This window comes from Dipodomys merriami, unplaced genomic scaffold (genome assembly GCF_024711535.1).
Source record: "Dipodomys merriami isolate MVZ:Mamm:240054 unplaced genomic scaffold, mDipMer1.0.p SCAF_5, whole genome shotgun sequence".
Lineage (NCBI taxonomy): Eukaryota > Metazoa > Chordata > Mammalia > Rodentia > Heteromyidae > Dipodomys > Dipodomys merriami.
Genome location: NW_027206068.1, coordinates 60,261,693 through 60,550,050, shown reverse-complemented (window position 1 = coordinate 60,550,050; position 288,358 = coordinate 60,261,693). Strand labels below are relative to the sequence as shown.

The 288,358-nt window shown below is 41.9% G+C and overlaps 4 protein-coding genes and 1 long non-coding RNA gene across 13 annotated transcripts; 1 reads left to right on the top strand and 4 right to left on the bottom strand.

Annotated features, from left to right (window-relative positions):
• Positions 1-13,512: 13,512 nt before the first annotated feature.
• Smkr1 (small lysine rich protein 1) lies at positions 13,513-18,222 on the bottom strand. 3 transcript variants are annotated; one of them, XM_069996739.1, is made up of 3 exons: positions 18,035-18,222; positions 17,397-17,569; positions 13,513-14,382 (listed from the first exon to the last, which is right to left on the bottom strand). In XM_069996739.1, the coding sequence occupies exons 2-3, from the start codon at positions 17,439-17,441 to the stop codon at positions 14,191-14,193; spliced, it is 237 nt and encodes a 78-aa protein (XP_069852840.1). In that variant the 5' UTR covers positions 17,442-17,569; positions 18,035-18,222; the 3' UTR covers positions 13,513-14,190. The 3 variants fall into 3 exon arrangements, with proteins under 3 accessions (XP_069852840.1, XP_069852843.1, XP_069852841.1); XM_069996742.1 differs by lacking the exon at positions 18,035-18,222 and adding an exon at positions 17,674-17,901; XM_069996740.1 differs by lacking the exon at positions 18,035-18,222 and having other exon boundaries at positions 17,397-17,901.
• Positions 18,223-29,587: 11,365 nt separating this feature from the next.
• Positions 29,588-82,299, bottom strand: Strip2 (striatin interacting protein 2). Its single transcript, XM_069996736.1, has 21 exons — positions 82,140-82,299; positions 78,129-78,198; positions 72,772-72,846; positions 71,568-71,702; positions 69,519-69,639; positions 67,820-67,888; positions 67,595-67,701; positions 66,788-66,915; positions 65,467-65,670; positions 64,080-64,315; positions 63,762-63,827; positions 62,820-62,883; positions 62,099-62,170; positions 57,790-57,864; positions 57,036-57,133; positions 56,356-56,482; positions 53,250-53,350; positions 46,828-46,894; positions 37,559-37,663; positions 35,241-35,445; positions 29,588-31,003 (listed from the first exon to the last, which is right to left on the bottom strand). Exons 1-21 carry the CDS (start codon positions 82,272-82,274, stop codon positions 30,753-30,755), a joined length of 2,511 nt encoding a protein of 836 aa, XP_069852837.1. The 5' UTR covers positions 82,275-82,299; the 3' UTR covers positions 29,588-30,752.
• An 8,499-nt stretch (positions 82,300-90,798) lies between these two features.
• Ahcyl2 (adenosylhomocysteinase like 2) lies at positions 90,799-249,127 on the bottom strand. 7 transcript variants are annotated; one of them, XM_069996729.1, is made up of 17 exons: positions 248,750-249,127; positions 139,575-139,686; positions 130,102-130,245; positions 129,421-129,521; positions 122,452-122,554; positions 120,418-120,512; positions 115,501-115,607; positions 114,702-114,818; positions 112,987-113,050; positions 111,924-112,012; positions 107,836-107,906; positions 106,624-106,718; positions 100,101-100,199; positions 94,623-94,691; positions 94,436-94,514; positions 91,331-91,451; positions 90,799-90,976 (listed from the first exon to the last, which is right to left on the bottom strand). In XM_069996729.1, the coding sequence occupies exons 1-17, from the start codon at positions 249,104-249,106 to the stop codon at positions 90,970-90,972; spliced, it is 1,830 nt and encodes a 609-aa protein (XP_069852830.1). In that variant the 5' UTR covers positions 249,107-249,127; the 3' UTR covers positions 90,799-90,969. The 7 variants fall into 7 exon arrangements, with proteins under 7 accessions (XP_069852830.1, XP_069852831.1, XP_069852836.1 ...); XM_069996730.1 differs by having other exon boundaries at positions 139,575-139,683; XM_069996735.1 differs by lacking the exon at positions 248,750-249,127 and adding an exon at positions 217,725-217,831 and having other exon boundaries at positions 139,575-139,683.
• Positions 226,407-251,621, top strand: LOC138809784 (uncharacterized). The gene is made up of 3 exons (XR_011366944.1): positions 226,407-226,549; positions 242,521-242,618; positions 251,539-251,621. It is a non-coding gene; the product is annotated as an uncharacterized lncRNA (long non-coding RNA).
• A 6,404-nt stretch (positions 251,622-258,025) lies between these two features.
• Smo (smoothened, frizzled class receptor) lies at positions 258,026-284,553 on the bottom strand. Its single transcript, XM_069996727.1, has 12 exons — positions 283,768-284,553; positions 268,159-268,364; positions 267,013-267,222; positions 266,609-266,781; positions 266,080-266,299; positions 265,875-265,998; positions 263,946-264,038; positions 263,467-263,575; positions 261,979-262,164; positions 261,156-261,304; positions 260,516-260,650; positions 258,026-259,610 (listed from the first exon to the last, which is right to left on the bottom strand). The coding sequence occupies exons 1-12, from the start codon at positions 284,093-284,095 to the stop codon at positions 259,177-259,179; spliced, it is 2,367 nt and encodes a 788-aa protein (XP_069852828.1). The 5' UTR covers positions 284,096-284,553; the 3' UTR covers positions 258,026-259,176.
• Between the last annotated feature and the right edge of the window lie 3,805 nt (positions 284,554-288,358).

The window sequence follows — 288,358 nt, the reverse complement described above, 5'->3', positions numbered from 1 at the left end:
CAGCTGACTGGGGAGGTCCTGGATCGTTTTTTATATCTTCTCAGTAACTATGCCTGGGTCAGACTCAGTAAACTGTAATTAGCAAAACCTGGTGAAATGACTGTCTTAGAAAGACTTTTCAGGAGACAGTAGAGGTCTGAGGAACACTTTTATTTAAGTTGGGAGACCATGTAAGACGCATCTCTGTTTTCCTTTCTTTTTCCCCATTGGTACTGGAGGGTTGAACTTAGGGCCTTTCACTTACAAGTGCTTTACCACTTGAGCCATACCACAAACCTTTTTTGCTTTAATTATTTTTAGACAGGGTTGGGGCTGGCAGTAGGCCTTTCACTGAGACAGGTCCAGACAGGAGGAAGTCAATACCATTATCTAGGAAGATCAGCTACCTTGCTTGAGAGCCCAGAACACAGAGTTGCTCTCTGGAGAATGAGAGGTCCAGAGAAGGCTTGAACCTACTGGTCTGTCCACAGACCAACTATAGCCCTACTACTGAAATTACAACTGTTTCATAAACATTCAACAGACAGTCTTTTTGGTTCTCCTAGAACCAGGATGAAAAGAAACCTACCATTTTGGATGAAGATAGATAATGTTCTCTCCTTTTTTTTTTTGATCGGTTGTGGGGCTTGAACTCTGGGCTTGGGTGCTGTCCCTGCGCTCTTCAGCTCAAGGCAAGTTCTCTACCGCTTGAGCCACAGCACCACTTCCGGTTTTCTTATTGGAGATAAGAGTCTCACGGATGTTCCTGCCCGGGCTGGCTTTGAACTTCGATCCTCAGATCTCAGCCTCCTGAGTTGCTAGGATTACAGGTGTGAGCCACCGGCACCCGGCTTGCTCTCTCCTTTTCAAATTCCAAAGTAGATCCTCTAGATTCCAAATCAGAAAGTGAACTAAAAATAGACTTTTTGTTGTTGCTGTTGGTCATGGGGCTTGAACTCTGGACCTGGGCCCTGTCCCTGAGCTTTTCAGCTCAAGGCAAACACTCTACTATTTGAGCCACAGAACCACTTCCAATTTTCAAGTGGTTAATTGCAGATAAGAGTCTCATTGATTTCCCTGCCCAGGATGGCTTTGAACCACAATCCTCAGATCTCAGCCTCCTGAGTAGCTAGGATTACAAGTGTGAGCAACCAGTGCCCAGTGGAGGTTTTATCTGTAACTTTCCATAGGAGTGTCAGATTCTTTGGGGTGCTGGTGGCTACTATAATCCACAGTTCACAGCCAATCCAGGTAGGAAAGACACTGGGACTTTTATTTCCAAACTAGAAGTGGAGCTATGGTTCAAAGTTGTAGAGTGCTAGTCTTGAGCAAATGTCTCAGAACAGTGTCCAGGCCCTGAATTCAAGTCCCATGACCATTAAAAAAAAAAAAAAAAAGATATTTCTTTTTCTTTTTGTGCAGATGTTGGGCACTGTCCCTGAACTTCTTTTACTCAAGGCTAGCACTATTACTTGAGCCACAGCTCTACTTGTAGCTTTTTCAGAGCTTAAATGAAGATAAGAGTATCACAGCTGGATGTGGTGGCTCTCACCTATAATCCTAGCTACTCAGGAGGCTGAGATCTGAGGATCATGGTTCAAAGCCAGACCAGCCAGGAGACTCTTATCACCAATAAGCCACTCAGAAAACTACAAGTGGCACTGTGGCTCAAATGGTAGAGTGCTAGCTTTGAGCTGAAGAGCACAGGGACAGCGCCTGGGCCCAGAGTTCAAGCCCCAGGACCAACCAAAAAAAAAAAAGAGTATCAGACTTTTGTGTCCAGGCTGGCTTTGAACTACTGATACAGATTCACCCTTCTGAGTAGCTAGGATTACAAACAAGCCATCATCATCCAGCCTGTCAGACTCTTGTACAGTGGTTGTACCATGTCTTGATCTGTCTTATTTTCATTCCGTGGAGCTGAGAATCAAACCTCTCATGCAATACTAGACAAGTGCTCGACTGCTGCCATCCTTGATCAATCTCAAATAAAGAGTAAATATTGGCATATAAGGGTGGCACAATGTCCAGATTTCAGGACCATAGTTCTGTGAAGTAATGCCTCATCCTTGCGCACCCTGGGAGGTGGCAGTAACTGGTGAGAAAGGTCCCCATAGTCGATCAAGTCCAAGAGTCCCAACTCTAGAAGGCCAGGTAAAAAAAAAATCACAAAACAGTAAGGAGTAGCTCATGCTTTGTATGATTCTTTTTGTTCTGGTTATTTAGTCTTTAAACAACTGAGAAGTTAGAGCTCATATAACAGTTTTTATAATTGAAAGAAGTCTTACACTTTTTTATCCAGGAAATTAGAAAACATTGTCTTATTAAAAAAATTGGGACTAGCCAGGCGCTGGTGGCTCACGCCTGTATCCTAGCTACTCAGGAGGCTGAGATCTGAGGATCTCGGTTCAAAGCCAGCCCGGGCAGGAGAGACCATGAGACTCCTATCTCCAATAAACCACCAGAAAACCGGAAGTGGCACTGTAGCTCAAGTGGTAGAGCACTCGACTTGAGCTGAAGAGCTGAGGGACAGCGCCCAGGCCCAGAGTTCAGGCCCATGACCGGACCCCCCCCCCCCCCAAAAAAAAAAAAAGAAAATCTTAGTGTCCACTGTTGACATGGCAAGAATACTATAGAAACAAAATTATTTATTTATTTTTTGTCAGTCATGGGGTTTGAACTGTGGGTCTGGGCGCTGTCCCTGAGCTCTTTACCTCAATGCTAATGCTCTACCACTTGAGCCACCACGTCACTTCCAGTTTTCTGGTGGTTTATTGGAGATATGAGTCTCATAGAGGGAGGGTGGGAAGGGATGGGAAGGGGAAATAAAGGAGGAGGCTACAATGCTTGATAAGAAATGTACTCATTATCTTGCCCATGTAATTGTAACTCCTCTGTACAGTATTTTCACAATAAAAAAAAAAAAAAAGAAGAGTCTCACAGATTTCCCTGCCCAGGCAGGCTTTGAACCACGATCCTCAGATATCAGCCTCCTGAGTAGCTAAGATTACAGGCATGAGCCAATGGTGTCCGGGTTTTTATTTTTAGAACAAAATAATTTCTATAAAAGCAAGAGGAAGCCGGGTGACAGTGGCTCACACCTATAATCCTAGCTGCTCAGGAGGCTGAGGATGGCCATGTAAAGCCAGCCTGGGAGGGAAAGTCTGTGAGACTCTTACCTTCACTAAACTACAAAAGCGGGCTGGGAAGGTGGCTCAGTGGTAGAGTGCTTGCCTTGCATGCTTGAGGCCCTGGGTTCGATTCCTCAGCACCACATAAGCAAAAAGCAAAAAGCCGGAAGTGGCGCTATGGCTCAGGTGGTAGAGCGCTAGCCTTGAGCTGAAGAGCTGAGGGATAGTGCCCAGGCTCAGAGTTCAGGCCCCACAACTGGACCCCCCCAAAAAAATAAATAAATAAACTACAAAAGCCAGAAGTGGAGATGTGGCTTAAGTGGTAGAGCACCAGTCTTGAGCAAAAGAAGCTCAAAAACAGAGTCCAAGCCCTAGGACTGAAAAAAAAAAAAAAAAAAAGAAGGAAAGGCTAGGGATGTAGCTTCATGGTTAAACACTTTGCCCTCAAGGCCTTGGGTTTATGCACCATTAAGGAAGGAAGGAAGGAGGGAAGGGAGGGAGGGAGGAAGGAAGGAAGGAAGGAAGAAAGGAAGGAAGGGGGGGGAGGGAGGGAGGGAGGGGAGGGGAGGGGAGGGGAGGGAGGGAAAGCGGGAAGGAGGGAAGGAGAAAAAGAAAAAGAATAGAAAAAGAAAAGAAGCCAAGCCTGTCATGCTAGCTACTCAAGAGACTGAGATCAGAGGACAATGGTTTGAACCCAGCCTGGGAAGAAAAATCTGAGACTCTATTGCCAATTATGCAGCAAAAAGTGGGGCACCAACTGTGAGCAAAGAGAGGGAGGTGGGATTAGGAGAGTGGCACACGGAGCGCAGTGGACAGGGAAACAACACAGACCAACAACTTTGTATCTGAGGGCTCTGAGGTTTAGAAAATGACTGAGAACATGATGCAGACAGCTACTGCCCCCTACCATTTGTGGGCCACCATTCTCGGAGGCCCCAGGGAGGCAGCTGACGAAGGACCTTCCCACTCCTCCGGGGAGAAAGCCGGAGGACTCTAGGAAGAAGCCAGCGCCAAGTGTTATGCTCTCACATCACTGCTCCCCGGCAGGACGATACTCTGTATGCACTGAACAGCCTTTATAAACCCTGCGCCCAGATGTATAAATCACAGTGAAAGATCACACAATTCATGAACAAGCAAGACAACATGCTGCTCTCAAAAACTAACAACACAGGGGAGAGGTCTTAAGTGAGCGCGAAGAGAGGATCCACAAAAAGATCATAAAAAGCATGTGGAGAGAAATGACTGACAAAATAAGAGAGCAGACCCATGAATAACTAGAAAAATGCCAAGAGCAGGTAGACAAAAAGCAAGATGAAATGATGAAAAAATGCAGGCTATACAGAGCTAAGAAAGCATAAAGAGCTCTAACTCCCGGTTGAAAGTACAGGCACAGACTGGGAATGTGGCTTAGTGGCAGAGTGCCTGGGTTCCATTCCTCAGTACCATATAAACAGAAAAAGCTGGAAGTGGTGCTGTGGCTCAAGTGGTAGAGTGCTAGCCTTGAGCAAAAGATGATCAGGGACAGCACCCAGGCCCTGGGTTCAAGCCCCAGGACTGGCAAAAAAAAACCCCAAAAACATAGGCAATAGAACAAAAGAAGTTGATTAGCACTGTTTTTTGTTTGTTTGTTTGTTTTTTTCCAGTTATGGGACTTGAACTCAGGGCCTGGGCGTTGTCCCTGAGCCTCTTTGTGCTCAAGGATAGGGCTCTACCACTTGAGTCACAGAGCCACTAGAACAAAAGAAGTTGAAAATAGAGTTATCAGGTGTTGAAGACAAAGCAGGGGAATTAGAACAAACAGTTAAAAGCATTTAAAAAAAAACCACTCAGAACATACCGAAGGGACATTCAAGAACTAGTGGATTTGGCCAAAATCTCCAAATAGGCCAAATCTACATATAACTGGACTAGATGAGGGAGAATTAAAAACTAAAAGCATTGAGAACCTATTCAATAAAATAATACCAAAACTTCCCTAACATCAAAAAAGAGACTGACGCCCATCTGACAGAGGCAGGCAAGCCCAGGGAAGAAACATGCCTAGACACATGTGTAAAAACTCTGAGTGAAAGATAAGGAAGTAATTTTAAAGGCAGCAAAATCAAAGAGGGAATTTATTAAAATGGAAAAAAACATTAAATAACTGCAGATTTCTGAATGCAAGGAGAGCCTGGAGAGGTGTAATTCAAGCCCTGAATGATAAAAAAAAAATGCCAGCCTAGTATACCCAGTGAAGCTATCATTCACAATCAATGGAGAAACTAAAACTTTCCACAATAAAACAAAACTAATAAAGTTCATGAACACTAAATTAGGACTACAAAGGATACCAAAGGGAAGCATACTATCTGAAGAAGACAAAGTCAAAGAAACACATTAATGAATAAAAAAATTGCGGCTGGGAAGGTGGCTCAGTGGTAGAGTGCTTGCCTTGCATGCATGAGGCCCTGGGTTCGACTCCTGAGCAACACATAAGCAGAAAAAGCCAGAAGTGGCACTGTGGCTCAAGGGGTAGAGTGCTAGCCTTGAGCTGAAGAGCTGAGGGACAGCGCCCAGGCCCAGAGTTCAGGCCCCACAACCAGCAAAACAATAAAATAAAATAAATCACTGGGTACCAGTGGCTCATACCTGTAATCCTAGCTACTCAGGAGGCTAAGATCTGAGGATCAGAGTTTGAAGCCAGGCAGGAAAGGCTGTGGGACTCATATCTCCAATTAACCATCAGAGAACTAGAACAACTGGTGCTGTGGCTAAAAGTGGTGAGCACTAGCGTTGAGCAAAAACAGCTCAGGGAGAGTACCCAAGCCCTGAGTTCAAGCACCCCCATGACCGACCCCCCCCCAAAAAAAATCACTAGAAGACTAGCTTAGTGAAAGGAGAAGAGGAAGGAAACAAGCAACAGGGAAACAACAAAATGGCAGGAAAAAATTTGTTTTGTCAGTTATGGGACTTGAACTCAGGGCCTGGGCACTATCTCTGAGCCGTGTGTGTGTGTGTGTGTGTGTGTGTGTGTGTGTGTGTGTGTGTGTGTGTGTGTGTGTGTGTGTGTGTGTGTGTGTGTGTGTGTGTGTGTGTGTGTGTGTGTGTGTGTGTGTGTGTGTGTGTGTGTGTGTGTGTGTGTGTGTGTGTGTGTTTTGCTCAAGGTTGTGCTCTACCACTTTGAGCCACCATTTCCAGTTTTCTGGTGGTTAATTAAAGATAAAAGTCTCGCTGGCACCAGTAGCTCACGCCTGTAATCCTAGCTACTCAGGGGGCTGAGATCTGAGGATTGAGGTTCAAAGCCAGCCCTGGCAGGAAAGGATGTGAAACTTTTTTTTTTTTTTTTTGGTCGGTCGTGGGGCTTGAACTCTGGGCCTGGGCGCTGTCCCTCAGCTCTTCAGCTCAAGGCGAGCGCTCTACCACTTGAGCTACAGTGCCACTTCCGGTTTTCTGGTGGTTTATTGGAGATAGGAGTCTCACGGTCTCTCCTGCCCAGGCTGGCTTTGAACCGCGATCCTCAGATCTCAGCCTCCTGAGTAGCTAGGATTACAGGCGTGAGCCACCAGCGCCCAGCGGTGAAACTTTTATCTACAATAAACCACCAGAAAACCGGAAGTGGCGCTGTAGCTCAAGTGGTAGAGTGCTAGCCTTGAGCTGAAGAGCTGAGGGACAGCTCAAACACATAGAGATTGTACTGTTGTATAGTATGTTGTTCACTGAAGAAATAAAAGGAAGAACTGAGAATGTTCCTACACTCCAATGAAAATAAAACACTTCATACCAGAACCTCTTGGATATAGAAAAAGCAATGTTGAGAAAAAGAATAGAAATTCACTGGCAGGAAAGGCTGTGGATTACAGGCTCACACCTGTAATCCTAGCTACTGGGGTGGCCAAGATCTGAGGATTGTGGTTCAAAGTTAGCCTAGGTATTGAAGTCTGTGAGACTGTTATCTCCAATAAACTACTCAGAAAAAGCCGGAAGTGGTGCTGTGGCTCAAATGGTAGAGCCCTCGCATAAAGAGGCTAAGGTCAACACCTAAGCTCTGAGTTCAAGCCTCAGGACTGGCCAAAAAAAAAAAAAGGAAAGAAAGAAAAGATAAAAGAAAAAAAAAGATCAGAAATTGCTCAAGTAAATAATCTCAACTAAAACTTCTATAAAAACAGGAACAAACCGAACCTCAAAGTACTAGACAGATGCAGAGTGACTGTAAAGATTCGGGCAGAAATCAACGAGTTATAGACTAGTATCAAAGAAACAAAAAGCTAGTTCTTGGAAAAGATTAGTAAGATTGACAAACTCCTAGATAATTTGACCAAAAATTTAAAAAGGGGGCTAGGAAGGTGGCCTAGCGGTAGAGGGCTTGATTCACATGCATGAAGCCCTGGCTCGGTTCCTCAGTACCACATAAACAGAAAAAGCCGGACGTGGCGCTGTGGCTCAAGTGTGCTAGCTTGAGTTGAAGAGCTCAGGAACAACGCCCAGGCCTAGAGTTCAAGCCCCATGACTGACAAAAAAAATTTTTTTAAAGGGAAGTAGAGATCCAAACCAACCAATTAGATATGAAAAAGGAAACATAACAACAAACATTCAAGAAATCCAAAAGATTATGAGGGACTATTTTCAAAACCTATGCTCAAATGAGATGGAAAATCTAGTAGGAATAGACAAATTGCTAGAGACAAATGAGCTGCCTAAGCTGAACCAAGAAGATATAAACCACACTGAAACTGATCCATAACAAGCAATGAGATCAGGGAAGTAATAGTCTCCTAACAAGGAAAAGTCTAGTTCCAGATGGATTCACAGCTGAATTCTAGAAGACCTTTAAAGAAGAACTATCACAAGTACTCCTCAAACTTTTCCATGAAATAGAAATGGAAGGATAGATATCTAACACATTTTATGAAGCCAGCATTATACCCATCCCCAAACCAGGTAGGGACCCACAATAAAAGAGAGCCAGGCACTGGTGGCTCATGCCTATAACTCTAGCTACTAAGGAGGCTAAGATCTGAGGATCCCAGTTCAAAGCCAGCCCAGGCAGGGAAGTCCATGAGACTCTATCTCCAATTAACCACCAGAAAACCGGAAGTGACACTGTAGCTCAAGTGGTAAAGCACTAGCCTTGAGCTGAAGAGCTCAGGGACAGGGCCCAGAGCTCAAGCCCCACGACGGACCAAAAAACACCCCAAAAACAAAAAACGAGAGAGAGAGAGAGAGAGAGAGAGAGAGAGAGAGAGAGAGAGAGAGAGAGAGAGAGAGAGAACCTATAGCTGGGTGCCAGTGATTCATACCTATAATCTTGGTGACTCAGAAGGCTGAAATCTGAGGATCACAGTTCAAAGCCAGCTCAGGCAGAAAAGTCTCCATGAAACTCTTTTTTTTTTTAACATCCTTTTTTTTTGGGTCCGGTGGTGGGGCCTGAACTCTGGGCCTGGGCGCTGTCCCTCAGCTCTTCAGCTCAGGGCTAGCGCTCTACCACTTGAGCCACAGCGCCACTTCCGGCTTTTTTCTTTTTGCTTACGTGGTGCTGAGGAATGGAACCCAGGGCCTCAGGCATGCAAGGCAAGCGCTCTACCACTGAGCCACCTTCCCAGCCCTCCATGAAACTCTTATCCCCAATTAACAACCAGAAACCTAGAAGTGGCACTATGGCTCAAAAGTAGTAGAGGACTACCCTTGAGCCAAAAGAGCACAGGGACAGTGCCCAGGCCCTGAGTTCAAGCCCTACAACCAACAACAAAAAAAAAAGAGCGCCTATAGACCAATCACTTTGATGAACATAGACACAAAGTTCCTTAATAAAATTCTTGCTAATAGAATTCAACCACTAATCAAAAATTATTTATATGACCAAATCAGTTTTATCCCAAAGATGAAAGGCTGGTTTAATATACGTAAATCAATAAACATAATATACCACATTAACAGAGTCAAAGGCAAGAATCACAAGGATCATCTCAATAGATGCAGAAAAAGCCGTTGACAAAATCCAGTATCTGTTTATGGTGAAAGTTCTGGAGAAACACACCTTAACATAATAAAGGCAATATAAGACAGACCTAAAGTCATTATCATACTAAATGGAGAGCAAGCATTCTTTTTTTGTCATTGTTGGTCATGGGGCCTGAACTCTGGGCCTGGACACTGTCCCTCAGCTCTTCAGCCCAAGGCTAGCACTCTACTACTTGAACCACAACATCATTTCCGGCTTTTTCTGTTTATGTGGTGCTGAGGAATCAAACTCAGGGCCTCATGCATATGCAAGGCAAGCGCTCTACCACTGAGCCATCTTCCCAGCCCAATATCATACTAAATGGTATATATGTGCACATTGGAGGGAAACTAGGAGGAGGACACAGAACTAGGGGAAAACATACAACAGTGGGACCCATCAGCTGCACTGGACATTGATCAAAACAAACTAAGCATGGCATCGATGGGAGGGAGGGAATGAGTGGGAAAGAGCAAACAGTTGACGCTATGTACCTATCACCCAATGTGGAAGAAATAACTGTATAGTCAAAGCCCATAGAACTCATAACTTTATACACCACAATAGACAATTTGCCCCATGAAGGATAGAATGTTTATGACTTTAACTAAGCATCACTATCCCAAAATACTGTGAAATTATGTAATTAATCACAATAAAAAATTTGCAAAAAACCCCCCAAAAAACTAAAACCATTTCCTTCAAAATCAGGAATAAGGCAAGGATGTCCAATCTCCACTCATTTTTCAGTATAAAACTGGAATTCTCAGCTAGAGTTATAAGGTAAGAGAAAGGTATAAAAGGGATTCAAATAGGGAAAGAAGAAATCAAACTATCCCTATTTGCAGATGACAAAATTTTTTATCTAAAGAACTCAAGAGACTCCATCCTCAAGCTTCTAGAGCGGACCAATAACTTTGGCAAAATAGTAGGATAAAAAAACCCAAAAGATGCCGGGCGCTGGTGGCTCACGCCTGTAATCCTAGCTACTCAGGAGGCTGAGATCTGAGGATCGAGGTTCAAAGCCAGCCCGGGCAGGAGAGACCGTGAGACTCCTATCTCCAATAAACCACCAGAAAACCGGAAGTGGCGCTGTAGCTCAAGTGGTAGAGCGCTTGCCTTGAGCTGAAGAGCTGAGGGACAGCTCCCAGGCCCAGAGTTCAAGCCCCACGGCCAAAAAAAAAAAAAAAAAAAAAAACAAAAACAAAAGAATCAGTGGCTTTTCTTTTTTTTGTCAGTGGTGGGGGGCCTGAATTCTGGGCCTGGGTCTGTCCCTCAGCTCAAAGCTAGCACTCACTTGAGCCACAGAGCCACTTCTGGCTTTTTTTGTTTTTGTTTATGTGATGCTGAGGAATTGAACCCAGGGCCTCATGCATGCAAGGCAATCAGGAAAACAATTCCATTTGCAATAGCCTCAAAAAAAAAATATTGTTGGGGGCTGGTGGCTCACGCCTGTAATCCTAGCTACTCAGGAGGCTGAGATCTGAAGATCATGATTCAAAGCCAGCCTGGACAGAAAAGTCCCTGTTAGACTCTTTATCTCCAATTAACCACTCAAAAATCAGAAGAGGCACTGTGGCTCAAGTGGTAGAACACTAGTCTTGAGCTGAAGAGCTCAGGGACAGCACCCAGGCCCTGAGTTCAAGCCCCATAATCAACAACAACAAAAAAAAGGAATATAGTTAAAAAAAAAAAAAGAAGAATCTGAAGAAAGAAATCAAAGATGTTCATGGACAAGTAGAATTAATATCAGGAAAATGGCCATAATGGCAAAAGTGAAGTAGAATTAATATCAGGAAAATGGTCATAATGGCAAAAGTGATCTACAAATTCAACATAATTCCATCAAAATCTCAATGACATTCTTCACCAAGATAAAGAAAATAATCCAAAAAAATTCATATGGAACAAGATCTGATGCAATTTTAGGCAAAAAAAGCAATGCTAACCATATCACAACCTCAAACTTTACTGCAGAGCTATAACAACAAAAACAGTTCAGTACAGGCAGGAAAAAAGGATTGAAGACCAATGGAATAGACTAGAAGACCCATATACTTAGTTACCTGATATTTGCCAAGGGAGCAAAAAATTTACATTGGAAAAAACATTGCCTCTTCAATAATTAGTACTGAGAAAACTGGGCATCCATATGTAGAAAACTAAAATAGGATTCCTGTTTGTCACCTTGTACCAATATCAACTCAAAATGGATCAAAGACTTCAATATAAGAATAAAACTTTTGGGGCTGGGAAGGTGGCTCAGTGGTAGAGCACTTGCCTTGCATGTCTAAGGCCCTGGGTTCGATTCCTCAGCACCACATAAGCAAAAAGAAAAAAGCCGGAAGTGGCGCTGTGGCTCAAGTGGTAGAGCGCTAGCCTTGAGCTGAAGAGCTGAGGGACAGCGCCCAGGCACAGAGTTCAGGCCCCACGACCGGTCCCTTAAGCACAAAGAGGCTCAGGGACAGCGCCCTCAGGCCCTGAATTCAAGCCCCAAGACTGGCAAAACAAATAAAAAACATAAAGAATGAAACTTTGAAACAAGATGGAGGAGAAACATTAGAACTTATCAGAATGGGGCCTGAACTCTGGGCCTGAGCGCTGTCCCTCAGCTCTTCAGCTCAAGGCTAGCTCTACCACTTGAGCCACAGCACCACTTCCAGCTTTTTTCTTTTTGCTTATGTAGTGCTGAGGAATCGAACCCAGGGCCTCAGGCATGCAAGGCAAGCACTCTACCACTGAGCCACCTTCCCAGCCCGGTAAGAACTTTCTAAAGAGAGTCCCAGGGGCGTAGAAAATAGAGATGGACAAATGGAATTCATCAAAATAGTTTCTGCACAGCAAAGGACATTGTTATTAAACTATAAAGACAGCCAACAGACTGGGAGATCTTTATAGCTATATATCTGAAAAGGGCCTAATATGCAAAATATACAAGGAGCTCAAGCTCCTCCCCAAATTAACAATCCAATCAACAAATGGGCAATGGAACTAAATAACTTCTCAGAAGAAAAAGTAAGAATGGCCAATAAACACATGAGGAAATGTTCAATATCCCAGGCCATAAAAGAAATGCAAATCAAAACAACAATGAGATTTCATCTTACCCCAGTAAGATTGGTCAGCATTGAGAATTTGAACAACAATAAATGCTGGTAAGGATGTGGGGGAAAAGGAATCCTATTACACTGTTGATGGGAATATAAACTAGTACAACTACTCTAGAAGGTAGTTTGGAGATTCCTCACAACTAAATATAGAACTTCCTATGATCCAGCCATACCACGCTTGGGCATCTACCCAGAACATAACAAGTCAGGATATAGTAAAGACACTTACACATCCATGTTCATTGCTGGACTATTCATAATTACCAAGTTTAAAAACAGCTCAGATGTTTTTCAATAGATGAGTGGCTCAAAAAAGGTGGCACAGGGGCTGGGAAGGTGGCTCAGTGGTAGAGTGCTTGCCTTGCATGCATGAGGCCCTGGGTTCCATTCCTCAGCACCACATAAGCAGAAAAAGCTGGACGTGGTGCTATGGCTCAAGTGGTAGAGTGCTAGCTTTGAGCTGAAGAGCTGAGGGACAGCGCCCAGGCCCAGAGTTCAAGCCATGACCGACAAAAAAAAAAAGTGCATATAAACAATGGAATTTTACTCATCCACTAGAAAGAGTAATATTATATCATTTGCAGGGAATGGATGTCCCTAGGATAAATCATGTTAAGTAAGCCATGCTCAGAGAGAAACAGCACATTTTCTCTCCTATGTAGAAGTGAGATCTAAAATACAACTATTCATGATAACAAATATAGGACTCAATGCATTTGCACACAAATTGGCTAAAGGAGGCTATACTTAGGGGAAGAAATCAAAGGGCATAACCCCTCTGAGCAAGTAAAGTACTGTTTATCAAAGCAAATACCAGGAAATGAAAACATGGTTTTGGGCAGGGAGGGCGTGTTGGGGGGGGTAGCATAGCAATGGAGAGAGGAAGAGTTAGCAAATGCAATCTCATTGTATTCAATGTACTTTTTTTTTGTTGTTGTTGGTCATGGCATGGGGCTTGGGTGCTGTCCCTCAGCTCTTCAGCTCAGTGGTAGGCTAGCGCTCTACCACTTGTGCCACAGTGCCACTTCCGGTTTTCTTAGTGGTTTATTGGAGATAAGAGTGTCACAGAGTTTCCTGCCTGGGCTGGCTTTGAGCTGCGATCCTCAGATCTCAGCCTCCTGAGTAGCTAGGATTACAAGTGTGAGCCACCATGCCCAGCTCTCAATGAACTCTATATAAAAAATGAACTATGTAACTTGTGGTTAGGGATGGGAGGGGGAAATGGGGGAATGAAGGAAGGGGTGACACTAACAAGTATTGTCTAGGGGAGGGTGGGGGGGATGGGAAGGGGAAACAAAGGAGGAGGCTACAATGCTTGATAAGAAATGTACTCATCTTGCCCATGTAATTGTAACCCCTCTGTACAGTATTTTCACAATAAAAAATAAATAAATAAAAAAGAAGTAGTGTCTAGGTATTCATAAATACTGTCTAAGAAGTACTGTCTATATATTCATAACCTGACTTACAGAATTATAACCCCTTTGTACAACTTCTTAATAATAACAAAAAAGAAGAAAACTAAGAGAGCTTGAGGTCCTGCGTTCATGTTCTGGTAGTAGGAAAAAAAAGAGAGCAAACAATGCCTAGGAGAAAGATATTTATAAGTAAGCATAGGCTTTTTTGCCAAGTTTTCCATAAATAACAAACACCTTTTTGTGAAAGAAGACATGTCATGCAAAGTGGAATTTCCTTTTGAGAGCAAGGTTTAATCCTGGTCCAGAATTATGTTTTAAAGCTCTATCAATTCTACCACACTGTTGTAAGAATCACTCAGGTTTTTCCCTCCCTTAAGTGTTCTGAAAAACCAAAGTGGCTAACCACAGCCAGCTTAGCCAAGGAAGTGAAACACATTGACCATCATTTACCAGAGTACACAGATCACGCATTTCTTGGTGTCTCTGGTAAAGTCTATTTTGTCTGCAGTCACTGTGTTCTCCTGATGTCTCTCACTGATGTTCTGTAATAAGATACTCTCAAATTCCATCGCTTAAATCTTGTTTTTGCCTTTTTTCCCTTTGGGTGCGCCTGGCCAGGAGAAGCCCCGCAGGTAAAGGCAGTCAGCCGCATTGTGGGCAATGTAGTGGAGGTTCAGCATGGCTGCCGGACTGAAGATGTCCACCTCGGGCTTCTTCTGCTTCTTCCCGCGAGACTTGCCTCCTCCTTTCTTCCCTTTACCTGGCTTTCAAAGACAAGGGCAGATGTGAATGAGAACATTCCTTTTGAGAACCTTGACATCATTTTCCATATTTCCGCATTCAGTATAAGGGGGAACCTTAAAATGAAAAAAATTTAAAAAGTGTTGATAAGGAAGTGTTCAAAATAACCAGAAGAGTCTGATAGCCTATTATAATACAAAGGAGCGGCTAGGGTTCTTTGTTTTTGTGCCAGTACTGGGACTTGATCTTGGAGCCTGGGTGCTATTCCCTTAACTTTTTTTTTGGGGGGGGTGGTCTGTTGTGGGGCTTGAACTTGGCCTGGGCACTGTCCCTCCGCTCTTCAGCTCAAGGGGAACACTCTGCCACTCAAGACAGCACCACTTCGGGTTTTCTGGTGGTTTATTGGAGATAAGAGTCTCATGGACTTTCCTGCCTGGGCTGGCTTTGAACCGTGATTCTCAGATCTCAGCCACCGGCACCTGGCTTCCCTTAGCTTTTTTGCTCAAGGCTAGTGCTTTACCTACCACTTGAGACACAGCTCCACTTCTTTTTGGTAGGTAATTGCTGGCTTCCAACAGCAATCCTCAGATCTCAGCTTCTCAAGTAGCTAGGCTTACAGGCAGATGCCACCTGTAACCAGCTTACATTTTATTTTTTTTTATTTTTTATTTTTTTGGTCCGGTCGTGGGGCTTGAACTCTGGGCCTGGGCGCTGTCCCTCAGCTCTTCAGCTCAAGGCTAGCGCTCTACCACTTGAGCCACAGCGCCACTTCTGGCTTTTTTCTTTTTGCTTATGTGGTGCTGAGGAATCGAACCCAGGGCCTCAGGCATGCAAGGCAAGCACTCTACCACTGAGCCACCTTCCCAGCCCCATCGAGCTTGCATTTTAAACACATGAAATTCATTGCATACACGTCTATAATTCTCTTAGGATACTGAGTGAGTGAACATTTTCAGTTTCTGGGCCCATTCATCTCTTTGGTCTGCTCAATGAATTCCATGGGCCTTCTTTCTAGTTCCCAAACTTGCAAAGCTCTTCTTGGTGCACACCTTGTTCTCGAAGGCCTTCATGTAACTTAAGGGTATGAGTTGTGGCTTCTGCTTGAGCAGAAGCACCTCCTAAGAAAAACTTCCCTAGCAGGACATTGGTGGCTCATGCCACCAATCCTAGCTACTCAAGAGGCTGAGATCTGAGAATCACCACCATTCGAAGCCAGCCTGGATAGGAAAGTCCATGAAACTCTTTATTTCCAGTTTAACAGTTAGAAGCCAGAAGTGGAGCTGTGGCTCAAGCAGTAGAGAACTAGGCAGTGCCCTTGTCGAGTCCAAGCCCCAGTACTGGCACAAAAAAAAGAAAATAAGAAAACAATAACCCCAAATAAAATCTCCCTAGAACTCAGGTAACTGTATATTACCCAAACCAGGCCACTTTAAACAAATGAACATAAACCAGTACTGTCCCAGGACAAAGCTGGATACCAATGCTCTCCTCTCCCTACCTGTACACCCCAACAAGGTTCCTGGACCTGAGGTGTCACTATCTATCTCTTACCCTAAGCTCTTTTCACTATTCAATACTGTTTATTTAAAACCTCCTCCTAGAGTTGGGAGCTTAGTGGCTCATACTTGTAATCCTAGCTACTCAGGAGACTGAGATCTGAGAATCCAGGTACTACGTCAACCTAGGTAGGCAAATCTGAGAAACTTATCTCCAATTAAGCAACAAAAAGCCAAAAGGAGAAGCATAGTTGAAGTGGTCTTCAGCAAAAAAAAAAAAAAAAAAAAAAGTCAATCTAGAGTTGAACCCTGAGTTCAATTCCCAGAACTGAAAAACAAGAACCATCACCACACAAAGGAAAGTTTTGCCTATGAGTTCACTACCAAATTCTCTTCTCTCCACCAATATTTGGCATACTACAGGGATGAATAAATATTTGCTGAATTGATTGCAATTCAGATGCAATGCAGGACTTGGGTTTAGAATGCAAGCATGGATGTCTGCTTTTCTAAATTTTAAAATATCGCCTTTATTCAGTCAACAAATATTCACAGATATCTGCTGTGTATCTGGCTGTCTGGTTGTTGTCATGATGCTTACAGTCCAGTAAGAAAAAGACAGTCACCTGGTCACAAACACATTTGCTGATCAACTATTCTGGGAAAAAAAGTTTCCCTGGAGTACATGGCATTACGACAGCACAGGACAAGGAGGGACAGCAAGGAAGGGTCTCTAAGGAGTGAGACTTGTCCCATTAGGACAAACAGCCTGTTCAAAGGTACTGAGGTTGCAGAGAACAGGGACAGTTGAGGGACCAAAACAAACAACAACAAAACCAAACCAGATCAGTGTGGTTAGTTTATAGGTAACGAGGATAGTCAGAGAGAGTTCAGTCTGAAATACCTTTCAGACAGCTCTGGCCTACAACCTTTGTCAACTAACACAATGGACTTTTATCCAAGGAGCAGAAGGAAGCCATTAACTTTCAAGGGCTTCCATTCCATGGGCTCTTGATGAAAAATGAGATTATTAACCCTGTGAAGTAACCCAGGAATGCCTCTGCATAAGGGAAGAAATACATAGCCTAGGGGGGGCCAGTGGCTCATCCCTGTCACTCTAGCTACACAGGAAGCTGAGATCCAGAGGATCTTGGTTCAAAGTCATCCTGGGCAGAAAAGTCTGCAAGACTCCATCTTCAAACAAATAGCAAAAAAGCTGGGCTGCGCTGCAGTCTAAGGGCTAAGGAGTGAGGCTTTCGAAGGCAAACTAGACACTTAAGGTGCCTTAAGTGAGGAGCAAATGGCTGTGGGATGGGTGCTGAAGAAGCAATAGGAAACAAGAGGTCCTTCTAAGGTGAGTCTTAAAAGCACAGCAATAGCCCAAGATGAGGCAGGTGCAGGAGGTGTCTAGAAAACTGTGAGTGGAGTGTGGGCTACAGATCGTCTTTTCATCTTATCAGAGAAGGTAGCATGGTAGATAAAATCTAGCAGGCTGGGGCCCCGCGGTTACCAAAGACTGCACAGCAAACTCAAGTACTTACTTTGGCAGACTGTGGAGCCTGATTTGCGACTTTGGGCGGGGCCATCAAGGACTCTGCGGGTTTGGAGAGACGCGTGAGAGGTGGTCACATGCTCCTGGATGAGACCTGAGGACCAGGTGGGCTCCGACGGCCGGCAGTGCAGTGGGACCAGGGCTCACTTCCTACTTCATGGTCTGCAGAGAAGCCCGCCAAGGGGGGTGGGAGGTGAGACCCGGCGACTGGGGTTTCACCCTCGGGTCCTAACGCTCGCGCTCGGCTATTTCCACTTGCGCTCTACCTCCAGTCTGGCATTTTGCTGGTTAACTGGCGAGTCTCCCGAGCTTGTCTACCCCAGCTGGCCTCGAACCCGCAATCCTCAGAGGCTGGCCTCCTGCGTCGCTAGAAGGACCTCCTCTTTCGCTTCCCTCACGGAAGACATCTTCGGTGCGTGAAAGTCGCTCAACGGGACCAGGCATCGCAAAGCAGCCACTCGGCAGAGGGAGGGCTCCGCGGGCTTCCACCTCGGCTTCCGGGGCGGGCGCAGCGCACCGAGCCCCGCCCCTTCCCGACCTCGCCGCCGCGTGGGACGCGCCCCCACCCCCGGGACGCACGCGGGGACGCGGAGCGCGGAAAGCGCGCCCGGGACGAGCGTTAGTTACCGTGGTCATCTTCTCAGCCGAGCCGGAGAGCGGGACACGCGTTCTCTTCCCCGTAGGCGGTGAAACACCCCAAATCCTCGGCTGCCCCGGGTGCAGGCTCCTCCACCCGCCACCACGCACCGACCTCCACCGCGTCCCCAGCCTTCTCCAGGCCCCTGAACCCGAGGCCGCAGCCCGTCCCGCGAGGTGTTCCGCGCGCGCGCACAAACGCCGCCGGCGCGCGCGTGCGCGCTGCTGGGCGGGGCCGCGCTGTGCTTACCGGTTGCCATGACACCGGGGCCCGGGCCTTACCGCCGGGTGGAGCGCGCCGGGCCCGCGGAGCGCCCGAGAGCCAGTCCACTGGATGTCGTCGGCGAGGCTGCGGGGCGTTGAGCGGGGGCGACTGCGGCTGCGATCGCCGGACCGCAGCTCCGCTCCCCCGCGGCTGCTCTGGGCGGGGCTCTGGAGGAGCGGGTCTGGCCGGCCTTGGACAGACCGCCACACACGGTGACCGCTTTTGGAAGAGGGGAATAGGGACTTTGAGGAGAGCCGCGAAGAGAATACAGTGGAGGAAATGTCTGTACAAGAATCGGTATGGACTCTAGAGAGGGTTGAGGTTCCTACACCCCAGGTGTGGTTTGATCGTTTGGCTTCCCACCCTGCCGGTTCACCATCATTTCTTCCCTGATTCCCCTTGGAAGCACGACTCGCTTTTTTTTTTTTTTGGTCAGTCGTGGGGCCTGAACTCAGGACCTGGGCGCTGCCCCTAAGCTCTTTGGCTTAAGGCTAGCACCTCTACTTCCTGTTTTCTGGTGGTTAATTGGACTTTCTTGCCTTGGCTAGCTTTGAACCATGGACCTCAGATCTCAGCCCCCTGAGTAGTCAGGATTACAGGCGTGAGCCACGGGTGCCCAGCTCTGAACAACTTTACAAAAAAAAATTGTACAAAGAAGTTGTCCTTTAACAAAGTAGTTTATGAATACAGTGCATTTTGATCCATATCACCCCTTTCAACATTCTCCCTTCCATTCCCTTCCCACCCCTTCCCTCACTCTGCTTTCTTGTGTAGGATATACATGGAATTCTTGACTGCAGTCTCCTCCTCTTCATCTACCTTTTCCCCTAGACCTCACACTATCCCCTTTCAAGTACCCCTTTCCTGGTGGTTTTTTTGTTGTTGTTGTTGTTGTTGAACTTGACTTTGCTTTTCTAAGGAATTAGAGTTCTCCCTTGAATTTACATATTTCAGTTAATTTTTTTTTTTTTACTTTTTTTGTCGGTCGTGGGGCTTGAACTCTGGGCCTGGGCGCTGTCCCTCAGCTCTTCAGCTCAAGGCGAGTGCTCTACCACTTGAGCTACAGCGCCACTTCCGGTTTTCTGGTGGTTTATTGGAGATAGGAGTCTCACGGTCTCTCCTGCCCGGGCTGGCTTTGAACCGCGATCCTCAGATCTCAGCCTCCTGAGTAGCTAGGATTACAGGCGTGAGCCACCAGCGCCCGGCTTCAGTTAATTCTTTTGCATACACTTTCATACCCCACAATGTATTTACTTATAAGTTTCTAAGCTAAATCTAGCTTCCACATACTTTCCAGCCAGTGTTACTTTAAAAGACACAAAGCTCAAGCAAGCATACTTTGTATAAACTGAAGATGTTAATTTAAGATAACTGTTCACCCTTACTGCAGAATAGCACTAGTGAATTTTATCTATGAATACACATCCTTATGTCTTCTACATAAATAGTAAAGCTAACTGTGCTAATCTTAAAATATATCACCAGAATGGAAGCGTGCATTCTTAGAATTTCCAAATTTAGCATATTCTATCACTACCTTTCTTAAAAGTTACACTCAAATCCAATTTCTACTCTGGTGACTCCCTCCCTCCCTGTTTTTCTTTCCTATTCTTTTTTTTTTTTTTTGTCGGTTGTGGGGCTTGAACTCTGGGCCTGGGCGTTGTCCCTCAGCTCTTCAGCTCAAGGCGAGCGCTCTACCTCTTGAGCTACAGCGCCACTTCCGGTTTTCTGGTGGTTTATTGGAGATAGGAGTCTCACGGTCTTTCTTGCCCGGGCTGGCTTTGAACCGCGATCCTCAGATCTCAGCCTCCTGAGTAGCTAGGATTACAGGCGTGAGCCACCAGCGCCCGGCTTTCCTATTCTTTTTATTGCATTAAAAATGCAGCAGCATGGGGCTGGGAAGGTGGCTCAGTGGTAGAGCGCCTGCCTTGCATGCATGAGGCCCTGGGTTCGATTCCTCAGCACCACATATGCAAAAAGAAAAAAAGCCAGAAGTGGCGCTGTAGCTCAAGTGGTAGGGCGCTAGCCTTGAGCTGAAGAGCTGAAGGACAGCACCCAGGCCTAGAGTTCAGGCCCCACGACTGGACCCCCCAAAAATAAAATAAAATAAAATAAAAATAAAAATGCAGCAGCATAGTACTGCATTCACTTTACAAATAATCCTCTACCCATGTAACTCCAATATTGAAGAGGTACATACAGAAACACTGAAATATTCTCTTCCGAAGTCTCCTCTGGTCAGCCACTGGGATCCCTGAAGTGAGAATCTTCTAGAGTAGTAAGAGCAGTCAGGGCAGACCTCAGAGTGGAATTATCAAGGAAAGGGGTCTCTTTAAAGGGACAGAGAATCAGTGCTGGTGGCTCATGACTATAATCCTAGTTTCTGAGGAGGCTGAGATCTGAGGGTTGTAGTTCCAAGCCAGCTGGGCAGAAAAGTCTATGAGACACTTTTTCCCCCCAGTCTTGGGGCTTGAACTCAGGGCCTGGGCACTATCCCTGAGCTTCTTTTGCTCAAGGCTAGCACTCTACTACCTGAGCTACAGTGCCACTTTTGGCCTTTTCTGTTTATATGGTACTGAGGAATCAAATCCAGGGCTTCATGCATGCTAGGCAAACATTCTACCACTAAGCCACATTCTTAGCCCCCTGTGTGACTCTTATCTCTAATAAACTACCCAAAGCTGGAAGTGGCACTGTGGCTCAGGAGGTAGAGTGCCCACCTTAAGCAAAAAGAAGCTCAGGGATAGCGGCCAGGCCCAGATTTCAAGCCCTAGGACTGGCAAAAGAAAAAAAAAAAAAAAGCTAATGGATAGTGCCCAGATCCTGAGTTTAAACCTCAGTAGCAACACACACACACACACACACACACACACACACACACACACACAGAGAGAGAGAGAGAGAATAGTTTAGACTTTGAGAGCCTTTCATTTCATTAATAATATATCCAAATTGTTGTACAAGAGGGTTTCAATTTAACATGTTCATTTATGTGTGTACCACATTTTGATCAGGTAGGTTTACATTGCATTTTGCAGCTTCTAAACTCAGCTAATGTATTGTGAAAGCAGTTATAAACAACACATAAATGAATGGACAGGCTGAATTCTAGTAAAAATTTTATGGAACTGCCTAGCAATGGTTCATGCTGCCTGTAATCCTAGCTACTCAGAAGACTGAGATCTAGTGGATAGTGGTGGATCTAGAGGCCAGTTGGGAAGAAAAGTTTACTTGACTCTCATCTCCAGAATAACTAGCAAAAAGCAGGGTGAGCAGTGTGTACTCACACTCTAATACCAAACAAACAAAAAGCTTTTATGGAAATTGAAAATTGAACTTTGTAGAATTTCCATGTGTCTATTGGCCCAATGCCAACTCTAAACTACCACTAGTTTTTTGTTTGTTGCTTGTCAGTTGTGGGGCCTGAACTCTGGGTCTGGGCGCTGTCCCTCAGTTCTTCAGCTCAAGGCTAGCGCTCTACCACTTGAGCCACAGCGCCACTTCCGGCTTTTTTTGCTTATGTGGTGCTGAGGAATTGAACCCAGGGCCTCATGCATGCAAGGCAAGTGCTCTACCACTGAGCCACCTTCCCAGCCCTACCACTAGTTTTATATAACTCATGAGCTACAATTTGGTCATTTCTGATCAGAGAATTGAAAATTTATTTGTTTTTTGTTTTTTGTTTTTTTTTGGTTGGTCATGGGGCTTGAACTCCGGGCCTGGGCACTGTCAGCTCTTCAACCCAACATGAGCACTCTACCACTTGAGCCACAGTGCCACTTCTGGTTTTCTGGTGGTTTACTGGGGATAAGAGTTTCATGGAGCCGGGCGCTGGTGGCTCACGCCTGTAATCCTAGCTACTCAGGAGGCTGAGATCTGAGGATCACGGTTCAAAGCCAGCCCGGGCAGGAGAGACCGTGAGACTCCTATCTCCAATAAAACCACCAGAAAACCGGAAGTGGCGCTGTAGCTCAAGTGGTAGAGCGCTCGCCTTGAGCTGAAGAGCTGAGGGACAACGCCCAGGCCCAGAGTTCAAGCCCCACGACCCACAAAAAAAAAAAAAAAAAAAAAAAAAGAGTTTCATGGAGGGCTGGGAAGGTGGCTCAGTGTAGAGCGCTTGCCTTGCATGCTTGAGGTTCGATTCCTCAGCACCACATAAACAAAAAGAAAAAAGCCGGAAGTGGCGCTGTGGCTCAAGTGGTAGAGTGCTAGCCTTGAGCTGAAGAGCTGAGGGACAGTGCCCAGGCCCAGAGTTCAGGCCCCATGACTGGACCCCCAAAAAAAAAAAAAAAAAAGTCTCATGGATTTTCCTGCCCAGGTTGGCTTTGAATTATGATCCTCAGATGTCAGCCTCCTTAGTGGGTAGGATTACAGGCATGAGCCACTGACACCTGGCTATTTATTATTCTTGCTGGGGATTTTTGACAGGGAGGAGAACAGGGTGGGTAAAATTATCAGTCATGTATAGCAAGTTCTAAGCACTTTATACCTACTGACCCATTTATTCCTCCCAACCACAAAAGGTAAATGGATTTCTGCTGCGATGATAAAATACATAAGAAAATAAATGGTTTGTTTTGACTCATTGTTTCCACCATTTTATCCTGTGGATACTGGGCCCTGTTGCTTTGGATGCATGGCAAGGCAGCACATCATGTTCAGAACCCTTGGCAAATGAAGCTGGTGGCTAGGAAGCAAACAGGTGAAAGGAGATTAGCCCCAATGTCCCTTAAGGGCACATCGCCAGTGAGCCTAACTTCCTCTCACTAAGACTCAGCTCCTAAAGGTGGTGGCCAAGCCTTCAACACATGGTGTTTTTTTTGTTGTTATTGTTGGTCGTGGGGCCTGAACTCTGGGCCTGGGCGCTGTCCCTCAGCTCTTCAGCTCAAGGCTAGCGCTCTACCACTTGAGCCAAAGCACCACTTCCGGGTTTTTCTGCTTATATGGTGCTGAGGAATTGAACCCAGGGCCTCATGCATGCAAGGCAAGCACTCTACCACTGAGCCACCTTCCCAGCCTAACACACAGCTTTTTGAAGACCTTCAAGATTTGGGTACAATAGTGAATGCCTATAATCCTAGTACTCAGGAGGCAGAGTTAGGAGGATTTTGAGTTTGGGGTCAGTCTGGACTAAACAGCTAGACTGTGTTTCAAAAACACAAAACAAGAAGATCCAACCTATAGCAAGCAATATTAATTATCCTCATTTTACAGATGAGCAATCTGAGGCATGAGAGGTTAAGTCATTTGTCATGTATCACACAGCAACAGAGACTGCATGTGGGAATTGCTCACCCAGTTGGGACTAGGACCCGGTATACATCATTGGCCTGTATTGTCTTTCTGGGGAAGATATCTTGTGGACAGACATGTTTTCACAGGTGGCCACATGAATCATCTTTGTTCTGCTAGCTCCTTTAGGCATTTAAACAAAAAGTTACAGAATGTTCAAAGTGCTGTGTTCCTTTGGAGGCAAAGGGACAGATGGCACTGTCTTATTTAGCAAGGAAGTCACTGTCATTGAAGGCACGAGCAGAGTTGGGATGGCTTTGTAATCTTGCAGTTCTTTGGAAAGACTTTGCTTATTTCCTATAAAATATTTAAAGTCTTTTTTTTTTCAAATTGTGTGTGTGTGTGCGTGCGCGCGCGCACACGCGCGCATGTGTATGAATGTGTGTTGGTCCTGGAGCTTAGACTCACAGCCCAGGTGATGGGTCTGAGCTTTTTTTTTTTGGTCCGGTCGTGGGGCCTGAACTCTGGGCCTGGAAGCTGTCCCTCAGCTCTTCAGCTCAAGGCTAGCGCTCTACCACTTGAGCCACAGCGCTACTTCTGGCTTTTTTCTTTTTGCTTATGTGGTGCTGAGGAATTGAACCCAGGGTCTCAGGCATGCAAGGCAAGCGCTCTACCACTGAGCCAACTTCCCAGCTTCAAGGGTCTGAGCTTTTTTTCTCAAGGCTAGTGCTTTACCACTTGAGTCACAGCTCTACTTTTGGTTAATTGGATATGAGTCCCATGGACTTTCCTGTGCAGGCTGGCTTTGAACTGCAATCCTCAGTTCTCTACCTCCTGAGTAGCTAGGACTATAAGCATGAGCCACTATTGCTTTTTCCTAAGATCTCTGATTGAATAATGCAGCCTTGGGAAATTCTGTCTGTGGGGAAAAAGGCTCAAGGAAAAGAGGGAATGGTTTTTCAGAAGTATCGCAAACTCAAAGTACCTACCATCCAAGAGAGGCATCAGAGTCATGGCTGTGACTACTGGCAACGGAGTTGACTGGAATTATATTTTGTTTTTGTTGTTGTTGTTTATGGGGCTTGAACTCTGGGCCTGGGTGCTGTCCCTAAGCTCTTTAGTTCAAAGCAAGAGCTCTATCACTTGAGCCACAGTGCCACTTCTGGTTTTCTGGTGGTTTATTGGAGATAAGGGTCTCACATACTTTCTTGCCTGAGCTGGCTCTGAACCATGATCCTCAGATCTCAGCCTCTGGAGTAGCCAGGATTAGAGGCGTGAGCCACCAGAGCCCAGCTGGAATTTTTAACAGCTTTTGAGAGTGTATTACCATATTGCCAGTCCAACTAGAGGTTAATAACTTCAAAATACGAGATGATTCTTGGAACCTAACAGGCTTTAAGCAGAAAGCAGATTAAGAAAGTGGTTCAGTCATCAAGAGCACAGGAGAAACGTTTTCTAATGTCTTGGTTTTTTCATTCAGACTGGGTCTTGTTGTGCAGGCCCACTAACCTACAACTTTTTCTTTTTTTTCCAGTCCTGGGGACTTGTCAGTGTCCAATCCTGGACTGTCCCTGACCTATTTTTGCTCAAGGCTAGCACTGTACCACTTGAGCCACAGTACCACTTCTGGCTTTTTCTGTTGTGCTGAGGAATTGAACCCATGCTTCATGCATGCTAGGCAAGCACTCTACCACTAAACCACCTTCCCAGCCCTGATCTAGAACTCTTTTTTTTTTTTTTTTGCGGTGGGGGGGGGGGGGTCCGGTCATGGGGCCTGAACTCTAGGTCTGGGCGCTGTCTCTCAGCTTTTCAGCTCAAGGCTAGCACTCTACTACTTGAGCCACAGCGCCACTTCTGGCTTTTTTCTTTTTGCTTATGTGGTGCTGAGGAATGGAACCCAGGGCCTCATGCATGCAAGGCAAGCGCTCTACCACTGAGCCACCTTCCCAGCCCCTGATCTAGAACTCTTGATCCTCCTGTTTGGCTTCTTGAGTGCTGGGATTACAGGAATGTTCTCTCATGCCCAGCTCCCAATATTGTTTTAAAATGTGGCCAAGAATAGAAGAGAAAGAAGCTTCCCCCCTTATTTTTTGAGATAAGGTCTCAGTATGTGTCCTAGGCTCACCTCAAAATTTTTAGGTAGCCCAGGCAGGCCTTGAACTTGTAATTCTACTGTTTTCATTTCTGAAGTACAAAGAAGCCCATAGGACACTGATGGCAGGACACTTCTATGGGGCCAATTAAAGGCCTTTCCTATCCATAGAACAAGACCTCATAACATTTGCTTAGTGGGACTCAAAAAAAAAACCCCCACAAAACTATAAATCTGGTGCTGGTGGCTCACACCTATAATCTCAGTGACTCAGGAGACGGGTCTGAGGATCGCAGTTCAAAGCAAGCCTTGGCAGGAAAGTCCCTGAGACTCTTTATTTCCAATTAAATACCAAAAAGCCAGAAGTGGGGTTGGGAATGTGGTTTAGTGGTAGAGTGCTTGCCTAGCATGAATAAATTACTGGGTTCAATTCCTCATTACCACATAAACAGAAAAAGCTAGAAGTAGTGCTGGGTACTTGAGCAAAAGAAGCTCAGGGACAGTGTCCAGGCCCTGAGTTTAAGTACTTGCAAAAACAAAACAAAAAAACCAGAAGTGGAGCTGTGGCCCAAGTAGTAGTGCCTTGAGCAAAAATATAGAATGAAACAAAAAAGCTCAGGAGCTAGGCATCAGTGGCTTACGCTTGTTCTCAGGAGGCTGAGATCTGAGGCTCACTGTTCAAAGCCAGCCCTGGGCAGGAAAGTCCATGAGACTCATCTCCAATAAAGGACTCAAAAAAATCAAAAGTGGAGCCTGTGGCTCAAGTGGTAGAGCATTAACCTTGAGCAAAAGAAGCTCAGAACAGCACTCAGGCCCTGAGTTCAGGCCCTAGGATCCTCACCAAACAACAACAACAAGAGCCCCACTTTTTCATCATCTTTAGGTGGGGATGTACAAGGAAGAAAAATCATGACCATGAGCATATGATTAAGAGTATTATTCTGAAAAAAAAAAAAGAGTATTATTCTGTCCCCCACAGTATAACCCATGCTTTCACTGTATTTGATGTGGGTATAATTTGTGGAGGGGAAGGGGAAAAACAAGTCGTTTAAATAAGGATACAGGTGGACCTGTTGCAACAATGAGAAGTACAAGTTATCATGTCAAAAACGAACTTTACAACTTGAGGGGGAGATTGGGGGGGGGAGGTAGGATGGGAAGGGATGGGAAGGGTAAACAAAGGAGGAGGCTACAATGCTTGATAAGAAATGTACTCACTATCTTGCCCATGTAATTGTAACCCCTCTGTACAGTATTTTCACAATTTAAAAAAAAAGAGTATTATTCTGGGGCTGGGAAGGTGGCTCAGTGGTAGAGCGCTTGCCTTGCATGCATGAGGCCCTGGGTTCGATTCTTCAGCACCAGATAAGCAGAAAAAGCCAGAAGTGGTGCTGTGGCTCAAGTGGTAGAGGGCTAACCTTGAGCTGAAAAGCTGAGGGACAGTGCCCAGGCCCAGAGTTCAGGCCCACAACCGACAAAAAAAAAAAAAAAAAAAAAAAAACCAGAAAAACAACAAAAAAAGAGTATTATTCTGCTCCACCTTTGGTACTCTAGGCTTGGAGTATGAATAATTTGCCTATACCATTATCGTGTGTGTGTGTGTGTGTGTGTGTGTGTGTGTGTGTGTGTGTGTGTGTGAGCGTGCGCGCGCACATGCATATGTGTGCGCGTATGTACCAGTACTAGGGCTTGAACCCAGGGCTTGGTGCTGTCCCTTAGGTTTTCTGTTGAAGGCTGGTGCTCTACTACTTGATCTACAATTATACTCCTGACTTTTTGGTAGTTAACTGTAAGAGTCTCACAGATTTTCCTGCATGGACTGGCTTTGTACTGAGATCTTCAGATTTCAGCTAGGAGAAGCTAAGATTATAGATACGAACCACTGGAATCCAGCTTGGTTTTTTGTTTTTTTGTTCCTGCCCTTCATTGTGAAGACAGTAGTTCTAGGGAGGGGCTGTTCTATCAGTCTTGTGCCAGATTAAGAAAACTTGTGGAAAAGAGCCATCTTGGAAGCCAGGCTACATCAAGCAGAGCTATTGCTGACCCCTAGAACACTTTGTCTTAAGTCCTAAGTCACAGATTTGGAGGTGTGAATCCCCTAATTGTAATATACTTCCTTCTTTTATATGACCTTCAGGTATGCTTGTGTTGAAGAATTTAAAGACCAAATTTCTATTTCCAGCTTATTTTTATTAAAGTGCTTCATAAGATTAACAGTGTTACCAAAATCAAAGAAGCTTTACTGAAATATTCACAAATAAATATCTTCTATTTCATATGTCATTCAAATAACATTCTTCTATATAGAAACAATTGCCATTGAAGGTTAATTCATTTGAAGTTATTCAATTGGGAGATCCAACCCAGTTTTCTTAGCCTATGGGGCTGGCTGTCAATACCCAAAGCCAGTCTTGGCAAATCGGTGAAAAATACGATGTGTTGTGAAAGTAATTATCTACTTACTTCAGTTTTTCCACCTACATTTAGCATCTTCCTTTAGAGAGAAATAATAAAGTAGAAGATATTAAAGCTTAGCATACTTCTGTGCCTCCTAAAACAAATTCATGTGCATATTTTTAAAGAGGCAACTTAGTTGTTTTTGACACAAATTGAATATTATATGGCTTTAAAAGAAATAGAATGACAGCTCTTTCCTGGAAAATTGTCTTTATACTCAAAGCATACTGAAATCATACTAACTGGAGCCTAGATGAATAAGATTCACAGACAGTTGTCCTACTTAGATAAAATTTACAAATTTTAAGAAGCTTCATTTATTAAATACTTAAAAGTCTTTGTGATTTTTCGAGAAAGTTAGAAATCCTGCTACCCTAAAGCACAAAGAGGTACTTAGATTTGGTATAATTCCTCTGGATAGTATCTGGTACTCTATCTTGACCCCCAAAAGAAACTGTAGGTGACACAGATTAAGCCAATTTGGACAAGATCTTATGACATAAAGTGTTCTGATGCCCTCTTAAAAGATTCGGGGGGGGGGGGGAGGCTGGGAGTGCATGAGGCCCTGGGTTTGATTCCTCAGCACCACATGAGCAAAGAAGAAAAAAACCGGAAGTGGCGCTGTGGTTCAAGTGGTAGAGCGCTAGCCTTGAGCTGAAGAGCCGAGGGACAGCGCCCAGGCCCAGAGTCCAGGCCCCACGATTGGACAAAAAAAAAAAAAAAAAAAAAAAAAAGATTCGGTGGGGCTAGGAATGTGGCTTAGTGGTAGAGTGCTTGCCTAGCATGCATGAAGCCCTGGGTTCGATTCCTCAGTACCACATTCATAGAAAAAGCAGGAAGTGGCGCTGTGGCTCAAGTGGTAGAGTGCTAACATTAAGCAAAAGAAGCTCAGGGACAATGCCCAGGCCCTGAGTTCAAACCCCAGGACTGGCCAAAAAAAAAAAAAAAAGATTCAGTAGTGGGGGGTAATAACATTTAAAGAGAAAAGGCCTGAAGATACAGATATGAGAAATAAAAGGATCCAGACTTAATAAAAAACAAAAACAAAAAAACCCTTTCTGGCTGGGTGCTGGTAGCTCATGCCTGTAATCCTAGCTGCTAGGAAGGCTTAGATCTGAGGATTCATAGTTTGGAGGCAGACCAGTGAGACTCCAATTAACTATCAAAAAGCTGGAGCTGTGGCTCACCTAGTAGAGTAGTAGCCTTGAGCAAAAAAGCTCAGGAACAGTGCTCAGGCACTTAGTTCAAGCCCCCAAACTGGCACATACACACACAAAAAAAATCCAAACCAAGCCGGGTACCAGTGGCTCACGCCTGTAATCCTAGCTACTCAGGAGGCTGAGATCTGAGGATCATGGTTCAAAGCCACCCAGGGCAGGAAAGTCTGTGAGACTCATCTCCAATAAACCACTAGAAAACTGGAAGTGGCGCTGTGGCTCAAGCGGTAGAGCACTTGCCTTGAGCTGAAGAGCTCAGGGATAGCGCCCAAGCCCAGAGTTCAAGCCCCACAACCAACAACAACAACAAAAAATTCCAAATCAAAATAAAGTTTTCTCAAACTTTTATTGACTTTTATTTTTGGGAAGTGTAAGATTCTGCTGTAAAAGTACAAAGAGGCTGTTATATCAACCTTCATATTTTCAATTAATGTGTAATACTTTTAGGTAGAAACAATACTGCTCAATCTCCCTCTATGTGAGACATTTGAAACCACTAACAGTTTTTTTAAAAAGCCAACATTGGAGAAGAAAACCAAGGTGAGTTGTGATGCTTTTACTGTTCTTTTCAATTAAAACTAATCAGCACAAATGGACCAGCTTTCTCAATAAATAAAACCTCCGGTAGTTAACTTGTCATTTAAGAAAGAATTGGATGAAAGGCTAATTTTCTGCAGTGCACTCAGCCATCTTAAGACTGAACTAATTTCAGAAAAACATGAAACACCCTTAGAGAAGGCCTGTTTATTTCCTACTGGTTGTGGCTCTTTACAAACAGTGAGCACTCCATGCCCTATGCAGTGCACAAGGAAGTCATTTTCATATTGAACACAGATTTCAGGAAATGGAAAAACTCTCCACAATACACTATGTAACATGCAGTATTCTGGGAATAGCAAATCATCATCCTTCACAAAGAAGGTGCAGATGCTTTAAAACCAGCTTAGAGATGAGGATTTTACTAAGAGGTGTCAAAATTTAGACTGTAAAATACAGACTTATTTTGAAGTCATAGGAATTTAGGGGAAACTAGAGGAACATTTCTTCCTGTTTTATGACCTACACCTGTCTCAGTGCTTGTGATGAATGCCAAGGGTCAAATGTCAGAACAAATTTCTTCCTTCTCGTGGGGAAAACATAGGCTAGCCTGGTTCTAGGTAAAACTAAGCAGGTCTCATTGTGGAGCTTGCCCTTGAAGTTTCCAAGGCCAGCAGGGCCTAGGGCAAGTTGATCAGTTTGTCATGACAGTCATGCACCATTTTCAAGCTCAACCACCCCTGGGCTATTCTAATAGCCCAGGACTATACAGGCTGCCTCAGGCTGGGCCAAAATCTGCCCTTGACATGCCCTTGTAGAGCTGATGCAAAGGCTGGATGGGCAGATTGGCAGAGCACCATTAATTGGAGCCAACCTCCATCTACCAGAGGATCTGTTGAAAGAGCTTAGTCAGTGATTTTGGAGCAGCTCCTCCCAGCAGATGGGCTGTGAAAACACCTCTCTCTCCAGCCAGAGCTCATAGGAATAGTGGAAATCTTCAGGCAGATCTAACCTCTGCCCTAGCACGCTCTGCAAGCAATTATCCACGGGTGAGAATTCAGAGTCCTGGGGTTTGTCATAGCGGCGACTGTTAAAAGCCTCAATGTTGGCCCTCAAGGTGCATTCTTCTGCTTGGAAGTCCCATGGCCTGGCATCGATGTCTGTATTGAGAAGAGAGGAGGAAGAAGACATATACAACTCAGGACACTCAGGGGCTGGGAAGGTGGCTCAGTGGTAGAGTGCTTGCCTTGCATGCATGAGGCCCTGGGTTCCATTCCTCAGCACCACATAAGCAAAAAGAAAAAAGCCAGAAGTGGCGCTGTGGCTCAAGTGGTAGAACGCTAGCCTTGAGCTGAAGAGCTGAGGGACAGCGCCCAGGCCCAGAGTTCAGGCCCCATGACTGGACCCCCCCCAAAAAAAAAAAATAAAAAAATAAAAAAAATAAAAACAACTCAGGACACTCCTCAGAGCATGGTCTATGGATTGGATTCCATCATTGACACTCCTCAGAATTCATTTTGTAAACGTTAATGAACATATAGAGCATGCTGATACTTAGGTTTAAGAGCTATTCATGTCTTTGAAAGGTAGTCTAGAAACTCATGGTAGTACTTACCTCTGAGGAAAGAAAGGAAGGCCCAAGGGAGGTGGGCTTTTCATTCACTTCCTTATTAGTTATATATCAATCTCCCAAAAGAGTCCTTAATTCTTTTTTCTTGCAGTTAAATTCAGGGCCTGGGTGCTGTCCCTGAGCTTTTGTACTCAGGGCCAGAGCTCTACCACTCAAATCACATCTTCATTTCCAGCTTTTTAGTGGTTAATTGGAGGCTGGGTTTGAACTACGATTCTCAGATTGCAGCCTTCTGAGCAGCTACGATTATAGGTATGAGCTGCCACCAGTGCTGGGCTTTACATTTCTTTTTATTGAGCTTTTCCTAAAAGGTGGAATTTCACGTTTGAATAAACTATTTTCAAGGGATGAAAAGGGCTAGGGGGATACAAAGGTGGATGGATCAATTGGGCTTTGGGGTATAGCACAGAGGAAGATCCTACACTTAGCATGTAGGAGACCTTGGGTTCAATTCCTAGCACACACACACAAACAATTGACCAATTATGCCCTGATTTCCTGGAATCACCCCATCCCCAGCATCAGACAAATCTGTGTATCAGCTTATTTTAAGATTATAATAGCCTCAAACTGAAGATTGAGGTTCAAAGACGGCCTACACAGAAAAAGCTTGTGAGACTCTTATTTCCAATTAACTAACAAAAGGCCAGAAGTAGAGTTGTGACTCAAATGGGAGAGTGCCAGTCCTAAGCAAAAGAGCTAAGGGACAGTGCCCAGGCCCTGAATTCAAGTCCTAGTAATGACTCAAAAAAATAAAAGAAGGGGCTAGGAATGTGGCTCACTGGTAGAGTGCTTGCTTAGTATGAATGAAGTCCTGGATTCGATTCCTCAGTACCACATAAACAGAAAAAACTGGAAGTGGCACTGTGACTCAAGTTGTAGAGTGCTAGTTTTGAGCAAAAGAAACTCAAGGACATGGGCTGGGAAGGTGGCTCAGTGGTAGAGCGCTTGCCTTGCATGCCTGAGGCCCTGGGTTCGATTCCTCAGCACCATATAAGCAAAGAGAAAAAAAAAAGCTGGAAGTGGCATCGTGGCTCAAGTGGTAGAGCGCTAGCCTTGAGCTGAAGAGCTGAGGGACAGCGCCCAGGCCCAGAGTTCAGGCCCCATGACTGGACCCCCCCCCCCAAAAAAAAAAAAAAAAAAGAAACTCAAGGACAGTGCCCAGGCCCTGTTGTTCAAAGCGTAGGACAGGCAAAAAAAGATAGTAAGATAGTGTTTACTAGGGCTGGGAAGGTGGCTCAGTGGTAGAGCGCTTGCCTTGCATGCATGAGGCCCTGGGTTCAATTCCTCAGCACCACATAAGCAAAAAGAAAAAAGCCAGAAGTGGCGCTGTGGCTCAAGTGGTAGAGCACTAGCCTTGAGCTGAAGAGCTGAGGGACAGTGCCCAGGCTCAGAGTTCAGGCCCCCTGTCCCGAGGCCCCCCCCCCAAAAAAAAAGATAGTGTTTACTATTTGCTTTCATTTTAGTAGAAGATGCATAGAAAAAAGATCTGGAAGACTATACAATAAGATGTTAGCAGCAGCAATTTCTGTGTGAAAACATATGGTATAGTTTCATGATATAGAAGAATGTTCACTATCTGACTTAATTTTTTCCCTAACTGCTCTTTAAATTAAAAATTTATTTTTAAGAGAAGATGAAATTTAAAGGAATGTTTTAGAAAGCAGGTAATTATCTCTCAATTGTTTTATTTTTTCTGAAATGTCACATTAATATATCTCAAAACACATATACATTGCATAATGTTCAAATCTCGGAGAGGATATCAAGTATTTATCATTTCTGTTTTTTGTTTTTTTTTTGTCAGTTGTGGCGCTTGAACTCTGGGCCTGGGCGCTGTTCCCGAGCTCTTCAGCTCAAGGCTAGCACTCTACCACATGAGCCTAGCACCCACTTTGGCTTTTTCTGTGTATGTGGTGCTGAGGAATAGAACCTGGGGTCCCATGCATGCGAGGCAAGCACTGTACCACTGAGCCACCTTCTCATACCCTGTTCTTTTTTTTAAAAATTATTATTTTCAAATAGTAGTACAAAGGTATTACAATTTAATATGTCTATGAGCATAATGCATATATATATGCATATATATATATATATATATATATATATTTTTTTTTTTTTTTTGGTCCGGTCGTGGGGCCTGAACTCTGGGCCGGGGCGCTGTCCCTCAGTTCTTCAGCTCAAGGCTAGCGCTCTACCACTTGAGCCACAGTGCCACTTCCGGCTTTTTTCTTTTTTCTTATGTGGTGCTGAGGAATCGAACCCAGGGCCTTATACATGCCAGGCAAGCCCTCTACCACTGAGCCACCTTCCCAGCCTGAGCATAATGCATTTTGATCTGAGCCCCATACCTTCCATCATTTTCCAATCCATCTATTTCAAACAATCATCTTGTTTCCTCGCTCCATTTTCACATATATACACTGAGTATTATGACTGTATTTACCCACCCTTCCTTGCTGCTCATCCTAGGGCTTAACTCAGGGCCTGGGTGCTGTCCCTAAACTTTTGCAAGGTTGGGGCTCTAACACTTGAGCCACTTCTGACTTTTTTTGTGATTCATTGGTGATAAGTATCTCAGGGACTTTCCTGCCTAAACTGTCTCCAAACCAAATCATGATTCTCAGACCTCAGTCTCCTGAATAGTAAGGATTACAGGCATGAGCTGCAGGCACCCAACTTTGCCTTCCTCTTTTTATCCTCTACCCCATTCAGAAAAGACACATTTCAGCTTCTTGATATTCTTTTTTTTTGGTTGGTTCTGGGGCTTGAACTCTGGGCCTGGGTGTTGTCCTTGAGCTTATTTTTTTTCCAAGGCTAGTTAGTGCTCTACCACTTGAGCCACAGTGCCACTTCAGCTTTTTCTGAGTAGTTTACTGGAAATAAGAGTCTCGTGGATTTTTCTGCCCCGGCTGGCTTCAAACCTGGATTCTCAGATCTCAGCCTCCCGAGTAATTAGGGTTACAGGCTTGAGCCACCAGCACCTGGCTCTGATATTTATTTTGTTAAACTGTCTGTTAATTGTTCAAATGGTTTACACTATGAAAATTCACTTGTTTGTATACCATACTTTTAGCCAGTTTGATTGTCTATATAAGCATGTGCCGAAAATGTATTTTCACATATGACTCTACTTTGTTAAAGATCCACATGTGAAAGAAAGCATATGCCCTTTGCTTTTTTGAGCCTGACTTTCTATATTAAATATGATTTTTTTCCAGGTCCATCCAGTTCCCTGATTTATGATTTCTTTGTGGTAAAAATACTCAATATCCTTCCTTCTAGCTTTTGTGTGTGTGTGTGTACATGCCTGTACCAGGACTTGAATTCAGTGCCTGGTGCTGTCACTGAGCTGCTTTTGCTCAAAGTCTAGTGCTCTACCACTTGAACCCACAGCTCTACTTCTGGATTTTTGGTAATTATTGGAGATAAGAATCTCACAATCTTTCCTGCCCTGTCTGGCTTCAAACTGTGAGCCTTAGCTCTCAGCCTCCTGAATAGCTAGGATTACAGGCATGAGCCACCAATGAGCAGCTCCTTCTAGTTTTATTTACTGTATAAAATGAGTTTTCATAGCTTATACAAGACAGGGTACATGCTAGAATTTGGGGCATTACTTCAAGTTATGTGTATCAGCACCTGACCTATAGACAAATACTTTCTCATGTAAAATATGTAACAATTCATGCTCAAATTTAGAGATAAATGTTTAGTTCTATTTGAACTCTGGAAAATTCCTGGAAGTTGAGCGCCTTGAAAGTACTCACCATTCCCATAAGCCCAGTCATCATTCATGCGGTGGCGCACTTTCTGATAAATGGCTGACATGGTTTTCATGTTGCTCTTCCTCCACTGGCGCCCCAGGTACTTGGTCTGAATCTTTAGCAGTTTCAAGACATACAGCTGCAGCATGGCCTGTTTGACTTTGAGTGCCCGCTTTAAGATTGGAGCTGATTTAAACACCACCAGCATCTTGTTCAATGAAAATGAGGATAGAAATGAAGAAAGAACAATCAAGATGTAAATTTTCTTGTGATTTCTAACACATACACATATGTCTAGAACTATCTAGGGACCTTCTGAGAATCTAATGTCAAGGCTCTATTTAGATTTAATCTTTAAGAATTTAGAGGAGGGGCTGGGAAGGTGGCTCAGTGGTAGAGCACTTGCATTGCATGCTCAAGGCCTGGGGTTCGATTCCTCAGCACCACATAAGCAAAAAGAAAAAAGCCGGAAGTGGCGCTGTGGCTCAAGTGGTAGAGTGCTAGCCTTGAGCTGAAGAGCTGAGGGACAGCACCCAGGCCCAGAGTTCAGGCCCCACGACCAGACCCAAAAAAAAACAAAAAAACAAAAAAGAATTTAGAGGAGGGCTGGGAAGGTGGCTCAGTGGTAGAGCGCTTGCCTTGCATGCGTGAGGCCCTGGGTTCGATTCCTCAGCACCACATAAGCAAAGAGAAAAAAAAAAAAGCTGGAAGTGGCATCGTGGCTCAAGTGGTAGAGCGCTAGCCTTGAGCTGAAGAGCTGAGGGACAGCGCCCAGGCCCAGAGTTCAGGCCCCATGACCAGACCAGAAAAAACAAAAACAAAAACAAAATTATTTAGAGGAATTAAGTCAGGAGTTCGAGACTAGCTTGGGCTACATAATGAGAAGCCTTGTTTTAATTTTTTTTTTTTTCCCGGTCATGGGGCCTGAACTCTGGGTCTGGGCGCTGTCCCTCAGCTCTTCAGCTCAAGGCTAGCACTCTATCACTGGAACCACAGCGCCACTTCCGGCTTTTTCTGTTAATGTGGTGCTGAGGAATCGAACCCAGGGCCTCATGCTTGCAAGGCATGCACTCTACCGCTGAGCCACCTTCCCAGCCGCGCTTTGTTTTAATTTTTTAAAAAAGTTGGGGCTGGGAATGTGGTGTAGAGGTAGAGTGCTTGCCTAGCATGCACTGAGCCCTGGATTTGATTCCTCAGTACCACATAAACAGAAAAGGCCAGAAGTGGTGCTATGGCTTAAGAGGTAGAGTGCTAGCCTTGAGCACAGAGAGGCTCAGCGATAGAGCCCAGGCCCTGAGTTCAAGCCCCAGGACAGGAAAAAAAAAACCCCAAAAGTCAAGTGCCAGTGGCTCACTCTTATAATCCTAGCTACTCAGAAGGCTGAAATCTGATGAGCCAACCCAGGCAGAAATGTCTGTGGGTTTCTAACTCCAACTAACCAACAAAAAGCTGGAAATGGGAGGTATGACTCAAGTGGGAGAGTACCATTTGTGGGCAAAAGAGCTGAGCAAGAGCATAAAGCCTGAGCTCAAGCCCCAGGATAGGCACACGCACACACATACACACACACACACACACACACGTATACACACACACACAGGCACACACACACACACACAGGCACACACACACACACACACAGGCACACACACACACACACACACACAGGCACACACATACGTACACACACACACACACGGACACACACCAAAGAAGAAAAAAAAAGGAAAACAATATAGAATTATTTCATTCGAAGTTTCTAATATTCAAAATGTATGGTATAAAATCAATGAAGTTTTCTATGTCACACATTTCCATTGTTTCAGTTTCTTGTGAATACTCTTTGTGTATGATGATAGCAACTATATATCTTGTTATACTGTTCCACATTTTGCTTTTCACCTAATGATGTATCTTGAGAATTATTCCAATCCAATTCAGAAATGCCTCATTCTTTTGAATGGTTATATGATATTCTATAAAGATGTGCCATCATTTACTTAACAAGTTAGTTCTGTGTGAATGGCATTTAGGTTGTTCCTAGTTCTTCATTATTACGACCTGCTGAAATGAAGTCTGGGACTTGCATCATCAGGGATGTGTGACTGTAATACCAAACATGGCTAACTTCCCTGTCAGTGCTACCTGAAAAGAAATGGCTTGGTATGTAATCACATTAGAATGTGGCAGGATCAGGAAGTGCTGAAATGTAGCTCTATGTCTATTTACAGATCATTCAAAGTACCTAGTCTATAAATATTTACTAATGACTTAAAATATTCAGTCAGATGAACACCTCAATGATTTGAGGCTCCACTTACCATGGTCCTGGAATGCTTCCATTTGGTCAGCTTATTGAGCAACCTCAGGAGATTGATGCAGGAAAAGAGATTCCTCCAGCAGAACTGGTTGTTGTCTCCAGCTTCCTGAAATAAGGAACAACCATTGTTATCTCAATGCCTTGAAGCCCTTCATTCCCACAGAAGCCTGTGGCCAAGTCCACAGTTTAGCTGAAATTTTCCAGTAGAAAATGCTGCCTCCCTGATGCATCCTATCCTTCACTTGAAAACTGACAGCTGAGTGTGCAACTCTGAGGACAGCTTGTCTAGCACGTGCAAGGCCGCGGCTCTGATTCTCAGTACCACAAACAGAAAAGTAGAACCAACACAGAAACCAAAAACCCCTGCTCAGTTGATAATCCTGGAAGACTTTACCTAGAACAAGGTGATACAGGAACACAACACTTGATTTAAGCAAACTTTGCAGTGGAGCTCACTGCTTAAAATCAGAGATGATAGAATGTTAGCCTCATATATTTTGTATTAAATAAATCATGTTTGTAATTGCTGGGAGTTTTTGGTCATTTTGGTCATTCTAGTAGATTTTAAATTATGTTGGGTAGCTTTGATAATCATTTTATTCTATTTTGTTTTGGGGGGGGGTCCAGTCGTGGCGCTGTCCCTCAGCTCTTCAGCTCAAGGCTAGCGCTCTACCACTTGAGCCACAGTGCCACTTCCGGCTTTTTTCTTTTTGCTTAAGTGGAGCTGAGGAATTGAACCTGGGGCCTCAGGCATGCAAGGCAAGTGCTCTACCACTGAGCCACCTTCCCAGCCCAGCTTTGATAATTTTTTATATGGTTGAAATTTTATATTAACCCGCATCTTCCTTTTTTAAGCCATATTGGAGGCAGATGCTTAATTTTCCAGAATGAATGAGAAAATAGCAAATGGATCGACTTTTTAAAAATTATTATTATCTTTAAGTATTTGGACAAAACAGTTTCAGTTCAACATGTTAATGTGAGTACATCTCAACCAATCATCAGCCCTTCTGTCACTCTCCCCTCATCTATCCCAACCCCACCCATCCCGATTCTATTATTCACATATGTGTATTGAGTTCTATGATTGTATTCACCCATCATTCCTCTCTCCATTTCTCAGATGTTTATTCTAACAGTTTATTTTTCGCTTTCTCTTCCCTCTTTTCCCTTCCTTTACTCCTCTATTTCCCTTCATATTTTCCTTCTTTCCCTTCCCTCCCTTCCTTCCCTTTCCTTTCTTCCCTTTGTCCCTCCATCCCTTCCCCCTTTATTTTTTTTCTTCTCAAACTTGAGATGATTCTCCTGTTTCAGCTTTCTAAGTGCTTGGTTTACAGGCATGGTAACCAGATGTATATTGGAATAGAAACATCTATTCATTGAAATACATCTAACAATAAAAATAAGATTTTCATACACATATGAAAATTTCTATGCAGCAGCTATATAAATCAATGGGCACACGATGGTCAAACATCTTGGAAATTCTCATGTCTGCAATAGGATAGTAGACAGGAGACATGTGAAAGTTGTATGATGAATAGAAAACCACTTCCTCCTCTTCCAGTGTAGAATGGATATCAAAAATGAGTTTTGAGTGCATTAAACTCTTGTAATAGTATCAAGGGCCAAAATTTTCAGAAAATTTTAGAAATCTTATTTAGAAAGAATAATCTCAAGCTGGGTATCAGTGGTCCATACCTCTAATACTGGCTACTCAGGAGGCTGAGATTTGAGGATCGTAGTTCAAAGCCAGCCCCGACAGGAAAGGCCATGAAACTCTTATCTCCAATAAACTACCAGAAAACCGGAAGTGGTGCTGTGGCTCAAGTGGTAGAGTACTCGCTTTGCGCAGAAGAGCTGAGGGACAGCGCCCAGGCCCAGAATTTTAAGCCCCATAACAGACAAAAAAAAAAAAAAAAGGAAGAAGAAGAAAGAAAGAGAGAATATTCTCTTTCAGCTGGGCACTGGTGACTCATGCTTGTAATCCTAGCTACTAAAGAGATTGAGATCTGAGGTTCAAAGCCAGCCCAGGCAGTTAAGTCCATGAGACTCTTATCTCCACTAAACTACCAGAAAACCGGAAGTGGAGCTTTGGCACAAGTGGGACAGCACCCAGGCCCAGAGTTCAAGCCCCACAGATTTAAAAAAAAAAAAAAGTCTCCTTCCTATACTAAATGTTAGACATTGTGTTAAGAAACATAGGGAGGGCTGGGAAGGTGGCTCAGTGGTAGAGCGCTTGCCTTGCATGCATGAGGCACTGGGTTCGATTCCTCAGCACCACATCAACAGAAAAAAAAAAGCCGGAAGTGGCTCTGTGGCTCAAGTGATAGAGTGCTACCCTTGAGCTGAAGAGCTGAGGGACAGCGCCCAGGCCCAGAGTCCAGACCCCACAACCGGACCCCCCCCCCCAAAAAAAAGAAAGAAAGAAACAGGGAGTTTCTACATTAGGGTATTGGTATATCTGGCTTGTTCAAAACCGATCAACAGAGGCCCATCCAGGGGCTTGAATTCAGGGCCTAGGTACTGTCCTTGAGCTTTTTTTGCTCAAGGCAAGCACTCTAACACTTGAGCCACAGTTCCACTTCTGGCTTCCTTATAGTTTATAGGAGATAAGAGATTCATAGATTGTACCTGGGCTGGCTTTGAACCATGATCCTCAGATCTCAGCCTTCTGAGCAGCTAGGATTACAGTAGTGAGTCATTGGTGCCTAGCATAGACTTAAATTTTTTTTTTGGGGGGGGGGTCAGTCATGGGACCTGAACTCTGGGTCTGGGCGCTGTCCCTCAGCTCTTCAGCTCAAGGCTAGAGCTCTACCACTTGAGCCACAGTGCCACTTCTGGTTTTTCAGCTTATGTGGTGCTGAGGAATTGAACCCAGGGCCTCATGCATGCAAGGCAAGCGCTCTACCACTGAGCCACCTTCCCAGCCCTAAATTTTTTTTTTGGTTGGTTATGGGAAGTATGAAACATATGGGACAGGGAATATCACTGGGAGATTTTATCTTGATTTTCATTATCTTAGAGGCATGAAAAGCCTTGCATTCCTCAGGACTTCAGAGAATGGTGGCTCATACCTGTAATACTAGCTACTCAGGAAGCTGAGATCTGAGGATTGTGGTTTGAAGCCCGGGCAGAAAAGCCTGTGAGACTCACAAAGAGGCTCAGGGACAGAGCACAGCCCTGAGTTCAAGCACATTGAAAACAAAAGCACTGGAGTGGGTATCAGTCCTGGTTTATAGTTTCAGCCCTGATGTGATCTTAGGCAAGTCATTTCCCTTTGGCATCCTACTAGTGCTTGAACTAGATTTTGAGTTTTTTTTTTGCCAGTCCAGTGGATTCAGCTGTAACTGGGCTCTGTCCTTGATCTTTTTTTGCTCAAGGCAGTCTACCACTAGAGCCACAGCAGGACTTCCGGTTTTGTCACTATAGTTTAACAGAGATAAGATTCTCTCTGACTTTCCAGCCCCAGGCTGGCTTCCAGAGGGGATCTTCATATTACATCTCAGCCTTCTGAATAGCTAGGAGGCACATCCAGGTATGAGTCACCAGCGCCCAGCAAACTAGATGATCTTTAAGGTCTCTTCAGAAGGCTGGGGAGGTAGCTTGGAGGTAGAGCACCTACTAGCATGAACCAGACAACAGTCAATCCCTAGCACTTGCGGGGGCAGGGGGGAAGGGGAGGGAATCTCTTCAACTCCATTCTATAATCTTGATTTATTTGGACTTCAATTGAAAAGAAATTGCCACATTCTCAATTGTTACATAATATTTCATTATAAGGGCATATCATCCTTTATTTGGGTCTATGTTAATGGGCTTTTAGGTTGTTTCTAACCTTTCATTATTATAAGCAATGCTGAAACAAATAATATCAGACTTGTATCATTTAGAATGCGGTACAAAGAGATGTAAACACTGTTTCTAACTTCTGTGACAAAGAGGCCCTAACACTGAAAAGATTAGTCAGCAATCAAGTGAAGTATAAGTGAAATTTGATGGACAATAAGCTGATTGTGATTGCCTTTTCCTCAGAACTCACAGGAAGGAACTCCAGGTTCCCTTCTTTTAGACAATCTCAGCTGCTCAAGACCTCTGCTCCCCTTTCCCATCATCAGAGCCTACCTGGAGCAGACATTGAAGGATACACACTGGTCAGTGGCTTTCTGAGCCCAGCCCAGCCTGCCTCCAACTCTTATGCCCACAGTAATAGACAGTAGAGCAGCACTTCAGCCTCTGTCTTAACAGATAATCATTTCCCAGCAGGCCCACAGCTCTGCAGGGCAGGCTCCACCTTCTCAGATGTGCCAGCTAGATGGTTGTTTTTTTTTTTTTTTTTAATTTCCTTTATGTTCATTTAAAGTAGGCCATCTTTATTTTAAGAAAGATATATTTTGTGAATAGTAGAACATGATCATTTTCTTCTTGCCCTAGCAAAATCAAGACCTCCAGCTGCTTTCTACCAGTTGCTTTTTCCCCCTAGTCATAGGGCTTTAACACAGGGCTGTGTGCTATCTGAGCATTTTCGCTCAAGGCAGCACTTACCCCTTTTTCTGGTGGTTAATTGGAGTTACGTCTTATAGACTTTCCTGCCTAGGCTGGCTTGTAACCATGATCCTCAGATCTCAGCCTCCTGAGTAGCTAGGATTACAGGACTGAACTACCAGTGCCTAGCAACTACATTTTTCAAGAATGGCTGCCAGGCACCGTGGTTGTGATGGTTAATCTTTATGGCCAACTTGACAAAGCACACCTCTGGGTTTGTCTGTAATGAAGTTTCAGAGATTCTATTATGAGGGCTCTGACCTAATGAATGGATAGCTTAATCTATTGATGGATTCCTAATATAATGGTGTTAGTGGAATGGTGAAAGGTAGCAAGTGGGGCCGGGTTGAAGGAAGTAGGTGATTAAGAATGCATTCTTGAGGGGCTGTTATCTTGTCCTGACAGTGAGTGTTTCCTTTCTCTGCTTCCTGGATGCCATGATGTTAACTATGGAGGTAGACTGACACCTCTAAAACTGAGTCAAAATACATCTTTCCTCCTTCAAGTTGTACCTGGCAGGTATTTGATCCTGATAGGGTGTGAACACCTAACCAGAGACGAGATGCCTATCAGATTAGATACTGATATTAGATATTTACTCATAGGGTACTTTTTTCTTTTTTTAAGGACAAAATGACGGAACTAGCTAAAACAGTGTCAGGTACCCATAAGCGCAGCGCTGGGAAGCTGAGGCAGGAGGATGGTTGAGTTCCAAGCTAGACCAGGCTGTTACATAGCAAGAGCTTGTTTCTAAAACCAAACAAAAACAGCACTAGAAGGGATTTAACGAGCCCAATTCTGTCATCCATTGGGAAAGAAAAAACAAAACAAAACACCTGTGGTCTAGAGAGCAGAAGGAAGGAGCTTGCAGCGTGAGGGAAGCGTGGGCGCTCCAACCGTGTACGTGCCCGATCTCCACTGAATTCCAAGACAGTTCATTGTTCATTTCTTTCAGTGTCACTCAGCTTTTACAAATTTTTTATCACAGCTGTGAGTTTGATGTTTTCCCCATCTGAGGGGATTGTATTTGAATATAGTCATTGGAGGTCCAGCAACTTGAAACTGCTCACCTATGGAGGGGTGAGGATGGCCTATTCTAAAGATTACCCCTTGGATAAAGTGGCAAGAACTCAGGAATTTAATAAACCATTTACTTTGCTTTTATTCCAGGTCACTGTGCTGTGCAGCTGGAGTTCCAAATAAAAATGAATTAAATTTAGTTCAAATTCAGAAAACCAAAAAACATGCTACATGTAGGTAATGTGGGGTATTTTAAATTTTCTTCCTCATGCTTTTCTATTTCTCAGTTTGTTTTACAATAAGCATATAATCAGGAACAGTTTGAAATGTTACTTAAAGTAATTCAAGTAGACTTAGGCAGCCAGTATTTTTTTTTCTGTGATCACAATTTGTTGAACTTGTAAAATAGCTAAATCTTATTCTCACAAATGTTAGCTTCTTTCTGAGTACAGAAATAAACAATTTTGGTAAGTTAACCATTATATTGAGGACCTATGGATAGTAAATGTGCTAGTTAGTTTTTGACACTCATGACTGGACTTGGGAACCAGTTCAGGAAAAATATCCCGACCTGTGGTTACTAAATAAAACCACCAGGTGCCACTATTGCTTCACAGAAAGGAATAAAACACCTGCCTTAACTGTTTCTAATTTTTCCCCTCCTGAAGATACTGGTGTTTGAACTCCAGAGCCCTATATTTTACCTGAAGCCACAGCTTCAGTCCCGCTTTCTTGCTAGTTATTTTCAGCCAAGATTAGCCTCAATCTGTGATCCTCCAACTTTCATTCCCCAGAGTAACTAGGATTATAGGCATTAAGTAGATTGATATTTTCACTTTTTTTTCTTTATTTTATTTTATTATTATTATTATTTTTGCCAGTCCTGGGGCTTGAACTCAGGGCCTGGGCACTGTCCCTCAGCTCTTCAGCTCAAGGCTAGCGCTCTACCACTTGAGCCACAGCGCCACTTCTGGCTTTTTTCTTTTTGCTTATGTGGTGCTGAGGAATCGAACCCAGGGCCTCAGGCATGCAAGGCAAGCCCTCTACCACTGAGCCACCTTCCCAGCCCCCCACTTTTTTTTTCTTGGTGCCAATAGTGGGGCTTGAACTCAGGGCCTGGGGGCTGTACCATAGCTTTTTCACTCTAGGTTGGTGCTCTACCACTTGAGCCATAGCTCTTCTTCCTTCCTTTTATCGCAGTTAATTGGAGATAAGAATCTCAGGGATTTTTCTGTTGGGACAGCTTCAAACTGATCTTCCTATCTTGAGCCTCTTGAGTAGCTAGGATTATTAGCTCGAGCCCCCAGCACCTGGCTTCACTCACTCTTTTTTTTTTTTTCCTGGTCCTGGGGCTTAACTCACAGCCTGTGTCTGTCCTAAATCCTCTTTGTGCTTAATCTACCACTTGATCCACAGCACCACTTCCAGATTTTTCTGAGTAGTTTTTATTGAGATAAGACTCTCATGGACTTTTCTGCCTGGGCAGACAGAAAACCACGATCCTTAGATCTCAAGCCTCCTGAGTAGCTAGGATTATAGGTATGAGCCATGGGTGCCCTTTATCCACACTTGATAATAAATTCTTCTCAGAAGGTATAATAGCCATTTCAATAATGCTCAGATCCCAAAAGTTCAATTAGGTGAGATGCAAGAGTATAGTTTCCATCAATTCCTATATATGAATCAGTGGGGTTGAAATATAGAGCATGCGCATTGTCAGGTAATAGATTCAGGATATAAAAGCTGACTTTATTTTCTGAAATACTCTACTAGAATTTTAATGCTATTGTGTAAAATATATTATCCATTTTAACTCTAAATCACAGAGATGCACATCTCCATCTTGACGTAGCTACTTTCAACTGCAAGGTCTTGGCAGTTACTCATCTCCTCCATCTATAAAATAGTAATATCAACCTTGGAGGGTTGTTTTGAAGACATACCATTATGCAAATAATCAAGGTTAATTTATTTCTTTGTAAAAGAAAAAAGCATCCAGTGCATTTGGCTGCCAAAACCACATCTAAATAAAATGGGGAATCTGCCCCAGTAGCAGAGTGTGCTAGCACTGAACTCAGGACCCAGGTCTTTGTGTGAGGGTGTTGGTCCTGGTACTTGAGAACTTAGGGACCTGTCTCTGAGCCTTTTTTTTTTTTCCTCAAGGCTAGCACTCTACTATTTGAACCACAGTGCTACTTCATTTTTTTTGGAGTAGTTAATTGGAGATAAGAGTCTCATGAGGACTTTTCTTCCCTGGGCTGGCTTCAAACTGTGATTCTCAGATTTCAGCCTACTGAGTAGCTAAGGTTACAGGAGTGTGCCTTGAGCAAAAGAGCTCAGGGACAGCTCACAGGCCCTGAGTTCAAGCCCCATGACCAGAAAAAAAAGTTATGGTATTAAGGTTGTAGCATGCATGAGTACTACCATTGAAACATCTTGTATTTATTAAGGTTTTCAATGTACCAGGCATAGTGTTAGCCTCTGGGTATATAAAAATGATGAGAACTGAGCACCACTAGCTCATGTGTGTTGTAATTCTAGCTACTCAGGAGGCTGAGACCTGGAGGATATGAGTTGGGAGGCTAGCCCATGCAAAAAGTAACCTATATATAACTAACAAGAAGCCAGGCTGGAGGCATGATATGGGCTCAAGGGGTGGATTGCCAGCCAAGCAAGCAGCCAAATAAACATGAAGCCCTCAATTCACACCCCAGTATCACTACCACCAAAAAGAATAGATTCTAGTATATTCCCATCAGAGTTTATAGTCAATCACAGCATTCCAGGTAAATGATCACAAAACAAGAGGATGAAGGTGTGAAGTGTATTGAAAGGGCTGTGGTAGACTGCCTCTCATCTTCAATATGCTTTGGGTCAGTTTTAGGAATTCAAAATAACTCTGAGGAACTCTTCTGATTTGCTTAAAGTGGTTTTCAGATTGAGGATCTTTTTGGGCTTCCTTCAGTGGCTATATTGACTTTTGCTTCAAAGAGGGAAGGTATTTTCTAAAGAACATTCTCCTGAGTTGTTTAACTAAAATGAAAATGAAAAGTGAGGGGCTGGGAAGGTGGCTCAGTGGTAGAGCGCTTGCCTTGCATGCCTGAGGCCCTGAGTTCGATTCCTCAGCACCACATAAGCAAAAAGAAAAAAGCCGGAAGTGGTGCTGTGGCTCAAGTGGTAGAGCGTTAGCCTTGAGCTGAAGAGCTGAGGGACAGCACCCAGTCCCAGAGTTCAGGCCCATGACCGGACCCCCCCCCCCAAAAAAAAAAAAAAAAAAAGAAAATGAAAAGTGAATCACTGGAGTGCAACATAAAGAGGACAGATATATATATATATATATATATATATATATATATATATATATATATCTGTCCTCTGTTTGTTTGTTTTTTTGGTGCTACATTAGAATAGCTTTTCCTGTCATTTAGCGTAGCTGCTCACATTACCTTTCTAAATTCTCCTCCTCAGTGCTTTTCACTGGCTCTTTCCTCTTCTCTGCAAGATGCTAAGCTCAGCTTTTCCAAATCTTTCTCAAGTGGGTCAACAGCTCTAAATCCCTACTGCCTCTGTGCTCTTGCCAATATGCCTGCATTGATCTGAGACTCCCAAACCCCAGCATTATGAGGCTGAGGAAGAAATGAAAAAGCAAATGCCAGTCTCTGCCACCTGGCAGTTTCAAAGGCTACTAAATCCCCATCTGCTTACCAGACTCTCGGTAGTAAGCTCCGGCAAATCCTGGATGGTACAGCAAGGGTAATCCAGGACCGAAATGCTGCAAGATGCAGAGATAAGGTCAGGCTTTAGGTAAATGGCAGCAGCAGGAAATGGCTGCCTCTGAAAAGGGCAGGAGTACATTTCTCGTGAGCAGGCTACAGCCATTCCCAAATTGCTTAGTGACCTCAGCTGAAACTGAGGGTGCGGGGCCTGGGCGGCTCGAGCTCCAGCTTCCCCGCTTCAGTCAGAGAGGAACCAAGAAAGCTTCTCAGGCTGGCCCCATTACGCAGTTGTGAAAAGCTGACGAGAACCTGTTACCTACTTAGCTCTCTTCCTTTCTTTTAGGAACATGAAAAAAGACATATAATACAAAATATAAAATAATATAAACTGTAAATAGTGCATTTCTGTCTCTAAATTAACTGTAACATCTTTGCAGAGATGTTGCCCAAGTCCATCCCACTAACTAGCAATCTGGGGAGGTGACATGAAATGAAGACTTCTGTGTTTCTCATGGGAGCTCAGAGCTCTGGAGAATAACTGCAGAAGCCATTCCCTAAAGATGCTTGAAACAGGGGCAGTCTCCTATATATATGGCCAATTCTAGATCAAGAATACTAATAGTGTATGTCCCCCAACAGAATGGGACTGAAAGAAAGCTTCAGGTTCTGTAATAACCATAGGAAAGCAGGAAGAGAAATAAGTCACCTCATGGTAACAGGGAGTTGTTTGATAAATGATAATTCTTCTTTTCTTTTTTCTTTCCTTCCTTCCTTTTTTTCTTTCTTCTTTTCTCTCTTTCTTTCTCTCCCTTTCTCTTTCTCTCTCTTTTCCTCAAGTGGTAGGAATGGGTAGTACCAAGGCTTAAATTTAGGACCTCATGCTGTTGGCTCAGCCTTTTGCTCATGACTGTTGCCCTACCAACTGAGCTATACCTCCAGTCCAGTATTTTGCTGGGTTACTGGAATTATGAGTCTCTCAGACTTCCCTGGCTGGCTTCAAACTGTGATCCACAGATCTCAGCCTTCTGAATAGTTAGGCTTACAGGTGTGACCACCAGTGCTAGGCTGGGCTATCTGATTTTGAATCCTCCTTCTGGTTCTGATGTTTAATCTCCAATAAAGTAGGTTTTTTTTTTTCCAGTCCTGGGGCTTGAATTCAGGGCCTGGGCACTGTCCCTGAGCAACTTTTTTGCTCAAGGCTAGTACTCTACCACTTGAGCCACAGCACCACTTCTGACTTTTTCTTGTTTATGTGGTATTGAGGAATCGAACCCAGGGCTTTACACATGCTAGGCAAGTACTCTACCACTAAACCACAGTCCCAGCCCTTCAATAAATAAGGTTTTATTTATTTATTTAGTTTGGTTGGTCATGTGGCTTGAACTCTGGGCCTGGGTGCTGTCCCTCAGCTCTTCAGTTCAAGGCTAGCGTTCTACCACTTGAGCCACATCACCACTTCCAGTTTTCTGGTGGTTTTTTGGAGATCAAGAGTCTCATGGACTTCCTGCCCAGGCTGGCTTTGAACTGGGATCCTCAGATCTCAGCCTCCTGAGTAGCTAGGATTACAGGTGTGAGCAACTGGTGCCTGGCTAAATAAGGTTTTAAACACCAATTTTTTTTTGAACTAGTGCAGACTGAATGGGTAGAGGATGTTGGCACAGCAGGGCTATAAAGATGAATCTGGTTGAGACTCATTGAACTCATTAGACAGACTGAATCTGTCACTTATTTCCAAAGTCAAAACTTCTATACTTATTTGGCTAGAAATGTCTATCTTTAAGAAATTCAGGCCTGGGCTGGAAACGTGGCTCAGTAGTAGAGTGCTTGCCTTGCATGCATGGGTTCGATTCCTCAGCACCACATAAGCAAAAAGAAAAAAGCCAGAAGTGGCGCTGTGGCTCAAGTGGTAGAGAGCTAGCCTTGAGCTGAAGAGCTGAGGGACAGTGCCCAGGCCCAGAGTTCAGGCCCCACGACCGGACCCCTCCCCCCAAAAAAAAAGAAAAGAAAAGAAATCGAGGCCAAGGAACTTAGAACTGGGGTAGAAGAGGGGATGGGTCAGCACAGAAGCTGGCCATGAGTCTGTGATGTTGCCTATCATCTTAACTCATTTGATTTTCGCAGGGTTGTCAATTCTGTATTGTCCCATTAGGATAAACATTCTTGGCTGCTTCATCTATTTACCTAACCACCTCTCACAAAGGCCCGTGGCAAAACAGAAACTGGTGACTAGGAAATAGAAGGGAGAGATTAAAGATGGAATTTGTTTCAGCCTCTCAGTAAATTGAGTTTGATCCTAAAGGGGCATAAAAGTATCTAGAGGGCTGGGAAGGTGGCTCAGTGGTAGACTGGCTTGCCTCACATGCACGAGGCCCTGGGTTCGATTCCTCAGCACTACATAAGCAGAAAAAGCTGGAAGTGGTGCTGCAGCTCAAGTGGTAGAGCGCTAGCCTTGAGCTGAAGAGCTGAGGGACAGTGCCCAGGCCCAGAGTTCAGGCCCCAGGACCAACAAAAACAAAAACAAAAATGTATCTAGAATGCATAGATGGTCAGAGTCATGAGAAGGGCTGGGAATGTGGCTTAGTGATAGAACGCTTGCCTAGCATGCATGAAGCCCTGGGTTTGATTCCTCACTCCCACATAAACAGAAAAATCTGGAAGTGGGCACTGTTGCTCAAGTGGCAGAGTGCTAAACTTGAACAAAAGAAGCTCAGGGACAGTGCCCAGGTAGTGAGTTCAATCCCCAGGACTGGCAAAAAAAAAAGTCATGAGAAAACTGCAGCGATAAACTGTGGGTACTCTGCCGGGCGCTGGTGGCTCACGCCTGTAATCCTAGCTACTCAGGAGGCTGAGATCTGAAGATCGCGGTTCAAAGCCAGCCGGGGCAGGAGAGACTGTGAGACTCCTATCTCCAATAAACCACCAGAAAACCGGAAGTGGCACTGTAGCTCAAGTGGTAGAGCACTTGCCTTGAGCTGAAGAGCTGAAGGACAGTGCCCAGGCCCCGAGTTCAAGCCCCACGACCGACCAAAACAAAACAAAATAAAACAAACTGTGGGTACTCTACACGGTCTCAGGGATCACACTAACGTGAAATTAACAGGTAGTACACAAAAGGATCACTTTATCCAGGCCAAACTGGGCAAAATCTATAGTCTATCACTAACCACCATTCCACCTCCAAAAGGAACTTGATGGATACCTATTGGCTTATCTGCTCTACCTTCCAGATCAATGGACTTGAGCAGTCAGTCCTGTACCCTACTCTTCCACACACAGCTGGCTGATTCACAAGTAGATTTCTAATCAGAAGAATCTGGAACAAAGATTGAGAGTCAATTCAATCTCTGTGACATATTCAGCTCATGTGGGTATATTTCACCAAGTAGCCTGAGAAGCAGACAAATTAGTCAGGAAAGAGGAAAGTCACTGAGGTACACAGACCTAATGCCCTTAAATGTTTGAGACTTCTTGGACTCAAGACTATAGACTAACCCAAAAGCCCAAAGTGCACCCCTTGTCATAGGGTCTCAAGATAACGTCTCTCATTTTCTTCTAACACTTTTACTACTTTGTTTGAAGCTAACCCAATCCAACTAGAATAGACACACACTCTTGGTTGTAAGTAACCCAATCCAACTAGACTGTTTACCACCAAAAGTATTGACTGCTTTACACAGATGCCTATATGCAATTATGAGATGGACACATTCCATCCCATACTTTGATTTTCCTTGGTTACCTGACAAACACATCTCAAGTGCCATTCTTAAGGGGATAAAGCTAGTTGCTGGTGGTTCATGCCTGAAATCCTAAAGATCTGAGGAATGAGGTTTGAAGCCAGCCCAGGCAACCAAATCCAAGAGACACTCATCTCTGATGAATCAGCAATAAGCCAGAAGTGGAGGTATGGCTCAAGTGGTAAAGTACCAATCATGAGCAAAATAGTTAAGAAACACTGGCAAGGCCCTTAGTTCAAGCCACAGTACTGCACCGCCCTCCCCACAAAAGTCAACAAATGGTGCTGGCAAGACTGGATATTCATATACAGGAAAGTGAAAGTAGTTTCTTATTTATGAAAAATGTATCTCCAGGCACTGGTGGCTCACGCCTATAATCCTAGCTACTCAGGAGGCTGAGATCTGAGGCTGAGTTCAAAACCATCCTGGGCAGGAAACTCTAAGAGACTCTGATCTCCAATAAACCAGCAAAAAAACTGGAAGTGGCGCTGTGGCTCAAGTAGTAGAGCGCTTGCCTTGAGCTGAAGAGCTGAGAGGGACAGTGCCCAGGTCTAGAGTTCAAGCCCCACGACCAACAAAAGAAAAGAAAAAGAAAGAAAGAAAGAGAGAAAGAGAGAAAGAAAGGGAGAGAGAAAGAAAGAGAAAGGAAGAAAGAAAGAAAGGAAAAAAGGAAGAAAGAAGGAAAGAAAGAAAGAAAGAAGAAAGAAAGAAAGAAAGAAAGAAAGGAAGCCATTTTCATTTATTTTATAGATGCAGATACTATGGCTCAGAGAAATTTTCTTGAGATTCCAAGGTTAGCAAATGGCAACTCCAGGTCAAGAATCCAGGTCTCCTGGCTCTTGGGGGAGGGGAGGGAGGGAGAGGGAGGGAGGGAGGAAAGGAGGGAGGGGGAGAGAGAGAGAGACAGAGAGAGATGGAGACAGAGACAGAGACAGAGAGAGAGAAAGAGAGAGAGAGAAAGAGAGAGAGAAAGAGAGAGAGAGAAAGAGAGAGAGAAAGAGAGAGAGAGAGAGAGAGTGTTAAAGCACATACAAAGTTGCTGCTCCATGGTGGAATTTAGACAATACTGACAGAATGAGCCATGTCCTAGCCACTCCGTTTCCATTTGTCCTAAGTATGACACCACTCTTCATACTTCTAATTATGGAACTTAACCTCTGGTAAAAGAATTTTGGTAAACCCTACTGACTAATGTTTCAATTCTCATGGACATAGCAAACTAGAGAATACTATTTTGCAACCCTCCTCCCCAGTCCTGGCATGGCTGGAAAAGTAAAATGCCTGTGTGTTTCTTATCATGCCTCTGAGATTACATGTTAATCTTTTTTGTTGTTGTTGCTGCTGTTGTGTTTTTTATGGGTTTCAACTCAGTCTTGTACTTGCTTGGCTTACTTGCTCAGCTGGATCACATGAATGATGGTTTTAGCTCGTTATTTTGGAGATGGAGTCTCATGAACTTTTCTCAAAGTTCTCTTTTTTGTTTTTTTGGGTCCAGTTGTGGGGCCTGAACTCTGGGCCTGGGCGCTGTCCCTCAGCTCTTCAGCTCAAGGCTAGCTCTACCACTTGAGCCACAGCACCACTTCTGGCTTTTTTCTTTTTGCTTATGTGGTGCTGAGGAATCAAACCCAGGGCCTCATGCATGCAAGGCAAGCGCTCTACTACTGAGCCACCTTCCCAGCCCCTCAAAGTTCTTTTCTCAAACTTTGATCCTTAGGATTAGTCTTTTAGGTAGCTAGGATTATCAGCTGTTAGAAGCTTCCAGCCCTTGACTCATGTTAATTTTGAGCAAGTCAATAACCTCTTTGAATTTATCAACTAACTTCAAATTGAGGATAAAACTTGTAATACCTCTTAACATTGATGAGATGAAATAAAATAATGAATGTGAACATGTTTTCTATTATTGTTTTTGTCAGTTGTGGGCTTGAACTCTGGGCCTGGGCGCTGTCCCTCAGCTCTTCAACTCAAGGCTAGTACTCTACCACTTGAGCCACAGTGCCACTTCCATTTTTTTGGGTGGTTTATTGGAGATCAGAGTCTCATAGACTTTCTTGCTCAGGCTGGCTTTGAACCATGATCCTCAGATCTCAGCCTCCTGAGTAGGATTACAGGCTTGAGCCACTGGCACCTAGCTTATATTTTTATTTTTTAAAATTTCAAACTGATCTAACTAAGGTCCACAATTTTTATTACAAATTGTGTATATTTTACAGTTTGCAAAGCAGAGTGATTGTACCACATTATAAGTTAGGTTAAGATTAAAGCTGATCTGACAAGCAGACTATTTCATAACAACAACAACAACAAATTTCCTAGGCCTTTTGACAACAGTTCTTTTCATCATAGAAATTTCATCATTGCAGCATCAATCAATATAAGTCATGCCATTTTTTAGTAAGGTTAACAAGGTGCATTTAATAAAGAGGAAGTAAAAGTGCTCAGAAGAGTAAGCAAGTGGGACCAGAAACCACCAGTTGTCCCCATTTTTCAGTTTTCAAAAGTGTTATAATACAAATACACTCCTATCAGCTAATACTCCAAACAAATTAAGTTTAAAGGGGGCAAATCTAAGAAAAGAGGGACTATGGATAGCAGGAGAACTAAAGGACACAATATAATTTTTCTCAACCACCCCAACATAGCCCCTTGAAATAAACCTGTTCAGATTCCATACCTGTTTTTGGCCGTGATGTAGGACAAGATATTTTGATTGAAGAACTTCAGGATCAAGGGGATGCAGTTGGCAAATACCAAATGTTGAGATACATATTCAAACTGAATCAACAGATCAAAGAAGTAGGGATGTTATTTGGGAGGGGGATGAAATTTGTGTATCAAAAAGGGAGGGAAATACAAATCTAACATCTATTCCTAAGAACAGACATTGTCCATTTGTGTTATCAGACTTCCTCTGAATATAGGGGTATCTATCTTCAGTCAGCCCATCCTACATGGAGGGGGGCAATCTACAGTGTGTTGCAAACTCCTGCCCAAAAGCACTAAGCAAATAAGCCAGAAAGCAAAACACTCTGAATAACTAAAAGGAATTGCTGTGAGATTTGTTCCTAAGCTCAACAGGAAAGAAAGCCTCCCTGACAGAGCTGTTTTCCATACCAAACCTCTGGCTCATAATGTTAACTGTGATTGATATAGCAGGGGCAGGTGCGGCTTATTCCCAGCAACTGCCTGTGTCATTCAGTCAGGACAGAGACAGAACCTCTGCGACGTAGGCTCCAGCTCAGCCTGTCTGATATTCCTAGGATTTAGAATATCAGTATTTTTTTTCCTTTTTGTTGGTTGTGGGGCTTGAACTCTGGGCCTGGGCGCTGTCCCTCAGCTCTTCAGCTCAAGGCAAGCGGTCTACCACTTGAGCCACAGCACCACTTCCAGTTTTCTGGTGGTTTGTTGGAGATAAGAGTCTCACAAACTTTCTTGCCTAGGCTAGCTTTGCACCTCAATCTTCAGCTCTCAAGCCTCCTGAGTAACTAGGATTACAGCTGTGAGCCACTGGCGCCCAGCTAGAATATCAGTATATTAATGAATGAATGAACAAGAGCCCTTCAGCCAACAGACACTGAGAAGCTCAAGATGTCTTTGATGAGATAAACATCACAACGTAGGGACTCCATTTAGCTCTCTTGAATCCAGGTGGCATTTGTGTCCAAGAAGACATATGGAGTAAGTGATTGCACAAGCAGTGTCATGAGGTTAGTCACTCTGGCTTTTGGTCATGATATACTGAAGAGCACCACAAAAAGTTTGTCCCAAATCTAGAAGTTAGAATGCTGGGACAGTACTGAAACAGGATTGAAAAGACAAGACATTGAGCTGGTTTAAATCCTCTAGTGCTGCACGACGAGCAAGTAGCAGCCATGGTAGTAAGCTGAGGTGCTCTTTGCCCCTGGAATAAATATGTGTTTAGAGGTGGGGAGTCAGCTTGTGCTATAACCACTTGTCTTTTCTGATCAATCTTTTCTGCCTAGAAATCAGGGGGAAAGCTTCCTCCCAGACAGGGGAGCCAACACACATAGACTATTATGACTGAAAACTTGATTTTTAGTTGAGCCAGGTCCAGTGTCTGACAAGACTCACCCACACACTGGGGCCCATGTGTCTGGCTATTGATCCGCGTACTGCCCACCAACAGAAATTTCTGTAAACACATCTTCACAGTTCTTTGTTCCTCTTTCCACTGAGACTACTGCTTCCGACCCACCTCTACTTTTCCTAGCCCTGCTGCTGCTGAGCAAACACCAGCAGCTGTTTGAGGACCCAAACACCTACCACATTCAAAGATGTCTTTGAATATACTGAAGTGGAGACATACTCTAGATGTATATATAATGGTTTGTTTGTTTTTTTTTGGTCAGTTGTGGGCTACGTGCTGTCCCTGAGCTGCTTTTGCTTAAGGCTAGCACTTTACCAATTGGAGCCACAGCTCTACGTCCACTCTAGTTATATAGAGTCATGGTCATAGACCCAACAGGGGCCTATCTGTACTCTGAGGACCTGCTCTTTTACCAGTAAGCTGAATTCTGACTTAGTAGGAAAATGGGCAAAGCCTCTAGGCAGGTATGAGAAGGTTTTCTCTTCTCTCTAGGCTCTTCCCTATATCCTGGGAATGCCCACCTGTGGGCAAGTCCAAAGTCCTTAGCCAAAGTGAACAATGCTTTCATAAGCAAACCAAGTAGGGTTGACCCCCCCCTCTTCCTTTTCTCTCTCCCTCCATTCCTTCCTCCCCCCAGACCCCCTCTTCCTTCCTTTCTCTCTTTCATTCTTTCTTTCGTTCTTTTTTGTCAGTCATGGGGCTTGAACTCTGGGCCTAGGTGCTGTCCTTCAGCTCAAGGCTCTTTCCTGCCCGGGCTGGCTTTGAACCACGATCCTCAGATCTCAGCCTCCCTAGTAGCTAGGATTATAGGCATGAGCCACCAGTGCCCAGCTGGTTATGACTTTTTTAAACCATGATTCCCTCATCAAAAAATAGGGATAAAATAAAACCTATTTGTAGAGTTAAGAAATTTTGGGGTTCTACCCAAGCTTAACAGGGTGCTCAATAATAGTGTACTATCATATATGTTATTATCAACTCCCTGCCAACCTCTGTGGCTTCATGAATAACCAGGCCATCCTATCACTTTCACTCTAGGCAACATTTAATTAGTTTCCCAGAGTACTTTGCTCTCTCCCCTCTGGACTTTCACATATTAGCTTTTCTGCTTGAATGGCTTGTATCCTCCTTCCCAGACAAACCCATATCCTGGCTAACATCTGCTTTTTCAGGAGTCACCTCTCTACCTTAGATTTGGTTAGGTATTTCCATGGTGGCTGATGCTTACCTGCAGCACAGAGCTTAGCAATCTACAATTGGATATTTATAACTCTATATCTGCTGTAAGACTTCAAGACTTTTAAGAGCTAAACTGCCTTATTCAGAATTACGTCACAACATGAGAAAAATGCTTCATATTCAGGTCAAGTATGGTCAATGTGCTCCTCCCCTGCCCTTTCTTTTTCTGGAGCATTTGAATTTTGACTTGCATTGCTTTGAATCTCACTGAGAAAATTCCTAAGAGTTGTAGCTATAACCTTCAAAGGACACAGACACCGCTACCTTTCTAAACAGCTCCCTGAATTCTACTTCCTAATCCCAACTGAAGCTTATGGAACAAGTAGCTGGATTCTCTTGAGTGAGGACAAAGAAAAGGCCAAAAGATGCTCAGTGGGACTGTAAGGGCCTTTGTGTCGCCCTCAGGGTTTGAGGAGAAGCACCAGCTGCTTACCTGGTAGATATGGTTGAGTTTGAAGTGTTTGAGAAGCAGCAGGAGCAGGGAAGAGATGCTCTTTACAATGATCTCCTTGTGCCTATTAACGTCGATGCCCAGCTTCATGCTCTGGAGAACAGTAACACTACAATGGAGAGAGGAAGCAGTAGTGTAGAGGGCAGTCTGGAAGAGAAATCTACAAGGGCTCAGGGATTTGGGTCAGATACAATAAACACAAGAGAGGCAGTACTTGAGAAACCTGAACTTTTGGGGTTGGAGGTGTGGCTCAACTGGTAGAGTGCTAGCCAATGAATGAAAGTGGCAGGTACTGAGTTCAAGTTCATCTCAGACCCAGAAAACAAAGGGTGGGGGAAGAGAAACCTGAACCTCTAGGGAAATATATTGTAGGGAGTGCCCACTTACAAACCTGTCTGAAGAAAAGTTGCTGTCTTTTTGTCAAAGTTATCCCATGGCAATGTCTACCCACATACCCATCAACCAGTCACTGGCACTGAGCTCACCCTCCAGACCATCAGTTGGGAGCTACACAGAACAAACACTGTAGAGAACCCTGCAGGGAAAATGGAGTATTGGGAAAGGAGAGCTCTTTTTCAGACTCCCTATGTTAGCAGGTGAAGTGGGACAGAAGCCCTGCAGACAGGGCACCAGCAGCCAGCAGCCCCAGTGGAAGCACTCACGGCATCTCTTCAGGCAGGACATCTGCCAGGATATTGATAGAGTCTGTCTTAGCCTTGGAGGTTGGGGCAGCAGCCAGCAGAATCTTAAGCAGAGCAATCTGGGAGGTAGAAAAGGAGGAAATGCACTTTGATCTATCCCACTCAGCAAGACAGTGATTCTTCCACATCTCACCAGCCCAACAAAATGCTTCAAAACTCTCCTCTAAATTCTACCTTCAGTGCCCAAACCTCCCCATCCTTCAAAAGTGCAAACAGGTACCAATCCTGAGGCTAAGGAGGAAGATGAGGGCTGGAGGGGGGGGAGGGAGAGGGAGTCAGACTGTTTGGTTTCAGGACTGCTCTTTCCAAAGGGAAAAGATGGAGGAAGCAAAGTGGCAAGAGCAATGCACAGAAATAAGATGGGAGGGATATGCCCAGTTTTCTCCCTTTTCCTTCCACTAAATCTGACCATCAGCATCATCACTACTCCCACAGAAAGGCCGTATAGGATATGACAATGGCAGATCTCAGAAGGCCTCTGGTAGGAAGAGCCCCCCCATCCTTTATCAATCTCACCTTAATTCTCTACTCCCCCCCCCCCCCCCCGCCAAAGAAGGGCTAGGGGAAATGGCATCTTCAGAGGAGCCACGAGGAAAGCTCAGAATCTGTGTCCGATTGTGCTTGACCCAAGGGGCAAAGGCTCAGGAAATGAGTTCAAATGATGTGCTCTTAACTGTCCATTCCTTGCAGCAGAGAAGGTCAGCCATTTCCTTACCATGTACTGGGGGAGGCTATACAGCATGCCCTGGTAGAGGATTTCACACGGCGTTTCTGGTACCACCTCTTCTCCCTATGGCAGGAAATATAGCTTGCCCAGGCTACTTTCCAGGTGGCCAAAGGCTACATTTTCTTGGTTGTGAGGAGTAGCATGTTAAAAGCACTTAGCAGGGAGTCAGACCTAGGCTGCTAGCCTAATTGCATTAATGACTCATTATGACCTTAGATAAGTAACCTCCCCTCTCTGAGTCCCAATTTCCTCTTTAATAGGATCAGTGGATTGATCTGGATGACCTGAGGCTTCTTTAAGCCAATTATATATGATTTTGCTTTTCCTATTATCTGCAGTTAATCTATATTTGTGTGTGTTTGTGTGACTGTGTGCTAGTCCTGGGGTTTGAATTCAGAGCCTGAGCACTGTCTATGAGCTTTTTTGCTCTGTACTACTTTAGCCATAGCTCCATTTCTAGATTTTTCGGTGGTTAATTGAAGATAAGAATCTCCCAGACTTTCCTGCCCCAGCTAGCTTCATATCCTTAGATCTCAGCTTCCTAAGTAGCTAGGATTATAGGCAAGAGCCACTAGTGCCCAGGAAAATGACACTTTTCTTTCCATGTACATGCTGCATTAGGAGTCAGCACACTCATCAAGCAGTTGGCTCAGACCACATTTACTGAACACACACAGAAACACTCTGGATATCTATGGGTTTACACCTGGAACACTGGAATACTCTAACATAGAAGCATTTCCTATGGTGTTGTTCTGAGTTCAATCGAACCTCTTGTCCCATATCAGCAGTTGCTAAGAACCTCTTGTCTCATATCAATAGTTGCTAACCCTTCCTCACACTTGACTGGGAAGACAGAAGCAATCAGAAATCAGACAGGCAGACTTCATCTTTGCAACACCAGCCCCACCAGAGTCTCTATCTGCCTCTGCCATGCAGGAGGAACCATCTTTGCTTGGGCCACAGCCCAGCCATCTACTTGGCTACATAGTCTTGTATCTTTTGACTTTATGGAATAATGCATTATTCTTGTAGCTTACCCGTTTCCTGGCTCATTTAGAAAAAAAAAACTTAAACCTTTCTCTCTCAGTGATGACACTCTACCTTGGCTCTACATCCTCCTTTAGCTGCCATCCCATTTTCCTCTTAGCAATAAAACTTGTGGGTTGTCCTCTTGACATTCTACTTCAACTGTTGCTCTTACCAACATCACCACGTGTCTTAAAGTTGCCAAACTCAATGAACATCTCTTTTGCTACCATGGCATTTGATCCAGCATATTTCTTGTTTCTTCTTTTCGTAGTAATGAGAATTGAATCCAGGGCCTTATGTATACTAGACAAACATTCTACCAGTTGAGCTACACCTCTAGCAATCCCTTCTTAAAGACTTTCTGTGCTTTTATGCTACCAGTGTCTTTGATTTCCTCCAACTTCACTGAGAGTTTTTCTTACTCTCTGGTTCCTTTCTTGACTTATTTTCTTTGTCCAAGACAGGGACTCGAACTTGGTATCTGATGCTTTTGCTTATTGGCTGGTGCTCTACCACCTGAGCCATGCCTCCAACCTCTCTGTTCCTGACTTAACCCCACCCTCAGTGTGCCAGGGCTTTGTCCTGGGCTCCATCCTGTTCTGCCTTTATTTACTCCCTGGGGTTTCTCAGCCACTTCTGTAAGCTTTTAACATGGTCTACACATAAATGACTCCCAAATTTCTCAAAGCCAGCCCTCTACCTAGCGGCTATTTAGCAAGCATCTAAAACTGAGTATAAACAAGACAGGGCTCTTGATATTCTTTTCCATCTTGGAAGATGGTACTTTTTTTTTTTTTTTGTCAGTCATGGGGCTTGAACTCTGGGCTTGGGCACTGTCCTTGCGCTCTTCAGCTCAAGGCGAGTGCTCTACTGCTTGAGCTACAGCGCCACTTCCGGTTTTCTAGTGGTTTATTGGAAATAAGAGTCTTATGGACTTTCCTGCCAGGGCTGGCTTTGAATCGTGATCCTCAGATCTCAGCCTCCTGAGTAGTTAATATTACAGGCATGAGCCACTGGCCCCTGGCGGAAGATGGTACTTTTGAAATTAAAAATTTAATTTTTTATCTATTGTGGGGCTTGAACTCAGGGCCTGGGCACTGTTCCTGAGCTTTTGTGATCAAGGCTAGTATTCTACCACTTTGAGCTACAGAACCACTTCCAGTTTTCTGATTGTTAGAGATATGAGCCTCACAGACTTTCCTGTGCAGGCTGGCTTACTGTGATTCTCATATCTCAGCCTCTTGAGTAGCTAGGATTACAGGTGTGAGCTGGTACTTATTCTTGATTCCTTCTTTGCCTCTATTCACAACCAATTGAGCTGCAAGTCAGTTACACTTTCAAAATCTAACCCAGGGGCTGGGAAGGTGGCTCAGTGGTACAGTGCTTGCTTTGCATGCATGAGGCCATGGGTTCGATTCCTTAGCACTGCATAAGCAGAAAAAGCTGGAAGTGGCACTGTGGATCAAGTGGTAGAGCCCTTGCCTTGAGATGAAGGGCTGTGTGCCCAGGCCCACAGTTCAGGCCCCATGACTTTAGAAAAAAAAAATTCTACCCCAGTTACTACCCTAGTGGTAGTCTAGGTGATGCACCAGTCATGATCACCTACAGGGTTTCACTATGGAGACCAGACCTGCCTCAAACTTTTGATCCTCCTGCTTCAGCCTTGCAAGTAACAGATACCAACATACCTGGGGCTTGAACTCTGGGCCTGAGTGCTATCCCTCAGCTTTTCAGCTCAAGGTGAGCACTTTACCACTTGAGCCACAGCACCACTTCTGGTTTTCTGGACATAAGAGTCTCGTGGCCTTTCCTGCCAGGGCTGGCTTTGAACCGTGAGCCTCAGCTCTCAGCCTGCCACAGTGGCTTTTAAAAACATAAGTCAGATCATATCACTTCTTTGTGTAAAATTCCCTGTGTACTGTGAGTCAACTTCATGCGTCCTATGTCTGCTTGCAGGTCTGTGTAAAGTGATCCGGGCCACCTCTCTGACTATATCTCTACATCCACTCCATCCTCTTGAGCTCTGTCACATCAGCCTTCTTTCCCTACCTCTATACTCTGTGCTTGTTCTCCGCTTGTTAAGGCTGTTCCTTCTGCTTGGAATGTTCTTTCCTCTGATGCTCCTGTTTTTTTTTTTTTGTTTTGTTTTTTGGGTCCGGTCGTGGGGCCTGAACTCTGGGCCTGGGTGCTGTCCCTCAGCTCTTCAGCTCAAGGCTAACGCTCTACCACTTGAGCCACAGTGCCACTTCCGGCTTTTTTCTTTATGTGGTGCTGAGGAATCGAACCCAGGGCCTCAGGCATGCAAGGCAAGCGCTCTGCCACTGAGCCACCTTCCCAGCCCCCTGTTTTTGTTTTTTAATCTCAGATCTTTAAGTGTCATTTCCTCAGAGATGACTGCCAATCTAAAGTAGTCAATCAACTGACTGGAGAGTGGTGTAAGTGGTAGGACACTTGCCTAGCAAGTAGAGGACTTGAGTTCAAATCACAGTACAGCTAAAAAGTTAGAAAATAAAATTTCATATTAAAAAAATAATAGGTTTAGGGGCTAGGAAGGTGGCTCAGTGGTAGAGCGCTTGCCTTGCATGCTTGAGGCCCTGGGTTCGATTCCTCAGCACCACATAAGCAAAAAGAAGAAAGCCGGAAGTGGCTCTGTGGCTCAAGTGGTAGAGTACTAGCCTTGAGCTGAAGAGCTAAGGGACAGCACCCAGGCCCAGAGTTCAGCCCCCATGACCGACAAAAAAAAAAAAAAAAGTCTAGACCGGCATAGATGGCTCATGCTTGTAATCCTAGCTACTCAGGAGGCTGAGATTTGAGGATCGTGGTTCAAAGCCAGCCCTGGCAGGAAAGTCTGTGAGACTCTTATCTCCAATTAACCACCAGAAAACCAGAAGTGGTGCTGTGGTTCAAGTGGTATAGTGTTAGCCTTGAGGTATAGTGCTAGCCTTGAGCACAAAAACTCAGAGACAGTGTCCAGGTCCTGACTTCAAGCCCCACAACCAACAAAAGAAAAAAAAAGTCACATGGACATTCCTGCCCAGTTTGGCTTCAAAGCACAATTCTGAGATATTCAGATATTAGCTTCCTGAGTAGCAAGGATTACAGGTGTGAGCCGTCAGCACCCAGCTTTCTCCCCCAACTTTAACACAGCATGAAAGCAGGGCCTTGACATACAGTACGAGCCCAGCAAACCGACTCAGTGTATGTATATACACTGTGACAGCACTGCAGTTCCTTCTTCCCTCCTGTGCAGGACCCCTTTGCTCACCAAAGACATAGGGCATTTTTCCAGCTCTTCTTCATTCTTGATCTGCACATCTGCAATGGAGATATACTTGTGCTGGCAAAGATAAGAAGACATTAACAAGAACTGAGGGTTTCAATCACATGTTTCCAAGTCTCTCACTGACAAGAAAGTGTTTTTCAATGTGTCTGTCACCCTAGCAGACATAAAATCTTGAAAGTAGGAGCCTTATTTGCCATTGTATCATCAGTTCTGTATTTTGCAGTGTTTTCATATTTATTGAGTAGCAGAAAATATGTAAGCATTTACCTTCAAACAAAGTACAAGGGGAAATGAAGGACAGACCTTTGTCCCCAGACCTCTGCCTTGAGTTTTGATGTGTGTATGTATGTGTATGGAGTGGTGACTCCCACACTCTGTGCTCACACACACAATGGAGGTAGGGCAGACTTTTCCCAGTCCTGGGCTTTTGGAAGTTAGTGTATCTATGGGAAAGAGAAGTAAAAGGAAAGGCAGCAAGGAGTGGGAAGAGAGAGAAAAGGATGAAAAGAGGGAAAAGGAATGAGGAAAAAAGGAAAAAAATTCATCTATCTGAATGTAGGAAGCTGGTAAGGAGAAGGAGATCTGAGTTTTCTTAACTCAGGCTTGCAGGGGAGATGAAGGTGCCCCAATACCCAATATCCTGCTAATCTAATTTGCCTTAATGGCTCACTATGCCCAAAACCTGAAATTCCACCCTGGTTACCTGTTTTAGGGTCTTCACACTCTCATGGATGGGTCTAGGTAATCCAACCAAGGTATCTGTGTCCCTGTGAAAGGCAAGAAGCATCAGATCATAAGCTTCAAAACAAAACAGTTTGGGGATATAGCTCAGTGGTAGATCACTTGCTTAGCATGCATAAGGCACTGGATTATTTCAATCTCTAGCACTAACAAAGAGAGAAAATTATCCATATACCCTAGAGTTAGAAGGACTATGCTTATTTAGCATTTACTTCTCCCCATACCCTGAACCATCCTTTGCAAGGCTTTAGGTCCCCCCTCTTTCCTTAGGACATAGAAAATAACAATGAAGTACTGGTGGCTCACACCTGTAATCCTAGCTACTCAGGAGGCTGAGATCTGAGGATCTTGGTTCAAAGCCAACCCAGGCAGGAAAGTTTGTGAGACTCTTATCTCCAATAAACCCGCTAGAAAACTGGAAGTAGTGCTGTGGCTCAAGTGGTAGAGCACTCGCCTTGAACTGAAGCGCACAAGGACAGTGCCCAAGCCCAGAGTTCAAGCCCCATGACTGACAAAAAAAAAAAAAGGCCAGAAATGGAGCTGTGGTTCAAGTGGTCAATGTTGGTCTTGAGGAAAAAAGCTCAGGGACAACACCAAGGTCCTGGTTTCAAGCTCCAGGACCAGCACAATCAATTGATCAATCAATCAATCAATATAACAATGATATGGATGCATTTCTGGAAATTAGGAAATGCATATAATGTCTGAGGATTCACTTGACTCACTTGGTGTGGGAATGAGACCTTCCTACTTAAAGGGATATGTAGCCCAATAGCACTTTTGAAGGTAAAATCCCAGTAATAAAGCCTGCTAGATTCTATAAAGAAAGACCAGTGGGAAGGATTCCTGAGGGTACCCTCCTAGGAACCACTTTATAGCGAGTGTTAGCCATCCAATCACTTACTGCCCCAGGGTGAATCCAATGAACTTGTTCCTGCTCATCTCCAAGAAGTGCTCAATGTCCTTCTGTCTGAGAAGACAGTGGAGAGACCAATTCCAGAGAAGGGAAGAAAAGCAAACCTTTAGAGAGAGAATGTTTCAGGGCTCCTGTCACTTGAATCTGAGGGCTGAAGCAGTGGGGGAAGACAGCATACAATAGATAGGGGTTCAAACACAGTAGTTCTGTCAGACCAGCTTAATAAACATTGAATACACAGACTACTTCACCCTGAACCTTTGGTGATTGAATCGAGCTTGGGGAACCTAGTGCTATTATGCATACCTGACCTTTGGGGCCCAAGGCAGGCCTTTGGGAAAGGTCACTCGCTCTGAAGACAGGGGTGCCTGTGAGGGTGGAGGTGGCACCAGAGGGTCTTGTTCTAGCAGGTCTAATTCTCCATCCAAGGTTCGTTCTCCATCGCCAGTAGAATCCTCTTCCTCTTCTGTGACTGGCTCCTCAGTCTTGAAGAGATCCCGTTCATTGTAGATGTCCAGGCTGTCCTGCTTAGTGAGGAGTTGCTGGGAGAAGAAAGTATGCAGAGGTATCATCTTGAGCATCCTCATCTGAAGCCATTCCCTATCCACAGACTTCTGGCCTTCAGGAAACATGAAGATGGAACCCAACGCCTGTGAGAACATCCCATTTCCCATCTCACTCTTATAGCCCATGGGCTGAATCCTAGATAACTATGCTACTGGGACAAAGCACAGATAATCTCAAAGTCATGATTACTTAGCTTTCAGAAAATACTGATGCTTTCTTTTCTTTTCTTTCTCTGCTTCAGCACTTTCCTTCCTAATTAGGATCTGCTTAGGTGAACATTCCATTAGTTTGCCTTCTGTGAGCATACACCAGCTGGCTGGCTGAGGAAGAGGATGACAGAAGCTTGCTGCTAGGCAGAGGGAATCAAGTTTGGAATTTTAAATCTTATTGTGGGAAGAAAAAAAGATTGGACAGAAATAGGCCAAAAAGTTTACAGTCACAGCATCTGGTTGTTAAGATTGTGGGTGATTTTTCTTTTCTCCCTTCATCACATTTTTATATTTGTTCCACATTTTCTACAGTGAGTAAGCATCACTGTATAAAACAAAAACTAAAAGTTAAAATGGAGATGGAATTACCACACATGACTGTCTGGCCCTGACCCTATCAGTTGGTAAACTTAAGTAAATCAGGCAAGGTGAGTCATGAGAGCATGGCTGGGTCTCAGTGTAACTTGTTTTGACCTTTTTAGGAATCTATACCTACAACCCTAACCAGTGATCTCTCAAAGGTAAACTTGTATGGCTAGCTCCCAGTAAATCTCATGCTGTCAAGAAAATAGTAAAGTTAACTTATCCTAGGCATATGATCTGTGAGGAGACCTATGGCCAGGATTTTACCCTAACTGATTTTTAGGGTGCTAAAGAATCACAGTCACTGAGGTGCAAGCCAATGATTCTGAAGCAAGATATGGCTATATAATGTTATCACCTAGTTCCATCAGGACAATGGAAGAATATGTAAGAGATAGGGGACAAAAGTCAAAGTATAGACTATAAACTTTCATGTTGGTCACAGGGCCAACCTGGGGCATCATGGATCAGGTCACTTACTATCTTATTCTACCACAAAGTCTGGAAGTTTGGTTAGTCAGTATCCCTACAATACTGTCTGTTTTAGTTCATACCCTTCGAGAGCCACGTCGGCCTCGCAGCTTGGAGGGTGGTGGTGCCAGCTGAGACTCCCCAAGGTCAAGAGTGTAAGAGGGCGGGGAGGCAGCACGCATGCTCTTCACCACCTGGATACTGTCCTCAGCCAGTGGAGGGAGGCCCAGTTCTGCCCGCTTCTGTATTTTGAGAGCCTGAAGATGCTCAAATCCACCAAGGGTAAACTAAAGAGTAAAAAGGAAAGGGGCAGAGAAAAGAGAAGAAGGGAAGGAAAGTTAGGGCTAGAAATATGACCAGAAGTTAGAAAAGGGACTTTTGGAGGCCTCCACTAAACACCACCACCACCACCAAAACTATGCTTTTATTTTCTTTTTTCTTTCTTTTTTTTTAGTTAGGTCTGTGTGTAGCCTAGGCTAGTCAAGACTCATGATTTTCCTGCCTCTGCCTACTAAATGCTAGGATTCTAGGTGTATGCTACTATGCCTGGCACCATGTCCCTTCCGTGGAACACTTTTAACTGCTATGGCCACTCTGTAGTTCAGGCAATACCCACTTTGAGGCCCTCTACAAGGTGTGTTGTTTAGCCAGCACTGTGGGGGATGGGAACCAAACCTGTGGAATGGGATCCAGAGATAAGAGCCACAGGGGGCTTTGGAATGAATGATCAGATTGAATAAGTAACAAATTGCAAAAAAAAAAAAATCCTCTATCTGGAAGGAGGGCAGGAACTAAGCCCACTATATAGCTAGAGAAACTGAGGCACAGAATTGTCCATAGTTTATCAAAATTAGCAGAGATAGATCTCCCAACTTTTAGCCAGCGTTCTACCACCAGCTTTATCAGGGGCAAGTTCCACTGACACCACTAATTCACAGAGCAACATCTCCCATCCACTTGACAGGAACAAAAACTGGCTCTGACACAGGACATCTGATTTCTCTACAGCAACTTTCTTGCCCTTCTCTCTTTTTTTTTTTTTTTTTGTCGGTCATGGGGCTTGAACTCTGGGCTTGGGCGCTGTCCCTCAGCTCTTCAGCTCAAGGCGAGCGCTCTACCACTTGAGCTACAGCACCACTTCCGGTTTTGTAGTGGTTTATTGGAGATAGGAGTCTCACGGTCTTTACTGCCCGGGCTGGCTTTGAACTGCGATTCTCAGATCTCAGCCTCCTGAGTAGCTAGGATTACAGGCGTGAGCCACCGGCGCCCGGCTTGCCCTTCTCTCTTAATTAGTGGCCAACACATGTCCCATTCTTCTGCCTAGCTCCCAGTCTTAAGCAGACTAGAAGAATCAGAGTGGGAGGATTGCTGAACTGATGAGAATAGGGAGGATCTGCCACTCACCATGACCACCTTCCAGAGCAGAAGCAGAACCTTCTTTATGGGAAAGTGGGGGGCCAAGCCACTACAGAACTTGGTAACCATGGAGAAGAGCAAAAGGGCAAAAGGCTCTTCATTATGCATGGAGAAGCCTGGAGGTATAAAGAGAAGTGAGTGAGAAAAAGAGGATTCAATAGCTGAGACTCTGACTCTCTATACCTGACTCTGGACATAGTGAGGGGAGCACTCACCTCCCCTGAACTATTTGAGTAGTCTTGGTAAAAGATACCCTACAGAGAATACTCAAGTGCAGGGGAAGGCTGGAGGTAAAATAGTTTGGCCCCAAAGTTTAGGGCGATGCTTTAGGGCATCAGTGCCAAACTAGAAATACCAGTAAGGACTGTTTCTCACTGGCTGAAGACCAAGGTATTTCTTAGACTATACTTCACAGTACATTTTTTATATCCTTCACATCCTATACATTTGCATGACCCCACTAACTTATCTTTGAGCTCAGGTTTTAAGGTAATTTAATTCATTTGTTCATGTGGAAAGTGAGAGAGATGGCTATCCCCATTTCTAACTGAGAAAACGAAGGCATGGAGCAGTTATATCCTATAACTCAGAAACACAGGGGACGACCAGGCTTAGACCTGTGCCTGCCATACAGTATCTCAGCCCTAAAAATTAAAAACAAAACAAAAAGCATATTAATTTCAAAAAGAAAAAAGGAAAGAAAATAGGACTCTCTTCCTTTTCCTGGCAGATGCTCTGCTTCTCTTGCTCCATCAGCACCTCCATCCCCAGCCCTCCCCAAATGCCACTGCTTACTCAATTCTGTACGGAAAGTCTCTCGAGCTGTTCTCCACCCACAGGGGTCTATCTCTCGCTCCAGGCGGATATTTTCCACCATTAGGTACATGACACTCAGCAGTACCCTGGGGTGACAGAAGGGTGACAGAAGGTTTTCAAGGCAGTTCCCAGCCTGTAGTCAGAGACTTTAAGGATGATCTCAGAGAGATTAGCTAGAGGATAACTTTCCATAGTTTCACTCACCGGAGCTCTGTGCTATCAGCAATGGAGACAGCTGGTTTCCGAAGTGTACTGCTACCAGCCTGGCTGTTGCTGCCATGAAGAGGGATAAAACAGAACCCTTAAGGCCTCTTTCCTACCTACGCTTCCAGTTACCATACCTACACACACAAACGCCAGCCGTCACCTGGACACACAACCCCTAATGAAACTGATAGAATGTGAAGGAGTCCTTAGAATTCCCTGGCTATTTTAGCAAACCTTTATCCAAGGTGAAGACAGACAAGGTTTGTGATAGCCATTTCCTCCCCCACCCCCACCTTGAAATCAGAAGTCTTTATTAAAAAATTTGACTGCAGGTGGGCTCAAGTCCCGAAGTATCTGCAGCCACAAATGCAGCTAGCACAAAGCTTATAAAGGCAAAAACCACGATTCAGCTGGGGAACTAAACCTAGCAAAAGTGTTATGCACAAGCTAGGTGGAGTCAATCAGGGGCTTAGGGCAAGAACCCATTCCTCTTACGACTTGTACTAAGCCTAGTACTGTGCTGGACACAGTTGCTCTTTGGTCATGCATATGAAGGAAGAACAATTTCTTTCATGAATTCCAAAGCCAAGTTGAGTTGAGAAGATACTTGTTGAAGTGGCGCTGTTGCTCAAATGGTAGAGAGCTCGCCTTGAGCTGAGGAGCTGAGGGATAGTGCCCAAGCCCAGAGTTCAAGCCCCACAACCAACCCCCCCCCCAAAAAAAGAACCAAAAGATGATGATAATAAGAATGACAATATCTTGTAAAAATCAATTACCCTAAATCAATGAAGATACTTGCTTAAAAAGGGACCCCAGTGGGGCCTGTAATCCTACTCAGGAGGCTGAGATCTGAGGATTGTGGTTCAATGCCAGCCTGATCAGGAAAGTCCATGAGACTCTCATCTCCAATAAATCACTGGAAAACCAGAAGTGGCGCTGTGGCTCAAGTGGTAGAGCATTTGCCTTGAGCTGAAGAGCACAGGGACAGCGCCCAAGCCCAGAGTTCAAGCCCCATGACCAAAAAAAAAGGACCCCAGCCAGGCTAGTGGCTCATGCCTGTTACCCCAGGTACTCAAGAGGCTCTGATATCTGAGAATAGTGGTTTGAAGCTAGCCCGGGCAGGAAAAGCTGTAACAGTCTTATCTCCAACAAACTACACAGGTCAAGCTGGAGTGCTAGCCTTGAGAAAAAGAAGCTCAGGGACAGTGCCCAGGCCCTGAGTTCAAGCCCCAGGACTGGTATGCACGTGCACACACACACACACACACACACACACACACACACACACACACAAAGGGGACCCCAATCAGGACAGGCCCCTGATGCAAGGACTGGTATGCACGTACACACACACACACACACACACACACACACACACACACACACACACACACACACACACACACACACACACACACACACACACACACACACACACACACAAGGGGACCCCAATCAGGACAGGCCCCTGAAGCAAGGACGGCAGGGCAGAAGCTAAGCTCAGTCTCAGAGAGCTAATGCACAGTATCAGGAACCATGGCTGAATGGAAGGGACCTGTCAGTGAGCTTTGAACAGAGATGAGTAAGTCCCTGTTTCAACAGGGCTCTTTACTAAGGAAGCAGGCATAGGAAATGACTTCCATCCCTTCAAGGAAGAGTGCTGTCTAGGGACAGTTCTCCCCACAAAGATTCTCACTCAATTTCCATGTGGAGTAGCTCCAGGAAGATAGAGAAGGTTCCCATCTGGTAGAGCAGGAAGCAGTTGTACCTGGACCAGTGTAGCACATCAACTTCTGAATCACATTCTCCAAAAGTACCTAAAGAACAAAATAATTAGCTGGGCACCAGTGGTCACTCCTGTAATCCTAGCTATTCAGGAGGCTGAGATCTGAGGATCTCAATTCAAAGCCAGCCCGAGCAGGACCATCCATGAGACTCTTATCTCCACTTAACAACCAGAAAACGGGTGCTGTGGCTCAAGTGGTAGAGCACTAGCTCTGAGCTGAAGAGCTCAGGGACAGTACCCAGGCCCAGAGTTCAAGCCCCACAACTGACCAAAAAAGAACTAGAAAATTGTCACAGGCATTGAGGAGAGGCAGGCCTTTTTCAGTGATTTCCCTACTACTCCATGACGTAAGATCTTCTTCTAACACCCTGCTCCATAGTTAGGCTGATAGAGGGGGAAGAGCCCCAAGAACTGAGTCAGGGAAGAGGAGATGTATTGTAGTCTCCAGGGTTAGGTCCAATGTATTCATCAATGGCCTGTCTTAAGTTTGTGTCACCTAGAAGCAGATAATAAGGTAAGTAGGAGTTCAAGTATAAGTAATTTATTTGGAAATATCAATAGAAAAGCAGGAATCTGAGAAAGGGAAGAGAAGGCATCCAGAAGAGTTCAATCTCAGGGAAAGATCTGGACACAGTATAAAATATCCAAGATGAGTGAGGTCATCAGGCTATTCCATTCACTTCTGTCAGCCATTTTATGAATACTGAAAATATTTATTCCCGGGCTGGGAAGGTGGCTCAGTGGTAGAGCGCTTGCCTTGCATGCCTGAGGCCCTGGGTTCGATTCCTCAGCACCACATAAGCAGGAAAAAAAAAGTCGGAAGTGGCACTATGGCTCAAGTGGTAGAGTGCTAGCCTTGAGCTGAAGAGCTGAGGGACAGCGCCCAGGCCTAGAGTTCAAGCCCCACAATCGGACCCCCCCAAAAAAAATTGTTCCCTATAGTCCCTGACTACTGTGTGTGCTGCAGGGCAAACCCTAAGGAAGAAAGCCTTCACACTAGCTGCTGGAAGGTGGTCAGAACAACTAGACTCAAGAAATACCAGTTGCTGTCCTTTCACCAAATGTCTACTGCCTTTCCTATGTATTTATTTTTCTTATTCAATATTTTAGCTTCTAATTTGTTGGTTTGATCACCATCCTCATTTTCATTATTTCAGGGCTTATTTTCACTAGTCTTGCTAGGCTATTTCATTCCCCTTTCAAGCCCCTGGCTAATAGGTTTCTTCTGGGAAGCTTTTTCCAATTAATCTCATTTAGCTCTGATTATCACACTATTATTCACAACATCTCCTCCTGGTGCTACGTGGGCTTGCACCTTCAAAACCATGCGGAGGATTTATGCATGAGTGCGACAAACCTGGCTCCCACTCGGTATTTAGTATAGGCCACAGAGGATTAAAAAAAAAAAATCTCCAGGCTCAGCCAGAGGTACACTGACCGTTCTGGCCACACTGACTCTCTTGCTAATCTTTACAGACATTTACTGCCCAGGTTAGATGGAAAAAGAACCCTATGAGAAATTCCAACATGCCTGATAAGATGAAGGCATTTATAAAATGGTAACTCCTTGGGCGGGGGAGGGAAGAGGGTCAGGAGGGAAAAAGTAGGAGAAAATGAAGGAGGAAGTAACAATGTTCAAAAAGAAATGTATTCATTGCCTGACTTAGGTAACTGTAATCCCTCTGTACATCACCATTGCAATAAAATTTAAATCAAAAAGAAAATGGTAACTCCTCTGTTCAACACCGTAATAACAATTAAATAAAACATACAAAAAAAAAGAAATAAAGATAAAGGCAGATCTCAAGGGATCAAGTATCAAACAAGTATCTTTTCATCTTCCTCATAAGGGTGACTTCTAGCACATGAGAACACCTGCCCTTAAGAGGAGGGGGGCCTTGTTTTCCCAACACAGCCCTATCCCCGTTCCCTCTCCAGATAGGAAGAGTAGGCACTCACCTTGGGCTAGGTAGAGAACAGCACGGGACACCTTAAGCCGCTGCTCCCTACTGACCACTTCCAGCCTGTCCAGAAGTCCCATCACATAGGTCTTTTGGGCATCTTCTTCCAATTCCAACCATTCCTTGCCTTGTACTAGGGATAGAAAACCATATATGGTATATATATATATATGTATGTATATATATACATATACATGTATATATATTATATGTTTATCTAAGGTTGGCTAATATCACTTCTTCCCAGAAATGAATCTATAGTATACCCACCTCTAATCTCAGCCACCAACAAAGTCTTCTCTTCAAAAGATTTCCTTTTATAAAAAAAATTATTTTTCTACGCTGAGAATCAAACACAAGGCCTCACATATGGTACGCAACCCACATCCCTAGTCCAGAGCTTTCCTTATTTAGAATAAGGGATAGGGAAAGGGCCCAAAATGTTCTGGCCTGAACCCTCTCTGTAGCCTCACCTTTGACATCCCCTCTTGTCTTCCACACACAGAGCCTGCTTTGCCCAATGTCTTTGTCTTTCCTTAGGGATTTCCCCCTCTCTATCATATCCACCTGGTAGCTGTCCTTATATGCCTGATACCAGGTGACCCCTTTCACATGAATGCCCTAGCCAAAGCTTTGCTCCCAACAAACTATCTTTATTTTCTAGGACACAGCATTTTCTTCTTCACCTCAGCCAGTTTTATGATGTGCATTTCTCCCCTCTGCTACCAGATTATGTAATCTCTTTGTAAAAGCGGCAATTATCCTCACCCCTGCTTCTTGCATTTCCGATACAACAGACATCTACTGAATTGAAAATTGAATGGCAATTGACCAAGTTTTTAAAAACATACCAGAGAGCTGAGGTTATTTCAGTGTTATTGAGAGTGAGGCAGAGTTGGAGGCAGCAGTTAAGCATTGATGTCAAGGACTAGGCTAGGCCCAGGTTTCCATCAGGCAGCAGGGCACTCGTCCAGCTTTACACCACCATCCACTCTCCTGTACTTTCTACCAGAGCAAAGACCCTAGCTCGGGCTTCTCTTGTTTCCATCATGGCTTCTACTCTTGAGATAAACTGTGCCCCATAAGCAAGAAGTGAAGGGTGGACAGCAGGGAAAGGATGAAGAATCATACTTGTTTTAGTCTTTTACTGGGATATCAAGGAGGGGAAAGCATGTGTCTGTGAGTAATGGTCTGAAGATCACCTTGAGTCTTGAAATCTTCTTCAAAGCACCTCTTGTTAGTGGTGAATTCCGGGTTCTCAGTGTAGCTATACAATTCTGTGGCAGGAAAGAGAACAGAAGCACGTTCAGGAGACCCATAAGAAGGGAGTTTAGAGTAGAAGGATGGCATGAAACTGCTGAAGCTTCCAAAACATTCCACTGTCCGGTTCAATCCAGAGCCAGCTTCCTCTCTTTCAGAGCAGTTAAAAATAGCTACTTGTGTCCCTGGGTGATTAAACCATCAAACCTGTTCTCCTCTTGCCAGCTGGCTGCCGCAGCCGAAAAAACAGCCTTTGACATTTGTGAGGGCAAGAGGGCTGGAGCACAGGGGTCTTAATGTCATCACTTCTGTGTTTTTAGGATTGCAACGAATGCTTGCTTTGTCAAGCCCAGCTGAAACTACTCTATATCCTATATCTAGAGAAGATGAAGACAATACAACTCCTTGAATTTAGAGCCAAGATCCCTATGCTGTTCAAGAAGCTGGACAAGGGCTGAAAAAAATACATGCTAGGTTGCTTTGCAGAATTGGGGCCAATTCATTTTCTCCCTGATGAAATTCCTTGAAGGGTGTCGAAGTTTAGGCTGCTGCATACTGCCACCTGGGCAGAGGCAGCAGTGAACCACATAGAAAGCAGCTATGGCTGCCAAAGGACTTTTTGTATCCTGGAAAATCTAACTTCTTTGACTATAGACTCTAAATACAAAACTGAGACTAAAACTGTCCTCTTCAATCTGCAAAATTCATCTTACAAAATTCATCATGCAAAAGATGAAGTATTAAAACCAGAAAGTTCCCAGGTGCTGGTGGCTCATGCCTGTAATCCTAGCTACTCAGGAGGCTGAGATCTGAGGATCGGGGTTCAAAACCAGCCCGGGCAGGAAAGTCTGTGAGACTCTTATCTCCAATTAATCACTAGAAAAACCAGAAATTGCACTGTGGCTCAAGTGGTAGAGCATTTATCTTGAGCTGAAGTGCTGAGGGACAGCGCCCAGGCCCAGAGTTCAAGCCCCACGACCACCACCACCACTACCACCACCAACAAAATCAGAGAGCCAAGAAGTGATAGAACAGACAGATTATTACAGAATCTATTCCTCCTAAACCAGAGATAATTCACAAAGCAAGTGAAACTCATTCCTGTTACAGCCAGCAGTAGAATGGTTGGATAATACTTTGTGTGAGAGCCAGAGCTTTGAGGCTTAAGTTCTAAAATGTGGGAATAACCACAAACAAATCCATTTTTGCATCTTGAATACTTCAGCCATTAGTGGAAATGTGAAAAAATATATGTAATTTTATGATCAGAGCATCACAAATCCAGTCACAATAGTAAGCAGGTGCTGAGCTTTGGCTTTGTTCTTTTTGATTTTAGATAATAAAAATCTCATATGCATATAGGTACAGAATACAAAATAGATACCTTTTATCCAGATTAAACAAATATTAACTTATGTCATATTTGCTTCAGACTATCCCCCGGTCATTTTTCCACCCCTGGAGGTAACTACTATCATGAAATTGGAACATTTCCATCCCAAGCTCATTTTTATACTTTTCCTACATATGATGTGCCTGCAAACCACACAAATTTTTCTGTTTTAAATGTTTTTAGCTGGGTGCCAATGGCTCATGCCTGTAATCCTAGCTACTCAGGAGGCGGAGATCTGAGGATCGTGGTTCAAAGCCAGCCTGGGCAGGAAAATCCGTGAGACTCTTATCTCTAATTAACCACCAAAAAACTGGAAGTGGTGCTGTAGCTCGTCTTGAGCTGAAGAGCTGAGGGACAGTGCCCAGGCCCAGAGTTCAAGCCCCATGACCAGCCAAAAAAAAAAAAAAAGGAAAGGCCATGAGAAAGGCCATCTCCAGCATGCTACTCAAAAAGCTAGAAGTAAAGCCGGGCGCTGGTGGCTCACGCCTGTAATCCTAGCTACTCAGGAGGCTGAGATCTGAGGATCACGGTTCAAAGCCAGCCGGGGTAGGAGAGACCATGAGACTCCTAACTCCAATAAAACCACCAGAAAACCGGAAGTGGCGCTGTAGCTCAAGTGGTAGAGCGCTCGCCTTGAGCTGAAGAGCTGAGGGACTGCGCCCAGACCCAGAGTTCAAGCCCCACGACTGACCAAAAAAAAAAAAAAAAAAGCTAGAAGTAGTACTATGACTCTAGTGGTAGAAAGCTAGTCTTAAGCCAAAGAAGCTTAGGGATAGTGTCCAGGCCCTGCAAGCTTCAAGATCAGCTCACACACAAAAAATTAAATGTTTTTAAAATGAACTTTGCAAGTTTGGTGGGGTGGGGGGGGCAGGGGTGTGGGTGAGGCAGGGATGGTAAAAGGAAACAAAGGAGGAGGCAATAATGCTTGATAAGAAATGTACTCATTACCTTGCTCATATAATTGTAACCCTCTGTAAGGTATTTTCACAATAAAAAAACCTATTAATATTAACAAAAAATTAAATGTTTTTCATTGCTGGGTGCCGGTGGCTCACACCTGTAATCCTAGCTACTCAGGAGGCTGAGATCTGGGGATCGAGGTTCAAAGCCAGCCCCGACAGGAAAGACCGTGAGACTCCTATCTCCAATGAACCACTAGAAAACTGGAAGTGGCGCTGTAGCTCAAGTGGTAGTGCTCGCCTTGAGCTGAAGAGCTGAAGGACAGCGCCCAGGCCTAGAGTTCAAGCCCCATGACCGACAAAAAAATAAAAATAAAAAAATGTTTTTAATCTCATCTGGGTGCCAAGATTATAGCCAGTGGCTCATGCTTGTAGTCCTAGCTACTCAAGAGGTAGAGATATGGAGCAAGGTTTGCAGCCAGCCCAGGTAGAAAAGTCCATGAAACTCTAATTAACAAGAAAAAAGCCAGAAGTAGAGATATGCCGCAAATATTAGAGTGCCAACTATGAGTGTAAAAGCCAAGTGAGTATGTGAGCACACATGGGCACAGGTTTTAATTTTTAATTTTTTGTCAGTTGAGCTTTTAAAAACACTCAAGGGTAGCACTCTACCACTTTGAGCGACAGCACCACTTGCAGTTTTCTGGTGGTTGAAGATAAGAGTCTCACTGACTTTCCTGCCTGGGTACTGGCTTTAAACTGTGATCCTCACATCTCAGCCTCTGGAGTAGCTAGGATTACAGGTGTGAGCCACCAGCTCCCAGCTTGAATTTTTAATTTTTAATTTTATTTTATTTTATTTTGGGTCCGGACGTTGGGCCTGAACCCTGGGCCTGGGCGCTGTCTCTCAGCTCTTCAGCTCAAGGCTAGCGCTCTACCACTTGAGCCACAGCGCCACTTCCGGCTTTTTTCTTTTTGCTTATGTGGTGCTGAGGAATCGAACCCACGGCCTTAGGTATGCAAGGCAAAAGTGCTCTACCACTGAGCCACCTTCCCAGCCCCTTGAATTTTAAATTTTAATAGTATCATACTGTAGAAGTTCTTTGGTCACTTCTATTTCAGGAATTTACTGATGCTAAAACATGTTTATGTAAACTAATTACATTCATGTCTATATTTTTGACTCCTACAGTGATATGCAAGTTTATTCATTCTCCTGGAGAGGACATTTTGAATTGTTTTCAACTTTTCACGATTACAAAGTTATGATAACAAACATCATTGTACATATTATTGTTCCCTAGTATAAGGCTATTTAGGGTAGATTTTCTGGGTCTTATATGTACACATCTTCAACTTTATTAGATATGACCTAACTGCTTTCCAATTTTATACTGTGTTCCCCTGACTGCTATACATAGCAGAGCAGAAAAGCGCTCATCAGGCTTTTAATTTCTATAATCAAATGACTGTGGAATCACATCTTATTGTTTTAATATGCTTTTCTCCATCAATAATGAAGTTAGACATTTACTTATTTATAATGTATTTATTATATTTTATTTATTTATGGACTGTTCAGTTTTTATCTTCTATGAATTCATGCTTATATTCTTTGTCTACTTCTCTAGTGGGTTGTTCAACTCTTTATCCCTCTCTCTCTTTACATTTATTCATATTCTGGATTCTAGTCCTTTGTTCCTTTTTAAACTTAGCTCACTATTTTTCTGTCACTCATCACAAAATTTATTCCCCAAGCTTATCCACAAGAACTTCTTTTGAAATGTTTTTCTCTGAAAAAGCATGTTTCAAAGTATTATTTTCCTATGACAGAATATTTAACTTTCACACCATCTCCAACCAAAGCTCGTTTATTAATAACTAGCATCATTGCACGTGTAACACAGAAGCCCTTAATGTGAGGAGATCACATTTACCCTAAGCTAGAATTCCAGTCAGAGAAAAGCAGCCCAGAACTAAAAGAATAGGATCACCTAACTCCATCTACCAGCTGTCCAAAGCAGAACTCTACTCTGATGGTTGCATGTGACATATCCAGCCTTGCTTGGCTAGACAGTTGTCTAGTTCTCCTCAGCCGTTGCTTAGAATTTAATAAGGAACAGGTGTTATGGGAAGAGGGAAAGGTGGACGTAGAGGAGACTCAGGGCAGGGGGGTGGAGATATGGGATAAAGAGAGTAGGGCAGAAAGAATGGATATATAGGGCTGGGAAGGTGGCTCAGTGGTAGAGCGCTTGCCTTGCATGCATGAGGCCCTGTGTTCGATTCCTCAGCACCACATAAGCAGGAAAAAAAAAGCCGGAAGTGGTGCTGTGGCTCAAGTGGTAAAGCGCTAGCCTTGAGCTGAGGAGCTGAGGAACAGTGCCCAAGCCCAGAGTACAGGCCCATGACCAGACCCCCCAAAAAAGAAAGAATGGATATATAAAGGTATGGAAGAGAAACAAGTATTGGGGACAAAGTGGACAGAAAAATGATTTGAGGGTACACCAAAAGTAAAGAAGGAGGAGCACGATAAAGTGACAGAATAAAAGAATAAATACCAGCCGGGCGCTGGTGGCTCACGCCTGTAATCCTAGCTACTGAGGAGGCTGAGATCTGAGGATCGCGGTTCAAAGCCAGCCCGGGCAGGAGAGACCGTGAGACTCCTATCTCCAATAAACCACCAGAAAACCGGAAGTGGCGCTGTAGCTCAAGTGGTAGAGCGCTCGCCTTGAGCTGAAGAGCTGAGGGACAGCGCCCAAGCCCAGAGTTCAAGCCCCACGACCGACAAAAAAAAAAAAAAAAAAGAATAAATACCATGGACAAGGATAATTCACAGAAGGAGATGTGAAAGTAAGCAAAGAGCTGTTTACCATTGCAGAGGACAAAAAAAAGAAAGCAGCAATAGCTTTTGTTCAAAAGACCACAGAGCCTTTAGGGGAGACACAGACACCCGCCCCACCCCTCCCCGATTCTTCCACTCACTACTGAGCCATCTACTTCAGCATACCTGATAACTCCGCTGCATGGCCATCTGCATCTCCATACTCAAATTCCAGAGTTGGGCAGTCCACAGAGCCCTGTAATAGAGACATTTCTCAGGAGTTGCCAAGGAAGATTATACCCTTATTTCACCTTCTTTCCCTATTGGAGGCCAAGGTTAGATCAGCAAGGCAGTAGAATTCTCATTTGGCTCTTTCATCAAAATCCCAGATTTTGAGGGTATAACTAGGTAGGGTACTATTCCAACCTGGGGGAGGGAGTTCACATTAAACTTCTGATTGAGTTCAGTCAAGTGTTCAATCATACCTATGTAATGAAATGCCATCCAACCCCCCTAAAACAACTTTTGGGTTTGTGAGCAAATGGATGTGCCAGGACAGGGACACCCTTGCATAAGGGAGGGAAGCTCAGCACCACTCAGGCCCTGTCCCTTGTCCTATGCATCTTCTCCATTTGGCTGATACTCAATTATACCTTTAGTTAAGAAACTATAACCTTAATTCCATGCATTCCATAAGATCCATGAGTCATCCCAGCAAATTATCAAACCTGAAAGCTGGTCATGATAACCCAGGAATCTATAGCTGGCTAGGTAGAAATGCGGGACAGTCTATATTTGTAACTAGCATCTAAGGTGGGGGCAGTTGTGTGAGACTGTGCACTTAACTTCCGGGTATGCATTGGTGTGCACTAACTCTGGAAGTGTCAGAATTGGATTGAGCCACAGAACCCATACCATTTGATATCTGAAAAATGGTGTGCAGATAAATTCCTCATCTGTAAAATGGGGACAGTGATAACTAACTTCATAGGGTTATTGTAAAGACTAAGTGAATTAATGATAGAAAAGGCATTCAGCCTACCATCACTTGGTAATACTATATTACAATTTTAATATTTTATTATAAAGACCTCGTATTATTAAAACTATCACTTTAAGTGGCCATATAAATAGCTAGATATCTATCAGTTTACCTAACCAATTCTCTACTTTTGAACACTGAAGATGTTTTAAATGCATGAAGCTATAGTATTGATAAGTATTTTTATTTTTTAGAATTTGTGATCTTTCCTTTTCTTTCCATACTCATTTTTCTTGGGCCAGTACTGGGGTTTGAACTCAATGCCTCATTGTGCTTGCTCCTGAATACTATTGTCATCATTCAGTCTGGATGGAAATCGTACATAGTAAACAAACTCCTGGAATGTAGGCTCCAGCTCAGCCTGTCTGCTATACCACATTATTCCTAGTATTTAGAATATCAATATCTTAATGGGTTAGTCCTAGTGTTTAGAATATCAATATTTGAATGAATAAATGAACAAGCTCAGGGCTTTGCGCTCTTTGCTTTCCTTTTCCCCCACAGGCTGGCACTCTACACTTGAAGCACACCTCCATTTCCTTTGCTGATTATTTTGGAGATGGAGTTTTGTGGACTTTTCTGCTTGGGTTGGCTTTGAACAATCATCCTTCAGATCTCAGTCTCCTGAGTAGTTAGTATTACAGGAAGGAACCATGATGCCCATATAGCTTCCTTGTTTGTTTGTTTTTGTTTTTTCCTTTTGCCAGTCCTGGTGCTTGAACTCAGGGCCTGGGCACTGTCCCTGAACTTCTCTTGCTCAAGGCTAGCACTCTACCACTTGAGCCACAGTGCCACTTCCAGCCTTTCTGTTTATGTGGTGCTGAGGAATTGAACCTAAGGCTTTATGCATGCTAGGCAAGCACTCTACCACTAGGTCACATTCTCAACCCCCGGTAGCTTCCTTTTTTAGTGTGTAGGATAGTGATATACTGAGCCATTGGGAGAGAGTAGTTCAATAGTGCTCCTATAAATATTGTTATGAGAAGATTCTTGACATATGTCAATAGTAATTCTCTTCTAGCACTTTTCTATAGCCCTAGACAGCAAAGAACCCCATCTCCCTAAGGCTTGTCTTCCATAGGAAAGCAAAGAAAGAGAGAAGGAAAAGCAGATCTGGCACCTGGGTACTCCAGTGATTGGGGATGAACTGACAAGTACATCCTGCTGCAGTGGAAGGTAGAGGAGAGCTAATCTTTTCACCCAGCCTATCTGCAGGCAATGAGCCCAGATAGAGATGATTACTGCAGTTGTTCATTTCCAGGCATGAAGAATGTAGCTGCAGAAAACCAGTAGGTAAACTGCAGTGCAAGTGGAAAGCTCAGAATCTGGACCCTGAACTCATTAGCAAAAGCACAGTACTACCAGAGCTTTTAGTTGAAGGAAGACTTAATGGTTGAATGAACAGCTACTTCAGAAGGGAGACAGAATATAGCACTCTGAAATTATTTATTGGCTTGTTGTCTACCTCCCCAACTCTATTACGATGCTATCTCTACAAAGACAAAGACCCAGTCTTGTTCACTGATATATCCCTAGCATGCATGCACACACACAAAAGCAATGACTATAGCTCAATAACTAATGGTTGAATTAATGAATGACTCATACTTCAAAAAACACTTCAGCAAGAACAATACCCCTGAGAAGGAAGGAGGCATAGACTACCCTAAACGTAGGGATTTAGATGCAGAAGACACCAGTGTTTTATGCCTATAATTTTAAGTTGTCGGGAGACTGAGACCTGAGAATCTCGGTTTGATGCCAATTTACAGCAGACAAATCTGAGCAAACCCAGAAGACTCCTCACCTCCAATTAACCAGCAAACAAAGTAGGTGTGGATTAAGTGGTAGAACACCAAGTGCGAGTGGGGAAAAAAAAAAAGCCCTAAAAGATTGCTGAGGCCTAAAGTTCAAGCCCCAGTACCAATACACACACACACACACACACACACACACACACACACACACACACCACACACACACACACACCACCACCACCACCACCACCACCACCACCACCACCACGAAAAAAAAGAGTCGATGGATAATTCCTATTCTGCCTGTATAAAATCTTTGCAGTGATACTGTGAAATGCTATTCAAATAGCAAACTGGATTGGAATACCAAAGACCTAGTTCTTGTACCTGCTCTGCCACTTGATGGTGTATGGGCCAATTAATTACATGAACTGAGCTAAGCAATGTTTAACCCCTTTTTACAAATGAAAGAACTAGAGCTCAGAAAGGTTTTGTAATTTGCCTAAATTACAGTTAATTGATAGTGCTAAGGTTTCCAAACCTGGTGTGGCACACGCTGGAGCCTGGCGGTCTTGACCACTCACTCGGCTATATGTCTGATGATGGGCAAATTATTTCTGCCTGTTTTACTCTGTAAAATAAAGGGCTACACCAGATGATCCCCACACCTGACATTTCCAGTTCTATTCTGGTAATCGCTGCTCAGATACAATCAGACTAGGCTAATGGATCGGAACTGGCTGGGCGAGGTTGTGAGGGAGTGATCATTCAGTCCTTTTGTCGTCGCCCTAGTTCGGATTTCTTTTTTGGAAGAGGAAGACAAGACCCAAATATTTCTTATATTCCTAGCTGTATCTTGGGGGCGGGTCCGTTCTAACAAGCCCCCGCCGGACAGTCCCCGCCTGAGTCCTGTTTCACTTCATCCTTCCGGGCAAGGGACCCGAGGCCGGCGAAAGATGCTCCCTAAAACGGCCGGCCTGAACCCAGGCCAGGGACAGCCCCTCACCCCCTGCAGGCAGCCTGGAGTGGAAGGACCGCGACCCGCTCGCTGACCCCTCCAGGCCGTCCCTCAGCCTCCCTGCGCGAGTCCCGTCGTCTGTAAATCGGAGTCTGTATGTCTGCGTGGAGGGGGGGGGGGACGACGGAGAACAAGTGACATAAAGATTTGCAAAGTATCATCGGCCATGCTCGCTACAGCGCTCCCTCTGCGTGCTGGGGGACAGGGGAGGCCCCCATCGGTGGAGGCAGCCGTGCGGAGAGGGTCGGGGCGGAAGAACCCGCAGGAGCTGACTCCGGGAGCGCGAGTGGTCTCAGGGCCAAGGCCCAATCACCTCCACCTCCGCTTCCCGCCCTTGGGCGTCTCCCGGGTCCCCAGCCGAAGCCCTCGGGGCTCCTCACCTCCGACTCCCGCCGCTGGCTGCGGAACGCTTCCCGGCCCTTGGGCACCGCCGGCTTGCCTTTGCCGTTATTGCCGTTACCATTGGCTGGCAGGCCCCCTGACCCGGAGGCCCCGGGCACCGTAGGGTCCTCCATGCGGCTGGTCAGCGCCTACCCTCAACAGCTCTCTCAGCCCGAGGCGACCCCGCCACCGCGCGCGCCTGGCACCAGGCTCCGCCCTCCAGTCGCTATTGGCTGAGACCCTTCCCCTCGGCTCCGCCCCACGTCGTGATTGGCTGCTTGACCGGCCGGAGTGGGACTCGGAGGGTTGGGGGTTCTTTCAAGGAATATTTTCCCTTTCCCGACTTGTTTGTTTGTTTATTTATTTTATTTTCTGCGGCTTTCAGCTGGTGCTACTGCTGATGGTCTCCTAGGTTGGTTTTCCACTTCACCTCCTGAACTCACCTTGAGTGCAGGCAGGTCCTCTCCTTTTTTTCCAGGGCTCTCAGTCGTCGCCCCCGGTTCTACTGCTGTCTGCATTGGACCCTGGCCGCCTAATCCTAGAGGATGCACAAGTCTCACATCCAGCTAACTCTCAGGAGAGAGATGGCACAGCCCGGTAGCCAGGGCCACAGCTAGAAATGCGGGGCTCTCAGTCTCTGGGCTGATCAGGAGACTGGGAATTTAGGGGTAGGGCTTGGGGTGTTGGGTTTGTTTGTTCGTTTTTTTTTTTTTTTTTTTTTTTTTTTTTGTCACTGATGCCCTTGAGGGCTGCTGCTCCTGGCCATCTGCCCTTTTCTGCTGTATTTGTACCCTGACTGCACTGAATTGACGGCAAGACCCTCCCCCACCCCTCCTGGCCTTTCCTTTTTTCCTTTCTTTTAAGCTCCTTCCCAATTGCTCAGTGTTGGTGGGGAGGGGAGAGTGCTTTTTTTTTTTTTTTTTTTTTGGTCGGTCATGGGGCTTGAACTCTGGGCCTGGGCGCTGTCCCTCAGCTCTTCAGCTCAAGGCTAGTGCTCTACCGCTTGAGCCACAGCACCACTTCCGGCTTTTTTTTTTTATTTATGTAGTGCTGAGGAATTGAACTCAGGATCTCATACATGCAAGGCAAGCACTGTACCACTGAGCCACCTTCCCAGCCCTGTGATTTTTAAATTTTAACCAAATTCAGTGAGAAAGCGAGTGCAACAAAACGGGCAGATCTGGCTTGGTCATGGAAGTTCCAAACAAGTAGGCTGAAGGGATTGGATGGAACCAACTCATTAGCCACACAACTCAGTTGCTTTAGGAAGAGGGTTGGGCGTTTTAACTATGCTCTGTGCCAGGCATGACACTGGGTACTTTCCAGATACATCATGCCTCTCCCTGACAGGTAATCTTTGAGAATCTGTTATTACTGATAAAGAAACTGGGACTCACGGAGAACTCCTTGTAGTTCCTAAGGTACATCGTGTCTTGTCACAATGTGGGGATGCTGTTCTGTGGAGGAAATTTGTGTTCTCTTGGTTGGCCACTGTCTTTAAAGATTCTAAAAAAGCATTAATTTTTTTTATTAGTATTATAAAGGTGTACAGAGGTGTTACATAAATCTGATAAACAGTACATTCTTTTTGGGCAATGTCACTCTTCCCTCCAAAAACAACTTTTAAAAGTTTTGTGGGTTTTTTTGTTTGTTTTTTTGTAGGTCGTGGGACCTGAACTCTGGGCCTGGGTGCTGTCCCTCAGCTCTTCAGCTCAAGGCTAGCACTCTACCACTTGAGCCACAGTACTACTTGTTTTCTTAGTGCTTTTATTGGAGATAAGAATCTCATGTACTTTCCTGCCAGGTTTGGCTTTGGACTGAGATCCTCAGATCTCAGCCTCCTGAGTAGCTAGGATTACAGGCATGAGCCACCGGCACCCAGCTAACTTTTAAAGTTTTTAACAAGGATTCTGGTATAACAGGGTAAGCAGTAAGAAACATGTCCTCCTCGTTAGGAAATGGGAGTTAAAGACCTCCCAAGAAGCTTTCTGTGAAAAGCCAACTTTGCTGAGAATCAAAAATCTTAGTATTTCCCATTTTCCTAAAACAAAGGTCTAAAGGAATTTTTTTTCCTATATTTTAGGGACAATTCCAGGCCTCCTTCCTTCTGCCACTTTCTTTTCATTTTTTTTTCTTTTCTTTTCTTTTTTTTTTTTTGCTTATGTGGTGCTGAGGAATCAAACCCAGGGCCTCAGGCATGCAAGGCAAGCGCTCTACTACTGAGCCACCTTCTCAGCCCTTCATTTTTTTTTCTTACTCTCCCTTCCTTTCTTCCCATATTTCTTTAAGACAGCTTTGCACTGTGTAGCACAGGTTGGCCTCAACTCTATTTTTTTACCTTGGCCTTTCCATTGCTGGGAGTATAGGTGTGCATCACCTTGCTGGTTTCCAATCCTTTTTGTGTCATTCTTTCTTCTTTCTGGATGGTAGGTGACATATCAAGGCAGGCTTGAAAGCAATTTTGTGGGATTTCTAGATTCCTTTCTTTTCAATATCTCAAACATCTACTTTCTGACACCACTCATCTTATTTCCACCTCTTTCCTAGGGTCAAGTTTATTTTCTCCCTTCTCTCCTCTTTTGTGGGTCCCGGGGTTTGAACTTAGAGCTTTGCACTTGTTTGGCTTACTTGCTTGCTCAACTGGTGCCCTACCACTCCAGCCCTGCTTTTTGCTGGTTATATTGGAGATGGGTCTTTTAAGTACTTTTTCTGCCCAGGCTGGATTTGAACTATAATTCTCTAGGTGTCAGTCTTGAGTAACTAGAATTACAGTCGTGAGCCTATATGATGTGTTTGTTCTGTTTCACAAAGGATTTCACTCTGTATTCTTGATACTTTCGGCTGAAAAATTATTAGGGGGACTGTAATTGTAGGATGTTTAGTAGAACTTCTGGTCTCCTCTCACCTTACTTATGAGAACCCAAAATGCCTAGATATTGCAAAAAATGTTCCTTGAAGAGCAAAATCTTCAATTCAGAATCCTGGTTTAGGGAACTGAATTGATATGAAGTTCCAAGAAAGCTCTTGGCTTAAGGCCTAAGTGATTTGATTTTGGAATTTTTTTCGAGGGTGTAATTTGTTAAACTCTTAAAAATCTCTACTTTGTATTAAAATTCACAACCCACACCTAGCTCATCACTGACTTAATGTGATCAACCTGCCACAGCCCAATTGGGTTGCTTACTAAAAAGGAATTCATTATCTACTTTTCTTCTCAATACCTCTCTCCTTAAGCAGTGAAAATTTGGGGACTGACAGCCCCACAACTTGTTTTTTTGTGATCTTAATCAACCAGTAAAGTACTATCCTACACAGTGGCAGAAATCTCTATCAATGGCCAGTTTTGAGGTTTTGTTCCTTTTTGTCTATCCTTAGGGTGAAGGCCAGAGACTGATCTCTTAGAACTGGGATTGAAGACAGCACCCAGGACTCCTCTAGCCTCTATCTAAAGCTAACTGCCGGGTTTAAGGCTGCCTTTGCCCTTACTTTTAGAGAAGGTATTTGAAAAATTGGTGTTGTAGAGATTGCAAAGATCAACAGGAAAAACCTCAGTCCATGATCTTTCCCACACTAAGTGGAATGGAAGACAATAAAGATCAGACATCTGTCTGCTCACATAGGCCTAAATGTTCAGAACTTGTAAAGATGTCTGGGTTGGGAGTGGGGTGAGAGGGACACTTTGAGAATTAACAAGAAAGTGAGAACTGCAAATGTTGAAACTACAGGTCATTGGGCTGAGAATGTGGCTTAGTGGTAAAGTCTTGCCTAGCATGCATGAAGCCCTGGGTTTGATTCTCAGTACCACATAAACAGAAAAAGCCAGAAGTGGTGCTGTGGCTCAAGTGGTAGAATACTAACCTTGATTGAGCAAAAGCAGCTCAGGGACAGTGCCCAGGCCTGAAATCAAGCCCCAGGACTGGCAAAAAAGATAAAAAAGAAAGAAACTACAGATCATGGAATTAGTACTCCTAAAATTTCTTTTAACTTACTTGCCAACAAGGAAGTGATTTGTTGCCACATTATTGATCAGAGGCAACCATAAGTATGCCTGGGAATTAAGTAATCAGGGATGGTCTGTTTTTTGTTTTGCATAGAAAGGTCCAGAAGTGAGTTACTTTAAAACCAACATTGCAAATGTCCCTTGTCCCAAATCTCAGGTTTTATTCTGAGGGCTGGCGGTATAACCGGGTATAGTTACTAGGATCATACATACCCCTTTGTTCACTTAAGCACTTTAATCCCTAGAGGGCAAATAATAAATAGTGCCTGGCACTGACACAGCTTATAAAGAAGATGAAGTCTTAAACTACTTTATTTTTGAGGCTATTTAGCAGTTAGGACAATATAGTAGAAAAAGAACACCTCCTTTCTCCATAAAGGGCATGAGTGGGTGTAATAATGCAATGTAGGCTACAGTTCCCTACATGGAACTGTTTATGCAGTAAGCAGTGTGTGCCTGTCTATAAGTAGCACTTTTTTTATTTTTTGATACATCAGGCCATTGAATCTTTACCCTAGGAGATAATCATTATCAATTTCACAGGCAAAAAAACTGAGGCTTTGATTGGTTATATAATTTTGCCAAGTTATACAACTTGTAAATGGCAGAGCTGGAGTTCAAACTCAAGCATTAGCCCAATTCAGAGTTTAGGCTCTTTCTATAATTATTGTGAGGCAGAGAAGCATGCCCAGCAGCGGGCGGCCTGGACTGATTCTGGGAGTATGAAACTAAGACCAGGCACATGGGTTTTCATCCTTCACAAAAGAATCAAGCTTTGTAGAGGGAGCAAATCCTCCCAGCTGACTCGAAGGCTTCACTGCTAGCTGCTGCCTTATCTGAACTGGAATGGCTAAAGCTTTCAGCCATTACCAACTTCCCTGTGGCTCTTAGCTTAAATAAGCACAAGACAAAATGGCAGAAGAGTCTGATAAGGAAAACATCTCATGTACAGGATGTACAGCTAAACAGGATGATCATCTAAAAGCTTCCCAGAGCTGGTTACCCCTACTGGTAGATAAGAAAGAACAGGCAATTGGATTCATCCTCCAGTTACTGAGTTAGCCAGGTAACCTGACTTACCAACAAATCTCTGCCCAAATAATTTCCTTCCCTTTGAATGAATGTAGGGAGATCCTGAATGCCTGGAGCCCTTTGGTCCCAAACTATGGTTATGCTGACCTTCCTGTGCTCTCCAGCTAAGGACTGCACCCAGAGGGCATGAGGGACTTAGAGCTATGCATTCGTGTTTGTACCTTAAACTACCACTCTCAACTCCCCAGGGTAGTGGTTGTAAGAAGACATGTTCCTTATATCTGGAGCCGTGTGTGTGTCCAGGTGGATGTGGGCAGAAGGAACAAGCTATTTACCAGTACCGTGGCCTCGCAAGGAATGGAAGTCTCAAGGCAATGGTCACTCAATGGTTACAGCCTATGGTAAGAGCTTCAGCATTTCACACCTTTGCCCAGAGACCTCTCACCTCTGAATGACTTAGTGACAGAAGCAAAGAATACTCTCAGGACAATAATCCATTTTAAGAATATTTTATTTATCTTTTGAGATTACATAGTCATTATTGCTGATCTAATACAATCACTTAGACATAAAGATTTCCAAGAGCTTCTCAGAATGGCGATCTTTTAGAGGTTCTGTTCCTTTCAGTAAGATGACAGTGAGAACTAGATTATTATTTATATATATATATGTGTGTGTATATATATAGTTTAGGACTTTTCCACGTATAATTTGCTGGTGTTGCCTATTTTCTTTCCATAGTTTTCCTTTATAAAAAAGCTTAATGCAACAATTCACTTTGATTTGTTTAAGAACCATGACAAAGTTAATTTTGAGAAAACCACAGGAGCAGCAATTTCAGATCTGTTCAGAGAAAAGCTAAGCAGCGAAAACAGCTTTGCAGGAGTGTGTGGCCACGGGAAGCCGTGCTTACATGGGAGGGCAGGATGGGGAGGGAGCAGGGCAGAGGGGAACTAGAAGAGATTCATTTTTGGGGTACTGGGGTTTGAACTCAGGGCTTTGCCATCAGATCCACACCCTCAGCCTTTGATTTTGCCTTAGGCATTTTTCAGGTAAGGTTATGCTTTTTGCATAACCTTATGATCCTCCTATCTGTTTCTCCTGTGTAGCTGGGACTACTCCCATTAACTACCATGCTCAGCTTGTTAGCTGAGATGAAATTTTGCTAATATTACTGTTCTTACAAGGAGCTGGAGTTTAGGTGCTTTTTTTTCTTTTTGGTCAGTCGTGGGGCCTGAACTCTGGGCCTGGGTGCTGTCCCTCAACTCTTCAGCTCAAGGCTAGTGCTTTACTACTAAACCACAGTGCCACTTCCGGCTTTTTTCTGCTTATGTGGTGATGAGGAATCGAACCTAGGGCATCATGCATGCAAGGCAAGCACTCTACCACTGAGCCACCTTCCTAGCCTTCTAGGTGCATTTTTAAAGAAGAAACAGCAAACTAAATATTTCCATTAAAAGGCAAAAAGACCTTGGAACTAGCACAAGTTCATCTTAGGTAAAATGGTAAGTATTCCCACAGGCTAGGGCCACATTCAAAGAGATAATTAATAATTAGCCTTTTTTTCCATGCCTCCTAATAGGAAGGTGAAAGGTTGGGGAAAGGAAGGCAACTGCTCTGATTCCAAGGATAGAGGAGTAATGATAAAATTCCAACAATAAAATTAAATAGGAGAGCTTGACCTCCTTCTTTTTCCTGGTTGATGACACAAGGTCCCCCAAGAAAGAGAAGAGAAGTAATCTGAAATTTAGAGGCAACTACCTCACTACAGGCAGTTAGTGACCTAACTTAGAAAACCGTGTGTCTCCCTTCCTCTGTGGAGTAACAGTGTGTTGCCTGTAAGAATTAGCTCTCAGTAAATGCCATAGAGGCAAGCTTTGCAGAGAAGGAGCAGGTTATGAATTTTGGTTTAAGAAGTTAATAGGCTAGGGCCCAGCTTATCAGCCTAATGGAAACTGTTCTGGATATAAGATGGAGGTACAAAGACCCAAAGCTTTTGCTAAAGAGACCCATTTAATTAATACAAAAGTCAGAATTGGGCAGGCAAAAGAACTGGGTAGCCTTGTGGGTTTTTCATTACTTATGGTCTTCCTTATAAGAAAGAGTGCAGCCATATGTACGCTTCTCTAGTACTGCTGCGACATATGGCCTCTTCTTAGGGGATGAGCCTATATACTATTTAATGAGGTAAACAGCTGTTTATCCAAGCCTACTTCCCTAGCTCCAAAAGTAAGGACACTTCCAGACTAGCTCTGGGGGGTCTATGTGAAGACAGGGAGACAGAGTATGGAGAAAGGGGAGGATTCAAAGGGGAAGGCTGGAATGATTCTGAGTGGTCTGGTATTTCCTTGATATACCATGGTCTTGAGACTTTGAAGCAGACCAATGTAAGAAAAAAATGGGACACAAATGTGCGAGCACATAGGGGTGGCTGGGGAAAAAGAGACTCATTTCATTCAAGATTCCTAGGGTCATTCCAGGTGTTAATTCTTAGAACCAACCAATCTGGTTCATTCCAATGAAAACTTGAAGCCAGTAAGTCAGTTTCCAAAGGAATCCTATTGGGACATAAAATTTCATATTGTTCATTTACTAATTTTAAAACTAATTTTGGAATTACTTAAGAAACTATCTCTGCAACAGAATCTTTAAAAGGAAGAAGTAAGATCATGAAGATGCCTGCAGAGAGGAAAGACGACAGATTGGGTTGCAGATCTTACTTTCATCCATGGCAATGGCCAAAAAATGAATGTCTGATGAATTAACTAGTCAAACTAGCTTTGAGCTCCAAACGGATTAAAATGTCATCTTTTTACCTATTAGCTTAACCAAGTCTTTCCTGGGAAACAAATAAACATACCTGCTTCTTTCAGGGCCAAGCTGTGTACCTGAAAGACTGGTGCTATTTTCAAAGTCTTAATCTTCCAAATCCCTGGCAAAGTATGTCTTTTCAAGCTCAGTTTCAGAAGTAGTTTTAGGCAATAACAGGAAGCTTCAGGAAGAACTGTTCTACAACAAACCCTCCTTTTCTGAGTCAGTGCCAGTCTGGAGTGGGCTTCCTGAGCAGTGCTTGGTGGGTTAGAAAGACAGCAAAACAAACATCTGATAAACACCAGAGCTGGTGGTGAGATCATAGAGGCATACCCCTCTTGGAACCAGAAGCATTAAAACGGACTTAAGAGTCAAGAAGAAAGGAGTCCTATGTAAGGAAGGAGACCCCATTAGGCACAGACAACAGGCACAACTAAGTTCTCGAGTGGCTTGCAAGGCCTTAACACTCCTTTTTTACTAGACTTTTTTGTAAAGAAGGCAGTGACAGTGTGGCCAAGGCTGAGAACCCAGGCCATGTTAATTCAGTGGCTCCCAAAAGGCTTCACCAGGGGAGAATGATCAAAGCTGAGAAAGGCAGCTGCTGAATTTATTCCAGAAAACCCCAGGGAACAAAGAGTCTGGAATCCCTGAACTCCTGAGCCTGGATGAGAGAAACAGCTATTGCTGAGGAGTTCATCAATAGGCAATGATGTGAATGATGCACTAGGCTTGGCGACCCCATTGCTTTCCTTCCTCAGCCTGTCTTCTGCAGTTCCCATGGCCCTAGGAGCAGTAACCACACTCTGGGCCAAGGCTACAGGCACAGGATTCTAGATTTTAATAAATAAATAACCTAACACACAGGGAGAGCACGGCGGGCAGCTCTGATTGGAGAAGCAGCTTGCTGGGTTCTTTCTTAGATAGTAGTGGAGAAAAGGCTTGGAGTTCTATTCCTTAAAATGTCTTCTGGCTTGAGTTACAGGAATTTAATACCTGGAAAGAAAAAGAAAGATGAGACTGATACTATCAGCTAGTAGGCCTGTTGAAACCTGAAGAGCCTATCTAAAGATAGGAGGCAGGGGCTCTCCTGAAGTGTATGAGAATTGATACTTGGGGTTCCTTTTCATATCAGAGAAAAGGCCAGTATATTTTCTTGGAGGAAGGGAATACTAACATTTTGTAGAAGATCTCAAAGAGTCCTTCGAGGGTACCAAAAAGGGAGTGGGTTAATTTCCCTGAGTCAATGTAAACCTATGTGTTGGGGTTTGAGGAGATGCAAACACCAATTCCCGTACAGGAAGCTCTTCACTACCCAGGCTTCCCTGAATTCTAGGGACCCCAAGGCACCTGTAGTAATTAGGCTTGAAAGGCCCATTCTTGTTGAGTCCCAGATACTTCGCCTGTTCATCTGTCAGCTCTGTCAGGTGGGCATCAAAGGTTGGTAGGTGTAGGCTTGCCACATACTCATCTGGAACAGACCACAAAAGCCCTGGTGTAAGCATTCATGCCCCCTCTCTGGCTGTCCTCCCAAGTGAGGCCTTGAACAGTTGGAAGATGTGTTCTAAGTCTTGGAGTTGAGTAAAAGATGTTTGACTTTTGTTCATGGGCCACCAATTATTATTATTTTTTTATTAATTTTTTTTTGTGATCATGGGGCTTGAACTCTGGCCCTGGATGCTGCCCCGAGCTCTTCAGCTCAAGGCGAGTGCTCAACCAGTTGAGCCACAGAGCCACTTCGGTTTTCTGGATGTACGAGTCTCATGGACCATGATCCTCAGATCTCAGCCTCCCGAGTAGCTAGGATTACAGGCATGAAACACTGGATCCTGGCCCCCAATTCTTATTTTATTTTTCTTGTTACGGTTAAGGTATTATACAGAGGGGTTACCGTTTCTTTTTTCTCCTTCCTTCCTTCCTTCCTTCCTTCCTTCCTTCCTCCCTCCCTTCCTTCCTTTCTTCCTTCCTCTCTCTTTCTTTCTCGGTTGTAGGGCCTGAACTCTGGGCCTGGGCGCTGTCCCCCAGCTCTTCAGTTGTATACTGGGGCTCTACCACTTGAGCCTCAGCCCCACTTCCGTCTTTTTCTGCTTATGTGGTGCTGAGGAATCGAACTGAGGGCTTTATTCATGCAAGGCAAGCACTCTACCACTGAGCCACCTTCCCAGCCCCGGTGTTACCATTTCTTAAGCCAGGTACTGAGTACACTGAGTACAATTCTTTGTCACCCCTTCATTCTCCCTCAGTTTTCCCCTCCTAACCCTGCCCACAAGTTACATAGGTCAGTTTCAAATTGTGTATACTGAATAATATGATTGCATTTGTTCACCCTACCTCCCTCCCTTTCTGTGCCCCTTGCTGTCTCCTAAAAGAAAAAAAAAAGTAAAAACAAGTACTAGCTGGGCGCTAGTAGCTCACGCCTGTAATCTTAGCTATTTAGGAGGCTGAAATTTGAGGATCATGGTTCAAAGTCAGCCCAAGCAGTAAACTCTATGAGACTCTCATCTTCAATTAACCACCAGAAAACTGGAAGTGGAATTGTGGCTTAAAGTGGTATAGCATTAGCCTTGAGCAAAAGGAGCTCAAATTGCCTAGGTCCCAAGTACAAACCCCATAACTGACAAAAAACACCATCACCTCCACCACCAACAAAAAAACCCATGTTATGGGCCTCCAATTCTAAGGAATGGCTGCCTGAAGCTGCAAACTCAGTGCTTAGTGTCTTCGTTACTCTCAGCCTTGAACCTTTCCTACTCTTCAGAAAGGAAAGAGAGGAAAGGAAGCCCTAGGGTCTAAAAAAGTTGGGAAGTTCCAACTTTAGCTTTGCCTTGGACCATATATTATGCTTTGAGTCACTCAAAAAAATTAAGCCCTGGAGTAATTGAAAAACAATAATTAAGAAGGACACAATACTGTTTGCTTGCTTTCAGTATTTTTTAATTGGTTTCTGCTTATTTTTTATCTAAACACCTTGCACTTATTCATAATTTTATATTATTTCTTATGTATTTGTATTTCAAATTTAATTATATATTCAGTATATATTATATATTCAGTATATAGAACACTATTTTATAACCTTCCATTTTGTCATTTTGTTCATGCCTGTAATCCTAGCTACTCAGGAGGCTGAGTTCAAAGTAAGTCTAACCAGGAAAGACCATGGAGACTCTTATTTCCAATTAATCAGCAAAAAGGTGGAAGTAGAGCTTTGGTTCAAGTGTTAAGGCCTATCCTTGAGCAAAAAACAAAAAAGCTCAGGGACAGCAACCTGATTTCAAGCTTCAGAGATGGTACACACACACACACACACACACACACACACACACACACACACACACACACACACACACACACACACACACACACACACACACACACACACACACACACACACACACACACACACACACACACACACACACACACAGCTGATTTCAAGCTTCAGAGATGGTACACACACACACACACACACACAGAGGAGATAGAGAAGAGAGGGAGAAAGGGAGAAAGGGAGAGGGGAGGGAGAGGGAGGAGTGAAAACATCAATTTCTAACCATTGCTGAAATAAAATCAGAAGCTCATTTATTCCTTGATCTTTGTTGGAGGAGCTTATAAATGCGCTGCATCATTCAGCTGCTTAGGTAGGCTCTTAAGAGCAGTTAATGTTTCTCTTATACCACATACCAGCACAACTAAGCTATTAACAGGAGTTACTCAGAATCCTTTTTTCTAAAGCAGTGGGTTAACAATGTTAGGTGTACCCTAAAAAGATGGGGCTATTTAGCATTGTAGAACTAGAATAAGTTAAGTGTCACAGGAAGATCATTCCTCTATTTTTGAGAAATGTTTCTTTTTCTCCTTTGAAATCCCCTGATAGGTATTTTAAGAGGGCTGGGAAGGTGGCTCAGTGGTAGAGTGCTTGCCTTGCATGCCTGAGGCCCTGGGTTCGATTCCTCAGCACCACATAAGCAAAAAGAAGAAAGCCGGAAGTGGTGCTGTGGCTCATTGGTAGAGCGCTAGCCTTGAGCTGAAGAGCTGAGGGACAGCGCCCAAGCCGAGTTCAGGCCCCACGACCCCCCCCCCAAAAAAAAATCCTTTATATTCAGGAGCATGCCAAACATAGTGGTATATGTCTCTAATTCCAGCACTTGTAGGCTGAGGGAGGAGGACCATAAGTTTGAGGTTAGCCTGGGCTACACAGTAACTGTCTCAAAAATTAAGATAAGATGAAACATTTCACAAGTATATAAGCTAAATCACAGCAAAATGTCAGAACCTGGCTAGGGCAAACCCATGTAGAAAACCCAGTAAATGAACTAAAAATAGAACCTGACTCCAACTTTATAAGATAAGGATATTTCTCTTTTTCTATTTCTGAGATGTTAATGCCTTCCAGCTTCCAGCCTAATATGAATTACTTTGGTAAGAATGGGGAAGGAAGAACATTGGGCTTACCCATTTTCTTGGGCAACAGGTAGACATCCTGTTTATAGCGACCCTCAGGAGCATTGTAAAGTTCTATCAAGGCGAGAGCCTAGAAAAGCAAAGACATGGATGCTGATACACCGTTCACAGCAGCCCTACCCTGTCAAGGGGCACCCAACTGGTGAGGACCCTGGCAAGACCACTCTGGAGGGCTTACCTGAGTAGTAGCAGTGATTGAAAGCACAAATGTAGGCACTGTGGAGCAACTTAGGTTCAGCAGACGGCCCTAGTGATTAAAGATTAAGATACAAAAGGATTAGGACATTTGCTGGGACTTTGGTGAATGAGGGAAGACCATGGCTGCCATGTTCAAAACCATCAGCAAGTAACATTGCTAGACAAGTGAATATGTTCAATAAATATGACTTACATTTATCACATTCTTGTGTGTGTGTGTGTGTGTGTGTGTTTGTGTGTCTTGGAGCATTTGAACTCAGGGCTTGGATACTATCTCTGAGTTTGTTTGTTTTTTTGTTTTTTGTTTTTTTGCCGGTCATGGGGCCTGAACTCTGGGTCTGGGCGCTGTCCCTCAGCTCTTCAGCTCAAGGCTAGTTCTCTACCATTGGAGCCACAGCGCCACTTCCGGCTTTTTCTGTTTATATGGTGCTGAGGAATCGAACCCAGGGCCTCATGCTTGCAAGGCATGCACTCTACCGCTGAGCTACCTTCCCAGCCCCTATTCTCTGAGGTTTTTTTTGCTCAAGGTTAGCACTCTACCACTTGAGCCACAGTTCCACTTCCAGCTTTTTGTCTTATCAACTTCCCTTACCAAGGCTCATTTTGTACCTCAATCCTCAGATCTTAGCCTCCTGAGTCGTTAGGATTACAGGTGTGGCCCACCATGAGCACATAGATTTTTTCTGGGGTGGGGGGGGTCGGTTGTAGAGCATGAACTCTGGCCCTGGGTGCTGTCCCTCAGCTCTTCAGCTCAAGGTGAGGACTCTACCACTTGAGCCACAGCACAGCTTCCTGTTTTCTGGTGGTTAATTGGAGATAAGAGTCTCTTGGGTTTTCTTGCCTGGGCTTCTTTTGAACCATGATCCTCACATCTCTGCTTCCTGAGTAGCTAGGATTACAAGCGTGAGCCACCAGCACCTGGCCACACAGCTTATTTTTTTTTTTAACTTTTGTCTAAGATTTATTTTTAACTAATACATAAAAAACAAAAATGGTGTCATGTAATATTTCAGTGCATGCTAAGGCGGGAAGACTGTAAGTTTGAGGCCAGCCTGGGCTACCCAGCAAGACTGACTTAGGGGGAAAAAAAGGAAAGTAAACACTAGAACACAATAAAGCCACCAGCACAACCATGCTCATAGCAGCACTATTCGCCATAGCCAAGGTATGGAATTAGCCTAGATGCCCCTCAGTGGATTAACAGATCAAGAGAACGTGGTATACCAGATTTCTGTGACTCACAATCCTAACTCAGGAGGCTGATGTAAGGATTGTGTTTGGAAGTCAGCCTGCGCAGGAAATTACCACCAAAAAGCCAGAAGTAGAGCTGTGGCTCAGTGCTCTAGCCTTGAGTAAAAAAGCTCAGAGACAGCAGCCAGGCCTTGGGCCTTAAGTTCAAGCCCCAGCACTGGTACCAAAAATGAATGAATGAATGAATGAAAGAAGGAAGGAAGGAAGGAGAGAGAGAAAAAGTAAGAAAGAAAGAAAGAAAATAAGAAAGAGAAAAGAAAGGAAGGAAGAAAGAAAAGATTGTGGCTTAGTGGTAGAGTGCTTGCCTAGCATGAATGAAGCCCTGGGTTTGATTCCTCAGTACCACATAAACGGAAAAAGCGGGAAGTGGTGGTGTGGCTTAAGTGGTAGAGTGCTAGCCTTGAGCAAAAGCAAGCGCAGGGACAGTGCCTAGGCTCTGAGTTCAAGCCCCAGGACTGGCAAAAAAAAAAAAAAAGACAACATGGTATATATACATAATGGAATTTTATTCGTCCATTAGAAAGAATGATATTGCATCACTTGCAAAGAAATGGAAGGACCTGAGGGAAAAATTATGTTAAAAGTGAAGTTAGGGGCTGGGAAGGTGGCTCAGTGGTAGAGCGCTTGCCTTGCATGCTTGAGGCCCTGGGTTCGATTCTTCAGCACCACATAAGCAGGAAAAAAAAAGCTGGAAGTGGCACTGTGGCTCAAGTGGTAGAACGCTAGCCTTGAGCTGAAGAGCTGAGGGACAGTGCCCAGGCCCAGAGTTCAGGCCCCACGACTGGATGCCTTCCCCCCCCCCCCCCCCCCCCCGCCAAAAAAAAAAAAAAGTGAAGTTAGGCTCAGAGAGAGACAAAGGCTGCATGTTTCCTCTGTTATGTGAAAGCTAAGAATTAGTATATAAATATTAAGGTAAAATAGCCGGGTGCCAGTGGCTCATGCCTGTAATCCTAGCTACTCAGGAGGCTGAGATTTGAGGATCACAGCTCAAAGCCAGCCGGGGCAGGAAAGTCTGTGAGACTCTTATCTCCAATAAACCACTAGAAAACTGGAAGTGGTGCTGTGGCTCAAGCGGTAGAGCGCTCGCCTTGAGCTGAAGAGTACAAGGACAGCGCCCAAGCCCAGAGTTCAAGCCCCACAACAGACCAAAAAAAAAAAAAAATTTAGGTAAATACCCTGCTTGGTAGGCAAGTGTATACAATGTATTAACAGAAATATGATAGATTCAGGGGAGAACTAAAAAAGTCTAATTCCTTAGAAAGGAAAAATCATAGTTCAACAAAATAAATACCAAGGAACAGGTACTTGAAAATGGTGGGGTAGGATCAAGGAGAGGAGTAGATGAATAAAGAGAAATGGAGAGAATGCCATCAAAATTCAATATACATCCTACAAAATTAAGAGTGGGTTGGGAGAGATGGGTGAGGATGTTGAAAGGGGTGACACTGATCAAGATGCACTGTACTCATAAACTGCTTTGTTGAAGGTTAACTCCTTTGTACAATCACTTTAAGATAATTAAGTATTTCTAAAAATATGGTAAAAACAAACCCATCTGTTTCCTCCAACATTTATGATTTCTTTATTCAAAATCCAGAACTTAACTGTTTATCTGTAGTCACTGTATTATACAATAATATACCCAAATTTCTTGTTCCCGAGTACCTTTAGTATCCACTGATGAAACTCTTTTTTTTGGGGGGGAGGGGTACAGTCATGGGGCCTGAACTCTGGGCCTGGGTACTGTCCCTCAGCTCTTCAGCTCAAGGCTAGCACTTGCACCACTTCCAGCTTTTTTTTTCTGCTTATGTGGTGCTGAGGAATCGAACCCAGGGCCTCAGGCATGCAAGGCAAGTGCTCTACCACTGAGCCACCTTCCCAGCCCCTGATGAAGCTCTTGCACTCCTCTTCCTTACCTCACTAGTCTTGGCCTCTAGTGAACACCACTGATTCCACTCTCAACTTCCAAGAGGTTGATTTTTTTCTTAGATTTCACATATAAGTAACACACTTCTTGTCCTTTTGTGCCTGGCTTAATTTCACTTAACATAATGATTTCCAGTTCCATCCGTGTTGTTGCAAATTAAAGTATTTCATTTTTTTGTGGCTAAATAACATTCTGTTATGTATGTGTACCACATTTTCTTTGTGCATTTATCAGCTAAAGGCTACTTAAGTTGGTTCAATTTTTTGGCTTTTGTAAATAGCACTGCAATAAACAAGGGAATATGAATACTTTTTCTAATACTGATTTGATTTTCTTTGGATATATACTCATGAGTGGGAATGCTGATCACATGGCAGTTGCTTTTAATTTTTTGATGAACAGTTTTTCATAATGGCTATATTAATTTAAATCCCACCAAGATACAAGGGCTCCTGCCCTCTATATACTTAGTACTTGTTATCTTTGGTCTTTTTCTGTTCTTTTTTTGGGGGGCCTGAGACCAGGACTTGGACTTGCGACCTGTCACTTTCACTCATTGACTAGAAGTCTAACAATTGAGCCATGCCTCCAACCCATCTTTTGTCTTTTGATAGTACTCATTTTTACTAGAATGAGTGATATCCCATTGTGGTTTAATTTCCATTTTCCTGGTAATTAGCGATGTTGAATATTTTCTTTACCTATAGGTTGGCCATTTGTATGTCTTCTTTAGATTTAACTAACCTTTAAGTGAAAACCACTGAAAGTGCTGGGAATTTTTTTTTTTTTTTGGTCGGTCATGGGGCTTGAACTCTGGGCCTGGGCGCTGTCCCTCAGCTTTTCAGCTCAAGGCAAGTGTGGCTCTACTTGACCCACAGTGTCACTTTGATTTTCTGGTGGTTTATTGGAGATAAGAGTCTCACAGACTTTTCCTGCCTGGGCTGGCTTCAAACTGTGATTCTCAGATTTCAGTCTTATGAGTAGCTAGGATTATAGATGTAAGCCACTAGTGCTCAGCTAACATTCAGTTTTTCAATGTAAAAAAGACAAGAAAACTGCCAGGTGGTGGCTCACACCTGAATCCTAGCTACTTAGGAGGCTGAGATCTGAGGGCACCAGTGGCTCACACCTATAATCCTATTTACTCAGGAGGCTGAGATATGAGGATCAAGGTTCAAAGCCAGCCCTGGTGGGAAAGTCCGTGAGACTTTTATCTCCACTAAACCACTAGAAAACCAGAAGTGGCACTGTGGCTCAAGTGGTAGAGCACTTGCCTTGAGCTGAAGAGTACAGGGACAGTGCGTAGGCCCAGAGTTCAAGCCCCACAACTGACCAAAAAAAAAAAAAGACAAGAAAACTGATTGAAAATCGAAACCCAGGAGAATTATTATTATTATTGTCATTGTTATTTTGGAACCTGGCCTTCAGTTCACAGTAAGAACAGGGTGCATTATAGTAATAAGGAATCTAAGACTGGGGAAGAGGCATGGGTCAAAAACTGGTATAAAAAACTGGAAAAAAAATGGGGCTGGGAAGTTGGCTCAGTGGTAGCGCGCTTGCCTTGCATGCCTGAGGCCCTGGGTTCGATTCCTCAGCACCACATAAGCAAAAAGAAAAACAAAAGCCGGAAGTGGTGCTGTGGCTCAAGTGGTAGAGCGCTAGCCTTGAGCTGAAGAGCTGAGGGACAGCGCGCAGGCCCAGAGTTCAGGCCCCACGACTGGACCAAAAAAAAAAAAAAAACTGGAAAAAATGTAGAATAAGCATGAGCTAGAAGAAGCCAGAATGGGCATTCTCAATCAAGTAACCAATTTATACTACACATCTGGCTCACTTCAGGGGTGTGGGCATGCAGTAATAAGGACTCTATCATCAAAGATGATAGATTTTCCAGAGCTTGCTCCAGATAGGTCTGAGTTACAGAATACCTACACTTTGTGCTTACTGATTAAATCATCCCACAAATCACATTATCTCTTTGAAAGCATCGCTCAAAGTGGTACTGGTTTTATCTGTTAATTCTTTCTACAGTAATAAGTCATTATCTGATTCAACCTGAAGAGTGACATAGAGAGACAGGATAATTGGTGAAAAGTGGGGAACAAAAATAGTTTCTTAATTGCTGAATGAAACAACCTTTCACAGTTAGAAGTAAAAATCCATGGGTAAGCAGTTAAAAGTTATGCATAAGAGTAACACTTGCAAGAATAAGAGAACACGAGGAGAGGAGCTGGGTGCTGCAGTCTCTCCTGTGTGAGTCTCTCTGGCCAGCCTCAGCCTTACCTCTGCCAACAGTACTATCCTTTTGCCATCAGGCCATATCACATGGTCAACTTGGGACCTCACTCGCTCCCAGGTCAGTTCTGGTGTCCGCAGACTTGCCTGGAACACACATATCAAGAACATCATTAGCATGGCATGTCCCAAATCAGGGGCAGAAAGGTGTCGAAGGGAGCCATTTCAAATAGCAAGTCGAAAGGAGCAACCAACATGCCAGATGGAGAATACCTGTCCTGAGTTGGTTAGGACTGTTCCATTTCAGGGGATTTAATCTTAGGCCCAGCCAGGGAGGGATCACTCGGGATGTCATTCCACAACATATACTGTCCGCCCACTCTCTGCTGAGCACAGTAAAAGGTGCTATGAGAAATACACAAGAAACCAAAGGCATGGTTTCTGCTTTCAAAAGGCTCACACTTTAGTTGGGGACACAAAACAATACATATGTGAGAGAAAAATACTTACAAAGCAACATGCAACCAGTGCAAACTAATGTAGTGCAAACTGAGTATGTAAGTGCTAAAGAGACACAGAAAACAGGATCAGAGCTAAGTGAGATTAGCTGGCGAAGGCTGCATGTCCTAAACACAGCATGCTGGGCCCCAAGGTTCAGCCCGCAGGTCCCAATGTCCCACGTGCCACCTTTTCAATAATGGTGGTTTACTCTAAAGTTACTGAAGCTTTGTGACCTAAGTGCAAACGTGAGGTAGCCTTGAAAGGAATGCTTAATGACAGAATAAAGCTCCCAATGGCTCACCCTCCTTCCATTTCTGTATATTGTACATTCAGAGGACAAGAGAAAAAAAATGTTAAGTTTATTAACAGCAACAATCAAGTAACAGTCACAGGGTGTAGACAACTATTTCCTTTCCTTCTTCCAATAAGCTATGCCTGTCATATTCCAAAACCGACCACTGGCTACTTGATTAAAATTTAAAGAAATCAAATACTTTTAGTATATAATAGCATTACATACCATAGTCTAGGCATCATAGTAAAGGATATGAATATAGATAAAGATCGTGGATTCCTCTATTAGAGGAAAGGAACAGGATTTTCTTTTCCTTTTTGTACCCCCAAGTTCTATCTAAACATACAATGGGGTATTCAATTACTGTTTAGAAATTCATATTCCCTGAGAAAGTAATGAGTATAAAGACAGGCATATAATTATACATCAATGTATTCAGAACTGTGTTCATATTCTGGATCTTTTCTATGTTATATAGATAAGAAACAAAATTTCTTTTTCTTTTGTATTTGGTTATAGGAGTTTGAACCCACAGCCTCATACTGCCTGCTAGACAGACAGAACCCTGCCTCTAGTGTTTTCTTGTACTGGTTATTTATTTTTTTTATTTTTATTTTTTTGGTCGGTCGTGGGGCCTGAATGCTGGGCCTAGGTGCTGACCTTGAACTCTTCAGCTCAAGGCTAGCACTGTACCATTTGAGCCACAGTGCGACTTCTGGCTTTTTCTGCTTATGTGTTGTTGAGGAATCGAACCCAGGGCCTCATGCATGCAAGGCAAGCATTCTACCACTGAGCCACTTTGCCAGCCCTGTACTTAAAGATAGGTTCTCAGTTGTATTTGGGCATGTACCTAGACCTTGATCTACCTATTTCAGGCTTCCTATTGTGGGTAGGATTACAGGCATAAGCCACTGATGCTCAGCTAACACTTTTATATAGTGGTTCAGTCTTTCAAGAGAGCTATTTGGCAGTACATAGTAAATTTTCTTAATGGGCTGGGTGCTGGTGGCTCACATCTGTAATCCTATCTACTCAGGAGGGCTGAGATCTGATAATCATGGCTCAAAGCCAGCCCAGGCAGGAAAGTCCATGAGACTTCCATTTCCAATTAACTAACAAGAAGCCAGAAGTGGAAATGTGGTTCAACTGGTGGAGTATTAGCCTTGAGAAAAAAGAGATCAGGAACAGTACCAAGGTCCAAAGTTCAAGCTCCAGAACTGGTACCGTACCCCCTCCCCCAATTTTTTTTAAAGGAACTTAGTCTTTGACCAATTAATTTTACTTCTAGAACTCCTATAGAAATGCTCCTTAAAGTTCAGAAATGTAAGTGCTAATAATGTTCACTCTAGCACTATTTATAATAACAAAAGTATAATTTGATAAGGAAATGGTATATAAATCAGAATAGCTCAATATCATGGATTATTATGCAACTTTTTTTTAAACAGGTACTGAAACTTGAACTCAGGTCTTATGCTTTTGCTTATCTTTTTTGCTCAAGCCTGTTGCTCTACCATTTAAGCCATACTTTTATGCCTGACTTTTTTGGTGATTAATTGGTCTCATGGACACTTTCCTGCCCAGGCTGGCTTCAAATCTTAATCCTTAGATATCAACTTCCTGAGTAGCTTGAATTATAAGCATGAGCCACTGGCTCCAGACTTGCTATGCAACTTTTAACAAAATAAGTAGACTCTTGGGATGCAGAATGTACAACACTGACCTAGCATATACAAGATTCTGGATTTGATCTCCACCATCACTAAAGAAGAGGGGGAATAACCCCCTTATAAATAAACACAGTGAATAGAATTAAAAAGGGATTTAAGCAAATGGACTATTTGGGGAAGATAAAGATACAGGTAAATCCTTTAGCCTTTGGCAATAGGACACAGAGGGAAATAGTCACTCCCTGGCAACACTGCAGTTTTTTTTAGCTGGGTTTACCAACTGCTTCAGGTCTTTAAATGTTTCATACCCTTATCTTCCAGAGCACAAGCAATCTTGGTGACTGGGAGCAAAGAGCTGACAAAATGATGATCAATCTCCTGTCTTAGGAAGTAATCCTTGAGAAGAAAGATATAGTGGAATCAAGAAACATAAGAAAAGATCAATGATGAGTACAGAGAGTTTACCTGTGCTCTTGAATGGTAGGTAAGAAATCTTGAAGGTCAGTGAGAAAAGGGAGTTGAAAGAAAAACCTGGTTAATTTATCTCTGTCTAGGGAGTTGCAATGATTACCTGATTATGAGAAAGAAATACGTCCTATCCGATGTCTGGCAACTGGGGGATGGTGGTATAGCTCAGTGGCAGGGCATATGCTTAGCATGTATGAGGCCCTGGGTTTAACCCCCTAGCACCAGTACTATTATGCCAAAATAGAATGCTGTGGAATTATAACCATTAAGCATTCTACCAGGTAAAGGTTTTCCTAGGCAGACTATAGTCCCAGACCAGGTGTGTAAGTCGGCCAGTTATTATGCTTGCAAAATTGATTTTATATGAGTATGAACAGGACACAGTTTTTTTTTTTTTTCAGGTAGCATATCTGCGGTTTCATAGAACCAATAGCCAAAATCATTCTCTGGCTAGAGACTTTTAAAGTACAATGGCTTACTAAAATGAACTGAGATACTCATAATCCCACAAGTCTTCTATGCAGGAAAGAAAGCATGTAACAAGAGATAAAAGGCAGTGAAACTCATGTTCCCTGGGTATTCACAGTGCTAATATTTCTCAGAAAAAAAAAATGCAGCTTTCTAAATGGCCAACTCTTTTCATGAACTATTTCTCCTAAAAATTAGCAGGTAGTATCATGGACTAGCTAAAATGATAAATCCTTACACAAACTAATTTTTTTTCATTATCAGCATTTATTTCAATGTGCGCCATGACAGTTTTCCCTCTCAGGAATTTTTTTTTGTTGAATTTTATTGAAATCCCTAAATTTTTTGATTATTGAAAATGTCTAGATAAATACTGAATCATTTTCCCACACAGTATCACTAAGCTAATATATACTGAATTTCCTCTCTTTTCCTATACCATGAATCCAGTTCATTTAAGCAAATCACTTTGGTCACGTTGTATTACTTCTTATAACCTCCTCTGCTGATCCATCTAAGACCAGGCACTTTCTTTGTCCTGGGTAATACTGACAGCTTCTTGATGTATCTATTCCTGTTTAAGCTCCAGAGCTGTTTTCTTTATACACAATCAGACTAATTTTTTCTGCCAGCCCTGGGGGGGCTTGAGCTCCTGGGCCTAGGCACTGCCCCCCCCCCCCCGAGCTTCTTTGTGCTTACGGGTGGCACTCTACCACTTGAGCCACACAGTGCCATTTCTGGCTTTTTCTAAGTAGTTTACTGGAGATAAGAGACACACAGACTTTCCTGCCTGGGCTGGCTACGAACTACAATCCTCAGATCTCAGCCTCCTGAGTAGCTAGAATTAAGTTGTGAGACACCAGTACCCAGCTGTAATTTTTTTTTTTTTACAAACTTTAAGTCATATATATTTTGTCAGTCGTTTGTTCATAAACATCAAATGACTTTAGTCCTACTAAGACCAAAATTTTCAAGTCCCTATCATAGCCTGCAAAGCTCCACATAGCTTACCACCTCCTTCAGTGGTCTCTCATCTCATCTCCTTAGCCATTCTGTTCCTGCCACTATGGCTTCTTTTCTGTTTTTCAAACACCTCAAGCAGGTTTCTATCCTAGACTCACAATTCTCTGGGTTTTTAAAATTTTATTTATTTTTATTTTTATTTTTGTATCTAATGCTGGGAATCAAATCCAGGGCCTTATATTTGCTGTTACCACTGAGCTACACCAAGTTCATCACTCTTTCTGAAGAGAATGCTCACATGACTTGCTCTTTTGTCTCGTTCAGTTGTTTCTTCAAAAGCTATGTCCTCAAAGATATCTTCCTTGACCACTCTAACTAAAATAGTATCCTCGACATTCTCACCTTGCTTTTATTCTTCAATATGATACACTGACAATATTTATTATCTGTTTCCCACACTAGAATACAAACTTTGTGGGAGGCAGAATGTTGTTCACTGCTATTTCTTCAGCCAATTAGTATTTAGCAGGAACAGATCAACTATTCAGTATGTATTTGCAAAATGGTGAAAGAAAATTCCGGTTCAATGATCAGTTTGCTATTTCCGTAAGTTTCAGTTGACTTTAACACTGTGACACTATCACCAAAGACTGAAAATTTAACTTTTCAAAAGCCCTCTAAGTATCTCCCTTTAATTTAATTTAATTTAGCAATATACCCTCTGCCATGAAGAATTCAGAGAGAAGTGAGAGATAGCCCTTGGCTCATGTCCCAGCAAATAGGGGCATCTACCTAGAAATACCTGAAAAACTAGGTCTAATCTCAACATATCAGCCAGTGTGATTCTTTTAGAATAAATCATCTTATTAAAACTAACAGTTGGGCATAGGGGTATACACCTATTATCCCAGCACTTTGGAGGCTGAGATAGGATATATCTAAGTTCAAGGCCAGCCTCAGCAAGACCCTGTTGGAAAACCAACCAACCAGCCAAACAACCAAATTGAAATCAGAGTGTTACAACCCTTACAACAGCACTCTGTTTCTCTCAGAATATTATGAGGAGTTCTTTGGGCAGGCTGAGAGGTATTACAAGACCCGGCCTATTATCTCTCTGGCCTCATCTTTCATTCTTATCCATCCTAAGCTCTACACTGGCCTATTTTTTCCTTAAACAGAAAAAGCATTTTCTTGCTTCAGGGCATGTGTACCCTTCATTTCATGTGTACTGGCTGTTTCTCTGCTTAAAATGTCCCTCACCTAAAAATCTCCACTGCTAACTCCTCCAAGTTTGCTCAAACATTACTTTCCTAATGAGGCTCACAGCTTGATCCTTCTATTTAAAGTCATAACCCAGTGCCTGGTGCCCTTTATTGAACTCTGCTGTCAATATGTCAACTGATCCTTATCTGGCAATGCTGAAGCTCAATCAGAGCAGTCCTCAGTGAAGAGGAAATCATGCTATAGTTCAGCCAGTTACCCAGAGAGGAAGACAACTGTACCATAAAATCATCACAAAAACTTAAAGTCAGAGACCAAGTCATACTGAGAGATACTTGGTATGTCTGAAAAGATATAAATAACACTTGCCACTGGATTGATTTGTGATACCTACAGACCCAACTATGGTTTGGAAAATACATTTAGGGAGATCGAGTTCAATAAAAGAGAAATAGGAAAGAAGAAACCATAGTATTTGATAGACACATTCTTGGACAACTGTATTAGTTGTCCTAACTCACATATCTTTCTCCCTTGACTTTTTCCATGGACTAACCTATTTATCTCATCTTTATGTAAATTCAAATATTCTCATAATACTGACTGCTATTCTGACTCATGTTCATTATATCTTGTGGTTTTTAGTTTAGCTCTCAATTCTAAACATAAGGAGATCATAACTTGTAGTGTAAGTATCAATTATGAGTGAAAGAAAGCAATCATTTGATTTGTTTTGTTTTGTGGGAAGTGGGGGCTCAAACCTAGGGTCTGGTCTATGCTAAGCAAGCTGGTACTATGTTAAGACAATCTTTGAAATGATTTAAACTGAGATACACTAAAGTATACTATATGTGATCAACTGTGCTAGGACAGTCACGTTTAGGATAGCTGATGACCTTAATCAGTTTTTTGTTTTTGTTTTTTTCTTGCAAAGGAGAGAAAAAAACATTGAAAATGCCCCAATAATGACCAATAATGATCTTACCACGTCGATCTCCGTGTTAGAATGTCCCATATTACAAACAATGCAGCTATTCTTCATTCGGTCCAAGTGCTCCCTGGTTACCACATTCTTATTACCTTAAAAAAAGACAGCCACATGTAAAGGAATGACATTGGACCTCTACCTCATACAATATATATAAAATAAGCTCCAAATAGGTCATATACCTAGCTATAAGAAGAATTAAAACTATAGAGCTCTTAAAAGAACACTGGAGTAGATATTTGTGACCTTGAGTCAGGCCACCATTTACTTAGCTGTAAGTATGCTTAGATATGTTTAAGGTTAAGCTGGGTACCAGTGGCTCACACCTGTAATCCTAGCTACTCAAAGCTGAGATCCATGAGACTCTTATCTCCAATAAACCACTCAGAAAACTGGAAGTGGAGCAGTGGCTCAAGTGGTAGAGTGCCAGCCTTGAGCTGAAGAGCTGAAGGACAGCATTCAGGCCCAGAATTCAAGTCCCATGATCGACAAAAAATAATAAGTGTGTGTGTGTGTGTGTGTGTGTGTGTGTGTTGTGTGTGTGTGTGTGTGTGTGTGTGTGTATATATATATATATATATATATATATATATATATATATATATATATATATGCTTAAGGTAAGGCATAGCAACAAAAGAAATAGATACACTACACTATTTCGCCTTTTGTATCAGGCACCAGTAGCTCACGGCTATAATCCTAGCCACTCAGGATCACAGTTCAAAGCCAGCCCAGTCAGGAAAGTCCATGAAACTCTTATCTCTAATTAATAATAAAAAAAAGTAGATCTATGGTTCATGTTGTAGAGTGCTAACCTTGAGCAAAAAAGTTCAGGGACAGTGCCCAGGCCTTGAGTTCAAGTCTCAGGAGCACGCACACACACACAAAAAGAAAAAAAGATTACTGCGGAGAAAACTATCCTTGAATATGGGCAGAAACACCTTATATGCTAAAGGCCCAGACAGAGTAAAAGAGAAAAAGAGAAAGCTGACTCTTCAGGCTTGCCTCTCGTGATTCCTGGCTGCCAGGATGTGTGAGCCGCTTTGCTCTGCAAAGCTTTCTAACCATGATGGACTGAAATATCAAAACAAATCTTTCATTCCTTAAGTTACTTGTAAGATATTTTGTCACAGCAATGTAAAGTCTCACTATCACATTCCATGAAATCATTTGCAAATGCCATCCCATTTAATGACACAAGCATACCTGTACAGGTAATCACTATGTCCACTTGTCGAATAACCTCATTTAATTTCACCAGTCGAAATCCATCCATACTGTAGAAATAAAACACAATCATAAAGAAATATGTAGTACAATAAAGAGGCATGTGGAGAGTCTTTTGCTACGGAACATCAAAAGCTACTACCAACTTTCTCTAGTACAGAGTGACTGAGATAGCTCAGTTTTTTGTATTAGTGAAACCATTTCCTTAGTTTCATATGAGAGAAATGAAGGGTTCCTTCATATCATTGGAACGTGTTTCTTACTCATTCTAGGGAACTAAAGTTACCATATGATTTACCAAACAAGTTTCTAAAAAGTGCCATTTAGCCATTGGGTCTGCACTCCTAAAATCACTACTGTATCTCCTGAATGTCAGAGCAAAAAATCTTCCTTAAACTCTTAAATGACTTGACTTCTGTTACATTAAACATTGTTTTTCAAAATGTACATTTGAGCTTCATGATAACATTTTTCTCCTGATTTTTCTCAAACTGCCCTAGTGGTGCTAGGGGTCAAACCCAGGACCTTGTGCATGCCAGGCAAGTACACTACCACTGAGTGTATCCCTAGCCCTTTCCTACTTTACTCTGTAGGGTTCTTCCCTAGACTCTCGTCTAATCTTTCAGTACATTCACATTCTAACCTTGATTATAAATAATCACTCATAGAAAACAGATTGCACATCTGTAGACCCCCCCCAAATTTTAACTTAACATCAGTTAGTTGTTGTATAAGGGGGTTTTATTTCAACATGTCCATATATGTACCTTGATAAGACTCCAACATATTTGTGTGTGTGTGTGTGTGTGTGTGTGTGTGTGTGTGTGTGTGTGTGTGTGTGTGTGTGTGTGTGTGTGTGTGTGTGTGTGTGTGTGTGTGTGTGTGTGTGTGTGTGTGTGTGTGTGTGTGTGTGTGTGTGTGTGTGTGTGTGTGTGTGTGTTGGAGACAAAAGTCTTACAGACTTTCCTGCCTGGGCTGGCTTTGGACCACAATCTTCAGATCTGAGCATCCTTAGTAGCAAGGATTATAGCATGAGCCATAGGGCTTCAATTCTTTCTTTCTTTCTTTCTTTCTTTCTTTCTTTCTCTTTCTTTCTTTCTTTCTTTCTTTCTTTCTTTCTTTCTTTCTTTCTTTCTTTCTTTCTTTCTTTCTTTCTTTCTTTCTTTCTTTCTTTCTTTCTTTCTTTCTTCTTTTAAACTATTTTTGCCAGGTACTGGTGGCTCACACCTATAATCCTAGCTACTCAGGAGGCTGAGATCTGAGGATCCTACTTCAAAGCCAGCCCAGACAGGAAACTCCGTGAGACTCTTTATTTCCAATATATCACCAAAAAACCACAAGTGGTAGAGTGCTAGCCTTGAGCTGAAGAGCTCAGGGACAGCGCCCAGGCCCAGAATTCAAGCCCCACGACTGACAGAAAAAAAAAAAAATCTTTTAAGTAGTTATGCAAAGGAGTTGACATTTAACAAAATTCTACTTTCTTAATTCCTTAAAAATTGCTTCAATGGGTCCTTTCTCTATACAGCTGGCCTTGTATAAGTTGGGGTATTAATTGTTAGCTAAATTACTTCGGTAACTTTTGTCCCAATTTCATTTACCTCTAGGTTTATATCTTTCAAAATAATTTTTTGAAATGATTTCTCTAAATTCAATTGGGAACTATCAGTTCCATCCTTTGTGAGATTGCCTGTCTTTGGTGTAAGATCTAAATACTTATATTTGCAAATGATTCCTAATTCTAATATATTTTTTTGTTGGTCATGGGGCTTGAACTCTGGGCTTGGGTGCCGTTCCTGGGCTCTTCAGCTCAAGGCGAGCGCTCTACAGCTTTACCCACAGCTCCATTTCTAGTTTTCTAGTGGTTTATTGGAGGTAAGAGTCTCACAGACTTTCTTGCCTGGGCTGGTTTTGAACCATGATTCTCAGACCTCAGCCTCTTGAGTAGCCAGGATTACAGGCGTGAGCCACTGGTGCCTGGCCTCAAATATTATAGTCCCAAATCTATCCTATCTGCCAGTAACATTCAAATATTTGCAGCTTCTTTTTTTTTTTTTTTTGGGTCCGGTTGTGGGGCCTGAACTCTGGGCATGGGCACTGTCCCTCAGCTTTTCAGCTCAAGGCTACCACTCTACCACTTGAGCCACAGCGCCACTTCCGGCTCTTTTTTTTTTCTTTTTGCTTATGTGGTGCTGGGGAATTGAACCCAGGGCCTCATGCATGCAAGGCAAGAGCTCTACCACTGAGCCACCTTCCCAGCCCCATATTTGCAGCTTCTTAAATATGTGTGCTAGCCTCTTTGGAGATTCTGCACTTGTTCCTTGCACCTGGCACATACTTTTAAACTAAGGAAACATTTGTAGAAGTTTTAAGACAGCTTTACTAACACCTGTCTACCTCTGTTCTTTAAGACATTTCTTCTTTGTGTGCCTATAGAAGTATATGCCATTTAAAGACAATGGTTACTACATTATACAGTGGTTATTTATTTCTGTTCTCCTAAAAGCAAGGCCTTGTCTCAGTCATCTATTAAGCTTTTTTGTGCTAGTTTAAGGCTTGAAATCTGGGCCTTGTGCTTGTTTGGTTGGTGCTCTACTACTTGAGTCATGACTTACAGACATTTTTGCCTGGGCTGGCTTAAAACTGCAATCCTTCCGGATCTCAGCCTTGTGAGTAACTAAGACTAGAGTTGTGAGCCACCAGTTCGTAGCTTCAACAATTTAATCATATTCATTATTAGCACATAGAATAGTACATAGTCACACACATAAGTTCTCAATTTATGGGTTTGTAATAACCTCACCCATAGTGCAATCAGTATGATGTTCAGGTTTCTGTAATGAAACTTGAGGGTACTAGTAGGGTGTTGGTTCCCCTCATATGAAGCCTTGACTCAGGTAAAACCAGCAATTCTGTTCGGAAATCTGTGTGCTTATGGCTAGATGTATGAGGACTGGTAAGACAGGGAGAAAGTGTACACTTTCAGGTCATCTTTATTCTTTCCGGGAACCTTTGGAGGATTGCTTTGAAGACTGTGTACATAGGATACAGACACGTGGACTGCAGTAGTTTATAGCAACAGCGACATTTCCCATTCTGCTGAGAATGGAAAGATAATTTTAACAATAGCTACCACGTAATAAGAATCTATTTTGTGACAGAAGCTCTGAACTTTACATATTTATTACATAATATATAATAATACATAATAAAAGCATTATTATCTTACTTAACTCTCACAACCCTCTGAGGAATGATTATCTACATTTTAAAAATGAAACAGGAACTATTCTTTTTTAACTTTTATCTCTGGCATCATGTGAAACTTAAAAATCAAAAGAACAATACAAACGTATCACTATATATTCTTCACTCAAGACTTGGCAGATTTTAGCCAGTTATCAGTGTAATTGTGCATGCCTTTAATCCTAGAACTGGAGGGGCTATAGCAAGAAGAGTGCAAGTTCAAAGCTGGTCTGGGCTACCTAGTAAAACCTTGTCTCAAATATGCAAAACAAAAAAAGTTGGCAGATTTTACCCTTAATTTGAATTTGTCTTGATGCTTCCTCATGTTTAGATTCAAATCAGACATTTTTGGGAATAAGGCCACAACAAAAGGGTTCTTTTCCATGTAACATATCAGAAACTACAGGACTCCAGCCTAATTTTTCTTCTTCCTCCTCTTCCTACTTTCCCTTTCCCCTCCTCCCCTTTCTCCTCCTCCTTCTTCATGCTGAGGATTGGTATATGCTCTACCATTTAGCTATACCCCTAACACTCTTCCTTTTCTTCTTCTGATCTTTCTTTCTTTCCCTTTTCAAGATGGCAGATATTTCATTTAGATATTTGGAGACTCAAAACACCCCCAATTACTATTTGTATAGTAATTCCAAATTTTAGCTTCTCTGAGAGCAGATCTCTGTGGCATTTGAAAGACACAAGCTGAGAATTATGGCAGCCTCTTCAGGGTAGAGGCCTTCTCAACGCAGTGTGGCATAACCCATGCCAGTCTTTGGATGGTATGCAAGAGTGTGGTATCAGGGAGAAGGCAGGTCTTCCTGTAAGCTTACCAGGCTTGCAGAGCACAGATGGGGTCAATCTCAGTTACATATACAATGGAACCCATGGCCTTCAGAGCAGCACAGCACCCCTTCCCCACCTGACCACAGAGAGAGCATACAAGAAGGAAAATCAGTGAGGAAACTGTTCTTAAAACTCCTGGTGAAGTTTGGGCTGGGAAGGTGGCTCAGTGGTAGAGCACTTGCCTTGCATGCTTGAGGCCCTGGGTTCGATTCCTCAGCACCACATAAGCAAAAAGAAAAAAAAGAGCCGGAAGTGGCGCTATGGCTCAAGTGGTAGAGTGCTAGCCTTGAGCTGAAGAGCTGAGGGACAGCGCCCAGGCCCAGAGTTCAGGCCCCACGACCGGACCCAAAAAACAAACAAACAAACAAAAAAACAACAAAAAAACTCCTGGTGATTCTGGGTGCCGGTTGTTCTTAAAACTCCGGGTAATATCGTGTGCCGGGGGCTCATGCCTATAATCCTAGCTACTCCGAAGGCTAAGATCTGAGGACAGCAGTTCAAAGCCAGCCCCAGGCAGGAAAGTTTGTGAGACTCATCTCCAATTAACCACCAGAAAACCAGAAGTGGTGCTGAGGCTCAAGTGATAGAGTGCTAGCCTTGAGCTGAAGAGCTCAGGGACAGCACCCAGGCCCAGAGTTCAAGCCCCATGGCTGACAAAAAACAAAAACTCCTGGTAAAGAGTAACTTTTCTGTCCCTCAGAGAAACTTCACTGAGCAGATGCATGCTTAGGAAAAGACAAATAAATGTAGTTCATAAACAAATCCCTGGCCCCTCCTTAGCACATTCATATGTATAAGGACACCCACACTCACGATTTATAATCAAAACACAAGCTAAAAGAGCATCACAAATAGTGCTGCTAGAACAAGTCAGAAAATCAACAAGAATAAAATGTAAAGGAAAAAGGAGAGGTTGTACTTTCACCAGAGGGCTTCTAAAGTTATTTTTCCTCCATGAAAGTACATATACTCTTATGTATTTATAGAAAATTTTCAAATATGTAAACCAACTACGCTTAAACACCTAAAAAATGAAAAGTTAAACTTTACCTCTCCATAGCCACAGACCACCACTTGTTTTCCACCAAACATCATGTCTGTTGTCCTTTTAAGTCTACAGGGAATATAAACAAAACAAACAATTATGTTAGCAAAAAAACCAAAACACCATCTTGTTTTGCTGAAGTTAAATTGGGTCTCTCTGTTTATAGTTTTATTGTTTGTTTTGTGTTACTACTGTGGCTTGAACTCAGGGTCTCTAGCTGTTACTCAGCTTTTTTCACTCAAGATTGGCTCTCTACCACTGACCCTCTACCTTTACTTCTGGATTTTTTTTTTTCCTCTTGTTTTGGGGAGATATAGAGTCTCATAGATTAGGCTGGTTTCAAACTGAGATTCTCAGAACTCAGCCTCCTGAGTAGCTAGGATTATAGACACTATTTATGCTAACTAATATTTGTAAATCTTTCTACTAATTTATCTGGTTAATCCCTAAGCTACTGGGGACTTGGTTCTATGGGGAGGCAATGGAAACTTTAAGAGGAGGACCCCAGTGCAAGGTCTTCTAGACCTTGGAGCATGTGCATGAGGGCACTAGTAGGACCCAGACCCTTATTCTGACTCACTCTTCATATCTCAGACATGAAGTAAGCAGATTTACTACATCATGTTCCCCACTCTGATGTGCTACTTTACCATAGGCTAAAAAGCAATGGGGTCAACTGACTATAGACTAAAACCACTTAAACTGTAAGCCAAATACAGCCTTTCTTTTCATAAGTTAATATCTCAGATATCTGTTACAGTAACAGAAAGCTAACTAACACAGGGGGCCTTCTTTTTTTTTTTTTTTGCCAGTCATGGGGCCTAAACTCTGGGCCTGGGCACTGTCCCTCAGCTCTTCAGCTCAGGGCTACAGCTCTACCACTTGAGCCATAGCGCCACTTCCAGCTTTTTCTGCTTATGTGGTGCTGAGGAATCGAACCCAAGGCCTGGTGCATGCAAGGCATGCATTCTACCACTGAGCTACCTTCTCAATCCTACAGGGAGCCTTCTTAACAACAATGAAGGAATGACAACTATGGAAACAGTAATGAAAGAACTCAGTATTTGATACACACTGGTATATATTGTCAGACTTTTAATCATTACAGATCTGAAAAACTAAAATGTCCTTAGGAATTAACTCTACTCACCACAAGAATATGAGCCAGGCACCACTGGCTCCTGCCTATAGGCTGAGATCTAAGGATTAAGATTCAAAGCCAGCCCAGGCAGGAAAGATCTTGAGACTCTTATCTCTAATTAATCATCAAAAAGCTGGAGGCAGAGTAATGGTGCAAGTGGTAGAGTACCAGCCTTGAATGAAAAAGCTAAGGAACAGCACTCGGGCTCTGAGTTCAAGCCCCAGTACCAGCACCAAAAAAACAAAGCAAAACAAACCAATTATATGACATGAGACATAACTTGAAGCCATCTTTTTATTTTATTTTATTTTATTTTATTTGACTTTAGTTGATGACTAATAGGCCTGACAAGATCACAAAATAAAAATTCTATCAATAGTTATGAGCAAGTCTCATTTCTTAATGAAGTAGATTTTCTTATAATAGTGATAGCCACATAGCTCTGGGTTATAAAATACTGGGAGTGATGTGGTAATAGATCCAGGGGTGACTTATGAATCATTTCCAGAAATAACTAAAGCTAAAAAAAAAAAAAGAGACTTAACACTTCAAGTTCATCTCAAAGATAACAAACATTACCCATCAAGAATTGATTCTCTGCAGCAGTAGAGGTTGTCAAATTTCTGCTTGGTGACTGAGTCATTGACATTCATGGCTGGAACACATAGTTTTCCGGCTTTGGACAGTTGGTAAAGTCTAGAGACAAGGAAAGACACATACAACTATGAGACAATACTATCTATTGTTGGTTTATTATCAAAGCCCAGAATATGTTGATGGGGTGAGCATGAGAGCATGAGACATAACTGTTTTCACTCTATTAAGGTAGACGATGAGAATGTGTTTCTACAAGCTATATCCAGCCACAGTCATACACATTTACAGTCATAGTGTACTCAGAATTTTCTCCCTAAAAATTATTTCATGCTTTCAGTTCTTTAAGAGTGAGTAACAGCAAATAGAAATAATTTGATCAATTTTACTTAAGGAATGACTGCTCATTTGTGAACAGAACACTAAATCCTGGCTATGGGATTGTGTAAGTTCTGTGAAAGCATAGGATTTGGTCTGTTTTGTCTACTGTTAGATCCAGAGCGCCCACAGTAGCTTCTGGCTCACTATAGAAATTCAATGCATATTTGTTGAATAAACAATTTGTCCAAAAATGATAAGCAGTCATTGCTTACAAAAACTATAAAATCTAAGAACACCATTTGTTCCCCTAGTTGACACTCCCTCCATGTTTTAGCTCAGTTATTTGTGTTAGTAATTAAAAACAAGTGTTCAGGCTCAGATCCGGTCACCTATATGATGTATAGAATGTGATGCTATGTCAAGGCTGCATGAAGAAAGACAGGATACCCATGTCAAATCTTACCTATGAACACCAGTAACACTTTCCTCAACTATGCCCTTGATTTTCTTAAACATGTTGGGATACTTTTTATAAATCCAGTGAGTAAGATCTCCTCCATCATCCAAGATCTGAAACAGTAAGCATCAGTCATGTCATTCATTTTACTGAAGGTTAGGCTTCAGTGCCTTTGGGTCTTGTGTTCTACTTTCTAATTACCAACTTAGATACTTCAAATTTCCCATATGGTTTTGTGAACTGACTTAAAGGCAGAGCTAATACAATAATCTACCAAATCAGTCATTATACTTAAAGGAAAAGATAAGGGATAAGAGGTTTAATCCTCATTCTCACAACCAAATGACTCTTTCACATTATACTGTATCCAAATACTTGGTAAGAGCAATGAGGGTTTTCTTATGTACTGAAATCCAGTAGAAAGCCAGACCATTTATCTTTTTTAAATTTAAGTAAATATGTCAACTTTTAAATTTAGTGTATCCATGAAAAAAAAAGTTACTTAATGAACTGATTCAGAGTATTTTATTTATTTATTTATTTATTTACTGTTGGTTATGGGGCTTGAACTCGGCCTAGGCACTGTCCCTCAGCTCTTTAGCTCAAGGCTAGCATTTTACCACTTGAGCTACAGTGCACCTTTGGCTTTTTCTGTTTATGTGGTGCTGAGGAATAGAACCCAGGGCCTCATGCATGTGAGGCAAGCACTCTACCACTGAGTCACCTTCCCAGCCCCTGATTTTAAAGTTTAATTAATTACTTGAGACAAGATCTCACTATGTAGCCTAGGTGGCTTTGAACTTGGTCCTCCTGCCTCAGCTGCCTCTGAGTATTGCCATTATAAGAGCAGGCCACCACATCTGGCTTGAAGGAATATTTGAGTAACTGGTTATTTACAGACTTAAAGAAAAAAAAATTAGATTAAGATTAGACTACTAGTTCTTGAATGTACTTAGAAATCTTTAAAAAGCCTAAATTTAATAGAACCAATTTCTATTGGTTAAATTTGGAACTTGAAGTATATTTGGTCAAGGCTTAGTTTTAATAAAAGGAGAGAGAATTAGTCTCTTTCTCAGAACAATAGCTTTTAAGCTGTATTTGTTAATCTTTTATTTCTCCCAAAGTGCATGCACTCTCCCACTTGACATATGAGGCAGCACTGTAGGGTTTTGCTTAGCACAACCTCACACTCTGTATAAACCAAATTAAAAATAACCAGGGAACCGTGCAGCATGTAGGTGTGCAAGCATGCCTCATCACTATTTCAGGTTGGGATTAAAGATAAACACAATGCTGTGCCCACTGGAGCTTTGCTGAGCAGCGGAAAGTTTCTGAATTATAAATAAGCTAAAGAAAGTCCAGTGTAGAATGCCATCAGGCACTGGGCTATGGTATTTCAGCCCTTCATGAAGTTATTGCAAGACTTTGCAACTTGTTCCACCCATTCTTTTGGAAAGTCCCCACAGAACAAAGTTGCCCTCTGATGCTATGCATCCATTTCACAGTTTCTCCTTCTACAAGTACCAAATATGCCATCCAGGACATCATGGCACACAAAATCCCCAACCTTCAGATCATTATCTGGTCTCTTCTCTTCTTCTGCTTCCACTATTGATCTATTTTCTTTGACTCAGTCAAATCTTATTTGAAAGCGAAGCCCAAGGTTAAGACTCTCATTAGAACTCTTATTGTTGTTCTACACTTTGGTCAGAACCCACACCAAAGTATTCTGTGAGTTTCTTCCTTCCTTTTTGCATGTACATGGATCTATGTGCTTTTTTCTTGTCGTTGTTGATCTTCAACCATAAAATAGATCAGAAACAAAACACAAAAAAATTAAGTGTGTTAAGTCTCATTTTACTTTTCCCTATTAACAAAGGTATCTAGCCATGTGTGGTGGCACATGCCTGTAATACTAGCTACTGGGGAGGTGATAGAGGAATTCTGAATACCAGGCCAGACCAAGCAATGTTAGCAAGACTATCTCAAGTGGTCCAGTGCTTCAATGAGGCCCTGGATTCAATTCCTGACATAGGAGGAGGGAGTGGTGGTATCTGAATAGGAAGGTAGTTGCTATCCATATATTTAGCTAATGAATTAACTCCATAATTTCCCCAAGGTGATTCTATTACAGAAAATTTTGGTTATCAGACAATCTTCCTGAGGTTGGAAAGGAAGAAATCCAAAAAAGCATGGAATCTGTTTAGAGTGTATGAACTGTTTTTGTTCTTGTCCGATTATCTTCATTAACCTTGTCAGCAATCTGTGCTGAATCCACAGTTTGTAAAAGCCCTCTGGCACAATTCTATATCTTCCCCATGTTCCTGACTATAAAATTAGTGTTTTATTCCCAGGAGAACCTCCCTGGTATATCTTCTTATTGTCTGTCAGTCAGACATCATCCTGTCACTGACTCATCTTGGAGTCACTGTCACTCCCCTCCCCTTGGATCTGAAGGCTTTAACCTAGCTTTCTCAAACCAGCACATGGCACCCTGTGACCTAGACCACAGGCTACAGAAGAGGCTTCCTCTTTAATGTTTACTAGCTGAGGCCTACACTATCACCTTTATCAGCAGTCATTTTTCTTCCAGTTGATTCCCTTATTTCTCCTCTTACTAATGTGCAGAAAAACTTGTCAATCAGGACTGCCTCATACTTTGTGTAGCCTTTTGCTCCTTGAATCTGATGTCATATTAAGCCTACAAAAATGATTATTTTGTTATTGTTTTCAAGACTGAGGATTTATGCATGCTAAGTAAGTGTTCTACCACTGAGTTATACTCCAGCTCTAGATGTGATTTTCTGAAAAGTGAAATAAGGGTCAAGTATGGTGATATGTCTATAATCCCAGTTACTTGGGAGAAGTAGGATTGCAGTTTGAGTCTAGTTGAACAAAAAGTTAGAGAGACTCTATCTCAACAACAAGTTGAATGGGGCTGGGAAGGTAGCTCAGTGGTAGAGTGCTTGCCTTGCATGCATGAAGCGCTGGGTTCGATTCCTCAGCACCACATAAGCAGAAAAAGTTGGAAGTGGTGCTATAGCTCAAGAGGTAGAATGCGAGCCTTGAGCTGAGGGACAGCGCCCAGGCCCAGAGTTTAGGCCCCATGACGGACAGAAAAAAAACAAAAAACAAAAGAACAACCCCAAGTTGGATATGATAATATATGCCTATGGGTACCAAGGTAATAGAAGGCGGACCCAGGCAGCACAAGTTCTCAATGGGGACATGGCTCAAGTGGTAGAGCTCTTTCCTAGCAAATATGAAGTCTTGAGTTCAATCTCTAGTACTGCCAAAATAAACAGAAATAAAATAAAGTAAAAAATGAAGCAAGCATAACAAACACAAAACTGCCTCATTCAAACCATGATCCTTAGATCACAGCCTGCTGAGGAGCTAGGATTTACAGGCATGCGTACCAGCACCCTGCTTTTTAAAAAATTTGTTTAAATTGTTGTTATAAAGGTGATATACAAAGGGGTTACATACGTATGTTACCATTACATACGTCAGATAAAGAGTATATTTCTTTTTGGACAATGTCACCCCAGGTTCTTTTTGTTTTTGGTTGGTCATGGGGCTTGAACTCTAGGTCTGGGTGCTGTCCTTGAGCTCTTCAGCTCAAGACTAGCGCTCTACTATTTGAGCCACACGCCACTTCTGGTTTTCTGGTGGTTAATTGGAGATCAGAGTCTCATGGACCTTCGGGCCCAGGCTGGCTTTGAACTACAATCCTCAGATCTCAGCTTCCTGAGTAGCTAGGATTGCAGGCATAAGCCACCAGCACCTGGCTCCAGGTTTATATTTTAAAGGTAGGAAATCAAAGAAGAAAGGAAATTTGAACTTGGAAGCTTTTCAGATTTTCTGTTAACTTAGTAAATGTATTCTAGAGAGAAAGCTAAGTCTCTTTGTAATAAAGGGCTTCCTTTGGTGTTTTTGGTGTTTGTTATGGAGGGGATTATGTGTAGTGACAAGAGATGAAAAAGCATTAATCTTGCTCCTTTTAATCAGTCATATGTGAATCTTGAGCAACATTATAAGATTACTAGTGAAATGAATACTTCCAACAACAAAACTAACAATTAAGGCATTTTCCTTTTTTTCTTTTCCATTTTTTTTTGGAGACAAGGTCTTTTTATGTAACCAAAGGTGGAGTAGAACTCAGTATAACCCAGGTTGGTACTAAACTCATAATCTTTTTTTTTTTTTTTGGTTAGTCATGGGGGCTGAACTCTGGGCCTGGGCACTGTCCCTTAGCTCTTCAGCTCAAGGATAGCACCATACCACTTGAGTGACAGCGTCACTTCTGGCTTTTTTCTGCTTATGTGGTGCTAAGGAATTGAACCCAGGGTCTCATGCCTGGAAAGCAAGCACTCTACCACTGGACCAACTTCCCAGCCCTCTAAACTCAAAATCTTTTTGTCTTAGCCTCCTTAGTGTTCAGATTGTCATATGCTAGCATATTTTGCTAGTTAAGGCACTTCTGAAGATATAAGAGATTCAGTATTCTTTGTGGCTTTTTGTTTTGTTTTGTTGGCTGTGGGGCTTGAACTCAGGGCTTAGGCGCTGTCCCTGAGCCTCTTCGTATTCAAGGCTAGAACTCTACTATTTGAGCCATAGCACCACTTCCAGTTTTTGAGTGGTTAATTAGAAATAACAGTCTTACATGGACTTTTCTGCCTGGGCTGGCTTTAAACCATGATCCTATGATCTCAGCCTCTTGAGTAACTAGGATTATAGGTGTAAGCCACCAGTACCCAGCGGTTCAGTATTCTTGAAGTTGAGTTCTATTTGAAACCCAAGATTAACAGAATTGGAACCATTTTTCTTTTATGTTATTGGGTTATCCTCTCCTTGGCTACAGTTTCATTCTACCATCACCCCTGCCTCTGACAGAATGGTGTTGACAGAAATCTGACCTACCATGTTTGGCTGCCAGCCTTCAACATTCACACATCTGTCAATGCACCACCAAAAGTCATCTTCAGACTCTCCTTTCCAGGCAAAGACAGGAAATCCTATAATAAAAGGAATAAGGAAAAAATTATTAAAGGTTATAAAAATAGCTGACTCCCACATTTTGGCAAGGTGCTGGTTTCCCCATCCTAAATCCTTTCTTTCTCCTATATTCCTTGAGTTGACTTTCTTCTCTAATTAGCATTGCTTGCTGCCCTTTTATTTATTCCTTTGTCTTTAGCGGTCATTCTCCTCTTGTTTGCTCAAAGAGAACAAACATAACAGATAAGAGTATAATGGTGGCTAAAAGTATGACTAAAAGAACAGAACAGAAATAACTAGTTGATACAGACTGGTCTTCTCATCGTTTCCCAATCTATTCTGATTTTACTTGTTTCTATACTTTAGTTACCCCAACTTCCTTGCCAGGAAAACTTGCATACTCTGTTAATAAATCTGCTTCATGTCATATCCTAATGAAATGTCATGCTTCCTTATGAAGCCTGCTTAGCTAGCTAGAAGTGAGCTCTACAGGAATCTGAACTAAGTCTATTATTTGTGTTCTACTGAATATGGTTTTATGCTATGTTGTGACATTTATAGTATATATTATGATTATATTATCATTTATCATATGTATTATTGAATTATCATTACTTCTGTAAGTATATAGTTTTATCTACCACAATATAATATTCTGAGGACAAAGATATCATCTCATTTGTTCCTTTAGCTCTTAGAGTAAGTCAGAAGCATCTGTTGAAGGAAAAAAGAACAAATGAATGTGTAATGTTCAATTCTTTGTGTTATACTTTTAATATTGTACTTTCCCATCAATAAATATACATCAATAAATATTATAAATAAATGGATATAAATGAAATAAAAATGAAATGCAAAGAGTGATAGCAAAAGAAGAGATGTGCATTATTGGGTTTTCCAGTATTCCCAGGAGCTCTGGGACAAATGTTTTGTACCAGTGTATCACACTGCCTGAGAGTAAAGGCAAAAGGCTGGTAGAGTCCAAATTTCTCTTTCTTTTTCTCTCCCCCTCACCCTCCCCTCTCTCTCTCTTGATTGGTCTGTGGGGCTTGAACTCAGGGCCTGGGCACTGTCCTTGAGTTCTTTTTTTTTTTTTTTCTTTTCTTTTGTGGGTCCTGGAGCTTGAATTCAGGGCCTGGGCACTGTTCCTAAGTTTCTGTTGCTCAAGGCTAGCATTCTACCACTTTATCCACAGCACCACTTCTGGCTTTTTCTGTGTATGTGGTACTGAGGAATCGAACCCAGGGCTTCACAAGGTAAGCACTCTACCACTGAGCCACCTTCCCAGCCCTGACCTTGAGTTCTTATGCTCAAGGCTAGTGTTCTACGAAGTTGAGTCACAGCTTCACTACTGGTTTTAGTGTAGAGATAACAGTCTCACAGGGGCTTTTCTGTTCCCTCTGGCTTCCAACCACAATCCTCAGATCTCAGCCTCCTAAGTAGCTAGGAGTATAGGCGCAACTCTCCTGTGCTCAGATTCTCTATTTTTTTTTAATCCTTCAAGTACCAGTGTATGTTGTGATAAAATATTAATCTGTCAGATCAAGTTCTCCTTATGGCTGACACAGAAACATTAAACATTAAGTCAGGGTAAAACATTTGCTTGAAATCCAGCAGGCCACAATACTGGGGTTAAAGCAACTATATTTAAAAAAAAATATTTTCTCCAACCTATATTATCTTGGATAATAAGTAGGGTTTGTTGGTGCTCTATTAGTGAATCAAAGCGAAGCACCAATAACAGAGTATTAGACATAGGTAGATGTCTGTAAAGTACAAAACAATTTAAATCATGTTTGACAAGAGAAGCCCAGAAAAGGAACAAACTATCAAGAATAGGGATCTGTTTCTTCAAAGGCAGTTTACTGTCAACTTTCCTTAAAGATTTTTATAGAAACAATTAAACTTCTTGGAGGCTTACTTTAGCCATAGACATAGAGAACAATCGAAAGATCTTACCACTTTCTGCTAGAGCAGCAGCCACTTCATTGAGAGTAGAATAGATGTTACAGGCAGCCCATCGGCACTGTGCCCCCAGAGCACCCAGAGTTTCCATAAGCACCTATTAAAGAGAAGGTAAGAAATGAACAAGTCTTCGTGAAACAACTAGTTAAGACCAAGTGTATATATTTGACCAATGATTTTCAAATTGTGTTCCACAGAACCTCTTCCATGTTCAGAGTAGTTGGCAGGGCTGGGGGAAGGCTGAGCTCCATGCTTTAACCTATTTAATCTATTGGGTCTCCCCAAAAATTTGAATGAAACCAATAATTTCACACCTAACATATTTTTAGTATAAAACATAATCTTATAGTTCTGCTTCTGCTTAAGATACAGAAAGCAGGAAAAACTTCCACCCTAACAACAAGAAAAAGTTGGATAATCTATAAGGTCATACTTTAGCCCATCAAAGAACTCAGATCATAAAGCAACTGAACTCCAAAAAGTAATATATAAGGATATATTGCCTTTGGTGAGCTGCTATATGAGGGTAAGAAAAAGCAGCTAAAACTTTAATTAGAGGTTAAGTGTAGAAATGTGTGTCTTTAGGAATCTCTAACAGTCTCATTGTAGGCAAGCTCTTTTCCAGGGGCTCCCATTTAGTGCTCACAAAAAAGATTAGGAGCAGGGGGATGTGGTTGGCTATGTTGAGATACAGGCACAACACACACACACACACACACACACACACACACACTTGAAGAAGAATGTAACAGAATTTCTGTGGTACTACCAAAAAAAACTTACTACAGAGGGGAACACCTTTTACAGAGGAAAACCTGGCAGAAACCACCTTAATCAAGGGACTGAAATATCATCAGCCAAGAGAAAAATTTAAATGATTGTATTCAATGAAAAAAATACCGTGACACATCTGTGATATTCTTACTATAGGTGCATTTCTTGATCTAATAACAAGGAAATACCAGAAAAATCCAAATTCAGGATATTGCACATAATAATTCATCCGTTACACTGTGTTGATATTCATATGTTGAATTAAAACCCCTCTGTAAAACTAGTTAAAGATAATTTTTTTTATAAAAACAGCTGTAATCTCCAAGAGTGTCAAGATCATGAAAATCTAAGACTAAAGATGCATGACAATTAAATTCAATATGTAACCAAGAACTGGATTGTTTTGTTATAAAAAAAAATTCAGTTGGAACAATTAGTAAAACTTGAATGGGATTTGAAGATAAAATGGTAAAAATGCGTCAATGTTAAGTTTCCTAATATTAATAATCTGACTGATTGTATCAGAATGTTCTTGTTTGTGAAAAATATACACACAATGGATACTGGTGCCTTCCATCTGTAATCCTAGCTACTTAGGAGGCTGAGATCAGAGGATCATAGTTTGATGCTAGCCTGGGCAGAAAAGTCCTGAACCTCTTTATTTCCTTAATAAACCAAAAGCTGGAAGTTGGGGTTTGTCACAGTGGTACAGCAGCAGCTGTAAGTAAAAAAGCCAAGTGAGTCTATAAGGCCCTGAGTTCAAACACCAGTACTGGCATGCAAATAAAAAATATTATTTAAAGTAGTTTATCTACTGAGTTGATCCTGGGACCCAAACTATAAGAACATGAGTCAAGAATGCTGGCTGGCTGTTAAGGCTCAAACAAGATTGAAGGCAGGAAAGGAGGAGGTAACAATGCTCGATAGGAAATATACTCATTACCTTACTCATGTAACTGTAACCCCTCTGTACACTGTTTTTACAATAGAAAAAGTATTAACAAAAAAAGATTGAAGGCAGGAAGAGGATGATAGACCTTAGGGGTCCTTAGAGGTTGAACTTCACTTTAAATTGCCATCATTTTGAAGGAAGAACTATGCAAACAGAGGAACTATATAAATAGACACACATTTACTAGAAATATGGACAGGAACCTATGATATACTGGAACATGAGCTTATAGGAGAATACCTTTCCACATTATTTTGTGGTAATGTTTGAATATGTAATTAGAAAAATAAAATAAATTAAAAACAAAAGAAAGCAAAAAGAAAAGCATTTATAAGTAATGCATTAAAATTGATAAACTAATAGTAATTATTTCATTCAGAAAAAATAGAGAGGGAACTCTAAATAGTGATAATGTTGACTCAGCATGGAGGTAAAAAACAAACTAGATATAACTTAGCAACATGATATAGTAGAGAAGCACTTACTATTTTAAGCCACCACACTGAAGCCTCATATCCCCTGACCAAGGAGGCCCAGAAAAGGTTTCAAGAGTATTTCTGACTTAATACATTATTCTGTAGCTTCAAGAAAAATAGCTTTACAATTTATGATATTAATTTGGGCAGTCAAGGTACTTTTTTCATCAGAGAACATATAACCTGGAAGCGTCAGAGTGAAGACAGAAGTTGTCTATTCTTAAGGAATCTCTACTGTCCTTCATCAGGAATATGACCACTTAAGCATGCTGTTCAGGAGACAATCTTTGGGAAGCTGACTGAGTTGACTTGGATCTTACAAATCCTGTAAAAGATTTTAGACAGCCAGGCACCAGTGGCTCATACCTGTAATCCTAGCTATTCAGGAAACAGATCTGAGAATCATGGTTCAAAGCCAGCCCGGGCACCATAGACTCATGGCTGTAATCCTAGCTACTCAAGAAGCTTTGATCTTGCAGGGTGCTGGTGGTTCACATCTGTAATCCTAGCTACTCTGGAGGCTAAGACCTAAGGATCATGGTTCAAAGCTAGCCCGGGCAGGAAAGTCTATGAGACTTATCACCAACTAAACACCCCCAAACTGGAACGGAGCTGTAGCTCAAAGTGGCAGAGCACTAGTCTTGACAATAAGAGCTCAGGACCTGAGTTCAAGCCCCTCAATTGACTCCCCCCCCCCTTTCCAAAAAAAAAAAAAAAAAAAAAAAAGAAGAAGCTGAGATTGGAGGATCATGGTTCAAAGTCAGCCTGGGAGCCAGTGGCTGTAATCTTGGTTACTCAGGAAGCTGAGATCTAAGGATCACAGTTAAATGCCAGCCCAGCTAGGAAAGACTATGAGACTCTTAACATTAATAAATCACCAAAAAGCTGGAAGGGAGCTGTGGTTCAAATGGTATTATGCTTGCCTTGAGCAAAAAAGCTCAGGGAAAGTACCCAGGCCCTGAGTTCAAGTCCCAGGACTGGCACAAAGTAAATAAATAAAAGATTTTAGACTATTTCCTAGTATACCCATCCCTGTAGTTGTCTCAGTATGATTGAAAACTTTATTTCATCTTTGATGATGTCTTAAAAGAAGGAATCTGGAACACTGTGGGGACATTTGGGTTGTCATGATTGTGAGAGGAGTGCTACTAGAATTTAGTGGGCAGGGCCAGGGACATTCTGGGCATTCTGGACATTTTTTTATTAATAAGTTTTTTATTGTAAAAATACTGTACAGGGGTTACAATTACATGAGAAAGTTTTTTTCTTTTTTCTTTTTTGTCAGTTGTGGGCTTGAACACTGGGCCTGGTGCTGTCCCTCAGCTCTTCAGCTCAAGGCTAGTGCTCTACCCACTCGAGCCACAGTGCCATTTCCGGTTTTCTGAGTGGTTTAGTGGAGATAAGAGTCTGCCTGGGCTGGCTTTGAACAGTGATCCTCAGATCTCAGCCTCCTGAGTAGCTAGAATTATAGGCGTGAGCCACCGTCTGCACTGGACATTCTTAAAGTGAAGGACAGCAGATTACATTAAAAAACAAAAACAAAACCAAAACAAAACAAAAAACCAACTGAGTCAATTAAGCATAATTTTCAAATGTCCTAATGAAAGTTCACATGGGTGAAAGTGTATTTTACTGATTGACTGATTGGTGGTACAGTTACAGGTACAGGTGCAGGTGGTATCCCTTCAAGGCTTCACGTTTGCTTGACAATATAGTTCTATCATCTGAGCCAAACATGCCCAATACTTTTTGCTTTCAGTTTATTTTTCAGAAAAAGTCTCCAAATGTATGTAGCCTGAGGCTGGAGGCTGACCTCCACATTCTACCATCCTAAGTAGCTTGCATAAAAACTGTGAACTACCACAACCAACTTGTTTTTGAGATAATGTCTTTGTAATTTTTTGCTGAACCAAGCTCCTCCTATCTCCACCTACCAAGTAAATGCACTGCCACACCTGGCTGAAAAATCTACTCGTAATTATCTGAGCTTAGAACCTAATTCTGTCTTATACACTAACAAAAAGTATTTTTGCATAGTTTTAATACAAACTAGCAGGAATTCAATAATTGTGTAAATCATGAGAAAATTCATACTTTGATTTGTGGTAATTGTTCAGGAAATTACAAAGAATTGTACACTATTCAGAAAAGCATATAATTTGGTTACACTACCCTGATACTTTGAAACTAGTAACACATTTCCATCTGCCTGCATTTGTAGCAATCTTATTTAAATAAGAGTACAAGTAGTAGTACAGTATCTGATTGTATCTGATGAACATCTGAAATACATTTTATTATAAATTTCTTTTATTTCTCCTTCATATTTCATTTAAGATTTTATATGGAATTTTTGGTTTACCTTAAGAGTTTGTGGTAAAGAAAAGGAAAATATTAACTCATGATATCCATTATAGTATTTTATTTGTCCTGGTGACTTTGCAGTATCCAGTACTTATAATAATATCCAGAACTTATAATAAGTTCTGTGGCCTAAAAATATTTATAAAGGAATAATTTATGCATCATGCACAAATTGGTTTACATATTTTTTTTTTTACCAGTCCTGGGGCTTGAACTCAGTGCCTGGACACTATGCCTGAGCTTCTTTTGCTCAAGGCTAGCACTATACCACTTGAGCCACAGCACTACTTCTGCTTTTTCTGTTTATGCATGGTAGGCAAGCACTCTATCACTAAGCCACATTCCCAGCCCCTGGTTTACAGCTGGGTTTTTGTTGTTGTTGTTGGTTGTGGGGCCTGATCTCTGGGCCTGGATGCTGTCCCTCAGCTCTTCAGCTCAAGGTTAGCGCTCTACGACTTGAGCTACAGTGCCACTTCCAGTTTTTTCTGCGTATGTGGTGCTGAAGAATCGAACCCAGGGCCTCATGCATGCAAGGCAAGCACTCTACCACTGAGCCACCTTTCCAGCCCCTGGTTTACAGTTTTTTAACCTAAAACTGTTTGAAATTGGAAATACAAGCTTATGACCATTTGCATTTTATTTTCCTTACAGTCTTTTCACAATTAATATATCTGATAACTCTGTTTTTCTTTTTTCAAACCTCCTCCCTCCCAGTTAATTTAATGAAACTAATCTGAAAAATTTCTTGTGTGAATGAGTTGGAACTACACACACACACACACACACACACACACACACACACGTACGTATATTATGTGATTGTGTGTGTGTATGTGTGCGTGCGTGTGCACACTAGTACTGGTGCTTGAACAGAGGACCTGGGCACTGTTCCTTAGCTTTTTTGCTTTACCATTGAAGCACAGTTCCACTTTTGGCTTTTTACTGGTTAACTGGTGTTAAGTCTTATGGACTTTCTTGCCTGAGCTAGCTTCCAATTGGGATCCTCATATCTCAGACTCCTGAGTAGCTAGAATTACAGGCACGAGCCACTGGCACCCAGAAAAAAAAAAAATACTTTTCTCATAAAAGGAGACACTTTAAGTTTGCTGAAGGTTGAATCACTAGTTTAACCCACCACTCACGTAATCTACACCCCATGCCAAGACATGGAACATGGGAATTGTGATCTAGTTCTGCCCAGTGAGACATGATGGAATATCCTGAGGATTTCTGGAAAAAGTTTCCTTGCTGTTGGGAAAGAGTCCATCTCAGTTTATGACAATTTGCTATCAGCTTGAAAATGAAGTAAGCGAATCGAGGAAATAGCTCCAAAAGAACCAGAGAGGGAGCCCTGATTCTGCATCTTAACTCTGCCTTCTTTCACAATGGACCTTAAGCTAAAGAATAAAATAATTCCTTTATGTAGATGGGACTAGACTTTCTTTTATTTGCAGCTGAAAGCAGACCAACACAAAAGATTTCCTTATAGAAATGAAACTGAAAGAGAAGCTAAAAGGTAGCAGTATTATATAGTGTAAAAGCATCCTTAATTGTACTGATGTGCATATCTTGATTCTGTGGTTTATTCTTATAACCATGTACAAATTACTTAAGCCATCTGACCCTCAGTTTCCTTGTTTACAAAATGGAAAGAGGAATATCTGCTTTATATGACATATATACTTTATATGACTAATACTTGTTCAGCTGTTAGCTAGGTGCTAGCTCATTACAAGCACTCAGTAGAGGTAGAAAGTATTACTATTATTATTATGTGTGCCTACATGAAATGGTTTGGAGGCACTACTTCCAGAATCTTTGAATCAGTGTGGACACTGTTTGTTGATACAGGAAATGAGATAAAGGCAGCTTCTTTGTATTTTAAGTAAAGCCTGAAATGACATGTGAAGATCTTGCTATTCGTTTATCTTTCCCAATTATACTCTTAATGACTTTGCTCTAAGGGGAAGTTTATTACTGTTTTAAGAAAGGAAAGGAAGTGGTGCTGTGGCTCAAGTAGTAGAGTGTTCACCTTGAGCTGAAGAGTGCAGGGACAGTGTCCAGGGCCAGGGTTCAAGCCCCATGACTGACAAAAAAAAAAAAAAGTCCGTGAGATTCTTATCTCCAATAAACCACTTAGAAAACTGGAAGTGGTACTGTGGTTCAAGTGGTAGAGTGCTAGCCTTGAGCTGAAGGGCTGAGGGACAGTGTCCAGAGTTCAAGCCCCATGACCGGGGAAAGAAGGGGAGAAGAAGAAAGAAAGGAAAGTTGTGTGCAGACTTCTTCCTGGTTATCAACCTTTTTTTTTTTTGGTTGGTCATGGGGCTTGAACTCCGGACCTGGGCCACATAGAAATTATTAACTATTGTTGTTAAAAGAAGAAAGGAAAAAACTCACAGCAGTTTGAGCAGTGATGTGTGTGCAACCCACAATTTTGGCTCCAGCCAAAGGCTTTTCTCCTTGAGCTCTCTTCCTTAGAGCCATCAGTGCAGGCATTTCTGAAAAGAATGAATACAATCACAATTATTAGGAGAGAATAAGAAAATAAACAGAAAAACTCACCCTATCAGGTTGATACTTCTCTTGATCAGGTTCTCTGTTAGATTATGTTTCCCAAGAGGTCAAGACATTAAACCTGAATTTTGTTTCTAAGAAAATTCAGACATAATTTCTCTAGAGTTGTAATGTCCCACATGCCAGTTCGCCTTATCCAGGAGTTTGTTCTAGAGACTAGACCCAGAAGTTTATACTGCCTTCCCACAGTGTTTTTTTTGCGGGTCGTGGGGCCTCTGAGCCTGGGCTTTGTCCCTCAGATTTTCGGCTCAAGGTTAGCCCTCTACCACTTGTGCCACAGTGCCACTTCCGGCTTTTTCTGCTTATGTGGTGCTGAGGAATGGAACCCAGGGCCTCATGCATGCAAGGCAAGCACTCTACCACTGAGCCACCTTCCCAACGCCCACAGTGTTTTGTGAGCTCAGATTCTTTTGTTGTAAGTATTCTTCAATATAACACTGAAATTTCACAAGCTACCAGATCTCAGGCAGGTAGAGAGGGAAAAAAGGTACTTGCTTTCTTTACCTTGCTCAGCAATTTCAATTTCTCTGCGTCCAAATTCTGCCTGTTTGATGTTCTTGACACAGAAGTCACTGCTTCCCTTAGAATTCTTTTGCTGCTTGTCCCTGGGTGATGTCTCATCATCAGAACTGTCTGTATATGAAGCCGCTGAATTACAGAAAGAAAGAAAAACACACATACACACTCTCTTAGAGAAAAAAATTGTATTTCTCTAAAATTCGGAACCCTGGAAGAAGTGGAAGAAATGGAGTCATTAGTGCCTCATAAATGAACATCTCTAGGAAGCACCTGTACCATGGAACTGGATTGTCCAAATCATCTGTGAAAGTACTAGCCACAGGTCTGAAGGGGGAAGGTAAAAGAGGTTATCATAGGCATTCTCAATGGATAGTATTAATGTAGGGCTACATTTTTATTCTGGACATGTAGAGGTACTTGAATATGCAAAGGGAGAGAGGTTACAACATGATAGCAATAGGTTAAAATTTCTAATGCAAGTCATGGCCATTTATCTGTGGGTTCCTAGGCTCCCAGATACCTTTCACTATCTGGTCCTTAAATGCTTGAAGCAATTTGTCTTTTAGTATAATAACTGAACAGATAAGAACTACAAAACAAGGAACTCTTGGGAAAGTAATTAAGAACCACACAAAAAAGTGTTTGTCTGACATAACAGAGCTTTCTCTTTCAGGACTGGCTCTGATGAAGCTGAGCTACGCCTGCAGATGCAATTAGACACTGACAATGGAGTACTCATTTTGACATGGAGTATTCATGCTCTCCCTTCTTGCTGGCCTCAGCAGGTCTGCATGAGGCATTTTAGATTCCCAAAGCAACAAATAAATACTCTTTTGGTACAATAAAATGCTCTAATAACTAGTCCATTTAGCAGTACACACTAGAGGGTGAAATATCCAAGACTTGTGATTGTGGCCAATAGGCAGCTGCTGCTACTGCTATTCATGGGTTTAGCTGAGGTCTTTTAGTCCTCCAGTAATCTAGTAATTGTGAATCATTTTTCTGGGTGGTTTATGTTTAAGTGTCAGATGACAGTTCTTCCTTATCCTCAGAGTTTGGGGAGAGGAGTGGGGATTATAAAGCACTGTTAATAAAGCATTTGCTCTTCTCAATGCAGGAAAAAGCACTGCCAATACTTCAGAGGCAGTAAAAGCTCAAAATTCCTAGGATCTCTGGTACTCTGGTCTACTAATATCTAGATAATTAAGGCATTTCTGGGATTTCTTAGCAGAGGGTGTGTGGAGAGGTGGAGCTGAAAATGGCAAGTCTGACCTTGCCCAACTAATCAGGAATGGGGCTGCACACTGTGGGGGTCAGCAGGGGCTTGAGGATCTCTCTTGAACTGGAAAACTTCCCTGGAGCAAAGTCCTAACACGAGGCCACAGGAATGAACATGGCCCCAAGGGAGGTGAGGGAATTAGTAAATCCCCAAAAGGACTTTTGTTCTTGAAAGGAGCTAATCTGTACAAAAAGTTTTTAGTTTCCTCTCCTACAGTCAGTGAGAGCACAAAGTACTCTTGGCAACAAAGCCTAAAAACAGCTTTCTTGGCAGTCCTGTCGGACCAATCAATATTTTGATAATAGTTTAGGTAGGGGAAACACGCTTCTTCATTTGAGAGAAGAAAGACAACAGCCTTCTCCAGGCTAGATCCAAATTTACAAGTAAGAGTTCACATTTAGACCAACTTGAATTTTTTGTTTCGAGAACCATGATGGTTTTTAGGCTACCAGTAGCCATTACCAATTTTGTTATCAAGTACCTTGCAAAATGGCTTATGCCTATAATACCACTGTGCTAGGGGATTTGGAGTTTGCAGTCAGCCTGGGCTCCTTAGCAAGCTCAAGCTACAGAGAGACCCTATTTTAAAATTAATCAAGGGCTAAGTATGTAGCCCAGTGATAGAATACTTTCCTAGAGTATGCAAGGCCCTTAGTTCAATCCCAGTGCTTCAAATCAACCAACCAACCAACACACACAGTGGTTGTATGTTCTAAAGTCAGATAGACTTTGGTTGAAGTCTTAATCTGTTTCTGATATATAAAATGGAATACCAGAGCCTATTTAATAAAGTTGGGTGTTAATCTGCTCATGCTTTCTGTCATTCATATCCCCAACTGTTTACCCAATGAATTCAACTTCTGCATCTCTGTACCTAACATTATCTAACATGTGGGAATACATGACAGATAATAAATGGTCCTTACTTTCATTGTGATGAGTCAGAAATGAAATAATTATAAAATTAATTACTTAGGGTTTTTAAAAATGCAATGTGTGCTATGCAGCAGAAATCAGGAGACTATATATAGTACTTGCACAAGGCTTGAGTTTGATCTCCAGTATCTCAAAACAAAAAGGTCAAAGTCAAGTTGTTAAGATTAAATAAAGTAGCTAGGTGTCCATGGCTCACTCCTGTAATCCTGTTACTCAGGAGGCTGAGAACGTAAACCAGCCTGAGCAGGAAAGTCTGTGAGACTCTAATCTCCAATTAAACATAAAAAAGTTGGAAGTGGAGCTGTGAGAGTGCCTTGAGCTCAGGGATACTGCCAGAGCCTTGAGCTCAGGGATACTGCCAGCATCTTGAGCTCAGGGATACTGTCAGCGCCTTGAGCTCAGGGATACTGCCAGCGCCCAGCACCAAGATAAATAAATAAACAAAGTGCTTAGCAAAATGCAATTATTAAATAAAGGATATCTAAATCGTATTACTTATTTTGCTCATATTTAAACCTAGTATCAGCTTTAGGCTTTTGAGTAGAATTAAAAAGGTTGAGATGAAACTGTAACCCCTCTGTATATCACCTTTATAATAACAAAAATAAACATAAAAATTAACAACTTGTGGTTGGAGATGGAATGGAGGGAGGAGAATGAGGGAGCAGATGACACTATATGAAAGGAAACACACTCATTAACTGACACATGTAACTATAACCTCTCTGTCTATCACCTCTATAATAACAATACATTCTAAAAAAAAAATAAAATTAAAATCAAGAAAAAAAAAGGTTAAGACGAGTCCTAACTCTACCTAGAATAGCTCTCCTTCTCTAGTGTCTTAGGATGAGTTGGGTATAAAAACAACAAAACAAAAACACAAATTTCCTCTTAAGAGAAACACTCTAATTTTTGGCCTGAATTATTTTCATTAAGCATTCAAAGAACAATTGTTTATATCAGTTCTTTAGAAGCTAGAAAAAAAAAACTGTTTTACTTTTTTAATAGTATTCAAGTGGTTACTGTTAGTTCAACAAATGTTTTTCTTTGAGACAAAATAGATTTTTCAAAAAACTTTTATACAGAGAACTTTTTTTTTGGGGGGGGGGAGGCAGTCCTGGGGCTTGAACTCTAGGCCTGGGCACTGTCCCTGAGCTGCTTTTGCTCAAGGCTAGCGCTCTACCACTTGAACCACAGTGCCACTTCTGGCTTTTTGCGCATACGTGGTACTGAGGAATAGAACCCAGGGCTTCACACATGCTAGGCAAGCACTCTACCACTAAGCCACATTTCCAGCTCAGAACTTGTCTTTTTATACAAAGAACTTTTATACAAAGCTGCTATCAAATAAGATGCAAAAGTAGTGGTCATCTGGATTACACAAATATGTAAAAGTAACATGGTTGACTGATGGAGACCGAGAGATGCCATTCATTTTGTAACCATGGTAGAAACATGAAACACTGTGAACATTTCTTCATTTATTATTTAAACACATTTCTACCCTAAATGCTCATTTCCACCCTAAATTTCTAAATAGAGTTTCTAAAGTATTTATAATTGTCAGCATACTCTGAAGCTCAGAGTCATAATTTCATTGTGTGATGGTGAGTTTCAGGCCAGCCCAGACAAAGTTAGCAAGAACTTGTCTCTAAAACAAAATACAAAATAAAAGGACTAGAACTGTGCGTGTGTGTGTGTGTGTGTGTGTGTGTGTGTGTGTGTGTGTGTGTGTGTGTGTGTGTGTGTGTGTGTGTGTGTGTGTGTGTGTGTGTGTGTGTGTGTGTGTGTGTGTGTGTGTGTGTGTGTGTTTCAAGTGGTAGAGCACTTGTTTGGCATGTGTTAAGACCCTGAGTTCAATTCCAAGTACCATTAAAAAAAAACAAAAAACTGATAAAAGCTGAGAACTGGTCTCATGCTTGTAGTCCTAGCTACTTGGGAGGCTGAAATCTGAGGACTGAGGTTTGAAGTGAGCTGGGGCAGAAAGGACAGATGGATTCTTTATCTCTGATTAAATATCAAAAAGTCAGAAGTGGAGGTATGACTCAAGTGGCAGAGAACTAGCCTTAAGTAAAAAACTAAGTTCAATCGCAGTACTAGCACATACAAAAAAAATTGATAAGCTGGAGTATTGGATCCTAGATCTAGATTCACCCCTATTGATTAAATGAGCAATTTTCAAACTGGTTGAAACACCCAAATATAAAGTAATAAGTTTAACAGATACTTTATTTCCCTACATTTACATTTTTCTCTAACCTCCACTAGAAAAATTTTAGGAATAAGTGAACTGATACCCCAAATTACTTAGTTTCTAAATACAAAAGTAATATAAAGTCCAACATAACTTTGTGTGTGTGTGTGTGTGTGTGTGTGTGTGTGTGTGTGTGTGTGTGTGTGTGTGTGTGAGATAGAGAGAGAGAGAGAGAGAGAGAGACAGACAGATAGAGATAGAGAGAGACAGACAGACAGACAGACAGACAGACAGACTGACTCAGATAGAGGCAGAGACAGGTATATTCTATAGTTTGAAATCAGATCCTTAGCTGGGTGCCAGTGGCTCATGCCTGTAATCCTAGCTACTCAGGAGGCTGAGATCTGAGGATCACGGTTCAAAGCCAGTCCCAGCAAGAAAGTCCATTAGACTCATCTCCACTAAACCACCAGAAAACTGGAAGTGGCGCTGTGGCTCACGCCAGGCCCAGAGTTCAAGCCCCATGACTGACCAAAAAAAGAAAAAACAACAACAAAACAACAACAAAAAAAAATTAGATCCTTGCACTTGTTAGGCAAGTGCTTTACCACTAAAGTAATGCCTCCAGACTTAGAGATGTTCTTTTGTTTCCTAATTTTCCAGAATAAAACATATCTTGATGAATCACTGATCTATAATCTATCTCATAGAACTTGCCTATGTTCAATAGCTGATACTTGATTTAGTCTCATCTCCTAGCAGCTGTGATACTGTGGATTACTGCTAGGAGAACAGTCCGAATTCTAGTTGAATTAGTCCTATTAAATTACTTTAAGTGAAGCAGTTCCTCTTGGCCCAAATCTATTTATTCAATAATGAATAAGATGTGTGTGTTTCTCCACAAATGTGTGAAAAGCTATACTAGCAACCAAAATAAAACAAAAAAAACTGGAAAAACGTGATGATTACCTCAAACTTTATAAGCACCAATCATAAATATGGGACTTAGTCTTTCTTCGTCATTTTAAATCAGTTAACTCACTGCCAAGACAGGTTTGTTTGTTTATTATTTTGTTTTGGTTGGTCGTGGGGCTTGAACTCTGGGCTTGGACACTGTCCCTGCGCTCTTCAGCTCAAGATGAGAGCTCTACCAATTGAGCCACAGTGCCACTTCTGGTTTTCTAGTGGTTTATTGGAGATAAGAGTCTCATGGACTTTCCAGCCCCGGCTGGCTTTGAACCGAAACCCTCATATCTCAGCCTCCTGAGTAAGCAGGATTACAGGTGTGAGCCACCGGCGCCTGGCTCCAAGACAGGTTTTTAAGAAACACATAATTGAGAATGGTCTGACTCTAAAGAAAGGACTTTTCAGCCGGGCACTGGTGGCTCACGCCTGTAATCCTAGCTACTCAGGAGGCTGAGATCTGAGGATCGTGGTTCAAAGCCAGCCTGGGCAGGAGAGACCGTGAGACTCCTATCTCCAATAAACCACCAGAAAACCGGAAGTGGCGCTGTAACTCAAATGGTAGAGCACTCGCCTTGAGCTGAAGAGCTGAGGGACAGTACCCAGGCCCAGAATTCAAGCCCCACGACTGACAAAAAAAAAGAAAAGAAAAGAAAAGAAAGGACTTTTCTTTTTTGCTTTTATGAGTTTTTTTGTTTAGGGAACTTTTTAAAAGTTTCTTTTCTTTCTTTTTTTTTTTTTTAAAAGGCAGTGGTTTTCTACCCACATTTTCCTAGTATTAAGTTCCAACGTCTTAAAACACCCATTGCATATAATGAATTAACTTCTCTCTCATACAGCTAGAGAGGTGCTAGTTATTATTTAGCATCTCTCAGAGAAAACAACCCATCAAATCATTTTATGTGTTCTGAAGTTCAGATGAAGACCTTTATCTGAGGAGGCTGGCAGTGGGTTTTAAGCCAGAACTTGGCAAAACTTAGTGCTATGGACAGGAAGGTATATTTTTGAATATGTTATAAAACTCCTTTTGACTTATCACATATATAGAATAGTATATATCCATCAATAAAGGTTTAAGGTAGAATAAGAATGAGCTAGGGATGTAGCTCAGTGGTTAATTACTTGTCTAATGTGTATGATGCAGTGGGTTTAGAACAAAAAGGAAACAAACAAAAAGTAAAGAAAAGAAAAGAATGTTCTGGGGCTGGGAAAGTGGCTCAGTGGTAGAGTGCTTGCCTTGCATGCATGAGGCCCTGGGTTCGATTCCTCAGCACCACATAAGCAGAAAAAGCTGGAAGTGGTGCTGTGGCTCAAAGTGGTAGAGTACTAGCCTTGAGCTGAAGAGCTGAGGGACAGTGCCCAGGCCCAGAGTTCAGGCCCCATGACCAGCAAAAAAACAAAACAAAACAAAGAATGTTCTGAACCTCTTTTTACCAATATTTATCGAGTAACTCTTCTGTGTCCAATGTAATTCTAAATGTTGGCATTCTAAGTGTAGCTGTACAAAATAGGCAAAAATCTCTGCTCTCATAGATTTTACATTCAAGTAGGGGGAGAAAAACAAAAATTAGCAAAACATACTATAAGTGCTATGGAGAAAAAGGAAAGAATACTGATAGTGCTTGGTGAGTGTTGGTACCATTTTTAAAATAATTTTTCACTGTCAAAATTATATGTACTATATTTATTGTACATGACATGATGTTGTGAAGTATACATTATGGAGTGACTCAATAGAGCTAATTAACATATGCATTGTCCCACATATTTTTTTTCCAGTAAAAACACTTAGCATCTGTGTTCTTAGCAATTTTCAAGAATACAATACATTGTTATTAACTGCAATCATCCTGCTAGATACAATTTAAAAAGAATAGGCCTGAATGCAAAGATGGTAATTAGATGAAAAACAGAAAACAAGATAGCCAGTCATGCATGTTTTGGGAGAAGAACATTCCAGGCAGAGGAAATAAGTGCAAAGGTTGTAAAGCAGGACAGTGCCTGGCATGTTTCAAAATAACAGTAGGAAAAGCTAGTGTGGCTGGAGTGAACTGAAGTGTTTGGGGTGAGGGAAGTATGTGGAAGAAATGAGATTAAAAAAATGTAATGGCAACTGGATGGTACAGGGATATTTAGGTCACTCTAAGAACCTTCTTGGCCTCTAACCAGAGTGAGACTGCAAAGTCACTAGAGGGTTTTGAGCAGAGAAGTGATATGATCTTACTTTTTTGTATGCAAAAATGTATACAACTTCATTTTTATTTTATTTACTTATTTTTCCAATTCTAAGGACCAAACCAGGGCATTGTATATGCTAGGTAAATGTTTTATATTCTCAGCCACTGACCTGACTGACTTTTATTATTATTGTCATTGTTGTTATTATAATTTTTATTATTATTATTTTTGCCAGTCCTGAGGCTTGAACACAGGGCTTGGGCACAGTCCCTGAGCTTCTTTTGCCCAAGGCTAGAACTCAAACTCATTTGAACCACAGCACCACTTCCGGCTTTTTCTGTTTATATGGTACTGAGGAATCAAACCTAGGACTTCATGAATGCTAGGCAAGACCCTACCAATAAGCCATATTCCCCCCATCCCCCGACTTATTTTAAAATAACAAATTTGGCTGGGTGCCAGTGACTCATGCTTGTAATTGTAGATACTCAGGAAGCACATACCTGAGGATTACAGTTTGAAGCCAGCCATGGCAGGAAAGTCTGTGAGACTCTTATCTCCAATTAACCACCAAAAAGCCAGAAGTGGAGCTATGGCTCAAGTGGCAGAGTGCTATCCTTGAGTTAAAAAAAAAAAAAAAAAAGCTCAGCTCCCGACTGCAAGTCCCAGGACCAGCACAACAACAAAAAATTTGGCCGTAGCTGTAAAATCAGACTGAAGATAAGATGGGAGGTCTGGGATGAACGTAAATGTGTAGGAAGATTCTGAATGGGAGAAAAATATGAAAATCAAACACCAATCCATGACAAAACTATGAGATTGGATGAATTAGGGATGGATGAATTTGTATTCTATTTTAGGGAGCACATGTCTGTAATCTCAACACTTGGTAGACCAAGGCAGAAGAATACTGAGTTTGAGGTCACCCTGTTTAACATAGTGAGACCTTATATTAGAGATGACAACAAAAAAAATGTAAAATAATAATTTACCTAACCTAAAAGCTACAGCCTCCTAAATGATTTTTTGTAGAATTCTTTTAAATGTTATTGACAATTTATTTCCTATTGGTGTAAAGAACAAATAAAATCTTAGGTATGATAAAAATTTCCTAATGAATACTATCTACAATATGAGGGTAAACTCTCAGCATCTTACCACATTCTAATACAGAACAAAACAAAACAGCCCCATGTTAAGACTCATTACTGGGTACTGCCATTACTTGCCCGGGGTCATACTTAATAATAGCTCATCTGAAATAAAGGTAAGTCATCTGACATAAAGATACGTCAGCCCCAGAGTAGATTTGAATTAATGCCACTGCAAAGGAAGGAAGAAGTAACAACCAAAACAATGTCACAGCTTTGAAGAGAAGGCAAAAGACCCACTTGCTTGAACTAAGTATAATGTTTTTATAGTTTTTTGGGGTAACTGAGATTGCTTGTTACTTTGTAGTAGCAGATGGAGGAATGTGAACCTCTATTTTAATTTTAAAAGATAGAGAAAACTCCAGTTTTTTTACATGCTGCTCAGTTAAGATTACTGACAAACATACTCCCATCTTTCTATATCTCAAAGAACTCAATTTCCTTAATCATCATCTTCTACTTCTGCTGGAAGAGGAGAATGTTATGAAGCTCCACCCTTGATTTTCCAAGAGAAATAGAAAAACTCCAGGTTTAAATTTGATCAAAATGCATTGTTTTAATAAACTGAGCTGTTGAATGGTAACTCCCTTGTACAACTGCTTAAAGATAATAAATATGTAATTAGAATTTTTTGACTTGAAGTATTTATTCAAGGGACAAGTTTAAACATGCATTACTGACCTTAGATGGATGGAATGGTCTGTTTTCATACCTAAGAGCCTTGAAAGGAGGGTCATGGTAGCTCAGTACTTACCTGAGCTATAGCTGTCAGTAGATGACTGAGAAATAGAACGGGACAGAGAGCGACGTCCAATTTTGGTGGGACGTTTGTTGAATTCTTGCTTCTGGTCAGCAAACTGAATCTGCTAAGAGAAAGAACCTTAGTTATACAAAGGAAAAGAAATTCCATGTTGATAGAGCAATTTAAGGCTTAAAGGTTTCTATACAGTTGGTCTCACTGTACCAACCATATTTGGAAATATTAAGACTATGGGAAGAAAAGTAATTTTCTTCTATAAACTAATTCTTCTAATTTTTTTCTAAAAAAGAAACTATGAATGAAACATGAACCTGCTATGTTTCTACCAAATTTTAATTCTTTTTCCCTTTTATGATACTAGAAATTGAACCCAAGGACTTATACTTGCTAGGAAGCTTTCTATCAACTGAATTATACTCCTGGTCCTTTTTGTTTTCGGGGCCTTTTTTCAGGGCCATCCTTGAACTCAAGATCCTTCTGCCTCCAATTTCTTAGACATGGAACACTATATTTGACTTCAAATTTCAATCTTCAATCCACTTTCTTTTTTTGGGGGTGGTCTGGTCGTGGGGCCTGACCTCTGGGCCTGGGTACTGTCCCTCAGCTCTTCAGCTCAAGGCTAGCACTCTACCACTTGAGCCATAGCGCCACTTCTGGCTTTTTTCTTTTTGCTTATGTGGTGCTGAGGAATCGAACCCAGGGCCTCAGGCATGCAAGGCAAGCGCTCTACCCCTGAGCCACCTTCCCAGACCTTCAATCCACTTTCTGACTATTTACTTTTTGTGTTTTGTTTTCTGTCAGGCATGGGGCTTGAATTCAGGGCCTAGCTGCTGTCCCTGAGCTTTTTCACTAAAGGCTAGTGCTCTATCACTTTGAGCCACAGCGCCACTTCTGGTTTTCTGGTGGTTAAATGGAGTTAAAGAGTCTCACAGACTTTCCAACCCTGGCTGGCTTTGAACTTCAGATCTCAGCCTCCTGAGTAGCTATGAGCTATCAGCACTCGGCTAACACATATTTTTTTATAATAAACTTGTGACCAAAAATAAGAAAGATGTCTTAGTCAAAGATAATTTTAAGGGCTGGGAAGGTGGCTCAGTGGTAGAGCGCTTGCCTTGCATGCATGAGGCCCTGGGTTCGATTCCTCAGCACCACATAAGCAAAAAGAAAAAAGCCGGAAGTGGCACTGTGGCTCAAGTGGTAGAGTGCTAGCCTTGAGCTGAAGAGCTGAGGGACAGCGCCCAGGCCCAGAGTACAGGCCCCACGACCGGACCCAAAAAAAAAAAAAAAAAAGATAATTTTAAGAAGCTGAATTATGTTCAGAAATCCATGGTAGCTGAGTGCTGGTGACTCATGCCTATAATCCTAGCTACTCAGGAAGCTGAGATCTGAGGATTGCTGTTCAAAACCAGCTGGGGCAGAAAAGTCCCTGTGAGAGTCTTATCTCCAACTAACCACCAGAGAACCAGAAGTGGCAGTGTGGCTCAAAGTGGTAGACTGTTAGCCTTGAGCAAAAAGAGTGCATGGTCAATGCCCAGGCCCAGAGTTCATGCCCTGGAACTAGCCAAAAAAAAAAACAACAACAAAAAAACACACAAAAACAAAAACAAACCAGAAATCTTTCATATAGTTTTACTGAAAATTAAAGATGGAAAGAATCTTTGAGGCTATCTGTATATCTATAGTCTTCATATATGTATATGAGAAAACTATAAAGTACAAAAAGGAAAATGGCTTGCTGTCAGGTTTCAATATTCTCATGAAATGGTATGCCCTATAAATCTTGGAAAAGCTTTTCATTAAGACAAAACATTCCAGAATGTTTTTAAAATACTGCCTGTGCCACTCATTAGCTGTGTGATGTTGGTCAAGATGTTTTTCTGAGCCTTATGTTCCCATAAATACAACATAGATAAAGACACCTCACAGGTTTTTGAGAGAGCTAAATGAGACAATGTATGTAAACTGTGACATACAGCAGAAAACTCAGTAAAATCACTGATTTCTCTCATCCATACAGTTTAGTGTTCTTGTAACTATTAGAGGTAGCCACTTTAATTAGTGAATGACTGGACTGGATGTATACTCAGATCACAGCCTTTACAGGTTGTATCTGGACTATTCCTGATAATAACTTTGTGAAGTTTTATCTCTACTCCCTATTGTTGAGGGTTCCAGCTGGTATTTATAATGCTGTACAAATAAAGTTCCTATCTTTATTCAATTAATAACATTTCTTTTTTGCCATTGGAATGTTTACATCAATATGTAGATTATTCTTCTGTATACAAGGAGGCAGAGGAAGGTCTACTGAAAAGAATGATAGCTCTGACAACTAATTCTGTCTTTATAAAAAAAGATGGATGGGGCTGGGAAGGTGGCTCAGTGGTAGAGCGCTTGCCTTGCATGCCTGAGGCCCTGGGTTCGATTCCCCAGCACTACATAAGCAAAAAGAAAAAAAGCCAGAAGTGGCGCTGTGGCTCAAGTGGTAGAGTGCTAGCCTTGAGCTGAAGAGCTGAGGGACAGCGCCCAGGCCCAGAGTTCAGGCCCCACGACCGGATCCAAAAAAAAATAAAAAATAAAAAAAGATGGTTCTTTGATGGGCACAACAGACTCAGAATACCATGAAAGCAGCAACTGTTGGCTACACATCCCACACTTAGAGGTAACTGGAGTCCTTTTAAGTGTTGAGACAAGGGGACCAGTGCCAAATTGAATTAGTTTAGCAATCACTGCCTCTGAGGGGAAATTAATAGCATCTCCACAGCTATAACAACAAATAAAACTTCCATAGTGCTTCAGAGTTTGAAAACTGTTTCCAGCAACAGAAATATTCATTGGATTAGAAGCTTATCATAAAATGAAAGATGACAAGTTATTTTCCTCAAGTACCAATTCATTACAATTGGATCAAGTACTCTATGTACTCCCATGAGATACACAGGAATTTTCATGTACTTCTAACACAGCATTCATCATATCAAATGTAAATGTTTACCCATCTATATTTTCAATGAATTATAGGCTCTATAAAGGTATGAGCTGGCTAATTTCTTATTCCTTATATATTATTATTATTTTTTCCTGTTAGTTGTGGTATTGAACTCTTGGCCTGAGTGCTGTCCCCGGGCTCTTCAGCTCAAGGCTAGTTCTCTACCACTTGAGCCACAGCACCACTTCCAGTTTTCTGGTAGCTAATTGGAGAGGAGACTTTCCTGCCTGGGCTGTCTTTGAACCGTGATCCTCAGATCTCAGCCTCCAGACTAGCTAAGATTACAGGCGGCCACCTGCACCTGGCTCACATTCTTAAGCAAATGCCTGCAAAATATCCAGGCAGTCACTGTAATTGACTTTCCATAGGCCCCAAGGACATACTAACTTCTACAATGCCTCCTTAAAAAAAAAAGAAAAAAAAAAGATACTCTGCCTCAGATATTCAACATAATATCCTCACCCCTCCCTGCAGTATTATAGGCATCCTCTCCCTCTCCCTCTCCTTCTCCTTCCCCCCTCTCTCTCCACTAGAGGGGGCCAATCATTTTCATTCTATAGGTTTGTGTGAGTAAACATCTATTCATGCCATTAACAGTATGCCATACAGACACCGACCTGCATTGCCATCTGAAATCAGTTTTGTTAAACTGAGATCTCTTCTGTATGTCTTTTTCCTTTGTAGTAATACCTTCACCAAGAACAAGTTTAAGCTCTTGACACTAAAGAATAGGCTGTGCAGGTTTAGAACATTGTCTTCTTGCTAACTGGTTAAACAATGAATTCATTTGTTTTAAAGACAGAAGAATATTAGAGAAAACTAACCATTTACATATAATGAGTTATATGAATTATACACATTCCTAAGGAAAAAAATGCTTCTTTCACTGATAGTCAGAATGTGTAAGTGGATTATCCCTGGTGCCTGCTCCCTTCAACAGCTACGTTCTTCACTCACTCATCAGTCTATTTTCTAGTACAATGTTCTATCCACTCTGCTTGTGGAATCTACCAAGAATTGATTTGACTTCCATACCTTGTCAGAAACCACAGTCCTTATTAGTAACCCTCTGCTTCAATCCCAGCAACCACTGCCTAATTACACCAGGCACCAAGACAAGGGAGAAAAAGAGGCTGCTTAGAGGGGGGTAGCTCATGGTGAGTCAGAGTGAGGAAGGAAAGCACAAAGGAAGAAGTATAAAGTAGCTGGCTTTGCACAGTAATGGCCACAGCAGAGCAAGACTGGTAAGTAAGAGCTCAGTCTTACCTGGGCTTTAATCCTAGAGTTGCCGTTGACAATATATTTCTTCTTGCTGCTCAGCATAGTGACATTACCAGCTCTAGTCCACCTTTTTGGTCCAGGAACCTTGCAGCCAGGTCTTTAAACTTTTCTCATTAGCAAGTCTGTTAACTCTGGCTCCAGCCAGCTTTTTTTTTGGGCGGGGGGGGGGGGGGGAGCGGGTGCTGTCCTTCCTTGAAATCCCTGAAACAGCTCCAACCACCCTTTTAACAGTACAGTTCTGACAGTAAGGCAGTTCTGTTAATGGCTCATCAGCCATTCCTAATTCTGGGGGCTGTTTTGCTTTTATTATTGTTTTTTGCTAAACATGTAATTACATGGATCCTCTGACCTCTAAACTTTAACAAGTCCCTTGACAAGGCCCAACTTGCATGCACACAACAATAGCTTATTTATATAACTGGTGCACTTTTTTGCCTGCTATAATTAACTTGCTAATTAGGTTCCTTTTTAACCTTACCTCCTCCTTTTCCATGTCAGATGATTTTGGTTAACCTAGTCTCATTAGAAAAAAATTAACTATAGAGCAACTAAAACAATGAAGGAATTTATTACAGTAAGAAAAAAAATATTGGTGCCAAGTACTCAGGCAGCCTCTATCCTACACTCTGTCCTGGATTAGCCAGATAGGGAAAACAGTTTCAGCTCTGTCACCAAGGAAATCAACTTTCTCATTCCATTCCATTACCTTTTTTAATTTTTTCTCCATATCTTCTTTTTTTTTTTTCTTTTTGTTGGTTGTGGGACTTGAAGTTTGGGCCTAGGCGCTGTCCCTTAGCCCTTCAGATCAAGGCTACCACTATTCCACTTGAGCCACAGTGCCACTTCTGGTTTTCTGGTGGTTATTTGGAGATTAAGAGTCTTATGGACTTTCCTGCCTGGGCTGATTTTGAACTGTGATCCTCAGATTTCAGCCTCCTGAGTAGCTAGGATTACAGGCATGAGCCACCAGTGCCCAGCTTCCATTTCTTTAACTGTGTATCTTTCATACTGTTTTTGATATGTGGCACCAAGTCTCATCTGAAGGCCAATGTGAATTTGGCAATGAACCCCTCAGTTGGCCCCATTCTCCCAAAACAAAACAAAAAGCAGCCCCGGTGGCTCATGCCTGTAATACTAGCTACTCAGGAGGCTGAGATCTGAGAAGTGCAGCTGGAGATCCAGCCCAGGCAGGAAAGTCCACGAGACTAACAATTAACCATGAGGAAACTACAAGTGGCACTGAGGCTCAAAGTGGTAGACAACTAGCTTTGAGTGGAAAAAACAAAACAAAACAAAACAACAAAACTCAGGGACAGCACCCAAGCCCTGAGTTCAAGCCCCAAGACCACACACCCCCAAAAAAGTATAATCTTTCTTGGAATGATTGAACTGTACAATGTTTATTGATTTCTTTAGAAGAGAAAGAGGGAAGGAGAATGAGTATTATGCTTGATAGGCACAGTCTTGTATATATGTTACTTCTATTAATCTACACAAGAATCTTAAGAAGTAGGCATTATTATCCTCATTTGACAAATCAAGAATGTGCATTACTGAGATGGCTTTGTCTAATGTCTTACAGCAAATAAGTAATAGACTAGAATTAGAGAAGCTATTTCCACTACACCACAGTTTAGGACATTAATCAGAAGCTTACTTTTTGATTGAAGAAGGGAGAAAAGAAAGGAAAAGAAGCCTACTTTTTTGCATTAACCCCCAACTCAATCCTCTTAAATTTATTTTTAAGTTTATGTAACTTAAAATTTCTCTAAATTAATTTTCTTACTAGACTATCTCAGAAACAACTTTACCCAGATGATCTTGGGTGCCGGTTAAACCTGGTTAAATCAATTCTGAATCAGCTAATCATGCAAGAATTAGATCTTTAATAGCCCTTTAATGGGTAACTTTGCCCAATGTCACTACTCAAAAATGTAAATAGGAATTAAATAAACTGAAATGTTGATATTCACCATTATCCATGATAGTTCTGATCTTACCTGGAATTTTACCAAGTGAGATACATCAATGATTTTCTGTTTGATGAATCTCTAAACTGCTGCTTTCCTCACAAGAATATTAACCCTTATGTGTGATAAATTGGTTCTTCATTTTCCTTACTCAAATAAAAAGAAGCTCCTCGGTCCAATGGCTCTTATGTCACCAGACCTGAGCAGGAGGTTGCTGCAGATCTGCACCAAGTACAACCAGATGTACTGTTACTGATGGAAAAAGTCTTACTAACTTAACCAACTTAGCTAACATAGTTCTCAAACTTCATCAAAATTATCCATGGGAGGAGCTAGAGGTATACTTGGCAGTAGAGGCTTGCCTACTGAGCACAAGTTCCTGAGTCCTTCTAGTATCATCAAAAAAACCCCAAAGCCAAAAAACCAAAACATCCATACATGCAGGGCTTATTAGAGCCTCACCTTCTGAATTTTTTACTTATTGGGTCGGGATGGGACCTGAATTCTATTTTTTTTTTTTGTCTTCTGCCTATATTAGGGGACTTGAACTCAGGGCTTCATGTTCTCAATCATCAGATCTCAGCTTCCTGAGTAGCTAGGATTATAGGCTTAAGCCACCAATGCCCAGCTTAAATTCTACATTTCTAACAAGTCACACAAGATGCTTATGTAGCTAGTCTGGAGGGCATACTTGGAGAAATACTTTTCCCCAAGCATGAATAAAGCAGTCCTGATTTTCTGGATTCTCCCTTCTATTATCCTCTCTATGGCTATGGCCATGGATGCATATTCACTGGCAAAAAAAAAAAAAAAAAAGGTTATTTGAATGGTCAGAGACTAGAATAAGACGACCCTTTAATCCACTATGGGGTTTAAAAAGAACTGGATTTAATTCTGGTTTCTCTAATATTAGGCTCTTAAGAATAGATGGTAAGGGCCAGTGTTGTAGAACACTTGCCTAATGAGTACAAGGCCTTAGGTTCAATCTTGAGTACCACATAGATACATAGATTTGGTCTTGTTATTTTCAAATAAGAGTCTTTTTGCCCAGTTACATAGACACAATCCTATTTATGTTTCCTGAATATCTGAGGTGACAGGTATGTACTACCACACATATTGAGTGTTTTATTGAGATAGCATCTCAAAAACTTTTTGCCTGGACTGGCCTCCCAAGAAGCTAAGATTACAAGCATCAGCCTGGCTAGCACAAAGTTCATAATGTATAATCTCTGGATATCCAGGACCCCCTAAAAGAGAATTATAATTTCCTATTTCTGTCTGTTTTTCTGGGAAGAGAGTTGATAGTTGAGCAGTTTCCATAGTTGAACAGAGATCCATCTCTGCATCTAGTAATCAAGCTACTTCTTTCATCATTTACCAGGTACCCTGAAGGTTTATGACTTACTTCCAAAAGAGATGGTCAAGTACCTCTCAAGACATCTTTTCTTTACAAGCCAAATGAGAGAGCTCAATAAACTCTTTCCCTAAGAAAGAGATTACTTCTAGCTGCGAGAAGACCAGCAACAAGCTGGCTTAGTGTTCATAAAGTCCATCAACCAGATTTCACATGGAAAAATAACAAGTAGTACAGAGACACTAAGTAGGAGAAAATATTAAAATATAAAAACAAGAAAAAAGCCGGGTGTCAGTGGCTCATACCTGTAATCCTAGCAACTCAGGAGGCTGAGATCTGAGGATTGCGGTTCAAAGCCAGCCCAGGCAGGAAAGTCCATGAGACTATCTCCAATAAACAAATAGAAAACCCGAAGTGGCGCTGTGGCTCAAGTGATAGAGTGCTTGCCTTGAGCTGAAGAGTGCAGGGACAGCTCCCAAGCCCAGAGTGCAAGCCCCATGACCGACCAAAAAAAAACAAGAAAAAAAGGCTATGGTTGGTCACCATGCAGATATTTTACCTGGCAAAAGGACTAAAGATTTCTTGGGGAAATTGAAACATATCTATAAAGGCATTCTTTAAAAGGATATGTTCCCCAGTCTTTCAACAGTAAAACTTCCTGAATAAAACTAGGAAAATCCCTCACATGAAATTAACTGAGGAGCTGAGCACTTGTGGCTCAGGCCTGTAATCCTAGCTACTCCCTGAGGATCACAGTTCAAAGCTAGCCCACTGGAAAATCCCTGGGACTCTTATCTCCAATTAACTACCAGAAAACCTGAAGTGGCACTGTGGCTCCAAGTTGCAGAGTATTATCCTGGAGCGAAAAGAGCTCAGGGACAGAGCACAGGCCCTGAATTCAAACCACATGAACAACAAAAAGAAATAAACTGAGGAGCCCAGACTGGGGCAGAAGTTTTTCAGTGACTGACAGAATGTCACTTCAAAAATTTACCTTGTCACTTTTTGAACTTGGATTCCTCATGTTTTGTCCTGGTTTACACTGCAGCAGGGAGTCAAAGATTTGAGTACGGTTAGTTGCTCTGTGTAGTCTTAGTCTTATTCCCCCAGGGACATGCAAGTTCCTTTTTGCTGGTGATACTCTTCTAGATTTTCTTCCGGAAAGATTTGAGAGGCCTTTGTTTTGGTAGCAGGGCTGGTCTCAGTGGGAGCACTAATCTTGAGCAAAAAAGCTCAGGGACATCATCCAGGCCCTGTGTTCAAGCCATAGGACAGGACCATGTGCACAGTTGTCTGTGTGCATGCATATGCATATGCACGCGCGCACACACACACGCGCACACACACACACACACACGCACACACACACACGTCTTTCACAAAGAAGCTAATTGCATTATTGAAGACAGACCTTTTCCATTGTTTTACAAAGGACTTCTGATTAAAGATATTTCTCTAGGCCAAAAAATTGCTGAGAGAAAAGCCATATTAAACACAGTGAGCTAAATTATGCTTTGTTTGAAAATAATCTCTAAGAGGTAGGAAACCCTAGATTATGGCTCTTAAAAAAGTCATAATTCCTTTTGGGCAGTTTTCCTGTTCACATAAACAGAAAGAAGGTAAACAGACAAAAGTTCAGGAGAAGTTCTTTTGAGAGGATATGTCAGCACAGAAGATGCCAAGGACTATTCCTAACAGTAATTTAAGCTTTTATTGATTCTGAATTGGTATACTCATGTTCAATACAATTCTGCTGTAATATTCCTCTGTAAAAAAAAAAATGCCAAAGTTCATTGTGAAGATTAAAAGGTGTTTATGACTTAAAAAAATAAATGCCAAAGTTCAATATCTTCTTTTTTTTTTTTTTTGGGTCGGTCGTGGGGCTTGAACTCTGGGCCTGGGCGCTGGCCCTCAGCTCTTCAGCTCAAGGCGAGCGCTCTACCACTTGAGCTACAGCGCCACTTCCGGTTTTCTGGTGGTTTATTGGAGATAGGAGTCTCACGGTCTCTCCTGCCCGGGCTGGCTTTGAACCGCGATCCTCAGATCTCAGCCTCCTGAGTAGCTAGGATTACAGGCGTGAGCCACCAGCGCCCGGCCAAAGTTCAATATCTTAATATAGTCTTCTAAGAAACCAAACTTCTTTTTTTTTTTAATTGTGAAAATACCGTACAGAGGGGTTACAATTACATGGGCAAGATGACGAGTATATTTCTTATCAAGCATTGTTGCCTCCTCCTTTGTTTCCCCTTCCCATCCCTTCTCATATCCCTCCCTACCCCCCACCCCAACCAAACTTTTTTGGTTTCTCTTCTTGCTTTCCCTTTCTTATTAGTAAGTTTAAAACAAAAGTAAAAATCCAACCAGAATTATTCAGAAGACACTATCTATAAATGACTACATTATTTGAAATAAGTTTGTGAATGAATAAATTTCCATCAAATGTTTATAAACTGAACATAATGTTCTAAAATAACATTAACAGTAGTAACCTTTAAAAAAATAAAGCTACGGTTGTAGTAAATAGAGTTGAAATCAAATTCTTCATTAAGTCTTTATTAGGTCTATTATATATATTCAATCTCATTATCAATAGTCATTTCTTTGAGTCCATAATTCCTTAAACACTAAAAAGAACTTACAACGTGCTGGAGCAAATCTAACTAGTTAGTGATAGGGAAATCTATTATGCCAGAAATCAAGCTAAAATCTAGAAGAAATCAGTTAGAAGACTTTTGAATCAAAAGTTGAAAGTGCATGCAAAGTGTTAGCTTTTAAGTGCTAATAATTATCAACTAATAAGACTTTATTTTATTCCATTAAAACTACTTATTGGTCAAATATGTATTGTGAAGTGGTACAGTTCCTGCCTTATAGAAATACATACAAAGCCAGGTGCCAGTGGCTCACACCTACTCAGGAGTTTGAGATCTCAGGAGTGTAGTTCTAGGCCAGCCCAGGCAGGGAAGTCCATGAGACTCTCATCTCCTATGAACTACTCAAAAATGGGAAGTGGTATTGTAGTTCCAGTAGTAGAATGTTAGCCTTGAACACAAAGAGGCTCAAGGACAGCACCTAGCCCCTGAGTTCAAGCCCTGTAACCGACAAAAAGAAAGAAAGAAAAGGTGGGTGCTGGTGGCTCACGCCTGTAATCCTAGCTACTTGGGAGGCTAAGATCTGAGGATCAAGGTTCAAAGCCAGCTGGGGCAGAAAAGTCCATGAGACTCTTATCTCCAATAAACCACTAGAAAACCGTAAGTGGCGCTGTGGCTCAAGTGGTAGAGCACTTGCCTTGAACTAAAGAGTTGAGGAACAGCACCCAGGCCCAGAGTTCAAGCCCCATGACCGACCACAAAAAGAAAAAAAGAAAAACAAAAACAAAAGAAAGGAAGGGGGGAGTGAGCAAGTGAGCAAGAGAGAGAGAAAGGGGGGTTAAGGGGGAGGGGGAGAGGGAAAGGGAAAGGGAAAGGGAGAGAAAGAGAGAGGAAGAGAGAGAGAGAAAGAAGGAAGGAAGGAAGGAAGGAAGGCAGGCAGGCAGGCAGGCAGGCAGACATGAAGGTTAGAAGATTAGGGTATGGCTGAAGTGGCAGACCCAACCATGAGGCCCTAGGTTCAATATTCAATACTGCCCAAAGAAATAAAATAAAATAAAAATAAGCAGGACATTTGTGGCTCATGCCTGTAATCCTAGCAATTCAGGAGGCTGAGATCTGAGAATCATGGTTTGAAGCCAGCCCAGACAAGAAAGTCTATGAGACTCTTACCTCCAAATAATCAAGCACCAGTCTTGAGCAAAAAAGCTCAGGGACAGGACCCAGGCCTTGAGTTCAAACCCCAGTATGGTGTGCACATGTATGTATGTGTGTGTGTATGCGTGTGTGCACACACACCCACACACACTTTTAAAGACAAAGGAATAGTTGGAGGAAGGTTTTGACAAAAGGAAAAAATGGGTAGAAGGGGGTAAAAGTTAAACCTTTTTAGACAATTAGGATAACACCATTTTGACAAGTTCTACCACTTCCCTAGCCCCATTATTTTTTCCCCATGAATACACTAAACATCAGCTTGAAAGAGAAATTGGAAGCAACCACTGGATAAGACCTAGGTAGTATACTAGCTAGCAAAGGAGGCCAGCCCAGGCCCTCTATTAGATAGCCAGGAAATCCCCAGCTTTCCCCACTCCAGCCCACTAAACCTGCCTTCCCTAGCTTCACTGGTAATTAAAAAACAGGGTTGACCCAATACGTAAGAACTAATTAGAAGTTAGAGCAATGATTGTTTTCTCAGCCACAGATTTTGATAGAAACCTCTTTGTCACTTGTCAGAAAAGGTTGCCTTTCATTATCAAGAAACAGAAGGAAAAGCAAAGAAACCAAAGAACTCACCATCCACTCAGGCATATGAAAAGCTGAGGTGCCCTCATTACCGTCCCACTTCTCCATAGTTCAGGTTTGGGTAAGATATGTCTTGAAGCAAAAGGGAAAGCTGGTTTGGAAATGCTAGGGTTATGTGAGGGCCGCAAAGCAGACCCAAACCTAGGAATTCAGAAGCTCAATGGCTAGAATAAACTGTATCCCTTTTTACAAAAGTCTTCTGTTCAATTCACAATCATTAGCTGCCTGACAAATCTCTTAACTAGTCAGCTTCATAGTCTTCTGCTTGAAAATCAGAGCAGACACAAAGTTCTGCAGTTCTGCACCCTGACACCGTACTTCCTACAGGACACTCACTGTTAAATGATATCCACTCTACACCACCTTCCCAGTGGGGACTTTCTGCAGCAACAGGCCAGCTTCCTTCCTCTCTATGTATAAGGCACTGGTTAATTTTCTCCCGCCCCTCAGGACACGTCATTGGAGGTGCTGGTACCAAGATCAATAAGGATGGGGTCAAGAAGGCACTCCTGTTTCTCAAGAGCAGCTTGATTTGGATCAGTACAGTAAACAGGCGTTTCCTTGAAACCAGAGTTCTTTATGGCTTTCAAGTTCACACAACTACGCAGAAGCTCCCCATCTGCTCCCACCAGGGGTCTAGCACCATACTCTCTCAAGTGAAATTCTTTTTTTTTTTTGGGGGGGGGGGGGGAGGTCCGGTCGTGGGGCCTGAACTCTGGGCTTGGATGCTGTCCCTCAGCTCTTCAGCTCAAGGATAGTGCTCTACCACTTGAGCCACAGCACCACTTCTGACTTGTATTTTTTTTTGCTTATGTGGTGCTGAGGAATCGAACCCAGGGCCTCAAGCATGCAAGGCAAGCCCTCTACCACTGAGCCACCTTCCCAGCTCTCAAGCGAAATTCTTAATGTATGGGAAGTTCAGATGGCATCAGGGAAGATCTTTTTTTTTTTTTTTTTTTTCCAAAATGAAAACCATAGAAGTTCTCAAGAAACTTCTGGGACCACAGCTCCCTCTACTGGCTCCCTATACTATGTACAAGAAGGTTTAGCAGCTCAGGGCTGTAGAAAGAGCTGACTGTGAAGTGGTTTCACTGAGATCAACCAGGAATCACCACAGTGAAGGTTTAAAGGAGGGCCAGGATTCCCTGCCAAGACTAGCATGGTCTCAAAGTCCAGTGCTAGTTTTCCCCTACAGATCTGGTTTCAGGATGGAACAGGATGCCAACAAAATAGCCCTGTACAATCTTAACCTATAAAGGACCTCAGAAATTGTTTCTGAAGTTGAGAACACTTCAGAAGTTTGGAAATTAATCATGACTAGGGAAAAAAAATCTAGAAAATGTGCCAGAGAGAGGAATTCAAATAACTGACCAGGCCTAGACCAAAGAGAAAGGCAAGTAAAAACAGAAGGGATAGTTGTAGTGGCTCCTGTCTGTAATCCCAGCTACAGAAGAGGATGAGACCCAGAACAGTGGTTGAAAGCCAGTCTAGGCAGAAAAGTCTATGAGATTCCATCACTAATTAACCAGAAAAATGCTGGACTGGAGGAATGGTTCAGGTGGTAGAATACTAGATATGAGCAAGAAAACTGAGCAAGAGCATAAGGCCCTGAGTAAACAAACTCTGGTATAGGCACACAAAAACAGAACAAAACAAGACAAAACAAAACAAACAGAAGGTGTATGGAAAGTTGTCAAGAAATTAGAGCTCACAGGGAGGGTACAGAGCAGGTGTTGTAAAAGGAGACAACAGCAGAGGTAGAGGAAAGGAATCTGTAGTCACAAAGAAGCACTGGAGTTAAGGAATCTGAGTGATATCAAAATACAGGAGGTTGATGAGACGTGGGTTTCTGGGTGAAGGAAATCAGAGAATTATTATCACTATTATCTTTTCTGAATTTTTAAAATCAGAAAGCAGGGGAGATAAGGCTTGCAGCCATTAGGATGTCAACTTTGAAGAGTTTTAACTGGAGCAACCTCCTGTTATTGTTCTCTGGCCTTACTTTATTCCAGACTTTGTCAATGAGAAGTCGTATCTACTACCTCAATTTCTTTACTTTTTCTTTTGTGTGTGTGAGGTTTTGTGTGTGTTGGTCATAGGGCTTGAACTCTGTGCCTGGGCGCTGTCACTGAGCTCTTCAGCTCAAGGCAAGTGTTCTACCACTCTGAGCAACAGTGCCACTTCCAGTTTTTCTGGCTGGAAATACAAGTCTCATGGGCTTTCATACCTGGGCTGGCTTTGAATCACAATTCTCAAATCTCTGCCTCCTGAGTAGCTAGGATTAAAGGAATGAGCCACCGGCACCCAGCTACTACCTCAACTTCTAAAGATGAAAAGTATTTCATCTGTGTCTTATTTGCAACATGTCTGACATCAAAATTATCCTTCCATCTTACCTTTCCCTCCACCCCCAAACAATGTTTTGTTCTCATTTTTCTATCTGTGTTAGTGTTACTGTTCCCTCAGTCAACTGGATATGAAACTTTAGTTATCTTTGACTTCCCCTAGTCCCTCCATCAAGCTTTCCTCCACCAAGTCTTCCTCTATCCTTCTCTGTTAACTTTCAATGCCTGCTTAAAAGAATTCCACAAGGGAGGGCTCAGAGGTAGAGTGCTTGCCTTAAGGCATGCATAGGCCCTGGGTTTGATTCCTCAGTACCACATAAGCAGAAAAAGCTGGAAGTGGTGCTGTGGCTCAAGTGGTAGGGAAGTAGCCTTGAGCTGAAGAGCTGAGGGACAGCTCTTCAGAGTTCAGGCGGCAAAAAGGAAAAAAAAAAATCTGAAAAAAATTCTACAAGAAAACAAATAAGATACTCACAATAAGATACTCACCCCCCCCACCATACACAAATCCTCTCAAGTCTTTCACTATACGCCACTACACACTCTACCTTCCAGATGAGCTGTACTACATGCCATTTCTAGACTATGAAGGCTATACAGTGTAGTAGCCATGAATATTAGTTTTATAATAAGATCGATAGGTGAAAATCTGGGTATTGCCAATTAATCTTTCTATCCTTCCTGTTTTCTAGTCTGCAAAGTAGAAATAATAACACGTGTCTTAGGAATGATGAAGAATTTAAAAGGGTGCATATGCTGAGGACTTAATGGTAGCTCTTTAATAATACCATTACTATACTGTGTCCTTACCTCAGTGCCTTTGTTCAAGTCATTTTCTCCAATTGAAATGCATTTGTTTCTGCCTTTACCTTCATCATCTTTACTTATTTAAATTCTCCAAGGTTCTGCTGAAATGATGGTTTGTTGTTGTTGTTTTTTTAAATCAGAAAACCACATCTCAAGATAAGACTGTCCCCTTTTCTCTAACTTTGTTCTTAGGCTGTTTTACTGTTGTTACCTTTCCTCATAGTATAGTTACTGTGGTTTTGTGTTTAATCCTTATTAGGCTCCAGTTTCTGTCTGTAAGTGTGTGTGTGTGTGTGTGTGTGTGTGTGTGTGTGTGTGTGTGTGTGTGTGTGTGTGTGTGTGTGTGTGTGTGTGTGTGTGTGTGTGTGTGTGTGTGTGTGTGTGTGTGTGTGTGTGTGTGTGTGTGTGTTTGATGGTACTAGGGCTTGAACTCAGGGTCTGTGTACTTGCTCAAGGCTGATGCTTTACCATTTGAGCCACACCTCTATTCCCAGACTCCAGGTTCTTTAGGGGCTTAGTGAACTTTGATTTGCTTACACAGCCTGGCCTACAGTAAAAGCTTAAGATATTCTCAAATAACCTGAGAGTTTGTGGTTCATACATGTAATGCTAGGTACTTGAGAGGCTGAAATAAGGAAGAACAAAGTTCAAGGTCTGACCAGTCAGGAAAATTTTCAAGACCCCCCCTTTTTTTTATTGTGAAAATACTGTACAGAGGTGTTACAATTACATGGGCAAGATAATGGGTACATTTCTTATCAAGCATTGTAGCCTCCTCCTTTGTTTCCCCTTCCCATCCCTTCCCATTCTCTCCCCACCTCCCCACCCAATCTTCCCCCCCACAAAGTTGTAAAGTTCATTTTTAACATAAGGACTTGTACATCTCATTATTGCAATGGGTCCACCTGTATTCCTATTTAAACGATGTTTTTTCCCTTCCCCTCCACAAATTATACCAACCTCAAATACAGTGAAAGCAGGGGTTATACCATTGGGGAGAGACATACAAAGCAATAAAGAAATAATCTTACAAATGTGTTAGAAACAATCGCATGAAAGAAAAAAAACATTTAAATACATATCTTAGGGTTCATTTCCCTAACATCAACTTATCTGACCTTTTCTGCTTGACTCAGACATATACTAGATATTGCAAATAAGGGAAACCATGGGACCTATGTTTCTTTCGGCCTGGCTTACTTCACTTAGTATATTTTTTCCAAGTCTTTCCGTTTCCTAACAAATGGGGCAATGTCATTCTTTCTGATGGAAGCATAGAATTCCATTGTGTATATATACCACATTTTCTTGATCCATTCACCTACTGAGGGGCATCTGGGTTGGTTCCATATCTTAGCTATGGTAAATAATGCTGCAATAGGCATAGTCGTGCTGGTAGCTTTAGTGTGGCCTTGTGTGTGAACATTTGGGTATCAAGACCCCTTCTTAACTGGGCACAGTTGTATTTGTTGTCATCCTAGCTATGACTGAAAACCTAAATTAAGGTAGTCACAGTTCAAGTGTGTGCCTGCACAAAAGCAAGATATTATCAAAAACAACTAATGCAAAACAAGAATGGAGGCACGGCAGTTTTAGAGCCCTTTCCTAGTAAACATGAGTTCAAATTCAAGTAGACCAGAGAGACAGAGAGAGAAAGAGAAAGAGAAAGAATAAGAAAGAAAAAGAGAGAAAATAAATTTTAAAATAAATTAAAATTTTTTCTATGATGTATCAAAATATTTTGGGGGAAAAACTTGCATAAATCAGTGTACTTAAAATGTTTACATCTATTTTAGAAAATTTATTACATTATTTTTTACTTATAGATAAGAGTTAGTTCTATTACCACAGGTATGGCTTACTGGATGGTGAGTCCCTAAAAAGGTTTTAATCCTTAATCATAACGTGATCCCTGCAGGAATATATAATCACTCTCTACTGCTTTATCTGCATCAGTGATAATCCATTATGATCTGCATGTAACAATGCTTTTGAGAACAAATCAAGCTAAAAAAAAACCTGTACAACTGCTACAGTGGAACTGGATTCTCAGAATATTATGTAATTCTAATCAGCAAATTACTATGTTATTAGCATGCTTGTTTATATTCTCCATATTATTATTTATTAAACAGAAGACGACTGCCTTTGTGATAGTTATCTATTAAGCCATAAGAGAAAAATGTGTTCTAAAAAAACTAGGATTAGGAATAAAATAATAAAACAGCTAAAATGTATCTCTTTGGTAGGCCCGACATTATTGTAATTCTGGCTTTTGTTTTGCTAGCCTAGTGTATTTTTTAACTAAAATAGATTCCACTTGAAAGTTATGGCCTTACTACATCTTTCTATAATGATTTCTGCAGTAAAAATAAAATACCAAATAATACAAAATATATATATATATTTTTTGGTCAGTCACGGGGCCTGAACTCTGGGCCTGGGTGCTGTCTCTCAGCTCTTCAGCTCAAGGCTAGCACTCTTACCACTTGAGCCACAGAGCCACTTCTTGCTTTTTCTGCTTATGTGGTGCTAAGGAATCAAACCTAGGTCCTCATGTATGCAAGGCAAGCACTCTACCACTGAGCCACCTTTCCAGCCCGCAACTATTGTACCTGAGAACTTAAGATCTATTCACTGATTGGGACGGTATAAGGCATGAAGCACAGGCCTAAATACTAGTTATAAACTTGCTTCTAATATAAGTTCATTAACTATAATGTACCTTAAAAAATATGCCCATACAGATCAAGAATGAGATCTTGCACATTACAGAACCTTTAACATTTAAATGAGTTAGAAACTTATAAAAAAAAAAGTCAAATCATGTCAGCCCTCTATTTAACAAAAACAAAAACAAAAACCCAAAAAACTGATAGTTTGTGAAGGGCTGAGAAGCTCACTTTAACTCTAAGAACAACTCAAAGTCCTGTTTTCTACCAATGGTGGCTTGCTTGGTAATGGGATCATAATCACTGAGGGCGTGCCAGATGATCAGAGTCAGATTGAGTCCATGCTTAGAGCTAAAGGGGGAAGGTCAGAAAGTTAAGTGTTTCCAGACCCAGCAATAAAGAAGTAACTACAGTGGCAGAACAGTTTTGAACAAAAGAAAATGAATCTGGAACCTAAAGAGTCATAAGCACAGGGTAAAGTGCACAAGACTGTGACCCTGTCTTCTATTCTTGGCTTGTCTCTAATGATTTTATTAGACTGTGGAAAGTCACCTGATTACTCATTCAGTATTTCTAATCCATCTGGCTTCTTTGTGACAATAAGAAAAACAGTAATGATTCTTTAGCCACCTCAGAATAGCTAATTAGAGGATAAGTTTCCTATGCAGCAGGAGTTCAAAGCTCAATCTGCTTAGTTATGAAGTTGCTAGACTTTAAATTTCCTTTGTTTAGTTACTGTTTAAATTTCAAGTGTCCCTAAAACTCATGTATGAAGGCCTGGTCACCAGCCTATGGAGCTATTGGGAGGTAGTGGAATTTCAAAAGGGCAAGGCTTAGAGGAAGGTAAGACATTGGGAGCATGTTCTTCAAGATGGTAGCTGCGCAACCATCACAAAGTAACAGAAGGTACCAAGATGTTCTACTTTACTACAGGCCCAAAGCAATATGGCCAAGTAACTGTAGATCTCTGAAACCATAAGTCAAAGTAAATCTTTTCTCTCTACAAGTTCATCTCAAGTATTTTTTTAACAACCCCTTCAAATTTGAAATGTCAATGTTACCATAGCAACAGGACTTTTAAGTCCTCCTTCCTACTTCATATCCCAAATGATGGTAGGCATTTTACCCCTCAGTTCCTTGTTATCTGAAGACACATATTCCATACATACTTTAGGCTTAACATGGAAGTATCACAATTACCAAGAAAGACACAGGTCTGTTTTTGTTGTTGTTTTGTTTTTGCTGGTCCTGGGGCTTAATCTCTGGGCCTGGGCGCTGTCCCTGAGCCTCTTTGTGCTCAAGGCTAGCACTGTACTTGAATTACAGCGCTACTTCTGGCTTTTTTCTGAGTAGTTTATTGGAGGTAAAAGTCTCAAGGGCTTTTCTACCAAGGCTGACTTCAAACTGTGATCCTCAGATCTCAGCCTCCTGAGTAGCTAGGATTACAGGCATGAGCCCCCAGCCCCCAGCAAGACACAGGTCTTAACATTGAATGGATTATAGTTAGAAAGTTAGCTGTACCCTTAAGAAAGCTACATTAATTTTCAGAGCCATTGTTTCCTTATGTGTAAAACAGAATAATAGCAATTTCCTCAAATAGTTTTATAGAGACCAAGTAATAAATGTTCATACACACACACAATCGGGGAGCTATTTTTGCCCAGAACTAGATATTGTAGAGTACTACTAACCTGCCTGGTTAAATCTGGCACTTACTATGTAACATCAGGTGAATTACTTGTTTTTGCTCTCAATCTGAATACTGAAGATATTAAGATTGTTGACCTATGCTAGACACCATAACTCAATCCTATAATCCTAGCTACATAGGAGGCTGAGATCTAAGAATCCCAGTTCAAAGCCAACCTGGACTAACAAATCTGAGAGACTTTCATCTCCAACTGACTGTAGCAAAAAGCCAGAACTGGAGGCATAGCTCAAGTAGTAGAGCACCAGTTGTGAGTGAAAAAAGCCAAATGAGAGGGAATGGCCCAGATAGGGAATGGCCCAGAGTTTAAGCCCTAACACACACACAGGATAAAAAATTATTATATAAAAGGTACAATATCTAAGTCTTCTTGGAAGGTAATAGAAATCAGGAGGATTGCAGTTCAAGGCTAGCCTGGGTAAAAAGCTCACCAGACCCCATCCTAACAAATAACAGCTAGATGAGACGATAAGTACCTGTCATACAAGCTACTGTGGGAAGCATAAATAAGAGGCTTGCAGTCCAGGCTGGCCCAGGCAAAAAGTGAGTCTTTATCTCAAAAATAACCAGGGTAAAAGGAATGCAGGTTAAGTGGTAGAGTATCTGCCTAGCAAGCTTGAAAACAAACCTCAATACCACAAAGAAATTAACTGGAATTTTTCTATTTAAAACATTTTTTCTGGTCCTTAAAAAATTGTTATTATAAAGGTAATATACAGATAGGTTACAGTTATATAAGTTGGGTAATGAATATGTTTCTTTTTGGACAATGTCACCCCTTCCCTTGCTCTCTCCCAGTTTTTCCCCTACTGTCCCTACTCACAAGTTATATAGTTCATTTTCAACATAGTGTCTAATGAGTACCACTGCTGTATTTGTTCACCTTTTGTTAAAACACATTATTATTGCCAATAATGATCATGTATATTCTTCTTCTGATATTCTCAAATCCATCTTTTCCTCTTATATATAATCACTTTATTCATTTAACCAAATCACAAATATTTATTGCTACCATATTTCTGACTTGCCTTCAAAGTGCTTAAGAGTCTAGCAAGGAAGAAACAATTAGATAAGTAATTACAACAAGAGTATGAAAAATGAACATGTGAGTCAGTGTGCTATGAAAGTATATGGCAAGGGCACCATTTTGAACTGGGGCATGGCATCAGAGGTGCTTCATAGAGGTGAGGAGGTAAAGCATGTGCAAAGCCAGTTGCCAATGGCTCATGCCTGTAATCCTAGCTACTCAGGAGGCTGAGACCCGAGGATCGTGGTTTGAAGCTAGCCCAGGCAGGAAAATCCAGACTTATCTTCAATTAACCACCAGAAAACTGGAAATGGCTCTGTGACTCAAAGAGGTAGAGTACTACTAGCCTTGAGCCAAAAAGGTCAGGAACAGTGCCTAGACCCTGAGTTCAAGCCCCACAAGAGAAAGAAAGAAAGAAAGAAAGAAAGAAAGAAAGAAAGAAAGAAAGAAAGAAAGAAAGAAAGAAAGAAAGAAAGAAAGAAAGAGAGAGAGAGAGAGAGAGAGAGAGAGAGGGAGTGAGTAAAGGAAGGAAGGAAGGAAGAAAAGGAAGGAAGGAAGGAAGGAAGGAAGGAAGGAAGGAAGAAAAGGAAGGAAGGAAGGAAAAAGATTGTGCAGAAGTCACTGGTATGTCCTGAGGAGAAAGACTGGAAAAGATATTCCAGAGAGAACATGTACTCCATAATCTCTTTCCTTTCCTCTTCCTTCATCAGCTTCTCCTTCTTTTCTTCTTCTTTTTTTTTTTTTTTTTTTTGGTCGGTTGTGGGGCTTGAACTCTGGGCCCAGGCTAGTGCTCTACCACTAGAGCCACAGAGTCATTTTCAGTTTTCTGGTGGTTTACTGGAGATAAGAGTCTCACTAGCTGGGCACTGGTGGTTCAACCCTGTAATCCTAGCTACTCAGGAGGCTTAGATCTGAGGATCAATGTTTAAAACCAGCCTGGGCAGGAAAAGTCTTTGAGACTCTTACCTGCAATTAACTACCTGAAAACGGGAAGTAGAACTGAGGCTCAAGTGGTAAGGCACTTGCCTTGAGCTGAAGAGCTAAGGGACAACCCCCAGGCTGAGTTCAAGCCCCAGGACTGACAAAGAAAAAAAAAAAGTCTCACAGACTTTCCTGCCCTAACTGTCTTTGAACCATGATCCTCGGATCTAGGCCTCCTTAACAGCTAGGATTACAGACATGAGCCACCAGTGCCTGGCTAAATTCTTATTTTTTAAAAAAAATTTTAGTCAGTCGTGGGGCTTGATTGAACTCTGGGCATGGGTGGTGTCCCTGAGCTCTTCAGCTAAAGATAAGCACTCTACCACTTGAGCTATCGCGCCCAATTCTGGCTTTTTCTGTGTATGTGGTGCTGAGGAATAAACCTAGGGCCTCACGCATGCAAAGCAAGCACTCTACCACTGAGCCATCTTCCCAGCCCCTCTCCTTTCTTCCTCTTTTTTTTTTTTTTTTTGTCTTTTCTTTTTTGGTACTGAGGATTGAACCCAGGATGTCATACTTGCTAGGCAAGCGTTTTGCCACTGGGCTATATCCCAGCCCTCTCCTTTCTTCTTAATACCAGCTTCTGATACCTGACTATTGGTATATCAGTCTAAATCAGTGCTTTTCACATCTGAATGCGCATATAAATTATTTGAATTATTATTAAAATTTCCATTCTAATTTAGTAAGTTTAGAGTAGGTCCCAAGAGCTCTCAGATGATGCCCAGGGTGCTGAGACTACACTTCGAGAAGCAAGATCTTAGATAATTCTACCCCATAATGACCTATAGAGATGTTAAATTCAATTTCAATTTATTTATACATAATTGTCATAGCATGATCATTCTGAAGTATGATCACATCACTTCCTAGTTCACAATACCCCAAAGTTCCCCACTACACTCAAATAAATTCAAACTCCTTAGCATAATAAGATACAAGACTGTTTTTGTCTTTGCCTCTGCATATGTCTTAGAGAACTAGCTCTCTGCATTTCCCCCCTGCTCATAGTGAACATTCATGTGCGTACATATGCCTTTCAGCACACAGTTCCAGCTCTTGGTCTAACTTGAGAATCAATTGTACAAGTCTCTGAATAATCACCCAAACTGATCTGTATCACAGCACATCTCAATGTTGTAACTAGTTGTTTCTACATTGGAACTGTAAACATTTTGAGGGCTGAAATGAGTGTCTTATTTTTATATGCAAAACATAATCAACCAATGGAATATATACTGAATGACAAATAAATAGCTCAGAAAGCAGCTCAAAAAATAAAAAAAAGAGCTAGTACTTGAAGAGTAAAAGGAAGAAAATGGGAACCAGGGACAAACAATGATGAACAAAACCATGAATAGAAATATAGCAAAATTATGCTAATAGAGCTAAAAGTGCCTCCTCATTGCTGACTAATCTAACCAGAAAGTAATTAAGCAATACAGACTATAGTATAATGAAGCCAGCACTAAGCTGCCTTCTCCACTCCCTGCTAAGTCTCTAGAACCTGGGAGTGGAGTGTTGACTTACTTAAATCCTCAATTCCCCTGATATAGCAAGTTCAGGTCAGGGTTCACTACAGTTAACGCCACCACCCATACTTAACCTTGAAAAGTTCTTAAACTTGAAAACAACCAGAATGAGAATGAGAAAGTAATGTGCATCAATTTTTATGAATATGGAAGGTAGGGGATAAAATAACAAAGCATGAAGTTATTAAATAAGTGTAGAATGTGAATTTCTCACTATAGTCTTCCTCTTTAAAAAAAAACTTTTTATTGAAAAATAACTTATCTACAAACAAGTACACAAATTGATAAGTCCCAGCTTAATAAAATTTTAGGTCTACATACTTTGTAACCACTCATACTCACAGATAAGGAAAAAGAATATTCCCTGTACAGTGTTGTTGTTGTTGTTTTTTGGTCGTGGGGCTTGAACTCTGGGCCTGGGTGCTACAGCACCACTTCCTCCCTGTACCCTTACAGATATTATTCATACCCTCTCCCCTCTCAGTCACTGGCCTCCCTTCTCCTTAAACTTAATCCCTGTGGGTTATTTCTATCACTATTGATGGGTTTGCTTATTTTGAAACTAATATAAGTATCACAAAATATATAGTCTCTCTTTTTTTAAGACAAGGTCTCTGGCCTTGAACTTGTGATCCTCCTGAGTATTAGGATTACAGGAGTGCACTACTAAATCCAGTAAAATATATAGTCTTAAGTGTCTGTTTCTTTCTGCTATATGTTTTAAAGAGTTATTCAAGCCAGGCGCCAGTGGCTCATGGCTATAATCCTAGCTACTCTGGAGGCTGAGATCTGAGGATCGTGGTTCAAAGCCAGCCCGGGCAGGAAAGTCCGTGAGACTCTTATTTCCAATAAACCACTAGAAAACCAGAAGTGGTGCTGTGGCTTAAGCGGTAGAACGCTTGCCTTGAGCAGTAGAGTGCAGGGACAGCGCCCAAGCCCAGAGTTCAAGCCCCATGACCCACCAAAAAAAAAAAAAAAAAAAGAGTTATTCAAGTTGAAGTCGGAGATATAGCTCAGTGAGTGATACAGTGTTTACCTAACCCTGGGGTTTGATTCCCAGCACTTCAATAAATAAACAAATAAACCAATTGGTTATCCAAATTTTTTCTATGTAATAATAGTTTGTTCTATTGAAGAATTATCCCATTGCATGAATACTTATAACTTATTAATTTTTTATTGATGGAACTGCTGGTCATTTTAAGTTTGGGGTAATAAAAATGCTGCTATATAAATTAGGAAACTTGAGGAGATGGGTAGAAAGGGACTAGATGGGGAAGGAGAGTGATCAAGTGATCAAGGTGCATTGTATGCATAAATGCACATAAATTCCCATCTGTACAACTATTTGAAGATAATGAAAAAAATATTGCTATAAGTGTTCTTGGATAAAGCAAAAGCATGTCTTTTAGCTATCTATGTAGGAGCAGAATTGCTAGGTTATAAGGGAGGTGTATTTTCAGCTAGATAGATAACACCCAAATGATTTTCCAAAATACTTGTACTAGTTTCTCACGTAAAAGCATGAAATCAGAATTTCAGTTGCTTCTATCCTTAGTCTTTTCCTTTTTATTGTAATTATATAAGTAATTATGTCACATTGTGATTTTAATTTATATCTCATTACAACCATAACTGTGCTTTAAAAAAATAACAAAAAACAAAACAAGCAAGCAAACAAACAAAAACTGTGATGACAGCCTGGCCCTCGTGGCTTATGCCTGTAATCCTACCTATTTGTGGGGCTGAAAATGGGAGGACAGATGTCTAGGTAAGACTGGGCAGTTTGTGAGACTCCAATGGAAACAAGACACAGTGGAACAGGTTTGTCATCCCAGCTACAAAAGGATGATTTTTACCTACCTAAAAATAGGCAGACTATAGTGCAAGTATGTATTTAAGCAGGAAGACTCTAACTCTCAAAAAACCAGTCAAAAAGTATTAGAGGTGTGACAGGACACTAGCCTAGTATGCAAGAAGTCCTGAGTTTATAGCTCTCCCTCCCCCCACCCCACCCCCCCAGGGCTGAGGACCGAGCCCAGGGCCTTGTGCGCACCGGGCAGGCGCCCTTCTGGGCTAAACCCCCAACCCCGTAGAAGTCCAGAGTTTAAACTCCAGTGCTGACAGACCAAAAAAAAAAAAAAATTATGGTAAGTATACCTAAGATTACTGTTGTAACTGCTTTCTGTGTTTTCTGTGTATGTGCTGGTCCTGGGGATTGAACTCAGGGCCTGGGAACTTGTTCCTTAAGGTTTTTTTGTTCAACCTTTCTTTGATTTGTTGTGTTTCTGGGTCTTTATTAAGAAAATTTTAGCCTGTGCCAAGGAGACCTAGGGTTTCTCCTATTTCTGCCTGTAATGTTTTCAGGGTACCTGCTTTGACTCCGAGGTCTTTGATCCATTTGGAGTTGATTCTGGTGCAGGTTGATATATAGGAATCTAGCTTAAGTTTTCTACAGATGAATAACTAATTTTGCCAGCACCATTTACTGAAGAAGCTGTCTTTCTTCTATTCTATTGTTTTAGCTCCCTTTTCAAAGATTAGGCTATAGGTCTGTGGGTTCATTTCTGAGTTTTCGATTCTATTCTATTGGTCCTCAGGTCTGTTCTTATCAGTATCAAGCTGTTTTGATTACTATGGCTTTGTAGTAGAGTTTGAAATTTGGTATTGATATTCCTCCAGCAGTATTCTTTCTGTTAAGGATCATTTTTGCTATTCAGACTGCAAAGCTTCTGCATGGCAAAGGACATAGCTAGCAAGATCAACAGAAAGCCCACAGATTGGGAGAAGATCTTCACTAGCCATACAATGGATAACGGATAGGATCTCATATCTAAAATATACTTGGAATTCAAAACATTATATCCCCAACATCAAATCCTCAAAGAGAGGCTGGGAAGGTGGCTCAGTGGTAGAGCGCATGCCTTGCATGCCGGAGGCCCTGGGTTCGATTCCTCAGCACCACATAAGCAAAAAGAAAAAAGCCGGAAGTGGCGCTGTGGCTCAAGTGGTAGAGTGCTAGCCTTGAGCTGAAGAGCAGAGGGACAGCGCCCAGACCCAGAGTTCAGGCCCCATGACCGGACCCAAAAAAACAAACAAATCTTCAAAGAAACAACTGCCCGGTAAGTAAATGGGCTCAAGACTTACAGAGAAACTTCTCTGAAGAGGAAATAAGAATGGCCAATAGACATATGAAGAAATGCTCAACCTCTCTAGCCATAAAAAAAATGCAAATCAAAACAACATTGAGATTCTACCTCACCCCAGTTAGAATGGCTATAATCAAGAACTCTAACAACAACAGATGTTGGAGGTGGTATGGCCAGAAGGGAACCCTACTACATTGTTGGTGGGAGTGTAAACTTGTTCAACCACTTTGGAAAGCAATATGGAGATTCCTCAAAAGACTCTACAGAGAGCTCCCCTATGACACAGCAATCCCACTTTTGGGCATTTACCCAAATGATCACAAACAAGGTCATACTAAAGCTACCAGCACAACTATATTTATTGCAGCATTATTTACCATAGCTAAGATATGGAACCAACCCAGATACCCCTCAGTAGATGAGTGGATCACTTCCAGCTTTTTTTTTTTCTCTTTTTTTTTCTGCTTATGTGGTGCTGAGGAATTGAACCCAGGGCCTCATGCATGCAAAGCAAGCACTCTACCACTGAGCTACCTTCCCAGCCCCTGTACTCTACTACTTGAGCCACAGCTCCATTTCCCAATTTTGATGGCTAATTGGAGATAAGCCTCACAGACTTTCCTGTCCAAGCTAGCTTTGAACTGTGACCCTCAGATCTGAGCCTCCTGAGTAGCTTGGTTTACAAGCATGAGCCACTGGTGCTTAGCTGTTGTGACTATTTTTTTAACTTATTTTTTTTTTGCCTGTCCTGGGGCTTGAACTCAGTGCCTGGGCACTGTATCTAAGCTTCTTTTGCTCAAGGCTAGCACTCTACCACTTAGGCCACAGTGCCACTTCTGGCTTTTTTTCTGTTTATGTGGTACTGAGGAATCAAACCCAAGGCTTTAGGCAAGCACTCTACCACTAAGCCACATTCCCAGCCCGTTGTAACTATTTTTAAGAATATAATACAGTGGTATTAAGCATGTTCAAGTTGCCAGGCACACAACTGTAATCCTAGCTACTCAGGAGGCCGAGATCTGGGGATCTTGGTTCAAAGCCAGCCTGGTCAGGAAAGTCTGTGAGACTCTTATCTCCAGACAACAGGAAGTGGAGCTGTGGCTCAAGTGTTAGAATGCTTGCCTTGAGCTGAAGAGCTGAGGGACAGAACCCAGGCCCAGAGTTCAAGCCCCACGACTTATTAAAAAAAAAAAAAAAAGAATGCTCAAGTTGTTGCAATTCCACCACTCATCTATGTCCTAAACATTTCAGCATCTCAAACTGAAATTCTGTATCTATTAAACAATTTCTCATCACTGACTCCCTCCAACCTCTAGTAATTGAAAGATTAAAAATTGACCATTACCATTACTAACTTGCTAACTGCTGACTCTGCTTCTGTAAACCTGCTTATGCTAGCATTGACCCTTCCCTTCCCAGAAATGAGTTAAGAAGTTTCAGGGACCAGATGCCGGCCCCAGGACAAGGTCAGTGGTCGTAGATAAAGAACAGACAGTACGTGTTCCTCAGTTCCCATTTAGAAATTCCCCAGACAGGACCTTGAGATTACGACCACCTGGCAAGACCACAAGCTAAGCCAAATGTCAACCAATCATAGACCTGTAACCATGTAAACCCCCCTTAAACCAACCATGGGCCAGTCATTTTACAAAGAGTGTTACAAAATTTCCCGCGTGGCAAAGTGATTGTTGGTGTATATGATGACCTTTAAATGGACCAATCATGGGATGCTTTGTGTTATGCATTAATCTTGTAGTTTTTGCCTTTAAAAAAAGGCTTGTAGCGCTGCTCCGGGCTCCCTGACCACCCGGGGCAGGGAGTCCGTTTGTGCAAACGTCGAATAAACTCCTCTTGCTTATTGCATCTCCCGGCCTGGAGTCTGAGTTTTCTGGGGCGCTCTCCCGTTGACGAAAGTATCCTAGGGGACTAGGGTCTTTCATAATGACTATTCTTTCTGTTGTTGTTTTTTTTGGGGGGGGGGAATCTAGTCGTGGGACCTGACTCTGGGCCTGGGTGCTGTCCCTCAGCTCTTCAGCTCAAGGCTAGCGCTCTACCACTTGAGCCACAGCACCACTTCCTGCTTTTTTTCTTTTTGCTTATGTGGTGCTGAGTAATCGAACCCAGGGCCTCAAGCATGCAAGGCAAGCACTCTACCACTGAGCCACCTTCCCAGCCCCTCGGTTGTTTTTTTTGTTTGTTTGTTTGTTTTTGTTTTGAGGAACTGCTTGTTATCTTGTTTCTACAGCATCTGCACCATTTTACATTCTTAACAGAAATTCCTGAGCATTCCAATTTGGAGAAATTAGAACCTTGTCCATTGCCAAGTCTATTTTTGCATTTGGATTGACTATTTGGATATCTTTTTATGTCAAGTGGCCTTTCAAGTTATTTTTCTTTTTTAAAACTTGGGTTATCAGCTGGATGCCAGTGACTCAAGGCTACAACCCCAGGTACTCAGGAGGCTGAGATCAGAGTATCGCTTCAAAGTCAGCGTGGGGAAGAAAGTAGCAAAAAAGCTCAGGGACAACTCCCAGTTTAAGACCTAGAACAGGTCCACACAAAGAAACTGGGTTATTAGTCTTTGTTATATGTACGTTATTTTCATACAATATTCTGGTGAGTCCTTTGTGAATGTAAATCTTGCAAACGTCACCAGTGTCTCCAACGTCTCATACTGGTTTGCTTCCTTGTTAAAATGTGGTACAGCTGTTTTTAAACTTCTGTGCTCAAGCAATCCTTCAGCTTCAGCCTCAACAAATAGTTGGGATTACAAACATGTTTCATTGTACCTGGCACATTTTTTCCCTATTGTTATCATTGTGTTTTTCCACAAATGTCCAGGGTCCCATACTGTATTTGGTTATCCTAGATCCAGTATCAGGATCCAATCCAGGATCCCATAGTATATTTGTTGTCCTCCATAGTGACCTTCCTTGTGTTTTATGACGTTAATAACATAACTGATTGAATCCTGGAAGAAGGGTATTCATTAACTAAATCAAAACACAAAAATAGCTCCTCTGTTAAATGGCAACTCATATGTACAATTAAAGATAATAAAAATAATTTTTAAAAATAATAAAATTAAAACAAAAAACCTATATTCTGTTATTCTCTTTTGATAAAATTTTGTAGAATGGAGCTATCAGCCATTATGTATTAATAAAAATTAATAATTTTTAAGATGAGCTAATTTTATTTATTTTATAGATAATGCTCAGACCTAGAGCAATTAACTTGCCTATAGTCTTAGGACACTTTTCTTTACTAATTTTCTTTTTTCTTTGGTTGGTCATGGGGCTTGAACTCTGGGCCTGGGCGCTGTTCTTTAGCTCTTCAGCTTAAGGCTTGAGCCATAGTGCCACTTCCGGTTTTCTGTTGTCTTACTGAAGCTAAGAGTCTCACTGACTTTCCTGCCTGGTCTGGCCTTGAACCATGATCCTCAGTTAGCCTCCTAAGTAGCTAGGATTACAGGCATAAGCCACCAGCACCCAACTTTTTACTAATTTTATTTGGAAATATGTATTTTATTTATGTGTATTTATGTATTTGTATTTTTTCTTTCTGTGCTGGGAACTGAACCTATCTCATCTGTGACTTTTGATTAACTTTTTGGAGTGTCTTAAATGCCTTAAGTGTTCAGAAAGCCTTCCTTTTTAATAAGTACAGTTGTCCCTCAGTATCTGTGGATGTTTGGTTCCAGAACTCCATCTTCTCCCCCAAATCTGAAGACACTCAAAAGGCTTTCATATAAAATGGTATGATATTTGTATAGAACCTAACACATCCTCTCCTATACTTTATCTTTCGATTGCTTCTAATACTTGATACATGTCAAAGCTATATAAATAGTTGTTATACCGTATTGTTTAGGGAATAATGACAAGAAAGTCTGTAAGTATTCAGGTAAATTAAAAAAAAAAAATTCAATCTGTGTCTGGTTGAATCTCCAGATGTGGAACTAGGAGTTATGCACAGCATCTCTATTTTCATCAGGACTTACACAGTTCCTAAGTGACTGGTCTGTTTTTCTAATTTTTCTGGAATGAGAATATGTAGTATTGCTCTCATACTAAGGAAAATATTAATGAAGTGTGTGGTAGACAAAATAGTGCTCCTCTGAGATGTTTATGTTTTCTTCCTTTGTAACAGAAGGGAAAAAATGAGTAGACATAGCCAGTTTCTATAGATTTGGTGATAATGAGAGAATTCACATCCAAGAAGTCCACACCCACAATTATGGGATAATGACATTGATTATGAACATTTGGGGGAAGGTAACTAGCAGCCACAAAAAGCTTCTACGTAGAGCAGCAACATCTCTGCAGAAGGATGTGATAAAAATATGCCCAGTTAAGACGGCTTACTCTGTGTAACTGATACATCATAGGACAATACAGCTGAAAGAAATGAGAGTAACTTAAGATCTACTCTGAGGAAGTCAGTATGAATTTCCAGATTACAACTATATGAAAACAAATTTGAGAAATCATATAAGAGAAGACCTAGTACAATCATAACAAATGTTTGGGTGCTGAGAGGAAGAAGAGAAAAGTTCTTATATGCAAGTAGCCATTTTCAACATTAACACTTTCAAATTCTATGCAAACATCAACTATACCATAGCTGGGTTGCGCACACGCGTGCGTGCGTGCGTGTGTGTGTGTGTGTGTGTGTATGCGTGTGAATAAGGGAGCTTGAACTCAGGACCAGGGCACTGTCCCTGTTCTTTGGCTCAAGGCTAGTGCTCTACCACTTGAACCGGCTGGCTTTGAACTGTGATCTTCAGATCTCAACTTCCAGAGTAGCTAAGATTGCAGGTATGAGCCACCAGCACCAAGCTCATTGTTCATTTTATGTTTGTGATAATAACCACAATAACTACTTCTTTCTTTTCTTTTTTTTTGGTCATGGCTTGAACTCTAGGCCTGGGCGCTATCCCTCAGCTCAAGGCCAACACTAATATATATATTCATCTACCCTAAAGCAATGCCACATTGCTATGGGTTTTCTCCCTTATTTTTTAAATTAACATCAATTAGTTGTACAAGGGGGTGTCATTTTAACATGACCATACACGTATACAATGTACATTCATCAGACTTACCCCCTCCATCACTTGCCCAACACTGTAATATTAATAGGGGTTTACATCTGGTTTCAAGAGCAGGTCTGCATGTTATCCACAGTGAAAACTTGAAAGGGGCCACAGTCAGACATGAAAGACTTCCACTACCCAAATAATCATATCTATGCTGGGGCTGTTCAGCTGCTGAAAACGACCCAGCACATAGATAGGTCAATATACCTTAGTAATTCTACCATATTTCCTTACTCAGCTTTTCCTATTACTGTCAAATGTTCTCTATTCTTCTCAAATATCAACTGTAATGCCTACCCTTTACTAACCTCACATTTCTATTCCTAACTTCACAGAAAAAAACTAATTAGAAAATGGTTTTGCGTGTTTTTGACACTAAAGCCTATAAACACTTACCTCTTTCTAATCTCTCTCATATTTTAGGGAAAAAAGATTCTTTCTTCCCATCTAAATCTAGTCCCTCTACCAATTCTGGATCAAATTCTCCCACACCTATTCAGGGACTACTCTTTATCAATTATCTCCTGTCACTCCTGTTTCCTCAGTTTTGAACTTTCCCAAGAGCACAGAATATGTTTTGAGTTTCTCTGTTCCTCCTTCTACTCCCCACAAAAAAAAAAAAAGAGAAAACCCTCTACATTTCTTTCAGTTATTTCTCTTCATACTCACCTGCAGAGCCAAACTCCTTGGCTTACTATATCCCCGATTCTTTATCTTTTATTCAATTCCCAATACATAACAGTTCATCTTCTGTTTCTGACAATCTACTGAAATTGCCACAATCTAATGGGCACTTCTCAGTTTCCTTGGCTTTTCAGGATCTTGATTCTGATGTCCCCTCCTTAAAAGATCTCTTTCCTCATGAGACTTTTTTGACATTATACTCACCCTTCCTATGATTTCCAAGATAACTTTCATTTCCAGGCACCTTTCAAGAGATCAAGTACTCACTGTTAATTCTGAATATTACTAATTTTTAACTTAAAAATTTTTAATTTCTGCCCAACTGTCACTTTTTTTTTTTTTTTTGGGTCAGGTCGTGGGGCCTGAACTCTGGGCCTGGGCGCTGTCCCTCAGCTCTTCAGCTCAAGGCTAGCACTCTACCACTGAGCCACAGCACCCCTTCCGGCTTTTTTCTGCTTATGTGGTGCTGAGGAATCGAACCCAGGCCTCATGCTTGCAAGGCAAGCACTCTACCACTGAGCCAACTTCCTAGCCCAACTGTCACTTTTTTAAGCAAGTGCAAAGCCCCAAGTTCAAACCTCAGTACTCACAGAGAGAGAGAGAGAGAGAGAGAGAGAGAGAGAGAGAGAGAGAGAGAGAGAGAGAGAGAGAGAGAGAGAGAGAGAGAGAGAGAGAGAAGGGAAATAAGGAAGGAAGGAAGGAAGGAAGGAAGGGAGGGAGGGAGGGAGGGAGGGAGGGAAGGAGGGAAGGAGGGAAGGAGCGAGGGAGGGAAGGAGGGAGGGAGGGAGGGAAGGAGGGAGGGAAAGGAAGGGAGTAAATTGGGGCTGTAGTATGGTTCAAGTTGTAGAGTGCCTGCCTAGCAAGCACAAGCACTGAGTTCAAACTTCAGTACCACAATAAGTAAATATTTAAAAAAGGAAACTGGAAGATGATTGTTTCAACTCATAGCTATGTCACCTAAACCTAAAGTTATTGAAAAAGATAAAAACTCTGACCATGAAAGAAAGTATATTTCAGAGAACTTGAGAAAAATTCTAAATAAAAAATGAAAATACCATGAAATTTATATTTCCTTTAGTTACAGCTAATAATGTTACTTATTTTGTCTTACACAGAGTAATTTTTGTGTGTGTGCCAGTACTGGGGCTTGAACTCCTGGAGCTGTCCTTTAGTATTCTAACACTTGAGCCATATCTCCAATTAATGGCTTTTTGGTGCCTGGGCTGGCACTGAAACTGGAACCTCAGATCTCAGCCTCCTGAGTAGCTAGGATTACAGGTATTAGACACCAGCATCCAGTCTTTTTTTTTTTTTTTAAACAGTTTTATAGTGCTAGTTAAATTACAGCATAGAGCCAGGAACCGATGGCTCACGCCTGTAATCCTAGCTGTTCAGGAGGCTGAGATCTGAGAATCATGGTTCAAAGCCAGCCCAAGAAGGAAAGTCCATGAGACTTTTAGCTCCATTAAACCACTAGAAAACCAGAAGTGGCACTGTGGCTCAAGTGGTAGAGTGCTCACCTTGAGCTGAAGAGCACAAGGACAGCGTCCAAGCCCAGAGTTCAAACCCCACAACTGACCAAAAAAATAAATAAATTACACCATAATTTCTGGAGGGTGAGGTAATTTCTGGAGGGTGAGGAGCCTACTGGAGTTTAACTCAGGCCATTATGCTTGTTAGCAGGCCCTCTACCACTTGAGCTATATCTCCAGCCCTTTTTCCTTCTGGGGTTTGTCTTTTTACCAAGAATGGCCAGCCTGACCACAATCATCTTATTTTAAACCCTCCTTCCCCCATGATACAGAATCATTTTAAGAAAAGTCACTTAAGAGTTTAAAGAAAAGGGAATTTAATGTTTTCACAAACAAAATGAGCTCTTTAAAATATATAACACAGTATAAAAAAACTGAATCAATGCAAAGCCAAAAAGACACCAAAACTGCCACTCCAATGGCAGTTATCTAATCTCTTCCAAAAAAAAAACTATAGATGAAAAATTAAAAGCAAGGCATATTGGTAGAGGACTTTAATCCTAGTTACTAGAGAAGACAAGAATTTGAAGTCAGCCCAGGCAAAGGTATCAAGATTCTAATTGGGGGGGAGGGGGGGAAGGGACACAAAACAACCACCAAACTATTTTATTTAAGTAGCTGAAGGTACAGTTCAGTGGTATATAGCATTTGCCTCAATTCTTAACACTGAGAGGAAAAAAATCCTGAAGAATAGAGAAGCCTTTAGAATCAGAATTGGAGTCTACCTAAGAGTTGTGTATTTTCTTTAATTAGTTAGTGGACAGTTAAGGGGCCTGGGGTCCTAATGATAAGATGCTCCTGCAATCCTGTTTCCCATAGGTACCTAAGAAAGGAGTATGTATATAGGGCATCCATGTGACTCTTCTCTGTGTTAATACCAAACCTACAGAGAAATAAATAGTGCAGCCAGTATAGTAAAAAAGTGCAGAAAGGCAATGATGAGTTTGGGGTGTTTTGCTTCCTTGCTTCTTCTTTTCTCCTTCCCTTTTATCTCCTCCTCCTCTTCTTTCTCTACTTCTTTTTGTCAAAAAAAAATTGAGTGCATGGAAATTGGGAAAGAAATTATTAGTATAGGATTTATGTAACAAAATGATCTTGAGAGAGAACTGGCTCTTAATTCTGATAACTAATCATTCTCCTTATCTTCATGTTCCACACACATCACTGAGGGACCTTAGAATGTAATCTCTGTAAGAAATGCACCCTAAGGCTTTCCTCTCCAAAGAGGACCTCTGGCTCAAGAAAGCTGAATCTGGGGCTGGGAAGGTGGCTCAGTGGTAGAGCGCTTGCCTTGCATGCATGAGGCTCTTGGTTCAATTCCTCAGCACCACATAAGCAGAAAAAGCCTAAGTGAGGCTGAGGCTCAAGTGGTAGAGCACTAAAACTACAGCTGAAGAGCTGAGGAACAGTGCCCAGGCCCCACGACCGACAAAAAAGAAAAAAAAAAGAAAGCTGAATCTTACCTCATTGACTAACCAACTTTAGTACAGGGCCAGTTCCTTATAGAAGTCACCAAATTATGGAGAATAATCTACTTGGAGGGTAACAAAAGAGTGAGCTCTGCGAAGAAAATGATTTGATGGTCACCATTCTACTACCAAAGTCATGACAAAGAAGTTTATTTAAGCATAGCTTAGCTTTGCAAGTGCTACATTTCTTTCCAATAAAGTTAATTTTCTCAATAATACTTGAACAAGCTGGCTTGAACAGGTGGCTAACACCTGTAATCCCAGCTATTCAGAAGGCTGAGCTCTGAGGATTGCAGTTCAAAGCCAGCCCAGGCAGGAAAGTCTGTGAGACTCTTACCTCCAACTTAGCAAAAAGCCTGAAGTGGAGCTGTGGCTCAAGTAGTACAACATTAGCCTTGAGGGGAAAAAAACTATAGGACAGCACCTAAGCCCTGAGTTCAAGACCCAGTACAAACTGCCCCCTCTCACAAACCTCAAATAATCTCTGAACTGACTGTTTAGAAATCCCAGATCATTTCAATGGTAATTAGTGTTAATTCAGAGTTTTTATATATTGAGGGCTGGAAATATAGAGTGTTTGCCTAGCACATACAAGTCCCTTAGTTCAATATCAGCACTGCAAAAAGCAAAACATACAATTACCATATATTGTTCAGAGTGTAATGAAGAAATGAACAACACATATATTGAATAAAAATGTCTACAGATGGAATTTCTCTATCTATAAAACTGAGTATCAAAGTTAAGAAAAAAAGGTTTAAATAAACCAGCCCAAGCTCATTTTATGTGGAAAGAGAAAGCAGAGTTGTTTCTAAGCACAAATAAATATGAAATTTGTACAAACTAAAACTGAAGGAAATGATCACAAACACAATTTAACTTGAAGTTGATGGAATGGAATATTAAGTTCAAATGTTACCTCTTCAGCATCTATCATTCTCTATCCATAATCTTAATAATTTTTCTCAATTATTTACCACTATGTAAAGCTACTTATTTTTTGTTTCCCTATTCTAGAATTTAAACTTCAAGAGAGCAAAGGCCTTATTTGTATTATGCACCTAGCATAATGCCCGATGTATTCAGACTATTACCTCCAATAAACCACTCAGAAAACCGGAAGTGGCACTGTGGCTCAAGTGGTAGAGTACTTGCCTTGATTTGAGGGATAGCGCCCAGGCCCGGAGTTCAAGCCCCACGACTGGCCCAAAGAATAAAAATAAAAAATAAAAAAATTTCCAAAGCATTTCTCATTCTCTAAGCTCTTCTCCTCCATCTTTCTTCTTCTTTTCTTTGTGCCAGTCCTGGGGCTTAAATTCAGGGACTTTGTGCTATCCTTGAGCTTTTTTGGCTCAAGGCCAGAACTCTACCACTTGAACAACAGCTTTACTTTTGGCCTTTTTTTTTTTTTTTTTTTGTCAGTTGTGGGGCCTGAACTCTGGGCCTGGGTATTGTCCCTCAGCTCTTCAGCTCAAGGCTAGTACTCTACTATTTGAGCCACAGCACCACTTCTGGTTTTTTCTGCTTATGTATGCTGAGGAACCCAGGGCCTCATGCACGCAAGGCAAGCACTCTTATCACTGAGCCACCTTCCCAGCCCTGCATTTTTTTTTTTAAGTAGGTAATTAGAAATAAGAGACTCATGGATTTTTCTGCCTAGGCTGGTTTCAGACCTTGATCCTCAGATTTCAGCCTCCTAAGTAGCTAAGATTACAGGTATGAGCCACCAGCACCAGTCTTCCCTTTTTCCTTTCTTGCATTTAGTTCAAAACAGTCTTTAAAGTCAAGACTGATGAACTCTTTTGATTACATATGACAGAAATACAAAGTTCTCAATATGAGGATTTTATTCACTATGTAACACAGGGCAAAAAAAGAAAAAAGTTAAATCTTAATTCTATAAACAGACAACTCAAAACAAACAATATACTAGTGCCCTCTAGTGGAGGGAGACTCTAAGGTTATGTCAAGCAAGAAAGATGAACTGTAGATATAATGGAAGAGAAAGTTGATTAGAAAAACAAAACAGATATGTGGAATGTATATTTTGAAAGTAAACATTCTTATACCAAGTAAATGGGAAAGGCCATTAAAGGAAAAACAGAAAGGATTGTACATAATTTATTAAGCAAAGAATGTAAATTAATGGTTTCAAAATATATAGTCTAAATACACTGTTAAGATATATATAGCATATATATGTGTGTACATATATATAAATTATACTAATTTTTTCTGGAATGGGGAACAAGAATCTGTCAGCAATAATATTGCTTTATGAGGAGCAGGTCTGAGCAAGGAAGAATATTTTAAATATACAAAATTATTTTTCTTTTCAAAATGCAGGTCAATCATTTTGAAACAGTCAATGGTAATTATATATGCTTACACATGAACCCTCCAAGACAAATACTAAATGAATACTTCGTTCAGAACAGTGTGTTCAATGTTGATTATTAACTAACCTTTGTTAGGTCTCTCAGGGCACACAGTATGCAGTGGTATTCTCCAATACACAGAGAGGAATAGTGTAAAATAAATGAACTTTCCATTTCTTAGTATGAAAGTAATTATTTAGAATAAGAAATCACAACTAAGCAGAAAAATTTTCAGGTTAATAAATGACTACAAACATCATAATAAAACCTCAACATAGTATTTTTTAACCAGTATTTCTTTTTCTCCCTCCCTCCCTCCTTACCTCTTTCCCTCCCTTCTTTCCCCTTCTTCCCTCCCTCCCTCCTTTCCTTTCTTTCCTCTTCCTCCTCAGCACATTCTTTGTTTCTTTTTAATATTGTCCTTGAGTTAGGAGAGAGGCAGTCTAAGAAGGCGCTTAGGTGCCAGACACTTTGCTCCCAGTTAAGGAGCAACAGCACTGACAAAGAGGCCTCTCAGTCTCTAATCCTCCATATTTTTGCATACAATTTCCTCCCTTAAAAAAATGCCTTTTCTGTTTCTTATTTTCTCTACGCTCTTTCTCTTCTTTTATGGCCCAAGTGCTAGGTGCTTCTTAATTGACCCACTACTTTTACATACCTAATGGTTATCATTATTACCTACACTGTTCAGTGGGCTTGAAGCCCATCTCCTTTACACTGATATTTGTCCCCTGACGCACCTACTAAATCTTCCCAACTATTAGCAAATTCTAAGCACATGGTTAGATTTTTAGGTTTTTTTTTTGTACTTCCATTACCTTACCCAAAATAGATTTGAAAAGATAACTATGAATATCTTATTTCTACCCTAGAAATTCATAGGAATTCCACATGAAAACTTTGGGAACAGTCACTTTTAATGTTACTTAAGACTTATACAAACTCAACCTTCCATTTCCATCCCTACCACTGCTTTGAGCACACACATTCCCTCATATTACACCTTCTAATTCTTACCTCCAGCTTGAAGTTACTCAAGAATCTGAGATCTGAGGATCTCACCTTGGAGCCAGCTCAGGCAGACAAAACCTAAGACTCAGATACATCTCCAATTAAGCAGCAAAAAGCCAGTAGTGGATCTGTGGCTCAAGTAGTAGGTGCCAGATGTGAACAACAAAAAAAGCCAAGAGTGTGAACGCTCTGGATTCCAGCTCCAGGTTGAGGAAACAGAAAACAATGACCAATTGGGGCTGGGAAGGTGGCTCAGTGGTAGAGCGCTTGCCTTGCATGCATGAGACCCTGGGTTCTATTCCTCAGCACCACATAAGCAGAAAAAACCGGAAGTGGCACTATGCCTCAAGTGGTAGAGCGCTAGCCCTGAGTTCAAGCACTAGTACCAACACACACACACACACACACAATAAATATTTATATGAGACGGACTCACACATGGTAAGGCATATCTACACAACAGAGTCCACTGCATGGTTAGAATTTTCACAGAGCTTTTCATAGCACGGTAAGAGAAATAGCATCCATACCTAGACTGAAGACTGATATCTTGCATCAAGGTCATCCACATGTCTAATACTTTTCTACCACAGACCTAACAAGCAGTTATGGATGCTGGCATATTAGATATTAAGAAGGAACCAATAAAAGAAAGAAGAGAAAATATTATTGGGTAAATAGATGTTAGTTAGGTAAAACAGAAAGAGTATACGATGTATATAGCATAGGATGATAGTATATAGACGAAACAGCTCAGAATAGAACTGAAGTTGGATTTATAGTTTTTCACTTACATTCATTTGTTCTCTATAGATTAACTTTTGTAGCCTTGAGTCAAAGTGAAATTGCTAATGAAAAGGACTTACCATTAACTCCAGTTTAAAATGATTTGAAACAACACAAGTGTCCATCAATAAGGTTTCAATTATAGACACTGATATACATCCAAAGAACAGAATAGTATACAGTTGTAAAGAGGAAGATATTTATTTTTACTCCTGGGGAAAACTGTATAGTTCACATTATATTATTCTGTATAAGTAAGGGAAGATAAGAATAAAAATGTATGGGGCTGGGAAGGTGACTCAGTGGTAGAGCGCTTGCCTTGCATGCATGAGGCCCTGGGTTCAATTCCTCAGCACCACATAAGCAAAAAAGAAAAAAACTGGAAGTGGCGCTGTGGCTCAAGTGGTAGAGCGCTAGCCTTGAGCTGAAGAGCTGAAGGACAGCGCCCAGGCCCAGAATTGAGGCCCCACAATTGGACACCCCCCCAAAAAAAAGAATAAAAATGTATTACTTATATTTACATAAATAAAAATCAAGACCAGGCCATTAAAAATATTTTGAGATACTTACATGTTAGTTAATTACCAACCTAACTGCCCAGTAAGAGGCTTAAGGTTATTATAATAGCACTTGAAGAACTTCCCCACTCACTTTTTCTCTTCTTACAATAGTATTTTACCTTATATTTAGCTCTACTGGACTCTAACTAATTCTCATGACTTAAATAAATGTCTAATGATTGTTTCATTAATGAACCCAAGTACTTACCTAATTTCTGTGCCATGTGTTTTACGCTTCATTGTAAATGCTTGTAAATTACTGACTAGCTATATGTAGTCTTGGCAGAGCACCTCCAACACACAGTTATTTAGACATTTAGAAAAGATTTTTAATGGCAATACTCAAAATGTAAGTCTTTGAGAACCCAAAAGTCATAAAGCCCAGTCTATAACTCTTCCTAGGTTTTGCTAGTGATAAGAAAAGAAAGATAGTCAGAACTGGGTGTTGGTAGCTCATACCTGTAATCCTACCTACTTGGGAGGCTGAGATCTGAGGATTGAGGTTTAAAGCAACCTGGGCTTATTCTACCATAAGATTCTTATTCTACCATAAGATTCTTACCTTAACCATCATAAAACCAGAAATAGTGTGTGTCTCAAAGTGGTAGAGCACTGTCCTTGAGTGGAAAAGCTCAGGGACAATGCCCAGGCCTTCAGTTAAAGTTGCACAACTGACCCCCCCACACACATACCCTTAATCCCATCCCCCCCCCCAGCAAAGAAAAAAGAAAACAAGAAAAAAAAAAAAAAGATAGTTAAGAGCCAGTGGGTTATACCTGGAATCCTAGCTACTTAGAAGGCTGAGACTTGAAGAATCTAGGTTTGATGCCAACCCAAACAGAAAAGTCCTCAAAACTCCATCTCCAATTAACCAGCCAAATGACAGGCTGGGGGAATGGCTCAAGTGGTAGCAGGCCAACTGTGAGCAAGGAAGCCAAACAAGTATGCAAGGTCTGAGTGCAAGTTCAGTACCAGCACCACTAATAATAAAAAAAAGGTAGCTTAGAATACATTACTTTCATCCCAAACAGTGACAGGATGTTAATAGATAACATCTCTCAGCACCTGAGAAGAATGACTAAGGACCCACACCATAGGCAATACATTCTAAACATCTAATGACACAATGAGAATCAAGGCCAGAAATATAACACTTTCTTTGAATTTCTGTCCCTTCCTCTCATCTTTCTTTCCCAAGTAGGGAGGGAGGCTGCAGACAGTAGATGGTTTACTTAGAGCTCGCTTTATTTGGTTGACATGGCAACAGAAATGCTCAAAAAGTCAATCACAAAAGAGAGTTATTTTCTTATGACTGGTTCCAATGCTTTTCATCCAGGTAAGAAACCCATAAAACTAACAAAAAGAATTGATTGAAAGGAAAAATGGATTTTTCCGCTGAAAAGCTAAGAAAAAAAAGTGGTTGAAAAACTGTTCCCTTGGAGTTACTGTGATTCTTGCTTCTGAATCTTGTTGCTAAGTAGCCATAGTCCCAGGCCCAGGGAACTAACAATTTCATAGCAATTATACTATTTAAAGATTTTTGATCTGTTCACATCTTTAGATTTCAGAATACACGGTTTATCCTTCTACTTTTTAATGCATCAGTGCCAAGAAGAAATTTAAGGCATGAAGAGTAAATACATCTGTACTCCAAAGTATGTTTCAGAAACACACCCAGAAACAGAAGGGAAGGGGAACAATTATTTTTAACCCATTCTTCCCCTCTTCTATGAAATGAGTATTAAAAAAAACTTTAATGATAGAAGTCATTTGTAGTTGGGTGCCCAGTGGTTCATGCCAGTAATCCTACCTATTCAGGAGGCAGAGATTTGAGGATCGTGGTTCTATATCAGGCCACACAAACGTCTGCGAGACTCTATCTCCTATTAATCAGCAAAAAAACTGGTGTGTAACTCCATTGAGTTAAAAAAAAAAAAAAGCCAAATGAGAGTTCAAGATCCCACCTCAAGTTCAAGGCCAGTATCAGTACAGGAAAAAAAGACTTCATTTAGGTTCATTATGAAAAACAATAACAAGAAATAAAAATCTACCATAATTCTAACACTCAACTATTACCATTGCCGACGTTTCAAAATATACGCTTCTGATATGTGAAAATGAAGTCATATTATGGTCTTTTCTGCATAACTGTTATGAGATAATTTCATATTATTGGCAATATGAATTTTGAAATCAGATAAACTGAGTCCTAGCTGTCCCACTTTCTGTTAGATTTTAGACAAATTCTTTAACTTGTTATCCAAGTTTCCTTACACAGAAATACAAAATCTCAGGGCTGGGAAGGTGTTCAGTGGTAGAGCGCTTGCCTTGCATGCCTGAGGCCCTGGGTTCAACTCCACATAAGCAAAAAGAAAAAAGCCAGAAGTGGTGCTGTGGCTCAAGTGGTAGAGCGCTAGCCTTGAGCTGAAGAGCTGAGGGACAGTGGCCCAGGCCCAGAGTTCAGGCCCCACGACTGGACCCCCCCCCAAAAAAAAGAAAAAAAAATACAAAATCTCAGGCTTATTCTAAGGATAAAGAGCACTTGCCTTGAGCTGAAGAGTGCAGGGACAGCACCCAAGCTCAGAGTTGAAGCTCCACGACCGACAAAAAAAAGTATTTAGAACACTGCTGCATCCAACAACATAAATTACATGCATTTTGAACATCTAGAAGGGGTTAATACTCCACTAAGTAAATGTATCCTAGTTTACTGAAAATCTGTTTCTAAATTGACTTTATAAGTATCAGTGCGGGGCTGGGAAGATGGCTCAGTGGTAGAGTGCTTGCCTTGCATGCATGAGGCCCTGGGTTCAATTCCTCAGCACCACATAAGCAGAAAAAGCTGGAAGTGGCGCTATGGCTCAAGTGGTAGAGCGCTAGCCTTGAGCTGAAGAGCTGAGGGACAGCGCACAGGCCCAGAGGTCAGGCCCCATGACTGGCAAAAAAAAAAAAAAAAAATCAATGCAAAAAGTACTTTTTATTCTAGACAAATGCTCTACCACTGAGGTGTATAATTAGCCCTGATTTTTGAAACAGGGTCCCACTATATAGTCCAAGTTGGCCTTGAACTCTTGATCTTCTGCCTATACCTCTGGAGTGCTGGGACTACAAGTACCACCATGTCTGGCATCTTAATCTACTTTTTGTATAAACCAGTCTTGGGGCTTGAACTCAGGGCCTGGTTGCTGTCCCTGAGCTTTTTTGTTCATAGCTAGCATTCTACTGCTTGAGCCACAACTCCACTTCCAGATCTTGGCAAGAATTCATTCAACACCACCTCCTAGCTTGTAGACAGTTGCTAGCTTCCAGTATTCTCACATGATTAAGACAGAAAGTTTTCATATTTCTTACTCTTCTTCTAAGAGTACTAATCCCAAAGTGAGTGTTCTATTCCTATGAATTCCTCTAAACCTAATCACTTCCCAAAGTTCCTAAGACTTTCTTACAATAGGAGTCAGAACACATTAAATACATGGATTTTTACAGGGGACAAATTCAATCCATGACACAAAGTATATTAATGTGTTAATTATATATGTTAATATGTAAAACTCTGTATGGAAAGATGGCTGCAAAAGGTGATGTCACTGCCCATCCTTATGATTTCAATCTTTCAACATTAATTGGGGGAATAGTTGAAGAGAAATAAACTGCCCTAACCCAACTTCTATATTTGAAGGATGAGGTGATCCAATGATCCAGATAGACCTCAATGTGTAGTAGCTAGTTCGATGTGTAAGCAGGTTGTAGCCTAACCTGAACCTACTTGCAGCAGCTAAACAATTGAGTCTAAGACAATCACAGCGGCAGACCCTTCAACCAATAACAGGCTGAATGCCTGACTGAACCAATCAGGTAATTTCTGTATGTCATTTTCTGCTTTTTTGGTTATAAAAGTAGCTCTCCAAATTAGAAAAGAGAAATATTCTGACAATCTTCAGTCTGGAATACTACCTAGGCTCTATAATCTTTTTTCTTTTTAAGTAAACTATTCTAAACAAAGTGGTTTTTTAATTTTTTTTAATTTTTAATTTCATTTTTTGCCAGTCCTGGGCCTGGGCATTGTTCCTGAGCTTTTTTGCTCAAGGCTAGTATTGTACCACTTGAGCCATAGGTCCATTTCTGCTTTCTTGGTGGTTAATTATAGACAAGAATCTCATGGACTTTCCTGCCCAGGCTGGCTGTGAACTATGATCCTCAGATTTCAGCTTCCTGAGTAGCTAGGCTTACAGGTGTGAGCCACCAGGACCTGGCTGGTCTGTTTTTATTTTAATGAAAGTGATCAAGAAATAGTAAAGTTATTTCCTAGTTGATCATTCATTCTGCTTCCTGTGCATGTGTGCACATATACACTTGCACACACGTGCACACACACACACACACATATACCCCATAACTGGAGCTTGAACTCAGGGCCTCATGCTTTCACTCATATTTTTTTTTTTTGGTCAGTCATGGGGCTTGAACTCAGGACTTGGGCTTGATCCCTGAGCTCTTCTGTTTAAGGCTAGCACTCTACCAATTTGAGCCACAGGGCCACTTCCCATTTTCTAGTGGTTAACTGGAGATCCCATTTTCTAGTGGTTAATTGGAGATAAGAGTCTCACAGACTTTCCTGCAGGAGCTGGCTTCAAACCAACTGCAATCCTCAGAGCTCAGCCTCCTGAGTAGATAGGATTACAGGCATGAGCCACCAGTGCCCATCTTCACTCAGCTTTTTTGTTCATGGCTGGTGGTATAGTACCACTTAAGTTACACCTCCAGTTCCAGCTTTTTACTAGTTATGTGGAGATAAGAGTCTTATGGATTTATCAGCTGGGGCTGGCTTTGTACCATGATCCTTAGATCTCAACCTAAAATTCTAGTGTGAGGTACCAGTGCTCAGTATTGCTTCTACTCTTGGCTGCTCTCTAAGCTGTATTCTTCTTCAAAGCACCTTAAGATCCTCCATCTTAAAACATCTCAATTCCTTATTTCTGCATTTACAATTAAGGGGTTCAGGATTTTTGCCTCAGCTCTCTAGGATCTAGTCCCTGCCTATCTGCAATCTCTTTTCATGGTAAACTCATTCTCACTTTACAATACTGCACATTTCTCTCCATTTCTCCAACAAGCTAACTTTCCTATTTTGAAGTTTTGTACTGCAGATCATTGTGCTGAGGATGGTTTCCCTTTATTCTTTGTTATGGTGAGTTTCTTCATGTTTTAAAATTAAGTACTGTAATAATAAAGAAAGTAATAATGGAACTTAATACTTAACCCATGATGCTTACAAAATACATAGTACTTTTCCAAACACTTTATCTACATTAACTCAACAATCAATTTAGTAGTAAACTAAGGATGAGGTAGGTATCTTTTCTAGAACCATTTTCTAGTAAATGATAGAGCTCAGATGAAAGCCTAAGCACTGCTCTAAATACTAGGACAATTCCACATGGCAAAAGTATTCTAGCTAACATCAGAATTCAGTGAGATGAAAAGATACTACAACATTTTACATTATAAAAAGAGAAAGTAGGGCTCAGATAAGAAAATGAAGACTTCTACTAAGAAATATACTCATGTCATAGAACCAATAAGTAGTACAAGTGGATATGAAACCATATCTAAACTCTATTCCCTGAACTCAATTGTTAATTTCTTTTCTTCTTCTCTACTTTCCCAAATGGAATGAACAACCATTTTAAGTTTTTCTTAATGGTTCACTCATCGTTCTGAAAACCAATCATTACAATTTTCCAAATGCAGACACTGGTTAGAATATAGTTTTTGAAATAAAGTCTGCATTACTCAAAAAAAAAAAAAAAGATCCTAAATTCCCTTGAATATCCTCAAACAAAACATTAAAACTTCTGGAATTTCCTTCAAAATAACTGATTACTATCAGTTAATAATTGTTGATGTTGGGGGGAGGGGGGAGGCTGTGAAGGGTAAACAAAAGGAGGAGGCTGCAATGCTTGGTAACCCCTCTGTACAGTATGTTCACAAATAAAATTTTTAAAAAAAGGAAAAAAAAGAAAAAAGAAAATTATTGTCAGGGCTGGTAATGTGGCTTAGTGGTAAAGTGCTTGCCTACCATGCATAAAACCCTGGGTTTGATTCCTCAGTACTACATACACAGAAAAAGCAGGAAGTGGTACTGTGGCTCAAATGGCAGAGTGTTAGCCTTGAGCAAAAGAAGCTTAGGGACAGTACCCAAGCCCTGAGTTCAAGCCCCAGGACTGGTTAAAAAAAAAAAAAAAAAAGTCAGTTAGGGCCTGGGTGCTGTCCCTTAGCTTTTGTGCTCAAGGTTAATGCTCTACCACTTTGAGCCATAGCTCCACTTCTGGTTTTTAGGTGGTTAATTGGGGATAAGAGTCTCATGGCCTTTCCTGCCAGGGCTGGCTTTGAACCATGATCCTCAGATCTCAGCCACCTGAGGATTACAGGCATGGGCCACTAACACCTGGCTTAGTATATTTTTAGTGTATTTGAAAATACTTTTTAGTATAAAGTCTTGTGTTTCAGTTCCTTGATTTAGATATTTTAATAATTAACAAATTATAATTCATTGGATTCTGGTGTCCTTCATCTTGTATATATATTTTTCTAATTTGGGGAGGGGAAAGGAAATAACAAAATGTGGAAATAAGGATACAGGATTACCCATTGTAACAACGAGATGTATAAGACACTACGTTGAAAACGAACTTTACAACTTTGCGATTGGTAGGGTGGTGGGGTGGGGGGTGAGGAGTTGGGGAGGTGGGGAGGAAAGGGATGGTAGGGGTAAAACAAAGGAGGGGTAACAATGCTCTATAGTAAATGGACTCATTACCTTGCTCATGTAACTGTAACCCCTCTGCACAGTATTTTTAGAACAAAAATATATTAAAAAACAAAAAAAATTGTTGATGTTGGCAGATAAATGGGCACATGAGGATTCACAAGACTTTGCTGTCTACCTCAAGTATTTACCATGTTCAAATCATTCTTGGTTCCAGCCAAAATGGAAGAAAGGGAACACATTTCACTCTCAGCTAAAACTGAAAGCTATAGTTCTCAGGAAAGAAGGTATTTTCATAAAGAGAAAACTCTATAAAGATTTACAGATCAAACTTAGTCTCCAGGTGAGTACTTATCAGGACAGAGGTGTCCTGAAAGCAAACTTTTTTTCCCCTAAAGAAACTACTTGAGGATAAGGAAAGAACCACCAAAGGGAAGAAGAACAATTCTTAGATCTCACATACAATCCAGAGTAGTTCTGGCTTCAGCAGGACTGTATAGGAAAACAGGCATTGTATACAGTAATCACAAGAGTATTGCCTAAATTGTAGGGAAAAAAAAGAGCTTTAAAATTAATGTAGTTAGGGACTGGGAAGATGGTTCAGTGGTAGAGTGCTTGTTCGATTCCTCAGCACCTCATAAGCAGACAAAAACCGAAGTGGAGCTATGGCTCAAGTGGTAGAGCGCTAGCCTTGAGCTGAAGAGCTGACAGCCAGCACCCAGGCCCAGAGTTCAGGCCCCATGACTGACCAAAAAAAAAAAAAAAAAAGTTAATGTTGTTCAGACTGGGCCCAACTAAGTTCAAATGGAAGCCCATAAAAGGTCAGTATCAGCCAGGCTTGGTGGCTCATGCCTGCAATCCTAGCTACTCAGGAGGCTGAGATCTGAGTATCGCAGTTCAAAACCAGTCCTGGCAGGAAGGGCCATGAGACTCTTATTTCCAATAAACCACTAAGAAAACCAGAAGTGGTGCTGTGGCTCAAGTGGTAGAGCGCTCACTTTGAGCTGAAGAGCTGAAGGACACACCACCCAGGCCCAGAGTTCAAGCCCCACGACCAAAAGAAAAAAAAAAAAAAGATCAGTATCCTACAGGGTTTCCTCACTGAAAACAACAATGGACAGAAGAATGTAGAGCAACATCTATAATTCAATGGGAAAAAAAGTTATTAACCTAAAAGTCTATACTTCAAAAAAATTCCTTAAAAAAGAATCATGAGAAAACCTGTGTTACCCAGAATTAGTGACAAATTAACCACTTACAAAGAAGAGTTTGGTGAATCTGAAGACATGGTGATATAAATTATTCAAAATAAAAGAGATAAGAAGGACTTTAAAAAAATGAACAGAGGGCTGGGAATGTGGCTTAGTTACGGTATAGTGCTTGCCTAGCATGCATGAAGTCTTGGGTTCAATTCCTCAGTACGACATAAACAAAAAAAGCTACAAGTGATGCTGTGGCTCAAGTGGTAGAGTGCTAGCTCTGAGCAAAAGAAGCTCAGGGACAGTGCTCAGGCCCTGAGTCCAAGCCCCAGGACTGGCAAAAAACAAACAAACAAACAAAAAACAAAACAGAAGCAGGCATGGTGACACAAGCACCCATGACTGCAGTACTCAGGAGGCTGAGGCAGGAGAGGACTGCTAGTTTGATGTCATGTGGGGTTTTACAGAAAGCCAGTCTGGGCTACGTATCAAGATCTTATCTCAAAAAACACAAAAACAAAAATGGCAGAGGGGAAGTGGGAAGAGTGGGGAGGAGGGTGAGGGGGGAAAAGGAGGAGAGGAGAACAGAACAGTATATACATAAATGGAGTCCCTATGAATGATTTAAAAAATTCTAAATTTAAGTGGCGCTGTAGCTCAAGTGGTAGAGCACTAGCCTTGAGCTGAAGAGCGCAGGGACAGCGCTCAGGCCCAGAGTTCAAGCACCACGACCGACAAAAATAATAATAATAATAATAATAATAATAATAATAATAATAATAATAATAATAAAATAAAAATAACAAAACCTAAATTTGATGAAAACTACACCCATAGTTCTAGAAGGCTCAATAAATAGCAAGCACAAAAAGTATGAACAATATTGCACCAAGAAACATCATAATCCAATTGCCCAAAATCAGTGATTAGAGAAGAAAACATAAAAGAATATTACATACAAAGGAAAATATATGAACACCTTAGTGAGAAAATGGGGAAAAATATTTTAAGCCCTAAACAGAAAAAAATAATGTAACCTAATGTTAAATACCCTGTGTGACAATACCATTTAAAGACATAGCAAAATACCTTTCTGGATATATAAAAACTAAAAGAAAGCATAATCAGCAAGCTTATAGTACAAGAAATGATAAAGTCATTCAAGCATATGTTAAAATGACATCAAATGAAATGATGATCTACACAAAAGGACATCGAAACAGCAGCTACATGAATAAAAATGTTTTTCCCTAATTATAGCTTATAACCTGTTTAAAGGAAAAATAAAATAACAAAGAAGTACCATGGAGTTATATGCAGAAGTAAAACATATAGCAACAACAATTCAAAGGCTTTGGGGGGAAAATAGAATTATTTAAGATTGGGGTATCACATTTGTAATGCCTAATATCATGTTAAAATAATATAAAGGTTTACATTGTACTTTGCTACACAAATTAAAATCATTTTACAAAATTTTTTTGTTTGGAGAAAAGATGAAATTAATCCAAAAATAGGATTGGTGTGATGTATTGCATAAATATTTACACTATAAACTAAAAACTATTTTTTCCTAAAGAAGGAAAAAAGTTATAGCTAAAAAGCCAGTAAGGAAAACAATTAATCAATAAAATATGATTAATCCATATAAAAGAAATTTTTAAAAAAGGGGAACAGAGAAGACTACAAGCATCAGTCATAGTACAAGAGTAGAGGTGCTGGTAATTCATTATGCCACAGAAGCCATAAAAGGCTTTCTTTAAATGAAAAGGTAAAACTTCCCACATGGGAAAGAAAAAAATCATATATTGAGGGTACTAAGATATACCATAAAAACAAATCTTCTACCTATAAGATTATGAGGGAAATTAGTGCCAATTTTGCTGTCAAATGTCAAAAGTTATGGCTAGCCAGGCACTAGTGGCTCACGTCTGTAATCCTAGAGAACTGAGGATCATGGTTCAAAGCCAGCCCGGGAAGGAATGTCCACAAGACTCCTATCTCCAATTAATAACCAGAAAACCAGAAGGGGCGCTGTGGTTTAAGTGGTAGAGCACTGGCCTTAAGCTAAATTGCTCAGGGACAGCACCCACGCCGAGTTCAAGCCCCACAACCACCACCAACAACAAAGTTATGGCTAAGTGCTTGATTCATGCTTATTTAAGAAAAAAAAGGCATTAAATTTTTGTATATACAGATTTAATAATATAATGTGCATGGAACTCAGTACAAGCTGCAGTTTCATATACCCAATGAGGGTCTTAAAACAGCCAGGTGCCGGTGGCTCACACCTGTAATCCTAGCTAGTCAGGAGGCTGAGATCTGAGTATCACCATTCAAAGCCAGCCCAGGCAGGAAAGTCCACGAGACTCTTACCTCCAATAAACCACTAGAAAACCAGAAGTGGTGCTATGGTTCAAGTGGTAGAGCACTTGCCTTGAGCTGAAGAGCACAGGGACAGTGCCCAAGCCCAGAGTTCAAGCCTCACGACCAAGGAAGGGGGGGGGGGGGGGGAGAGGATCTTTCATAGCCAAAGGAGGACCACTCTATTCTACTGTAAATATTTAATATGTCAGGATGCAACAAATTTATGAATCTTGTTACAAAATGAACTCTCTGCAGAAATGTGTGTGGTAGGCATGATGATATGTCACTCGGACCTCCTTTCAGAGAACCTTTTGTTGAGCACAGTTCATCCTCTAGCTGCCACTCGCCAAGACCACAGACAGCATTCTTTGCCTAAGCTACTCTAAGTAGTAACTGAGCACAGGAGGGCAGGAATAGTAGTTCCTCTAAGGTCAGCTTTTGCTTGAAGACATCACATTCTGAAAGCTCTCCCTGCCAACTCCTGATTCTCTTTCTCCTTACGATTCACAAGTGTCTTATCCAATAAATCTTGCACTACTAAGTCTGTCTTGTCACTTGTCTCTGGGAAGATTCAGAGGGGTATAATTTAGTTAACTGATGAAACATTCATTACCTATTTAAATGGGATCTAACTCCACAGTCTTAATACCAAATGTTATCTTTTGAGGTGTATCTTGACGTCTACTGACACAGCAATTGAAAGCCATTCCTCATTCTTCTATTCTTTATGTGGTATTGGAAACTGACCAAGCACCTCCTGTTTACCAGAGGTGCTCTACCCCTTGACCCATATCCCCAGTCATACTGTTAGTATACCTATTTGTTTTCCTTTTTTTTGTTGTTGTTGCTGTTTCTTGAGCCAATTCTCATTCAGAAATGAGAAGAACTGCAAAAGTTCTTTGTTCTTTTCCTTTAAAAAATAAAAAATAAAACAGCATATTGTGGGTTCTTATGGCTAGTTTGCTTCAAAATTCAAAGCCATTTGCCTCAGGAAACAGCTGTCTTTTAAGTAAATCACCATATCCTCCTTGACCTATCTTTTTTTTTTTTTTTTCTGTCAGTCTTGGGGCCTGAACTCTGTCCCTCAACTCTTCAGCTTAAAGCTAGCACCCTATCACTTTAGCCACAGCGCCACTTCCGGCTTTTTCTGCTTATGTGGCGCTGAGGAATAGAACCCAGGGCCTTAGGCATGCAAGGCAATCACTCTACCACTAAGCCACCTTCCCAGACCCTCTTTGACCTATCTTGAACTGAGATGTAACTGAAAGACTGGACCAGCCATGGAAGGCCACAGCACCTCTCTCTTGCATTTACAGTGACCTAAAGAACAAGTATGTCAGCAGCTCAAAACTTCTTTATCCTGACCACCAAGGAAGATCTTGACTCAAGAATACGTATCATGTCATCTCATGAAAGGTAACTTTCATTTATATAGTGTCTATATTTTTTTAAGAAGGGGGCAATATTGGGGTTTGAACTCAGTGCCTTGTTATTTGTTAGGCAGGTATCCTGCCATTTGAACCACCTACCAACCTCTTTCCTGGTTCTTATTTTTTAAGTTATTCTTCAATTTGCCTTGTGTATCTGTAGAGATGATCAGTGGGGAAGTGGGGTCTCACACTAACTTTTTACCCATGATCATCTCAAACCACGATCCTCTCAATCTCTGCCTCTCTAGTAGCTGGGATTAAACTTGAATCCTAGGGTATACCTGGTCCAAGTTTCTAAAGTACTGAAACAAAGTAAGAATGCATAAAACATGCAATGACCTAAAAAGCAATTTCTTCAAGGAAAGAGCTTCTTAATCCTTACTTTAAAAAAAATTATTTTTTGTTGGTCAGGAGGCTTGAACTCAGGGCCTGGGTGCTATCCCTGAGATCTTTTGCTCAAGGTTTGCACTCTACCACTTTAAGCTACTGCTCCACTTCCAGTTTTCTGGTGGTTAATTATTGATAAGAGTCTCATGACCTTTCCTGCCTGGGCTGGCTCTGAACTGTGATCCTCAGATCTCAGCCTCCTGAGTAGCTAGGATTACAGGTATGAGCCACCAATGCTCAGCCAATCCCTGTATTTTGACCTTATAGCTGCACACTGTAAAGTCTGAGGGACTGAAGGCAGCACTATCATCCATAAATAGTATTAAAGCATTACTTCTAGAGAGATACATATTTGCCTGCCTGCCCGTCCTTATTTTCACCTTCCTACAAGTTCTTTAGTCCGGGCTAAATAATTGCCCTCTTGCTCTAATGTTAACACTTCAGTTATTTGGGAGTGTCTTTCTCTTCTGGACCTTATAGTAGTGGCTAGAGCCCTGTCAACACCATATGCTTAAATTTCTAACTTATCTTCCTAAATTCATCTATGTATCCCTTTCAACACTATAGTTGCTCTCAGAGCTACGACCTTCTGTTTCTATCATGCTGACACTGTGCTAAATGTAATATTCCCAATGGGCTCTTGCCGACTCCCTATGCTGTGACACAATTCTTCTTTGTTAGCTGTCCAGAATAGCACTAGCATTCTTTGGACTGCCAGATCACATTTCAAGCCCAAACCAAGTTTATCTGCCATTACTGTCAAGTCTCTCTTGCTCTTTGGGTTTCATTTATTTTCTCCCTATCAGAATGCTTGTATCCCCTATCAGCCTCTGAAACAGGGGTAGAATTATGTCCTAATGTTAAATGTCCCACATCAATTATACTATTTGAGTTGTAGTCTGGTCTCAGTAAAATCTAAATTGCTTACAGTTAAATTTCAAAAATGACAGGTTTTTTCCCCTTTCCATTCAACTTTTAAGTTTTCGCCTTAGTAAGCCTTTCCTCCTTCTAGTAACTATTTTTAAAGTAGTTAACTATTAAAAAAAAAAAAAAAAAAAAAAAAAAAAAGGCTTGAGCCCAGTACTGGTAGCTCATACCTGTAATCCTAGTTATTCAGACCACTGAGATATGAGGCTCATGGTTTGAAGCCAGAATGGACACAAAACATCTACTGAGACTTTATCCCCAATTAATCAGCAAAATGACAGACTGGAAGACTTGCTCAAGTGGTAGAGTGCTAGCAAGAAAACAAGGACCCTGAGTTCATTAGTACCCAGAAAAGGCTTGTACACTCCCTTAGTCTCATCTATATCCTCCCTAGTCCCTTTAGCCTAGTAATAGACAAAGTGTAATAGACAAAGGAGATTATGTATAGTTTTTGTCCTCAAGCAGCTCCCAGACTTTTTTTTTTTGGTTGGTCGTGGGTCTTGAACTCTGGGCCTGAGCACTGTCCCTCAGCTCTTCAGCTCAAGGCTAGCGCTCTACCACTTGAGCTACAGCACCACTTCCGGTTTTCTGGTGGCTTATTGGAGGTAAGAGTTTCATGAACTTTCCTGCCTGGGCTGGCTTTGAACCACGATCCTCAGATCTCAGCCTCCTAAGTAGCTAGGATTACAGGCGTGAGCCACTGGGGCCCGGCTTCACAGACTTATTAGAAAGAAAAATGTATGCATATGAAATACACTTATTTATCTAAAATTAAATGTTTACAATTCAGGGTAATAATGAATAGAAAAACATACTAAGGTAGGGAAAGGTAGTAACTACGAATACACAAGCACAGAAAGAAGAGAACATTCCAGTCAGAATGACATTCCAGAGAAAAGGCAAGAATGTTAAGTAGTGTGGTATGCTTGGGAAACAAGTGACATGACATCATGTCACTGAAGCATAACATGCAATGGAGGGGGAAAAAGGAAAGACATGAAAGTAGACCATTAGGAAAAAACCAAAGTGCTAGGTCTGAAGTGGCCCAAACATCAAGCTAAGGAGTCTGAATTTAAACATGTACTGTGAATAACAAGAAGAGTTTAAAGAATACATGAAAGATATAACCACAGTTTCTGAAGAATCATTCAAACAAAGTGTAGAAAAAGAACAGGAAAGAGGATAAAAGCAAAACTGCCAATCAGGTATCAGCTACAACAGTTCAGTGGCTACATAAAGACAATTTCAGAAGGAAAAAACTAAGATGGCTGTTTTTAGCCTATTTTTGAGTATCAACTATGGGGTAGGTGTTATGAGCTTTCCAAACTGAATGGTTCCTATTTAGTTCCCCTGTAGGTACTAGTACCTTAATCTACAAAAAAAAAAAAAAAAAATTCTGAAACTCAGGGAAACCAAAGCCAAAAACTCCAACAAGCCAATTACCAAAACAATCAAATTTAGTACAATGTCTTCTTTTTTTTTTTTTTTTGTCGGTCGTGGGGCTTGAACTCTGGGCCTGGGCGCTGTCCCTCAGCTCTTCAGCTCAAGGCAAGCGCTCTACCACTTGAGCTACAGCGCCACTTCCGGTTTTCTGGTGGTTTATTGGAGATAGGAGTCTCACGGTCTCTCCTGCCCGGGCTGGCTTTGAACCGAGATCCTCAGATCTCAGCCTCCTGTGTAGCTAGGATTACAGGCGTGAGCCACCAGCGCCCGGCTTAGTACAATGTCTTCTGAACTGTCACTGTGGCTTCTACAAACTTTTTCCAGAGTTTATCTCTAATCTAGTCAGACACTCACTTTCTCTACCTCAATTAGTATGTGACTGATGATTTGTATTCTTGTAAAATTCGTATGTTGAAATTTAATCTCCAATGTGATGCTATTTGAAGGTTAGTCCTTGGGAAATGATCAGGTCATCAGGACTGAATGAGATTAATGCTCTTACAAAAGAAACCTAAGAGAGCTCCCTCAATGTTAAGTGAGGATACAGTGAGAAGATGACCTGTGTCAACCAAAACAGGCCCTCATCAGACATCAAATCTGCTGATAGTTTGATCTTGGCTTCCAGATTTCCAGAACTGTGAGGGAAAAAAAAAACCAAACTGGTGGGGTTTATACACCAAGCAGTCTATTAGATGAGATACAAGGGAGATCTCTTGAGGAAGTGGCATGAGACTTGAGATGAAGAAAGAACAGCTTAAAGGGGAAGTCATTCATATCTGTTTCTATTCTGTCATTTGCTGAAAATTCTAGCAATTAGCTCATGGTGCAGTTTCTTCAAAGTCCAAGGGCATTATGTATCTAAATCAGATCATTTACCTCCACTTCTTGTTTATATCTTCAATGACTACACCTTGAGTTAACTTTATCAGGACCAATAACTGCTACCCATCTGAATCTAAAATGTAAATATTGTATTGTATGGAGTTTATAATGCCATCAATCAAAAGATTCACCACTAATAGAAAACAGCATTATCAAATAAATTGGAGTCTTTATTTTCAGATATTAAAATGGAAATAAGTACTCCTTAAAAATCAACAAACCAAACCAGGCACTGGTGGCTCAAGTCTGTAATCCTAGCTGTTTAGAGGCTAAGATATGAGGATCATGTTTCAAAGTCAGCCCATGCAGGAAAGTTTGTGAGACTCTTATCTCTAACAATCACAGAAAAAGCCAGAAGTGGTGCTGTAACTCAAGTGGTAGAGTTCTAGCCTTGAGCAAAAAGAGCTCAGGGACAGTGCCCAGGCCCAGAATTCAAGTCCTAGGACTGGCAAAAACAAACAAACAACAACAACAGAAACTATGATACCTTAATTCTGATAACAAATGCTAACTTTTACTATATCTTTAAGGAGTTATACAAAGGAATTACCATTCAGTACATCAGTTTATAAGTATAATGCATCTTCATAGATACCAACCCCTTTAGCATCATTGTTCCCCCATCCCTCCCAACCCAACTAACAACTGCTAATATTTTTTATCAACATCCTACTCTATTTTTTTCATCATATACTTTCTTTGACCTCAGTCATACTTTCATAAACTTATTCCTATTTTTATACTATCTCAAATTGTTTCTCTTGCCTATTACTTTCATCTCAAGCTAGCCAAAATTCAAAATACAAGTATAGTGGACACTTCAGCCAGTATCTTGCCAACTCCTTGGTTTCTCTGGCCATATACAGGGAAAAACAAAACAACAGCAACAACAACAAACACATGACAACAAAAAACAACTTTCTGTTTCTACAACTGAGCTAAATTCTTAAGTAAATCAATCATATTGACTGGCATCATACAAATACATGGCTATAACAATAAACAACAAATCTATGCTGCCTAAGATTTCAAATGCTCCTAACATTTCAAACTTTTTTTTTTTTTTGTCAGTCATGGAGCTTGAACTCTGGGCCTGGGTGCTGTTCCTCAGCTCTTCAGCTCAAAGTTAGTGCTCTACCACTTGAGCCACAGCACTACTTCCTATTTTCTTGTGGTTTATTGGAGATAGGGTCTCACAACTTTCCTGCCCAGGATAGCTTTGAACCGTGATACTCAGACCTCAGCCTCCTGAGAAGCTAGGATTACAGGCATGAGACACCAGTGCCTGGCCTCAAACATTTTTTTTTTGGGGTGGGGGGGTCCGGTTGTGGGGCCTGAACTCTGGGCCTGGGCGCTGTCCCTCAGCTCTTCAGCTCAGGGCTAGCGCTCTACCACTTGAGCCACAGCGCCACTTCGGGCTTTTTGTTTATGTGGTGCTGAGGAATCGAACCCAGGGCCTCAGGCATGAAAGGCAAGCACTCTACCACTGAGCCACCTTCCCAGCCCCAAGCCTCAAACATTTTTTAAAAACTGACTTCAAACTCCAATTCCAGGCTGAGAATATGTCTTAGTGGCATATATCACCTGCCCAGCACAGGCAAGGAAAAAAAAGATTTCTGTATTTTACATTGTACTCTGCCCTAGGCAATATTTTCAAAACAATATTTTCTTATCAAAAATATCTCTACTTAGCACAAATGTGTCAGTGTGTGCACACACACATGTGCGTATGCTGGTCATGGGGCTACAACTCAGGACTTGGGTGCTGTCCTTGAGATTTTTTGCTCAAGGCTAGTCTCTACCACTTGAGCCACAGCTCCACTCTTGGCTTTTTGTTGGTTAATTGGAGGTAAGAATCTCACAGACTTTCCTGCCTGGGCTGGCTTCGAACCATTGTTCTTAGATCTCAGGCTCTTCAGGAGCTAGGAAGTGATGTGAGCCAACAGCACACAACTACTTAGTGCAATGCTGTCATCTATCAAAACCTAGAAACGGTGGCTCATGCCTGTAATCCTAGCTACAAAGGAAGCTGACACATAAGAATCCTGGTTCAGCTGGGCGCCGGCTCACGCCTGTAAACCTAGCTACTCAGGAGGTTGAGATCTGAGGATCGAGGTTCAAAGCCAGCCCAGGCAGGAAAGTCCGTGAGACTCTTATCTCCAATAAACCACTCAAAAACTGGAAGTGGTGCTGTGGCTCAAGTGGTAGAGCACTCACCTTGAGCTGAAGAGCACAGGGACAGCACCCAAGCCCAGAGATCAAGGATTCAAAAAGAATCCTGGTTCAAAGCCCAGCCCAGGCACACAAATCCATGAGACTCTTACTTCCAATTAACCAGCAAAATCTGGAAGTGGAGGTGTGGCTAAAGCAGAAGAGTGCCAGCCTTGAGCAATAAAAGCAACTGAGAGTAACAGGCCCTAACTTCAAATCCCAGTACCAGCACAAAAAACAAAAACAAAACAAAAAACTGTAACTATTGTTTTGCTGCTAAATCCAGCAAATTCTTTTTAGTACTGACATATCTATATAGCATTTAACGTTTGGTTCTCCTCCTTAAAAACTCTTCTTACTAAAACACTATTGTGTTGTTTTGTTCATGCACTCTGGTTTTAACTTCCTTATTTTTGCTTTAACCAATTACTTAAATGTATATCCACTAGGGTCATTCCCAGTCTTCTGGTTCTGTCACTTCATATAATCTCCCAGATGAGTCCTCTGAGAGTGATTTCACATGAGATTCTTAGTCATTTTAGCAAACATGGCTTCTGAGAAAAGGCAAAGAAAAATATTGTTATAAAATAGAAAGTGATTTTTTTTTTTTTAAGTTTGTAAGACTCCAACTAAACCAATGGCTAGCAGCATGGGGGCTGGGAAAGTGGCTCAGTTGTAGAGTGCTTGCCTTGCATGCATGAGGCCCTGGGTTCGATTCTTCAGCACCACATAAACATAAAAAGCTGGAAGTGGTGCTGTGGCTCAAATGGTAGAGCACTAGCCTTGAGCTGAAGGGCTGAGGGACAGCGTCCGGGCCCAGAGTTCAAGCACCATGACAGGAAGGAAGGAAGGAAAGAAGGAAGGAAGGAAGGAAGGAAGGAAAGAAGGAAGGAAGGAAGGAAGGAAGGAAGGAAGGAAGGAAATAACAGTATAAACTAAGCAAGATAAGGTTTAGAAAACTGATAACTACAAATAAAAATTCAACTAAAATAGGTTTGTTTTGTTTTTCTTTGTGGTTGTGTCAGGCTTGAACTCAGAGCTTTGAACCTCTGGCTTGGCTTTTTCCCTGTTAGCTGATACTCTATACTTGAGCCACACCTCTGGTCCAAGATTGGAGTTCAATGACAAAGCAATCTTATAACCTTATAGTGCCCAGTCATAAAGTCACAAACAAAAGTCAAATGGTAGGTTACTGCGGTCCTGAGAAATTTGGGGACCAGTAGAGAATAAGAACCAAATAGGCTGAAGGTATTTCAATGTACAAACTAAAATAAGAAATTTCTAAATCAGGTGCTGGTGGTGCACACCTGTAATCCTAGCTACTCAGAAAGCTGAGATCTAAGGATCAAGGTTTGAAGCCAGCCTGGGCAGCAATGTTCGTGAGACTAATAAACTATCAACAAAACAAAACAAAACAAAACAAAAACAAAAAGACACCAAAGCTGAAAGTAGAGCTGAGGCTCAAGTGGTAGAGTTCCAAGCTTGGGGGAAAAAAAAAAGGCTCAGACACAGCGACCAGGCCTTCAGTCCAAGCCAAAAAGAAAAAAAAAAGAAAAAAATTCCACCACCTATAATCAGGAGGGAGGGAAGAGAGAGAGAGAGACAGAGAGACAGAGACAGAGACAGAGACAGAGACAGAGAGAGAGAGAGAGAGAGTATACGCACGCACGCGCAGGTCCTGGGTTGGAACTCAAGCCACGGTACTATGCCCTTACATTTTTGCTCAAGGCTAGCTAGCACTCTACTACATGAACATCAACTCTACTTCAGCTTTTTTTGTCAGTTGTGGGGCTTGAGCTTAGAGGTCTGGGCACTGTCCCTGAACTCTTTTGCTCAAGGTTAGTGCTCTTTGAGCCACAGTGCCACTTCTCATTTTCTAGTGGTTAACTGGAGATAAGAGTCTCAGACTTTCCTGCTTGGGCTGGTTTTGAACTGTGATCTTTCAGCTCTCAGCCTCCTGAGTAGCTAGGATTACAGGCGTGAACCACTAGTGCCCGGCTACTTCAGCTTTTTGGTAGTTAACTGGAGATGAATCTCATGGACTTTCCTATCCAGACTGACTTTGAACCTTGATCCTTGGATCTCACCTTCTGAGTAGCTAGGATTACAGGCATGAGCTTCCTGCACCTGGCTACCATTAATATTTTTAAGCTAGTGCTTTATATTTTTTGTTTTATATTTTTATTTTATTTTATTTTTTATTGTAAAGATACTATACAGAGGGTTACAGTTACATGAGTAAGGTAATGAGTACACTTCCTATTGAACATTGTTATTCCCTCCATTGTTTTCCCCCTACCTTCCCCGGGTTCTTTTTTTTTTGTGTGTGTGATTACTTAATTTCCCGAATTTCACAGTATTGTGGAATAATGATGCTCATTTAAAGTCACAAGTTCATTCTAACTTTCCTGGAGCAAATTGTCTATCACAGTCTATAACATGTAACAGTGTACACATGTTATACACCATACATGTGATCAGCAGCATGGGGATATTTAGTAGTGGTTCGACCAGATGAGTGGGAGTCCTTTGTTTCTTAAGTCCTGTTAGTTTTGTCGTATCATCTAACATTTTGGATTTAGCATCCACTTATCAGGGAGACCATGTACCATTTGTCTCTTTGCTCTTGGCTTACCTCACTCAATATGATTCCTTCTAGCTCCATCCATTTCCCTGCAAATTAAGCTAGTGCTTTAAAATAATTATTTCCCAAAATGAGCAGACTGAAAACTATCACATGACCAAAGTGACATCATTGGCATTGTAATGCATGATTTACTACCCTGCCTACATCCTGTGACCCATGTAACCCAGTACCAACACCACATGTGCTACACCCAGCAAACTATTCTTCAGTTGTAATGATAGCTTCTTTTTTAAGATTGTTTTTAAAATAATCCCATAATCTAAATGGTTTGGTTTTTAAGTTCTTCAAAAATATTTTCCATTATGTATAATTAGGTCCTTAAATGTGATCTAAACTGTGGATATGCAAAAAAAAAAAAACCATCAGATTCCACATCAGATGCCCATCTTCCTCATATTAAAAGTTCTATTGCTCTTTTCTTCTTTCTTTTTTTAGTATTATATCATTTATACAAAATGTTTATGCAAGGTGTCCATGGCTCATGCCTGTAATCCTAGGTACTCAGGAAGCTGAGATCTGAGGATCATGGTTCAAAGCCAGCCTGGGCAGGAAAGTCCATAAAATTCTTATCTCCATTTAACCACCAGAAAACTGGAAGTGGCACTGCAGCTCAAAGTGGTAGCACTAGCCTTGAGGGGAAAAAGCTCAAGGGAAAGTGCCCAGGCCCTGAGTTCAAGCCTCATGACCAACAAAAATAATAAATTAAATTAAATTTTACATGATTTTATTACTAACACTTGTTTCCAATACTGATCCTTAAACTTGAGGCCTTGCTTAATCACTTTTCTTTTTAATTTATTGTTATTATAAAGGTGATGTACAGAGTGCTAATAGTTATATTTTTTGAAATTTCACAACTATTAATTGGAAACAAAAATTTTACCTATTCTAAATTTCTAATTAAATATTATTTTGTAGATCAGAAGCACACAGTCATTGTGCCTTTGTATTCTTCTTAGATTATCTGCCTTTGGTCTCACTGTGTGTAAATGCCTAGAGACATGTATAATTTATCATGTCCCAGTGTATTTCAGATCTAGCTTCAATATATGAGAGAAGTTCTGCATTTGTGTAGTGTGGCTGGTGATGGTAGTGAACAAATATATATTCATCCTGAACAGTTCTCCCTGCCACAGAAGTATGCCTACAAGGTGGGAGACTTTTTCCTAGAATTTTATCTCTGTGGGATATGAGAACTTAGTATGGATTTTTGAAAAAATGTTTCTAAACATAACGCAAAGCTCATCAAACTATAGCCTACAGACCAAATTTGATCTCTTTGGAACACAGCCACACTTAGCATGTATGTACTGGTTAGGCTACTTCTGTGCAATGAGGTAGTGATGAACAGTTGCAGGAAAAAATCATATAACCTGAAAAAATTAATATAACATATTTTACACATAAAGTATATGATCCTTGACCAAAACAAGTCTTTTTTTATGTATAATTCAGCAATGACAATAATTTCCAAATGAGCAAAAAAATATTGAACCAACAGCAATTTGGGAAATGATTACTTTAGTTCATTAGACTTAATTTACCTGGTAAATGGCAGATATCAAACATATTAAAGCAAACAAGCTGTTTATAGAAGTTCACTCTTTTAGTTCTTGAAGTTCTTATTCTACCTCTCTGCAATTATCTCCCAAGCTGTTTAAGGATGTTCTAAAGCCCTTCTAGGAATTTTAGGAGAAACTACAAGGAAGTCTATATGTAGTCACGGCTATTATAATTTCCAAAGCTGTCGTACATTGAAGAAAAGCAAACAACTATAGGTTCTCATGAAACAGCAAGTGAACTGTGACCAGTAGGTGGAGACAGTTTCTAACTAAATCATCATATTTCAAGTTATGCCACAGATGCATTCAGTGCTTAGGAGCAGTTCACTAGCTTTCCAAAGCTCCTTAACACAAGTGTCTGTTTGGGGTCGATCTAGTCTATACTTTTTTCAATATTTATATTTTCAATAGTATGCACAAAGTAAAGCACACTACCTGCAAAAGACTTACAACCAACCTTGGCAACTGTTACTACCAGGGAACATGCACATGCACACTATAAATGAACAGTGATGTCTTCCAGAAGCTCTCTTTAGAGCAGCCAGTTTTACTATCTCTCCAACACATTTTCCTTTCACATCTCTAACCACCCTACTTCTAGTCACATTTTATGGTAAAGATAAAACAGGCAAGTGCAGGTGAGAGTAGGTAGGATACGGAATAGGGACAGGACACATAAATGCATACACAGAGCTTTGAAAAGTTGGCTTCCTACTTCATTTTTTAAAAAAGGCTGAGATGTATTTAATCTTGGAAAGAACATAAACTACTGCCTACTAAAACTGACTTAATAGGAAAGGGTAAGAACTCTAACTTACTTAGCTAGTTTAATATGAAAATACACATTCATCTCTTTTAGAGAGCTATTTACAGAAAACCAGTTGGGTATTGTTTTAGACACAGTTCCATAATGTCCTGAACTTTTATGTTCCAAATTCTATTAAATACAGGTCTTAAACTTAGGGCCTGGGCTTTTGTTCAGCTTTTTCCGTGCAAAGCTAGAGCTGTAACACTTGAGCCACATCTAGTTAAGCTACTCAGCCTACTGAGTAGGTATGTCCTACTGAGTAGGATTACAGGTATGAGCTACCGGCATCTGGCTGTGCATTTCCTTCTTGACCAGCTGTATTGAAGTAGTCTAGGAAAACAATGCTTAAATCCAATGAATGCCAACATGGGACCTTGCCAATAATTTTATGTATATTCCTTTGATGCTTCTGATTCTTTTTAGAATGTAGCTTATTGGAAAGAAAGTCTATGTGCTACATATTGAGCTTTAATTTTCTGGAATACTTGAGTCAGCTCAGTAACTAAAGTCTGGAGAAACACTAAGTAATTCCTAGATGAAGACTAAGTTTTATAGACTATATAATGGTCCCTTGTTCTTATTTCTCAGCTTCAGTGTTTAGACCTCTGTTTAATATTCTGTGGACATGTTGAGGACTCCTCTCTGAACCAAACTAGTTGTAGTGTTGCATTCTCTATCTAGAGACATAGACTAATTCATATATAGCATTTTTGAAACTGCTGCTCTGCAATGCGCATTACTTATAAAACCGCATTACTTATAAAACCTTAATCACAATGAATTTAGTTAAATCCTTTAAAACCAGATTGCTCTGGCTTCATAGAAAAAGTCTGGCTTCTCAACTGCAATTCCCCAGAGAGAAGAGAGAGCGTCTACTCTATTATGAAACCAGCTTTCCTAATCAAATTCCATTTCAGAGAGAGAGGTCAAGGAGAATAACTGCTGTGCCATTTTACAATTCTGCCTTCCAAGAAATGACTGTGATTGACAGATTTTTTGTTGTTGTTGTTGTTTTTAATTCCAGTGGCCTACTGTCCTTCAAAGCTAGCCCAGGCAGGAAAGTCTGTGAGATTCTTATCTCCAACTAACACATCAGGAAATGGGAAGTGGTATGTGGCTCAAAGTGGTAGAGCTCTCCAGTCTTTAGCACAAAAGCTCAGGCGCAGCCAGGTGCCCGATGGCTCACACCTATAATCCTAGCTACTCAGGAGGCTGAGCTCTGAGGATCACGGTTCAAAGCCAGCCCGGGCAGGAAAGTCCAGCATCTAGACCTGAGTTCAAGCCCCAAGACTGACCAAAAAAAAATAAAAAGAACGACAGCAATTCACTATCCACATGATGCCCCATAATCATAATCATATTTCCAATTAATCTTTATAAATTTCAAAGCTTCCACACAGGTAAAACACATTCGTACACCACTGAGAATACAGAACAGATAACTTCATTTTACAGACTGGGAAAATGTAATAAAGGCAATATAAGACATGCTCAAAGTAAAAATATGTTTATACCGGATCTGTACTCTAACTTAGGCTGTTGCTATTTTACAGTCCTGTGATGTACAATCTCTGCCTTATCATAACAAAATATTTACAAAAACAGAAAATAGCCTGTTCAGACAAATAACTACTGTGGTATAGTGAGTATAGACTCGTATGATATAGTAGAAAGAAGGATATTTAGAGAGAGATGAGTTGAAATCACAGACTTGCCATTTAAGGTGTGGGACAAGGCAAACAAACAACTAGCCTCAATTTTCTGTGAGAGTCCCGAAGCCTGAACTCAGGCCCTGGCCACTGTCGCTAAGCTTTTTTCTACCACTAGAGGACCACAACTCCACTTCTGGCCTTTTTGGTATTTTAGTGGAGATAAGATCTTCCTGCCTAGGCTGGCTTTGAACCAGGATCTTCAGATTTCAGAGTAGATAGGACTGCAAGTGTGAGACATTGGCACCCAACAAGCCTCAATTTTTATCTGTAAAACTGACATGCCATCTATCTCATAGAATTCTATGAATTCTAAAAATTAAATAATTGATGTTAAAAGCCTAAAGTATATAGAGGGCCCTCAAATTAATCTTCTGTGGAATATTCTTAAACAGACCACTAGCCCCAGAGAGAATAGAAGCCAACTGATTTCAATGGCCCCTAAAATTAAGGGATAAGGATTAGGGAAATTGAAGCACTAACACGTTCCTGGCACTTTCCTCAGACACATGGGATTTTTTGGCTGTCAGTCTATAAAGAGCAGCTTTTAGAGATACAGAGGCACCAATTAAGAAAAAAAATAGGAAAAGGCAAATGTGTCCAAATAAATAACATTTAGCATGGGCACAAAAAGTAATTGTTCTACCAACTAAACATCTATTTGAAGGCCAGCTAGAACACACCATTTGGTTGCCCAATAAAGACTAGCTGGATTAATGTTGCATGATTGGTTAAATCCATAAAAAGAGAAATAATATGAGTGTCAATATAAACAATCCTCCATTTCTACCAAACAAGGCAATGAGATAGACTTTTCAGAACCGCTAAGTAAAAAATCATGTTGACTATGACTTAAGTTCCTAAAATTTATAGTTGCAAATTTTAGAACAAATCATATTTGAGTTTTAATCTCAATACTTAAGCATTTATATGTAATATAATATATATATAGCACCGTTAATGCAAAAATCTGAGATCTAAAACATTTTGAGAACTGACATGATGATCAAATACCTTTAGATTTGGGAGCATTTCAAATCTGGGATTTCAACTCCAATATCAAAATACCTAAAATAATTCTACCTATAAGAAGGGAAAGGGAGGGAAATAGGAAATAATATGAATGTCAATATAAACATATTCCAAGTTTGGGGCATTTCTGTCCATGGCTGACTGGCCCTGATGCTTTTATGCCTATGGCAAGACAGTACAAATGGAAGATGCTACTCACTTCATGGCAGCCAGAAAGCAGAGTGAATGGCAGCCAGAAAGCAGAGCGAAGGAGAAAGGGGGTGAAGTGATATCTTCTTCAATGCCACTTCCCCAGTGCCTAAATATCCAACTAGTCCCTACCTCTTTGAAGGTTCCATCACCTACCAGTCCTTTAACAGAGACGTCTTTAAGGGATATTTCTGATACAAATAGCAGACTTACAATTAGCAAAATCTATACAATTTTTAATTGAAAAACCATGAAATCTTAAATACTTTCAAGCATTTTAGATACGAGATACTCAACTTATAGTCCAACAGGTACTTAGGAGATAATTGCTATAAATATCTGAGTGACTTCAACAAGAACTGACTTGTAAAAATTCACACTGTGCTAAGCATGATGGCACATGCCAGCAATCCCAGCACTTGAAAGGCTGAAAGGCAGAAGGAGAATAGCAAAGGGAAGATGAGGGATGAGAAGGAGAGAAAAAGTTCTGGGCTTGGTTGTGGCTCAGCAGTAGAACATTTGCTTGGCATGCATTACTGGGTTTGATCCTCTATGCTATTAAAACCAAACAAAGGGAGAGAGCAAGGGAAGGGGTATATAATCTTTATAATAACAGTTATTTTTTAAAAATAAAAACTTCTAGTCATATTTGCATGTCATTATAATGACAGATTTTTATACCAAATTTTATTAGTCATAATTGTAAAATCCTTTTATGAATACTACTATTGCCTGAACAAAATGTGGTAATTACTAAAGATAATTTAACCACACAAAGCCAGGCACTGGTGGCTCATGCCTGTACTCCTAGCTACTCAGGAGGCTGAGATCTGAGGATGGCGGTTGAAAGCCAGCCCAGGCAGGAAAGTCCATGAGACTCTTAGCTCCAATAAAAAAACACTAGAAAACCAGAAGTGGCACTGTGGCTCAAGCGGTAAAGAGCTCTCCTTGAGCTGAAGAGTGTAGGGACAGCGCCCAAGCCCAGAGTTCAAGCCCCACGACTGACCAAAAAAAAAAGAAATTTAACAAAACAGATTCTGGGGAATGAATGCATGATCAGATGTTAGAGCTAGGACCACTAACATTCACTACCTGTATAACCTTGGGCAAGGTCCTTAATGTCTGTGTCTTCATCTATAACATGGAAGCGATAATCCCAGCTACTTTATTGGGCTGTGGTAAGAATAACGATATATTCAATCTACATAAAAGGAATCATTCAGAATAGTGCCTAGCATATTGCAGGCACTTAAAAGTTAGTTTGCTTTACTTCCCTGTAAAAATATTTTGGTTGTAAAACAAATTGATATATTAATGAGGAAATGTATATATCATAAATGTGAAGGGGTTTTTTGCAGGTTCTGGGGCTTGAGCACAGGGCCTGGGCTTTGTCCTTGAGCCTCTGTGATCTACCACTGGAGCCACAGTGCCACGTCCAGCTTTTTCTAAGTAATTTATTGGAGATAAATGTCTTATGGACTTTTCTGCCCACTGGCTTTGAACTGAGATCTCAGATCTCAGCTTCCTGAGTAGCGAGGATTACATTTGTGAGACATTGGCAGCCAATTATGAAGGTTCTTTGCCATGTATATTAAGAGAGAAAGAATTTAAGGGAGAGGAAAGAAGGCTTCAAATGTTATTTATATTTTAGTGAGAGAAAGAAAAATAGCTTCAACAACTTACATACTTTTTTTTGGACAAAAATGTAATGAAAGTTCTACTGGAGTAAAAAAAAAAACAAAACACAAAACTCCATGTCTGTTGGATAACCAGTGGTACATACCTGCAATTCTCACTTCTCCAGAGGCCAAGATCTGAGGCTCTTGGGTTCAAAGTCAGTGTGGGCAGATAAAGCTGAGAAACTTTTTTTGGGGGGGAGGGGTGTTGGTCATGGGGCTTGAACTCTGGGCTTGGGTGCTGTCCCTGTGCTCTTCAGAAGAAGGCTAGCACTCTATCACTTGAGCCACAGAGCCACTTCCGGTTTTCTGGTGGTTAATTGAAGACATGGACTTTCCTGCCAGGGATGGCTTTGAACTGTGATCCTCAGATCTCAGTCTCCTAAGTAGCTAAGATTACAGGCATGATCCACCAGCACCTGGAAAACTGAGAAACCTTTATCTCCAATTGACAGCAAAAGCTGGAAGTAGAAGTGTGGCTCAAGCAGTAGAGTATCAAAGAAAAATTTAAGAAAGAATGTGAGGCCCTGAGTTCAAGCTCCACTACCAACTCACTTCCCCCCTCAACCAAAAAAGCCTCTATATCTGTCCATATGCAGCAATTAAATAATACTCAGTTTTTTTAATGGTGGTGATACTAGGGTTTGAATGCAGACCTTTTGCTTTCTAGGCATGTGCTCTACCATTGAGACCTGCTTTATGCTTTAGTTATTTAGGGAATAGGATTTGTGTTTATGCTCAGGCCAGCCTGGACCATAATCCTTCTATTTTGTGTTTCCTATGTAACTGGGATGACAAGCATGTACCATTGGGCCCAGCTTTTTTTTTTTTTAAACAGTACTGGGGTTCGAACTCCAGCAACTCATGCTTACTAGATAGGTGTTCTACTACTTAAGCCTTATTTCCAGTCCTGCTTTTTGCTGGTTGTTTTGGCAACAGAGTCTAATAAACTTCTCAGCCTGGGCTGTTCTCAAACCAGATCCTCTAGAGTTCAGCCAATTTAGTAGCTAGGATTACAGGACTAAGATAATATAATAACTCAGCTTTTTATGTGCTGATAGGGGTCTCCTGAATTTTTTATGCTGGGACTGGTTTGAATCATGGTCCTCCCTTTCTACCTCCAGAGTAGGATTACAGCATAAACTATCTTGCTCCTTTTGTTCTTCCTGTTGTTTGTTTTGACAAAGTCTTCCAGAAGTTTGAGAGCAGACCAGAATCAAGTAAGTGATCCTTTTAGATCTACTATCTTGAGTGGCTTGAATTATAGGCACATATCACCATACCTGATAAGTATTCACTTAAAAAAATGCCTTTTATATCCATGCAGAATATTTTTTACTACTATAGTGACTTTTTTTTTTCAAATCAAGCAGGAAAGCTTGAGTGAGTCCAAATAGACTCACTTTAAAATTCCACTGAGAATTGAGCTGTGGCTCATGCCTAATCCCACCTATTTAGGAAGCTGAGACTAGGAATTTTGTGGGTCTAGGCCAGACCCAGCAGAAAAGCCCACACGATTCCATCTCAACAGAAAAGGTTGGGCATGGTAGCTATGGTGGGAAGTGAAAACTAGAAAGACTGTGGTCCAGAGGCAGCTGCCTGGGCAGGAAGTGAGACCTATATTTAAAAAAAAAAAAAAAAAAAAAAAAAGCCAGTACAAAAAAAGTGCTGAAGATGCAATTTAGTTGTAGAACACTTACCTAATAAGCATGATGCTCTGAGTTCAAACTCTACTATTGAAAAAAAAATGCTGCTCCGACCATCAACTCATTAATTTGATAAACGATTTTTAAACCCCAGGTAACCATCATCATGGAAGAAACAAATGTATAATTATTAGAAAAGGAATAAAGTGTAACAGTAGCAATGGATTGAAACATACTAAAACAAAAGTTTAAACTTAGGAGTTTATAATGAAACCCAGCCCCTCAAAAAAAAAAAATCCAACAGCTAATTGGTCATCACTGGAGAACTAGTGTAAACCAATTTGTTACTTTGAGAAATGGTTGAAAAGAAGAATGAAATATTCATATTGACTTCCTATACAAACTTACACTACTAAGTAGTCAAATAACAGGTAAGGGGAAGAGGAAGTTTCTTTTTATGAAAGTGTTCCAGGTAATAAAGAAAGAATGACAGAATGGAAATGTCATCATTTTGTAGATTTAATGATTTAATGAACATAGATCAATAGCTACTGACATCACAAAGAAAAAGACAAGCTGCTAATGGAGGAAACTACTCAAGAAGAAATCTGAGCAAACTTCTAAATATGTACTTTTTACAGGAAATGCAGAGGACAAATGAGACTACAGAAATATAACCAGTAAAATTCACACTCAGGTGAGGCTAGGGTTATAGCTCTGCATTACAGTTTATCTTACAAGATCCTAGCACCACCACCCCCCAAAAAAAATTAGACACAGGGAAATTGTAAGACAAATGACTCATTTTACAATAGAAATTGCCAAAAAAAAAAAAGAAGGAAGTGATGGAAAGTGTTGAGACTGACAGACTGCATAGAAGTTGTCTGCATCTTGATTCAATCACACTAACACACACATACACACACACAAATGGCATTATCAGGGAAATGTGACGTTTTTATACTATTGAAAAATTGTTAATCTTTAGTGTAAGAATGGAAGTTTTTATTTGAAGTATTTATCTGTTGGAGATATATAGCAATGTTTATAGAAATTATAAAACTTGAATTCATATCCAATCATCCAGGAAGTAGAGTGGAATGGGTATAGGCACACATAAAACAAGGGCCATAAGCACAATCAGTGAAGTAACAGAACACATGGTTAACAATTTCTTTTTCAAAAATATCTATAAATAAACAGTAAAAATAAAAATGAGAACGATAAAGGGAGAACAACTCTATGTAAAGCTGTGCTTTATAAATATTAGTCATAATTACTGCATAATTACTAGTTAGATTAAATTGGATTATATCAGATGACCTAGCAGATACTTTTTAAATTGCAAAGTCTTAAATTCTATGACTCAATTATTTTCAAAGGTAATTATCATCTCTTAAAATGATTTAGTTCTTTTTTTCCCAGAGATCTGGGCTCTATTTTCCTCTCCCACAAGTTAGCAATGGCCTAAAAATTCTGAACAGCAAATACTTTTAAAAAGCACATGAACTGGGACTAACTCCCAACATCAGTGCTTAGAGCTTTCAGCCATACCACCCACTTCAATTCTGGAGTCTAGATGTTATACCACTTAATTAGGTTAAACAGCCTGCACTGATTAAACACACAGAAAAAAAAAATCTGCTGTACCCAAAAGTTTTTTCCTTTCTTTCTTATTTTTTTCCCCTATGTGTGGTTTGACAATATTAATCTCATGTGGCCTGAAATGCCCAGAAGTATCCTTTCATGGATGCCTAAGGCCAACTACTTCAATAAATTTTGGCATTCCCAAACTGAAATTCCAAAGTGTCCCAAATAGAACATTTTAATCACTCATATAATGCTACAAGGGGAAAATTCCACAGCACAAAATTTTGTTTCATTTGCAAAATTATTTAAAATACTATATAGAAAGTTATCTTCAGCCAGGTAAAATGAGTGACACAAACACCTATAATCTTAGTACTTTAGAAGCTGAGGCAACAGGATCTTGAGTTCTAGACTAACATGTGCTATACAGAGAAGACCTGTCTCAAAAAACAAAATATACCCTCAGGCTACTTGCAGAAGGTGTATATAAACAAGAATGAATCTATGTTTTAACTTGGATCTCACAGTCAAGACACCATATTTTATACATGCAATATATTCCAATATCTGAAAAAAATCTGAAATCCAAAACATTTCTGGTTGAAAGTATTTTGGAAAAGGGATACTTAATTTGTAATAATCAAATGACATCTGCCTGTTTTTAAATCTCATTATCTGAGGATGAGAGTGGAACTTTCCAGAGGGTACATGATATTTGGCAAAGCACCAGAATGAATATAAAAACAGATATGATCATCCAGATATTTTTTTTTTTTTTTGTCAGTTGTGGGGCTTGAACTCTGGGCCTGGGTGCTGTCCCTCAGCTCTTCAGCTCAAGGTAAGCGCTCTACCACTTGAGCTACAGCGCCACTTCCAGTTTTGTAGCGGTGTATTGGAGATAAGAGTTTCATGGACTTTCCTGCCCGGGCTGGCTTTGAACTGTGATCCTCAGATCTCAGCCTCTTGAGTAGCTCTACCTTCCCAGCCCCCATCCAGATAATTTTTATGAAGCCAGATATCAAAAAAGATTTACAAAATTACAAAACAGTGCCTTTCCTTCCATTAAATGTTTCCTTGTTTTGGAAAATACAGTTCAGGGACAGCGCCCAAGCCCAGAGTTCAAGCCCCACGACCGACCAAAAATTAAAAAAAATAATAAAAAAATAAAATGTACAATCACCGTTCATGTTCATGAAAAAATTTATTTGTTAATAATAACATTTTCAATAAGTTAATAATCCTTAAATCAGTGTATTAAATAATAAAACACTTGTTATTATAAATCAGCCAATATTTATTTCTAAATTTAACTCCTCATACAGTAAAAACTGATAGAACCCACAGTTTTTAAGAGTCTTTGTCAGATGTGGTGGCCAAGTGGTAAGGCATCAGTCTCATAAAGGAGTTCTAAAAGCTAACTGACAGTAGCTCACACCTGTAATCCTAGCTACTCACAAGGGCTGAGATATGAGATCCTGGTTCAAAGCCAGCCTGGGCAGGACAGTCCATGAGACTCTTATTTGCCAAAAAAGTAAAAAGTGGAATTGTGGCTCAAGTGGCCAAAGGCAAGCCTTGATCAAAAAGCAACTCAGGGACAAAGCCCCACGGACTGGCAGAAAAAAATGATGTGCAAACAACTGTTTTAGAACACATGTAACTTTATCCAATTATGTCAGTCTCTGTATCATCTCACATTACCATCACATTTTTATAAAGTATAGCCTCAACTCATTTTCACCCTACAAAAAGTGACACTATGATCTAAAACTATTTGGCTTGGTATAGTAAAATTTATTTTGGGTGGCCAATGGAGAAGTGGTTCTAGTTTAAAGAGACTAGAAAATTACTACTCTGAACTCTGAAAGGAGACATGAAGAACTTTCATTATACGGATGCTACAAGATCAGGAAGAGGGGGCTAAGAAGGTAGCTCAGTGGTAGAGCGCTTGGCCTTGCATGCATGAGGCCCTGGGTTCGATTCCTCAGCACCACATAAGCAAAAAGAAAAAATGCCGCAAGTGGCGCTGTGGCTCAAGCACTAGAGCGATAGCCTTGAACTGAAGAGCTGAGGGACAGCGCCCAGGCCCAGAGTTCAGGCCCCACAACCGGACCCCCAAAAAAAAAAATCAGGAAGAGCTTTCCCTTAGAAGAGAAAACAGCACTAAGTCCAAGGACCTAAATCTTTCCTTTGTGTTATTTTCTCTTTTTCATTTAGTCTTGCCCAAACTGGAATTGAAGAATCTCAAGTACCTCTTCCCTGACACTATGGGAAGACTCTGTCAAAAATAAACCTTCCTGGAATGGGCAGAGGAAGCTGGTCATCTCAGGACACAGAACATTTCCTTGTCTGGTAGATTCTCCATTGAGAACGTCTATGCTCTGAATTCTTGTCCAGTTTTTCTATTTCTTAGATGAAAAAAATCCACTTGTTTTCAATTAACCAACAATTGCATATTTAACATGGGGAGAAACAGAGAAAGCAAGAGTGAAAGTCACAATCTAGAATATCCTCCAACAAGAGTTTGATCATGAGGATCTTGTGTCTGCTGGACAGGTGCTTTGTTTTTCTGCACAGGGTCTCTCTCCCATTTTTGCCCAGGACTGGGTTCAAACTGTGATCCTCCTACCTATGCCTCCCACAAAGCTGGCATCACAGGAATATGCCACCACATTTAACCTTCCAATAGAATTCTTCATCTTAACTAAGATGAGAATCTCATTATTCTAAGCTTTTTTCACCCCATCTGAAGACTTTTTCTTATTACTCATTCATCTTCCTATTTGAGAAGATGAACAAATTTTGTCATTTTAACTGCAGAATTATTTCCTACTCAAAATTCAACCTCATATCTTTCCTTTACTACTTCTAACAGAATTCACAGCTTTATTACTTCCACTCAAATTATTCAGCTAGAATAGTGTTCATACTCTAGCAAATCTGAGAATTTTTTTATTTTTATTTATTTTTTTGGTCAGTTGTGGGTATTGAACTCTGGGCCTGAGTGCTGTCTCTGAGTTCTTCAGCTCAAGTCCAGCATTCTACCACTTGAACCACAGCGCCACTTCCGGTTTTCTGGTAGCTATTTGGAGTTAAGAGTCTCACAGACTTTCCTGAAGAGCTGGCTTTGAACCTTGATCTTCAGATCCCAGCCTCCTGAGTAGCTAGGATTACAGGTATGAGCCACCAGAGCCCAGCTGAAATCAATTTTTTTATAATAAACCTATACTGATTATTCATTAACAAAGCTAACAGACAGCTGGATGCTGATGCCTGTAATCTTAGTTAGCTACTCAGAAGGCTGAGATCTGAAGATCACAGTTTGAAGCTAGCATGGGCAGAAGAAAAGTTCCTAAGACTTTTATCTCCAATTAAATACACACACAAAAAAAAGTCACAAGTAGAACTGTGGCTCAAATGGTAGTGATAGCTTTCAGCAAAAAAGCTGAGGAAGAGTACCCAGGGGCCTGAGTTCAATGTGTGCATATGCGTGGCGTGTGAGCACAATCACAGAGCTAACAGACAGTCCTTTCTTTAAAAAGAAAAAAAAAAAGTGACTCCATTGTAGTAGGGTTTAGAGACAATAAATTTCAGAAAAACATTTGGATCTTCATTTTGTTTTTAAATGCCTCAGAATGTAAAAGTTTCTTTATTCTAATCCTAGAAGGTTTTTTCCTAAGGTCACAAGATCAAATCAAACTAGAGAGATGTACTATTTTCAAAGTGAAAAGAAAAAAAAAAAAAAGACCACCTGATGCTCTTTGGAAGCTAATATGAAACAAGATAATGATTTATGCTGAGTTCAAACTTCAGGGTTGGCAGTACAAAAAGTTACTCTATTTATACAACCATGGAAGATACTAAATCTCTTGTTTTGTAAAGCAAAAGCAAAACCAAAGGAATTAAACACTTGAAATCTAAACATCTCTCAAAATTACTGAAGAGGTTGGAATTTAATTAGTTCTGGAAAAAGTCAAACAATACATTGCCTTTGACAACAATTTCCCTTTGGCATACATGCGCATCATGAAACATTTTAAGCACATAAAGAAGTACAAAGCCATCCTGGGCAAGAAAGTCCATGAGACTCTTGATCTCCAAGTAACCACAAAAAAAAAAAAAAAAAAAAAGCAAAAAAGCCACAAGTGGAGCTGTGGCTCAAGTGGTACAGTGTTAGCCTTGAACACAAAGGCCCAGGGACATCACCCAGGCCCTGAGTTCAAGCCCTAGGACCAACCCCCCACCCCCCCCCCCCCACACACAAAGTATATACTACATATTCCAATAACGTAGAAATCTAGAAATTTTGGGGCTGGGAAGGTGGCTCAGTGGTAGAGCACTTGCCTTGTATGCATGAGGCCCTGGATTCGATTGCTCAGTACCACATAAGAAAAAAGAAAAAAGCTGGAAGTGGCGCTGTGGCTCAAGTGATAAAGCACTAGCCTTGAGCTGAAGAGCTGAGGGACAGCGCCCAAGCCCAGAGTTCAGGCCCCATGACTGGACCTCCCTCACCCCACAAAAAAAAGAAATCTAGAAACTTCAACTCATAACATAAAGCATATCAATGACTGCACAGGAACAAAGATGGGTTGTAAAAAAAAAAAGGGCAGGAGAAACTTGGAGATGATAAATATGCTAGATACTTTTTTTTTTTTTTTGGCCCGGTTGTAGGGCCTGAACTCTGGGCCTGAGCACTGTCCCTCAGCTCTTCAGCTCAAGGCTAGTGCCCTACCACTTGAGCCACAGTGCCACTTCCAGCTTTTTTTTCTTTTTGCTTATGTGGTGCTGAGGAATCGAACCCAGGGCCTCAGGCATGCAAGGCAAGTGCTCTACCACTGAGTCAACTTCCCAGCCCATGCTAGATACTTTAACTGTAATCATAGGTTCATAATTTTACACACATTAAAATTTTCTGTGCTTTTTTTTTACTGTGTCAATTATATCTTTATGTCTTTAAAATTCTGTGCCTCTTTTCTATTGGGTAGATTTTTACTTACTAATTCAATATATTTAATGATAATAAATTTTCATGTTTTATTCCTTCTTGAGTAAACTTGAGAAAGCTATTTTTCAGAAAATTGTTCTTTGTACATAAACTTCCAATTAGCTGCATATATTTGTTAATACTGTATGTGTTATTTAATACTCTATATATATCTGTGATATATGCTTAGCCTAGTAACATATGTGTCCCTCTTCCCCACCAAAGCCAGTTTTGGTATTGTTAATTCAATTACACCTATGTTTATTTCATTGTTTATATCTCCTTACAATTGTGAGTTGGAGGCCAGCCTGGACTATATAGCAAGACCTTGCCTGCAAAAAATGAAAGAAAAATTTACAATCCTTCTGCTTCAGCCTCATAAAGCCTGGAATTACAGATGTGTACCTCCAAGCTCTGTTCTTATTTTCATTATTCCTACACTTTCCTTGGTCATCTTTATTCCTCTTTATAACACTTTCAGCTCAATATTTAGACTAAAATCTACTGTGCTTTCTTTTTTCTAATAAGGATACCAACTTACATTCGATTTTACTCTAATTTTCATTATTATTTCTTCTTTGACCTGTGAGTTATTTAATGTGTGCTTTCTTTTCCTACCTCCCCCAAAAAATAACAACTTCTGGCTTCCATTTCCTGAGGTTCATTTTGATAAATATTATTTTGTGTGATCAAATGCACATAGGCATTGCACCTTTCTATTCCTCTCCTAAGAGTATCCTCTTTTGGTCTGTGACTGAATGCCTAGAGTCCTCTATAATTTATCAGGTCCCTATGTATTTTAGGTCTTAATGTGTGTTTTTAAAATTTCCGATTACAGCCAGGTACCAATGGCTCCCAACTATAATCCTAGCAACTCAGGAGGCTGAGATCTGAGTATTGCAACTTGAAGCTAGGCCCAGCAAGAAAGTCCATGAGACTCTTAGATCCAATAAAGTATCCCCTAAAAAGCCAGAAAAGGAGCTCTGGATCAAGTGGTAGAGGACTAGCCTTGAACAAAAATAGAGCTCAGAAACAGCATCTGAGTTCAAGACCAAGATTAGCACAAAAAAATTAATTCTAATTACAACCATTTTAGTTATCATTCAGTTCAACTTTAATTTTAACTGACCTGAGTAAAAAAACAGTAGCCTGCATTAAACCCAATCACTGGTTTTGTTGAGACTTACTGTGAATTCAGAATCTGTTCAATAGTTCTTAGTCTACCTAAAAAGAAAGTATATTCTCATTTGTTAGGTGTCAGGCTCTGTACATGCCCACCAAATGAAGCTTGTTGGTTGTGCAAATATTCAATACACCTTTTCAAATTTTTTGACTGTCTGATCATTTATTACTGAGAAAGATACATTAAACAATTATTTAAAGCTTCCATAAATAGCTTTAATCTACTCATATAATTAATCAATATATCACTCATATTTTTTTCTTATATTATATACCATCACATACTATTTTTCTTTATTTCCTTTCCCTTTTTTCTTTTCTGAGATGATGTCTCCATAGGCTGAAGCAATTCTCCTGTCTTGATTTCCTAAGTAGCTATAGGTATGTGCCACCACATCTGACTCACCTATGTATTATGAATTCCATCTCTATATTGTGAGGCCATGCTATCATATGCATATTGATCTGGAATGCAGCTTCTTGCTTACTATTTCTTTTATAATTTTTGAGATAATATTTTTATTGGAGGGGTTGGGTCCGGTCATGAGGCCTGAACTCTGGGCCTGAGCACTGTCCCTCAGCTCAAGGCTAGTACTCTACCACTTCAGCCACAGCGCCACTTCCAGCTTTTTTCTTTTTGCTTATGTGGTGCTGAGGAATTGAACCCAGGGCCTCATGCATGCAAGGCAAATACTCTACCACTGAGCCGCCTTCTCAGCCCTTTGAGGTGATATTTATCTCCAATAATGATTTTTATCTTCAAATAATTTTCTCTACTAATCTGCTATTCCAGTTCTTTTCAATTTTTCTTTTTCTCTCTTTTTTTTTTTAGGCCAGTCTTGGGGCTTGAACTCAGGGCCTGAGTACTGTCCCTGAGCTTCTTTTGCTCAAGGCTAGTACTCTACTATTCGAGCCACAGCACCACTTCCAACTTTTTCTGTTTATGTGGTACTGAGGAATTGAACCCCCAAGGCTTCATACATACTAGGCAAGCATTCTACCATGTTTCTAGCATTTCTAGCACATTTCCTATACTTTTACTTCTAATCCTTCTGACTCTTCCATATGTCTCTTATCAACTGTACAGAACTAGGTTTTCTGTTCAGCCTGGTAATCTTGTTTTTTCTTTGCTAGTACAGAAAAAATAAGTAAAATAACATTTCCCTTAAAAAAATACCAAATTACTCCAAAACTTAGTGATATTCAATAATAATCATTTTATTATTCTCATGATTCTGTCGTCCAGAAATTCTAGGAGGGTAAGAAGAGAAAACAGGTCTGTGACTTTCATTGTATGAAACCTAAACTAGGATAACTTGAATGAATGTCTTAACAGGACAGTGTCTGAGACCTCTGTATTTCTCCAGATGATGTCTGCTAGGGCCATACTATTCAACGTAGCTCCTTCACTCACTCATCTGGCTGACAGTAAATTAGTGCCGGCTATTTGCTAGTAGTTCACAAGACTAGAAATGAGTCTCCATGGTCCTATCTAGGGTTGGGCTTCTCACAACATAATAGCTGGGTTCTGAAAGTGATTATTCTAAGAGAGAATTCTAAGACCCACAGTATAAAATTCAATGCTTCTTATAACCTAGCCACAAAAGTCTCAGGAAAATTATTTTATTATTTAAGCATGTCACTAGATTCAAAAGGTAGAGAAAAACTCTACCTCTGAATAGAAAGAAAGAAACTGGTGGCTACTCTAGAATCAAGCTACCACAGACCACCCTCTGGTCCCCACAACTCCTTCCCACATGCAAAATACACTCACCCTCTCTAAGACCTTGAAAATTCTCATCTCATTATGGCATCAGCTTGATGTCCAGAATCTCCATATCTAAATCAGGTCCGGTGTGGTTGAGGGTCCTCAGATGCAGTTCCTCAGGTACAGCTACTGAAGTATAGCTCCTCTTGATCTGAATTAAAGAGATAAAATATCTGCTCCCACACACCCAATACACAAACACACAATACTGAAACTGACTCAAGATAATCATAATAGACACTCCCATTCAAATTGTGAGAAAAAGTGGGAATGAACAAGAGATACATAGCAGTTACTGAGTCATTCAATTCTGAAATTTAATCAGACATGTCATCAGTTCCTCCATTAGAGCAAGTCATTCCCTGAGAATAATTCTCTACCCATTTTGGATTCATTATGTTATCCTTTCTTTTATGTAACAGATTATTAATGTATAATTTCTTAAAAGTCTGTGGATTTCCAATACATCTTATTGTGGACAGAGCTCCAGAATATAAAAAACTATACTCAGTTTCTTTATCTCAAATCCCATGTGAGGCTACTGTAAGAAATATCTTTAAGATCCCTAAAACCTTCTTCTCTAAGAATGAGTCAAAAAGGTATTCCCTGAGGATTTTTAGGGCTCTATGAAGGCTCTATGAAAGGCTCTATGAAGCATTGCCTTAAATCTTTCTGAAAACTTAGCAAAGGGGTTTGTAGTTATATACTGAGATCTTTACCAGGTATGTTTTATGCACATTAGCTTAACTGGGTTCTGGTGACTAATGCCTGTAATCCATCAGGAGGCTGAGATCTGAGGATCATGGTTTAAAGCCAGCCAAAGCAGTAAAGTCCGTGAGACTTACCTTCAATTAACCACCAAAAACTTGTTAGTAGCAATTGCATTCAGTACAAAAGTTCAGGGACAGGGCACAGGCCCTGAATTCAAGTCATTGGTCCAGCACAGTGGGGAAAAAATAGTCCTAGGCCATATGAAGCAACCAGAAACTTTTTTTTTTTAATGTTTTATTTCCTAATGTGTATACTGTCATGCTAGTATGGGCCTTACATTCTTGCTTGGCTTTTTCACACAAGGCACCACTGACCACACCTCTACTTTTGGCTTTTTTATTGGTTAACTGAAGATGTCTTACATTCTTTTTTGACTGGGCTGACTCAATCCCTAGATCTCTGTATCCTGAGTGGATAGGATTATAGGCATAAACCAAGCCACCAGTACCCATCTGGCTTCGATTTTTTTTTTTTTTCTGGTCGTGGGGCTTGAACTCTAGGCCCTGTCCCTCAGCTCTTCAGCTCAAGGCAAGCACTCTACCACTTGAGCTACAACATTACTTCTGTTTTTCTAGTATTAACTGGAGATAAGAGTCTCACGGACTTTCCTGCCCAGGCTGGCTTTGAACTGTGATCCTCAGATCTCAGCCTCCTGAGTAGCTAGGCCACAGGTGCTCAGATGACTTAGATTTCTTTTTTAAGTCATGGTAGCTAGGTTCCCAGATTTTAAGTTCCATGGAAAAGCATTTCAAAAAACAATGTTCAGATGGGTGCCAGAGGCTCACACCTATTGTCCTAATTACTCAGGAGACTGAGATCCAAGAAGCTGGAAGTGGACCTACAGATAGCATGAAGGGAAAAAAAAAAAAAAAAAAAATCTGAGGGCAGTCGCCAGACCTTGAGTTCAAGCCTTAGGACTGGCACAAAAAAAAAAAAATTCAAAAGACCTAAATGAAAGTTGCAGAACTTTTCATAACTTGGACTCAAAATTCGTTGAATGCTATTTCTGCATACTATCTTGACCAAATCAAGTAAAACTAACCCAGATGAATGGAAAAATCATCTTTACCTCTTGACAAGGGAATGGTCATATATAGACAAAAAAAAAAATCTATAACAGACAATCTGTCTTTTAACTAGTAAATAATAGTTCATTTATATTCAGCATGATTACTAATGCATCTGAATTTATTTCTACAATCTGTTTGTATTGGGGTTTGAACTCAAGGCCTCTCCATTGCTAGGCAAGCTTTCTACAATTGAATCATGCTTCTAGTCCTTTTTTCTTTTTCTTTTTTTTGCTTATGTGGTGTTGAGGAATCGAACCCAGGGCCTCAGGCATGCAAGGCAAGCGCTCTACCACTGAGCCACCTTCCCAGTCCTTCTAGTCCTTTTTTGCACTGGTTATTTGAGGTAGTCTCCAACAGGCACTTGGACCACAATGCCCATTTTATTTCTGTAACTTTAATAAGGCACTTGCCACCACACACAACTTCTTATTCATTATTTGGAGACTTACGGACTTTTCTGGCCTGGATGGCCTGGAACAAAACTCCTGATCTCAACTCCATAGGCAGCACCAAGATATTTATTCTTTTGTATGTGTGTGTGTGTGTGTGTGCGTGCACGCGTGCGTGTGCACCAATCTTGGGACTTAAACTCAGAATCTGGGTGCTGTACCTGTGCTTTTTTGCTCAAGATTAGTGCTCTACCACTCAAGCCACAGCTCCACTCCTGGCTTTTTGGTGGTAACCTGAAGATGAGAATCTCACAGAATTTCCTGCTCAGAGTAGCTTCAAATCTTGACCCTCAGATCTCAGATTCATGAGGAACTGGGATTACAGGTCTGAGCTATAAATGCCTAGTTATAATCTTTTATCATACTATACAACCTATCTTTTCTTTTTTTTTATTAAATATTTTATCTTATTTGTGAACATACTGTACAGAGGGGTTACAATTACATGGGCAGGATAATGCATACATTTCTTACCAAGCATTGCAGCCTTCTCCACAACCTATCTTTTCAATGACATTTATCACATTTCTATTTCTTGCTTTTCATTGGATTGTGTGAGTGTACAAATCACCAGCTCAACGAGTTATCATAAAGTGAAGCAATCATTTAACTATCACTTGGGTCAAGAATACAATATTGTCAATATCCAAGAAATTTTCTTAATACTCCCTCCTAATTATTAGTCCTTCTCTCTTTCTTAAAGATTACTATCAGAACTTATAACCTCGTGTTAGGGATTTTAGTTTTCTATAAATAAGATCATATAGTATTTGTTTTGTGTCTGACTTCCTTTCTTCAGTATTATTTTTACTTAAACATGATCTTATGCATAGCAGCCATTCATTCATTTCTATTGCAAAACAGTATTCCATTATATGAATATATCACCATTTATTCATTCTACTATTGATGCTGTTTCCTGAGCTTTACGTTTAAATATATATTTTTTTTTTTTTATTTTTTTTTTTTGGTCAGTCATGGGGCCTGAACTCTGTGCCTGGGCTCTGTCCCTCAACTAGCACTCTACCACTTGAGCCACAGTGCCACTTCTGGCTTTTTCTGTGTTGAAGAATAGAACCCAGGGCTTCATTCATGCAGGGCAAGCACTCTACCACTGAGCCACCTTCCCAGCCCCTAAATAAATATATTTTTAAGGTCTATTAAAACAACAAAACAAAGTTAAGGGCACCTTTAGCTGTAAGAATCCTATGTGGCTTAGACTGAATATCTATAAAGAGAAGTTTAATATTTGCTTTAGCCTGCTGCTATGGAATTGTTACTGATTCAAGACTATATGTCAGCCTGGCACTAGTGGCTCAGGCCTGTAATCCTAGTTACTCAGGAGCCTGAGAGCTGAGGTTTGCTATTCAAAGCCCAGGCAGGAGAAGCCATGAGATTCTTATCTCCAATCAGAAAACCAGAAAAGGTACTATGTCTCAAAGTGGTAGAGCACTAGCCTTGAGCAGAAGAACTAAGGGACAGTGCCCAGGCCCTGAGTCCAAGCCCCACAACCGACAAAAAATAAAAAAATAAACTATATGTTAATTTCTTGGCTTTAGATTTCCTGGATCCAAGAAAGAAAAAAAAAGACATATCACAAGCCCAATTTAACAGAGGATAAACAAATTCTCAAATAAATTCTTAAAGCCAACACAGAGTGGACAAATTTCATTGATATCTCTCAATGTCTCTGGACAGATGTTTTTCCTAGGATCGTCTTTTCAATGATGTAGTAACCTTTTGAGGAACCTTTTTAGGAAGGCAGAACCTGAAGCTTCCCATGAAACTGAAGTCTCTTAGTAACCCAGAGCTTTAGCTTCCTCTTCATATTTTGCCCTTGAAGATTTTCTTTACTTTTCACATCAGGTATCAGATTTATAATAATGTTTATTATAGTACTTAGAAGGCTGAGGTGCGAGAATGTGATTTTGAGGACAGCTTGCATAAGTGGAAAGCCACAGGAAGAGAAAAACTCGGACAATAAAGTAAATATTTTCTCCAGTTATCTTCACTAACACTCAAATCTCATAATAATGAATTTAATAAATTGAAATGCTTACACATATACATATATACACACAAACATACACACACAAGTCACTCAAATGTAATTGAGATTATTCTGTTGCTATTATTTTGTAGTATGTCTTTTTCCCACAATGACCATTTTCCTTTCTAATTGGGTATTTGAAATATTATTACGATGTATACTTGCTCACATTATATCCTTGCATCTGTGTGCATTGTATACTTGAACAATATAATTTCTTTGAACATACTAAAATTGACATATCTTCACAACGTATATTTTCATGCTGTATTAGTGGCAAAAAAAGTATTACCTTGGGCTGGGAAGGTGGCTCAGTGGTAGAGCACTTGCCTTGCATGCATGAGGCCCTGGGTTCAATTCCTCAGCCCCACATAAGCAGAAAAAAAAAGCCGGAAGTGGCGCTGTGGCTCAAGTGATAGAGCGCTAGCCTTGAGCTGAAGAGCTGAGGGACAGTGCCCAGGCCCAGAGTTCAGGCCCCACAACCGGACCCCCCCCAAAAAAAAGTATCACCTTTTTCATAATTGGTAAAACACATCCTCAATATTATTAATCAATTTCTTAATAATTCTGGATAGAGTATCTGGCTATGTATTCCAGCTCACATTAGCAGATGTTTATCAACACATGGAATATTTATTTCCAGGCATGGTAGTACATGCCTGTAATCTCAGCACTTGGGAATTTGAGGCAAGAAGATCTTGAGGACTTTGAGACCTATTTCCAAAAAAATTTTTTTTAGTTATGCAAATTTATCTATGAAGATTAGATAATAGCATATTATGTTAGAAGCCACAAAATCTAAATAGATAAAAATGGGCTGAAAACATAAAATGAAATTTATCAAAATGAATTTATATCTATTTATCTAGTAATAATTTAGTTTCAACATTGGTTGATAAAGAGTTTTGTTCAAGCTGAGTGTGGATGGCATATGCCTGTAAATCCCAGCATTCAAGAAACAGAGGCAGGAGGATCATGAGTTCAAGACAAGCCTAGGCTATCTAGTGAACTTAAGCCACCCTAGGATACATGGCCAGACCATGTAGTTGAACTGTAATATCAAAATGAACCTTCAATATTAGGTATCAGCTTAAAACACTAACACAGATAATTGGTGACCCGAACTAGGAAGAAAACTGCTAATGGTCAGGCAAACATTTTTGGCACTATTATTTGAAATATGAGCCTCATACAAGAGCCTCCTATGCCAGGCACTGATAGCTCACACTTGTAATCCTAGTTACTCAGGAGGCTAAGATCTGAGGACTGTGGCTCAAAACCAACCTGGGCAGGAAAGTCCATGAGACTACTATATCCAATTAACCACTAAAAAGCTGGAAGTAGAGATGTGGCCTAAGTGGTAGAGTGCTAACCTTGAGCAGAAAAAGTTCAGAACAGCACCCAGGCCCTGAATTTAAGCCCCAAGACTGGAACCACAAGAGAAAGAGAGGAAAGAGAGAGAGAGAGAGAGAGAGAGAGAGAGAGAGAGAGAGAGAGAGAGAGAGAGAGAGAGAGAAGAAAGGGGGAGAAGAAAGGGGGGGAAGACAGAGAGAGAGAAAAAGAGAGGGAGAGAGGAGCATCAGGACTGTGATAATGATGGTATGGCAAACAAAATCATATAAAGCACAACTAAAAGCCAAAAATTATTTCCATAGAGAACAGATCTCGGAAAGAAAAAATAACACCAGAGCTCTTTCCAAGTATTTGAATGATTCTTGGATTCAAAGGCAGAAATTACATTTTTCTATGTATTTCATCTTTATTCTCTGTACACTCAATTCTAAGCTTTGTATATAATAAAAATCAAATATTTTAAGTTTAAGATAAATTAACATGTTAGTGACTAAGCCAACAAAGATAGTTGTTTTTCAGGTGTATCTGAATGACAATTCAACAAAAGGGTATGAGAGGATGAAGGAAAGTAAAAACAAAGAAATGTACTGTCAGGGGCTGGGAAGGTGGCTCAGTGGTAGAGTACTTGCCTTGCATGCATGAAGCCCTGGGTTCAATTCCTCAGCACCATATAAGCAGAAAAAGCCAGAAGTGGTGCTGTAGCTCAAGTGGTTGCACGCTAGCCTTGAGCTGAAGAGCTGAGGGATAGAGCCCAGGCCCAGAGTTCAGGCCCATGACTGACAAAAAAAAAAAAAGAAAAAGAAAAGAAATGTACTGTCAGGTAGTACGGTACATGCCAGTAATCTCTGCACATAGTAGGCAGAGGCAGGAGGAAAAGACATTCTAGGCCAGCCTGGGCTATATAATGAGACTCTTGACTCAAACTTGAAAAAGAGAACAAGAGAGAAAGAGAGAAAGGAAGAGAAGGGAAAAGAAGGGAAAGAAAGAGAAGAGGAGGGGAGGGGAGGGAAGGGAGGGAGGAAAAAAGAGAAAGAAAATAAACAAGTAAAAGCTAAGTAGGACACCTATAGCATAAACATTACATAAACATTACCTTAAATTTAGAATTTCTGAGGCTAAGGATATAGCTCAATGATAGAATACTTTATTAACATGGACAAGGCCTAGGTTCAATCTCTACAACAATTTCTTTTTTTTTTTTTTTCTTCTGCTGGTCGTGGGGCCTGAACTCTGGGCCTGGGCGCTGTCCCTCAGCTCAAGGCTAGTGCTCTAGCATTTGAGCCACAGCGCCACTTACGGCTTTTTCTGCTTATGTGGTGCTGAGGAATCGAACCCAGGGCCTCAGGCATGCAAGGCAAGCGCTCTACCACTGAGCCACCTTCCCAGCCCCTCTACAACAATTTCTGTCTTCTACTTATAGTCAGCAGTTAGCTATGAATGATGGTGATATGTAGAGGGAAACTAAAGAATTCTTGAAGAGGAAAAAAAATGCTAAGTAGCAAGTAACTAGCTCCATTAAGATCAAAGTAGCCCACTAAAATCATGGAATGTAATGAGATGAGTATCCTCCAACCTAAGGATTAAGGAAGGGCTATCATTCTAGCCTAAGGTAAATCAACAGATAGTTCCTGGAACAACAGATCTTTAACTTTCCCAAGCCAGTAAGCCAAGGACTACAGGTTAAAAGTAACTCAATAAACCTTTCCTAACTTCTAGACAATGACTACCTGGTAGGAAGGTTCTCAGAAGGAACTTTTAGCGCTCCAAGCCTCTTATATGTCAATAAAAACTTGTTCTGGGATAAAAATGGTCATTCCCACTGTAAAGATGATCTGTTTTTAGTCTAGTTAAAATATATTCTTTTCCTAATAAACTTTATCACTTTTACTACATCTTGATTCTTGCCTGAATTTCTCCATGAAGGTCTGAATTGTTGTGCTAACTCTTCAGTAAGATTTCAAAAGATAGTCTTGTCCATATCACAACTTACTTTGAGTTCCTTTCGTAAATACTGCCCTACAATAGAGTCATTATTTCCACTTTTCTTTAACCAAGAGAAAAACAGGCTAACAGAAGTTTTTTAGCTAGCTCCAACATTATAACAATGATTAACCTGGAACTTTCCACTCACAAGCCCTTTGTTAAAAGTTTTAACAGGGTGGCAACAAACATACATGGCCTTAACTTAGAGACTTAGCCTCAATTTGACAATTACTTTGGCTTCTCTTTTATTACTCCCTTTTAATCAACAAATCTCTAAATCCACAAACAGTAAACCTGCATTAAAACTATAAACTGAGGCTGGCAATGTGGCTTAGTGGTAAGAGTGCTTGCTTGGCATCCATGAAGCCCTTGGTTTGACTCCTCAGTGCCACATAAACAGAAAAAGCCAGAAATGGCACTGTGGCTCAAGTGGTAGAGTGCTAGCCTTGAGCAAAAGAAGGTCAGGGACAGTGCCCAGGCCCTTAGTTCAAGCCCCAGGACTGGCAAAAAACAAAAACAAAAAACTGTTAACTATATAGAAAATTTTGTTTCTTAAACCTGAAAGACCAAAAAAAAGACCTAAGACTAAAAATTTGTCTCCCATGTGCTATTTAAGGAGTAACCTTGGTACTGGTTCCAGTTCCACCATAGGCCAGAACTTGGCCAGCACAATATCTCAGGTTCATACCAAATTACACCTAAGGAAACCTAATGGCTTCCTTTTTTGTATTAAAGATTTAGTGCAGAGTTGCAACAAATATCCAAAAAGCAGAGAGGAAAAGGTGGTGAAAAGAGGTTTTAATGTACATTAAAGAGAAACAAATGGGAGATTTTCTGTCTCATATACATATTAAAGCATGGAATTAGTTGGAATAGCAAAATGCTATTCTGCACGAGTTGTAAATATAATAAAGGAATGCCCGAACAAGTGCCCACGCTCTCAACTTCCTTCCCAAGGAGGCTCATTTACATTAGAATAGTTGCCAAGGTTACCTTAATTCCATCACAGCTCCTTTCTCCAGTTGCTAATCTGGAGCCTGGGTGGTACTAGTTAACAACCAAAATCCTTAATTGGGGCTAACTCAAAATCCAGCCTACTCAAAAGTTCATGACCTACAAAAGGATTTTGTCCTACCAACAAAAACTGCCAGAAAGGTAAGACTAGTGTTTCCTTACACTCTATTTTAGTGGAGATTTTATTGTAATTTCAGAGAACTCTCTGGGAGACAATATTTTTTTTATCTGCTTCAACCAGTTTCTTGTAAGGAAAGCAATATAAATAATAAATTTTACAAAGGGTAACGGATCAAAGGAGTGACTGACTGCTTGATTCCAAGTATTGAGTATTGTAGCCATTATACAAACCAACAGTCTCTCAGTATTATTTTCTGAGAAAGATAATACATAGTACTGGCTGGCTATACAAGTAGAATCCTAAATCGACTAATGAGGCTAGTATATTCTGTATTAAAGCAGCACTCAAACAAAACACAGAGTAACGGAAAAAGTGAAGAAGAAATAAAGCAAAACATTAAATTTAAAAGAGCAAGATTTCACAATGCTCCTACCTCTGCTTCACAAGTGCTGGGATTACATACACGTACCACCATATCCAGCCCAAACTCCTCATCAACAAATATTAAAATTTAATCATTACTAGATATTTTTCTTAAGTGGGTTTACATTAATACTTCATAAATTTCATTTTTATAAGTTTAGCTCATCAGTTTGATTTGCTTACATTTTCATGATTTTTAAAGTTATGTTTTTTTGTTTGTTTGTTTGTTTTCCCGGTCGTGGGGCCTGAATTCTGGCCCTGGGCACTGTCCCTCAGCTCTTCAACCCAAGGCTAGCACTCTACCACTCCAACCACAGCACCACTTCTGGCTTTTTCTGCTTATGTGGTGCTAAGGAATCAAGCCCAGGGCCTCATGCAAGCAAGGAAAGCACTCTACCACTGAGCCACCTTATGCTATTATCTAATCTTTATAGATTCAAAGCCAGATTCAAAGGCAGAAAAGTCCACAAGATTCCATCTCCAAAATAACCAGCAAAATACTAGGAGGTTTTTTTTTTAATCTTTTTGATTTTTACTCCATTGCACGTATTATTAAAAATGTAAATTTGCTGGGCACTAGTGGCTTGTGCCTATAATCCTAGCTACTAAGGAGGCTGAGATCTAAGGATCATAGTTCAAATCCAGCCTGTGAAAGTCTGTGAGGCTCTATCTCCAATTAACCACCAGAAAACTGGAAGTGGAGTTGTGGCGCAAAGTGGCGACAGCACCCAGGCCCAAGACCAATCCTCAAAAAAAAAAAAATTAATTAAATTTGAGCCAGGTGCTAGTGGCTCATGCCTATAACCCTAGCTACTCAAGAGGCTGAGATCTGAGGATCACAGTTCAAAGCCAGCCAAGGCAGTAAAGTCTGTGAAAAATCTTAATCTCGGAAATAAATTTTCATACTGGGTTAATAAAAAAAAAAAAAAATCTTAATCTCGGGCTGGGAAGGTGGCTCAGTGGTAGAGTGCTTGCCTTGCATGCTCGAGGCCCTGGGTTCGATTCCTCAGCACCACATAAGCAAAAAGAAAAAACCCGGAAGTGGCGCTGTGGCTCAAGTGGTAGAGCGCTAGTCTTGAGCTGAAGAGCTGAGGGACAGTGCCCAAGCCCAGAGTTCAGGCCCCATGACCGGAATTTAAAAAAAAAAATCTTAATCTCTAATTAACCAGCAAAAAGCCAAGAGTACAGTTGTAGCTCAAATAGTTGAGTGCTAGCCTTGAGCACAAAAGTTTAGAGACAGTTCTCGGGCCTGAGTTCAAGCTCTAGGACAGATGGACAGATGGAAGGACATGGATACACACACACACACACACACACACACACACACACACACACACACACACACACACACACACACACACACACACACACACACACACACACACACACACACACACACACACACACACACGAAATGTGGCTAGTGAAAATTCAGTTCAAAATATAAAAAGCAAACTATCTTGATTTTTATGCCAAATACATGTTAAAATAATTGTTGGATTTAGTTTCACATACATATACATATGTATGTGTATTCTCCTGACCCCTTTTTTTTTTGCACTGTTAGGGATAAACCCATGGTTTAATGTGTGCTACCATTATAACTGGAACTTTAGAATACCGTCTAAAGCTATTTCTTGGCTCAACCCCTGAATCCAGCTCCAACCATCTATAAAACATTTTTATTTAGATGTTATATAAATGTTTCAAACACAAGGTTACAAGAAAAATGGAACTAACGCTTATTCTGTAATACTTCACCTATTGCTAATATTATCTCAGCATGCTTTTGGTTAAAATACTGTAGAATAAGAATTCAAATTCGTGTATTTTCTTGTGTTTGACTTGACAAATCATAATATGCAGGAAAAATAACTATAAAAATTAGGCTTGGATGTGTAGTTGTGGCTCAAAGTAGTGGAGCACTAGCCTTGAGCAAAAAAGCTCAGGGACAATGCTCAGCTCTGAAGCTTTCATGGCCCAGGACTGCCAAAAAAACAAAACAACAACAACAACAACAACAAAAAACTAGGCTTGCTTCTTGTTTTTGTAATTCTGATTTTTTTTTTTTTACTCCTTTGAAAATTCATGATCATGAAAACCTGAAACACATTTTTAAAAATCTGCATTTTAATCCTTGTTCATTTCTTTTTCTTTTTTCTTTTCTTTTTTTTTTTTGGTTGTGGGGCTTGAACTCAGGACCTGGGCGTTGTTCCTCAGCTCTTCAGCTCAAGGCTTGCGTTCTACCACTTGAGCCACAGCACCAATTCCGGCTTTTTCTGCTTTTGTGGTGCTGAGGAAGCAAACCCCGGGCCTCTTGCATGCAAGGCAAGCACTCTACCACTGAGCCACCTTCCCAGCCCTCCCTGTTCATTTCTTTATTATAACCTACGACTGATAGAGAAACTAATGATTAGTCTTAGCCTGAGTGCTTAATGGCATTTAATGAACATTTTATTCAGCTTTTCCATTAGTAAACTAGAATTGTTTATCACAGTGTTAGTTTAAGAACTAATTCATACTTGTAAGTACTCTAAAAAAAGAGTATACTCTAAATACTCTGCTATATCTTGGCAAGGTCTTAACCTTCCTAGGATACCATTCTTTTTCTTCTCAAGATTAGAACAGAGTCAAGAGTGTGATTCTGAGTCCCAAAACAGTACCTGCCACATTTGCCTTCATTTTATACAAACAGACTTGTTGATAAGTCTCTTAGTCTTCAAGTAATTTCCATGATCTGATAAATACATAAAGAACAATTCTGAAGAAAAAGAGTATATCAAATGGTAAAATCTACAAAGCAAGTTTTAAGCCAAAAGAGTCTTAACTGGTTCAACCTGATGCTCTTGAATAAAAACCAATGTTGCTTTAGAACTGCCAAGTATCATCATGGTGATATATGCAGTGTTCTAATTGTTACTGTCTAGCCAGAGACACTAAAAACCCTTGGGCTCTTTCCAAGGCTTAATTATCAGTGCCATCCGACAGACTCTACCTAAGAGTATTATATACGAGAACTGAAAAAATACTCAAGTCTCCTTGGATTGTGACTGTAGCAAGGTTTATGTTCAAGCGACAGAGAGATAACTAGGTTGCTAAGAGAAGTATATTGTAAATAAATAGTTCATGTTTGAAGCTCAGCACTATAATAACAAACATTTATTAGGCAGTTATTATGCACCAACATTAATTTTATTCAAGAGCATACTTAGTCAACAAATGTAGCTATGCAACTAGGCAATGAACAGAGATTAAAATATACTACCCTAGGGAAGAAGAAAAAATTCTCACGTAATGATTTCTGGATATCTGCAAAGATCTTAAAGACCATGAAATTTATAAGCCACTAGAACAACTCAGAAGGCAGTGTGACAGGAAAATAATTTATAATCAGCTGTGTAGATTAGTGGATGTATCCAAACTGGCAATAATTATTTTTAGTTATTATTATCAAGCATTATGAGAAAACAAGTAACAATGTTATAGGCTAATAAGCTTGCTGAAACATCTCTTAAGGTTCAATGATAAAGTACAAGGTTTGGAGCCAAACCCTTCAGCTCATCTGATGAGCAAGTTCTAACTGTTCTCCAAGATGTGGCAAGGCCTAGTCAACAAAGCAAAAGGAAATGCCAAGTTACTTTATTCAAAGCAATCAAAAAAAAATCAGTTTTTTGGGCTGGGAATGTAGCTTAGTGGTAGAGTGTTTGCCTAGCAGGCATGAAGACCTGTGTTCAATTTCTCAGTACCACATAAACAAAAGAAGCTGGAAGTGGCACTGTGGCTCAAGTGGTAGAGTGCTAGCCTTGAGCAAAAGAAGCAGCTCAGGGACAGTGCACAGGCCCTGAGTTCAAGCCTCAGGACTAGAAAAAAAAATTCATTTTTATTAATCATTCACACACAAAAGTAAGTGCTGTCCCCTCTTCAAAAGAAATGCCATTTTAAGCCGGGCGCTGGTGGCTCACGCCTGTAATCCTAGCTACTCAGGAGGCTGAGATCTGAGGATCACGGTTCAAAGCCAGCCCGGGCAGGAGAGACCGTGAGACTCCTATCTCCAATAAACCACCAGAAAACCGGAAGTGGCGCTGTAGCTCAAGTGGTAGAGCGCTCGCCTTGAGCTGAAGAGCTGAGGGACAGCGCCCAGGCCCAGAGTTCAAGCCCCACGGCAGACCAAAAAAAAAAAAAAAAAAAAGAAATGCCATTTTATTAAACAGATGTCAACCATCCCTTTCTGACTAGCTATCTCAATGGTTATTTAGTTAACTGTTAAAATAGGTTCCTATAAAATTATTCAGTAAGTCATGACTAGTTAGGTCTAAAGTCTTAGAAATGAAATGAAAATAACTTAAGTGGCAGAAATATAGCACAAACTGTAAAGAAAAGTTGTTGTGCCGGGCACTGGTGGCTCACACCTGTAATCCTAGCTACGCAGGAGGCTGAGATCTGAGGATCACGGTTCAAAGCCAGCCTGGGCAGGAAAGTCCGTGAGACTCTTAGCTCCAATAAAAACCACTAGAAAACCGGAAGTGGCGTTGTGGCTCAAGCAATAGAGTGCTAGCCTTGAGCTGAAGAGCACAAGGACAGGGCCCAAGCCAAGAGTTCAAGCCCCACGACCAACCAAAAAAAAAAAAAGAAAGAAAGAAAAAAAGAAAAGTTGTTGTTTCCCACACACACACCCCTTACCCCCACACATATACACTCTAGGCTGTGTCTCTACCATTGAGTTACATCCCTCGACTCTCAAAATTTTTTAAATAAACTTATATGGGGTTGGGGGTGTGGTTTAATAATACAATATTTGCCTAGCATGTGCAAGGTACTAGATTAGATCCTCAGCACTGCAAAAAAAAGAGGGGGGGGGAATACACATGTAAAAAAATTATAAACTTGTTAATATTTAGGTTTAATTACTAAAAGGAAAATGGACAAAATTCTTTTTTGGAAGGAGTGGTGTCAGTCATGGGACTTGAACTTAGGGCCTGGATGCTGTCCCTGAGTTTTTTCGCTTAAGGCTAGTGCTCTACCACTTTGAGCCACAGCACTACTTCAGTGTTATGGTGGTTAATTGGAAGGAAGAGTCTCATAGACTTTCCTACCCAGGCTGGCTTTGAACCCCAATCCTCAGATATCAGCTTCCTGAGTTGCTAGGACTATACAGGCATGAAACACCAGTGCCAGCTAAAAAAAGTGTATTTAAACGGCAATTCCTACTCTGGAATGACTTGAAGACTTAGAGGATGAAATTTTACCCCATAATAAAATCAATTTACACATTAATCATTGTTCTCAAAAGTATCATAAGTTTGACTGATCATTCTTTAAATGTAAAAAGAATGTAATGGGTGGGGGGAGGGGGGAGGCTGGGAAGGGAGGTGAAGGGTAAACAAAGGAGGAGGCTGCAATGCTTGGTAAGAAATGTATGCATTATCCTGCCCATGTAATTGTAGCCCCTCTGTACAGTATGTTCTCAAATAAAATTAAATTAAATTAAAAAAAAAAAAAAAAGAAAAAAGAATGTAAGATCCTAACAATACAGTGAACAAGAAAGATATGGCATGAACCCTTGTGGAACTTTCAATCTAGGAATAAAGCATATAACCAAAGTATCAGAAATAAACTGCACTATTCTCATCCATAAGAGGAGAAGGATTTGGCCTATGACAAATGAAACAATAGAATTAGACTATAAAATAAACTATCTGTACAAACGCAAACACATATATTTTGAGAAAATATCAAATTCTCTCCAGAGAAAGAAAATTATAACTAGCTTTTAAGGCATCAAAAGTGCAAAGGTGGACTGGACTTTGGTGGGTCACGCCTGTTATCCTAGCTACTCAGGAGGCTGAGATCTGAGGAATATAGTTCAAAGCCAGCTGGGGCAAGAAAGTCTATGAGACTCTTATCTCCAATAAACCATCAGAAAACCAGAAATGGCTCTGTAGCTCAAGTGGTAGAGTGCTAGCTTTGAGCAGAAGAGCTGAGAGACAGCACCCAGGCCCAGAGTTCAAGCACCATGACTGACCAAAAATAAATAAATAAATAAAGACAGAAAAGGTGGGCTGAGAATGTGGCTTGGTGGTACAGTGCTTGCCCAGCATGCATAAAGCCCTGTGTTCAATTCCTCAGTACCATATACACAGAAAAAGCCAGAAGTGGCTTTCAGCACAAGGAAGCTCAGGACAGCACCCAGGCCCTGAGTTTAAGCCCCACAACTGACCAAAAAAAAAAAAAGCCAAGGTTTCAATAAAGTACAGATTCTTGCCTTATATTTAAACATGCAAGTTATAGATTGACGATGTAGATCACTAAAATGCACTGGGATATAATAAATGATATAGGATTCTAGATATACAGTGAGACCAGAAGAGTTATACTCTTAGGAGAGAAACACAAAGGCACAATGCCCAAGTGCCTCTTCATATTTATGTAAAGTAATATATATACTGACATAAACCCTAAAATATGGAAACAAGAGACATCTATTTTTCCCCTTTAGTTTTTAATTTTTGATGATTCTGTCTTCTTTACCTATGTATGATATATTCAAGTGTAAATGTTCAGAAGGGTTGGGAGAAGGATACAAAACTGGAGGAAAAAAGGGTGAAAAATGCAGCAGTGGAGCTCACTGGACAGTCATGAAAGTGAACTATACAACTCATGGGTGGAGGTGGGATGGAGGAACTGGGAAAGAATGAGGGAACTGAAGACACCGTACAAAAAGAAAACATAGGGCTTGGAAGGTGGCTCAGTGGTCCGGTGCTTGCCTTGCATGCATGAGGCTCTGGGTTTGATTCCTCAGCACCATATAAGCACTCAAGGCTAGCACTCTATAACATTATATAACATTATAAAGAATATATTAGAGACAAAGAGAGTGATAGAAGTGATGAGACTGACTGGAATATATTGTAAATATGTATGGTGATGTAACCAAGAAATCCTCCTCTATATAACTTACGTAAAGAAATTTTTAAAATTAGGAACAGTGTGCTCTATTGCTATCGTCTAACATTGTATTTAATGATGAAAGAGTATTTTTTCCCTAAAATTAGGAATAAGGTAAGAGTGTCTTCTCTCAGCACTTCTTTTTCTTTACTTTCTTTTTTTTTTTTTTTTTTTTTTTGTCGGTCGTGGGGCTTGAACTCTGGGCCTGGGCGTTGTCCCTCAGCTCTTCAGCTCAAGGCAAGCGCTCTACCACTTGAGCTACAGCGCCACTTCCGGTTTTCTGGTGGTTTATTGGAGATAGGAGTCTCACGGTCTCTCCTGCCCGGGCTGGCTTTGAACTGCGATCCTCAGATCTCAGCCTCCTGAGTAGCTAGGATTACAGGCGTGAGCCACCAGCGTCCAGCTTACTTTCTTTTCTTGATGCCAGTAATAGAGTTTGAACTCAGAGCCTCCCACTCTCTTGACTTTTCACTCAAGGTTGGCACTCACTTGAAACACACCTCTTCTTCCCCTTTCACCACTTCTATTCAAAATTGTATTAGAGGATCTAGACAATACAATACAGAAAGAAAAAGGGAATTAAAGGCATATAGATGTATCTAATTAAGACATATATATGAAAAATAAAACTGTCATTTGAAGATGACATAATCCTGTAGAAATTTCCAAGAATCTCCAAAGAGCTAAGAGTAATAAACAAGTTTAAAAGAATACAAGTTTAGCAGAATACAAGTCTGTCATATATTAACTGTAATCAAACAATTACATTTAGGTATGTATCCAACAGAAATAAAAACAGAAAATCATATAAATATGTATATGCCAGGGCTCATACCAGCCTAATTGATACCAGAAAGCAGAAACATACCAACAGATAGATTGATAAACAGAATGTGGTACATACAATGGTTTATTATTCAGTCTTTAAAAGGAATGAAATTCTGATACATGCTAGAACAGATTACTGAAATTGAAAACACTATGTATGATTCTCCTTTACCTAGAATAGGCAAACTCATTGACAGAAAGTAGAATAGAGGTTTTCAGAGTATGGGAAGAAATATAATCCAATCTACTTAGGAGGCTGAGATCTGAGGATCAAAGTTCAAAGCCAGGGCCGGAATATGGCTTAGTGGCAGAGTGCTTGCCTAACAAGCATAAAGCTCTAGCCAGAAATGGCATTGTGGCTCAGGTGGTAGAGTACTAGCCTGGAGCAAAAAAAGCTCAGGGACAGTGCCCAGGCCCTGAGTTCAAGCCCTATGACTGGCCAAAAAGACAAAAAATTAAAAGCTACCTAAACAGGAAAGTCTATCAGACTCTGATATCCAATTAACCAGCAAAAAGCTGGAAATAGAGCTGTGGCTGTAATGGTAGAGAGTCAGTCTTGAGTAAAAAGGCCACAAGACAGTGCCCCTATGCTCTGAGTTCAAACTCCAGTACTGACACAAAAAATAAAATAAAATAAATATATCTTAGTGGTTGAGTGTTTGCTTAGCATTTGTAAAGCCTTAAGTTCAATTTCAACACTGAATCTTTTTAAAGAAAAATTTGCAAAATGATAGTAATTGTTATATTGAATAGTAAAGTACAATTCTCTTTTCCATGTGTTTCAATTTTTTTTAATTCAAAAACAGGCTTCTAGTGAAATAAACATGTACTAAGCAGCAAGAGAAAAACATTTACCTTTCTGGAATCCACACTTGAGAAACTATTCTAATGCCTCTGGCATCTATCCTAGTGTGACAGAAACCTTCACGAATGTATGCATGCACATAAGCATGCTGCCCAAGTTAAGTTTCCTCTTTCCTAACAAGATGCTTCTCAAAAAATGCTGCTAGAAGCACTTAAAAAACTTGCAATATGGCTTCCAATGATCTATCAACCAACATAAACCAATGACGCAGTCCACGTTGCTGTAGTTCAAAAAAGTTTACTACTAATTTCTCTGAGTCATGCTTAAGGTTTATGCAAATCTACTATGAATACAAACCGATGAATGACCCAACATGGTAAAAAAAATTATAACTTTGACTTTTCATACAATCTTCCCTCTACATTCACTCATAGAGGACATCATGCAAGTTCTTTCCCATTGTTGCAATGTTTCTAGAGCTTCCAACTCCAGGCAGATTTATGTGACTTAGATACCACCATGGGAAAGTATGAATTAGCTTCAAGGGAACCTAAGCATGGAACAGTGTTTAACCAATGCAAGCTCCTGAGAGACAAAAAGAGGAGAATGACTTCCTCTCCAAGCCCAGGAACAGGCCGTCCTAGACAGATAAATTGGCTTTGTAGTATTCACCAGTCCACAGCTTAGTGATGGCCATGCTGTTTTTACTTCATTTTCTTGCTCAGTTTTAAGTACATTAAAGAGAATACTGGTTCCTTCTCAAAATAACTACAGAGAACACTACTCTGGTTCCATAAAAAAAAAATCTCCATTTTAAGTATTACTTGTTAGATATTATTGTGGGCGAGAAGTCCTCAGGGAACATGTGGGAAATCTGTAAGGGTCTATATAAGGGACTTTGTGGAGACATATTGTTCTCTCTGTAAATATGGAATCTATATGGGGGGTGGAGGGACTGAGCAAAGATTCTTGGGGAGTTCTGATGTGTGTGTGTGTCTGTATGTGTCTAACTCTTTGTATACTTAAAAGTCTTAGAAGGAATATTAGCTGGGTGCCAGTAGCTCACCCTATAATCCTAGCTGCTCAGAAGGCTGAAATCTGAGGATGGTAATTCAATGCCAGGCTGGGCAGGAAAGTTTATGAGACTCTTACCTCCAATTAACCACCAGAAAAGCCAGAAGTTGAGCTGTGGCTCAAGTGGTAGAACACTAGCCTTGAGCACAAAAGCTCAGAGACAGCACCCAGGCTTTAAGTTCAAGCCCCAGGAGAGACACAAAACAAAACCAAAAAAAAAAGGAAAAGAAAAGAAAAGGTATATTGTAAGTTTCCACCCTTCCACAAAACCTAAAATAATTTACTGGTCTCTCTACTCTAAACTTTTACAAAACAAGAAATTAGACAAACTGCTAAAACTAAGATCTAGTCAACAATGAGCAAAACTTGGCAGGTAGGTATATGCTAGTACAGAATCAGAGTTGCCTTTCTTCCAGTTGATGACAAAAAATAGCAAGGATCACTGTGAACAACAAGGATCTAAATGACTGCAAGCTTAACACACTGCCTCTAAGTATTATGAGACCTCAAAGCTATATTTTCCAGAGTGGTTTGTTTTTTTTATTTTGTTTTTTTTTGGTCATGGGGTTTGAACTCTGGACCTGGGCACTGTCCCTCAGCTCTTCAGCTTAAGGCTAGCACTCTGCCACTTTGAGCCACAGTGCCACTTTTGGTTTTCTGGTGGTTTATTGGAGATAAGAGTTTCAGGGACTTTACTGCCCAGGCTGGGCTTTGAATTGTGATCCTCAGATCTCAGCCTCCTGCATAGCTAGGTCAGAACCACCAGCGCCCAGCAAGTGTTCTTTTACTGTCAAGGAAGTTTATTAGGTCACCTTGATATTGTACCAAAAGTAAGAGCTACCATTTTAAGTATGAGACTCCTATGAGTTTTGTTTGTATGAGCAGTTCTAAAAGGTATGACTTCTTAATATACTAAAAATGTGAATTTCTGAACTTTTACTACTAGAATCAGGAAACTTCAAAAAGGTTCTGCTATACTAGTTGGGTTGACCACCAACTAGTTTTCCTAAGGTAATAAAACTCAAGTTCAATGCTGACCTCAACTATAATCCCTGCTTTCAGTATTTCTCACATCAAACTAGATTACATTTATTTCCACATTTCATCCTTTACCCTCTCCTTGAGGACAGTATCTTGTCACTGAATTCAAAGTGCAGTACCAAGAAAAAAAGAAAGAAGAAAAGGAGAGAAAGAGGGAAGGAATAAATAACTCATTATAAGCACAAAATTAGTGACAGTAGAGTCTTAATGTCATTCTTTTTTTTTTTTGGGGGGGGGTCCGGTTGTGGGCCTGAACTCTGGTCCTGGGCACTGTCCCTCAGCTCTTCAGCTCAAGGCTAGCGCTTTACCACTTGAGCCACAGCACCACTTCCGGCTTTTTTCTTTTTGCTTATGTGGTGCTGAGGAATCGAACCTAGGGCCTCAGCATGCAAGACAAGCGCTCTACCACTGAGCCACCTTCCCAGCCCTTAATGTCATTCTTGAGCTAATAAGCACACTCTTCAATCACTATTACATTTGAGCTAATAAATTAGTTTAGAAGGGCAATATAAAGGATAAGAAAAAATAGAAAAGTAAAATATTACATTTTGTTTGGGGGTATTAGTGCTATTTTATACTGCAAACAGTCTGGATCTTCTATTACAAGCAAAAATAAATTCCAGACGGATTGAAAACCAAAATATAATAATCCCAATCACAAACATAGTTGAGGGCTGGGAAGGTGGCTCAGTGGTAGAGAGCCTGTCTTGCATGCATGAGGCTCTGGGTTCGATTCCTTAGCACCATATAAGCAGAAAAAGCTGGAAGTGGTGCTATGGCTCAAGTGGTAGAGCGCTAGCCTTGAGCTGAAGAGCTGAGGGACATACCCATGTCCAGAGTTCAGGGCCCACGACCAACCAAAAAAAAAAAAAAATTGAATAAAATACACTTTATAAACTTGAAGTAGAATGGTCATCTAAGATGGAAAATTTTGGGCTGGGAAGGTGGCTCAGTGGTAGAGTGCTTGCCTTGCATGCATGAGGCCCTGGGTTCCATTCCTCAGCACCACATAAGCAGAAAAAGCTGGAAGTGGCACTGTGGCTCAAGTGGTAGAGTGCTACCTTTAAGCTGAAGAATTGAGGTACAGCGCCCAGACCCAGCATTCAGGTCCCACAACTGACAAAAAAAAAAAAAAAAAAAGATGGAAAATATTTAAGCCAAAAAGGAAAAAGCTGATAAACTTGACTAACAACAACTTTTAAAAAATATAATGACAAGTCAACAGGCAGCAGAGTAGGGGATCTAGGATGTAGCACAATGGGACAACATCTGTCTAGCACCTGTCTAGTAAGGCCCTGAGTTTGTTATTTTTTTTAAGCAAAATAGGAAACATTATTTGCAATATATATATAAATATAAATATATATATATATATATATATATATATATATATATATATATATATATAAAGAATTAAGTCTTCTTGCATGCATGAGGCCCTGGGTTCGATTCCTCAGCACCACATAAGCAAAAAGAAAAAAGTCGGAAGTGGCGCTGTGGCTCAAGTGGAAGAGCACTAGCCTTGAGCTGAAGAGCTGAGGGACAGCGCCCAGAGTTCAGGCCTCACGACTGGACCCCCCCCCAAAAAAAGAATTAAGTCTTCCTACAAGCCAAAAAAGATAGTCCACTAGAAGGGCAGACATTTTTATCAATTTTGTTCACTGCTGCCCTCAGGACCTGGCACATAGTAGTCACTCCATTAGTAATTTGTTAATGGCTATGAATAAGCAATTACAAGAAAAAGAACATAAACTTCTGAAAAATGCATGAAAAAATTCTAACAACCTCATTACAAGCAGAAGAACACAAATCAAAAGACCAATAGAAGATTTTCTCCACTACAGATTTTGTGAGAAATTTACAATAAATTTCTGTGTGGTGGCACATACCTGTAACCCCACAGCTTGAGAAGCATAAACAGAAATTTGGAATTTAAGGCCACAGTAGGCTACATAGCAGGGTCCAAGGCTAGCTTGGGGTTACATAGGGCTGACTTGGGCTGACTCAAAATAAAAAGTGGAAGAAAATACAATATTATTAAAGATATGAAGAAAGTGTCTTGTACATAGCAGACACATAAAATGGAAATTTTTAGAAAACCGCAAGTGGCACTGTTGCTCAAGTGGTATAGCACCAGCCTTGAGCTGAAGAGCTGAGGGGCAGTGCCCAGGCCCAGAGTTCAAGCCCCATAACCGACAAAAAAAAAAAAAAAAAAAAAGCTTTGCATAAAATGGAATTTTTTTGGTTTTGCATTTTTGTTTTTGTTTTTTTGAGCCATAGCACCACTTCTGGTTTTATGTTTTATTGGAGATAAGACTCTCACTGCCCAGGCTGGCTTTGAACTGGGATCCTCAGATCTCAGCCTCCTGAGTAGCTAGGATTACAGGCATGAGTCACCAATGTCTGGCTTAATATGGAATTTTTTTATAGGAATACCATTAAGACAGAGTTAGGAGCTAGAAATATTGCTAAATGGTAGAATGCTAGCAAGTATGATGCCAAGTCCAAATCCCAGTAAAGCAATAAAGGAAAAAAACACCAAAAATATGGATATGAATAGCTAGTCTAGCATAATAGTATATAATCCAGGCACCCAGGAGGCAAAGCAAAGGGATCACAAATTAAAAGTGATGGTAAGATCCTATCTCAAAAAAAAAAATTAAGTTATTTTGCAAGAACATACCCAAAAGCCGAGTGCTGGTGGCTCATACCTATAATCCTAGCTACTTAAGAGGCTGAAAACTGAGGATCGAGGTTCAAAGCCAGCCTGGACAGAAAAAGTCCATAAGACTCAACTTCAAAAAAAAAAAGGCCAGAAGTAGAAATGTAGCTCAAGTGATAGCATGCCATCCATGAGCAAAAATATCCAAGCAAGATCATGACTTGAGTTCAAGCTCTCATACTGGTACAAATATATATATATATATATATATATATATATATATATATATATATATATATATATATATAATTTTTTAAATATTTTTAGATCCTAGCACTAGTGGTTCACAACTGTGCTGTGGCTCAAAGTGGTACAGTGCTAGCCTTGAGTCAAAGTGTTCAGGGAAAGTGACTAGGCTCCAAGTTCAAGACTCATTACTGACAAAAAAAAAAAAAAATAAGTTTATATATATTAGAGGCTACTTAATTCAATGGTAGAATGTTTAGGTTAGCATGCCCAAGGCTGTAGGTTCAATCTCCTTGCACCAAATAAAAAAAAAATGAAAACAGACGTGTCAACTGATACAAGAAAGCAAAAATATATTTTTTTTAGAATTAGATAAACTAAAAAATTCAGTTTTAGCCAGGCATTGGTGGCTTATGCCTGTGATCTTAGCTACTCAGGAAGATAAGATCTGAGGATCAAGGTTCAATACCAGCCCAGGCAGGAATGTCTGTGAGACTCTTATCATCAATTACCCACCAGAAAACTGGAAGTGAGCTGTGGCACAAAGTGATAGAGCATTAGCCTTGAGCAGAAAAGTTCCAGGACAGCGACCAGACCTTGAGTTCAAACCTTACAAGTGACAAAAAGCAAAACAAAACAAAACAAAAAAAATCCAGTTTTAAAGGCTGTTAAATGGAGCAAAGTGGAAGACTAATTACCTAGTATACACAAGCTTCTGGGTTCACTCCTCAGTACAGAGGGGTAAGGATTGGTTTTAGAAATAAAATTGTTGTGTTTTATTACATATAGACAGCTGTATATACATAATATTGACATTCAGAAGAAGAGTCTTAGCTAAAGGAACAATTTTTAAAGTTGTTGACATGTAGATGATACTTAAAGGGATAAGATGGTGTGAGTGACTTGAGAAAACATATGAAAAGACCAGAAGACCAGGGCTGGGAATGTGGCTTAGTAGCAGAGTACTTGCCCAGCATGTATGAAGCCAGGAATTTGATTCCTCAATTCCACCTACACAGAAAAAGCTGGAAGTGGTGCTGTGGCTCAAGTGGTGGTAGAGTACTAGCAGCTCAGGGACAATGTCCAGGCCCCTGAGTTCAAGCCCCAGGACTGGGGGGTGAGGGGGTGTGTATGGTGGGGGGACGACAAAGACAACCAAAGAGGGAAAACTGAGGCAGAGCCAGAAAAATTCAGTAGAAACTAGAAATATCAGCAAAGGAGGAAAATATTTCATAAGGAATCAGTACTACAGGCTGCTAAAAAGTCTAATATGAGAAATGTAAAAAGAGAACACAATGTCTTCCAATCTGATGGACATTAGTAACTTGAAGCAAGGGGGTTTTGTTTTGGACAGAATGTTATAATAGGAGTGGTTTAAGGAGTTCATAGAGGAAAAAAGTACGTCTATCAAGTATAGAAAACCCCTTAGAGGAATGGGATGTAGATCAGTGGCAAAGCTCTTGCCTAGCAAGTGCAAGGTCCTGGGTTCAATCCCCAGAATCAAAAGAAAAGACAAAAAAATACAGTTGAAATCCCCCTCAAAAAAAAGAAAACCTGCCGGGCGCTGGTGGCTCACGCCTGTAATCCTAGCTACTCAAGAGGCTGAGATCTGAGGATCGCGGTTCAAAGCCAGCCCGGGCAAGAAAGACCGTGAGACTCCTATCTCCAATAAACCACCAGAAAACCGGAAGTGGCGCTGTAGCTCAAGTGGTAGAGCGCTTGCCTTGAGCTGAAGAGCTGAGGGACAACGCCCAGGCCCAGAGTTCAAGCCCCACGACCGACAAAAAAAAAAAAAAAAAAAAAAGAAAACCTTTTTAGAAAGTCTGGCCATGGGGGAAAAAATACAAAGACAGGACAGTAACAAGATGAAGGATATCACCAAAGGGGAGATAGCAGAACAACTGAATACTGAAGGATAGGATCTAACAGAAAGGGAAAAATAACAAAAAAACATTTTTATTTCACAGGAGAATGTGATTACAGCAACTGTGGGAGAACTAGCCTTTGGAGAAAAGAAGACAGAAAAAGATGAGTCCCAGATGCACAAAGATTTGTAGATGAAGAGGTACAAAGAAAAGGAAATTCTCATTTGGTAGCTTCTGCTTTTTTTTTTTTTTTTTTTTTTTTTTTTTTTTTTTTGGTCCGGTCGTGGGGCCTGAACTCTGGGCCTGGGCGCTGTCCTTCAGCTCTTCAGCTCAAGGCTAGCACTCTACTACTTGAGCCACAGCGCCACTTCCGGCTTTTTTCTTTTTGCTTATGTGGGGCTGAGGAATCGAACCCAGGGCCTCGAGCACGCAAGGCAAGCGCTCTACCACTGAGCCACCTTCCCAGCCCCAGCTTCTGCTTTTAAAATGAAGCACAAGGCTTAAAGGAAAAACCACGTAGCTGGGAACCAGTAGCTCATGCTACTATCCTACTACTCAGGGGGCTGTGATCTGAGAATTGAGGTTCAAAGTCAGCCAGGGCAGGAAAGTCCATGAGACTCTTATCTACAATTAACCAGTAAAAAGCTTGAAGTGGAGCTGTGGCTCAAGTGGTAGAACACTGTCCTTGAGCACAAAACCCCAGAGACAGTGACTAGGTAGGGCCTGAGTTCACACCCCAGGACAGGCATTAAAAAAAAAAAAAAAAGAGCCAGGTACTGGTGGCTCATGAATATAATCTTAGTTACTCAGAAGGCTGAGAGCTGAGGGTCACTGTTCAAAGCAAGCCTCAGCAGGAAAGTCCATGAGAGCCTTATCCTAATTAACCACCGGAAAACCAAAAGTGGAGCTGTAGCCCTGAGTTCAAGCCCCAAGACCAAGCAAAACACACACACACACACACACACACACACACACACACACACACACACACACACACACACACACACACACACACACACACACACACACACACACACACACAAATAAATATGAGAACTTAGAAATACAGTCTGAAATAGTCACTTGCAGTGGGAAAGTGAACTTACTAGGAAAATGTGTAACATCAAGGGACCATGCTGATTATACACATAAGGTGATTATGGATTCATAGTCATGATAATCTGCCTAGCTTTCCAATTTTCTCTATCTACTCTCAAATTGATGAGCACAGGTCAACTAAGGTCAACAACTAGGATCAACTAGTGTATTATTCAGAGTTCTACAAGCAGCAGAAGTCAACTTCAACTAAAATAACAGACTAAAAAAAATCACAGCAAGAATATGAGGTAGCTTCCAGGATGGAGACTCTGTTTCAAGGATATTAACGAAAAACACCATTGAAAATAACAGCATTGGCTGGGAAGGTGGCTCAGTGGTAGAGCACTTGCCTTGCATGCCTGGGTTTGATTCCTCAACACCACATAAGCAAAAAGAAAAAAGCTGGAAGTGGCGCTATAGCTCAAGTGGTAGAGCGCTAGCTAGCCTTGAGCTGAAGAGCTGAGGGACAGCACCCAGGCCCAGTGTTCAGACCCCACGACCAGACCAAAAAAAGAAAGAAAGAAAGAAAGAAAATAACAGCATTAGTTTGGTAAATATGTAAATAGCCAAATGAGATGCCATGAGATACATGGGGATTTGCTGATAATGGGGGCAAATGTTAGAAACAATATCATGTCAGGGTATGAGAGACAGAATCATTTGAAAGAATGAGAGTAGGAAAGGAACTAAGTATTAAGAAGATAATGCAGAACAGGATGAAAAGTAATGAATAAAGTAAACAAAAATGTAAGCCATGATGATTTATGCCTCCTTGTAGAAGAAGGTAGATCCTGAGATCCAAAGAGTTACACACAACAGTCTTAGCAGAAGCTTAAGCAGACTTCATATGAGCGTTTGGTCATAGCAGTAGAAGATTGGCAGTGTTAAAAAATTTTGCACTGTTGCTATGAGCCATGTTTCATCTCACTGATCCCAAAGGTATCACAGATTGGCAAAGCCTCGGGCAAGGTTAATTACTCTCTTTAAGCCTATATTTTCTCAACTGAAAAATAAAGATAAAACTACTCATCTGATAAAAGTTATGAGGAAACCAGATGCAGTGGCTCACACCTATAATCCTAGCTACTTACTTAGGAGGCTGAGATCTGAGGATCGTGGTTCAAAGCCAGCCTAGGTAGGGAAGTCTGAGACACTTACCTGCAATTAACCCCTAGAAAAATGAAAGAGGAGAAAGATTTGTCATCTTTATTTAGATCCCCATGTCCAATTCAGTGTATAATGGGTAATCTGTTTATTTCATGGTAGCTTTCCTTTTTTTTCCCCTGGATCTTGAAATGTTTCTGTGAAAACATTCTTCACCTCTTCTAATTTGACAATTCTTTTAAGTTCTACATTTGCAAAATTTCTCCCATCTTCTTCCTAAAGCTTTGAATCACTCTCCTTACTTGCTTTTTCAGATGACCTAAGCCTTAGCCAGACTGGCACACCTTAAAAAGTTCACTTGGATTTCTGGTAGGAGGCCAAAAGCCCTGCATCTATGAGACTGGAAAAAAAAATGCCTAGCATTCAGGCTACGGAAACAGATAGATAATAGGTTTAAGCACTACCTCAAAACACTTTTTAGATATATAACCTTGGACAAGGCATTTATTCTCTTTGTCCCATACTTCCTCATCTGTATATATATATATATATATATATATATATATATATATATATATCAGAGTGTTTTTGTCAGGATTACAGAGATACCTATGACAATTCCTGGCACACAAAAGGCCAATTAATGGTAACTATTATTAGGGGCCAATTGCCAATTGCCTTACTGAATTCTGCCAAGCTGTACTTTTCTAATTGGCAACAAAGTTATGCTGCTCCCACATTCCCATGTCTAAATCCAAAACACTTTATTTCAGTAATCTATAATTAATCTAATCAAAAGCTTAAACAACTCAGGGCAAGAAAGCACTAACATGGCCCAACTCATTCTCTTCTGAAAGCAACAAAGCAAGGGCAAGTTAGATATGTTTGCCAAGAGAAATAACGGAGTCTCTTTGAACACAGTCATTGCCCATAGTGATCAAGCACAGATTAGTTTAGTTCTTTGGTTAGCAGACATACTGTTAGAAAGATTTAACTTTTTGTGCCTTGTTTTCTCTGCTGTGTCTGACATTCCTAGTACCCACTTACAAGAACACAGGGAAAAATCCTCTCAGCTATTACCAATTTCACTGTGAAACGTATGTTTCCATTTCACAAATTACATCTTTAGAGAGTTTTGGTTTGTTGAGTTCACTTAAGGTAGATTTATGAAGAAGAACATTAAATATAACCATAATGATAAGATCTGGCCCCAAAGCACCACAAGTTACAGGATAAAGGCAGGTGCCAAAGATGGAAAGTGCCTGAGTAATATGAACACCATATGTTCATTTTTATTAACTTCTATACTTGGGAATTTGGGCTCTTATAAAAAGTTCATTTCCCTTGTGTCACTGTGCACTGTGCACAGTAAGAAAACCAAGGAAACTGATGACAAACACATGATTGGAATAAGAGAAAACAAATAGAAATATGATTGAACATAAGTGTTTGTACATGACATTTATTTTTTTTAAAGCAACAGTCACTGGTTACAGAGTCAAAGGCAACTGTTTTAATCCTAATGTTGCCAGTCTCTCCACATAGCTTAATTAAAGCAGAAGGGAGTCAATGCCAGAATGATTATTTAAATTGAAAATCTAAGAATCAACAAACTGAAATATCACAGTGCAGTTTCTTAGTGAAGTGACCTTTCACTTGGGAAAAGAAAAGCAGTCTTATTTTCATTTCACCAGTTCTATTATTAGGAAATTAAAAGATTTTTGTCCCCATAAAAGTGGCTCACAATCAGATATGATGTTGCATACGTATAATCCCACCACTCTGGAGGCTGACTTAGGATTTTAAGTGAGTTCAACTCAGGCCAAGATCCTTTCTTTAAAGAAAAAAAAAAGTTTCCACAATGTCCATGCTTATGTCATACGCTTCAGGCTTGCCCAGAACCTCACTTGATTAACTTTCAGCCAAGAAATTGTTTCTTGGTGCAATTAACATTGTAAGACAAGCTCAGCCCTGTCTTCCATAGCCTTGAGGCTGCTGAGTAAATCTAGAATCATAAAACATACATTTTGATACTGAAAATACAGGAAGGAGGTGGTTCAGCAACAAGAAAGATAGCCAAGAAGAAAAATACTCTGATGTGGTGGCCTGAAATTTCCTAACTTCTTTATATAGAATCTATTGAACTATGTGTACCTTTCAGAATTCACAGTAGCATGCACTTAAGCCCTAACAGAATAAAGATCAATATTTCTTAATAGTAACTATCATCTCTTAAGTCCCTGTCATAAGTGACAAGTTCAATGCAAAGACTTTCACAAATATTTCTAATCCTTAATCATATTTAGTATATTCATTTTGCAGAAGAAACTGACTTGTAGAACTTGGAAATTACTCAAAACCTGGGGGTACCAGAACTCAAACCCAGGTCTGCCAGACTATAAACTCCATGCTACAAAAGAAATTTGTTATACATTTTTTCCCTCAAAAAATCTAATCAAATTACTGATTTTAAAAAAAAAAAGAAGAACAAACTTTTTTGTTGTTGTTCCAGTTCTGGAGCTTATACTCAGGGCCTGGGTGCTGTCCCTGAGCTGCTTTTGGTCAAGGCTAGCACTCTACCACTTGAGCCACAGCTCTACTTTTGCCTTTTTGGTAGTTAATTGGAGATAAGAGTCTCACAGACTTTTTCTTGCCTGGGCTGGCTTCAAATGGTCATTCTTGGATCTCAGCCTCCTGAATAACTTGGATTACAGGCGTGACCCACCAGTGCCTGGCTAAGAAAATGATTCTTAATCACAAGAAAAAGATTTGGCCAGCAAGTCACCATCACCAGTCAGAAATATTCTTCAGATTCCCAGCTCATATCAAGGTACTTCTGGCAGGAGTGTCCACACTGCCTCTTTGAACTATAATTCTTCCCAGAATTTTAATATGGCAAACGACAAAGGACATGTCCTGAAGCATTATTATAGTCTTGCCTCTGATATAATTTTTTACTCTATTTGGGTAGTTGGAATGAAAAGGTTATCTATAATACCTTAATTATCTGGCAATTACAAGAAAATGTTTGGCTGCATCCAAGATTCCAATTAAGCTAATATGACCTACATAGTTCACACCCCATACTGCTGTTCTGACAGAATAAAATCCTTCACAAAAATATTTTAAAAAACTGTGTTCATATTGTGCCTAGGAAATTAGACAATCCATATCTGTCCTTCCAATACCTTTTTCCTGTGTTGGTTTAGAGCAGAGGAGGGAGGGAGGGGAAGAGAGAGAGACAGAAGGTGGGGGATCATGTAGCCAATGCCCAAGGAATACAGGAGTATTAATACAACTGGTTGCCCTTACTCTTTAGTATCCTGAGGCCTCAAAATTGTATGAAAGAAGCGGGCAGCTAAGACAAAAAGCCCCACAACAATCACTTTCCCAACAGTAGCAGTATTTCTTTCTAACATTCTCAGATCCTAATAAAGGAACCAAAACAAATCATTCTCTTCATATACAATGGAATAATCCTGGTGACAAACTACTGATCAGAGGACAAACTTCTTAAAATTAAAAAGAATTTCCCTGTCTCCCTTGTACAATCCAAGAGGATGCACGAATATGACAGTAGCTGGAAAGGAAGGACACGGCATCAGTGCTGCTCAATGGAAGCGGTGGGCCACGAGAAGGCAGAAGTCATCATCTGTACAGAAAGCCAGACAACTCCGAGGATTTCAATGCAAACTAAAACTACTGCTTATTCGTTCTCCAAGTAAAAGAGATCTTTCCACCCTTGTCGCTGGGTGAACACGAGAGAACTGCGAGACCATCGGGGTCTCCTTCTTGAATAGTCTGGAAAATAACACGCCGGGGGGTGGGGGTGGGGGTGGGGGAGACGGGAGCGTAGTATGAGAAGCCTCTCTTCAGCCTGTCTATTCCAAGTAGTAGAGGCGAGCGCTACCTCCATGTTATGCATAGCCAAGTGCGTCTGTGCTACCTGGAGTCTCAGCTTCCCGGCACCGGGCGCCGTGTGGCGGCAGGTCCGAGGGTGGGTTTAAGAGCAGAGGTGGTCTCTGCTCTTCTGATCAAAAAGGAGGGCGTGGAGGGAGGTGCGGTCATGCCTAGAGTATCTGCGGCTCCCCTCCCTCGCTTCCTCTGAAAGGCAGCCCGGCCCCAGTACCTTCTTGACCGTGCGCGGCGCCTCGGAGACGGTGCCGTCGGGGCTGATCAGGGCCTCGCCACCGTCGCGGTGCCGCTGGTGCTGATGATGCGGGTCGCTCCGTTTCATGGCCGACGCCTGAGGCACCTTCCCGGCCGCAGGGCTGAGAGCCGCGGCGGGCCCCGAGCCAGGGGCCGGGGGCCGCTCGGCGGCGGGAGTTGGAGCCTCGGGATCTCCGCCGCCCGCTGCGGGGGCCATGGCGCTCAGGGCCGCCGTGCTCAGTCCTAGCTGGGGCTCCGGCTCGGATGGACTCAGGTCCTTCAGCTCCACCTCCGGCACCTTGGCGGCAGCCGCTGCTGACACAACCTGCACCGACATCACCACCTCTGCTGCAGCCGCCGGCACAGACTCCAGCTCGGGCTCGGCCCCGCCTCCTGCTTCCCTTCCTCTTCCCTCCCCCATTCCCCCACTCCGCCCCTCCATCGCCTCCGCTCCCACCCCCTTCCTCCACCCGCCCGCCCGCCCGCCCACCGGCCTGCAGCCAGCCCCGGGCCCTCCAGCTCCGCCCCGCCTCTAGTCAGACTCCCTCGCGAGGTGCCACGGAACCTGTAGTGCGCTTGCTCCCGGCCGCACGCACCGAGAAGACTACGGGACCTCAGCTCCCGACGTGCTCGATGTGGTAGGACGCGGAGCCTTCTGGGAGTTGTAGTTCCTTCCTCTTCCGGAAAGTAGGGTTTCGTTACGAAGGAGTACCAAGGATGGCGACTAACGGAAAGAAGGGAAGGACGACTGACGCGACCGAGAGGACGAGGGGGAGAAAATTCTTCCGAGGACTTTCGGCTTCCGGGGAGGGAATGCCGGAAACCCCAGAGAAAGTGAAGGGGGTTATGAATGACTCCTCCTGACAGCTTGAATTTCCTCTTGGGGCTGCGCGCGCGTCAGCGATCACGTGGGCGGCATTTAAAGGAAAAGCGCCACGTCACGTGAGGAGAGCGCGGGCTCCAGGCTTGAGGGTTTACTTTTCCTTCCCGACTTCCAGAATGTCAGTGGCTCACTATTTGGGAGAAAGAAAATAGTGCTTGGCTGTGGTGGCGATTTCTAGCATATTCTAGGTTTGGAAGCTTAAAAACAAATCCCCCCAAAAGTTAGTCCACTAGGAGGGAATTTCACTGCTGAGAAAATAACACAGTGCTCTAAATAAGGCCAAATCTTTTGACCTATTATGTCTATGGAAGCAATCTGAGATTAGTTACATAAGTAACATAGCAAAAAATCCAAATAATGATTTTCCTAAGTGATACATTTGGGTGATTTACTTTCTTTGAATCTTTCTATAGTCTTTATTTTTTTTTACAATTTTACATTTAGAGTCCAAGTTCAAAGGCATATGTGGAAGTTTTATTTTTTAAAAAAACAAGTTATTTTGCGGGGTATGGTGGAACACTCCTGTAATCCTATCACTAGAGGGGGAGAGGTGGTAACTTCAGGAGGATATTGAGTTCAAGGCCAGCCTATTCTATATCGAGACAACCTACACAAAATAGTGGAATAGTTAGACTTGAAGAATTGTTTCCCCCCCCCCCCCCGTACAGTATTTTCACAATTTAAAAAAGAAAGAATTGTTTCCCAAGAACTTTTTAGTGATAACTGGAAGAATGATGTTGATAAATAAATAAATAAACTAATCTGAGGATCTTGGTTTGAAGCCAGCCAAAGCAGGAAAATCCGTGAGAATTGTATCTTCAATTAACTGCCCCCCCCCAAAAAAAATTGGAAATAGAGATGTCACTGAAGTAGTAGAAAGCTAGCCTTGAGCAAAAAAGCTTAGGGACAACACTTGAGCACTGAGTTCAAGTTGCAGGATACACACACACACACAAATAAACATATATATATATATATATATATATATATATATATATAAAATAGTAATAATAAACTAAAAAGCAGGAGACCAAATTACACATAGATTTTATATAGCTGGGTACCTGTGGTCCACACTGAAATCCCAGCTACTCAAGAGCTGAGATATTAGGATTACAGTTTGAAGACAGTCCTGGCAGACAAATCTGAGAGACTGTTATTCCAATTAGTCACCAAAAAACTAGAAGTAGAGCTGTGTCTCAGGTGGTAAAGTACCAGCCTTGAGCAAAAAAAAGCCAAGCCAGAGCATGAGGCCCTGAGTTCAAGCCCAGAACACACACACACACACACACACACACACACACACACACACACACACACACACACACACACACACACACGACTATTAAAAGGAGGAAAATTACATTAAAATGCCATTAGCTTTTATAGTATTATGAAATAGTTTTTTTCCCATCTATTTTCAGAGAAATGGAGGCAAAGAGAATCTTACAATTTATGGCTATTAAGATAGTGATAGTGAGCCAGGTGCTGGTGATTCATGCCTGTAATTCTAGCTACTCAGGAGGCTGAGATCTGAGGATCATAGTTCGAAGCCAGCCCAGGCTGGAAAGTTCCTGAGACTCTTCTCCATTTAACCACCAGAAAACCAGAAGCAATATTGTGGCTCAAAGTGGTAAAGCACTAGCCTTGAGCAAAAGAAGCTCAGGGACAGTACCTAGACCCTGAGTTCACGCCCCAGGACTGGCAAAGAAGGAGGAGGAGGAGAAGGAGGAGAGAAGAGCTTCTTAAGCTTTCTTTTCACATTATGGCTTTTAGAATTTCCTTCCTGTTACAGAGAAGCAGCCCAGAGTTCTACCCTCCAGCTGTCAGGTCCTAAATTAACAGCTTTATAACTGATTTTCTTTCTTTCCCCCCTAATACTCAAGGGAGCTCAGCCACCTGGTATACACAGGCGCTCCTAGGCAGCAGCTGCCTACCTGGACTGCCCCTAGAACTGATTGCTAAGGAGATGAATTAACTCTTCAGTGGGATGTGGATATAACCCCTAAGGAGTTAGAGCACTGGAAAGAGGTCAGTATTCATCCTTTACTTATCTCAAACTACCACAGCTAGACACCAACAGTCAGGTCATACTATTATAACCCCCAATTTCAGCTCCACCCTTCATAGCCATTGCTTCCGCCATCTTTGTTGCCAAGGTACATCGTCATACATAGTTGAAGAGGAATTGCTATACTGGAAACAAGATGAGTAAATACAAGTTGTGAATTGTTTAATGAAATATTAAGATTATATATGTTGTGACTTGTTTAATGAAATATTAAGATTATATGTCTTCTGCCTTTACCTGGCGCATTTAGCTGCCATAACTCTGGCTGACAGGACTGTATCTTCCATTCAAGAAATTGGAAGGACTTTTCTGAGGAATCTGACCAGCTAAAAGACAATGAAAATACTAGCACTGAGAGTTGTTTCTCTAAGGAAATAGGCCAGGCTAGTCACCGACAATGAAGATAGTGCTTCTATGAAGCAGGTAGCACTACCCTTTTTTGGGGAGGGGTGTGGAAATATCACAAATTCAATGCCTTGGGATTTTTTTGTTGTTGTTGTTGGTCGTGGGTCCTGAACTCTAGGCCTGGACACTGTCCCTCAGCTCTTCAGCTTAAGGCTAGCGCTCTATCACTTGAGCCACAGCACCACTTCTGGCTTTTTCTGTTTATGTGATAATGAAGAATCAAACTTAGGGCCTCATGCATGTAAGGCAAGCACTCATTGAGCCACATTCCCAGCTCCTGCCTCAGGATTCTTAACCATGTCCCCAGCACTTTTTGGCTTTAGGAACTTTTTGGGGTAGGGCATCTCATTTTTGTTTGGCCCAACCTCAGACTCAAGCCAGTATGCCTAGTTTTTAAATACTGAAATGATGCTGGGCATCGGTGGCTCATGCCTATAATCCTAGCTACCCAGGAGCTGAGATCTGAGGATGGTGGTTCGAAGCCAGCCTAAGCTGGAAAGTCTTGTCTGTGAGACTCTTTAATCTCCAATTAACCACCAGAAAACTGGAAATGGTGCTGTGGCTCAAAGTGGTAGAGTGCTAGCCTTGAGTAAAAAAGCTCATGGACAGCATGCAGGCCCTGAATTCAAGCCCCATGACTAGCAAAAAATAAAATAAATTAACTTGAAATGGTGTCTTTTTGCACAGGCTAACCTTTTACATCATTGTAAATTTTCAAAGTTCTGGGGACAAAAGAAAGATATCTGGAGTGGGAACCACATAGTGAATTGAAGGCCAGCCTAAACTACATGATGGAACCTATCAAGAAAAACAAAGCTAGGCACTGGTAGGTCACACTTTCAATACTAGCTAGTCAGGAGGCTGAGATCTGAGGCTCAAGGTTCAAAGCCCAGGCAGACAAATCCCAGCAAAAAACTGGGAGTGCTTAGAACAGATCATGTTAAATGAGGTAGGCCAAGTTCAGAGAGACAAATGGTGTAAGTTTTCTCTCATATGGGGAAGCTAGATCTAAAATATACTGGGATGTGATAAATTATACAGCACTCTAGGCATTCACACACAGAGACCAAAGAAGGATACTCTTAGGAGAGGAACAAAAAGGTTTAATGCCTTCATGCATCTGGTCATATAAAATAACATTTATCAAAATGAACTCTAGAAAATGGAAACAAAAAATCTGGGAGTGGGGATGTAGCTCAAGTGATGTTTTTTTCAGGTCCCAATACTGGCACACAAACAAGCAAACAAAAAGCAATATATATGGGGCTGGGAAGTTGGCTCAGTGGTAAAGCGCATGCCTTGCATGCCAGAGGCCCTGGGTTCGATTCCTCAGCACCACATAAGCAAAAAGAAAAAAGCCGGAAGTGGCGCTGTGGCTCAAGTGGTAGAGCGCTAGCCTTGAGTTGAAGAGCTGAGGGACAGCGCCCAGGCCCAGGGTTCAGGCCCCATGACCGGACCCAAACAAACAAACAAACAAACAAAAAAGCAATATATAAATTGTTCATGGATTATCTACAGATATATCACTGCATGTAAGAACGTATAAAGATGAAAAATCAAAAACAGGGCTGGGAAGGTGGCTCAGTGGTAGAGCGCTTGCCTTGCATGCATGAGGCCCTGGGTTCGATTCCTCAGCACCACATAAGCAAAAAGAAAAAAGCCAGAAGTGGCGCTGTGGCTCAAGTGGTAGAGTATTAGCCTTGAGCTAAAGAGCTGAGGGACAGTGCCCAGGCCTAGAGTTCAGGCCCCACAACCAGACCCCCCCCAAAAAAAAATCAAAAACAGCCAAGTAAAGAGGTACATACCTGTAATTCCAGTTACTCAAGCAACTGAAGCAGGATCAAGGATGGAGGCAATACCTATGATCCTATCTCAGGGGTGGGTGGGGGTATTAAAAACAGACCAGAAAGAAACTCAAGAAATAGTTATTTTTCTTTCAATGAGTGGGAAAGCAAGTGAGGGAGAATAGAATAGGGTGTGGGTCAAAAAAGGACTTCAACTAACTTATAATGTCTTGCTTAAAAAATAGGTAGGAAGAAAATTTGATAAAATTGATGAAGTTATTAATTCTGAGCAGTGGGAATATGGGCATTCATTGTTAGGTTTTTAAAAAGAGGTAGCCAAGTAAGAACAGTAGCATGCACGTGGTACTCAGGTAAGGGGTGGATTTATTCAGTAGACCTGCTGGGACCAGGCAAGGTTGGCACTCCACGTGGCTGGGAAAGGCCTGGGAAAGAGAGAGTGCTGGGAAAGAGAGGAGAGAGAGAGAGAGAGAAAAGAGCTAGAAAAGAGCAGAGAGAGCTAGAAAAGAGCAGAGAAAGCTAGAAAAGAGCAGAGTGAGGGCTGGGAAAGAGAAAGAGCTGGGAAAGAGAGAGAGCTGGGAAAGAGAAAAGAGCTAGAAAAGAGAGCATCTGGGAAAGAGGTGGGAAAGAGCAAGCTAGGAAAGAGAAGAGAGCTGGGAAAGAGAAGAGAAGGAAAGAGCTGAGAAAGAGCTAGAAAAGAGCAGAGAGAGCATCTGGGCCTTATCTAGGGTATGGGTGGAGAAAGGTATGGCCACATCAAATTCAGATGTGACCTCAGCAGATGCAGATGTGACATCTTCCAGGTGTCCCAGTTACCTAGATAATGCAGGTAGTGGGTGGAGACTTTGCTGCGAGGAGGGTGGAGTCTGCTAGCCATCCAGGAGTGGACCTTATATTCATGTTGTTCTTTCTGCCTTTAAGTCTCTTATACTAAAATCGAAACTGAGGGCCGGGAATGTGGCTTAGTGGTAGAGTGCTTGCCTAGCTTGCATGAGGTCCTGCATTCAATTCTGCAATGCCATATATACAGAAAAAGCCAGAAGTGGCACTGTGGCTCCACTGGTAGAGTGCTAGCCTTGAGCAAAAGCTCAGGGACAGTGCCCAGGCCCTGAGTTTAAGCCCCAGGACTGGCACAAACAAACAAGCAAACAAAACAAAACAAAACAAAAAGCTTATAAAATCAAAACTGAAACTAGTTGGAAGCAGCTGAGGCCGTGCACATACTGCTTTAAGGAAGCTGGGACCAACACAGGCGGACAGGCCTCGGCTAAACAACCTGAGGCTGAACTGTGGAGGGGCTCAAAGACCAGCTTAAGACAGAAATGCTAGAGAGGTTGCCATCGAGAGCACAGCAAGTCAGCTCCTCTTAGACCCACGGGGGTCTCGTCAGGTAATCACTGTTACCTAATTCTACAATCCTTGTGGGGGCATGGATAATTCTGAACATACTGCTATGGCCCAAATGCCTGCATTCTGGAAGAGTGGGCTCACACTGCCTCTTAGTGGCCACAGTCATCACTGCAGCCATACCAAGACAACATTCCTTAGCTTTTGAAGGCATCCTTCATCACCACCACCCAAAAAAAAAAAAAAAAAAAAAAGGACAGGGGAACAGGAAACTAGTAGTTAAATGATGTAATAGGAATAACAATTTAAAAAATTAGGGGCTGGGAAGTTGGCTCAGTGGTAGAGTGCTTGCCTCCCATGCATAAGGCCCTGGGTTTGATTCCTCAGCACCACATAAGCAGAAAAAAAGCCAGAAGTGGTGCTGTGTCTCAAGTGGTAGGGCACGAGCCTTGAGCTGAAGAGTGGAGGGACAGAGCCCAGGCCCAGGGTTCAGGCCCCACGACCAACAAAAACATAAAACAAGAAATTTAAAAAATTATAGCGCTTTTCATTAAATTCATTAGACATTGATAACTTTTATTGATTCAAATATTGTATTTGGTAGACCAAAAAATACCTATGTTCCAGAAAGTAGTAACCATGAGAATGGACAAGATTTACAAGCACAAGGGAATAGGGTGTCCAGACGGAGCACAAAATAGAAAATCTGAATAGGAATTTAAAAAAAAAAATCAAAGGATAGGGGCTGGGAAGGTGGCTCAGTGGTAGAGCGCTTGCCTTGCATGCCTGAGGCCCTGGGTTCGATTCCCCGGCACCACATAAGCAAAAAGAAAAAAGCCGGAAGTGGCGCTGTGGCTCAAGTGGTAGAGCACTAGCCTTGAGCTGAAGAGCTGAGGGACAGTGCCCAGGCCCAGAGTTCAGGCCCCATGACAGGACCCCCCCCCCCAAAAAAAAATCAAAGGATAGAACTAAAGACTTTGGATAAGCCAGGCACTGTGGCTCATGCCTGTAATCCTAGGTATTCAGGAGACTGAGATCTGAGGATCACAGTTCAAAGCCAGCCCTGGCAGGAAAGTCTTTGAGACTCTTATCTCCAATTAACCATGAGAAAATAGGAAGTGACACTGTAGCTCAAGTGGTAGAGTGCTAGCCTTGAGCAAAAGATTTCAGGGATAGGGCCCAGGCCTTGAGTTCAAGCCCCATGACTGATGGGAGGAGGGACAATAGGAAGAGCCTGAACTTCAGTCTGGAAGATCCTGGGCCCCAGATCTAACTTACTGTGAGGTGGTATGCCTGTTATTTTGCCTCACTTACCTTGTTTCTACATAAAACCAGCTCCTCTGATTGGAGTACTGTCACAGTGGTCAGTACTATAACTGAAGTCAGAGGGTCTGATTGAACTCAAAGTCCCAACTGCTATGACTTGAGGGATGCAACAATCTCACAAATCTACTATGAGATTCAGAGAATTAAAGCCTGTGCAGTACTTGGAAGAGCACCAGGCCAATATTCAGCAAGAGCTGTTATTGGCTTTATACAGGTAAAGTAGCTAAGATAAAATTACTAGGTTAGTGAATGGCCTTTCATCTTTCCCGGGAACAGGGCTCTGGTCAAAACGCTTGTGTTTTCTTTTTTCTTTTCTTTTTTTTGTCGGTCGTGGGGCTTGAACTCTGGGCCTAGGCACTGTCCCTCAGCTCTTCAGCTCAGGGTGAGCGCTCTACCACTTGAGCTACAGCGCCACTTCCAGTTTTCAGGTGATTTATTGGCGATAGGAGCCCGCAATCCTCAGATCTCAGCCTCCTGAGTAGCCAGAATTACAGGAGTGAGCCACCAGCACCCGGCCTAATGCTTGTGTTTTCATAGCAGTAGAAAGGGGTTCTCTCCAGGGGCTAGGAAGGTGGCTCAGTGGTAGAGTGTTTGCCTTGCATGCATGAGGCCCTGGGTTCGATTCCTCAGCATTACATAAACAGAAAAAGCTGGAAGTGGTGCTGTGGCTCAAGTGGTAGAGCGCTAGCCTTGAGCTGAAGAGCTGAGGGACAGTGCCCAGGCCCAGAGTTCAGGCACCACAACTGACAAAAAAAAAGAAAAAAAGGAAGAAAGAAAAAAGAAAGAAAAAAAAAACAAAGGGGTTATCTTCAAATAAGCCTGGACAACACTCCACTTTACCCAGGTCTATGAGTCCTTGTACCCTCCTTCATCCACAGATCTCCTTGTCATATAACACTCTTTAACCCAGTTTCCAACTCATATATTTGAGGAAGAAACTAATAGGCTTTCCTGGAGTTAGAGTTCTTATGACTGCCCAGAAGAGGATGCTGTGTACCAGAATGCACCTGGTCCACTATCATCATTGGTAAAATCAGATTTACCTGTCCCCCCCCCCTCCCCGCCAAGCGCCGCCTCACCCCCACCCCAGCTGCTGAGGTTAGGCCCAGGGTTGGCCTGGTAGCTATACCCATTCTCATATCATCACAGAGACGCCTGTTTCCAAAGGTTACTCTAGGAACAAGCTTCATGTTAGTATTTAACCATCTTGTTCTCAGTGAGGCAGCTGTAGCCACAGAAGAACTTTTGTGTAGAGGCAACAGATTGGGAAGGATAATCCACATATTAGGGTGACTGTGCTGACACCTGACTGCTACCACCTGATCTTTCAGAATAGCCATAGGAGAATGTGGAAGACAAGAGATCAGGACCAAGTAAGTAGTTAGGGCAGGACTAAAGTTAAGGAAAAGAAACATACCATGATTTTATACAAAAACATTTTATTTGCTGTTTATGTTTCTTCTCCCCCATCCCCACCCCTGACCCAGAACCCAGCCAGCTCCTAAGATTTCCTGCTGTTTGGTTCTTGAATGTGGAGTTCTGGAGACGCAGAAGTTATGAAAGATGGAGAGTTTCCTCTCCCACAAGTTGTAGAAGTTGAAAGAAACTCTCTTGCCTGGCTAAAGCTACAGCAGCTTTTCAGGGTAGTCCCTCAAATCAGAGGATCATCCTTGCTGCATGAATATGAGGAAAAGATACATAACCGATGATTCAGAGGCTCAGAAGCTCCCCCAAACATGTGACTCTCCAAGGCCAAAGCTCATAGCTGAACTAATCTCTAACCTGGAGATGGAACTCAGCAGCAAGGGAGGTATAGAGGTGTGTGTGTGTGTGTGTGTGTGTGTGTGTGTGTGTGTGTGTGTGTGTGTGTGTGTGTGTGTGTGTGTGTGTGTGTGTGTGTGTGTGTGTGTGTGTGTGTGTGTGTGTGTGTGTGTGTGTGTGTGTGTGTGTGTGTGTGTGTGTGTTAGATCTGGGTCCTAATCAATGAACAAGAAGTAGGAACTGAGATGGGTAATGGGGAGAATCTGCGAAAACAGAGGATGGGTTTGAGTAGAGTCATCTGTTAACAGAGGTCACAGCCACTATCCATTCCAACATCACAACCACCAGGAAGAGGAAGAAGGGAGTCCTGTCCTCATTTAGACAACAAACAATACAAAAAAACACTTTTGGTCTGAGAGTACCAGGAAAGGGCACCCTTTGGCATAGAAAAGAGCAGCCAGCTCTTCTCTGCCAGACATGGCCACCACAGTCCACTTTGTACCATCATCCCTGGCTCTGCTATTTCCACCCACCACAAGCTCTGCTGGAGACTGATGCCACCAGCTGGTGGGGTAGAAATGAAGATGCAAGTTCTAGGGCCCTGCTGCAGCTAGTAGGAGGCCTACCAGTGATATTCAGCTCTTTCTTATAGTCCTGCTGCTTGAGCCACACATACAGAACTATCCCAAAGAGGGCACATGGCCCACAGGTTCTCTGGAAGATGAGAACCCAGGGAAGACCCTCAGGGGAGGAAGAAGAGCCTCAGGATGGTGTGTGTTCCTCTTTCCTGTCCCAGGTCCTGCTACTAAGGTTCAGAAGTCTGAGTCTGCATCCATGAGCTCTGCCTCCATTAGGTTGGTGCGGGAGTGGATAGGGCCCAGCCCCTGGCGGCGGCCCTGAGCCCAGGCCATTGGAGCTGGAGCACTGGGGAGGAATGGATCCTGATGGGAACTGGGCTCTGGGCAGAAGGGGTTGGAGACCAGGGTCCAGGCTCCCTGTCGGCAGGATTCCCCAGCTCCCCAAGCCCCTGCTGCCACCAGACACTTCTGCCGTGGCAGCTGAGGCAGCCGAGGAACGGCACTGGTGGCAGGAGCAGGGGTAGGGGCAGGAAGCTCAGAAGCTGCCACCAGGGGACACACCTCTTTCTTCCTCTTCCTCCGCTTCTTCTTCCGGCCCAAGCGCTTCTCCAGTTCTGGGGAGATCTCTGCCTCAACCAGCCACAGGTTGGCTTGTTCCTCTGGGGGCACTGACACAAAAGAACACAGCCTGAGACCTGAGCTCCTTTGCCACCATTCTTCCCTCCCCAGGATTTTTATTCTTTTATTCTTTTGGTGCCAGTACTGGGACTTGAACTCAGTGCCTAGGCAGTATCCCTGAGCTTTTTTTTTTTTCTCTCTCAAAGTTGGCACATTGCCACTTGAGCCACATCTTCACTTCCAGCTTTTTCTGCCGGGGCTAGCTTTGAACTGTGATCTTCCTATCTCATCTTCCTGAATAGCTAAACACAGGAGTCACCCACCTGCTCCCAGACCTTTTTTTTTTTTTTGGTTGGTCATGGAGCTTGAACTCTGGGCTTGCGTGCTGTCCCTGTGCTCTTCAGCTCAAGGTAAGCGCTCTACTGCTTGAGCGAAAGCGCCATTCTGATTTTTTAGTGGTTTATTGGAGGTAAAAGTCTCACAGACTTTCCTATCTGGGCTGGCTTTGAAATGTGATCCTCAGATCTCAGCCTCCTGAGTACCTAGGATTATACCTGCGCACAGCCCAGACCTTTTATTCTTTTTTTTTTTTTTTTTGGTCATGGGGCCTGAACTCTGGGCCTGGGCGCTGTCCCTCAGCTCTTCAGCTCAAGGCTAGCGCTCTATCACTTTAGCCACAGTGACACTTCTACTGCTTATGTGGTGCTGAGGAATCGAACCCAGGGCCTCATGCATGCAAGGCAAGCATTCTACCACTGAACCACCTTCCCAGCCCCCGGAACTTTTATTCTTGAGCCTGGACTCCACTCTATAGACAACCTGGGCCTCAGCCCCACACTTCAGAGCCTCTAGGTCCTTTCCTTCCTCCTCCACCTCTAGCAGCCTCAGCACTCCAGTGCCAGGAACTGTAGTCTCTGGGTTCTCCACTTTTCTACAGAAACCTGAACCCTCATACCTGGAGTTGCCACAGGAGTAACAGATATATCTTGGGGCAGTATGGCTCCTCTCCGAGCTACCATTTTGGTAACATGCTGGGCCCAGGCAGAGGAAACATCAGCTGAAGGCTCATTGAGGTCAAACGCCAAACCCGCTTAGAGAATGATAAGAAAGAAAAAAAGTAGTGACTTCCCAGCCCCTTCTGGCACATCCTCCTTTATGTAGCCCTGTTCATCTTCCTAAGCTAGTCCTTGGTAGAGAGAGCTCAGCCAGTAACCAGTGATCTCTATGCTTCAGAATCTGAGGTGATCAGCCTCTGTTCCCTAAAAAGCCTAACTAGAGACCAGAAATTAAGCTTGGGATCATGACTCCTTCTGACCCCCAAAATACAATTGGAGAGGCAGAGAATGGAGAGGGAACAGAATCCTCATAGATCTAAAGTAACAGCATGCAGACCCACGGATAGAAACAAGAGTGCCCCCCGCCCCCAGCAAGAGGAGGTGGGGACCTGGAGAAGAAAGTGTGTGAGTGCACAGAGGCCGTGCTTTATTCCTCAGTCAGCCAAGGAGGCCATCCCCTGGGAGGGAATGAGCTCTACACCATTGAGGTGTAGAGGACCAAGGCTTGGGCCTGGGGCTAGGACTGGGGCTGAGACTCACCCACTGGCCCATCATGGGAGACCGTGTGCATGCTGAAGGAGAGCTCCTGGCCTGGGTTCTGCAGCAGCTCCCGCCGCTTTGAGAAGGCCTTGGCAATCATCTTGCTCTTCTTGATCCGTTTGGGCTCATCGTCACTTTGCCCGGTCAACCTGAGAGCAGGAAATATCGGAATAGGAAGTAGAGGAGCAGCTATGTCTCATCAACTCTGGTGGAAAATCTAGGATTCCATTCCCTCCTGGACTGGGAGCTCAACGGACTGTCTGGCAAAGTCTCTTTTTTTTTGGTCAGGAAGTGGGGACTGAACTCTGGGCCTGGGCACTGTCCCTCAGCTCTTCAGCTCAAGGCTAGCGCTCTACCACTTGAGCCATAGCACCATTTCTGGCTTTTTTATTTTCTGCTTATGTGGTGCTGAGGAATCAAACTCAGGGCTTCATGCATGCAAAGCAAGTGCTCTACCACTGAGCCACCTTCCCAGCCCTGGCAAAGTCTCTTGAGGACTCTGAGGAGGAGAGATCTTCCCTACAAAGACGTGAACGTAGAGTGCAGAGTTCCCGTATGCTTAATTCTCAAGCATTTGCTCTCAGATGCTCCCAGCTGGTCCAGCATTTGGCCTAGACCTAGTCCTCCAGAGGGCAGAAACCATCACCAGGGGGCAATGGTGAATCACCAAGAAGACAGCCTCTGGCAGCTCAATGCAGTGCTCTGGCAAACCCAGCCTTAAGTAGCTGAGTTGTTGAAGGTAAGACTAGACAAAACTTAGAGGCAGCCACCTGAGGCTGACAGTAAGATGAGAGGGACAGGACAAGTTGGCTGCTGGCCCCACCTGCACCAGGTGCGCCTCCAGATGAGCAGTGTGGCCTTGGTCCAGACCCAGGTGCTCATGGCAATGCCGGTTCCAAACATGGCAAACAGGTTGATCTTCTCCACCAAGAGGCTGGGACGATTTTTGATCTCACAATCAGGGATGGGTTTTTTGGTGGGCAGCCCAATGGTCACATTAGCCTGGCACCTATGTTGAGGGATGGTAGACAGGAGGTTTTCTAAGTCCAGTGGGAAGGTATCACACTGGTAATCCAAAGACTAGAAGGAACTGGGCCCCCTGTGTAATTTTCATGGGACTCTTTGCTTTTCTTTTTGTTGCTGTTGTTGATTTCTTTTGGTAGTAGGAATCAAACCCAGGGTTTATAAATTATAGCCCCAGCCCTTCCCAGAACTAACCTGGGGAGTTTGGTTATGTGTATGCCAGTCCTGGGGCTTAAACTCAGGGCCTGGGTGTTGTCTCTGAGGTTTTGTGCTGAAGGCTAGCATTCTACCACTTGAGCACAACTCCATTTCTGGCTTCTTCTTTTTTTTTGGAGGGGGGGGTAGGTAATTGGAGATATGGACTTTCTTGCCTGGGCTGGCTTTGAACTGTGATCCTCAGATCTCAGCCTCCTGAGTAGCTAGGATTATAGGTGTGAGCCACCGATGCCTGACTTTCACTTGGAGAGCTTTTATGAGCTTGGGTTGTCTAGGCCTCACTTCAGACAATGACATTAAACCTAGGGGACAGGGACCCAGCATCACTGTAGGTTAAAGCTTCCTAGAGTGGAAAGAACTTTAAGCAGTCAGTGCAAGTGTGTGTGTGTGGGGGAGGGGGGCACGTGCACACACCAGTACAAGAGCTTGAACTCAGGACCTAGGCACTATCACTAGCATTCTATCACTTGAGCCATACCTCCACTTCTGGCTTTAATTGGAGATAAGAGTTTTATGGACTTTCCTGCCCAGGCTGGCTTCGAACTATGATCCTCAAATCTCAGCATTCTGAGTAGCTAGTCCTAGGAACCCTGGATTAGTTAGGATTATTTAAACTGCTACTCTTGGTTGTAGACACTGCTTTTCCTCCAGCAGTTGAGATGCCTTTTTCTCCTATTCATCCTCAGGACACAGAAAAGCACAGGCAAAAATAGCAAACCTAAGCATAGATATATCATATATAAGCATATATATCATAGAGAGATAACGATTTCTGTGTAGGAATCCAGAGAGTTCTATGGAAAGTGCACAGAATTAGAGACAGCACAACTTCTGTGGCTGGCCTAAAGTCAGAGGAGCCAAAGCATGATCTGGCTTCTTAAGGGGAGACTTGAACAGGGACTCAGAGGCTGTTTACCACATTTGGCAAGGTACAAAGCTGCTGATATCTTGGACTAGACATTATGAGCATCATCTAAGGCAGGGACCCAGCCAACCTCTGGGACGCAGCAGAGATGGTGCTGCCTTCCAGCTCCCTCCCCTGCCACCTCCAAGCCCCAGGCCCCTCACTCACAGCACGTAGTCCCGGAAGCTGCGCTCCCATTCGGCCTGGTTAAAAAAGTCATAGAAGTGGCAGCTGAAGGTGATAAGCACAAAGCCAAAGGCCAGGAAGCCAAAAATACCTGTGGAGGTCAGGGCAGGATGGGACATTACCAATCACAGATACTCTAGCAGCAGTGGGGAGAAAGGCATCTGTCCTTGGGGTGAGTCCAGCCAGGCAGAAGGGGCAGAAGGGCCTGGAGGCAACCACAGGTGGCCCATGTGGGAGGAGATGGGCCTGTGAAGCAGTGTCCACATGAACCTGGATTCTTCACTTGAGAAGGTCCTTTGCTTCTGAGCTGCCGCCCCCCCACACCCCCCACTTACACCTTGTCATTTTCCCATGGATGCTAACGTCTGATTTTCTGCAGCCTGGGCCTGTCCTAGAGTCCCAGTACCATACTATATTGGGCTGGCCAGGACCTCAAACTAGAGTCCTGTGGGTCCACTCACCCAGACGCAGCATGGTCTCATTGATCTTGCTGGCAGCCTTCTCGCTCAGCAGCCCAGGGTGGTTGCTCTTGATGGAGAACAAAGTCATGACTCCTGAACAGAAGGGGACCTCAGACATTAGCAGGGGTGAGGCCACTCTCCTGGGAGGGATGGATACAGGGAGCAGGGTCCCATGGCCTTGGAGTCCTGGGTCTGACTATATCTGTGCTGACTTGAGGGGGACTAGAGACACTGGAGAATGAGAGCAGCTGGTGGCAAAGCTATCATGGGCTCAGGCAACGGCAACAGAGACCAAAGAAAGGAGAGAGACAGAGAGAGGGAGAGGAAAAAAGGGAGAGAGGGTGGGGAAAGAGGAAGGGGAAAGAGAAAGAGAAAGCTGGGCATCATCTGGGTGCCTCTAAGTAAGACAGCCAGGTCAAAGCTGTTCTGATAGAAAAAGCCTAAAAAGGATCATTGGAAAATAGCACTGTCCAACAGAGATATCTCAAAATGTTAGTAGCCATATTAAAAAAGAAACAATTAATTTCAACATATTTTTATAAACCTAACATATCTGAAATATAATCATTCCAACATTAAAAAAAAAAAAGAAATCAACCCTTTGGGGGTTGGAAGCATGGCTCAGTTGATAGAGTGCTAGCCAATAAGCAAAAGCATCAGGTACCAAGTTTGAGTCTTAGTCTTGGACAGAAAAGAAAAAGAAAAAGGGGCTGGGAAGGTGGCTCAGTGGTAGAGCGCTTGCCTTGCATGCATGAGGCCTTGGGTTCGATTCCTCATAACCAAAAAGAAAAAAGCCGGAAGTGGCACTGTGGCTCAAGTGGTAGAGCGCTAGCCTTAAGCTAAAGAGCTGAGGGACAGCGCCCAGGCCCAGAGTTCAAGCCCCACGACCGGACCCCCCCCCCCAAAAAAAGAAAAGAAAACACCATGTAATCCATATCATAAGTTATGAATGAGCTATATTCAACTATTCTTATTTTGTGATGTGGTCTTTGAGATAGTGTGTATTTTACACGTATACTACATCTCAGTTTGAACTAGTTTCCATGCACGTGGCTAGTGGCTGTGTGTGGGACAGCACAGACATAAAGCATGCATCAGCGGCTGACATTCTGCCAGAAAGGGAGAAAAGAAGGCGGATGGTGGAGGGGGAAAAACTGAAACCGACAAAGAAAACCCAGTGAAAATGAGCCATGATACCAAAGCTTATCTTAGGGTAGCAGATTGAGAAAGGGAAATTAGAGACCAATAAATCTGTGCATGTTGTAGAAACTGTTTGTATATATTGCGGGGTAGGAAGGAGGTAGAAAGCAAGCTCTAGAAGATTGACAGTATATATACCCTTACCATGAGGACAGAAAAAGTTACCCAGTGTTCATCACAGAAGTGCACCCTGCCAAGGGATGACAGCGCTGAAATCCTGCTCGAGCTCCACTCAATGAACCAGAAGCCCTGGCTTTGGAAGATGGAACTGCATCTTTTCTGGCCTGCACAAAGATTCTGTCCCATAGCAAGCACTTGTGCCACTGCATCTGCCCAGAGGGTCACCTTCTTTTATTTGTATATTTATTTACTTTTCAAAATATTTTGCGCCAGTACTGGGGCTTGAACTTGTTTCTTAGCTTTTTTGATCAAGACTGGTGCTCTACCACTTGAACCCCAGCTCCACTTCTGGCTTTTTGCTGGTTAATTGGAGACCAGAGTATCACAGACTTTCCTGCCCAGGCTGGCCAAAAACTACGATCTTCAGTTCTCAGCCTCCTGAGTAGCTAGGTGAGGATAACCATCTTCTATGTGGCATCAAGATCCTGACCAAGCTGGCTGCTGTCTCAGTATGGAGGCAAGCCGAGCAGCTCTCCTACTTCCACATAGTGGGTGCCCAGCACACCGTGTTACCCATGGTGTGCCCAGTACCTTGTGTTACCCACTCACCTCGGATGAGGAAGTAGCCTCCTACGATGAGCACCAGGCCGATCGGAGCTAACACAAAGCCAGCACGGTAGCGGTAGTTCTTATACCCCACAAAACAGATGCCACTCACAGAGTCCCCATCCACCTGTAGCAGGAGAGTCAGTTATTGGCCTTGTCCACCTACGCCACCCCACTTAGGCCCTCAGCCCCCTACCAGTCACTATACCTGGGCCACAGCAAGGATTGCCACAGTCAGGACGAAGGGAAGTGACCACGTGAGCAGGTGGAAGTAGGAGGTCTTGCCTGAGAGAGGCTGGTAGGTAGTGCCTAGGGCTTTGAAGGAGGTGTGCCAGGCATAGGTGAGAACCACAAACCAGACCACGCCAGCCATCAGGGCGTAGTACACGATGACAAAGATGATAACGCAGGACAGGGTCTCATTGGAGCTGTGTAGACATGGGGTGGGGGATGCCATTTGTTGGGTAGGAGGTCACTTTGCACTGCCTCTACCAAATCTCTCTGTCTGGTAAGGTCTGGAGGAGAGCTCAGGAGTCAGGACTGGGCGAGGCTGCTGAAGCTGGGCCTCACAATAAAACGCAAGCAACGGAGGTCCTGAGGCTGAGGCCAAGGTCTCAAGACAAGAGGCCTTGGAACAATAAGACAGGGCTGAATCCCACCCTGAAATCCAACTGGTAATTCCAACCTGCCCATTTTGTGGCAAAGGCCTATGATAGCCTTCCTTCCAAGATGCTTACGTGGGCTCCCCAAGCCTCATGGTACCATCTGCACGGCAGACAATCTCCCGGCGGGCACCATCCATGAACTGGGCCAGCCAGCCAATGCTGCCCACGAAGAAACAAGCGTTGACATAGAAGAGAATAACAGCAGGGTATCGATTCGAGTTCTTCCAGTCAGCCACAAAGGTGGCCTGCAAGAGAGTTAGAGAGGTAAGGATTGTTCTGCTGCTGCTGCACCTGATCTGAACCTCAAATGCTTCCATCATGACCTTCTCTGAGACACCCCCCCACCCCCCGCAACAAACCTATTGAGTCACACCCCTCCAGAGCCTAGCCTTGTGCTAACAATCTGGCTCCCAGCTGTCCAGGCAATGGGATCCGCCCGTCCTTTCCCTGTCCTTGTCCCTCTCCCTGTCGCTGACCAGGGTGAAGAGCGTGCAGAGGCCGGTGACAGCGCCAAAGGCCGCGATGTAGCTGTGCATGTCTTGGTGCTCCGCCTCGGTGAAGAGAGGATTCTGGCACTGGATCCCACAGCCCTCCACATCCTCGTACCAGCTCTTGGGGTTGTCTGTCCGCACCAAGGGCGCTTCGCACTGACCCGAACTGTTGAACTTTATGTTCTGTACCTCATTCTGCCACCAAGGGAGGGGAGAAGGAAATGGCAAGGGGAGAGGTAACTCATGGTTGGCCACTTATTCAGGAAAGGGGAAGCAGTTTCTGGTGAGCAGAACCCCATCAGACTTGGTTATGCAACCTTGGGCTAATGATTTGACTTCTCTGTACCTCAGGTTCCCCAACTTTGTGAGTGTAGGGGGATTAAATTCAGGGTCTTGTACTCTCACTTAGCTTTTCCATTCAAGATTGGCACTTTGTCACTGAACCACAGCTCCATTTCTGGTTAATTGGACATAAGAGTCTCAAATTTGTCTCCCTGGACTGGCTTTGAACTGATTTCAGCTTCCTGAGTAGCTAGGATCACAGGTGTGAACCACTGGCAAACAGCTTGCTTCCTCATCAATGAGAAAGTCTTATTTACCTTTGGGTAGAGTCTAAGGATCAGATAAATAAATAGATAGATGTATAGTGCTTATAATGCTATTTTGTGGGTGGTGAATTCTAGTCTGTATTTTTACTATCATTTCTATTCTTGCTATTACTGTTTCAGATCTCTTCTTTCCCAGGCAGACTAGATATTCTTCTTCCTCTACTTCTATCTCCTCCTACCCGCCCCCCAATCTTGGTGTCTCCTGCTGTTTCTTATTCTATGCCTTGACCTTTACATGAATGATAAAGTCCCTGAAGGCAAATTTTTATCAATCCATGACTCCTGTGGCATCCTAACACCTAACAGAGTAGGTGCTCAAACAGTCTTTGCTGGAATGTTTTCTTGGGTGAGTTGAGAACCCTTGAGAGACAGAGGCCAGCCAGTGAGCTGCTGGTCTTATAGCTCATGGATCACCATAGATTTAAGGTCACCAGAAGTGAAGGTGCTGATCTCTCTGTATCCCAGCAGATCCCTGTCTCATGTCAGGCTAGTCCACCAGAATGTTACCCCTCAGAGCACTCACCGGGCAGCCTTCAGGAAAGTGGTCAGGGGTACATCGCAGGAAGTCTGGCCAGCCCCGCTCCCTCTCCACGATGGCACAAGGGCCTCGGGTGGCCTGGCACAGGGTGCGGCTGGGCAGCTCCACCCGGTCATTCTCACACTTGGGCATGTACACAGCACACAGCAGGGGCTGGATCACTGCCCAGCAGCGGGGGGCATTCCTGAGGCCTGTGGGTGGGGATGACAGTGGGGATATTGCAGTGAAAACCCCTCCCCATTTGACCCACTGGAGTGGCTATCCCATATCCCCAAGCTCTCTTCTGCGTGGCAGGACAGGTGCTACTGCTCACAATCACAATGTTTCTCAACAGGACCGGGCAGGGCATTTCTGGTACTTTTTTTTTTTGTCGGTCGTGGGGCTTGAACTAGGGCAGGACATGTCTGTGTGCTATAGGGCTGCCCCATGCAATGCAGGCCACTTCACCTCTCTAAATCCCGCCCACCAAATACCCATAGAACCTAACTTGCTGTGAGTACCAAAAATGTCCCCCTCCACCTATGCAGGGCTGGTGGAGGGAAGAGGACCTGAAGAGAAGCTTCTGGCTAGACCCTGGGGCTGTTTATTGTTGTTTTGTTTTATTGTTGTTATTCCAGTATTGGGGCTTGAACCCAGGGCGTGGGTGCTGTCCCTTAGCTTTTTCACTCAATGCTTATGCTCTACCATTTGTGCCATATCTCTACTTCTGGCCTTTTGGTGCTTAATTGGAGATAAGAATGTCATGGACTTTACTGCCTGGGATGGCTCTGAAGCTCAATCTCAGATCTCAGCCTCCAGAGTAGCTAGGATTGTAGACAAGACCCACTAGTGCCCAGCTCTTTTAAACCCTTCTACAGGCCTTTCTTTTCCAGGGCCAGGAGGGCTATGAGACCCCCTCCCTGGGCCCACTCACTAGAACCAGCCCTCCAAACCCTTGCTCCTCTTACCAAACTGGAGTAGAGAGAGAAGAGGACTTAAGAGGTAGTCAGGGGAGCCAGGAACTCCAGATGCAGAGGAAGAAACGGGAATTCAGGTGGGGAGAAACAGAGGAGGCTGCAGCCAGTGCACAGGGAGGAGAGATGTTGTCAGCAGACAGAAACTCAAAGGGGTCTCCCAGCACCCCTTCCCCAGCCCAAACCTCTACCTTCCTCCCTCCAATAGCTGGGTTCACTCTGCTCTCTTTCCATAATCCCTACAGAGCCACTGTGACACCTGTATCCCAGGTGAGACGTTGGATCAGGATATGAAAGCCAGCATGGATCAATATCCTGCTGTCATGCAGGTGATAAAGGAGGTTGAGAAGCAGCCTTTTTCCAGGGAGACGATGGAGAATAAGAAGCGTGGGGTTTTCAATTAGCCTGTGTGGGTCTATATTGTGGCTGTGTTGTCTTAAGCAAGGTCCTAAATCTCTACCTCTGGCCTCAGTCTCCTCTTCTGTGGTATCAGGATGGTAGATTTACCCATGAAACTGTTATGAAAAATAAGAGACACCACATTCACTGTGCTCATCCCACCTATGAGGTAGTAAGTTCCTTGGGAAAGGCTAGCTGTTATCACTAGTCTGAGGCCTAGTTTCAACATGGTAGCTCTGAGTCTACTTCCGGGTGACAAGCAAGTTCCTCCCAGTTATGCAGAAATAACCTCAGACAACAGTTCCCACCCAACTCACCTCAGAACCACCTGGACAACCTATAGCCCCTAGATGGAAAATCCCTGTCCTGGAAATTCTGAGTGGGTGATCTGGGTGGAAAGAGCAGCAGGGGCCAGGGCCAGGGTAAAAGGAGAGGGTGCGATGTTCCTTGTATTATAAGGTGATTGTGCCTCCATCAATCCACCATGAAGTGAAAGAATTCTAGATGGGAAATGCACTCAAACACCCCAATTACTGAGCATCCTAGCTTAACAACACAGCACACTAGGGAGCATGATGGAGCAGCTGACTGGGAACTGAGGTTCATGACCACTGCCCAGTAATGTGGAGAGATTAAATTACATATCACTAGCCTGGGAAGAGATCCAAATTCAAACTTGGAAGCAAAATTTCTATTGAACGCATGTTGCCTTTGCACTATCCTTAAGACACACAAAAAAGTTGTTTAAGTTGATTCACTGGAAGTCAGGGAATCGGTACACCACGGTGAGAGACTGTTCTGTCTTCAAATGATAGCTAGTTATGACTATAAGCACTTGTCTAAATGCATAAAAGTAGGAAAATAGGCAATGTGAAATTTACTGAAGTTATTAAATAGCACATTGAAAATACTGGAGGGAGGAGCTCTCTAGAGTAAAATGTACTCTAGAGGGGCTCCAGGTAGTTAATTGATTAAAATGCTATTTTTTGGATTTTATTATTCTCTCATTCTCTCTCTGTTCTTTCTCTGTTCTTTCTTTCTCTTTCTCTCTCTCTCGCTTTCAACCTTAGACTTATTAGGCAGGTGATCTACCACTGAGCCATGCCTCTAACCATCTGCAACATTATTTTTTATTTATTTTTTTTGTTGGTCATGGCTCTTGAAATCAGGGCTGATTGATGTGCCAGAGATTTTTTTGCTCAAGGCTAGCACTTTACCACTCTGAGCCACAGCTCCACTTCTCGTTTTCTGGTGGTTAATTGGAGATAAGAGTCTCACAGACTTTCCTGCTGGGGCTGGCATTGAACCTCCATCCTCAGATTTCAGCTTCCTGATTAGTTAAGATTACAGGCATGAGCCACCAGCACCTGGCCCTCTTCAACACTTTAAACATCCGTTTCATATTTTAATCTTCATATGTGGGCATTGTTATACATACCTCTAAGCCCAGCTACTTTGTAGGCTGAAGCAAGAGGATTGAGAATTTGAGGTCAGACTGAGCAAAGTTAAGTGAGATCCTGACTCAAAAATAAAATATAGAACGTGTGGTAGTACACACAGAATCCCAGTACTCTAGAGGCTTAGAAGCAGGAGGATCCTGAGTTCAAGACTAGCCTGGGCTACATGGTGAGACCCAATCTCAAAAACCAACTAAAGAAACTGTAAATAAAAGGTCTGGGAGGCATGGTTTCAGTACAGTACTAGTCTAGCACACTTGGGGTCAGGGGTTCAACAGCCAGTTCCAGTTCCACTTAATTAACTAATTAATCAAGTCTCCAAGAGGAATAAGATTATTATTTTTTTTTGTGTGTGCTGGTCCTAGGGCTTGAATTCAGGGCGTTGGCATTGTCTCTAAGCTTTTTGCCTACTTGAGCCTCAGCTTTACTTCTTGCTTTTTTTTGGTGCTTAAATGGAGGTAAGAGTCTCACGGACTTTCCAGCCCAAGCTGGCTTCAAACTACAATCCTCAACTCTCAGCTGAGTAGATAGGGTTATGGGCATGAGCCACTGGGAGCTGCAGATTATTAATTTAAAAAAAAAAACAAGAGATGGGAATGTGGCTTAGTGGTAGAATGTTTGCCTAGCATGGATGAAGCCCTGGGTTCGATTCCTCAGTACCACATAATCAGAAAAAGCCAGAAGTGTCGCTGTGGCTCAAGCGGTAGAGGGCTATCCTTGAGCAAAAAGAAGTTCAGGGACAATGCCCAGGCCCTGAGTTCAAGCTCCAAGACTGGCAAAAAAAAAAAAAAAAGTGAGCTATTTAGGGGGAAAAATGTTGAATTTGTACTCTGTTTCTTCCATAAAAGAAAATTCCAAATGGATCAAAATTAACTATAATATTTTAAAAAGTTAAAGTGCTAGAAGAAAAAATAGAAAATTATTTTTAAAACATGGAGTGAGCCAGGCGCTGGTGGCTTACGCCTATAATCCTAGCTACTCAGGAGACTGAGATCTGAGGATTGCAGTTCAAAGCCAGCCTGGGCAGGAAAGTCTATGAGACTCTTATTTCCAGTAAGCCACCAGAAAACCAGAAGTGGTGCTGTGGCTCAAGTGGTAAAGTGCTAGTCTTGAGCTGAAAAGCTGAGGGACAGTGCTCAGGCCCAGAGTTCAAGCCCCATGATTGACAAAAATAAAAAAATAAAATATAAATTAAAAAAACCTTGGAGCAAGAAAGGCCTTTTAAAACACAACCTAGAGGCTGTAGAATAATATTTTTTTACGAAGTTCAGTAAAGTAAAAAGCAAACAAAATCATAAGAAAAACGTACACCTAGAAAATATATTTCTAATACGTATCACAGGTAGTCACTCTCCTTACATATATAAATCTCTTCCAAAGCAATGAAAAATGGTTATAGAACTATGGTCCAAAGGCGACGTATCACTCAGAGGAAATGGAAATGGTCTTTAAAATCATAGAGAGCAAGTTGGGCGCTGTAATCATAGCTACTCAGGAGGCTGCTGTCTGTGGTCTGAGGATTACAGTTTGAAGCTAGCTCAGCCAGAAAAGTTCATGAGACTATTACCTCCAATAGACCAACAAAATCTAGCACTGAGCAAAAAAAGCCCCAGGACAACATCCAGGCCCTGAGTTCAAGCCCCAGCCCCAGTCCCAGCACCAAAAACAGAGATGCTTAGCCTCATTCTTAACAAGACAAATGCAAAGTAAAACCATAAAAGAGATAACTTGTAAATCTTTAGAACAATAAATATGAAAACATCTGAAAATACCATATTGTCAGCAGTATGTGGGCAATCTGACATTTAGCGCTGGTAGGAATAAGTGTCGATAACTTCCTATGGATAGCACTTAGCAGGATCTATTTAAAAAAAAAAAAGTATGCCTTGAGCTGGGAAGGTAGCTCAGTGGTAGAGCGCTTGCCTCGCATGCATGAGATCCTGGGTTTGATTCCTCAGCACCATATAAACAGAAAAAGTCAGAAGTGGCACCGTGGCTCAAGTGCTAGAATGCTAGCCTTGAGCTGAAGAGCTGAGGAACAGTACCAAAGCCTAGCCCACAGTTCAAGCCCCACGACTGACGGGGGGAAAAATGTATACCTGTTCCCAAAGATAATATATAAGATTATTCATTGCAGCATCATCTGCAATAGTAAAAGACTGAAAACAGCTAAGTCATATCCATCAAAAGGAGATTTGCTATAATATATAACATTCATTAAGGGCCAGAAGCACAATTCAAAAGCAAGTGCTAGGTTCAATCCCCAGTATATATGCACACATGTGTGCACCAATGTGCACATGCATTATACACACAATATTCAGGTTGAATTACAGGCATGGAAATGGAAAACTGTTCAATAAGCATTATTAAGTGGACACAGCTGAGTAGAACATGGTACCTGCTGGAAGTGGAGGAAAGACTAATGACACATGTACAAATGGACACAGATTGGGTGTCTCTAAAAAGAATACATGAAAATAAGTATTGGTGTTTACCTCTGATGAGAAATACATAGCTGAGTTGACTAGAAATTCACTTTTGTTCCTTTTGAATTTTATACTATGTGCACGCACCACCTACTTAAAAGCAAGCAAGCATAAAACAAAATATAGAGGGGCTGGGAAGGTGGCTTAGTGGTAGAGCGCTTGCCTTGCATGCATGAGGCCCTGGGTTCGATTCCTCAGCACCACATAAGCAAAAAGAAAAAAGCCAGAAGTGGTACTGTGGCTCAAGTGGCAGAGTGCTAGCCTTGAGCTGAAGAACTAAGGGACAGCGCCCAGGCCCAGAGTTCAGGCCCCACGACCGGACTCCCCCCCCCCCAAAAAATATAGAAATACAAAAATTAGGGCTGGGAAGGTGGCTCAGTGGTAGAGTGCTTGCCTTGCATGCATGAGGCCCTGGGTTCGATTCCTCAGCACCACATAAGCAGAAAAAGCCGGAAGTGGTGCTGTGGCTCATGTGGTAGAGCACTAGCCTTGAGCTGAAGAGCTGAGGAACAGTGCCCAGGCCCAGAGTTCAGGCGCCACGACCGACAAAAAAAAAAAAAAGAAAGAAAAAGAAATACAAAAATTACTAGAATGAAAAGAGAAATGGGACATCAGCTTTATTTATATTGCTTTTGCTCTTTTTTGTTGTTGTTTATTTTTAGTTGAGGTCTTGCTATGTTTGTTACCCAGGCTGGCCTTGAACTCAGAATTCTCCTACCTCAGCCTCCTGAGTAGCTGAAATTATAGACATGCACCATTCTGCCAACTCTATTTTATTTTATTTATTTATGTATTTGCTTGTTGCTGATACTGGGGCTTGAACTCAGAGTCTGGGCATTGTCCCTTGGCTTTTGCAATCAAGGGTAATGTTGTACTACTTGAGTGACAGCTCTACTTCCCACTTTTGGATGGTTAATTGGAGTCAGAGTTTCATAAACTGAAGATAGCCCAGGCCAGCTTCAAACCTTAAACCTTGGATCTCAAACCTCCTGAGCAGCTACCAAGAGCCATGTTACCAACACATCTTTTTTGTTGTTGTTGTTCAGTTGTGGGGCTTCAACTCTAGACCTGGGCGCTGTCCCTCAGCTCTTCAGCTCAAAGCTAGCGCTCTACCACTTGAGCCACAGCGCCACTTCTGGCTTTCACTTCCAGTTTATTGGAGATAAAAGTCTCACATACTTCCCTTCCTGGGGCTGGCTTTGAACCGCAATTCTCAGATCTCAACCTCCTGAGTAGCTAGGATTACAGGCGTGAGCCACCAGCTCGGGCCCAACCAATATTTGTATATTCAAATGCAAAGGATTAAGAATAGCTTAGAGAGCCAGAGGTTGGTGGCTCTTACCTGTAATCCTAGCTATCAGGAGGCTGAGATCTGAGGACTGTGGTTTAATGCCAGCCTGATTAGGAAAGTCCATGAGATTCTTATCTCCAATAAACTACTCAGAAAAGGCTGGAAATGGCGCTATGACTCAAGTAGTAGAGCACCAGCATTGAGCAGAGGCAGCTCAGGAACGGCACCCAGGCCCTGAGTCCAGGCCCCAGGACTGGCTAAATAAATAAATAAAAATAAATAAATAAATAAAAATAGCTTAGATTCTCCACTAGCTACTCAAGTACTATAAAGCAGAGGTTCTTAGGCTGTGGTTCACCAAGGATTCTTAGAATTTAGAAGTCAATGAACTTGAAAAGAAGAAAATTATACTTAAGTAAAATGTAGCCCTTATTCAATTATAAATGTAAGCAACAGAGCACACTAATGAGAGCAACACCAGTGGCTTATCACAAATGGTATCAGCTACTTTTGTTGCAGAAATTTCAAAATATTGTTAATATTCATCACCACTCTCATTCAGTGTGGCAATAAAGCATATGTATTGCAAAACAAGACTTGTTTCTCGGGGCTGAGAAGGTGGCTCAGTGGTAGAGCGCTTGCCTTGCATGCTTGAGGCCCTGGGTTCGATTCCTCAGCACCACATAAGCAAAAAGAAAAAAGCCGGAAGTGGCTCTGTGGCTCAAGTGGTAGAGCACTAGCCTTGAGCTGAAGAGCTGAGGGACAGCGCCCAGGCTCAGAGTTCAGGCCCCACGACCAGACCCAAAACAAAAAACAAGACTTGTTTCTCCATAGTAGATAGCTATTTCTTCTCTAATGGCAATTGAATCTAGGGCTTCATGTATGGGATATAAACTCTTCTATTGAGCTAGCCTAGGTGTGTATTTCAGTAGATTGTTTCCTTTATGATTCTATATGTACATTTTTACTTCAGGGAAAAACTTTAATTGATACATTAAAAGCAAAAGTTGGAGAACTAACTGGATGGAGGTGTGGCTCAAGTGGTAAAATGCTAGCCTTGAGAAGAAAAAGCCAATCAAGAGCACAAGGCACTAGGCATGAGACGCCTATAATCCTGGCTACTCAGGAGGCTGAGATCTCTGGGGATTGTGGTTTGGTGCCAGTTGGGGCATAAAAGTCCGAGAGACTCTTATCGCCAATGAACTGCCAGAAATCCAGAAGTGATGCTCAAGTGGTAGAGTACTAGCCTTGAGCCGGAAAGCTCAGGGACAGCACCCAGGCCCTGAGTTCAAGTCCCATAACAGACTAGAAAAAAGGGACCCTAAATGCCAGTACCATATTGGCACACAAACACACACACAAGTAAATAATTTTAAACACTGGCTGGAGACGTTTGGTTTTAATTAATTCATTTATAGTAATGATTGAATTCAAGAACTCTCCAGTAATCTACCAATGGGGTTACTCCCCTAGTCACTTTGCCTTTATGTCCCCCCCCCCCCCCAGCCCAGATAGAATACTGTGTTTTCACCCATACTGGCCTTAAAACACAATCCTTCTAACACTACTCCCGAATAGCCAGGATTACAACACTCATTACCTTTAGTCTTTTTGGTATTATTTGGGTGAAGCAATGTCTCCTCCTGTGGCTTTGATTTGTATTTCCCTGATGATTAGTGATGTTGAGCCCTTTTGTGTACTTGTTCATGAATGTATGTCTCATATGTCTTCTTTTCAGAAATATCTATTTATATTTATTACACATTTTATAAGGCAGGTTATTTATTTATTTTTTATGTTTTATGGTTTTCTGCTATTCAGTTTTTGGAGTTCCTTAGACATTCTGGATATATAATTCTACATATTATTTAATCATGTGTTTTACTTTTTTGGGGGAAGGGGGAGGTCCAGTTGTGGGGCCTGAACTCTGAGCCTGGGTGCTTTCCCTCAGCTCTTCAGCTCAAGGCTAGCACTCTACTACCTGAGCCACAGCGCCACTTCCGGCTGAAAAACTTTTTGCTTATGTGGTGCTGAGGAATCGAACCCAGGGCCTCATGCATGCAAGGCAAGCACTCTACCACTGAGCCACCTTCCCAGCCCATGTGTTTTACTTTATGAATTTTAAAATACCATGCTTGAGTTGTATCATCTGCCAAGGAAGTTCATGGCTTGAAGTGAAAATCCATACTAATAAAGACATGGTAGTTAAAATGACATGACATTGGCAAGGGACAGACAAATGGAATAGCGGACACAATAAAGGTCCTCAAAGAAAGTATGTATGTTTGAGTTGATTTTCACAGTGGTGGTGAAGAAATATAACTTGCGACAAATCATGTAGAAACAATATGTGAAGCTGAAGTTCTTAAGTTCTTACTACAAATCAACTCGATGTAAATTTTTTTTTTTTTTTGGGTCCGGTCGTGGGGCCTGAACTCTGGGCCTGGGCGCTGTCCATCAGCTCTTCAGCTCAAGGCTAGCACTCTACCACTTGAGCCACAGAGTCACTTCCAGCTTTTTTCTTTTTGCTTATGTAGTGCTAAGGAATCAAACACAGGGCCTCATGCATGCAAGGCAAGTGCTCTACCACTGAGCCACCTTCCCAGCCCCTTGATGTAAATTATATACCTAGACAATTTTTGTTTGTTTGAATGTTTTTGTGCTGGTACCAGGGCTTGAACTCAAGGCCTGGGAACTGTTCTTTGCTTTTTGGCTCAAGGCTGGTACTCTTACTTGAGTCACACCTCACTTCCATCTTTTTGATGGTTAATTGAAAGTCTCACAGACTTAACTGCCCCAGGGTTGGCTTCAAACCTTAATCTTCAGATCTTAACCTCCTGAGTATCTAGGATTATTGGTGTGAGCCACAGGTACCTGGACCCACAGGTATCCAGCCCATTGATGACTTTCTACAAGGCTAATGGGAATACAAGTTGGTAGAATAAATAAATATAAATATACATATATATTTATATATTTGTAAAGATACTGTACAGAGGGGTTAAACTTTTTTTTTTTATCTGTAGAATAACTTTAAAAAACGGGATTTGGAGATGTGGCTGTGGTAGTAGAGCTCTAGCCAATGAGTGAAAGTGTCAGATACTGAGTTAGAGTCCTGGTTTTAGACAAAGAAAAATTTTGGAATAAGATGTCAAATAGTTTGGCATGCCCTGTTACCTAGTAATTTTACTCCTTAAATAGGCTCCGAAAAGATGTGTACTATGTGGAACCAGGATATACACAAAACATATTTAGAGCAAAATCAACAACAAAACGGATAAACAAATCATAGTATGTTCATACAAGGGAATATAATTTAGCAATTAAAAAGGTTTACAATAAGGGCTGGGAAGGTGGCTCAGTGGTAGAGCGCTTGCCTTGCATGCCTGAGGTCCTGGGTTCGATTCCTCAGCACCACATAAGCAAAAAGAAAAAAGCCAGAAGTGGCGCTGTGGCTCAAGTGGTAGAACGCTAGTCTTGAGCTGAAGAGCTGAGGGACAGCGCCCAGGCCCAGAGTTCAGGCCCCACGACCGGACCCCAAAAAAAAAAAAAAAAGGTTTACAATAATATTGATGAATCTTAACAAATACAGTAGAGTAAAAGAAACAAGACATAGGACTTAGTGGCAGAACTCAGTGCTAAAGAACTTGCCTAGTACACATGAGACTCGGGATTGATTTTCAGCATTGCCAAAAAAAAAAAGTAAAACATAAAAGAATACATATAACATGAGTCCATTCCTCAGAAGTTCAAACATATGCAAAACCAGAATATACAAATTCCAAAATTAGGTGGCAAAACTAGATGGGAGAATAAAAGGGAAAGGATTACCCCAAGCAGCAGGTCCATGGCTACCTCCAGAGGAGGGGGAAAGGGAAATGACAGCCAAGCTCTTGATCCAGATGTCGCTTTTACTCAGTATCTTTGTGTTTTATGCATTTTCTATATACCTAGTACACTTTGCAATTAAAAGGTTAGAAATGGAAAGTAAACATTGAAAGCTTGGACCTATGAGTGTTTTTTTCTCTATATATTTTCCATATAGATATAGCATATATATGTATATATAAATATGCATCTATAGATAGTATACATATCTATACATCTATCTATATATAGCTTACCTATGTACCTATAGGTCTATAGCTATAATATGTATAGAAGTTCCACATATATGGAAATATATAACATATAGATATATATTTCATATTTGTTGAAAGTCTAAAAGTACATATATATAATACAGATACATAGATACATAGATGTATATATTATACACACATATACTCCATATATATTCTAATCATTAGCCAGATTTGGAAACAGCTTTAAGGAAATTCTTTCTGCTCATTCCTAAATACTACTCACTTTCACCAACAACATTCCTCATCTCACCTCTCAATTTGAGGTCTGAGAGGCAAATAAGAAATTCCTTCCAGCTCTTTGGGCCTGGCTGGGCCCCGAATGGGTGACAGAGCCACACACCCATGTACACACAGCAGAGCAGCAGTCAGAAGCCTACGTGCTGCCGCTCAGGGACCTATTCCCTCACCAGCTTCAGGCCTCTCTTCCTTGCTTTCTTTTCCCATTTATTAAACCAGATTTGGCAAACAGCAGACCATGGCCTTGGATATTATGTTTGTCTGGTCAACTTGGAATGCCTGGGAGGAGACATTTCCAGCTGGAATGGGGAGAGATGCTAAGTAACTAAAGAAGCCCAAGTCCACTGAGATGAAAAACAAGAGATCTGGGTTGTAGAGAGACCTAGAAATTGGACCAACTGAGCTGTAAACTTCCCTTATGGCATCCTTCCAAATCTCAGCAATCTGGGCCAAGGAAGCACACAGTGACCACCTCTCTATGGCACATCCTAGTTTTAGATGTTTTGGAAATCTCCACGTAGGTATCCAATGAGCAATGAGCATCTGTAGTTCACACAGCTAAGATTGAATCTATGCTTCCTCTTTGTTCTTGTCCTCACCCCCGCCCCTCCCCCCCCCTCAGTCTGTCCATCGTGGGGTTTGAATTCTGGGCCTGGGCGCTGTCCCTGAGCTCTTCAGCTCAAGGCTACAGCTCTACCACTTGAGCCACAGGGCCACTTCCGGTTCTCTGGTAGTTAATTGGAGAGAAGAGTCTCACAGACTTTCCTGCCCAGGCTGGCTTTGAACCGCAATCCTCAGATCTCAGCCTCCTGAGTAGCTAGGATTACAGGCGTGAGTCACTGGCACCCAGCCTGTTCTTTTTTGGCCCAAACTGGGGCTTGAACTCAAGGCCTGAGCCTTGTGCCTTAGCTTTCTGGCCAAGGCTGGTGCTCTATTACTTGTCCATCGTGGAGTTTGAACTCTGGGCCTGGGTGCTGTCCCTGAGCTCTTCAGCTCAAGGCGAGTGCTCTACCACTTGAGCCACATCTCCACTTTTGGCTTTTTGGTGGTTAATAGAAAATAAGAGTCTCACAGACTTTCCTGCCTGGGCTAGCACTGAACTGCAATCTTCAGATCTCAGCCTCCTGAGAAGTTAGGATTACAGATGAACCACTGGCACCCAGCCCAGGCTTTCTTCTTAAACCCACCCCTTCATCACCATTCTTATCCTAATAGGAAGGAATGTCTGAAAAATTTAGGTTGTCTTGATCATCTATGTTCTACATCCAATAATCTTTCTGATACTCTGGAATTCATGCAACCTTCCACGTTGTTACTCCAATCCTGACGCCATCATCTTCAGACTATTTCAGCCACATCCTGATGGATTGAGTGAGCTCTAGTCATGGCCCTATATTACTAACTTCATCATATAGCATTTGAAGATATTGTTCTATGATGAAAGTATGATTACATCTCTTCGTGCTTAAAAGCCTTCAATGGATCCTTTCTGATAGCATCCAAACTTAATATGAGGTATGAATCCTTTTACTTTCTAATTCTCAACCTTTATCTCCTACAATTCTACCCCTCATATGCTTTGATCCAGTTCCACTGCAATTATTATACTTTAAGCACCACGCCCTCTTACCTCTAAACCCTTGTACGTGCTGTTTCCCCTTTTTATTCCTCCCTACCCAGCCCTCTTTTGGTAATTTGATTACTTCTCTCTCAAGTCCCAGGTTAAATGTCAGTTCTTCCGGGAATCCTCCCTTGTTCCTCAAAACCCTCTGGGGTCCTTCAACACCTACAATGTCACAGTAGTTTTCACAGATACCACTAATGCCTGCTTAATTATCCATCCTCCGCTTGGTGGCAGAGGGATCATGCCTGTATGTACAACTTCAAAACCAGTCCCAACATGCGGAAGATAGCTAGCACTCAATTCGAAGCTGAGTAAGTGATTGGATGACTGTACACTCAGCACTCTGAGCTCAGGAAGGAAAAAAAAAAATGAAGACCAAGTTTCTACCCTCAAAAGTTTACAGATGGTAGGGCACCAGTGGCTCACGTCTGCAATCCTAGCTACTCAAGAGGCTGAGAACTGAGGATCGTGGTTCAAAGCCAGCCCAGGCAGGGTTCATGAGACTCTTATCTCCAATACACCACCAGAAAACTGGAAGTGGCACTATTGCTCAAGTGGTAGAGCGCTCACCTTGAGCTGAAGAGCTCAGAGACAGTGCCCAGGCCCAGAGTTCAAGCCCCATGATCCCCCCCCAAAAAAAGTTTACAGATGAAGATAAATCTTCATCCTTTACCCTCCAAAACACCCACAAGAGCTAGCTGACACTGACCACACTGAACAACAAATCAGGATCACTAACTCAGAACAGAACAAGACACTAGCTGGGGCTCCCAAGTAAAGGATAGCCTGTGATTCTTGTATGTGGCTCAGGTTCTACACCTATTTATTCATCTAGGAAATGCCAACCCTTGCTTCTGGCCCTGCTTTACAAAACACCAAGCAGAACACTGAACAGAGTGTACCAAACACACAGGGGAATAAGACTGGGTAAGGGACAGTGGACAGCAGCAGAGAAGAGCTCAGAATGACTTAGCAACCCTGGACTCAGTGATGCACCTCCACAGGACCTTGTTCTGACAGCTGGTGAGGCTTAAACCCGTATAAGCAGCAGGTGGTTCTTTTTTTTTTTTGGTTGTTCTTTCTGCAGTACTAGGAATTGAACCCAGCACCATGTACATGCTAGGCAAGCACTCTTCCACTTGAGTTACATGCCAAGCCCTTTTGTTTATATTTTGTTTTTGAGACAAGATCTTGCTATTTTTGCTGAGGCTGGCCTCTGTCTCAAGATTCTCTTGTCTCTACCTCCTGAGTAGCTGAGATCACAGGTATTCATCACCACACCTTGGCTTTTCATTTGGTTCTAACTCGTGCATGTGTTTGCCAAAACCACTTATGCCAATCCAGCAGCTGCTCTCAGGAGTGTGGGCTGGAAACAGGTCCACCCCCTTCCTCTTCATCTGATGGTGGCTACAGAGGGCAGCATCACAAAAACATTTCACTTAGGGGAACTCAACCTGGGACTCCTCAAAATAAATACCCTCTCATCATGTCAGCAATGCAGAACTGGATGAGTTCTAGTGCTGAGAGATTCAGATTTTTCCATATAGCTGGTTCCTAAATTCAAGTCTTATTTCAGGTGATGCTCAGAGAAAACTTGCTAAATCTGCCTTCCCATGTTTTATTTTCATTCTTTCAATCTTTCGCAGGTGTGCAATTTTAAAGACTACAATTGTATTTCCTACGTATACGCATTCATGTATGTCATACATTACTGTCACACATTTATGCAAAGATACTATCATAAAGTGTGAAAAATCCTGCAGATCTTATATGGTAGGATTTACGAGTTTTTCAAAACTACTGTTGGTCCCCATGGTTTCTGCCTAGCCTATTGGCTTTGGAGCTTGGTCCCCACATGGGATGAAGCTCCACGACATAGGTACCATCCTCCAAGTTTCTCCTCCAACCTATGGCCTTGTCCAATCAACATTCAGCAAAAGCTGAGCACTCTGGTCGCCCAGTTAGCAATGACAAGCAGCTGTTAGAATCCTCACTAGTTCCAAGAGAAGCTAAGACAAGAGATAGCTTAGGCCTGTGAAAAGGAGGTGGCTCTCAGAGCTCTTCTCCCTTTCAATCAATGAAATATTTAAATCATACTAGCTGGGCATAGCAATAGCAACTCAGTTCTCTTCCCTAGCTCCCTTCAAGTCCTCTAGTCCAAAAGATTGACAGATGGGGAGATAATCTACTCTACCACATTGGTAAGGAATTACCAGCTTGGGTTCAGCCTACAGTTTCCTGCCTCTGCCACTATTCTACACCAAGGAAAGGACTTCCAAGTATAGTGGAAGTACCCACTGACCCTCAATATCCCACACTTGAATGTTCCCCAGACACACAACCATGAGAATCAGCTGTTCCTGAACCCCGGTATGGATGAGAGTTCCCATTTTTCGGACAAGGAAACTGAAATTTGTGAATACAAGACTGAACTCACGGCTCTCTGTCTAGACTTAGCTCCTAAATCAAGATTTCCAGATAATTTCTTTGAATAATTCATCATAAGGGGGTTTCTTTTCCTTTACAGATTTCTCAAACTTGCCACTACCTTCGATCTCCAAATACTTAAATCCATTCTACCCTTATCCCCCCCACCCCTGCTGTTTTTTCCCCTCTCCCCAACTTCAGTTTTCCCAAGGTCTAAGCATGGCCTTGAATTCAGAGGTCTCTGATTGTAGAAGGTGCAACCTCTCTGCCTAAAAAGTGGCTGAGTCCCCTACTCAGGGCCTCTTATTTCCCCTATCCATTCTTTACTCACCCACCCTGTCTAGGCCCTTTGTGACTAACAGCCTTCCTCAGTTTCCTTGTCCTCCCTTCCCCATCGTGAGAGTCCCCTCCAGTACCAAAGTTCTAGATTGCTCCTCCAATTGCCCCGAGCGGGGGTTGGGGGGGGGGGAGCTCCCCCGCTCCGATGTTCAGGCCTCAGCCTTTTCTTTCCAACAAAATCTCCATCCCACCATCTCAGCGCCCCATCTCAGACCCAGGTTCTACGCGCTTACCCGACCAGAGCACGAGTTTGCCGTGCGCCTCTTCCTGCGAGTCCGAGTCCCCGGCCAGCAGCGTGGAGGTGGCCCCGTAGGGCAGCGCCGAGCCTAGGCACACGTTGGAGCGCAGTGGCTCGCAGGGGGCGGCCCGGCCGCAGTGGCTCAGCAGGGATGGAGGGCCGGTTACCGCCGCGCTCCTCTTCGCGTTCCCGCCACCGATCCGCGACTCAGGCCCGGTCCTGTTCCCGCTCAGGGCCGCCCCCCGACCCAGGCCCCCTAGCAGCAGCAGCAGCAGCCCCAGGAGCTGCAGCTCCGGCCCCCGCGCTGGGCGGGCAGCGGCCATGGCCAAACTCGCCAACTCAGCAGAAGCCCCGGGCGCCCCCGCCCGCTCCCCGGAGCCCCCGGGCCACACGCACAACCCTGGGGGCCACGGAGACGACTCAGGCGACCTGAGTACCCCACGAGTCCGGGGCCGGCTTCCCCCGGACGCTCCGCGCGCCCCGGCCCCTTGGCGCCCAACTTCGCAAAGTTTGGAACCCGGGGCCCATGTTGGGCAGCGGAGGCCCGAGCCAGGTTGCACAACTCCCTACTCCTTCTCCTGGCAATCGAAAGTTGTCTTCAGCCCTGGGAGCCCCCTAGGCCCCCAATCCTTAGCTCCATTCCCTCTTCTATCACTAAGGCTAACTTCCAGCCCCGCGACGGAGGCCTGGCGCCTGCCCGGGGTGCAGAACTGGGACCCCGACTCCGCCCCCAGGCCAGCCCGCGGCCCAGCCACCGCCGCCGCCAAGCGCGCTGCAGCCCCCTAGCTCTCCCCGCCGACTACCCCGCTCCTTTGTTGCTCTAGCTGGCCTGGCTCTCAGGAATGCACGGGGCCAGGCGGAGCCAAGCCCGGCCCCCCTCACCAAGGCTGGGGGAGGGACTGGGCGAGGGAGAGAAAGAGGGGAGGAGAAGCTAGAGAGGAGGGGCGTGAGCTTGAGCCTGGAGGAGCCAAAGAAAGTTGGGGAGATTTGGCCCCCCACCCCCCCACACAAACACACCCTGCCACCGCCCAGCGCCACGGTGAAAGAGATGGGTGGAAGTCGTGGCGCAGAGCTGCTATGAGAGACTTTAGCTATAACTTCATCTGTCTGAGGCTGGTTTGACTTGGTCATTTGCAGGACATTTCTCCTGTTAGGATGGGAGAGACAAGGCATGCCCAGAGTCCATGAGAAATTCCTCCGCCCCATCCTTGCCCAGTTGCTCAGCGCTGCTTTTGGTAAATCTTTCAATTTAGCCCAGATCCCCATGGAGAGGAACCAGAGATTGTAGTTCCCATTTCTACAAATCCAACTCTGGATCTGTGTGAGAGAGGACGAATATCAGAGCAGGTGTCCCAGCTGTTGTTACCTGAGAGAGCAGGTGTCCCAGCTGTTACCTGAGAAAGCAGGTGTCTGAAACCCAACATGCCAACCTTAAACTTGTATTGTTTTATTGCTAGGAGTGTGTGAAGTCTGTGATTTACACCCACTGGCTTGGCGTGTCTTTAGTTGTGTACAAAAGAATCCAGCTCTTCTTTGATGGCTGTGGCTGCCAGAGGAAGTTTCTGCAGTTCCCTTTCCCATTCTACTTTTCCCTTTCTCAGTCCTTTGCATGCCTCAAATTTCACCTTGAGTCAGTTAGCACCCATAACTAAGGGTCTAGCCAGGGTTAGACCATTTTTTCTGTTACTGATGGGCAGTTCACTAGGGTAACTTTTATTTCGTCTCTGGGAGACTAGCTCATAGACTAGGTAAAATAGATGATTTCTGTTACCTTTGATCATTTAAGAACAAATTAGCTATTACATTTCAGCTACCATCCTTAATTGGTACCTTAACCCCACAGGTAGAAAACTGGGAGATCGGCAGAGGAGAATTCAATTTATTCATTCTGAAATCCTGGGATTGTACACAGCAGCCTAGTAACATCCTTGAAGAATGAATGGGAATGTGGTTTGCTGTGGACAGTACTATGAGCATTTCTCAAAGTATATGCCTTCTGTGTCCCATTGCTAAGCCAGTGAAATTCCCAAACAGGAACCTGAAGCCTGGTGAATAGAATCACAACACACACACGAGATATTAGAATATTAGTATTCAGTATTAGAATATTGTGGAAACAAGGCTTGCCCTCAGGAAACATATATAATATCATGGCAAAACAGAAAAATTTTCTTCAGGGAAGGAAGTTAATTTTATTCTCTGTATCCACACAGTTCAATTGGATATACATCTTTTTGTTGTTGTTGTTGTTGCTGTTGTTGTTTATGGGTCTTGAACTCTGGGCCTGGGTGCTGTCCCTCAGCTCTTCCGCTCAAGGCTAGCACTCTACCACTTGAGCCACAGCACCACTTCCAGTTTTCTGATGACTAATTGGAGATAAGAGTCTCATGGACTTTCTTGCCCGGGCTGGCTTTGAACTTCCATCCTCAGATCTCAGCCTTCTGAGTAGCTAGGATTACAGGCGTGAGTCACCAGTGCCCAGCTGGATATACATCTTAATCACCTGATTAATTGCCAAAGTGAATGTGATAGGAACTTACAGTAGAGACATCAGTGTGGGCAGAAGTAGAGGAAGTGGAATTTGAACCCAGGATTGAAGTGTGAATAGGAGGAGCCAGAAAAGTAGAGGATTCGACATTAGTATTTCATATGGAGGAAACTATGACCACAGCTCAGAGCATGTCCTGCCTGGCTATCAGGACATAGTAAGGGTTATGGATAGAAAGTGACTGGCAGGGGCTGGGCAGGTGGCTCAGTGGTAGAGCTCTTGCCTTGCATGCATGAGGCCCTGGGTTCAATTCCCCAGCACCACATAAGGAAAAAGAAAAAAAAGCCGGAAGTGGCGCTGTGGCTCAAGTGGTAGAGCGCTAGCCTTGAGCTGAAGAGCTGAGGGACAGCGCCCAGGCCCAGAGTTCAGGCCCCATGACCGGACCCCCCCCCCAAAGAAAAAAAAAAGAGCAGAAAGTGACTGGCAGGAAGCCTCAAATGACATACAGAGATACAAAAGTTTAATTCTGTTGCCAAGAAGAGAGTAATTTTTATTATAGGAGTGCTATTAATCATTCATAACCATAAGGTAACCTGAGCATGGTATGAAGGGCAAGAGCCTGGAGGAAAGGGACAGTATGGAGCGAAGTCACCGGTGATTTATGGAAGGAGTAGAAATAGACTGTCACTAGGGCATAATATTCCCAGTGGAAAAACCATTTAAAGTATAATGATCTAGGTTGTTTTGTTGTTGTTTTTTTTTTGCCATGATAGAAATGAATTGGCTATTAAAACATGTCCACATCTGAGCCACAGGGAAAGTTGCCTTGGAGCCTGACATCACACTCACACTTTATTTTGTGAACTTTCTCTACTTATTTCTTTTCTTGGTAGTTACTGTGGCAGTTTTGAAGTCCTGTGGCCTTTTCTCATGGTGCACTCAATATTCTATGTATTAAGGAGGGAGCAACACATGTGCTTGGGCAGAAGAGGGAATCTTAGATGATTCTAAGATATGTTTTCAGGCCAGAGTGTTCTTTTCTTGTGTGTGTGTGGGGGGGGAGGGTGTCAGGAGGTGATAAACCATATTATTCCTTTTTTGGGAATACCTCTGGCCTAGGAAGAGGCAGAAGAAGGCAGAACTGCAAGAAAAATGCTAATAGTACTGTCATAGCTACTAGGGGCCACGTTCTTGCCGGTGGCAGATACACATCACCAATGTGCTCTTCCCTTCATACAGAAGTAGGAAAAAGTTCTACAGTCCTGTCAGACAGTAGATTTGAAAGGAGAGCTGTGAGGACAGAGGAAACAGAAATTCCTGGTGACCCCTGAATGGCGCTCGGGATCCTGCTCAAAGCTAGACCATCCTCTCCTGCAGATGCACCAAGAATGCCAGTCTGTTAGAGGATCTTCAGTGTGCTGCACACACTCTTTGTTTCAAGCTTGCTGGCAGGTTGCAAAGTATTTCACTCCTGCGCTAGGTAAAGCACACATGAGCACACATGAGCATACACACACACACACACACACACACACACATACGAACAGTCTCTTAGGAATCTTAACCCTATCTACATGTCCTAACACAGTTCTTTTGTTGGGGCCATGAGAAGCTGTCCTGGTTGAGGAGGCCTTGCAATACTTGATTTGCAACAAGTAGCTTCTTGATTTCTGAGTCATTCTCACCAAATATTTTTGGCATTCTGAAGTCTCACATTCACTATTGACTATCTTAATATTAGTGTACTGGCCCAGAGAGATCTTACCACTCACAGAAGATTGACATGACAGTGTCATGAGTATCCTTGAGACCTTGGTGCCTGAGCTCAGCTGAGCCTTGGAGACCTTGGCCCAGCTGTCACACTGGCCAGAATCAGGAGCATAATTGTTGCAGTGCTCCAGTGCTCCTACATTCAAAGACGGGAAGACCCAACATTGTTAGGATGACAATACTGCACAAGTTTAATTACAGATTCAACACAAACCTTAACAAACTTCCAATAGCTTCTGACAAAAATGGAAAAGCTAATCTTCAAATTTCTTATGGGTTACAAGGGAGCTCTGAGTAGCCAAAACAATCTTGAGAAAGAATAAAATTG

Bases quoted from the DNA above. Each gene is read 5' to 3' on its own strand.
- Ahcyl2 (XM_069996729.1), bottom strand. From the start codon at position 249,106: ATGTCGGTGCAGGTTGTGTCAGCAGCGGCTGCCGCCAAGGTGCCGGAG. The intron at 115,608-120,417 runs GTAGGTCAGATT...TTACTGTTTCAG, and splicing joins AAGGCTGGCAGCCAAACATG to ATCTTGGATGATGGAGGAGA. The intron at 94,692-100,100 runs GTAAGGCTGAGG...TTTAATCACTAG, and splicing joins GGATAGTACTGTTGGCAGAG to GGCCGTCTGCTGAACCTAAG.
- Strip2 (XM_069996736.1), bottom strand. From the start codon at position 82,274: ATGGAGGACCCTACGGTGCCCGGGGCCTCCGGGTCAGGGGGCCTGCCA. The intron at 67,889-69,518 runs GTGAGAATCTTT...TCTTCATGGCAG, and splicing joins CTACTCCACATGGAAATTGA to CAACAGCCAGGCTGGTAGCA. The intron at 64,316-65,466 runs GTATGAACTAAA...TTCTTCTCCCAG, and splicing joins GCCGACGTGGCTCTCGAAGG to CAACTCCTCACTAAGCAGGA.
- Smo (XM_069996727.1), bottom strand. From the start codon at position 284,095: ATGGCCGCTGCCCGCCCAGCGCGGGGGCCGGAGCTGCAGCTCCTGGGG. The intron at 268,365-283,767 runs GTAAGCGCGTAG...CCCCACCCACAG, and splicing joins CAAACTCGTGCTCTGGTCGG to GCCTCAGGAATGCCCCCCGC. The intron at 264,039-265,874 runs GTGAGTGGGTAA...CCTTCTGTTCAG, and splicing joins AGGCTACTTCCTCATCCGAG to GAGTCATGACTTTGTTCTCC.
- Smkr1 (XM_069996739.1), bottom strand. From the start codon at position 17,441: ATGGCCCCGCCCAAAGTCGCAAATCAGGCTCCACAGTCTGCCAAA. The intron at 14,383-17,396 runs GTAAGTACTTGA...TGTCTTTGAAAG, and splicing joins AGGCTCCACAGTCTGCCAAA to CCAGGTAAAGGGAAGAAAGG.